This window comes from Chelmon rostratus, chromosome 10 (genome assembly GCF_017976325.1).
Source record: "Chelmon rostratus isolate fCheRos1 chromosome 10, fCheRos1.pri, whole genome shotgun sequence".
Taxonomy (NCBI): Eukaryota; Metazoa; Chordata; class Actinopteri; order Chaetodontiformes; family Chaetodontidae; genus Chelmon; species Chelmon rostratus.
Window position 1 is genome coordinate 20480743 of NC_055667.1, and position 288358 is coordinate 20769100.

At 41.2% G+C, this 288358-nt stretch overlaps 14 protein-coding genes across 23 annotated transcripts; 7 read left to right on the forward strand and 7 right to left on the reverse strand.

Moving 5' to 3' along the window:
- The first annotated feature begins 414 nt into the window (after positions 1-414).
- On the forward strand, positions 415-9672 carry LOC121612904 (rho-related GTP-binding protein Rho6-like). The gene is made up of 5 exons (XM_041946080.1): positions 415-534; positions 1178-1265; positions 7080-7189; positions 7327-7461; positions 8056-9672. The coding sequence occupies exons 1-5, from the start codon at positions 415-417 to the stop codon at positions 8299-8301; spliced, it is 699 nt and encodes a 232-aa protein (XP_041802014.1). The 3' UTR covers positions 8302-9672.
- Positions 9673-21794: 12122 nt separating this feature from the next.
- Positions 21795-30153, forward strand: ddx23 (DEAD (Asp-Glu-Ala-Asp) box polypeptide 23). The gene is made up of 17 exons (XM_041945007.1): positions 21795-21876; positions 22733-22887; positions 23079-23198; positions 24200-24293; positions 24387-24452; positions 24544-24682; positions 24773-24906; positions 25297-25409; positions 25513-25656; positions 25816-26041; positions 26331-26476; positions 26589-26766; positions 27823-28065; positions 28193-28344; positions 28436-28544; positions 28717-28891; positions 29062-30153. The coding sequence occupies exons 2-17, from the start codon at positions 22733-22735 to the stop codon at positions 29283-29285; spliced, it is 2418 nt and encodes an 805-aa protein (XP_041800941.1). The 5' UTR covers positions 21795-21876; the 3' UTR covers positions 29286-30153.
- Positions 30154-31271: 1118 nt separating this feature from the next.
- LOC121612254 (voltage-dependent L-type calcium channel subunit beta-3-like) lies at positions 31272-43534 on the reverse strand. Of its 3 annotated transcripts, XM_041945009.1 has the most exons (14): positions 43493-43534; positions 41250-41369; positions 40351-40473; positions 40135-40250; positions 39983-40056; positions 39844-39863; positions 39588-39590; positions 38978-39055; positions 38037-38095; positions 37832-37932; positions 37590-37741; positions 37407-37502; positions 36627-36797; positions 31272-33941 (listed from the first exon to the last, which is right to left on the reverse strand). In XM_041945009.1, the coding sequence occupies exons 1-14, from the start codon at positions 43532-43534 to the stop codon at positions 33573-33575; spliced, it is 1524 nt and encodes a 507-aa protein (XP_041800943.1). In that variant the 3' UTR covers positions 31272-33572. The 3 variants fall into 3 exon arrangements, with proteins under 3 accessions (XP_041800943.1, XP_041800942.1, XP_041800944.1); XM_041945008.1 differs by lacking the exon at positions 43493-43534 and having other exon boundaries at positions 41250-41452; XM_041945010.1 differs by lacking the exons at positions 40351-40473; positions 43493-43534 and having other exon boundaries at positions 41250-41452.
- A 14233-nt stretch (positions 43535-57767) lies between these two features.
- Positions 57768-91702, forward strand: LOC121612578 (adenylate cyclase type 6-like). 2 transcript variants are annotated; one of them, XM_041945559.1, is made up of 25 exons: positions 57768-57957; positions 58068-58182; positions 61183-61436; positions 61562-62501; positions 78698-78847; positions 80608-80729; positions 81466-81577; positions 81880-82007; positions 82117-82275; positions 82464-82605; positions 83169-83297; positions 83388-83416; positions 83502-83649; positions 83777-83874; positions 85008-85095; positions 85177-85293; positions 85409-85567; positions 85722-85897; positions 86363-86389; positions 86510-86539; positions 86650-86782; positions 87006-87269; positions 87377-87581; positions 87735-87859; positions 88872-91702. In XM_041945559.1, the coding sequence occupies exons 3-25, from the start codon at positions 61417-61419 to the stop codon at positions 88998-89000; spliced, it is 3630 nt and encodes a 1209-aa protein (XP_041801493.1). In that variant the 5' UTR covers positions 57768-57957; positions 58068-58182; positions 61183-61416; the 3' UTR covers positions 89001-91702. The 2 variants fall into 2 exon arrangements, with proteins under 2 accessions (XP_041801493.1, XP_041801494.1); XM_041945560.1 differs by lacking the exon at positions 58068-58182.
- Positions 91703-92818: 1116 nt separating this feature from the next.
- Positions 92819-94772, reverse strand: LOC121613349 (testis-expressed protein 49-like). The gene is made up of 4 exons (XM_041946702.1): positions 94651-94772; positions 93247-93414; positions 92972-93095; positions 92819-92883 (listed from the first exon to the last, which is right to left on the reverse strand). Exons 1-4 carry the CDS (start codon positions 94739-94741, stop codon positions 92835-92837), a joined length of 432 nt encoding a protein of 143 aa, XP_041802636.1. The 5' UTR covers positions 94742-94772; the 3' UTR covers positions 92819-92834.
- Positions 94773-99136: 4364 nt separating this feature from the next.
- Positions 99137-108861, forward strand: LOC121612298 (glucose-6-phosphate 1-dehydrogenase). Of its 2 annotated transcripts, none has more exons than XM_041945091.1 (13): positions 99137-99288; positions 100624-100745; positions 103086-103123; positions 103253-103361; positions 103703-103920; positions 104149-104307; positions 105407-105532; positions 106255-106348; positions 106483-106669; positions 106765-107000; positions 107220-107296; positions 107531-107623; positions 107711-108861. In XM_041945091.1, the coding sequence occupies exons 2-13, from the start codon at positions 100629-100631 to the stop codon at positions 107799-107801; spliced, it is 1545 nt and encodes a 514-aa protein (XP_041801025.1). In that variant the 5' UTR covers positions 99137-99288; positions 100624-100628; the 3' UTR covers positions 107802-108861. The 2 variants fall into 2 exon arrangements, with proteins under 2 accessions (XP_041801025.1, XP_041801026.1); XM_041945092.1 differs by having other exon boundaries at positions 99150-99298.
- A 1021-nt stretch (positions 108862-109882) lies between these two features.
- Positions 109883-116414, reverse strand: LOC121612612 (glycerol-3-phosphate dehydrogenase [NAD(+)], cytoplasmic). The gene is made up of 8 exons (XM_041945623.1): positions 116294-116414; positions 114748-114925; positions 114325-114465; positions 114062-114200; positions 113448-113560; positions 112167-112403; positions 111050-111156; positions 109883-110941 (listed from the first exon to the last, which is right to left on the reverse strand). Exons 1-8 carry the CDS (start codon positions 116335-116337, stop codon positions 110845-110847), a joined length of 1056 nt encoding a protein of 351 aa, XP_041801557.1. The 5' UTR covers positions 116338-116414; the 3' UTR covers positions 109883-110844.
- Positions 116415-124081: 7667 nt separating this feature from the next.
- Positions 124082-172396, reverse strand: LOC121612844 (acid-sensing ion channel 1-like). Its single transcript, XM_041945991.1, has 10 exons — positions 172035-172396; positions 166631-166826; positions 129775-129925; positions 129460-129587; positions 127447-127597; positions 127269-127325; positions 126644-126797; positions 125149-125240; positions 124976-125055; positions 124082-124483 (listed from the first exon to the last, which is right to left on the reverse strand). The coding sequence occupies exons 1-10, from the start codon at positions 172394-172396 to the stop codon at positions 124364-124366; spliced, it is 1491 nt and encodes a 496-aa protein (XP_041801925.1). The 3' UTR covers positions 124082-124363.
- A 4974-nt stretch (positions 172397-177370) lies between these two features.
- On the forward strand, positions 177371-179614 carry spryd4 (SPRY domain containing 4). The gene is made up of 2 exons (XM_041946520.1): positions 177371-177512; positions 178637-179614. Exons 1-2 carry the CDS (start codon positions 177380-177382, stop codon positions 179176-179178), a joined length of 675 nt encoding a protein of 224 aa, XP_041802454.1. The 5' UTR covers positions 177371-177379; the 3' UTR covers positions 179179-179614.
- A 139-nt stretch (positions 179615-179753) lies between these two features.
- On the reverse strand, positions 179754-191904 carry gls2a (glutaminase 2a (liver, mitochondrial)). The gene is made up of 18 exons (XM_041945388.1): positions 191674-191904; positions 190656-190743; positions 188240-188361; positions 186335-186464; positions 186169-186248; positions 185856-186019; positions 185412-185470; positions 183483-183515; positions 183327-183385; positions 183175-183241; positions 183020-183070; positions 182344-182520; positions 182110-182241; positions 181928-182020; positions 181721-181782; positions 181171-181247; positions 181001-181064; positions 179754-180876 (listed from the first exon to the last, which is right to left on the reverse strand). The coding sequence occupies exons 1-18, from the start codon at positions 191883-191885 to the stop codon at positions 180720-180722; spliced, it is 1827 nt and encodes a 608-aa protein (XP_041801322.1). The 5' UTR covers positions 191886-191904; the 3' UTR covers positions 179754-180719.
- Positions 191905-199632: 7728 nt separating this feature from the next.
- Positions 199633-223426, forward strand: col2a1a (collagen, type II, alpha 1a). Its single transcript, XM_041946458.1, has 54 exons — positions 199633-199893; positions 201804-202010; positions 203221-203237; positions 203373-203405; positions 204143-204175; positions 204371-204424; positions 204899-204991; positions 205578-205655; positions 206109-206153; positions 206294-206347; positions 206574-206627; positions 207028-207081; positions 207224-207277; positions 207403-207456; positions 207547-207591; positions 207733-207786; positions 207929-207973; positions 208073-208126; positions 208622-208720; positions 208856-208900; positions 209022-209120; positions 209219-209272; positions 209374-209481; positions 209577-209630; positions 209813-209911; positions 210085-210138; positions 210648-210746; positions 210959-211012; positions 211117-211170; positions 211291-211344; positions 211572-211625; positions 212611-212655; positions 212800-212898; positions 213786-213893; positions 214057-214110; positions 214267-214320; positions 214497-214550; positions 215158-215211; positions 215326-215433; positions 215576-215629; positions 216619-216672; positions 216793-216954; positions 217177-217284; positions 217518-217625; positions 217827-217880; positions 218013-218120; positions 218240-218293; positions 218410-218517; positions 218626-218679; positions 219262-219369; positions 219479-219767; positions 221225-221412; positions 221525-221767; positions 221892-223426. The coding sequence occupies exons 1-54, from the start codon at positions 199800-199802 to the stop codon at positions 222036-222038; spliced, it is 4464 nt and encodes a 1487-aa protein (XP_041802392.1). The 5' UTR covers positions 199633-199799; the 3' UTR covers positions 222039-223426.
- Positions 223427-224526: 1100 nt separating this feature from the next.
- On the reverse strand, positions 224527-231887 carry aaas (achalasia, adrenocortical insufficiency, alacrimia). 5 transcript variants are annotated; one of them, XM_041946216.1, is made up of 17 exons: positions 231866-231887; positions 231381-231522; positions 230991-231118; positions 230194-230249; positions 230000-230091; positions 229845-229891; positions 229305-229403; positions 228746-228889; positions 227601-227721; positions 227355-227479; positions 226967-227027; positions 226778-226868; positions 226266-226362; positions 225955-226022; positions 225763-225844; positions 225542-225626; positions 224527-224747 (listed from the first exon to the last, which is right to left on the reverse strand). In XM_041946216.1, the coding sequence occupies exons 2-17, from the start codon at positions 231489-231491 to the stop codon at positions 224592-224594; spliced, it is 1563 nt and encodes a 520-aa protein (XP_041802150.1). In that variant the 5' UTR covers positions 231492-231522; positions 231866-231887; the 3' UTR covers positions 224527-224591. The 5 variants fall into 5 exon arrangements, with proteins under 5 accessions (XP_041802150.1, XP_041802149.1, XP_041802151.1 ...); XM_041946215.1 differs by having other exon boundaries at positions 231838-231876; XM_041946217.1 differs by lacking the exon at positions 231866-231887 and adding an exon at positions 231843-231861.
- A 2197-nt stretch (positions 231888-234084) lies between these two features.
- On the forward strand, positions 234085-241065 carry map3k12 (mitogen-activated protein kinase kinase kinase 12). The gene is made up of 13 exons (XM_041946483.1): positions 234085-234546; positions 236211-236407; positions 236529-236720; positions 236844-237002; positions 237257-237415; positions 237584-237692; positions 237892-238001; positions 238232-238348; positions 238467-238601; positions 238716-239439; positions 239534-239601; positions 239732-240029; positions 240910-241065. Exons 1-13 carry the CDS (start codon positions 234085-234087, stop codon positions 241063-241065), a joined length of 2886 nt encoding a protein of 961 aa, XP_041802417.1.
- Positions 241066-243076: 2011 nt separating this feature from the next.
- On the reverse strand, positions 243077-248967 carry LOC121612317 (poly(rC)-binding protein 2-like). Of its 2 annotated transcripts, none has more exons than XM_041945127.1 (13): positions 248834-248967; positions 247876-248005; positions 247677-247700; positions 247550-247582; positions 247287-247403; positions 247051-247182; positions 246832-246960; positions 246613-246687; positions 246315-246356; positions 245885-245957; positions 245733-245788; positions 245444-245613; positions 243077-244302 (listed from the first exon to the last, which is right to left on the reverse strand). In XM_041945127.1, exons 2-13 carry the CDS (start codon positions 247942-247944, stop codon positions 244266-244268), a joined length of 957 nt encoding a protein of 318 aa, XP_041801061.1. In that variant the 5' UTR covers positions 247945-248005; positions 248834-248967; the 3' UTR covers positions 243077-244265. The 2 variants fall into 2 exon arrangements, with proteins under 2 accessions (XP_041801061.1, XP_041801060.1); XM_041945126.1 differs by having other exon boundaries at positions 246297-246356.
- Positions 248968-288358: the final 39391 nt, after the last annotated feature.

The window sequence follows — 288358 nt, forward strand, 5'->3', positions numbered from 1 at the left end:
GGCAAATAGAGCTGTCAAATAATTATAGTGAAGTAAGCTGAAGTGGCATGACATTTGTATTGAAGTAAACCCACAGTCCTTGAGTAAATGTACTTAGTTACAACCCACCACTGGACATACCCCGGGTATGTCCCTGCGGTTCATCATCCACCATTACCAACAGCACGAGACCTCGTGCACTGCCCTCGCCCTCCGGCTCGCGCACTGCGCAGCGCTCATTGGTTGGCGCGACAATATAAAGTTCCGCAGTGTTCTCTCATTGACTGCCGCTCTGCCTCATTCACTCACTCACTGACCGAGGAAGAGGAGCAACGCCGCCGGATACCAAGAGGATTTACAAAAACTTTATCGTTATCATTTCCACTTGTGTTTCTTTTTTTTTTTAAGTCTCGTGCCGTTTTATTCACCTCCAGCATGAAGGAAAGAAGACTCACGCAGCCGTTTGTAGCGAGGTGTAAACTAGTGCTGGTCGGGGACGTCCAATGCGGTAAAACAGCGATGTTACAGGTCTTGGCAAAGGACTGCTATCCAGAGGTATGAGGCATCTCTGCAACATCATAATGTCTGCAGTTTCTTTTAAAATGTACTCACATTGGAACAAATTGTCATTATGTTAATTAGTTTATTACAGCTCATGTTTGTGCATTAATTCCCCCCTCGTGGCAGTGTATAAATATTATTTTAATACTATCTCAAGGATTACTTTTTCTGTTTGTAGCTGTGCTAGAGACGTACAGTCAACCAGTGGTAATTTAAATATACTGTTATATTATTTATTCTTAAGGGGGTTTAACATTTCCCATGGCGCCACATAGCTTATAGTATTATTGGTTTGGCATACATGTGTAGTAAAGGATATTTTGTATTATAGGCCATACATTTTGATAGATTTATAGTAGTAATTTAGACATGGCTGCACTGAATCCTTTCAGATTGGGAATAATAGGAGTGTAAGATTATTGATCATGCTGCATGTTTATATGTTTGAGCAAAGCTGAACCTATTGATTTTAAAGAAAAGTTAATCATTGCTGACTTGACTGTTTTAAACATCTAAAAATAACAATGCCTCACAAATATGTTAAAATGTGATTATCTATCAGTTTATATAATCATATATTTAATATGTGTGATGGACGCCTTATAAATGCTCCCTTTCCTTTGTGGTGCATTTGTAGACTTACGTCCCCACTGTGTTTGAGAACTACACAGCCTGTCTGGAGCTTGAAGACCAGCGTGTTGAGCTCAGCCTTTGGGACACATCAGGTGAGGATTATACTCAGATTTTTGTTTTTACTTGCCCAGAGTTTAATAAAACTGACTCTTTTGCATTCTCCCCATGTGGTCAATGTTTGTGCTTCAGCAATGAGTGAAGTACTGTATTCATGGGTTGATTTGTGGAACTTGTTTACCCTCCCAACAGCGCAGTCAGCCTGGAGACGGGTAACAACTGTAAACGAAGCTCTCTCTCATTCATTGTTTTACAAGCAGTGTTGTTGCTGTTTACCCAGACTTTACTATCTGCCAATCCTGTTTTGATGCAGTTAAGCTGCTTTTCACTGGTGTGAAATCTGCTGAGAGATCTTTGGTGGTGGATTGGTGCACGAATCACAGGCTTGAGCAACAAGCCACAGGCCAACCTGGGGCCCTAGATCCACAGTTTTGCATGGAAAATCGTGCAAAATAAATGGAAAATCATACATACAAACAATTAAAACAAAAAAGATCCCACGATTAAAGACGAACAGGGGCCCAGTTTGAGAAATACAACTGAGCTGAATAGCAAAACTACTAGTAACTATACAGGATATTCAATGAGAAGTCCTGATTTAATGCTAAGTTTCTAATGCCCCAATATTAGACTAGGGCCCTGATATATACATACATATTTACACATGCACTACATGACAAAAATCTTTTGGTTAGGTTTGATCCTCAACTTGTGCAGTTTGATCTGCAAGATTTAGAAAATGAAACCTTTATTACAGTATTATTGGAGCTTTGAGCAGTTTATATATATTATATAGAACCAATGTTATTGTTAATTGAACTAGAGCTGTGACTCACAATTATTTTCATTATATATTATCTGCCAATTATTTTGTTGATTCATCGCTCAATCATTTTGTCTATAAAATGTCAGAAAATTGTGAAAAATACATTTGATCATTTCCTAAAGCCTGAGGTGATGTCTTCAAATTCCTTGTTCCAAATTGACCAACAGCCCAAAATTCAAAGATGTTTACAGAAAAGCAGAAAATCCTCACATTTGAGAAGATGATGTTTGGCATTTTTGCTTGAAAAATGACTTAAAAGATTGTTACTGTTTAATGTTGTTGGGCTAATGATTTAATCAACTTATGGTTTCGGTTAATGTAAGGGGTGGGGCATGTGTGGACTGAGCTTTATAGCGGTTTGATGTTATATTTCAGAGTTCAGGTAAATGGTTGTTTCTTTGTCTTGTATGCTTGTATCCCTGACAGATCTTGGAACCTTGGAACAGTTTGTTTTAATCAGCCTGGCTTCAGTCCACCAGATGCAGAGTTAATGTTCATATCATGGCTCTAACCTTTGACCTCTATGTGGAAGAAGTCAAGTTATCCAAGATCAGAAAAGAGAGTCATCTATTATTTACAAGAACTTTGCTTTCAGAGCTTTACACGCTTGTTGCTGATTAATGTGGGTCACCATCATCGTAAGACCATATGAGGTTCAATTAATCAATTGGTTGATTTGCAGAAAATTAATTGTCAGCTATTTTTATTTTAATTTAACTGAATAATCGTTTGATTTCCAAGACGAAAAGCCAACAATTTGCTGGTTCCAGCTCCTTCAGTGTGAGGATTTGCTGCTGTTTTAGTATATCATTGTAAACTGAATATCTTTGGATATTAAATTTTATAGTCAAAACAATTAATAATCTGACGATCAAACAATAATGAAATGAATCGTTAGTTGCAGCCCTAATACATATACAGGACATACATTTCATGGTGGCACCTCTTGTTGTTGGCTTGTTTGAGACCATTTTAAGTCCCTGTTATGAAAATGTTTTGTTGGCTGTGCTAATAGGTTAATTGCTGCGGCCTATTGACATAATGACCTTAAATTTATAGGAGAATTATGTAAAAAGGATCAATAAGAGAAGCCATCCGCTCTGTATAGATTGATTTCATAACAGCATTGGCTCAGGCATTGTGCTGAGAGGAAGTTAAGCAGTGCCAGTTGGCCTGCAGAGGGGTTGTTTCACAGGGGAGAGGGGGATGCCTCGTCCATGCAGGGGGTGGAAGTCTCTGAGAGTGTGTGTGTGTGTGTGTGTGTGCGTGCGTGTGTCCTGTCTTACTATGTGTGCAACTGTGCGTGTGTGTATGGCGGACAGTCACTGTGAACAGAAGGCACAAGTGAGGGATACTGAGCGCAAAGATATGCATGACCTCCTCACCGCCTTATGGTGTGTGCCGCCTAAAAAAAGGTCTTATGTAACTGAAACCAGCACTGAACTAATGTAGGTTTGTGTGTTTGTCTCCCACGGAGTAAAAACTTTCTGGACAGTCACCCTTTCCAGAGGAAACATTGCATAAGACCTATTTACATTTGCAGTGCACACAAACAGGCAGTTCCTGTCACTCTTTATGTCTCTCTGTCTTTATTGTCTTTATTTTGGGCTGCAACTAAAGATTATTTTTTATTACCTCCGCCAAGGAGGTTATGTTTTTGGTTTGGTTTGTTTGTTTGTCTGTCTGTCAGCAGGATATGGGAAAACTACTGGCTTGGTGGTAGGGTGTAGCATGGGCCATGGAAGAACATATTTGGTTTTGGAGCAGATCTGAATCATTCGGCGGATACGTGAAATGTGTTCCACTTTTGTTAATGTTGCGAGAAAAGGCATTTGGTCCTGGCGGAATAAATGCATTACATCTTAAAATCCAGTGGGTGGTAGTAAAGTGACAAAACATAGCCTAAAATATGATGACTCCATATGACAATCCACATTCACGGGTACCAGTAATCCTCGGAGGTAGCCGACACATGCAGTTGCTCAGACTCGGCAGCAGTCGCCATGATTGTACTAACGCTTTTTTCTCATATTGAGGTGTGGCTATGGAGACAGAATTTCTGGTTTTAACAAATGTATGTTAAGTACGTGAAATACTTCCAATTTAAAAGTGCATAATAAATGCACAGGGGAGATGATGAGGCTTTAGCTATTTTGAGATAATTCTACTAGTTTTTGAAGTATATCCAGACACATATGCAGTGGTTGTACTTCAGATTTTCGTATCATTGCAGAGTGGTTTCTTGCCCTTGGTGGTGGTCCACCTCTAGTTATGAGTTAATTTGCTAATCTTATTAATTAACTGACTAATTGCTTGTAAGAATAATGTGAAAGCATTTTTCCAATCACGGTTTCCCAAAGCCAATCCACCTTCATCTTCAAGTCATCTTCAAATGTCTCCTTTTTTCCAACCAACAGTACAAAACCCAAAGACTTTCACTTTAAAATCACACAAGATAAAGACAAACAACAAATCCTTACAACTTAGAAGCTGAAACTAGAACATGTTTGCCATTTTTGCTTGAAAAATGAATTAAAACAATCATGAAAATCCTGGCAGTTGTTAATTGAATGACTGGCTAGTCGTATGAGCTCTAATAACATTGCTCCAGGCGTCTTACTCTGATATAATACGATCTTTTGCATCTGAAACAGATGTGAGAAGATTTATGGTTTAATGTTTCATGTGAACTACAAGCTTTTTGCAATAACAAAGGGCTCAGAATCATAATTTTTCCGATTTATGTGGCATCTTTTATCAGGATATACCAGGAGTCTTATCTCGTGTTCTCGAGAAGAGTCCAGCTCCTTCCCTTCGCTTTCTCTCTGTGAGAGTAGAATTAGAAGGCAGTCTCGATGCCTCAGCTAATGTTTGCTCAACTGAAAGAGTTGTGTTTATGTGCACGAGGATGTGTCTGTTTGTGTGTCCAGGCAGGGGGCTGCTAATGTGTGGGAGGCGGTGGGTGCTAGAAGTTGTGTCCTCTTTAGATCTCTCTGCCTCCTCTTTCTCAAGCCTTACATCACCCTGGATGGTTATGTGACGGATGCATTGATTCCCACAAAAAAAAAAAAAGATATTGATATACGGTCGTTGTATAAGTTGTCCTACTTTGCAGATTTAAGTCAAAGATTTGGACAGGAGCAGAGGGGCCTTGAATGGCAGCACTTCTTGGTGGTAATAAAATCTTTTCATTAATGTCTGAAGAGACTGCCAAATCATCAGGACAGCATGATTGTTAGTTAGTTCCAGTGGAAGCTTATTAGAGGTATCTATTCCTGATATAATTATACCCTCATATATTTGCGAGGAAATCTTCTGGTGTGCATTTGGCCCCTGAGGACAGGAGAAGGAAATTAAATCTTAGTGTTGCTGTGTGGGGAGTGATTAGGTGGCAGAGGGAAGACAATAGAGAGCGGACATCCTGTCAGTCTGTTTTTAGCACAGGAGCCTTCCTGTGAGTTAAAAAAAACATATAGCTGTGCTGTTTATGGAAGTGTGAGGAAAATATGTTTCCCTCACACCGTAATTCCCATTCTCATACCTGAGGTGTTGTATTTATGAGACAACACTCGGGGTCTGAGCGAGCTGATGAATAGTGTATGTTATGTTATGTTATGCTGCTGGAACTGCAAATTTCTCCTTGGAGATGAATAAAGTATCTATCTATCTATCTATCTATCTATCTATCTATCTATCTATCTATCTATCTATCTATCTATCTATCTATCTATCTATCTGTCTATCTGTCTGTCTGTCTGTCTGTCTGTTATCATTTAGAGGATTGGTGGTTGAAAATGTTGGAAAATAAAATGACTGCTGGTTAATGAAGGGACTGGCTGTATTGTTATAAATGTGCAGAAATCATGTCAGTGCATTGCTGATATCTGAAAAGTGAGAAGGTGTACCTTCAACAAAACAACATCAATGTCTTTATGTTTAAACCGCTGCATGCAACATGCAATTGCAACCAAACAGTTCTATAACATTTGAAGCATTAGGTGCCACAACAGTAAAGAATTAGTAGAATTCCATGGTCATTGCACTGCTTAAAAAATTGCACAATTCATCCATGTAAACTTCTGTAATTTTCTCCAACATCATTTGCATATTGATCAGAAATCATGAGTGAAATCACGACTCATGATCTCAGCTTCAGATATGTCAGTATAAGGCTACAGCAAGCAACAGGTTAGCTTGACAAAAAGAACAAACTGACTGCTGGCTGTACCTTCATACAGTATGTAACAGACAGACAGGAGAGTGGTATCAATCCTCTCATTTAATCTCCACTAGAAGGCAAGTAAGTGTGATTCCAAACATGTCAAACTTTTCTCCTTTTCAATGACTTAGCTGTCTTTTTATTTTTTCATACAGACAGAGGGTTATTTAACAGACAGATTCAAAGCGCCTAATTTGGTTCAGACATCGTGTTTGTATTTTGGCACTTTATCTCATACTGAACTTGCAAGCCAAACAAAAACTCATGGAAAGAGTGTCCTGTGATGCTATGATGATAATTTAGCTTCACAGGACATCTGGTAGTTTTATATTTTTTACTCAAACAAAACTTTGGTAAATAAAGTTTGCGACTGACTAATAATGGAAAGACATGATTGGTGGCGAGTTGCGCTGCCTGTGATTCAGTGAGTTAGTTTACTTTACTGGAAGAATTCCTCTCAGTGGGAGGGCGTCAAGCTCAGTGAAATGATTTGCTCTCTTGTCAGTTTGGCAGGGGTGTATGCGACTGTTTGTGTTTGCACTGTGTGAAAGTGAGGAGGATGATTGTGATAGAACATTATAATGGTGTCAGCTGGATTCAGACCATAGAAAGAGATCATTACTTTTTCTGCTTGCTGACACAGGAAAAACTAGGCTAAAAGTTTTTTTGTCAAAGATGTCATTATAAACAAAGTGCCCACCTTCCTATTCATTACGCTACTGTGATAACACTGTATGCTCTTGTCCCTTGGATACAGGAGACATTCGTAAGTGTGTGTCCTGACTGTTCTCTCTCTCCCTGTAGGTTCTCCATACTACGACAACGTCAGACCCCTCTGCTACAGCGACTCAGATGCAGTGCTCTTGTGCTTTGACATCAGCCGACCAGACATAGTAGACAGTGCACTGAAGAAGGTATTAATTTTATTAACTGCTGCAATGTTAACATGACAGGCTGACAACACTACAGTCCTACATCTTCATTTTACTTGGTTGCAGGTGATCGGTCGCCTGTTCACCCCACTTCACACCTGTTTCTGTTCTCCTTGCAGTGGAAAGCAGAGATCCAGGACTTCTGTCCCAGCACACGGATCCTGCTAATAGGCTGCAAGACAGACCTGCGCACAGACGTGTGCACGCGCATGGAGCTGTCCAATCAGAAACAGACTCCCATCTCCCATGAGCAGGTGTGTTTCATGGCCACTCTTTCTGCCCCTGTGTGTCTGTAGGCGTGTTTCCGCCAGCATATTTTTATATTTTGAAGGACCGCATTAGAAAGGCTTGATGGAAATTTGGAAAAAAAAACATGCTTAATGGGAAACAAACTCCTTTTTTGAATAAGCTCTGACGTAGGGAACATTCAACTCATTTAAACATGTCCTCATCATTCCACACAGATCCGATGTAACAGAAATGTCATATTTCTGTTGTGTTTTTCTGCAATTACTTTCACCGTTAGAGGTTTGACTGCTGCTCTTATAATTACGCCATCTTGTTGCGCCCTCTTCTTCTGGAATGGTATAATGGTTTTCCCACTGGGGGAATTGGCGCCACCTACTGCTTGTCTCGATGAACCAACTCCGAATCGCGTAACAGTAGAGGAAGGAAAAAAGCATTCATTCGCTTTCTTGAAATTTGGTTTAAGTTTGTGATACATTTGGATGGAAACGCAGCTTATTTAGGTGTCTGTCTCCTGTCTAGACAGGGATATTCATAGAAATTGCCCTGTTTTAATCTGCTCTAGCTCATACTGACTCACATATTTTTCCTTCACATCGTAGGGTTCGTCCATGGCCAAGCAGCTTGGAGCAGAGGCTTACCTGGAGTGCTCAGCCTTCACATCAGAGAAGAGCATCCACAGTGTCTTTCGTACTGCGGCTCTGGCCTGCATGAACAAACTCCAGCCTGCCAATAAACCCAGCCCCGTCCGCCGCCTCTCCAAGAGACTCCTACACCTGCCCAGCAAGACAGAGCTCCTCTCCTCCACCTTCAGCAAGGACAAGTCCAAGAGCTGCTCCATCATGTGAATACTGCTGAGATCATGCTGGAAGAAAAAAAAAAAAAGAAAGCAAGGACAAACAGACTGCAGATGCTTTAGCGGGGGTCCAGGGTGTGCAAGGGAAAGAGAGCGATGATGTGGATTTCTGCAAAGCCTCTCTCTCCTTTGCAGCATCCTCCCCAAAACTCCCCGTCAACCACTTCAACTGCAAACGCTCTCTATATTCAACTCTGACACTGAACTTTTGATCATGACTTGTCACCAGCACACAGTGCAGAGAGGGAGTGAAAAAAATGATGTTGAAAATATTTCTGATCAATTAAATACACCTGTACAAAGAGAGTGAAACAGGCACTTTGAGGTGTAGATTCCTGACATGAAGGTTGCTGTGAGAGCTTCATCTTAAATAAGGTCCTATTTTCTACAGGGGAAGTGGCTGTAAACACTGCATTTGACTGCATTACCCTGATGAGATCCATTTGATATTCTGATAGCGTCGCCCTCTCCCATCCATCTCTGTATCTGAATGTCTCTTTAAGGTCACGATATGGGCTGAGTGACGAGATGAAATGTAAAATCTGACAGTGACAGGAAGTGGTATCTACAGAAATGCGGCTCCGGGAATTTAAAACAGCGGCCCTCGAAGAAATTATCCCACCGCCGACCCCTCACAGTATTTCATTTGGAAATTAAAGCTGACAGTGGAGAAAAAGGGGAGAGAAGGGAGGGATTTGGCAAGCAAGAGTGTTCATTTGCAAAGGCAGTGGGAGGACAAACCGAGAGCACATCTGAAGGAGCGCAATGTGACTCAGCACTCACATGAGCCACGGAACAGTCTAGGGTGGACGTGTTGTGACAAAAACAAACACAAAAGCCCGGGCCATGCAAAGACTGTCTGAACATGATTTTGTCAGATCCCCTTTCATCACCCATCACCACGGCAGTCTTAATTGTTCAATGTTATCAACCATTAGGCTTGATTTTAGTCGTGTTGCATTAATGATGCATCATCTCACTGTTCTCTGCTACTTTTAAGAGCTGCTTAATGGATCCCAGTTTTTGATATATGTTCCATCTTTAAAAGATAGAACAAAGATTTCTTTTCACACAAGCCAAACTGGCTGGATTTATTTTAATGAAACAAAAAGAAGTCTTAGAAATCTTTGTTTTTGAATCCTCTGCGTCAAAGAGAAATAGTCCTCAACTTTGACCTGCGAGCGTGTAATGTGGGCCAGCTCACCGTGCTTCAACGAGCTCCAGGTGCTGGGTCAAAGCTGAGTTTTTCATTGTTAACAGTTATTTAAGATGCCCCTGCTGACATTTGCAGTCTGGATAGCTGCATTAACACTGAACGCCCCTCAGATGATGGGAAGGTTGAGTTGAATCACACACAAAAACAGGCTGGTCCTGTCTGGACAAAGAGTTTTTTTTTTCCTTTCCTTTTATGCTTTAAAAATATTTCGATTTTATTTTTGCAACTTCCCTGAAAACTATTCTTGACATTTTCCACTTATTAAATAGCTTCCATTTCCTGGATGTTTCTACTTGCTTGTGGCCGTCTTTTGGTGTTTTTGTAGTTGTCGATGTTGTTCTTGTATTCCCTCGGGTCTTCTGGCATTAGCGGCTGTTGACAGCTCGTCTAATGGAGGACTTGATGATTAGTAGGTCTGCACCGAGAAGCCCGGAGATCTCTGGATGTACGGAACACTGGAATTTTACGTGTTGCCTAGCAACAGTGTGAGCAGGGGCAGGCCTGAGCGGGGTTCCTGCCTCACGGAGAGAGGGAGGGATGGTTCTCCGAGAGGGCGCCTCACCTTTTATTTGTAGCATTAGACAGAAGCCACCGCAAAGGTGACGGCTGGACATTTCAGAGAGCAGCGGACTGCTCATGATCTCTACGTGGTTTTAAAGACCCCATGCTGGTAGCAGCCACGAGTGGGTTGTCGGAAACAGCACGCCATTTAAAACATGTCTTCTGCAGCTCTGCTCCACTCATTATTTTTTCACTTCTCATTCCTGTCTGGTGCATCGTGCATTCCTAAACAAGCTCCATTTGGTTCAATACACAGCCGTCATTTCTAAGTTCCTCTCTTGCTCGTTTCTGACAGACAGACTTGTTTTGTTGTACATATCCTTCCTCATAAAACTGTTTATTAGAAATCAACCACAAAAAGAATGTTACTGAAGCAAAACAAAATGTTTGTGTCAAGTTGCCTGTTATGGCTTAAATTATTGACTGAATTCTGTATTTGTTACTGTCATACGCTACTTTCTTTAAATCTTTATTTAAATAAATATGTCTGAAGTTCATTTACAAGTTGGTGTTTATTCCTGTGTTAATCAAATCAAAATCAATCAAAATTAGGCCTTAGACCTTCAATGGATGTATTGATCACTTTTATGAAGAAATACATATTATCTGGCAAACTAAAATTTAAAAAAAAGTATAAGAAAATATATGTATCACCACTAAATATTGCACACTTTCACACAAGGTATCACAAGTTTTGGGGGACATCTTAATTCATGTCTAACAAACAGCATTTTGCAGCTGTATCAAATTAGAGCAAAAGACTATTTGGGTAAGTTAATCAAATTCAAGGCTCCTCGAGAAAAAAAAAGGCTGATAGCTTGGCAGCACATAGTCTATTTTGTCTCCAGAAAGAATGAGAATGTATGCTTATTTTTCAGGTCAAAGGCGCAGTAGTTCACGTCACAATCTTATTAATGAATCCATGATACAGATAACACATTATTCTCCTGTACGCCTCAATGACAGGCCAACTGAGCTCAGCTCTAATATTAAATGCTGTCAGGTTTCTATTCAAACAGATTTCAGGACATCAAACTGAACTTTTTTGTTCGGTCCCTGAGGACTGTGTGGCCTACAATTAGATGATGACGGCAGCGACACAGTATGGTTTCAAAACAAGCCTGTGGATGTTATACCACTGAAGCTTGAACATAGCCCTAAAGGAAAAACCCTCCCCCCCAACATACATACACACACACACACACACGTCCAACGCCACATGCATACATCATGCTACATAGATGATTAGTTTTGAAAACTTGCCACTTTCTATTGTCTTGTTTGAAAGAAGAGGATTTGTTGCTGGATACCATGTTGTCATATTTGAGCAGCCCAGGATTGCATTGGACCAGCTTTTAATAAATCCCTCATGGAGTTTGAGAGTAAAGTCGGTCTTAAGGTCTTCTTGAGATTTACTAACTTGTGTGTAAGACATAATTGTGAAGTAATTGTGTGAGGAATGTCTTAGCTAAAGACATTAGTAAAGTGTGTTAACTTTGTTAACAAAAAGTCACTGTAGCATTACAAATTACAACCTCCAAAAATAACATTTTAAGGAGGGTCAATTACACATAAAAACATATTCATAAATCACATAAATTTACTGCCAGTCTGTAGGTATGACTTTGCTTTACTTGGAAAAAAACATGGATGTGTGCATCTGAGTTAGCATCATTCACAGTAACTAAGTACTGCAATTTGACATGAGTCTTCTGTCTTTCTGCTTCTACACAGGGAAAATAAATTTACAATTACATTTACTGTGATTTTTTGACAATTCTTGCCACTAATTACTTTACACATTCAGATTTTTGCACACAAAACACATGGAGAGCCTGTAAAATATGATGTTTTGTTGTAAATTAAACTTTCTAACAGCATATACATGTCCAGTTGAAACGATTAGTCAATGACTTGATTGATAGAATATTAATTGACAACTGTTTGTCATTTTTAATACATTCGATAGTTCCAGCTTCTCTAAAGTGATGATTTACTGCTTTTACTCTTACTTATTTAAATTACTTCAATATATTTTATGGTATTTTTGGACAGTTTGTTGGACAAAACAGTCACTGCGGTGTCACTTTGGGCGTTGGATGTTTGTAACCACATTTCTCACTGTTTTCAGAGTTTTTACAAACCAGACAGTTAATGAGTTTGGTATTAGCACTGGTATTAGCATCTAAATAGCTCCTTCACCACTGATTTTTCAAGTGGTTTGCAGTGAGAGGGAAATCCGATTAAGCGAAGCATATTGTGTTTATGGTGAAATGTAATTTAAAGTCTACCCAGTTTATATCATTATTAAATATTTTGATCAAGCATCAGTAAATGTTGACCATGTTTTATTTGTCAGTCTGAACAGGAAATGTAACATTAGCCTAGCAGCGAGCTAATGTTAGTTTGGCCAGTCAGCTAGTTTGGTTAGCTAACAATACGCAACAGTTTGAATATTTACCTTATAATTGATCTTGACGTTAATATCCACTTATGCTATGACTAGGCTAGTTTGAACTTGGTACAATGCTTATCACTTCATGGACTTCCTGTTGTGCTAAACATTGAGGCCATAACAGATTCAGTTAGGTATTTTTGGGAGTCTGAACAAAGTAAACCTCAAGCATTTCCCTTTAACTTGTGTCTTGCTTTTTCTTATGTAACCAACCATCCTCCCTGACCTCCATTTCTATATTTGCTTTGTCTTTCACTTGACTGATACGGGCTATTATCAGGATCTCCCCAGCTACGTCCTGCTGTCACACTCTGCCCACTGACGATACGACACAGATGAAGTGGCTGCATGTTTGCCATTCCTGTACTATCACACACGGGATACAGCAGTGACTCATGACCTCCTTATTACCTTTGTACAGTAGGAAATGGTGAGAAAATATTCTGCATCCCCAGTCTCAGATAAATGTAATCTCTTTTCTGCTCCGACACTGATTTTCTACCGCTGGAAATGGAATAGCGGTTTGATGTTCTCCTGGATAAACGGGGCAGCCCGGCGGTCTGTCTGCAGCGCTCCTCTCTCTTATCTTTTTCTGCAGTTTCTCTGTCTCCCTGTCTCTCTCACACAGATACATGCATACACACACACACACACGTATCAGAAATTGGCCCATGTACATTACATGTCTGTGTAAATCAGATAAACCTCTGACGAAGGCGTATTGAACCTGTCATCCATGGCAGGTTGCTCCAAGGCATGATTTCACTGCATGACCGGATGTGGAACTCAAGCACAGCCACGGTTCTTTGACAAAGACTGCACCTTTTTGGATGAAGGTACTAATTATTTGTGCTGATTCTGCTGCAGACTGTGTTTAAACGGATAGCTCTGTGTTTTCAAAATACACTTCTCGCTTTTTAAAAGAGAGTAAGAAGAGAAGATTGATACCATGTTTTATGTCTGTACAGTAAATATGAAGCTAGCTAGCTTAGCTAAGTAAAAAGTAATATATCTTGGCTGGGAGTAGAGCTAAGCTAGCTAATGTTTCCAGTCTTTGTGCTAATCTTACAAGCTACTGGCTGTAGCTGTATAGTTATTTATTTGCATTGATCTTGTTATCTAACTCTCCTCAAGTAAACAAATACATTTCCCAAAAATGTTGAATAATTCTCTTAAAGTTGCTCTTTGACATATGACCCCCACTGCCATATACCAGTTGAAGGAATACTTTCGGAAATACACCTATTCGCTTTCTTGTGGTGAGATTAGAAGACTGATACCATTAGCTGAACTGTAAGGTATGAAGCTACAGCCACTGAAAATACACCTGTGGTTTGACAGGGAGCTTATTTTTTCAGACTAATTATTGGCACAAGCTTACTGTGGTATCAGTTTTCTCATTTTCATTTTCCAAAATATTGAACTATTCCTTTGAATGAAGTTCACTGTACAGCCCTCTTTACATTACATCATCCCAGAGTTAGAAATTGGAGGTTGATTGCCCACTTTCCAGGGATGAGATCTATTATTTTTATTTTGCTTTAATTTCTAAAATTTGATGTTATAAGGCTGTTATAGTTTTTGAATGTACTGTATATGTATGTATATATTTTTTCTATTCTTTTCACTTTAGTAAGAAAAGAAAAAACACAAAAAAGAAGCTGCACTGTTGATTTATTGATAAAATTACCTTCCAGGACGATTTCTGGGAATCAGTCCATCCTTGAAAACAGATTTGTACAAACTGGCAATGACACATGTATGTCGCTGACATATTTGATGTAAGCTAATGAACAGGTCAGCAGCATGTGATCTGTACAGTCCAGACATTTGTCCCTTCCTCCCTGGATGGATAGCTGCCTGCAGCGGAGACGGTTAGACTGCTCAGGATCAGGACGCAGAGGGAGGATGATTTAGGGAGGAGTGCTGCCGTCTGAAACCCTCTCTGGGAGTCAGAGAAAATGGTTGCAGTGCAGCATGGCTCATTACCACATAAGCACATCATCTATCAGGCATGGCAGCGCAGACACATATAAAAACAGATACACACGATGCAGTCTCACACACATTCGCACAATCCACCTTTCAGACCTCTCCAGCACAGCGGCAGCAGGGAAGGAAGCAAAAGGGGGCTGATGAGAGAATGGGTGCTTGCAAAGCTATCCTGCCTGGTTACTGATGAGCTATCTGCAGACTGACATATAGGTTACATTCCCTTATATGCCTGCGCACGCCTAACACACACACACGCACACACACGCACACACACACACACACACACACACACTTTGCCACAGCTGCCCTGACAGAGCCATAACTCCTGTCTCTGGACTGAAAATGGGGTTGTATGTCAAAGGCTCAGCTGGCTGAGGAGTGACATCCTCCAGTGTCCCAGCTGGGCATCTGCCTCACTGTGGTTCAGTCCAGCAGACATGGACACTATGATGTCTTTCAATTTGTTGCTTTGTGTAATTTTCAAAGCCATTGTGTGCCTGTGTAATAGAAGTACTTTAAAGCAATTCTTTGACATTTTGGGAAATATGTATATTTGCTTTCTTGCTGAGAGTTAAATGAGAGGCTCAACACCTCTCTCATGTTTGTATGAGTACATACCTAGCAGTTCAAGTTCAGAAAATTAACCCATTATCTTTTGTTTGTTTTATTATTGTAAATAATAAAGCGTAAAAAAGACATCTTTTGGTTTTTCAGGGGATTATGTGCTGGACTATTTGTCTGTCTCGAGCATAATGTGTTAATTAGTGAACTCTAGAGGTGCAAGTAGGCTTTTTTTTTAATTTTTTTTTTTTTTACCGTCAGACAGAGCCAGGTTAGCTGTTTCCCTCCTGATGCCAGTGTTAAGGCTAAGATAGAAACCTGGAACTCGCTTCAGGGACTACATTTCTCATCTGGCTTTGGAACGCCTCGAGATCCCCCAGGAGGAGCAGGAAAACGTTGCTGGGAAGAGGGATGTCTGGAAAAACCCTGCTTAGCCTGCTGCCACCACGACTCAACCCTGGATAAGCTAAGGAAAATTGATGGATGGGTGCTAAGCTAAGCTAAGCCAACCAGCTGCAGCCATATGTTTACCGTACAGATCCAAGAGTAGTATTGATCATCTAACTCTAGGCAAGAAAACATAGTATTTTGTATAATGTTGAATCATTCTTTTAAATGGCCTGTCTAGCTTTTCAAACACAAGTTGTAATTGCATATTCAAAGTGCAACCATGCTTATTTCTCTAATTTTTTTTTTTGCATGTGTCTGAATCGCTCCGACATGTCACCTCTAGTCTGGTCTCACAGCAGCCAGAACCGGCACAAAAATAACAAAAATCAAAACTGAATTTCTGTGATTGTGCTGGACTTATTGAAGTGAAGTTTCTTTCAATCAGTTTGCCTCTCTCTGTCTGATTGCTCAGTCCAAAGCTGTTCTGATGTGACAGGTTCAGGCAGCAGGGCAGCTCTCAGCCTGTGCATGTCTGTGTGCTTTGGGCGAGTCAGTGAGGCACACAGACATCACCAGACAGCACACACCACAGCCTTTCTATAGCCCTGAACCCTGAGGACCGACTCACATTAATATTAACCATATTAAGCTGTGTTAACATTTGCATACAGGGCATAATATCCAGAAAATCAAATGACATATTCAAAAAATATACCGTCAAGGCTTCGTCTTTAATCTTTTTTAATTAAATCTATTTATTACTGCAGTAAATTCTGCCATTCAAACAAGTTCCTTTGTCTTATTTGTGTTCATTCACTCTGTGAATCGTGCCGCGGCAGTCCCATTATCGGTGCATGTATGTGTCTGTGAGTACTGTATCTGCAGCTAAGGGCATCCATGCGTGACGATGTACATGTGAATTGGTGTATGAATGTGTGTCAGTGTGTGCTGTGTATACTAAGCAGTTTATCTCGTCTGTTCTGCATATTCTCTCCTTCCCCAGTGCAGCGAGGTGAGCCAGGTTCACACACACACTCATGCAGACACACACACACACACACAGAGTACACCGGGGCTCAAGCTCAGGTCTGCCGCAATGATAAGACCCCTTGTGTCCCTGCAAGAGGTAAATAGACTCCCCTGGTACAACTATCCTGCCCCCTCCCCTTATCTGCCTTATTATGATACCCCCCCATTTACACACACTGTTCACCTTCAACAGATCTACCCCCACCCCCCCACCCCACCCCTTCATGCCCACGTGCCCTGTTTGGCACACCCTGAGGGCATGTCAAGAGTCACTGCTCTTCCAGCGCTTTAATTAGACAACGATGCCTGGCATTGGGGAATATGGGGGGGAAGGGAGCCAAGTCTGTGGCACACGAGGTGTTTGGGATGGGGGGTCGACCGTAGTTAGGAGTTGGGGGATCGGGTTGCTGTTGGAGATGTGATGTGCACATCTGGATAACAGCTAACCACAGTCGTATCTGTGCCATCCAATCATGAGACGCCGGCAGAAGTATGTTTCTAGGGCTTCTAGCTGGTAAATATTTGCTGATCAGTCATTTATATTTTCAAACTGAAATAATTTTTAGCACAAGAACTGACCATGAACAACATTCATCAGCGGTTACTTTATGGGAAAATAACATATATTTACCTAGAGATGTTCATGTCAATTGTCAATCATACTGTTATTTAAATAGTGATGCTTAATCATTCAGCTTTCCTTGAAAAAGAGCAAAATCTTGTGTTTCACCCAAAATATTTAAAGACCATAATTCACATAAAAAGACATATATAATAAATCCACAGATTAAAGGAACCTGCCAGCATGGTGTATTTTCAAACACAGTGAACAGGAAGCAGTGTGAGAACAGATGGGACTGTGCTAACATCACATAACAGTGTCTGCTCCATTAGCTATCATTATTATTATTAATAATATTAGTCATTATCCGCTCACTGCCATAACATTCACACAGCTCTTCTTTGTTAAATCATATATTATTATACTATATCTCCAATATTAAATCGGATGCTATGCTATCACAAGTCCCAACTAGCTAGTGAGCCAGAAGCCTAATGGCCAGATTGAGGGCTGGCGAATAGCTTTAGCTGGTACAGGCCAACCATCCTGCAAAACAAACTATGCCTTTATTTCACAAATTCAGTTACATATGTATAACTGATTGCATTTCACTCTCACACATTTGAAAAAGGGATTGATGCTCTACTCTTCAGGAGTACAAAAACAATAATAATAAAGTAATATATAAATATAAAAAATGTAGATAGCAAAATTCTGGTGATGTGACATGACGCTTGTGTTTGTCTAACATTGATCTCTTTGCTTGCTTGCTGCAACTTTAACTGCTATCAATAGTTAGTGGTTAGTGATCAGAATTAGGTAATCATCATCATTACACAATGCTGGTTGAAAGCAGGTCAGCTTCCTGACCCGAGGAATCATTAACTGGCTGTGACAAAAACAAAATGTAGACCCTTAGATATTTTGATGGGAAAAAGCATTAAACTGCTGCATGAGGGTAAGATTTGAGTTTTTTTGTTTTGCCTGTTTACAGAAATAATCTTTGATTTCAGTCCTTATAACACATTTCCCCCAGCTTTTACCTAAATGTTCTTCTCGAGCACATTAATCACTCCCGATTCATTAAAAGCTGAGTGGACTTCTGTGCTGAAAAAATCCTTAAATAATTGTACCTGTTTATCTCATGTTACGCCATGTGTCTCTTCATCATCTTCCCTCTTGTTGGGGAAATACAAAATAAGGCAGTAGTATGGACAGAAAATGATGACAGAGTCATGATAATAAGCATGTTTTGAGATTCAACTGGTGTACTAAATCCTCTCTCCATACATAACTTGCAAGGGGCAACTGCAGACGTATTGTATGAGACCAGCTCCTAATTGGAAATTTAGGGTAGTCATGGCAACGGTGAAGCACAAACATATCAAGACAGTGTGCTTGAGTGTGAGTGAAGTATGTCAGCACTTGGCAGGGACACAAAATGTCACAAGCACTGATATGAAATAACACCACCTTGATATTTCCAGTGAGTGAAGTGCAATTTTAACTAAAACTGCTGGCAAAATTACAGAAACCGTCGGCTTTCGCCACTCATTCTTTAGTTGTGGTGAGGCATAATACATATTTATGATAATAAATCTGTGAGAATATGGTAAAAGTGTAATTCATTGTCGACAGAGGGTGCTGTATGCTGTACAGATTGTAAAGCCCCTTGAGGCAATTTCTGATTTGTGATACTGCGATATACAAATAAAACTAACTCGAGTGCACAATATTAATGAAAAATTATGTTTGTGCATTTTGTTTACACTATTACTGCAATGTATGTACAAATGCTATACATTACATGCTCTGTATGAGACAGTTAGCACCTTATGACATACATGCATACAGAAATGAGTTTAATGTTGCAGGAAACTTGTTCCCATGAATAACACAAACAGCATAAAAAGTAAATTTAATGATATGTTTCATGGAGAGTTTTTAAATAAAGGGACCACATACACATAACTCACTTCCACCAGTTAAATGAAACTATATTCACATTATTTGATCGACAAAAGTATATTGTTTTTGTCCATGTTATTGTTCTCATTCAAATAAAGAAGAGTACTTGAAACACCAATATGATATGCAGTTTAGCAACTTAAAGGTCCCTCACACTCACACAGGAGTTTTACTCTGGCTCATTAGACCTCTACTCAGGTTACAGATGGGCAGGAAATCAACAATATGGAAGGTCACCAAAGTCGATGCACTAAAAGGAATGAAAGTGCAAGTTGTCCCACCCCCAACAGGTTCGACAAAACTGGAGGGTGAAGGAGATGTCAGTCAAAAACTGTACAACCCACAGTCTTTAAAATAGGTCTAATGAGGCAAAAAACAAACAAACAAACAAACAAACAAAAAAACTGTGGGACCAGTGGGTGTGAGGGGCCCTTTGGTCAAACCAAAGAGTTCATGCACTATGAAAAAACTAAATCCAAGCATGATTAGTGTCATGGCTGGTTCATCCTCTCATTTACATCACTAATCTGCTGATCACTTCATATTTTAATGTTTAGTGACTTATCCAGCTATTCCAGACCCGCCCTTTCTGCACCTGCCCACCAGTATGCCCATCTTCTCATCAATTCACTAATTACCTGTTTGCACTCCTGCCCCTCATTACAAAAATTAGTGCTATCATATGCACAAATTTTGTGAGCCACTACCTCTTGCAGTCTGTAATGCCTTAGTGGTCCAGTCCTACTTCTGTTTTTTCTTCCCTTGCTCATAGGATAGTTTCATCGCTGACTCTTGACTCAGTAGGAAAATCATGGGTGTAAATAGTAAAATCAATAATGGCTGAATTCCATTTAATTGCTTCAGTTTTGGAGTCATGGTATTGTGCATGCTGGCTCACAGCCAGTGTCCTGGTTTACTGGGGCTCTTGAATAAAGCAGAGCCATCATTAATATTATTGGTAACACCTGTGTTTTTCCTGCAACGATGAGTCAAAATGTCTGCTGTGAAAAAGACCAGTCAGATTTGTTTTCCCAACCTTTCTGCCTTTACATTGACTACTGTTAGCCTGCTTATTGAACGAGTCAAGGCCGTCTCATCCCAGTTGATTAAATCCTGCGTGAGACTGCAGCAAAATGGGCACAGTCCATCAGATTAGGGTGACTAGTTAGTCCAGTTCAGTGTTGCCCACAGCCTGGCAGGAGACAGCAACACATTTCTATCAGCCAAGTGCTCAGAGGCCCTGAAAGATAATTAAATACACCAGAAAAAGCACAGTTTGCCCAATGAAATGAAGAAAAATATTAATATTAACAAAGGACAGAATAGACCCTTTTCATGGTAGATATTTTGACATGTCCCAGCAAGAAAAGCACAGGTGTAATTAATAACATTAATCATGGCTGCATGAAAGTAACAGATTCCCTTCATTTGGGACGTAAAAGCTCTTTGCATATAAGTAGTGAGTGTGTGAGACGGAGGGAATTCATAATTAATTTCATGTGCAGTCTTATTCAAACTTGTTTAGAATTTAATAAAAGCTAATCGGGGAAACAAAGAATTGCGAATGAGCACAGTTCAGAATACAAAATACAGATCTGACTTTTACTGTCTGTTGTTTTCTTCCCCTGTATCTTTCCCCTTTGTGTGTGTGTGTGTGTTTTCCTTTATACCATCAACTTTGATCTGTTCTTACTGAAACTGTTTCACCTTCAGAAGGGCTCCATAAATCTCTCTTGATCTCCCTGTGGATGAAAAGGCAGGTCCAGAATATGAATCAGCATTGAGCCAATCCGGACTGTAGTCAAGCATAGCAGCATCTAAAATGTCTTTTATCTGTCTGCAGGAGCATGTACACACACACACACACACACACTAGAGGATGGTTTAGATTACAGGCAAAACATAGTCTGGTCTCTGCACTAACAGCACTTCTTGAATGTTAATCTGCTGCAGGGGGTAGTTTTTTTAAAGTGGTACTGAGCAGAAAGACCTATTGCATCATGGCTGTCTATGGTCAACAACAGACAATAGATATCTGGCTCCTGATGTAGACCGTCTCTTAAAAGTTTTCAAGTTTTCTTCTCTCTGTAAAGCTTCCAGATATGTGCTGTTAATTCTTAATCATATTACTGTTGCTGTATGACAGCGATAGCTGGACAGATAGACATAGCCTACCTTAAAATTGGCAACTGGAGGAAGTGAGAGCTTTAAATTACTGGCCTCAACAAAAGCAGTTGAAGACGCCCATTATTTCAGACTGAAAACATAGTCAAAAGTTTAAAAAAAAGATACAAAAACAATTAGAATAAAGCCTAAAGTTGATTAATCCATATTTTAAACATCCTGAATTGTCAACTGCAAAATGCACCAATGCACTGATTTAAGTATGGCCAAAAACCTTTAGAAGTTAGCTACCTGCCTGAAATGCCCAGAATAAATGATGTGGCCCTTAATTGTGAATTAATGGTTATTTTGTAAAAATCTACACCTACAGTATAGTATCAATTTCTGCTAGAATTCACATAAAAATCAGTGTCGTCGTAGCTTGTGACACGGTTGCCACCTTGTGCCTAAAATGGCAAACATACAGACTGACAAAGTCATTTTTGGTCAGGCACATAGGTGTTCATATGCCAAACAATCGGGGACCTGAGAGAATTTTTCCACTTTGCTGGGAAATGTAGTGCAAATAGCCGTGGTCTCCATTCAGTATGGAATGATCAGTACTACAACTCCCACAAACCCTTGCTGGCAAGAGCTCGTGTAGTGCGACATGGCGTCTTCTTGAAGCGTAGCTAAATCGTAAATATTTTGTTGACAAATAGTTAAGGTAAGCTTCAAATATTGTACACCACACTTCTACTTGATGTGTTTTATAAATTGCAAACGTTTGACTTGAATAGGCTCTCTTGGTTGCATCTTTGGGCACTTTCCTGAAGATAGTTAGCCTTTTTGCTAAGTTCTTAGCTAATGTAAGTAGCTAGCTTGTTCACACAATCCGCTGCATTCATTCTGCAGAGGCTGAATTACTTAATGTGGTCTCGTTCTTTTAAAATCATAAGACAAGTTACCTTTTCTTGCAATTGATTGTGAACTTTGATATGGATCTAAAGCGAGCCTGAAACTTTATCAAAAGACTTATACTATGTGTTATCCTCAGGTGCTCGCAAGAGAAAAATGTTTCTCTTTGGCCAAAATTAATAAATTAATTGTACATCCACTGTGCTACACTTTGTTTAGTTTATTTATGTTTTGTGTTCTGTTGAAAATTGTATTCTTAATCTGTTTTCTTTATCTTTTTTAACCACTGCTTGGATTATGTTTTTTAGCTATGACTTCTGTACTGTCGTTATTGATGTATAAACTGGCGAAATAATTTAAAGTTTAACTAGAAAGATTTTCACAAACCAGCCACAAGATACCATCATGAATTAAGTATGACCTGAATTGTGTCTTGTGTTTTTCATTAAACTAAGGTTTATTCATGAGGAAAAAGTGCTCAAAGAAAATTTAATCGTAATGTCCCGCTTACAGTGCTGCGTGCTGTTCATTACTTAATGTCCTCTCAAAAGTATGCTGCAGTACATTGCCTTATCAAAAACCTGCCGAAGTCAATGTCAAATAATCAATTTAAAAATGTAATAAAATCATTACGTTCATCGCAAACATGCTCGTTGTGTTTGCAGATGGCAGCAGACTCCTCTGACAAGAAGGATGCTGAATCCTCAGGGACCAAAGACAGAGATAGGAAGCGCAGCCGGTCACGAGAGCGGGAACGTAAAGCCTCACCACGCAAACGCCATCGTTCTCGTGACCGAAATCGCTCTAAATCTGCAGAAAGGTAACAGAACACTAGATTAAAGTTGTACTTGTTAAAATTTCTTTACACTTTCTCACACTCACCCACACACACAGCATTTGTCCTACTTTTCTTTCTCTTTTTGTTTAATTGATTTTCTGTGTGGCTAACTTTGAATGATGTTGACAAAGAAAACAAAAAAACATTGCATCTGATTTCTATTTTATTGACAGGGACCGACGCATGAAAGACAAGGACAGAGACAAGGAACGTGACAGAGATAAGGACCGAGATAGGAGCCGTAAGGACAGAGACAGCCATCGACGTGATAAAGATCGCAACAAGAGGTCCAGGTATGTGAATGCAAATACTCGGCTTTGTGAGATGGAGAGGGATTACATAACATGTAAGCGCTGATTCACTTTCTTTTGGCAAAACAAAAAAGAAAAATTGATTTTAATTTATTTCACTTTTTAAATTGAATTTATTTAACTTTTAAGTTTTGATGTTTTTTCCTAACAGAACCTTGAAGACTCTCAAACAATTGTTTATGCTGTGCTCATGTTATGTCGAAGTTATTGTAATTACTAATTACTCTAATTAATTAGTTTGTTGTAAACATCAGTCATGCCATGGCTTGGTGATATCGCCCTAAAAAAATGCCATCTTTGTTGTTGCCGTGTATTACTGTGTAACATCATTACATCATAATGTCAAAATCTTGCCATTAAAAATGATAAAAAATGATAAATTTTTTTTATCACATCAAATATTATCCAGAAACAATGTGATATTGTCTACACCTAATTCACGTCAATGTCCAAGTGGTAATTATAACTTGGCAACTGACTTAGCAGAAGTGCATCACTTCACAGAATAACAAGACCAGTTGCCATGCACTGAGTTTTTGAAAGCACTTTGAGACTTTATGCTAAAAGAAATAAAATCTTGTAAAATAGCCATGGTCAAGTTTCATAACATTCTCGACAGAAGTGAATAATTACAGCCCAGAAAAGTACTCAGAGAAAATAGATGCTGTGCTTTCTTGATATGTTGCTCTGCTCTTTAAATAATACGAAATATTTTGAAAAAAACAGGAAAACTACCTCTATCTATGTGATTTAGTTGTATTTGTGACAGTAACAGTTAGTGTGAGATGTTTCTTTTTCTGGACATTTTGGTTCATTGGACATGTATAAGTAGGTAAGTTTACAATGAACAGCTTGTTTAAATTTCTGTTTTTGGAATAATACACTGAGTAGTAGTAGTTGAATAAACAACGAACGAATGATTGGTATTTTGGAAAAAGGCTAATTACACCTGTTTAAATTTGGTCTGTCACTTGTCTTTACAGAAGTCTTTCGCCCAAGTCAAAGGATGCTAAATTAAAGAAAGAGAAGGATATAAAAACAGAAGAGGATGAAGATGAAAAGAAGAAGAAAGAGAAGGTAAAAATCTGGTTCAGCTGAAACTTTCATAGTGTGACATTGTTGCTCAGGGTTTGCTATTTTGGGTGTTTGAGCTGTGTTGCTTCCTTTCAGGTCCAGCCTTTGTCTTTGGAAGAGCTTCTCACCAAGAAGAAGGCAGAAGAGGAAGCAGAGGCAAAGGTGAGAACTTTCCTGAGGTTCACACTTTCTTTCCCTTCTTAAAACCACGGCTGTTTTTTACTCACTTTTTTATTTATTTTGTCCTTTTCAGCCCAAGTTCCTCTCCAAGGCTGAACGAGAAGCCGAGGCTCTGAAACGGAGGGAGCAACAGACGGAGGAAAGGAGGAGGTTGATGGAAGAAGAGAGGAAGAAGAGAAGGATGTTCCAGGACATGGGCAGAAAAATGCTGGGTGTGCATCAGCCTCTGATTCATTCAGCTTGAAACAATCTGCATGCTGTTGGAGAAGCATAATGATCCTAACTGAGAATGATTGTTACAGAGGACCCCCAGGAAAGGGAGAGACGGGAACGAAGAGAGAGAATGGAGCGAGAGAACAACGGGAATGAAGACGATGACGGACGACAAAAGCTGAGAGAGGAGAAAGATAAAAGCAAAGAACTCCACGCCATCAAGGTTAGTCTCAAGAAAGGCTTCGCTGTTCTTTTTAATGTAGTTTAGATTTACATTAAACTGAGTGTTAAGCCCCGCTGGGACTTTTCTTTACACCAAACTACATCCGGCAACTGTATCACTGTTTTTCAAATTGTCTCTCAAACACCAGATATCAAAATATTGAGTGAGCACTGTGGCTCTTTATGTCCTGTCATGTCTGAACCAGACTAAGATTTACGTAACAGCCACATATCCCTGAATGACAAAAATTTCAAACAGATGAAAGCAACAATGCAAATTATTGTCCTAATAGCAAAGCTGTTTGCAGCTGTTAGCTGAAATGTGATCAAACTATGCTTTTAAGTTCAACGTTTAACCAATATAATATACTAAAACGTCTGATCTTTACAGGAGCGTTACCTTGGTGGGCTCAAGAAACGCCGGAGAACTCGTCACCTGAACGACAGGAAGTTTGTGTTTGAATGGGATGCTTCTGAAGACACTTCAGTCGACTACAACCCAATGTGAGTCAGCTCTAACACTTTGTATCTCCGAAACCAAAGCAGGTCTTTGTTGTGTTAGAATGTGCACCAGTAAACAGTATGATGTTCCCAATCTGTCTCTCAGTTACAAAGAAAAGCATCAGGTCCAGCTGTACGGCCGAGGCTTCATCGCTGGCATTGACTTGAAGCAGCAGAAAAGAGAGCAGTCACGTTTCTATGGTGACCTGATGGAGAAGAGACGAACGCTGGAGGAAAAGGAGCAGGAAGAGTGAGTAAAACAGAGGCATTGTCAGCTCCTTTTTGGCTTTAGGCAGTAAATGTAATCTTAAACATAAAGCTGAGTGTATATTAAATAAAACTGAATCAAGTTACCTCACCCCCTGCTTCACCTCTAACTCACACTATCCAATATCTATTCTCATGTCAGAACGAGACTGAAGAAGATGCGTAAGAAGGAAGCCAAGCAGCGCTGGGACGACAGGCATTGGTCTCAGAAGAAGCTGGACGAGATGACGGACAGAGACTGGCGTATCTTCAGAGAGGACTACAGCATCACCACCAAGGGAGGAAAGATCCCGAACCCAATCAGAAACTGGAAGGAGTATTCACTGCCCGCACACATCCTGGAGGTCATCGACAAATGTGGCTACAAGGTCAGCTCACTATGTCTCCATGTGCAAGTTTTCATAAGAGGAATGCAGAGTGATGGAGAATTAGATTTTTGTAACTTTGACAAGCAAATACATTTAAATCTTTCTGTGATGATGTGCTAGTTTCAGTTGTGCACACTTAAAGGACCAGCATGTAGATTTTAGTGGCATCTAGTGATGAGGTCACAGATTGCAACCACCTGTATGATTTTTGACCCACGCACTGATATGTTTCTCACTGTCTTTGAGATATTAAATCACCAATAATGACTTTTTTTCTCTCACAATCCAGGATCCGACACCTATTCAGAGGCAGGCCATTCCTATTGGTTTACAGAACCGTGACATCATTGGTGTGGCCGAGACCGGTAGCGGTAAAACAGCTGCTTTCCTGATTCCACTGCTGGTCTGGATAACCACCCTGCCAAAAATTGACAGGTAGCGCAGCTCAGGCTCAAATAATATCAAGAAAAATGTCCCACTCCATTTTTATTCCATCGGCCTGTACTACATTCTTACTCAGATAGCCATCTACCGTATGTTTGTGCAGGATTGAAGACTCAGACCAGGGTCCTTATGCTGTGATCCTGGCCCCGACTCGTGAGTTGGCGCAGCAGATTGAAGAGGAGACCATAAAGTTCGGTAAACCGCTCGGCATCCGCACAGTGGCTGTGATTGGAGGAATCTCCAGAGAGGACCAGGGCTTCCGTCTCAGGATGGGCTGTGAGGTGAAACATTCAGCATTTACTCTTGTCTTTCCTGGAAGAGTAGAAAAGCCACTGAAACAGAAGCTAGATCATCTGGCCAAGAGTCTAAAATTAGCGTCCAGCAAGCACCAAATACCACTAGAATCAGCTTTCAGTGCGTAAATCAGCAACAGTCTTATTTTGACAGAGTAACTTTCAAACAAATCCTTTAAATTAGGTTTGAATAATCACAGTCAGTTTGTAACAAAATGTGAATAACAGCCATTCTTCATTGTATTCTCTAACACTGAACCTAAATACACTGACACGAGACATATACAGTTGGTTTCAGATTGACTTATGTTCTTTATTGATATAAATATCTCTCCCATAAATCTGCCTGGAAATCATTGGAGAAAAACACTCCTCGTAACTTGAGGATGATGCCTGTTTTTACACTCACGGTTACATTGCAAACAAGAACTGCTGATGACGAATTCTGCATATTTTTAATGGTGCAGTTTGCCAAATTGTGAACAAACATTGAAAATGGGGATTAAGTTGTAGCCAACAGCTACTTAGTCACTCCACGGCAATATTATACCACAGTATTATGGGAATTGTAGTTCAAAACATCGAACATGATTATAGGATGTAGTTGATCACAGTGTGGCAGAAAGGAGATACTGAGAATGTTTATTAAGATCAAATGCAAGTGTAAACGGCCTTGGATCAGATGCCATTATTCAGGTACGATCACATGTTAATACCAGGTGTAAATAAAGCCTGAGTCTGCAAAAGCCTGCAAATAGAGGAAGTGAAAACAGGGCAAAAAAAAGACAGTCTCCAAAGGGTTAAACAGTTGTAAAAAATTCAACTGAAAAGGTTAAAAGGATTTTTGGTAAAAGCAGCTGTTTCTTAAAATTACCAAACCTCAGCAGTTGAAACAAAAATGTAATTTCAGACACTCCACACACACACAAATGCACTCTAATGCAGCATCTCTTGGCAGGAAGCCCACTCTGCCAGTACCTACATATGGTAACGATAAATGTTAATACACATATTCACCAGCTGTGTGTTTTCCCTGTCTAACAGATTGTGATCGCCACCCCCGGGCGTCTGATCGACGTGCTGGAGAACCGCTACCTGGTCCTGGGCCGCTGCACATACGTGGTCCTCGACGAGGCTGATCGTATGATTGACATGGGTTTCGAGCCCGACGTCCAAAAGATTCTGGAGTACATCCCAGTGACCAATCAGAAACCAGACACGGAGGAGGCGGAGGACCCTGAGAAGATGATGATGAACTTTGAATCTGGAAAACATAAATACAGACAAGTATGTTTATCTGTCAGATGTTTGCAAACATTTTATAAACAGGACTGTTGTGTAGGTGCCAGGTGCTCGCTGTTAATTTGTGTTTACAGTCTCTGTATTTGTTTATTTATTTGTTTGCACCTTTCAGACGGTCATGTTCACAGCTACTATGCCTCCAGCTGTGGAGAGACTGGCCAGGAGCTACTTGAGACGTCCTGCCGTGGTGTACATCGGGTCTGCTGGCAAACCTCACGAGAGAGTCGAACAGAAGGTCTTGCTTATGTCAGAGGGAGAGAAGAGGTGAGCAGACGTTTGAACTGTAAACATCAAACATCCTGTTTATTTCTGTCAGAGTGTGAGACTGACTGGTTTTGGATTCCGTGTGGTGCAGGAAGAAGCTGCTGGAGGTGTTGTCGCACGGCTTCGAGCCTCCCATCATCATCTTTGTCAACCAGAAGAAGGGTTGTGACGTGCTGGCCAAATCTCTGGAGAAGATGGGGGTGAGTCGCTGCAGACCAGACCAGCGGTCCCAACACTTTTTTAAAGCTCCTGAAAACTTAGTGCCAAACATTCCACATCTGGGCACCACGTCATGCCTGTCAGTGAACTAGATGTCCTAAAATACTGTGAATATGAACACATTTTAATTTTAGTTGTTTCTTCTTCACACAGTACAATGCTTGCACGCTGCACGGTGGCAAAGGCCAGGAGCAGAGAGAGTTCGCTCTCTCCAATCTCAAGGCAGGAGCCAAAGATATCTTGGTGGCCACAGACGTTGCTGGTCGAGGTATCGACATCCAGGACGTCTCCATGGTCATTAACTACGACATGGCTAAAAACATCGAAGGTAAGAAGCCTCGTTCTGGCTGCGGTGGTTTTGTCTGTTTTTTCTTCTCTGTCAGTGTATTTGTTTTGTGAAAACATCTTCTTGTTAAGAATTCATAAAACACATATAAATAAAGCCGTTCTCTGGTAACAAAGCGCTCTTCCTGTTTTCTCCTCTTCCTCCTCCTGCAGACTACATCCATCGTATCGGTCGTACGGGTCGTGCTGGTAAGAGTGGTGTGGCCATGACTTTCCTCACTAAAGAGGACTCTGCGGTGTTCTACGACCTGAAGCAGGCTATCCTCGAGAGCCCGGTCTCCACCTGCCCTCCAGAGCTGACCAACCACCCGGACGCTCAGCACAAACCTGGAACCATTCTGACCAAGAAGAGACGCGAGGAGACCATCTTTGCCTGATTTACCCTGGCTCTCTCAATACAAGTTGGACTTCCACTGAACACACACTTTGGTTTCAGACTGTTTTATCATGTTGTAGTTGTACACAATGTGCATTTCTCAGTTTTACGTTCAGGATTTGGTCTCCAGGTCATTCACATCCATTTCTATTGTTCTTTGTCCACCATGCCTCCCATTCCGTCTGTCTGTTTTTGTCTTTTCAACCAGTGTGAGGTTAGAAAAAATAGATTCGCTAACTGGTGCAGAAATCATCACCACGCTGGTTTTGGGATTAAAAGGCTCAGCTCAGTGTGTAAATGTGGACTCTGCTAGATGCTTGTTTTGCTTCTATAAACAAGATCAGTAAGCAGGAGCCTGATGATGTAACTGATCTGCACTGTGTAAATGTTACTCTTTAATTATCAAATGTGATAAATACCAGCCAGGATGTGAGTGTAGATGAGCAGTAAGTGCTAAGTTGTGCATTTTTATTAATTTTCTGTCAGCATAATCTGAATTTCCTGACTGTTAAAGAGACCAATGCCAGAAGTGACAACTTTTGCTTCAGATTCATCCTCTGACTAAATTCATCGTTTAAAATATAAACATTTGTATGACGTGAATACAGCAAATTTGAGTAACATCTGTGTCATCTGACTACTGTGCGTGGGTTAATCTATGGATGCAGAGCAGGGGTTGAAACCTTTCAAAGATGTACAAAAGAGCAAAATTCAGGCACTCACACAGGAGGAAGGGGATTCATGTGGAGTTTTGATTTAAAAGTCTGTTATTAGTTTCATGGCTTGTTCATGAGACAATAAAAAAGGATTGCGATAGAACAGAAAGCCCCAAAAAGCAACAAGTGAAACACAAGGTCAAGTCATAAAATTAAGAGGTTACAAACTCAAATGAAAAACACCTGTTATTAATTTACAGTATGTTTTTAATTTGAGTTACCTGCCAAAGATGATTAATGATAATTAATTATGAACAGGCTTTGTAACAATAAAGGCTTTTAATCAAAACTTTTTCTTACCTCTGTGGTACCACATGTATGAATAACCAGTCAGGTAATCTTGTTAATCATAGTCACCTCCAACAACGGGGCTCCACTTGAACGCCATGCGTTCTGTTGTCATTTTAAATGAGACATTTTTGTATTTGTCAGTTTTTTTTTCTTCTTTCTCATAGATTTTTAGAGGGTGGAGCTCTAGAAAAATGTGATATCATGTACCAATCCAAGAGTTTAGAGTTCATCAGTTGTGTGGTTATGTGCTTGTCTCTCCAGCACTGTCAATCATATCTGATCAAAGAACACCCAGTAGATTAGAGGAGTTTTTGAGTGGAAAACACCTAAGAAATAATGCCTAAAATTTTTTTTTTCTAAACTTTGATTTTTACTTATTTTGCCATGAATATATAGAAATATTTAAGAAATATTCCCAGAAACCCCTGTGTGTGGCCCATGTTTTTGCCAAAATATTAACACTGTGCTTTCACACAAGGAAAAGGTGATAATGATGAAACCAAGAGTACAGTTTTTAAAAGGTAATATTAAGTATTGCAAGAGTAACACCAAGCTTGCAGCTGTGTGAGGCTAACATGCTCACACAGACAAGCAGGTATAATGTTTATCATGTTTGCCATGGTGCTGAAGATCTGAAGATAAAAACTTAGAAGTCACAAATGTTATTACAGTTCATCCTAAAGGGGAATATGAATGCTGTGCTATTGAAACATTTCACTTAAAACCACAGAAGGGAACCACATGGTGGAAAACTAGAGGTAAAGTCAGGGAAACACCAAAGTAATTAGGTTTTATCCACTTGGGGACTACGAATCTGTACGAAAGCTCATGTCAAGTTTACGATTGTGCATTAAAGTGAAACACAAAAAGGACTCCAAACAATTAAAAGTACATAAAATGTCATGTTTATTTTGTTGAAGTCATATTTTACTTAGCATTGTAAATCTATTTTCAAATAGAAAGCATTCTATACAGCATCAGGCAGGAAATGTCTCACTTTTTACACATTTGCTGTCTCTTTTGATAAATAGAGGGAAGAGGCGTGTTGGGTCACGCTAGCACGCTGTGGTAGTCTGGTGGATACACGGTTATATTTAGTGCAGTTATTGCATTACAAAGCAACCATCCCAAAAAAAAGTAGTGCAATTTTTTTTTTCTACTCACACAAAAGAGGAAGTCCAGATGGTCTAAGGCGTTTAAAGTTTTTCAATGTTAGGCTTAGTATTGCATACAGAATAAGACAGAGGAAACTAAATTATAACCCTTGTAAAAATTGTGCTTCATAAATTGAAAAACCTCAACTGCTTTATCAGTTGCTAAATTGGTCCGCTTTGAAAAACATACTCTGCCAAAATATAATGAAAATAGCTAATTGGTGAACCAAGACATGCAGGGCTTTAATAATTCACTCATTCCTTTTCATCACAGATTAAAAAAAATCGTAGGCCTGATCTGGGACTGGGACAATTTTTAGTGAGTGACTCGTAAAAGTGCGTCAACCAGTGTCCAGCCAATACTGTGGAAAAAAATGTCCCCAATAATAAGATTTGTGTATAAATAAAGTGATGCATTCTGATTTTTAGTAATCGTGTTGTTAGTGGTGTGAGGAGTGAGTAGCCCCAAAGACAAGACTATCACTACAAGACGACGAGGAGAATCAGAATCAATGCATTACTAAAATACTTAACTGTAAAAAGAAACAATCAGATTTTCATGCAACACTTGCATAGATTTTTTTTCTTTTCTTTTTTTTCAATCATGCTGATTTTTTTTCTCTTCAAAATATACAGAACACTAGATAGAGAGAGATACCTGTGAGACATGGAAGCAGTAAACCAGTAACTCCTAAAGCCAGCTGTTAACAGTATCGACACTGTGTGTGAACAGAAGCAGGTCGCTGCTCGTCAGCATCACGTCCGAACTCTTCATCGGCTCATGGACTAGTAATGGCGCAGGAACAGAATGGCATCGTGTCACGGGTGCTACGAGTCTTTCAGGAGCACGACACATTCGTTACATGGAGTGGAGCGCGATGAGTGTGTAGGACTTTACACCTGAGGATCTGCCTTGGTTAAAAACCTAATCAACTGTAAAACTGCAGCACACAAACAATGTCTGCCAAAGACGTACAAGGGGTGAGATAAGTGTAGAAACTGTGGATGCTACAATCAATAACGTGCTACAATCGAATTACAGGGCGATCGGTTGGGTCGGAGACACCGGGTGGTGCTTGGAGGTGCAAAAGGCATGCAAGCTTACATTCTCTGAAGCCTGGATTTGAAGAGGAGCTGCAGCTGTGCAGCATGTGCTTGATATATGTGAATGAGTCGATGTAAACAAGCAGTTTGGCAAATAATTCACCCTTTAAAAGATAACATTCCCTTTCTCAGTTGTGTCTACATTCTCTGTGCCCGTTTTTAGATTTTTAGAGGTGTTAAGAGAGTGATTGTGCAACAGCAAAGACAAGCGATGCCCAGAACGTACTGTACTGTACTGTAGGTGACACTGGCGCTGTACTGCAGCTTTGTACTGCTAACTCTCATCGTGACCGTTCAGAGACTCAGTCTGATTAACTGAGCGTGTGTCTCCCTCTCGCCATTCACCGTCTTCAGAGTACAAACTGACTGAACACATGGATGGCAACATTTCTCTGAAACAACAAACAAGTCCATATAAACGAAATCAAACAAATATAGTAGCAATGAAACAAAACCAGGTGCCCATTCAGTATATACATTGTAATCAAATGCATTACTATTTCCCATAAATGGATTCAACAGTAGACATTCCTACATTAGTTTATCCGTAAAGATCATTCAGTTCCTGTTCTGACGTTAATGTGCAAATAGTCTTAAAATAATTATACTCATACATGCAATAGTAAAGATAGTTTAAAAGTCTTAGGAATTTTAAGGCCAGTATATGAGACATCCTACAATAGAGAAACCTTAGGCAAAGCAGCTAAAGTTTGAGTTTGCGTACAGCTGGTAGCCTGAAACCTTTCCATTGCAGAGGTGAGTAGCCCTGTTGACTTTTATCTGAATCTGGAGGTCATTAAATCCCCTCGGCTTAGATAAACTGGGAGTCTGGAAGAGTGCGACTGGAAATATTTTAAAAATAGACCTACGGTTGACCGCTTCATAAACTGGGCATCTGTTTCTGTTTGTTTCTGATTGAGCCGATTTTGGGGCAACTTTTTTTCATCTCTGATGGTTTGTGTGGGAACGTACGGCGGTCGGAGGGCTCGGGGTGATCTGATCCGGAGGCCGGGGGGAACCTCCTCAGTAGGTGTCTCGGGGCCAGGGGCGGCTGCGCTGGCGGTTGTTCCTCTGGTTGTGACCCTGCTGAGCTTCGCGTTGGAGCAGCCTGTCCTGTGACTCGTGCCCGTTGGCACTGTGGGCACTGCCTGTGTGCCCACGGTGAGGGGGGTACATGTCCCTGTATGTGCGAGCATGGCAGGGGGAGGCATACTCATCCTCCTCCTCTTCCTCCTCCTCCTCCTCTTCCTCCTCCTCTTCGTCCTCCTCACCCCCCCTGTGGCACGGGCTCCCCCTCCGGCCGCGGGACAGGGAGTCGCTGGCCTCGTCAGACGGCATGAGACTGTCCTGCTCCAAGGGGGAGTGCGCCTCCTCTCCTGCCTCCTCCTCCTCCTCGCCCCCCAAGCCCACCGCCTCACGAGGCTGCGGCTGGTTCTTGTTCTGGTTCTGGAGGATTGGAGCAAAGAGTCAAAGAAAGCTCTGGAAGCAGGACGACATCTCAAAGTATCTTCAGCAAACACAGAGCGTAGACAAAATAATGCAAACGCTAAATTAAGAAGGACTTTGAAGCGTTGAAAATGTTATTGGTTGATGTTCCTCCTATCCACACTGGCCGCAATAAGATCCCTTCTAAAAGGGTTTGAAATGTAAGAAACAGGGATTCAAGGGTCACCTGAAGCTTATGAGACTTCAGCAGTTAACTGATTACCATCTCTTACTGTGGGATCGCTTTAGGAAGGGATACTGCAAGAAAATAGCACTTAAGATGCCAATTAGCAGCATTTGTCAGCTGTGACACAGCAACAGAGCTTCCTTTAACTTTACTAACCATGTTTTGAAACATGGCTAATAAAATTCAAGTGTGCAGGTACTCCTATTATTACAATTTCATTGATTTTTTTTTATAATACAACATCTATCCCACGAGTCCAATGCAAATGAAGAATGGATTAGATACATGTTGTAGTTAATGATGGGCTATTCTGATACACAGTATGTATTTTTGGCATTTCAGACTGTGAAGATTGGGGGGCGAGAGGGAGGGAATGACATGCAGCAGGGGGCCGGACTGGAGTCGAGCCCGGGCCACTACAGTAAGGACTCCGCCTTGATACACAGTACAGCCTCCACCAGGTGAGCTACCAGAGCAGCTTGACATTCTAATATTTGACCCATTTAAAATACATTGATCCAAATGAGCTAAATGCTAACATGCAGGTGTTAGCTAAACGACTCACTTCAAAGCAATCTAACTCAGTTGCTGAGACATTTCACTAAAGAATAAAAATGTGAACATCCTGGTGGCACTAGAGTAAAAGACAGAGTCAATCTGTTGACTGGTGACATATTTCATCCTGGACCAAAGCAGTGGACAGCTTGACAATGCCTCACTTTAACGGTTAATCAATTAACAAAATTATTTTTCTGGGAATCAGTCAGCTGATCATTTAAGCCATAAATGACGTATAGCTGGAAGGCATTTGGTTCATATCAGCAGAAGTAGTTCATATTAAAATATTTGTGAGTTGTCTGGTCTCTATTTGTAACATTTACAGCCACAAGAGACGACGAACAGAGCAACAAAGAGGCCAAATCACCTGAGTCCAGACAGCAGGTGCACTGCTCAAAGAAATGTGCTTTTAAAATGTTATTTCAGAAAGTTTCTGAAATTGTTAGCAAATCTTGACTGTTTTTTTCAAACACAACCTGCAGTCAGAATAAGGAGCAACGGTCAAAACCTGCAAGCAGGCAACAGAAATAAGGCAGAACTGCACAATGTTGACAGTGTAAATGGGTTTGAGGATGGTAATAATTGGCATGCAGCAGTGTTTGCAGTGTTAGTGAAGTCTCTTCAAAGTCCTTTTTCATGAAGTGTTTACAGTGTTTTGTTTGTGTGTGTATACAGATTAATACTACAGACACTGAACAATATAAAATGCCAGAGAAACAGCTGAGTGGATGGTCAGGAGGTTTCTCTCGGACATAAAATGTTAATGTACTGATGTTACGGCCTCCGCTTATTGTTGTGTAAATTATGCATTTATATCAGGTGGATACATTATGTAAGCATTGATCATGTGCCTTCAATTAGCATTGTCATTCAAGACAGCATTGTGTGCCACTATGAGCGGGGGCGCCATTCACAAAGCATGCTTGGACAAGGATCAACACCGATTGAAAACAGAGAACAATGATCAGATTTTGACAAACATTTCATGATTTTCAAACATGTCGTTCTCAACTATGACGTTACACTGCAGCTGCTTTGTGAATCTTCTCCCAGAAAGCTTGTGGAGCAGCGATTCACCTGAGACCATCAACTAAAGGGGAGGAGGCAGGATGCAATGGAGAAACACACGTCGTCTTTTCTGTGGTGAGATCTGAATGAATAAAATGCTGTTCATTCACTGTCTCAGCCGTTGTGCTGCGTTCAGGTGTCGGGATGTGTGTAAGAGGGGATTGTTGGGGTTGAGAGTGCAAATAAGTATATGTATACATATAAACCCTACTACTCACCCCATTTTGTAAGCGATCATTCAATTAATTCCTGTGTTTCAGAAAACTGCAAAAATGTTAAGCATGGATGAGTGAGAGGACAGACAACTGGAGACAAAAACAAAGGCGTGAGAATCTGAGATGAAGAGCTGGTAAAGACAGTGACAACGTACAACATGTTCAAAACAGGATTCCTACTTAAAGCTGCAGTGCAGGACTTTTACATGTAAATGAACCTCTGTTACATTCAAGCCCTTGCCAAAAGAGTTCACACAATGCTGATTAAGCCTGTCACCACCAGGTAAATCTCTCTGTTAAATCTGGTGTCTGTGTGACATTCCCACGCCGGTGCACCAGCCGTGATGTGTTTTACAACCAGCAATGATTGGTTTGCCAGAACTGAAGCGGGGAGCAACCGTAACGACAGAGTTGAATTCAGCAACGAGGAGCTCTGGCATCATTAGCACATCCCCGAGACGGGGGAGACAAATGTTCTGCACCACAGATTTAAGAGTCTTAAAAGAGCAATAAAACAGTATTTTCATGCTCTCCTGCTTTTTAAACAGATGAAGACAAACTCACCTGTAGGCTAGAGATGGCAGAAGGCGGGGTCATCAGACTCTGCTCCAATAAGGGGTTAAGAGGGGTGTTGCCTGGGAGGTGAGTGGCACGCCAGTAGACCTCCAGGTATTCAGCCAAATGCTCACAAGCATCTTCGAGCTGGTTCTCATCCAAAATGACATCAAACATATCCTGCATGTGCACAAAAAGAAAAGAAAATGTCATGACTTACATATTTTTAGGATAAACTGTAAATACAAATGGGACAAAGTTGAATTTCCAGTACCATGCTAACATGCTCATGTTTAGGAAGTTCCATTTTTACCATCTTAGTTTAGTGTGTTGGCATGTTAACATTTGCTAACCAGCACTGAAGGCTGATGGGAATGCTGTTAGTTTTACATGTATTTGGTCATAAACTGTATTAGTATCGAACAAATTAAAATCTTGACCTGATGATGGCGCTGGATGAAAAGTTCAGCTGGGGTTATTACAATTCGTTCTAAAGTTACCATAAATGTGTGCGCCAAATTTCATGGCAATCCATCCAATAGCTGTCGAGTTATTTCAGTAACAACTAAAAACATCAACGCACGGTTGCGACTGACAGTGCGTCCCAAGAGCCATGTTGCTAGCATAGCTTTTATCCATGCTAAAAGTGTTAGCCACACTTTGCTTTCTTTTTCTTCTTCACATTGTAAATATGACGTGTTTATATAAGGTATTCAAATCATACAGGTTGACTGGGAACAACCAAACATTATAGCAGCAGAAAGAAGTCGACCCGCTTCCTCCACTCACAGGGGGGCACTGAGAGAGTTTGTCTGCAGCCATCATCTGCACATTCAGGTGCTTGCTCTGAGACTTCCCCCTGGATTTGACCAGCCTCTGGAGCACCTGACAGAAAGGCGAAGACAAAGTTAAAGGTCAAGGAAGATGAGGCAGCCAGAATCCGACATTCGTGACTGAGGTAACCTACTGTACCTTTGGTGAGGAAACTTTAACATAGACAATGATGGGTGCGAGGGAGGTTTTGGCTAGCTGTGCGGGATGGTTGATGGTATCCGCATCCAGAATCACCAGCTGCAGGGTTTTGGCGAGCTCAAATATCCTCTCGATCTCACTCTGGACCTCCGCTGCACAGGCGAGACACAGTAGATTTTGTAAGTTTAAACTCATCGCTTTGTACCAAAAGATTCCTCTCATGCTGACATTAGCGCGGTCACCTAGACTGGAGCGAGTGTTGGATCTCTCCATTATGGGTCTTTTGTTGAGGACAGATCTCTTGGCTAAAGACAGGTCGGCAGTTACACGGGTGATTGAGATTCTGCCGACAGTCACAAATGTAGAGAGGGAGAAATATGCAGTGAAACCGTTAGATCAGATTAATGCACTGCAGAGATTATTCTCTAATCTCTCCATTTTACTGACCTTCCCTCGAATCTGTGTTTCAGGAAGTCAAAAAGAGCTTTCTGCATCATATCCGTCACCTAGGAGACAAAAGAAACAGACTTGTTAAGAGCAGCTTCTTTGCGCACATCATCGCACTCAGGAACCATGAAATGTACGTGATATCATTTAGTGTCAAAGGTCAATCTGAACAGGCTCTGTACATGTACACAGAGGGGGGTGGACGAATTACTTTATAAAAACGAGAACAAGAGAGAGTCACGAAAGCAATTACTTAAGTAAGAGGACTTAAAAAACATGAGCAATGAGTAAATTCAGTGAGTGAAATAAAGATTAAATAAACATTTCTAGTCTTAATCTCTGAAGTGTGATCATAAAATTTCCATTTTAGGCTGCATCAGTATAATGAATAAATAAACGTAGTGTGATAAATGTATACAAGAGAGAAAAGAGTAAACAGTATGTTCAGACTGCTGCTCTGTTTGCGTTTCCTCCAGGGCTCGACGCTCTCAGAAGTTACATTTAGAGATTAATGGACAAAGTGTTCAACAGGCTTCATATGAAAAGTATCTGTCTTATCTTAGATTAGCGCCCATAATTTGAGAAATGTTAAATGGCGAGCACTGCTGCAAACTTGTATACATTAGACTAACGATGTTTCATGCTGCAAATAGTTTTATGCATTCCATGAAGTTATTGTGTAAAAGCATCTACAACAATCAAGCCTCTTATAATAATAAATAATTGTGCGATCAAAATTTTGGACAGGAAGCTGATGAAATCACACGGCTGTCATATTCGTAAGAAATTAACTGTTCACAACAACTCGAAACCTTGTATGTTTAAACGTAATTATAAAGCTGATTCAGATTGAAACAAAAGCAGCAGCGCAGGGACAGTTTGGACTAAGAAAAGAGTACAGAGTGAGGTAGTCTCTGGAGGAGAAATGGGGAGAGTCTGACCTCATAGCCCTTCAGCGATGGTCCCACGAGGACCACCGGCCTCATAGAGGGCACCACGTCGTAGGGAGGGACGTGTTCCTGCCAGAAACAAGGGACGACGAGGGGAGAGGGACAAAGAACAGCGAGAGAGAGCGGGGGTAAGAAATGATGGTGGTTTGTTTGCTATAAAAAACTAAAAAACATAATCAGGTGCCTGCAGAGTTCACTGAGGACGTTTTAATAGCGCACATAATGAAATGTAATACCTTTAAATATCTTTATCACAGTCATAAAAGTCAAAGAATGATGGAAAACCAGTAGGGACAATTGCACAACAGTTATTTCTGAAGTACATGAATTGAATTACAATTACAATGTTTTTAGCCATGCATTTAGTTAATGAACTTGACCTGGACACAGATTGTGGAAGAAAACAGACGAGTGGGTCGACCAATTTGACAACAATTAAATATTTTAATTTAATTAAACTTTTACTCAAGCTGTTACTTGCCCATTATGAGACAATGAGCTTCCTTGCTACGGTGGCAAGCAGTAATAGTAATAAATAATAGTAATACATAATAACACTACTACTTACAACACTAACACTACTAACAAACTACTACTAAACAGCCTCCTGCATAAACATGCACAATCCACTGTCACACCTGTTTCACTTGCAGTTTATGGATAAAGTAATAAAGGCATGTCCCACAAGCTTGTTTATACATTATATCACTCATATTACCGTCTACGGCAGGCAAAACAACATATTTAAGCATCTAAGAACTGAAGCTTTTTAAGACTTTTTAGGACCTACAGATCCACAAGTCCAAATATATATATTATGAGCACAAGCTGTGTCATCACAAAGTGCCAAAACCTACCTGTTTTTGCTTCTGTTTGGCTTGTAAAAGCAAGAAAATAACAATCAATGAAAGAAAAATACAACAGAAGACAACGGAGGGCAAAGTTGGTTCCTGTTCCAGCACGAATGAGAAAAGGATTTGTCGTACTTACATTCACCTGCAGATGGCGGTGTGGTCCTCCAACTCCCAGTCACCATGTCGCCTAAACTAGAGGAGTTACCCCCTGTTTTCCTGTAACAACAACAACACAATTACCAAACTTACGTTGTGGAAATGAGTCCTCAGAGAAGCTTGATACTGTTAACTGACCTTTGTTTTTGCTCCTGTTTGAGTCTCATTGCCTCCAGTCGTAGAGGGCTGGGGATGAAGGTGATGTCTGCTCCTTCTTTTACTAGCCGCCCGATCCACCAGTCATTGTTATACTTCTGTTAAGTTCAGAACGACAGCAGAAGTGTGTCCCATATATCTGCTTTGTTTAAATGTCAATGAGGGGTTCGTCATCATTAACAAAAGATTACCACTCACTTCTTTGATGTGCAGGAAGTCTTTGGCATCGAAATTGACTGCAGCTCCTTGGACGGGACAGTCCTCATCCAGAGCTCCACAGTAACTCACATTTGTCTTTACTGCAAACGCTACAGGTTTGGACTGTTGTAACAATAAATGAAAACAGGAAAAACACCTGTCATTGATGGAAACTGTAATGAAAAAGCGTAAGACTATGTGCACCAGAGGGTTACCCTTCTTGTTACATCTAAATCACAGATTGCACCTTTTTGAAGTAAGGGGTTGAAGACTACCTCTTAACATCTCTTAACCATCCATATCTAACACTGATTGTTTTTGACTGTCATTTTCAACGTTTTTACCACCCCAGTTCTAAAAAGAGTTGGGGCGCTGTGGAAAACGTAATTAAAAATAGAATGCAGTCATTTGTAAATGAAGTGTGTTTACGATGGTTTTACAAAGTGTTCCTGAGTCCATGTAGTAACTTCCTTTAAACATCATGTGTTCACAAAGTGGTGAACCTCGCTCCATCCTCGCTTGTGAATGACTGAGCCTTTCCAGGATGCTCCTTTCATACCCAATCATGATACTATCACCTGTTACCATCACATCAACCTGTTTGCCTGTGGGATGTTCCATTCAATAACTTCCCAGTGTTTAGTTGCTCCTGTCCCAACTCATTTGAAACATGATGCTGCATCAAATTCAGAATGAGAAGATATTTACAAATGCCATTAAAGTAAAAATGAAAAATGAAATGAAAAATTTGTTGTTGTATATAGCGTGCATCAGTGATGCTGTGACTTAAACAGAGAAGACAAGTTTTCTTTCAGCTTTTGAAGGAACTGATGACTTCACCTATACATGTTTTAACTTACAAAACTGTAAGTAGTCGTTTAAATCACTGCATGAGGTACCTTAGCTCTGTCGAGCTGCAGTTGTGCCTGGCGCTCGGCTTCACGCCGATACGCCTCGCGGTCCTCCTCTGCTGACAGGTCTGAATCCGACGGTCTACTGGTGTACGAATCAGCCGACCCCTGTCGAGAGAGAGTCAGAGGTGGACATGGCAGAGATATTAGTTGTGCCATTGGAATGAATCATTTCATAACTTACATTCCGATCGTCCAGTCATGCTACAATTAGCGAGGCATATTACTACGAGGTTCGATAGGTAGATCTACTGTTTCTGTTTATACTTCTGCTTTCATCTGCTTTTCTGTTCCGCAGTCTTTGTGTGCAGGTGTGCATGCAAATATGTGTCTGTATTCATGAGCACATTCATGTGTGAGCCTGTGTGTATCCACAACACAATGCTTTGCTCTCCCACACCAGCCATCTTCTGGTAGACCAAATATAGCACAAAGGAGGCAACTGCTTCCTCTTCTCTCCAGCTTGGCCCCAATCCATTCCAGCATCCCCCACAGTGCAGCACATATACATCCTTTATTCCCCTGTTTATTCTCCAAGGACATCTCCTCATTAGCAAAATATATGCTGGCTATCATTTTTCATTGTAAGCGGTTTAAGGACATATCCCAGGGATGGCTGGCACATTATGCTGAAAGCAACAGATAAGCAAACAAAGAGACATTTGACACAAAGTAAAATGGTGAAAATCGCCTCGTAGGTGCTGCTGGATTTTATTCAAAACCTGTGATTATTTTCCTTAATGTCTTAAATGTGCATATGCTGTGGAGCTGAAACGATGTTTGTTCAATTGATCAGTCGATCGACAGAAAATTAATCAGCAACTATATTGATTTTAAATCTTTTCTGAAGCAAAAATGGCAAAATTTAACTGGTTCCAGCTTCTGAAATTTGAAGTTTTTCTGCTTGTCTTATATAATGGTAACCTGAATATCTTTGGGTTTTGGACAATTGAAGGGAAAAAATAAGACATTTGAAAAATTTGGAAAATTATTATTTGTATTTTTCACTATTTTCTGGCATTTCAATGAACAATCAATTAATCAAGAAAATAATCAATAGGTTGATTGATAATGAAAATAATAACAGCCAAAGAGATTTCCAAAGAGAAAAACACGAAAAGGAGAAATATGAGGTGGTGCTCTAGATGCAGTTTGGGTACTGTGTGTGAGCTCTCCTATATTTGGTATCTATTTGGCTCCTCTGAAGGAACTCAGTCCTGGATCTGTCAGTAAAGAAAACCGCTGCAGCAAAACAAATCCAAGTCAGGCAAGAGAGAGAGGTGAGACAGGAGACAAACAACAAACAACAAGAATAAAAGAAGTGGTGAATGAGACAGATGAGAAAACGCTCAGATACAACCTCTCTCAGAATACTCCAGTATTCATATTTACATTCATATATACTCAGACGATCAAGCATGTTCTTGCAAATAAAGCAAGATGTAAAGAAACTAAAAAAACAGCACATAATACAGTTTTCATTTTGGTTTTCCTCTCCTCCAGAGTGCCGTGACTTAGTCCTGGTCATCCATCTTGCCAACATATACAAACGAATCCTCTGGAGGACCAATTAGCAACAGCACAACGAAAGGAAATTCAGGCTCAAAATACAAAAAAAGTGCCCAGACATGAAAAATAACCACCACCTTTGCTTTCTCTGCACTTCAGAATGCATACATATAATCCAAAATAAATCTGTATCTACAATACCACTTCAAGTCCCAGAGAAACGGCGAGCGAACACCTCTCCTCCTTTATTTTTTTGTGTATGTGTCTATGTTAGATAACTAGATCTGATTTCTAGCACTCACAAGCTCTGCAAGGCAACACTGCACCAGCGCCAGAGCAGCACCGAGAGAGAGGAAAGGAGGGTGAGGAAGAACGGGATAGATAGAAAGAGAGACAGAAGGGGGGGGGTGAATATCTTTGACAAGATATGCTGAAAAGAGAAGGATGTTTACGAGGACGGAGAGTGACTGAAGGATGGCTGGAGAGACGAGAGAGGTATAAACGATTTATACGACAAGATAAAGCGAGGCTATCTCAAGGGGAAGATGAGATTAGAACATAATAAAATGCCATGAAGGAGTGGAGTGAGACCTAGATATCTATCCTCATCACAGATAGAAGAAAAGACGGGAAGCACAGCAGGAGGGGGAGGAAGGAAAACGACCATGACCACGAGAGACAGAGACACAGAGACATAGAGACGGTCAGAGAGAGTTGCATACCTGGCTGATTAGGAGAACGGCGCTAGAGCCTGATAAAGACATGAATCTGAATTTTCTCACTGTAACGGCTTCCCTGTCTTCACTAGGAACGCACTCAAACACACACAGACATAAAAGTGGAATAAATATGGTTGTGGGCGCAGGGGAAAGGCGTTATGTCAGAGAGCTGTTTAATGATGTTAGAACACAGAGCGCTGCCTGGGCTGTGATTGCTATTCATTATTAATGTTTGGACATAGGGCTGTGCACCTCTGTTGCACGCTCTCAGTCCTGGCTACCTGTCAAATCATCCAAAAAAAAAAAGGAAAAAAAAAGTGTGTAACTGAACAGAAAATCATTGTGCAGGTGAAGCTAAGCTGCAATGCAGAGTGTAACGATGTGAGCACATCTTTATCTTTCTGGTCTGAGGATGTCTTGTTTTTTTATTGCTAATGTCCTCCTCTGTGGGCTAAATTTAACTCCGTTCCTTCCTATTCTGCTTCTGTGATTATTCTTCACACACTGCAACACTGATGGCCTCAACTCCACAGGGAGGGGCCAACGAGGAAGTGTGTCAGCCAGATAGTCGAGTCCTCAAGAGGGCCAAGTCATCCTACAGTCTAGGGACAGGACAGCAGGGAATTTCTGCATTAATTCTTAGAATGATTTTACTTACAAATGTGTCGCATTCTCTTTTGGCAAGACACGTACACATGCCTTCACCACACGCTCTATTATTCAAGATTTAATATGTAACATGCCTGCGTTAAAATGTCTAAAAGAATGCATGAAAACAACTATACCTACAGGCAACATATTGTTGAAATGTGTACTTACATTGTGCCATTTGTATTCAACAATGTTCAAACCCAGAGAAACCTGTAATTTTATTCGAGGTAAGGGAGCATTTCATTTGCTCGCCTGTCAGTGGCGTCATATCCCCTTTACCTCCTCTAGTCGCTATAACTTCCAGAGAAACACAGGAAACATCAGATGATTCGTCAGAGAGTGAGGAAGGAAGTCGGCGAGCTAGGTAGCTAGCCACTTTATTGTTTACTGTTCTTTGTGTTGCTCACTCATGATGGAGCATTATTATTAATTTTTACTGGCAATGGCGATTATTTAACAATGAAGTCAACAACTCCCATGATTCCACGCTACATCATGACATCCTCAAACCACGACTGTTGTTATTGTTTTGATTGACAGACGCCGAGCAGCAGAAATGACATGCTTTGCATTTACATTATAGACTAACTATAACTAGCCATGACAGAGTAAGTAAAAGAGCAACTTTTAAGCAAAAGTCATTGATCAAAATGTAAACAATGCCCCACCAATGAAACTCTAAATCCAAGACTGGAATGTACCATTCTCAAATAATTAATCTTTTAATTGTTATTTTTTTTCTGATGTTGTTAAACCTACATTCATTGTTCATTGATTGGAAAACCAAAATTATAGGCTAAAAGAGGCTGACAGACTCCATAATAGCTGCAGAGTTGGGTAATAACTCTCTTTGAGTTCATCACATCAGTATGAGTGACTCCTTTCTCATTACACATAGTAATGTCATCCATTGTTAATATAACTATATTGATTAGCCGCTTAAAGTTACATCAGTTTTGTAAACCCTGTACCTCCAAAAGAGCCAAAAAAAAATTACTTACTGCTTATTCAAAGAAAGCATTAGACCTGCTTAACCAAAAGGGGCTGATGTTGACTGTTTTTCCTTTTTCTTCCATACACAGATCTAGGTTGACATGTTGTCATTCACTTAGTTTGATCTCACTGTGAAACCTCTGACAGCCATGCAGCAATACAAGGAGATTCATGTTTTTAAATCCTCTACTTTGTCGTGCCAGCAGCAGTTAGATCATTCGAAAGAAGGGAAAAACTTGAGTTTGTTTTTGATCTAAGAACAAAACTCTCACCATGCACATATGATACATCTGTTCAATGTTAGTATGAGCTGCTAACCCAGCCACCCTCCCTGCAGCACAGATACTATATAAATACCCACATACCAACACGCCAATAAGCATCAACATGGAGAAAGACATTTTTTGCTGCATGGTTAAGAAAAATTTGAAATGTCAAGAATCACTGGTATGTACTTTTCAGTTTGAACATCAAATAGAAATAGGTATAAAAATGGTGCATGTTGATGATTGAATAAAGGAGAGAGATGTTTATCATCTATAGTGGAACTGGGTTAATAAATGATATTCAGGTAATCTTTAAGACTACAATAAGCAAACTGAGCGTGGTACAGCTGAAAAACAGAAGTAAAATGAAAATAAAAACAGAGCTAGGGAAAGAAGATTATACCCTGCTTCTGTCACCTCTGCACAGCTGGCCAATCGCTGCGTGAAGTGGGCCTGAATTTTGAAAATTTACAAATAGTTCTGTTGAAGCTTACAGTGATGACCTTAGGCTCACTGGTGCTTTGAGCTAAATGCATACATGCTATGGATGCTAAATTGCTCACAATGACAGTGATGCTTTTCATGTATAATGTTGATCATGTTCTTGATCTTAGTTTAGCTTGTTGTGGTGAAAGACACAAAGCACAGCTGAGGCTGAAGGGAACATCATTAGTTTTTGCAGGTATTTGGTCATAAACCAGAATAAAGGACAAATTGAAAGTCTGACCTGATGATAGAACTGAATGAAAAATCGCAGAATCACCAAAGTTATTATAATTCATCCTCTAGGGATTGTCTGCTCAAAAATTTCATGGCAATCCATCAAATATTTGGTGAGATATTTCAGTCTAGACCAAAGTGGCGGACCAGCAGACCTCCATCCCTAGAGCCATGACACCAGGCCACTGACACTGCTATCTGGATAGCAGAAAAAAAAAAACCTACTACACACCTTAAAAACGGTTGGTTGTAATGCTGAGTATACATGATTTGTAATAAATGGAAAACACATCATGCTCCTTTAAAATAATGTGAACTTAAATGCAAGGGGTGCAAGGCTTAAATCAAATTTCTCCGGCTTTATTTGCAGAAAGAAGAATCTGCACAACGGCAGAATATATTATTCAGGAGGCTAAAACACCTTCCCTTCATACAAAAAGCAAAACAAAACAAAAAACTGCAAGCTCCAGCGATTTGGAAATCCAGCAGCCAAATATCCAATTTCAAAAAGTGTTTGATTAACTGTGCAGTCGTAATTCAATGTCAGCAAGTTACACATGCACAGAGCACAAAGCAATAAATCACTCCGTGGTTACATCAATATCAAAGTCAAGATCGGGCACACTGTATGGTAAATTGATCAGTCACAAGACTCGGCGAGGAACTGTGAAGAGTGCACATGGGACGACGGTCATCTGAAAGTGAAGCAGGTGAAGGAACGAGAGAAACAAAAGCGCTGAAGAAAAGGGGAGGTGAAGATGGAAGACAAAGGAAAACGAAGGAAGAAGCGGCGACAACGCGATGGACAGAGATATGTGGGGAAGACAGGAGGAGTTTCACACAGGGAGAGGAAGAAGCTGTCTGTGTCGGAAGTCATTTGTACTTACTCAGTTAACGTGATGATGCTGCTGCTGCTGCTGCCCGTCCCTCCCTCTCTATACACTACATCCTGTAAAATGCAGACAGGCTGTACTGTGTCCCATCCCTTAACCAGGGACGACCTGCACCGGAGCAGACACTGGCAACACCTTCTTTTCTATTCTTACCCCACCTCATCCCATGCCACACACACATACACACACACACACACACACACACACACACACACAACAACAACAACAACAACCAGCACAGCTTTTGCGCCACTTGATGAAACCACCTCTCTAAATTTACATCGCATTCTCAGTTATTTAAGCCCAGTTCAACATGCACAGGTGGCGAGGAAACAGAGGAGACACTGCAGTTATAGCCACACAAACGTAGCTCCAGATTCCTGTCTCAAAGCCTCATGTCCTACATACAACACATATAACCACACTTATGGCAGCATACTGCTTATTGTATCCTGCTGCAGAAATGAGTCATACTCCACTGCTCCTCCATAGACACCCCACCCCTATCACAGACAAGAAACTATCTGCTCTGTTTGTGGAATTTACTCCTTCTGCATTAAACACTTTGTCATATCACTGATGGGGTGATGCCTGTTGTGCGTGCAGAGAGAAGGTAATGACTGACAAGAAGCTGAAGGTGCTCGTGTGAACAATGAACCCACACATCACATCGCCTGAGGCCGTCAAAATGAGCATCATGAATATTTTAAGCCGTGCAATATTCTCAGGGAATCTGGAGATTGTCATTAAGCCCCGCGACCAGGATAACTAATGTCCCCCTCCTGAAGAAGATGTCTGCTCAGCCCTTTTTTCCCTTCTCACTAACGTCTCTCAGTTACACTGCTCCACATTCCCCCACACCAGTGGTGCTATGCAGGAAGTAGAGGTATTTTTCATAATGTCTGAATCTCATGTTTGCAGGTGTCCAACAAATGACTCATCCTGTTAAGAAAGGAATATCATGCCTCCAGTCCATATAATCCTATGAGTGGATTTTAATGTGGAGCTTTATTTTAATCAAGCGTTTCAGTGTTTTTCCTTTTAGCTACGTTTTGATCAGAGCTGCAACGATTAGCTGATCAAAAGGAAATGAATTAACTGTAAGCTATCTGAGTCATTTTTCAAGCTAGAATGCAAAATATTGCTGGTTCCTGCGGCTCGAAAATGAGGGTTCGGTGTTGTTATCATATATGATCTCTTTTTTGGTTTTGGACTGCTGGTGGGATGAAAAAAAGCAATTCAAGAAGAAGTTGTGATAGGCATTTTAATCAGGAAAATAATCATCAGAGTAATCAATGATAATAATAATGATGGAAATAATCGTTAGTTGCAGTGGCGAGTGGAGTGGAGTGGTTTCTGCAATGTTTCAAAGTTATTTCACTAAATTTTTAACATTTCTATACTTTATTTAATATGCATCAGTTCTGAATGTTGAATATAGCAGACTTGGTTGCCAGTTGTCTTTTATTTACTATTTAAAAAACATATTTGGAATATAAATCGAACTGAATGTTGAGCATATCAACACTTGATATATGGCTGCAGCAACTGATTATTTTCTTATAGATTGATCAGCCGATAATCATTTGGTTGATGAAATTGTGAAAAATGTCTATCACAAGCACCCAGAGCCCATGATGACTCCTTCATATTGATTAAAACCAAGAAATATTCCATTTACTATCATATGATACATAAAATAAGCAAATCATCGCAACTAGAAAGCTGTAATATGGAAATATTTGGCATTTTTTCTTTAAAAATGACTTGAACCAGTGATCCAAATGGATCATAATATTTGCAAAGTATTTTTCTGTTTTTCAAATACTTCTCATACAACATATCTAGTTTAACAACTTCAAAAGGAGTAAAATGCATATTACCACTCACAGGTTGGCTTTCCAAGGTTGGGAATAATTGAATATTTTGTATAAACACATGAATTTAGAGCTGCAACTATTAGTGGAGTAATCAGTTAGTTGATTGAAAGAAAATTAATCTGAGACCATTTTAGGAACTTAAAACAGGCCATGATAAGATAGTGGTCATACCAGACCAAGTAAGGCTGAAGCAGCAAAAGATGCATTACTGTATTATTTCTTCTTTAAACCGTTACACAGTCTCACTTTAAATGATGAATCTATTATCCATAAATCCATTGAATTTCTGACAATGAATCAAGTGAGACCTAGCCAAGACAGAGTAAAATAGCAGCATCAAGATCAACATCAAATCACAATGACATCAAGTGTAATAAAGATGCATTGCATGATACAACGCAATAAACAAGGCAGCATTGAACTACATACATTTGTTAGTTAATTCAAACAACTGCAGATAGCAGTGACCACTTGAAGAGACAAGACTCACAAGTTTTAGTTTGGCCTGCAGATTATTCCAGGAGCTAGAACCATAATGGAAAAGACTTGCTTTGGCAATGCTTTTTGAATGCTTTACAAAAATAAAAACTTTTGGCTTAAGTAGGAAATATATTGCACCTTTATCATATAGATTAAGATATATCGGTGGTACAGCCTGTGGAATGTAAGGTAGGTCCATCCCACCATGCTGTATGCTGTACAGAATTTGAATTTATCACAAATGTTAATATAAACTATAAAAAACAGAGGTCCCAAAACTGATCCTTGTGGAACACATTTTGTAGCAGGCAGGGTCCGACATGACATTACCATGTTCAACTATCAGTGAATGATTCGTGAGATCGCTATGGAACCAATGGGAGTTTGTTGTCGATAGCCTCCTTGATATCATCCACGACTTTCACAGTGGTGGTTACAGAGCTATTCCTTGATCGGAAACCAGACTGCATGTCAATTAGAGATTAGCAATTGGCCTAAAATTACTAATATCAGATCGGCTTTAAATAGATGTGTAACGTAAACTTGCTTTCAAACATCTGGAACCTGATTAAGACCAAGTGGCATGTTACAATTGTGGGTGATGGGCTTCACTATGACCAATGCTGCAGCTTTTAACATGTAGGGGCCCAGGCCATCAGGTCCAGGTGCCTGTTTGGGGTCAACAGTATTTAATACATGAAGAACATAAGGGATTTGAAATGGTTTGAAATCAGATCTATTGAAGAAGCATTTCAACTTCTTTCCCATCAACTACATTTAGTTTAGATTTTCAGTTCAGGATTTAGTTGACTGATGTTAGTTGAAGCCCTCAAGTCTTTAAACCAGCCTTTAATCTGCTTTTTACTTTCTCAATTAATCGAACAATCATTTGGTCTACAAAAAGTCATGAAATATCATTTGCTTTTTCTTTAAGTCCAAGTTGACATAGTAGTTAAATTGCTTCTTTTGTACAACAGTCCAAAACATATATGTCAAAAGACTTTTTGGTATTTGGATTTGAATAATTACTTAAAATTATTAAGTAATTATCAAAACAGCTGCAGATTAATTTTCTGTCTGTCAACTAATCGATTACTCAACTTTTTCATGCTGTTAAGTGTTATTATATAATGTGTGCGTATGTTTAAATGTTAGATGAATTCATCAGGACTAAATGGATACTTGAGACATATTCTCCAGACAGTGTAAAAGCCTGCAGGAATATAGAGAGAGCCTTGTAGTTTCTGTCATTAGAACATCAGACTCTTTGAGAAGGGATATTTGATTCCCTCCTAACTTCTGCCTTCCCCCTTTGATGTATCGAGGCTCATGAACCTCGGGGATTGAGCGTTTTGGGATGAGCTCTGCATGCACAGTCTGTCTGCAGCCCCGTGAAACCTCTTGACTCCTCACGCCCTGACTGAACAGGAATCAAGTTCTCCCCTCTGCTGGACTCCCTGTGAAACTACAACGAGCTCCGCTTTACACCCAAATCAAATCAAACACATCTTAAGAAACAGTACATGGAGGTAAACCAAAACTGTTTTGATTATACACCATCAAATCAGCAAATCTAGTTGAGAGGGTATGATTCACACACAGCCTGACAGTAACAGCACAAGGGGAATCTGAAGCTCAGAAATCTCAGTTAGTCAGTTAGAGATTGTCTTAAGTAACACCAAAGCTCCATCTGAGTCTTCAGCACGTGTTTGACCTGAAAACATTAATTAAAAAAAAAAACTGGGCTGTGCAGGGATTTTGATGTAACACAGTACCACTTTCAAGCATTTTGCTGCTCTCTACTGGGCAAAGCAACAACTGAAACTGAGGAGGCAGCCCTGAGGATGAAGATGCAGAGCGTGTCTGTGCATGTCCTGGATACAAGGATAATAAATAAAGACCAAAAAATGTCTTTTTGTAACTATTGTGAGTCTAAAAGAGGACCCTTGCAACCAACAGTTTATACCTGAACAATTACATAACTGCTGGACCAATGCCAGCAAAACAATGCAGAGACACCTGTTCTGTCGTAAAAGAAACTTTAAACCCTTCCAGCTTTATTAAGACCTAAGGGCACAACAGGGCCTGCATTTTCTTCAGAAGTTACAGTTGTTCCCTCCGTGTGATCATCAGCCTATGACTGGGATACAGCAGGGCATGATGTCGCCTACAATGCATGCATAAATAAGGAACGGCTCCGGGGGCTTTTACCTGCCGTTTGATGAAGCTGGATGTTGTGTCAGAAGACGTGCTGCCATCTGAGCGTTTGAAGCGGCTCTTGCGTTTAGGCAACTTCCTGGGCAGCTGTGATGAAAGAGACACACACAGGTGAAGGAAAAAAGAGAGACAGCGTGAAACCAGCTTACGCTTCTACTGATTTTTTTATGCTTTTCTTTTCAATTTTGGCAAAATAGACGCCTGCATTGGGGAAAGCTGGTGTGAAAGAGCTGCTGTGCATCGGAGCAAGACTGTAACCAGCTGTAGCTTTGCCAAGTATGAAAAAGAAATCAGGATTGAATGAATCTATCTGCACATGCTGATCTGTGTGATGCAGAAGACAGATTTCCTCAGGCTCCTTGCAACACAGTCCATTAATAAGAAAGCGTGGATGTTGCAGTGCCTGCTGACAGGCCCTGTAGATTCAGGCTACAGGTGAGTCAGAGTCATGGTCGGTACCTTTACGCCAATGATAGATAAAGCAGGAAATGCGACTGAAATAATAAAACATCAATACACAATCCATAAAAGGCCGGATCTCAAATGTATGAACATCTGAGGAGATGTTATCCTGCTTGCGTGTTTGAGAGACATATTCTGCATATGTGAGCCTACTTTATGATCGCACCCACTGGCTTTTCATCGATCAAGCATCAATCTGCAGTTTCAGTGAAGGCGGAGGTGAAAAAAAGGAAAAAAAGAAGAAGTATCTCGCTGCCAAAACGCGACGCCTCAATTTTTCAACAACAAGTAGCAAGACATTAAGCTAACCGTTCCTCCTCCCCGGCACTTTACTCAGAGATGCTAACAGTTATGTGTGTAAATAAAGGAGCAGAGCGTGTGAATTTACCTGAAAATAATGCGATTGGGAGCCTGTTTCCACAGCAGACAGTGGGTCTACGGGCGATTTGGACATTTTGACTTGCACCATCTATTGAGAGCGCAGGGAGGCGGGATGCACACAGACATGGGTTACTGGAGGAAACAAGGCACACCAAACACATCTATATGCAGTAAAGACAGCGGGGAAGCGGCATGCGGGAGCCAAAATATGGGGTGAAAAAGCGAGTAAAAATCCAAGCTCAGGTGACAGGGATGGCTAGCTTACACTCCCGGGTAAAAACAAAATATGTGTTACATCGGGGGGAGAATGTGGCTAAAGCGAGCAGGAAAAATACCGGAGCTAAAATAAACCGTTAGGACTGAAGCGTCATCGCTCGAGCAGCCGCTCAGGTCCGTACTATGTGTGCGGCTTTTCCGGGGGTGTCAAGGTTGGCACACGAATCAATTCTAACCAGGATAGAAGAATAGGCTTTGAATCTTCACTTTTTTATAGGTGTGTTGAGTTATATAAACACCGCTCCTTCTCGTCCGTGTGTAATATTTGTTTGTCAAACGAGGATTCAGACCGAAAAGCGCAGTAAAATATATGCGGAACCTTCAAGGAGTGGATCTTTAAATTCATGCTACAGGGGAGACCGGGTGAAACATTTTGTCTGCATGTTTCAGGAGAAAGCACAGATTTTCTTCAGATACACACATATAAGCCTCAGACATACAAAATAATGTAAAAGGGAATATAAAAAAGCGTTTCTTTAAACACGTAATAACTGATTTGTAACACAAAATAATTAAACCATAGGCAGGTGTAAGTGCCATGTGGTGAGATGTACCATTTATTCATGCACTCATGCAGTTAAATACAATTTTAGGTACTTTTACTGAAGTGAAAGTATCAATACTTCTCTGTGAAAATACTCCACTACAAGTAAAAGTCCTGCTTTCAAAACATTGCCTTTTGAGATGTAGTGGAGTAGAAGTATAAAGTTTTATAAAATGGAAAAGCTTGTGTAAAGAACAAGGACTGGGAACTTGCATCTAAGTACACTACTTTTTTTTAATTTTAATTTTATTCACTTTACTGATCCCAAACTGGGAAATTATTCTCTGCATTTCACACATGCACATGCAACATGCAGTGAACACACAGGAGCAGTGGGCTGCCGCATCAGGCGCCCGGGGAGCATATGGGGGGTTGAGTGCCTTGCTCAAGGGCACATCAGCCGGCTAATGGAGGGGGGAGGAGATTCTCCACCACACCCAAGTTTCTCTGCCAGTCCGGTGGGGGACTGGCAGAGAACTGGCGACCCTCCGGTCACAAGCCGCTTCTCCAACCTCTAGGCCAGGCTGCCCCAAACCTGAGTAAATGTAGTTATATTCCACAATTGCTTGTACTTTAAAAGAATGTTCCCATTGTGTTTGTTTCATGTGTGAAGAAGAAGGCTACTCAGATATAAAAGCAGCAACAACACAATATAAAATTACAAGTACAAGTGATGTATTTCAATTGTATTTCTTAAGTAAAAGTAGAGAACAGCTCCTTTTGATGTGCTTTTAACTACATTATATAGTATTTATTAGTAGTATCTGTTGCAATGGATCATAACTTTATAGGCTAATTATTTGCTTTGTATGTAAAATCCTTATCTGCTAAGTAGTTTTCAGATAAATGTGCAGGAGTACTAAAGTAAAACATTTCTCTCTGAAATGTAGTGGAGTAGAGTAAGTACAAGTAAAGTACACGCACTTTGTTATTTGCACTTAAATAAATGTACTGAGTTACTTTCTACCACTGATGGTGGCTTGTCTTTGTCAGACTCTGTAAAATGCAGCTAATGAGTGTTTGTTCAACTGACTTAACGTAGATGTAATTCCCTAACAAGTTTAATGTAACAACTGGGAATGTATCAGTTGCGTATGTCCATAATTAAGACTAAAATATTGAGGGGAAAAAAGTGCACATATTTTTATTAATCACTTGTTCTTGTTAAAAGTTTAACCTAACAGGAGTTTTGTGTGGGAATACTGTGCATGTGTATGGGCTTTAAAGAAGCTTTTTTATTCTGCAGTAATCAACTCCAGCATCCAATAATCACATACATAGTGTATATATTATGTTGGCAGGCATATCATATCAAGGATCTTACCCACAATTAAAATTAAAAAATAAAATTCAAAATTAAAAGACAAAATGGCAGATATACTACGCAGGCCGTGATTAAATGTTAAAAAGAAAAAGACAATAGAAAATGAAATTGGAAACTGAAATATTATTGTAATATAGAGGTTTGTCATTTCAATATTTGAGTATCCTAACTACATTTTCCATTTACCCTTACGTTTTTAAAAATAATCATCCTCCAGATATGCCAGCTACAAAGTAAAAAGAAACTGATGCAGAGAAGTACCAAAAATGTGTTTTACGTAGTTTAGAAATCAGTTTATTTTTCAACTCTAAAATATTCCACTCAGTGTCATTGATTCAAATTCTAGTTTTGATTTTACAGGCCATAATTGCTGTATGGTTTGGTCTAACTCTTATCAGCCTTATTTTCAGCAGCAACAGGCAGCTGTTTTCAGCAAGCTACTCTATAGCTACCTGGCCACCACCAAACTGCTAACAGGAAGTTAGCAACTAAGTTAGCGAGCAGGTGAAGAAAATCAAATATGTAGCTATAGACCTGGATATTTTCTGAGGATTTTCTTTGTGAAGAGAGATTTAATAGGGGAATGAATATTATTAGTAGTAAATAATAAATTGGACTTCACCACTAACACCAGCTGACCAATAGATGGCAATGTTGCTCTGTGTGTGTTGGATGTAAGCAATATTAGCCAAATGCACTTACACATTAGCATACCAACTTTTAAGACTACAGTAGGAGCACGCTTTTTTGTTCTGCTGCCCCTTGTGGACAAGAATTTATTTGTTTATTTAACTTGAGCTCATTTTATCAGTAAGACTGTAAGCAGTCATTGGTATGTCATGGTACATAATTTACGTTCACCTTTGTTATTTGACAGTGTTAACGCTGATTTAACAACTTTTAGGCGTGTTGCTTGTAGCTATTACTGGGTGGAAGGGGATTCAGAGGTCTGGAACCAGGCTACCTTCGTGCCATCCCACCTGTTGCTCCAGTGTCTGTGCAGACCCCTGAATGGTCCAGCCTCCACTGCCACACACACAGAGTACAGTAAACACACAGTCAGCTTCATACCCAGAGACCCAGAAACCAACCTCCTCTCGTAAGTTGGAACAATACCTGTGTGTCAGGTTGTGCAAATATGCAAAACTTGCCTGGTGGTTCAGTTCCAAGAATTCAGTGTGAATAAATGGTTTGTCAGTATTGATGGATTTGTAGCTGCATTTGAGACTTGTATAATTCAGATTTTAAACTAACATTCAAAATTTTTGAGCCGGTCCCTCAGATTGTTTCAGCATATTAATCAGTGATCTAGTTGAGGGTGGCCCAAACTTTTTCCTTGGGAGCGCCAAAACTGAAACTTAATGGTGGACCAGGACCAAAAGCAAAACACCCCTTCTAATGCACTATTAAGATGCAAGTGAAGATGCAAACTGGTACTATGATCCTTATAATTCATGTAATTTTTTTAACTGCTTTTTTTTCTCCTTTTCTTTTACCAGAACAATGTGGTGGGCCAAATCAAATATTATGGCAGGGCAGCTTTAATTAAATGTCTCACAGACATTTGAAAGTTGTCAGATGCCCCCAGCTACACACAGATTTCTTGATTCATACAAATAAAATTGGGCAAAGAGTTCTATGTTTCTCTCTGAAATGTAATGAAGTAGAAGTATTAAGTAGCAGAAAACAGAACTGCTCAAGTATAGTGGAAGTATCACAAAATTATACTTGAGTAAATGTACTTAGTTACTTTTCATCAATGCAAATTCACTGCCCACCAGCTGGTTACATTCATTGTGGTCAGCCCACAGGATTTATAAACTGTATTCAGTAAATTAAGGTGTAAACGAACTTCACCTTCCCCTGCATCATTGTTTTTTGTCTTTCTGGGACTCGTGCTGGAGCTCACAGCTGGTGGCGTTTGACCAGCCGGGCTCACCGCAGACACGGCTTCACCTCTAGAGGGAGTGCCGAGTTACTAAAAGAGAGTGGTGTGAGCAGCGGCGCGCCTGGGCTGAGGAGAGCTGCGTCAAACCACCCAAAGTTAGACAGTATAACGCCGGAACTAAGTGGAAATTGTTTTCAAAATAAGAGCATTTATATGGCTGCGTGGAGGGGGCGTATACCTGCACATTTAGTTTAAACTTTGTTTCACTTATATCTGTGGATTAGTGACAGACAGTAAATTTTATCATATTAACCAGTCTTATGTTCATAAATAATTAATACGTTTATATGTATAAATGAATGTAAAGAAATGCCAGACTGGCATATGGATGACTAATTCTATTCTATAACCATGGAAATAAAACTCATATAGAGAAAAAATATAATAGAGCCATGAAATTGTGGAATAATTCAATTTAAAAAAGTGATTTCATAGTAACAGAGTTTATTGCAAGTCATTTATGTTTTTTATTCCAGCATTATTTATTCCAAAATGTCCTTGTTCCAAAGTGTGTTTTTTTGATCTCTACAAATACTGAAGTGTGAAAACTACAATTTGCTGTTTTGTAGGGGGTCCTGTGCCGGACTATTTCTTGGGCAGTTGCCAGGCAACCAATAGTCCAATAAACCTCCCGTACACCAGCAAATTGTAGTTTTTACTCTTTGGTTTTTGGCTAGCTGTTTCCCCCTGTTTCCAGTGTAAGCTAAGCTAACTGTAGCTACTGACTGTATGTAAAAATGGACAATATGACAGATCCCCAAAAGTGTAGCCAAAATTCTTTATTGCTCCCCTGGTGGCTGGCTGCAGTATAAATCAAAAGTCCCAGCCACTCCATGCTAGCAGATGGGATACGACCAAACGAAAAAAACAGTACACGTCAGATAGATTTTTCCCAAAGATGACTTTTGTTGTTGTTGGTAGTTCTATGATGATGTATGTTCAAGTGCTGACTGATCTGTTCTGACAAGTTTGGTTTTAATTTGTTATTCAATGCTATAAACATGGGGTGCTAGGTCACAGCAATTACAAATTCACAATTCCGCTATAGATAAAATGTCTTTTTCCATGCTTAACTTTTGATGGATTATTGTTATGTTGCACCATACCTAGTTTAGTGAACACTTCCTCCACTACTGCTAGTTGCAAGAGGTTTTTTTTTAATTTGAAAGCAATAACCGGAAGTGTGTTGCTTGTATGTCTCTGGTCTTGACAGTGGTGCTTGGAGCCGAGAGGGTCAGGGGGAGGAGAGGAAAGGGAGTGGAGCGAGAAGACGACAGGAGGAGATCCACCACAGGGTGACCAATTTAACCGGACCATCCTTGGACAGCTTGGCTACAAATGGTCCTCCACCCTGGCCGCTCCGACCCACAGCCACGCCGAGTCGGATTGTCTGCGGCGGTCCTGTCGGGGAGCAGAAACAGAAGATGATCACGGTGAGTCCGTCTTTCTGACTGTAGCTGCTGCTGCACACTGCAGGCCGACATATATAATATATGTTCCCCTGTCACATAAACGTCTCAAACGCTGTTGCATTGAACCGTAGACGCCTCTGCCACATCTCTGTCAATACACCGTTTCTGCCGGAGTGAATGACATAGCTGGCGACAGTTGCTGTAAGGCCTCCGCTTCACACTGGTGGTGGTGGCAAAGGATACACGGTCAGTACATGTTTTCCACTGTCGGCCAATAACAACATTTCTGTGTGGGGGGGAAAAATGGAATGAGCTGCATCACAGTGCAGTTTATGTGTCTCATTACAGCTGACAGTCCTGAGGGGTGTTTATAGGCTACATTCAGAGGCTGCATCTGATGCTCATAATGATCCACATAAGCCGCAGATAATTTCCGACAACATAACTTTAAACTTAAACACCTCCATCTAAAGCCCGCTTATCTCTGCACGCACACATGGTTTTGTAAATGATGCAGTATTATCCAGTGCTGGTCCTCCATCCACTGACTGATGCTGAGGAATGTGCGGCAGCAGTAACATGTTTATATCTGTTTATTTACCCAAGACTCATGCGTGTCAATATACCAATACTGCGAGCTGTTGCTTTGCTGCAGGCTGCAGGACATTTGCGTTAAAGTAAATTGATCACAGAGGCGTGTTTGTGTCTTAACTTGGACTACCGGACGCAACGGAATGGCTTTATGGTCCCCGCTATGGTTGTCACATAGGCCATGGTGTTATGTAACAAGAAGCCTACGCTGTTTGAATGCGGGCCCTCACACACGGCCTGCCTGTGCATGGCATTTAGACACCGGATCGCAAACATATCCGCACATGATCCAAATAAGAGCGCAGAAAATGCACAAATGCCCGTTCAGCGCGTTGCACACCTTTGATTCCCCTAATTGCTTGATCGATTTTCGCATCTGTATCATCTGGATGACAACTGAGCCGCGCAGAGCGAGAGATGCGTGCACAGCTTCGGACTTGTCTAACTGGGACAAGCCCACAATGAATGACTTTATGCTCGCAGTCCGTGGCTGTAACGCCAGTGTAGCGGCTGTCCGGTTGAAAATGTCCCCTAGGAATAGTCAGTCACCCCCCGCCTTCCCTTCTCCGCTTCCCCGCGTCCCCTCCCCTCTCCTGACGCTAGTGGGGGAAACCGGAGAGTACAGCCAAGCACCGTGCAAACACACACCAACCGACTGGCAACACCGCGACGCTTGCAAATGGGCACAAGCTGGTCGACCTTGTGCAGGGGAGTGAGGGACGCAGCCGGGGAGGTGGAGGGGTGGGGGGAGGTGGGAGGAGAGGAGAAGGGAGGTGTGTGTTAAGGGGGGGGCTGGTTCTCCTTGAATCTTGTCGATCCGCTGGCGGGGGGGCGGGGGGTATGGCTTGGCCGGATACGTGCCAGAGAAGGCGCATGCAGGCAAGATATAGCGAGGAAATGCTATTTTTGCTTCAACAACACAGCGTGCCTCTCCGGTGAAAATGCCGGTCGAGGAGGCGGCGGCGGCGGCAGAAGCGGCTGCAGCGGCGGCGGCGGCCGCGGCTGCGTTGCGTTTGCGCGTCTCTCCGCACTGTGTGGAGCTCAGGGCGTCTGGAGGCCTGGTAAGATCAGCTGGTGGCAGTTGCTGAGGCATATGTGGAGGTTTTATAATTCAATTAGGACGAATGAATGCACTACTATACTATTATTATTATATGAACTTGAAATGCTGAAGGGTTGTTATAGTAATATTGGAGATTTAAATACTGTACAATGTGACCAGGTCAGCATAAACCCATAAGTGAATATCAAAGAAATGCCTTTCAGCCCCTAGAGAGCGTAAGGGGAATATTTTCGATATTTTCTATCAGGATTATAACCACAATAGCCTTATACAGAAAATGAGATGCACTGATACAATATACCTCAACTCAGGTTATCTGCTGATACCAATTCTCAATCCGATACCAGCGCTGTCTTTTTCCCACATGTAAAATCTTTGTTCTTCCCTACAAGACAGTGTCGCTCGCTGGGATCATTCTCTTATAGGGAAACATGAAGGCAGACAATAAAGGCAACTTTATTTAAAGGTGATCGGTTGGTCCCACTCCTCTTAATAAGGGAAGTATCGGCTTGTAGGTGAATGAATGAATGAAGGTCCTGCAAATGTGTCCAGCCCACATGGGCTTATAAGACACTGCATACATTGCACGTATGTCAGATAGTATATCAGATATAAACTTAAATAAAACATACAATACTTTCATACATTGATGGTGAACTACTCCTTGTATTTAACCCATCTTCATTATCTGTCATGTCAAGTGGACAGAGATGTTAAAGATTAAGATAAAGTGCTCACGGCGCATCTTTACATATCCTCCGGCAACAGCAGACTGATATAATTACATGTATGTCTGTGATATATATATATATTATATAATGCTAAAGGGGAAGTATTGTTAGCTTGATTTTTAGTAATTTCTGAACAACTTCTGGTTCAGTGCTGCAGGGCCCACAGATCCTGTCATGCTGTGTCTCCCGTTACTGTCCAGATATTTGTCTTGACAGTGTCCTGTTGTCTAGTGGCATTTATCTGTATTTATTACTCATTTTTTAATCATTGATTGTGATAATAAACAGAGCTTGAAAGAGTCGTCCTTTATCTTCAGCCCAGCTGGCTCCCAAATGCTGTTGTGTGTTTATACCAGAGGGTGTGCTTTTGCACGGGGGTCAAATTGAGCCAGTTCTGGTTCACCTTAAAAAACCGAGCCATCAAGCTATTTTGGGTCCTATCCTCCCCCACTCCCCCCTCCTCCCCCATGTTGTAGGAAGTAGCTTGTTCTTCTCCTGTGAATCTGTCTCAATTTTCAGATGTGAGACGAAATCTCTCGATGTGTCCGGTTATCCAGGAAATCAGATTCATGAGCATTAGCCAACAATGATGCGTTTTATTTCCTGTCAGATTTGGGATGGAGGAGATCTTTGCTAACAAGTTATAAAAGAGGCAAATATGAGTCAGGCCTATTCATTAATATGAGTCGTAGCATCTATGACAGACTGGACAAGACATCCATGTTGCTGTTATGATCATGATCTCACCTGATACCCCACTGCTTACACTTCAGCCATGACACCATCACAGATCTATTTGTGCTCTGGCTTTTCTTGCTTGTCACCGTACAGTCTCTATGTGTTTGTGCATTTTTCCTGTAGACGCAGCAGAAGCCGTGGAGATAGACCTGGCAGGAGAGACTGGTCCTCTCATTAACGTTGGTCTCGAATCACTGGCACAAACATCTGGAGCTTTGCGAAGCAACTGGTGCGCCTTTTGACCCCATCCAGTCCCGCGGCCCTGCAGCGTGGCCTCTACAAACCCCTCCTCGCTTCTTCAAAATTTTGTCCACGGGGATAAATGAGTGAACCGGCTGCAAGGGAAAGGGCTGGGACATGTACCAGAACCCCAACAGGTAAATGAATAACTCCTACAGGTGGATAGAGGAGGAAATGGTCCTCCCACATGGTATCAGAGCTGTAGCTGTTATCTGTCTTTCATCTGTTCCCGTACTGTACATTCCTCCCTCTGCTCACACAGAATGTCCTGGTTCAGTGGTTTCCTAGTCGCCAGAGTGGACGACCGCAAGACTGCGTGGGGGGAGCGCAATGGCAAGAAGTCCAAACGGAAGGGAGGCTCATCTCTCTGCAACCCGCGTTACATGAGCTGTCTGCGGGATCCAGATGCTATGGAGCCCCCGTCTGGAGCCCCCCTCCATCAGCACCACCGCGGAGGGGTGGCGGGGGCCGTGGGTGGCGGGGGAAACTTCGGCGTCCGTTGTGGATGGCAGGAGGACCACTACGGCAAAAGGGGAGGGGCTCCCGGGGAAGGGGTGGGGCTGAAATCCGTCGACTTGGGCTTTGAGGATGGGGAGTTGAAAGGGAGGAAAGGGGGGTGTAATGGAGGAAGTGGGGACATGGGCGATGACGGTCCCAACGGCGCAGCAGGGGTGGTGACGGCTGCAGACTGCTGGCTCAGGGTGGTGCGGGTGTTCCAGTCGAAAAAATTCCAGTCCCGCAAACTGGAGCGCCTGTACCAGCGTTACTTCTTTAGGCTGAACCAGAGCTCCTTGACCATGCTCATGGGGGTACTTGTGATCGTGTGCGGCATCATGCTGACCTTCCACTGTGTCCACGCCGCCCCTCACGTGGCCTATTCGTCAGCCCTTTCGGTGGCGATGGCGCTCTTCATGGCTCTCATGGTGGTGTGCAACCGCAACGGCTTCCACCAGGACTACATGTGGATGGTCAGTTACCTGGTGATCGGAGTCTTGGTGTCGGTACAGGTGTTCGGGGTGCTCATGGTGGCACCCAGAAGCGCTTCAGAGGGCATCTGGTGGTCCGTGTTCTTCATCTACATCATCTACACTCTGCTGCCTGTGAGGATGAGAGCGGCGGTGCTGAGTGGAGCAGTGCTGTCCATCATACACGTGGTCACCACCTGGCAGATTAACCAGGAAGACAAGTTCCTCTGGAAACAGGTAGGAGAGGCTCGACCTCTTACTGTTTCACTCTTGACGTCACATGGTTGACCTAAACTGACACTGCTGGTTTTGATAGTTCTACATTCATTTTCCCTTTCTCCTATGTTACTTCTCAGACAGCTTACGGTCATGTTAGCCTGCATCCTCATAGAACGAACTGGTTCTGGGTGTTGTATATCTGGCTGAATCCATATCGCAAATATACACGATAGAAAACAAAATAGGTTCATCTCTCCGTCCCATCCACCAGGTTCAGCTGTTACATAGCAGGCACAGAGCAACATTAGCATTATTATTATTATCATTATTATCACCGATGCTCAGAGAGAAACCTGTGGCTCTTTAGCTGAAAAAGGCTTTACTGTGTTCTCCAGCTAGGTGTTAGCTTTGTCTGTCTGCACTCTCAGTGCTGGGCAGTACAGTTCAGCGTCCGGTGGGTTTGCCACAGCTTTTTCACTGAAACCAGCTGCCTGCTGTGACTGGAAATGGGGTTGATGAGAGCCGTGTCACAGAACCAAAACAGTCCAGTTGCAGGCAGCAAAATCAAAACAATGAGCTGAAAAACTTAACGCTGAGCTGAGAAGAACGGTGCCATGAGCGACCCCTTTCACATACATGCAGTCATTGTTTTTCCATTGTTGATTTACTAATATCTAGTGTGTGGCTTTATATTCCTGCCAGCTCAGAACATCTTCAAGTTTTCTAAGATACAAAATATGTTCAGTCAATATTAGTTGAAGCTTCTCAGTTGTGAGGATTTGCTTACATTCGAAGAATTTGTATTGGCCTTAAGTTAATTGCAACAGGCATTTTTCACTGTGTCTGACAATCTCTAGACCAAACGATTAAATGATTAATTGTTAGAATAATTGACAGATGGGTTGAATCATAATAATAATTGTAAGTTGCAGGCTTAAAGCAATTGTTTAGCTATTTAAAGCGACTTTAAGTGGAAAATTTCAAACACATAGTTGATAATTTAATACAGAAAACTGAGAGTCGAGATAAACATTTTTTGTGGTCAAAATCTTTTTATTTGTATTCGAGGATATAAGCACAGACAATACTGTATACAGCCATTGAAATTATATATTTTGATAAGCTATCACTGTAATTTGACTGAAGTCGACACATCACGACATGTTTGTGAACATATAAAATGTCTCCTCTGTCACGATGTTTATGATGGGTGGTATTACACGGTGAACCCGCAACAAAGCTGACGCCGCTTATATTTCTCCACAGTGTTTTGTCACCGTGTCGTCTCTGCGTATTCACATGTACTTTGGGGCTTATGGGTCTTGCTGTACAGTGTGTTGTTTGTGCGTCATGCCAAGGACCAAGGGGCTCGCTGAAGGTCAGTGGGCTGAATGAACGGCCCCGGCTGGACGGCTCTGTGTGTGAGTGCGTGCTGTTGTGTGACAGTGGGAGAATACCATGATATAAAGCAGTATCACTCAGGTCTCTGTGCTCTCACACAAGGGACGCTTTGTACTTTTCTCCAAGGGTGGGGTGACGGGGGTGAGGCTGAGGGGTGGGAGGGGTGCACAGCATGGTGGATGCTTGCTTTCTTTTCTGCCATAGCTGTTTTCCAACTGTTGTGTCCTTGGGGAAAAGTTATGGAAAACATAATGGGAAGACCATTTCAGGAAAACAATAGGGGGATATAAGACTTGATTATAAACCACTGATTGTTACAGTAATGTCTCTGCCATTACTATAAGCTATGCAAAGAATCTATGAAGAAATTGCAGTTTATGACCGAATCTGTTCTCAGAAAACAACCAAAAAAGTCACATTCACGCAGCTCAATTTGTCACAATATTGTGATTTTTTATCACAAAAAATTGCTGGAGTACAGGACTAGATTTGGGATTCGTGGGAACTCAGTAACCGCTGTATGCTCTCTAGCATCATGCATGATATACCATAGTGCAATCCATCACGGGCTCCAACATTGTTTGCCATCGTTAAGTGAATGAATGTCATGAGATAGCTGCAGCCCGGCAATGCTGTTTATTCCTAAGGTCATCCGTGTACTATGTGACACAGTAAAACATTGTCATCAATCACTGCTTCACGCTTGTGTGCAAGTATTTCCTCTTTTTCCAATAACTCATTAACCTCACCGGGTTTCTGTTGGTGTTCATGGGCACAGATAATGATCAAGTTGTGTATGAGGAATGATGTAAATGCACATCACCTTTGCGTTGCCGTCTTCTGTTTGCTGGCACTGCGGATTCATCATCGGTGAATTGAGAAGGAATCTGCGCAGTTGAGTTGGACAGGAACTATAATTATATGTGTGTTATTTGTATATCAGACTGTAGATTCTGTATTGGTTTGCTCAGTTAAATTGGCTTAGACCAGCTGTGGATGGTTTTTAAATGCCCTGTCCCCAAAATCTTGTATTTTCATATTTATTTATTGATGTGAAGCACTTGGTGCATGTAAATCCTTTGTTATAAAGCACTTTGAGCTGCATTTCTTGTATGAAGGGTGCTACACAAATACAGTTTAACTTAGTTTATTATTATTTCAAACTCATAGCTACACACAGTGAGAATAAAAACACCTGGGATATGAGAATCACACACTAAGCACTCACAAATTCAGCAAATTTGTGGACATCTTGTTGACAGAGTATGAACAGTGCCTGGGTCTCGGTCAGCAGCTCTGTGAAAACCTCAAAACCTGCAAGAGCTGCATTACAGATTTGTTAAAGGCCCTAAAAACCAATCTTACCCCGAGTCATGTCCTATATCTCAATAACAGCAATTTCTTTCTGTTTTTACAGTGTGAAGCTAGTTTCTAATAAAATCTATGCATTTCTATTCAAAATATGCTTGAAGAGCGAGGCCACACACACTCATTACTATAGGAGGATTACCATGCTGTATCTATGTGAAGTGACATTTTGTTGAAGGTTAAACACTAAATTGCATTGTCAATTATAGTCCAAAACAAAAACAAGTGTTCCAATTCAGAGACATGAATGACCAGAATAAAACTTTGACAGAATGGCTTGACTGGACATTTATTTCTTTCTTACCATGAACTCTTATTTGAATCACAAAGGAAATCCACAGTAAAAAAAAAACAAAACAAAAATAGGTTGTTTAATTAAGCACTTTTAAAAATACCATTATTGCACATTTCTTAGCCAAAATATGCCACAATGTAATAACAAAAATCTCACTTCAACATTTTGAATGCAATTACTGAATGTTTGTGCATAAAAATGAACATGAGTATGAGTAATAGAATTATTTTAAGGGTTTTTTATTCTGTTTCTTTGTTGTTGCTAACAGAATCTGTCACGTAAGTCTGAAGGAAACTGAGGCTCTTACAGCCATCTTGATGGTGTCTGTTTGCTCTATGAGAAGCATTTCATGATAGCCTCTTGAAATTTATGGCCCTTAATCCCTTCAAACCTTTCAAAACACATGCAGTCCATCTGGTTGTTTCCAAAGCTGTATTGCTCTTGGCGTTGGTCGGTATGTGTGTTTTTACAGCTGCGTACAGTAGAATCTAGTGTCCGTTCTCAGCTTCACTTTGAGGGCCTTATTGTACACACTCACTCCATAAACTGTATATATTGGAGTTTGAGCCGCCTTGTTATACGCGGGACCGCTCTCAAAACAAACAGCAATCTAACAGAGCTTTAACGTGTGAAAGTGATTTGTAGCCGAGACGTCCTGCTACATGTGAGCTCCGCTTCGCTGTTATTGCTCATGTTTTTTGTGGCGCCATGTCTGTGATCCTCAGACTCCTCAGCTGAAATCAATTAGCCATAGCGGTACAGTACTTACACATGTGCACGTCCCACCCATCAATACACACACACACACGCACCATCCCATGCTTTGTTATGGTTGTCACCTTCCCTTTTAGTCTCTAATGAATGTTTGTCACAACTGCTGTTTGTTTTTCTTTGGGAAGTAACACCCCAAAGCTATTGTCCTGCCCTTATGTGTGGGTGTTTGAGTGTGAACACTGACATGTACAGTACACGCACATGCAAAAAAAAAAAAAATGCGCCAGGAAAGCCCAAGCACGTTTTCTGCACATCGCTCTGCTGGGCCGTGCCGTCGATGTGTTTGTCAAAGACATTCCTGGATTTTGTCACTGAAACTTCTCATTATTGTACATTCTTCACCCCAGCATTATTTGCTTTGTGGTCCCCTGACAATGGCTAGCATTGTTGTGTGGATGTTGTTGACACAAGTGCTGTGAGAGGTCAAAGACTGGTTCCTAAAAATACCCGGCCCTCGGCGTTTCTGCTAACTGTTGCGTCACATGGAACAGTCTTATCAGAGCCTGCGTCAGAGCAACAGGCAGGTCACTCTAACCCCCTTTTCTCTGCATACACATGGGGCTGCGTTTTCACATACCCTGAAACACTACACTGTGTAAAGGCTGATGCTGTGTATTCACAGATACTACAATGGTTTATTTATCTTTTTCTGTAGTACGTTGATGAAGCGTGGCGTAATGCATCTTTGAGCACAGCAGAGATGGTGGGTTAAGCCCCTAAAAGCCCATTAAACAGCACAGAGGGCAAATCAGGCATTTACGTGGACTCTGGGTCAGGGGACAGTCAATATGTTTCGCTGGTCTCCTTGTCAAGCTCCCACTAAGTGTTTAAAGCGCGTTTTTATTCAGTAGATAAGATAAGGGAATAGAGTTGAAACAACACTGTCGTGCTCATGTCATAAAGCTCTTAGTTTATACGCAAGTCCACTCACGTCGAACTTTCCAAATGGCTGTTTACTCAATTTTCAAAAATTTCTAGAATGTTAGACCGAGAATAAATGAATTTTAATCAGAGCAAATCTCACACCGCATCAACTGTATCAGCTGTTCACAGTTTCACAGCAGCTCCCGGTGCTGCAATAACCTTGTGTGCATCATGCATCGAGATAGAAAGACTTGTATCCCGGTGGAGGAAGTGTCAGCTGGCGATGATCACCTGTGCAGAGCTGCAGCTATAGAATAAGACACCCTGTATAAGGGAAGGAGGAGGCAGCGAGGCGGTGTGATCGGAGGAGAATCCGATATTCTCCCCACGCAGTCCTTCCACAGCCTCCTTGATAAATAATTTGTGTGTTTAACGCGGCGGCAGCATTTTAACGAGGATACCTGTCACACGTACACTTTGCTCACGACCAGGATTGGGTGCTGACTGATGGGATCCCACACACACCCCCATACACACACACACACACACACCATAGCTTTACTCAAAGGAGCCACATACTGTCGGTTGCAGTGTGTTAAAATTGAAGCATTGATGTGATATGATCCCTCATTGCGTAATTGTTTTTCTGTGTAAATCCATTTCACTCGTTTGTAACTGCCTGTGTGGATTACATGGATACAGACGCGCATGATACACACACGCACGCACACACACACACACTCACCCACTCAGACACACATACCACCACCGCCAATCAGCCAATCTGTGGACCAATAAGAGCGCTGGAAAATCAGTTTAGCATCACTTCTGAGAATGATGGGGAATAAACAGCATTGCTAAGTGTCTCCCTCAGTGCTTGTGTTCAGTTGGTCCAGCGGTTGCCATGGAAACAACTACGACTCAAGCTGCCGAGACCCAGTTCAGCTTGCTTGTGTACAGTTTGGTAACCATTGCTTCAAGTGAAGACAAAAAAAAAAAAAAAAATCAGGTCAAAATTGATTTCTGCTGTTCACTTCTCCTTCTGAGAATCTGAAAGCTCGAGGGGTGGGTGTTGGTGGAGGGGTCCAGGCTTTCTAGACACGCTGCTGTTTGGCTGCTCGGATAGATTCGTGCTTTGTTTTCCTCCCCCCTGCCGTCGCAATGAGACAGTCCATAATTAAACATGGCGATGACAGAGAAGAGGTCATATGAGTGGAGGTGGTGGGGAGTCGAGAGGCAGGGATGCACAGGATGTTGTTTGCCAGTTGTCTGGTTCGAGGAAGCTTATCTCTGGTCAGCTTGCTATGACTGTGCATGTTTGTAGTCCCAGTAATGTAGAGACAGTGCAGGATGTGTTTCTGGGCCTCAAAGATGCACACTTTTAAAAGAAAGCTTGCCGGCTTGAATAATTGATGTTGTATGGTTCTGTTATTTCGACGAGTTTCCTTTCTGGACTGATAATTGGTTTTATTGTTAATTACAGCTCCTTCACATTCCTCTAATGTTGACATAACTCCTCAAAGAGGGTTTTAGTTTAATCACAGCAGTTGTACTTGAACCTGTTGTCTGTCCACAGCATGTGGAGCCGAGCATCCTCGCAGGGGTCCCATGCGTTCCAGAAAAACTTGGAAATATTGCAAAAAAGGTTTTGATTCTCTCAAGCTCCCTTCTTTTTTTTTTTTTTTTTTTTTTTGCAGATTTTGTTGTTCTTTAAATAAAAACACTTTTGCAACTTCAGTGCCAGAATACTTTAATAGTCACACTCTCTCCACAGTAGTCACACCCGCCTGGTTGCCAGCAGAAATGTGTGCGGTGTGCAGTTTTTCAGTGTCAGGACCCCCAGCATTTCTCTGTCCATGTTTACAGAAGCATGACTGAGGAAAAAGGAGTTTGAACATGGTCAGTATGATCTGGAGGACTGGCCTTACATGACAAGTAACTGTTCACAACCCGGCTGTACATGGTGTATTTAATGTGTATGGTCTTGTGTTTCAGTGCACAGCCTCAAAGATGTTTAAAACCAAAAAAGCTAACAAATATGATTATTAATAGAAATCTGTGTGTCATCAGTCATACTTTTATGTTGATAGATAAGAAAAATTGTTCCTTCACTTAATCCCAAAACAAATACCAGTGGTCACAGGGGAAAAGAGTTTTTTAGCTTTAAAAAAACATGTTTGTTGTAATAAAATATATTGTGATCTGGCCTTTTGAATAAATTACACTTTGCGGAGCGGAAACAGTTGCCACGCATTTGCACCATTTCCTGCCGAAAACAGATGTGATTTATCTTATGCATCACACGTTTGTTTAGACTCATATTTTTTACTTAAATACACAAAAAATATCCTACATGTACACGACTTCCTCCACAGATTGCAAGATTATAGCTGCTAAGGTATTCTACAGTAAACAATGTCTGTTATAGGACTGAATTAGTTGACTACAAAACAAAATCTGGATGTTTTATTGTCTTGCTGTTGAAACAAATCTCTGTGTAAATTATTTTTGGATCCGCTGCAAGTGAAATGTCAGACTAAGGCTGTGTCCAAATTCACTCTGTGTTTACTGAAAAAGGTTTAAACACTGCCGAGTGTTTATTAGAGGACTTTGTCACAATCTTTCCATGTGAAAGAGTGTATTTTTCTGGTCCGTATATCCGTGATATTTACAACATTTCCTGCAACGTTTTTCTTCCCTTGGCATATGTGCATGTGAAGATCTATGATGGGAATCCACAGCCTGTTTGCATTCACATTTCAGTGGTAAATACTGCTATTCACTGAAATGGAAACAACTTTAAAAATGAGAAAAATTGAAATTAAGATTAATAAATTAAGCAAAAAGAGAACAAGTAATATGTTAGAGAAAAATTATTGCATTTTGTGCCCCCACAATGGTGCAGTTTTGTTTAAATGACACTGCTTAGCATCAGTCACAATGATGACAGATCCTCGAAACTAAGAATACCTTTAAACAATTTGATTGATGCAGTCCTGGAAATATCCTGGAAAATGATTTCCTGAGAAAGGACAAAACTCTGTTCTGCTGTTCATCACAAATTACAGAAATGACAAGACAGGACAGTTGATTGTGCTTCAGAATTTTTGTCTCTGGAGCTAAAAAGATTGATTTTTATGTGAAGTTTATTTCCACTGTAAGACACATATGTGTGATTGTAGTGTGTGTCAGACAGTGTATAGACCACCCGGCCGAGTGAGGGAGCAGAGTGTGCAGGCGGGGCTTGACTCTTTATCAGTTGATGTGGTTCTGGTCATTTCAGATAAGGGCAGTGCGAGCTGTGTGTAGACATGAGGCTCAGGCTGAGTACACAAACCCAGCAGCTGCCTGGCACCGCACACATACACACACTCTTTCACAAAGGCTCAAAGTGACAGTGAGCGCGAGTCAGAGCGGGGGGAAGGCAGGAAAAAATAAATGAAATGAAAGAATATGGAAATAAATAACCGACACTCTCAAGGAAAGATAAGGGGCAAAACCTACGGGAGAGACTCTTCTGGTGTGTCACGAGTAAAGCACTGTCATTGCGTTCGGGGTGCTAGCGTGTGTTTTACAGAGCCTGATCTAACACAGATGCTCTAAGGAGTTCCAGATGCTCCTCAAAGGCCGATGAGCTCTGACTTCCACTCTCGCTGGCCCAGGTTCAACAACAATATCCCATCAGTCAATGCTCCCTCTGGGAAAAGGTCTTAAATTTATAAATTTAGCGTCTTGTTCTCCACAGAGTTTTTCCATGTTTCCATGAAATATCGTTCACAGTGTATGTAAGTGACTTCAGTAATTAGAGATAGCTCCAAACCATTTGAAGTTAAGCAGTGCTGACAGGATTAGTCGAATAATTGACAGTTTGCTTAACCCCTCCCTGAAATGGAGATTGCCCAATCATAGCTTAGCAACTGTAACCAGGCACTGTAGGTCTGTCAAGTTTGTTTTCCACTTGTTGAAGTGGTGCACATGCAGCTTCAGTATGAGTGATATTTGCCATTTAAAGTTTGAGGGGTTTTATTTGAACTTTTCCAAGAACAAACACACAAGAGCAAAGGTGTGACAAATCCATTACAGCATGTGTTTGTCATCTTAAATGTCTGCAGTCATTAGCATGTCTGACTAACTGGAGACTACCTATGGTAGGGATTGAACACTTCTTCCAAGGGCAAGAGTAGCATATCATTAACTCAGTACATTAGTTTATGACATCCCTGTTTATGACTAGCACATCCACTGTGTGGAAACTGATCCTGGATGCTATCAGAGTTTTGACCTAAGTTTTGACCTCTGTCCCTCGGGAAGTTTAGACCCCTGCAACCCCAGTCAGCATGAGCTGAGATAGTGCTATGTTTGCCAAACACATTGGATAGTTCTCACCCTCAGAGGCTTTTTCGACTGGTGAGGATCCTGACCTTTAGCCAGAGACAGATCAGGGCTCAAAAATTAATCTGAAGTTTATGGAAATCGCAATACGGCCAAGCCATCCTCCACATTTCAGGAGCTGTACTTTCTTGATAAAGGTAAAATTTGTCACAAAATAACATTATAAATGGAATATTGTGGTGCACATGACATGAGGGAAATGCTTATTTGGCACAGACCCCAGCAAAAATCACATCATCATGACAGTTGACATTTCAGCCAACCAAAAAATCTGGTGAACAACTAGAAATGAGAAGCCTGCTTTTACCTACCTCTGAAATGAAAAGGCCATTGTTTACAAAATTACTATTTCATAGGTAAATCTGCTGCCGTTATCATTGTACTCTGCAGTATTCTACCAGCTTATAGCAAAGCAACAGTAACTAAGAGAGGCTGGGTTTAGCGAACAGTAAATTGATCGGTCGGTATTTGGACTCCTGTGTGTGTGATTTTTAACATTTTATAGATCTAATAATTAATATAATATAATAAGAAAAACAGGTTTATTGACAGTGATAACAATTTGTTGGTAAGGGGCAAGCCAGAGTCAGAACATACAGGGAATACAGTAAGTTCTGACAGTGGTGTGTCGGTGTAATGAGCCTGTAACTCATCTACCCACCCCTACACTACCCCCCGCCGCCCTGAGCCGGTCCCCACGCTGCACCTTCCCTGAACCTGGGTGGGGGACTGCAGGTCTTTGGAGGGAGGCTGTGGAATGTGGGTGATAGTTGCTAAGTGAAAGCTGTGCTGCCATCTCTGATAATTCACAGTCTCCGTGGGTGTGAGTCTCGGGCCAACACTAAGCAGAACCTTTCACAAGACTGAGAAAGAAGCACACGCAGAGACAGAGAGAGAGACAGAGAGAGGGGGAGAGAGACACTTCAACAACATTGAGTTATATATAAAATCACCACCATCATCACATCTCCATCTTCCACGCATAAGAGGTGTATAATGACTGCTGGCTTCAAAATGAGCTCTCCAACGGCAATATTAAGTCAGGAAAGTGAACATAATACCTGCACACTCACATTATAACAAAGCTAGTTTCTTGCTTATCAACAACATCTAATCTGCCTTTCTCACTGATTGGCCATAAGAAACAAACCACGTGTCTGGGGAAGATGTATCTGGTTGCTTACAGCTGATCTAAAGGGATTTAAATTGTCCTGAAAGAGCTTTTGGTCTGCAGAATCAGTGTTCATTTCAGACATTTTCATTCTGTCAACTGACTTGCAAGGGCTTGGAGTAAAGGAAGTGGTATAGTAGTAATACCAGGTGTCTGGGGACAATGTGAAGATCTTAAGATCCTCTCTGACCTGATAATGTTGTGCATTTGCATGTATGCACACACTCTCACACCGTTGTTGGCTGAGTATTGTTAAGTGGGATGGAGAGCAGGATGGGGGGGATTAAAGGAGGGGGCAGGTCACCGACTGCTCTGGTGTGTTGAGACATGATGAGACAAAAAGAAAAGAGATACTGGGCTGACATTCTGCAAGATGGACCATGCACTATACAGAAACCTCAGACAGTTTGATTGTTTGGTTTTAAATGGCATCGGCTTGTGCGTGCTGACTGTTTCACATCCTACTGTCTGTTTTGGATTGTTTAGTTACTTCATTGCACACACAGACAGACAGACTAAATTAGTATTTCTGTTGATAAGTTTTCCTTTATGATGTCCCTTAAGCATGCAATAGCAGATTTGTTTGGCCGCTGACATATTACCACCTTTTCTGCTGATACGCTTTTAGCAAACAGTTGTTTATTTACATATCAGTCATGGAGCAACATCATCATTCATTTGAAGTCATGTTTCTGGCCTTTCGGTGAATTAAAGTCCAATTCTGCCTGTCTTTAAGCTCTATGCTCCACTATCACCAGCTAACTGTTTCTGTCTGCCGCTTGGTGCTGGACAGGTAACGTACAGTTTTCAGAGGTTCTTACCTGAAAGCAGCTTCCTGCTTCCTCGAACAAAAGTGATGTGAACCAAAACATAAATTTGTGGACCAGAAAAAACCAAAAGATTAGCTGACAGATGCTATGAAGCGGTGTAGTGGTGAGGGGAGAGTACAGAGTCGGGTGATTATTCTCTGTGGGTTCATCATGACTCCTTTTGACCCCGACTAGCCATTAATCTATCTATTAATATGAAAATATTGATTATAGCTGCTGTAAGTAATCTTACCCTGGTACATACATTTGGATCTGTCTTGTAGAATGCTATTAAACGCCCCATTTGTCTATATTCTCCCACATTGCTCTCTCTGCCGCAACACTCTTTCCCAGTCTGAAACAGGGCCTGATGGCCTTAAAAGTCAATGTTTATAGACTCACTGTCAAGACCACAGACTTCCTGCTAAAGTAAATGGCTGCTGCGCTGAATCCATCATAAAGGAGCAGAAAAATTATAAATAAAGTTTCTGAATGTTCCATTAGCCCCCCTCATCCTCGCCTGCTCATCCAAGTGGGAGACTGTAGCTTCAGAGGGGTTTCATTAGGTGCAGAGCGTTGATGGGTGGATGTGGAGGGGAGGTGCGGTGTCGCTGCTGAGGCATCACCAGTGATGGGCAGGTGGATGTCATTGTTGTGTTTGCCACAAGTTTAAAGCCACTGTGACGTCACCCACTGGTTTGCGGACTGCTGTTTTGCAGCCTTGACTTTGGCATTATGGCTGCCGTCACGGTTTTGGAGCCAGGAGTGACCATATTTGGATGGAAAGGTGGCGAAGGGGAGGATACACATCTGATCTGACTGACAACCCGAGGACACGCCATGGTAGCGACTTGGCAATCACAAGTTAGCCAAGCCCTTAAGCACACCCTGCTTTATCAGCTATTTTTCTCTAAATGGGACCATAAATTACAAAATGAACATCACGCTGTATTGAAGAAGGCTTGACACCAGCGGTTGAGACCATAAACTCATTAACAATATGTCTAGTACAGCAATAAATGAAGTAAGAAGTAGTGTCTTTGTCTCATAAGCTTACATACAGTCAGTCTCCCTGAATGATATAATCAATGTATAACATATAAAAAAGCATCTCATGATTATGAGGAAGTAAAAGTTAGATAATGGGATGGATGTTGTTTTTTTTTAACAAATGGCAGAATTCAGCTTGAATAGAGGGAAATAAAGAGCTCAGCAGGTATTAGGACAGATTCTAGACTCAGTAAAATGTACATCGTTAGAGGAGGTTTCCCTTCGTTGTGGGGGTTTTCCAGGTATGCAACAGACTTACTTGTTAAGCAGAGAGGTGGTCATTTATTCAGCAATGCATCCATAGAGCCATGCCGATCATTTATTGATTAAGCCTGAATATCCTCACTAAGCTGGTGGGGGGATTTTTGTGGCAAAATACATTTTAATCTATGTTGTGCTGAATAGCCAGTGTGCTGTTTTGCCTGTCCTGTCCAGATCAGAGCAGCTCTTACATAATGCCATTTTGATATCCAGGGATTAGGCTGAGGTCCTCTCCACAGACTGACTGGCTGCTTCCATCATGCCCCCCCCCCCACCCCTGGGGAAAATGACGACCGCTTGTATTGCAAAACACACACACAAAATAAAAAACATGTGATTTTCGAGACATGATGTTCAATTCATGCTTTATTTTAGTCTTCACAAACCGAACATAAACCTTTTAGTTGGTTGTAATCTATTGGTAACTCAGTCATGAACCCTACCTGGCAGGGAGCAAGCAATGACGATTATAATGCGTAGTGGTATGATTATAATGGTGCTGGACCAAACCAGCACAGGAAAGGCCGGCAGGATAAGGTAATGAGTAATGAGTTTGGATAAATGAGTGTGTTGTTGAGCAGGTGCAGTGGCCTCGCACTGGGAGCGTGGTAGTGTGCACAGGTAGCAGGTAAACGGTGCCAAGCAGAGCTCCTAAAGAGGTGGAGTGCTGTTGCGTAAACACAGGACCTTACTGTGTACTCTGTAAACCCACTAGCCCTTGCCCTCTTGAGAAAAGCAAGCAATTAGTTCGAGCCCGTGAGCTGAGACATATGAAGTGTGATGCGCACGTTGAGTGAATCTCAGCAGATAAATAGTTGGAGTAGCTCATTGCATGTGGAGAGAGAACATGTATTCACAGACTGCGCACTTATAGACTGACAGGAAGTGTTCACCTGCAAATGCACATCGTGCTGCAGGCTTCACTTTTGTCTCGTGGCTGTTTTTGCTTGATCAGTGAGAGTAATGTAAACAGAGCTGAGCGCTCTGAGCCATCTGCCTAATGTCACTGTGGCCCATATGTGTCCTGCTCTCTCTCCCTCTCTGCAGGCCCCACTCACTGGTACTCTTCTTACTCTTGTCATCCTCACATTGTCTTCTTCCTCCCTCGTCCTGCTCCTTGCCACTCATTTCCTTCCTGCCCTCCACATCTGTCAGTCATCCATTTTATCAGCGTTGTCCATTATGCCGCTGTTCTATTTTTTAGGCCACCCCTTGTTTGCTTTCTTCCTAAACTCATGCCCATTACCCATCTGTTTCTTATTATTGTGCAAACTATGTCACCTTGGGGAACCTTTACCCTCGAAAGCTATTCTCATTATTCTTTTATAGCCACCTTCTATATCTTCATTCACGCTCTTCTGTTTACATGCAGGCTTCCACTAAATGTCTTTCTTTTGATTAATATGAAGACAGTAGGAAATATTTTAAGATTGCCCAATGTTTTTTTTTTATTTTATTTACCAAGTATTCCATATTTATCAGGTCTGCTCACGTTTGTTCAACCATGTGCACTTCATTAACAATGGAGCAGATACACACTTTTCTCTTGGTCACATGATTTCAAAACTAAAGACCCGACATTCTGAAATATAAATCACCTTTATGATGAAGATACAATGTATTTGACAGAGCCCCTGAAGTAATAATTAAGATAGAAAGATATCATTAATATCATGCAAAATGTAAGTATTAGGAAGGCCCTAACATTTGAAGTGTTTCACATGGATCAAGATCTTAATTACAATGTCTGGATCACAAATTGCATGTGAGAGAATATTGATCATTACATTTATTTGAGAAGCTTCCAAAGGCACTTTAAAGACAAATAATAAAAAACATATGATATATAATCTAGGAACCTGTAAAAGAGATTCAAAGCACACAGTAACCACAGGGAACAAATAGAAAGCTTTGACATTTCACATGTACATAAAAATATATCCTATAAGTATCCTGACTTTCTGTCAGTCAACAAAGGACGTCAAGCTCAAAGACGCCTCTCTGGATGATGTTAACTTTTGCATCAAAAAGGGAGCCAGTATGTGAATTCTGCACATGCCATGATACAAAGATCCTTTGAAATCTGGTCATGATTAATTATGATGACTTCTGTTCACATCGATCCTGATGCACAAAAAAAACTGAACTTTCTCTTTGATGTTTTGTATGACTGTAATTTAGACTACAGCTGGATCAAAACAATTCAGCAGAGCATCTGTTGGATGTAAGATATCAAGTGGAGTAAGGTCGGATTTCTTCAGGCTGAGACATTCGATAAGGAGGCCTCTTGTCACCATTTGCTTTTGCAATGTAATTGAAGCCTTAGTTTCATGTGTAAGACACAATGGCAATAAAACAGAATTACATGAAGCATGTAAGGAGAACTGTCCTTTCAGTTCATGTGTTTATGTGTTTTTTTTTTGTTTGTGCTGCTGTTCACTGCATATTTAAAGTGTGAAGTGAAGGTACGGTGTTGCAGTATCATGAACAGAACCCTTTGGCCTTTGTGTATTTCCATTTTTACCCAGGAGATGTCAGTGTGTAAAAGATTGTGGCTCCATAGTATCCACATACTGTTGAAGTATTGATCACAAATACTGGAGGAAGTAGAAACATTCAAAGGCTTCACATTAGATGTGAAACCCTTGTCTTTGCGTTGGTGTTTGATACAGGATGTAACACCTTCTGATGCACACTCAGCTCAGTGTAATCACTGAGCATCACTGAGTATTGTGAGTTGATGCAGCCATTAGTGCATGATGAAGCTGCTGTATTTAAAAGACATTTATAAAAAGCCTTGACGCAAATATTTAGTTTTCATTTCATTAACTGATATACAACTGAGAACATCTGAATACACTTTCTGCTATTCCCATTGATGCAGTTTAAAGACCTTTAGAGTATGCAACAACAACAACAACCATTATTGCATGTCACACTGTGCAAGATGGGTCTAATAAAATCTTGGTAGCAGTCTGTGTTGGACTGTACAATGTGAGTTATGTCATATTGCCATGCCATGCAAAAAGTATATTGAGAGCAGAGTCATCAGCTCATGTCATCTATCTGAAAATGCAGCAGAACAATAAACCACGTTTGGCCGAAGCACCACAAAACGTATCTTCTTACATTGCCTCCATCATTTTAGTAACTGTGTGGGTGTGTGTGTGTCCGATATTTCTTTGGCTTTTGGTGGACGTGTCTCACAGTTTGATCTAGAACCAGACAACCAAAGATTTTATCACGTTTCTCTCACAATTGTCAACTTTCATCTCAGACAGCCAAAAATCACATGCTGTAACGGGAAAGTAATGCACTTAAGGTATGCCTTGAGTCTTTTGAGAGAGATGGGGAATAGAAATGTTTGAGAAAAGAAGTTCATGCCACTAGTGTCATAATTTAACCTTCAGTAAGAGTGCAATAAAGGCTTGTCAACATTTGTTTTTATGTAAGGATTTTCCGGTAAAGTCAAGCAGTTGAGATGTACTGTCTCCATCTCCATCTCTGTCAGCGTCACTTTTACTCTCACCGTCAATAAAACCAGTCAACCAGACGATTTTAGCATGATTTAAGGTTGAACACATCTCATCCTCTGTACTTTTCTCTCACAACAAAGACTCGGGTTTTGATTTATGAAACCATTTTGTCCCGGAAGCAACAACAACAACATTGGTACACGAGAAACGAATCCTTTGTCTAGTTTGATGAGAAAACACAATCTCCGCTTAAATCATTCAGAGTTTCTCCCTCTGTCCTCTCACAGGATTAGCAGAATCCTCCTTCCTTCGTCGTATCTTACCTCTCTCTCTCTCCTCTCTCCTCTCTCCAGGTGAGTGCTAATGTCCTGATCTTCCTGTGCACTAACATCATTGGAATCTGTACCCACTACCCTGCAGAGGTTTCCCAGAGACAAGCCTTCCAGGAGACCAGAGGATACATCCAGGCCAGACTACATCTGCAGAGGGAGAATCAACAACAGGTGACCCTGCACACAGAGTCCTTAACTTGCAAGCCTCTTCTTTTGTAAAAATGAAGCCTAACCAGAATTTTACGTTTTGTGCAGCTAGTTCTTTGTATCAGCATCCTACTCTCCTGTCAGACTCTTGGAAGCAGGCACAGTGATTGTCAGGCCCATTTGTTCCTACTGAAGGGGTAAATCTTTGAAATTGGGTCACTTATATATACTTAAATAAAAAAAAGGCTCAGTAGTTTTCTGAAACAGCTGCCCACTGTAGCAAACAAAACTCAAACAGAAGGAGACTGTACATTTGATGGACAGAATTTCCCCCAATAATTGAATACACACTAGTTGTACTGGTGAGTATTAAAGTTATACACTCTCAATCATCACTCCTGACCCACTAGAAGTGTGCAGCGGTGTATGTGTCTGCAGAGATGCTGCCCTTTACCTGTTTTTTCTGATTTTCCTCATATTTTGTTGTCTTTGAGAAGTTTCTGTGCTGCAGCCTTTGGGCGGTGCTTGTGTAGCTCCCAGCCAATAGCAGCACACGGGTGAGGTCGGGACTTTGTAAAAAGGTAGCGCCCAGGCTGACGCTGTAATTCTCCTGTATATACAAAAACTATTAGCTGATGTTGCTGTTGGTCTGTTGTCTGTAATCCGACAGATTGCTGGGCATTGTAAATACGTTATGACCATGACACGTTGTCATTGTCTACTACTATGCCTATTAGCAAGCTTGACTGAAGATGGCTAAAATCGCTGGCTAATTAGAGCCAGTAATCCAACCATTAGTGTAGCTCTTCCTTCATATACACAAACAATGAGATTCACACACGATAAACACATTATTTGATGAAATACTAGCAAGATAACTCATTTTTCCACATGTAGTCAGGTGCAATGCTCTTGAATCGCTGCCCATTGGCGGGGCCAATGCTGTGTTTACAAACAGTAACCGACAATTCCTTCGTAGTGGCGGCACAGGACGGCGTATATTGGATCAACTAAAAATAAACTCATGTTCATGATGTGACAGTGTGGCTCATTGATGTGTGTTTAATAGTTTTTGGACAACAATGGAGCTCTGTGGTGCAGAGGAATAAGATATGTAAGGCTTTGGATCTAGAGACAATACCTGTAAGAGGATCAGTTCATGGTCTTTTCATGGGATTTGTTAACAGTGAATAAAATAAAGAATATCACTGGACATGTCCTCTAACTTTTGCCTAAAACTAAACCTAGTCCTAACTCTAACCTTAGGCCGAACCTTAATCTCTTGTCCCCTGATTAAATAAGAACTGGTGGGACAAAACGAGCCATGGTGGCACATGGGGAGACGAGAAGAGCAGATGTTTTTTATAGCGCCAGTTGGAAAAAAAAAAACCACAAAATCCGACACCTTTCAATTACTTTCCAAGACAATGAGACAGAGAGTCAAGCTGAATCGACACGCCCGTCGACAAACCAATCGTTTGGGAGTATGAGGAGACGCTGCTCATGTAGGTGACAACGACAGGACGTGGGTATGTCATGTATAGCTCTTTGGTGCGCTCACATATTTGCAATGTAACAGCAGAACTAGCCGGATCAAATGTATGTAACAAAAACGCAAACCTTGATTCAGACTTTCAGGTGTGAAAAAGTCCCTAAAACTCACGATTAACTCAACAAACACACGTACGCAAACATGTGGGTGCACACTTGACACACTGCACATACAGACAGCAACATTGTGAATGACACAATCTGCATTTTGTTTCTTTTTTTGTGTTTTCCAGGAGCGTCTGTTGCTTTCAGTGCTGCCAAGGCACGTTGCCATGGAGATGAAGGCTGACATCAATGCCAAGAAGGAAGACATGATGTTCCATAAGATCTATATCCAGAAACATGACAATGTCAGGTCAGCCTTAGTGCTTTAGTCCATGAATTCATGAATTTATACACATCAATTAAAAATTCTCGTACTCGATCAGCCTCGCTTTCAGCATGGTTGTCAGTTTTTGTGTAAGACGCCTCTAGAGAACATAGAGTACATGTTATGATCTACTGTGATGTATCATCTCATGTCATTCTCAAAACATGAAAATACATGTTAAGATGTTTTGCATAATCCCATAAAATTCACCACAAAACATTCTGCCCTAATTCTTCCTGAGAGTGATTCACACAGATTCATGCACACACACACACACACACACACACACACACGCACACACACACACACACACACAGTCAGAAGAGGGTAGAGTGGTTTGGCAGAGTGGAGGCTAATTAACACTAGTGAGGGAATACTTAATCACCAGCAGCCAAGATAAGATAATCCCCAAAGATGGAGAGCTTCAGCACACATTCAATTACAGCACTGAGCAAACACAGTGCTACACAGTTCCTCTCTCCCACCTCACACACACACACACACACACACTACACGCTGGCACAGATCTCCTTCAGAAGACTTTAAGGTCAAACTTCCTGCCTCTCTCAAGGTCAGCAGCCCTCATAGTAGTGTGATAGTCGTGATCATAGAGTTGCACAGTTGCTAATCCATGCTCGATCGTAGTCATGGGTTAATGCCATTTTTCTTTCTGTTTCTCCCCGTCTCACGCTGTCTTTCCATCTCTTGATCTCGTCCTCAGTATTCTGTTTGCAGACATCGAGGGTTTCACCAGCCTGGCCTCTCAGTGCACGGCTCAGGAGCTGGTCATGACACTCAATGAACTCTTTGCCCGTTTCGACAAGCTGGCATCGGTAAGGGTCACACACAGTGTCCTTCCTTTGTATCATCACATGTTGTGTTTTTCTATAGGAATAGTTTGATATTTTGGGAAATAGGTGTTGATAGTCAGATTTTATTACCAGATAATGATAAGATAATGTGTCTCCTGGCTGTAGTGTCATTCTAACGGACAGATATGACAGTGGTATCAATCTGACTCTCTGCAGGAAATGATTTAGCATATTTCACAAAATGACAAAACACTTTTGTTCTTTTTTGTTTTTTCATCTCTTGTCATCCCTTTTCTCCCTCTTGTTCTGCATCTCTTTCTCAGGAGAACCACTGTCTACGTATTAAAATTTTGGGTGATTGTTATTATTGCGTGTCCGGGCTGCCTGAACCCCGTGCTGACCACGCCCACTGCTGTGTGGAGATGGGCGTTGACATGATAGAGGCCATCTCGTGAGTAGAAGCCGTGTTTGCACATGTGCGGCGTTTGTTTCGGAGTTCGTTAAAGTTTTGTCCTCGTGCTGCACAGAAGACGCTGACCTCCTCGAGTGTGTGTCTGCAGGTTGGTGCGGGAGGTGACGGGGGTCAACGTTAACATGCGCGTTGGCATTCACAGTGGCCGCGTGCACTGCGGCGTGCTGGGACTTAGGAAGTGGCAGTTTGACGTGTGGTCAAACGATGTCACACTGGCCAATCACATGGAGGCCGGAGGCAAAGCAGGGTGAGGGAAATAAGCACAGGTTCACACACACATTTACACTTTGCATACAGCTATGAAGCCAAGGCCGTTTACTGGTGGTCAACAGAATCTCCATGTTTACAAAGACCCCATTTGCACACCCAAACACACACACACACACACACACACAGGTTTTATGTGAAATTCTTTGTCTTTTTGTCTCATTGAAGCCGGATCCACATCACTAAGGCCACCTTGCAGTATCTTAACGGAGACTATGAGGTGGAACCAGGTTTTGGAGGAGAGAGGAATGCGTATCTGAAGGAGAACAGCATCGAGACCTTCCTGGTCCTCGGCTGCAGCCAGAAACGGGTCAGTGCACAAAAACACAGACAGCTTAATAAGAATATAATAGGTCTGGTCTGGCATGCTGTTCAGGAGGAATTCAAATATTTTTGTCCTTTGCTGAAAATATGCACTTAAGCATTTTAGTACTTATATGAAATTATTATTGCACATTAGCCTTTTAGCACATGCTTTACACCCACATTTCACTGCACATGTTGAAAAAATTAGTATGTGACAAATAAATCTGACCTGACTTGAGCAAAGTTTTCCAATGGAGGCTTAAAGAACCTCACCTTAGCCAGAGCTAATTGAGAGATAACTAAGTAACCAATTAGAACCTAGAAGCTTTAAGCTGGTGGCGGTGAGGTGCAGGAAGCAGAGCTGCGGAGGCATTATCTTAACAGATGAGAGTGGACAGATTTGTGAATGATTAGATCCTGAACTGACTGTAAGCCTCCCTCGTGGGCGTGATAAAAGCCGAATGAAAAAGACCTCTTCCAGTGTGTTTAGTCATTTGTATTGTCATTCACTGCGTTGTGTTGCATGAGAACAGTTGGTCAAGCGTTCATCTTCTTCCCTCTGAGCAGAAGGAAGAGAAGGCGATGATGGCTAAGATGCAGCGGACGAGAGCCAACTCTAATGAAGGGCTGATGCCACGCTGGGTCCCCGACAGAACCTTCTCCAGGACCAAAGACTCCAAAGTCTTCAGACAAATGGTGAGACTCGACATCAACACACTCCTTCATGGTGACAAAGGCAGGCTGCAGCTTTTCTGTGACAGTCATACTTTTTTCTTTCTTATTCAGGGGATCGACGAGACCTCCAGTAAAGACAAGTGAGTGCTGCATGGTGACGCTTATACGTGTGACAGCTGCTGCACTGCTTTGCCGGATTTCATTAACCCCTTAATGTTTTTGCAGCCGTGGCGTTCAGGAGGCCATGAACCCGGAGGATGAGGTGGACGAATTTCTGGGGCGGGCCATTGACGCTCGCAGCATTGACCAGCTAAGAAAAGACCACGTCAAGAAGTTCCTGCTCACCTTCCAGACCTCTAGCCTGGAGAAAAAGGTTCCAACTAAGAGCCCTGATTATCATCTGTGCTTCTTCATCTTAAATAGAATTCATGTGTATGGAATAAGGTGTATGAATCTGCTGCTCATATCTGACTCTCTTCTTCTGCTCTTTCCCGTTGCAGTATTCCAAGAAAGTGGACGATCGTTTTGGAGGCTATGTTGCCTGTACTCTACTAGTATTCTGCTTCATATCATTCATACAGATTGTTATCTTTCCACAGTGAGTACTTCACACATACATAAGATCCTCCAATATGTACTGTCTAATGTTGCTTTCACACCTGTAGTTTGGTTAATTTGGTCTGGATCGAGTGAAAACAATTACGCATCGATGCCTTTTAACTCTGGTCAGGTTCGTGCTTAAGTCTTTCGGACATTGCACAGTTTTAGTGCTTGTTATCCAAACCGTGCAGCATTTTGTACACCTTGTGTGCTTATGTAAGAGCTGTCCAAAATAAGTACGAGAACTATTAGTCCAGACTGCAACAGGACCTCGTATATCTGTATATCCTCGTAGAAACAGGACCAAAAAGGCGCCCTGTTCTGTAATATTAAAAGTGGACAGTTAGCGTGTGATTGTGTATCACTTTTTAATTGATAAACTGAGTAGGACACAAGCTTGACACACCTCTGTTTTACATCCTGTTGCCCTATATCTATGATGGTCCAAAGTGCATGGCGCAATTCCATTTATACACTGCACTTTTGCTTGTTGAACGGCACACAATCCGGGCGATGGTCTCAAGTAGACCATTTAGAGGAGCAGCAAGAATCCTTCAGAGCTCCCTGAGGTGAAGCGTGACCAGGTTTTTGTTGGTCAATGGCGCAATCGGTTTCTGCTGTCTCAAGATGGCAGTGCACCAACAATGTGGCCAACATGTGACCAACATGCCCATGGGCGCACAGATGGCTGCAAGTACATTAATTACTTACGCAGTGTGGGCGCTGGGTGTAAAAATGATTACTGCGTCGGTCAGAAACTAGCAAAGACTCTTGCGCTGCGCTGTGAGCTGCTTTGGCATAAGATAGGGCCGTTTATCACTTTTTGATCAATAAGGGTAAATTCCTGCACATACTGTACATGTTAACATGCTTACCAGATGATCTTGCATAAATATATGCGGCTCATCAAGTTCATGCTTTCAAGACTGTTTTCTTAGCAATCAGCGGATGGATTAATAGTAGTTTAGCTTTTGAATTCATGCTGGAACAGATATGTTTTGGTTGGTCTGCTTTGCTTTCAAGTTTGATTGGAAGCTTTCACGCCAGACCAAATGAACCAAACCAACATGTTAGTTGTGGATAAACCCTAAATGTCTCTCTATAATTGTGTTTCTGTATTCCTCTTTGCAGCACCCCGGTCATGCTGGGAATTTACATCAGTATCTTCATCATACTCGCCAACATCCTTTTTATCTGTGCTATATATTCGTGCATCAAGGTAGTACACAAGCAGATATGTAATGTGTCTGTGCATTCACCGTCTGTCTTATGTGTAAATTATATATTTTTCCTCTTGTAGCTCTTTCCAGCTGCAATGCAGACTGTTTCAAAGAAGATTGTCCAGTCTCGCACTAACAGCACCCTGGTTGGAGTATTTACCATCATCCTTGTCTTCATCTCTGCCTTTGTTAATATGGTGAGTGATATCTAAACCAAATAAAGAGACAGCATATCCATGCAGTATACCAGCCATACATGCTGAAAATCCTGCTGAATACGTGATCATGTGTGCGTGTTTGGCTTCACCCCAGTTTGCCTGTGACACCACGAGCTTGGCGCAATGCGTTGCCGAGAAGCTGAACACCTCTGCAGCGCTGGTGACGCCCTGTCTGATCCACAGCTTGAATGTGTCCGTTGAAGGGGGTCTAGAGATCTGTCCTAGCCAAGGCCCCTCCTGCCCCTTTCCTGAGGTGAGTTCATTGCATGTTGCCACTTCACTGTTTGTGTTCCCTGTGCAACTGGTCGAGCCATTTCAAAAAGAAAATGTCACATTTGCATTTGTGTTTCTCTGCGATCTGTTGTTGATAATACCTCTTTGTGATGCCGCTCTCCTGTTTGTGCCAGTATTTCAGCTACAGTGTGCTGCTGACGCTGCTGGCCTGCTCAGTGTTCCTGCAGATCAGCAGCATAGGAAAGCTGGCCCTCATGCTGCTCATCCAGCTCACCTTCCTGCTGCTGGTGGAGTGGCCACAAGTAGCACTATTTGACAACGCAGACCTCTTTGTCACCTCCAATGCCATGTAAGTGCCACAGGATGGATGCTAATGTGGAGAGGGGCTCGGGATAATGTTGTATGTATAAAACTGGGCATCTTTTTTCATGTGTTGAGTGTATGGCTGGTTAGTGAATGTCAATACTTTTTAATACTAAACAAAATATTTATCTTATCTTATCTTATCTTAAATATTTTCATATCAGAGGTATTGAAAGTTGGCAGCTTAGTATTATTCTTTTATCAGCACTTTCCTGATCCAATGAACTTTAGACTGTATTTTGTTAAGGCAAAGCCATTATATAACCCCCATGCAATGAACAGTATGGCATATTTTATTAAATGTAAAGAGGTCTTGTAACATGCTTATATTTCGGTATCATATATATACATTGAATATTTCGACACAATACTCAATACTACTTTAATTTAGTTATATGTCAGAGTTTTGTATATTTCACTAATTATTAATTACTTTTTTTTTGCTTTTTAGTGATTTAAATGAAACTAGTGCTCAATGGTAAGAATCTATATTTGTATTTTGATTCAAAAGAATAACTTTTAATACATTAATATAATAATGATTTGCCTTACTTGTATTAACCAGACTGCTTTATTTGCTTTATGTTTGTACTTTTAGGTCCAGTTTCAATGAAACTACAAACCAGTGGTAAGATTGCATTCAGTATAACTTTTTATGTCCTATTGTATTATTTCAAATCTGTTATCCCCAGTTCATCTGCCGTCCATTAATCTGACCGTGTGTCCATCACTTTGCAGCCCATTTATTGTGACCAAAGTGTCCCTGAGGGTCATGACTCCAGTGATCCTCACTGTCTTTGTCCTGGCACTGTACCTGCACGCCCAGCAGGTTGAATCTACTGCACGCCTCGACTTCCTGTGGAAATTACAGGTTTGTACAGCGTCCACAAGAGGGCGCCATCTGACCACGTTGACAACAAACAGAATCCCTTCAGTTTCTGCAAAAGTTGTCCATCAATAAACAAGATGATAGAGCTGTCTCAGGGTGTTGTCACAGATTATCTGCAGTCTTGTCTGCACCGTGACCCTGCTAGACATTATATTACAGTTTTCATAAGAGCTGAACATATCTAATAAAGAGCCTTCACTCCCAGGCCACAGAGGAGAAGGAGGAGATGGAGGAGCTGCAAGCCTACAATCGACGCCTCCTCCATAATATTCTGCCTAAGGACGTGGCTGCTCACTTCTTGGCGCGTGAGCGGCGTAACGACGAGCTCTACTACCAGTCCTGCGAGTGTGTGGCTGTCATGTTCGCCTCCATCAGCAATTTCTCTGAATTCTACGTGGAGCTGGAGGCCAACAACGAGGGAGTGGAGTGTCTCCGGCTGCTCAACGAGATCATTGCTGACTTTGATGAGGTAAAGTTTGTTGAGGCGTGTTTGTGAAGCTCAGTATGCAGTCTTGACCTTTGCTCGCAGCTAATTTTGAAAATAAAATTGCATTAATGTAATCACTATGTTCTCAGATCATCAGTGAAGAGAAGTACAGGCAGCTAGAGAAGATCAAGACCATTGGCTCCACCTACATGGCGGCCTCCGGCCTCAATGACTCCACCTATGACAAGGAAGGCCGTTCCCATATTATTGCACTGGCTGACTACGCCATGAGACTGAGGGAGCAGATGAAATACATCAACGAGCATTCCTTCAACAACTTCCAGATGAAGATAGGTAAGCTCAGCACGCTGAATCAAAACAAGACGATGCCATTTTTTCCAGCTCAAGGTTAAAATGTTTGGAAATCACAGAATTTTCAAGTTGTTTATTACGTTTGATAGTAGCAGCTTTGTTGATGCAGTGCAATGTTTTGCCTTTCATTCCCAGGTCTGAACATTGGTCCAGTGGTAGCTGGGGTTATTGGTGCACGGAAGCCTCAGTATGATATCTGGGGAAACACGGTCAATGTGGCCAGTCGTATGGACAGCACAGGTGTACCTGACCGCATACAGGTAGGTTTCTGTGACTACTTTTAAAATCCATCCCAAACACATTTTTGACCTACGCTTTTGAAGTCAAGCCGTCATAGAATGGGTTTTGTGTCATTTCAGAATTAAAATAAAATGAAATATTGTTTAAATAATATTATATTCTGTGGCCACTTTATTCAGTACGCTTGTCAACTGCTTTGTCATAAGTTTTATGATTTGTATGACGTTTATAATGTTGAGTTTTTGTTGATTGTCAACATCAGTAAATTTAATTCTATGTTTATTACAGAGATTATAGTTAAAGGTTTTGTATTGAGAGGGAACAATATTACAAACACTTCTGTTCAGTATAACACCACCACTAACTGTGACCTCATTGCTAAAACATGATATGTAATTAACCCCTCTATGGCATCAGACTCTACAGGTGTACCTAATAAAGTAGCGGCAAGTGTATGGTGAACACCTCAATAAGTCAATATGCATGTAAAGGCTAATACATGATGATGCAAATATAAATATTGCTCATATATTCTAAAGCAGCTCACTCCTTAAAAATGCAATAACTGATTTGTTGGCCACTTGAGGGCAGTGTAACGCGCCGTAAACTCAACATATGATCACCTCATTAAGTTGATATGACGAACGTGTTAGCAAGCAGTTGTCTGTTTACACAGCCAGCAGATATGGAGCCAGATTACCATTGATTTAGAGTCATGTTTGTCGCCACCGGGCAATTGTAAGTCCAATACGAGAGAGATTCTCTAAGTCCGGAGGGAAATATCTGGCTCTTTTAGCTGCTAAATGCTCCACTATGCTCGAAAGCTAATCGCTAACTTTGTCCATCTGCTGTTCAGTACCGAGCAGGTAGATAATAGTTCCAATTGATCCCAGTGACTATGTATAAACATTGATTAGAGTAGCTTTAAATGGAGCTTTTTATTATCATTATTTTGCATTGTGTTTTTCCAATTTATCAGCTAAATATTTACAAAGCTTCATATAAATCTGCCTTTTTCTGTTCTGCTCACAGGTGACTACAGACCTCTACCAGGTGCTTGCAAGCAAAGGGTACGTGCTGGAGTGTCGTGGGGTGGTAAAGGTCAAAGGTAAAGGGGAAATGACAACCTACTTCCTGAATGATGGACCGCCCAACAGTTAGCAGCCATGGCAGCAGCAGATGCCGGGATGATCCCCACTGCAAGGACACAGCAGCACTGAGCGAGGACTCACAGTGCGAGCGAATGGCTAAAAACTAGAGACGCCATCACTTGAATCCCAAGCAAAGAGGAAAAAACTTTAAAGACTTCAAAAGGAAAGTGTTCTTGATGAGAGGAAAATGTTCTCGTTTGACAGCCATTTTGGCCCACGTACATGTTGAAGGACAAGTGTTTTTCTCATGTCTAGCCTCTCTCTCAGGCTTCTTGAAAGATGCAAAGTCTGTTTATTTAAAACAAAGCCTTTTAGCCTGTGTCAAAAGAAGATTAACGCTGTACATAAGGCTACTTTTTATTTTACTTTGTGTTTTTTTTCGGTAATTTTTATTTCACATGAATTATGAACAGGTACTCATATTTTGTTTCTGGATTAATTATTTATTTTGATCTCAATGTTTTGTGCAAAAGGTCCTTTATGAAAAAGTGTGAATACATACGTGCACAAATATCCAGTTTATTACACGTTTATCAGTGTGTATGTACATGCATATTTGTGTGTGTATGAATATATGTATAAACTGAGGAGGAATATATTGACCAAAGACTAAAGTATTTACTAAAAGCAAGGCAAGACATGTTTGATATGTTCTCGCTAAAGTCAGCAATGATCACCGCCTCTGTTTTTTAGGCAGGAGGCCTGAACCCTCTGTCGTTATGCCCAACTGCTGGCAGCAATGACTGCTTCATTGTTTTCATAAAATATGTAAAATTTATTTATTTTGTCATTCAGGCAGCAAAGAGCTGATCACTTTAACTCTAAATTATGATATTGCCCTCAACCTCGAAAACGAAATGACTAAAGACGACTAAGGATGTTATTAGAAGGGGATATCTGAAATCTATATTTTTTATCTCCGCTCTCTGAGGAGTAGAAGTAGCTCCAGCTGGGATCATCCTCATTTCATGTCAGATTGGTTCCTCAGAGCTTGAGCAGCCAGCGCGCAGCTGGTTTCAGCCGTAACAGTATGTTGCCATCGACTGCTCCTTCCCTTTCAGAGATGTATTTTTTTGGTGCAAATGGAAATGAAGGAACTTAAATCAGCTAGTTGTCCCAGAGCCATCAGGGGGGAAACCTCGGATTTCAACGCAGTGGTACCACACAGCCTGATTCTTCTATGAAGAAGAAATAGATGAAGGAAAGAAATATATATTGATTTTGACTGAATACTGTGCTTTGTAATCCTGAAGGGGCATAACTATTTTCACTGTGAGGTTTTTATGATACAACGAAACTGCTTTCTTGCCAAACATAACCGCTTTGAAGCATGTCTGATTGTGGTATCTTGTTTTCATTTTTGTTTGTTTTAATGTAGGGTATTTTGTATCACTTCTGTATCCATCATTTGTATATTCTTAATGTTGTTATTATTATTATGATGATTCTGATTAATTATTATGCTTATTATGATGATTCCATTCCAATGAAAAGGATCAAAGACCAGCACGCTTTCTTGTAAAATGCCAGTTGTAAAGCTCAAGCTCACTGGTACCAACTGATCAACTGCAGCCAACAAATTCTGCTGTTCAGTCCTTATGTACAATACAGTATTTCAACTGGCGATAGGTGTGATCATGTATAGTAAGTAATAACCATTAGCTGCCTTTGCAGCAGAACCCGAGTGGTGTATGCTCACATAAGCATAGCAGTAAACACACACATTTACAGATGATTCACTGTGCTTTTTTTTTTTATGCCACTACTGCAGTATTGTAAATCTCAGTCAGGCTTTACGGTGACCTCTCCCTTCCACACATTAACTTCTTAGTACTAACAAATGACATCCCTGGTATTTACACTATGCGAGAAGGACAAGGCAGAATTAGCAGACCTACACATATATTCATTGTATTATTTCCCCCGTCTCAGTCTTTCAGCAAAAACAGGAAGTACTAACAGCTGAGTTTGATTGCCTTAAGTTAATACGAAACAGATCATAGAATAACTCTGAACAGGAACTGTGCCTGCTTGCCCTGTCTGGACTGCTGATGTTTGGACGGAGAGGGAGATGGATGAGGGCTTGTCGAGAATAATTTTTCGGTAAACGTTCTCATCGTTGCAATGATCTCGATCTCTCCAGCTTCAACTTTTGTTACTGGGAGGATCGGCCCTGATTTAGCTCTTCCGCCACACTCAACAATGGCAACCAACAGTTGATCATGTTTGTACCAAAGCCAGCTCACGCAGCCTTGTGCTATTGGTCCCTCCTGTGCAATGATATTTGGCCTCGGGCGTGGTCGGTGGTGGGAGCACCAGAGGACAGTAATGTAACGGAGATCACCAACTATCAAGTGAACTGTGACCAATGAAGAGTGATTCATATAAGCAAAGAGTTTATAGAATGGACAGGAGTTTATAAAAGTGTGCATTGTATGTATTCTATTTCTACTGGCTGTCCATAGACTTGTGTTGATTGTTAACTCTTGGGATGTTTTGGGGGGAACAGGAGAGGGGAGGAAGGTTGTCCCCCATACTACTGAAACAGTGTTTTGCTCAGGCCTGATGAATCCTTCCGTATTTGTTTTTGTTTTATTTGTATTTTCCCTGAGTTGGAGGAGTTGAAAGGGGAGTGTTTTGCAAAGTTGAAGGACAAGGAGAGTTGAGGACTATGACAAAGAGAAAAATAACATTTCCCCTTGAAGAAAAAAATAAAAAAAAATCAATGGCTGTTTTGTGTGTTCATATATTTCTGAATGTTAAATGTACTGCAACCTGTGATTTATAGAACAGAAGCCCATCATACATTATTTCATATTCAATATTCACATACTTTATACACAACCACCTCAAGAACATTCTACATTTTAAAAGTTGAAACTATGTGTGCTGCCTGTAATATAATACTGACTGTACCCAACGACGCTCTGACTGAAAACAACAGCCCTGCTTTCGATGTGTTTGGAGTTTCCCACACAGGCAATTACATGTACAGAAAAATTATATTCTCAAAAGTATGTGACAGGAATTGCAAGAAACATAAAAAAGTAGATGCATTGCAGTTCACCAGTCACAATTTTTACTGTGAAATGAACAAACTGGCTGAGTATGTGTCAGACTTTTTGCAGAGTCATCTCCTTGTTTGGACTCATCAACAAACAAGGACACTGTCACCGATTGAAAGCACCTGAGACCAAGCCAAGCCAGTATCATCCAGCTGCAGAGCTGCAGGACCAGCAGGCTCTGTCCAGCCAGTATCACTGATGTACATGCGCCTCTTTGCACCATCTACAGGCAGCTTGTGGTAAGTAACAGCCATTGTGAAAGGAATTTTGACACATATGCCTCCTGCAGGTAATTATTGCACATTTGGTTCCGAGTTGCGTTTGGTACTTGGACTCTACCTGCTTGCAGGTCTAGTTAAGAGTTCTGACTGCAGTTTTTATTTTTCTATAACTGAACCACAAAAGCTTTCAGGATATATCAGTTGCTGGTACTGCAGCACTTTGTGTGACCAGATGGTCCTGAACTCTTTATGTGCTGGTGATAGTAAACATGAACACATTCATGGTCATCCTGCAACACTCATTACAGAACTGACCATGGACTTCAGTATGATGAGTCCCTTTTTAAACTGATGCTGAATTTTCTCCTAATAAGCAGCCGCAATGTTCTTTTTATTTCTTAGTATTTTTCTAGAGGCATCTAACCATTGTTTGACTTACAAGAAAAAAATAATTAGGGAAAGAATCAACATGAGGGATGACAATGTGACAGTGAAAACAATTCTGTTTCTGATGTGTAGTAAGTGAAGAAGAAAAAAACATGGAAATAGAGAGGGCTGTCAGAACAGGCTGAAGTCCCGGTCGGTCACTGACATTTCTTTAACAAACCTGTGAAAGCAACAAGTGGATTACACTCTCAGAGATCTATATTATATGCTCTTTTAAATCCAATATTAGATTAGGAAATGTTACCTACTTTGTCATCTCACTGTCCTTTCGGGGAAACCGTTTGACTTGGGTCCATGATTCAGGGCTCTTGGCCAGCATCCATCCATACTGCTGGTTGTCCGTCAGGGGCATTTTGTACAGCTGGTTAGGGGCTGGAGAAGAGAGGACACAGAGACTTTCAAACTTTCACCAAACTCACTTTGGGTCCTTGTCACAGCTCAGTTGAATACACTTGTCTTGTCAGCAGGAACGCAGGTATGATTTGGATCCAACATAGCCCATCCATTTTTTCAGTCTACTCACATCTAGGTGTTTGAACCCGTTTGACCATCTCTTTGTATTGCTCATGGCTCCCATGGTGTACGTCAGTGCCGTAGGGAAGAGGCTGGCGGTAAACATTGCATAAATCTGTGCATCCCTGTTGTTCTTGAAGAGCTGGAGGCAGCCCAGCTCGGACGTTAATCCTGTCATCTGTAAAGAGACATGTTACTATAATATAGACTGGTCATTATTTTTATCATATTAAAAAGCCTGTGACTATTACACAAGACTGACTGAATATTTTTATCTTTCCATGAGTGTTTTGCTTGAGATGTTACAAAAATGCCAAAATATGGAATGTTTTCTAAAGTATCAAAAGCTTTTTTTATGCACAACAACACCAAACTCTGGACTAGTTGCAGAAATGCATTAATTACATGCATTACATGCATTGCACCAGGATGATAAATTCTTTGTCATATTAATTCAGCTAAATGCTTTCATGTATGCTGGTTGTGGGATTGTCTATGAATGGTTCATGTCTGTCTTGCAAAGGAGATCTTAATCTCAACTAATTAAATAACATTACATATTACAATGGCATTTTGGTGGGATTAAAGTCTTCCACAATTTATAAAGGCACTCTAGTGCAACAACATCCCAGTGGTGGGATGTAACTAAGTACATTCACCCAAGCACTACAGTCTGTTTCAAGGTATTGGTTCTTTACTTAAGTATTTCCATTTCATGCAGCATCATACTCCACTTTATCTCTGAGTCAAATAATGTACTATTTCCTTTATGTTTCCCATTAACATGTAAGGATCTTTTAGAATATGATGCATTTCTGATGATTAAACTACTCAACAGTATATAAAGTAGTTAAAATGAGCACAAACCTTGAACATGTACAGCAGTAAAACTGTACATACACATTAATGCATCAGTAATATTAATACAAGAAGATCACATGTAGGTAGTAAAGTTAGTAAAGCACTGACAGGGAGCGTTTTTTCTGCACAGTGAGTATTTTTACTTTTCATACTTTAAGTACATTTTATTGATAACACTCAATATACTTACTTTTACCTGGGTACGTTTTTGAATGCAGGAATTTTACTTGTAGTGGAGTATTTTCACAGTAATAGTACTTTGCATACGTTGCAGTATCTGAAAACCTCTTCCAGCAATGCACTGTCCTGAACTGTCCTATTTAATCATTGACGTTAGCGCTACATATAGTTTTCTATTTCTTAAAGCCTGAAGACTTTCGAAGAATTAAAAAAAGTATTCTTCTTAGCTATTAGCAAGCTAAAGGCTCTGTTTTCTCTGTGGCTGTAGCTACACAGAAACTTAAGGGAAAAATACCCTCGAGACGCCATCAGACCCTCAGTGACCAACGTTAGCTAACCAGCTAACGTTAAACCAGAGAGCAGCCCCCCTTACCTTCAGGACGAGACGCTCCTCTGGGATTCACCATCATTTTATCGCCTATTGGGTTTTGATAACCGAGGTGTGTTAAACCGAAGAAGGCCATAGAGTTTGCCTCGACCCGACAAAGAAGCTCGCAACCGGGACACAGAAAGACAGACAACCTGTAAATACAACACAACTTTAAGTTTGGCGTAACCATGGCAACAAGCCCCGCCTAGCCGCGGCGGCAACTAATATTTATATTGGATAAAAATGTAAAGAAGCGCATAAAAGGTAAAGAAATACACATTTACTGACACATTTAACTAATCTTTATAAGAGAGAGCAAATGTTATTGTCATGTTAGGGTGTTTTACAGTTTATCCCACCATAACCCAATAACGGTCTGAGAGTTCACTTTTAAACATAATTTGTGAAATAGGTTCTTTAATAAGCTTAAAATGTGATGGAGCAAACATGAGCAGTAACAATGCACTTTTAAATTAAACAGGTTTGATTTCTAAAAAAAAAAATCAGCGTTATCACTAAAGTTTCACCTTTGATTTGACAATTTTAGATTGTGCTGTTTCACTGATGCTGATATTGATAGATAGATAGATAGATAGATAGATACTTTATTTATCTCCAAGGAGAAATTTGCAGTTCCAGCAGCTCAAAAAGGTGGACACACAAGGGCATGCAAAATAAGAACAGGAACTACTTTCAAGTAATGTGCAACTTACAAGTGATGAACAACTTTCAAATACAGATCAATCTTCAAGTAAGGCACAACTTTCAAGTAAGAGGCAAAATCAAATACAAAATACAAGATACCAAGATAAGAAAAAATAGTGAAGTAAGTAGGTTATTAAGAAGGTTACAATGTTATCGCTGTTTTTTTTTTAGCTTCCACTTGAAAATCTGACCATTAACTCCTGTTGATTACACTCATTGTAACTCTATTTACCTACGAGAACAATGAAAGCTGAATGCGTGTCTGATACTAATCTGTCATGGCTGTAGCACTCGTTATCTAACATGTTGGCACAGTATCAGTCTAAAAAATAGATTACGTGCTTTATAAAGACTTTTTAAAAAATTCTTTCTATAATGATCAATGCTTAAAAAAGTCTACTTTGTGTCACATCGAATGTCTCCTGAAGAAAGTAAAGAGAACTTGCACAGTTTTGATGAAAACCAGTTCAACCAGTTTGCCAGTGATCATATCTCCTTGCACCATGATCTGAGGGAAGACACATGTGGAAGTCACAGTGTGTATACCGATTATTCATGATCTCAGTGTGGATTGGTCATCACTGACACTGACATGTGATTCTGGAGGAAAAATACATCTTGTTAAAACACATATTAACTTTAGTCCTGACAGCTGCTTGGAGCAGAAGTTTCAGTGTTATCCTGGCCTCTCACCAGTGTGATCATAGTGTTTCATAATGAGGCCTGGTCCACTCTGCTGAGGACGGTCTGACACACAGCTCCTGCAGGCCTGCTCGCTGAGATCTTACTGGTGCATGGTGCCAGCACAGATGGCGAGTATCTTCAGTGCTGCATGTCAAGATGGATCCAAATGAACTGACGGATATATTTCTGGTCATACTGATTCCTAAAGCATTCTTAAAATCTGAAACACTTTTCCATTCACGGACATAGTGTTTATCAGTGGCGGAGCAAGTGTTCACATCCTTTACTAAAGCAAAAGCAGCAAGTAAAAGTTTGCTGCTTAGAAAATAGAAAAGTATTATTCTTAGCTAAATGCATTTAACATATTAAAAGTAAAAGTACTCAAAGCAGAAAAATGCCTATTATACTGCATGTAAGATTATTAGATCATTAACACTGATGCGTTAATGTTAAATCATATTTATTGTTGTTGTTGTTGTTTGAGATGGAGCTAATTATAACTATTTTAAAGAATGTTAGACTGTTGAATGTATAACTTTGCATCATATTTTATAAGCTTATCACATGTTTTGTGGGTAAAATTCTAATTCACTACATCTGTGAGTGAAGTAAAGAAACTAATGGAGTAAAAAGTAATTTATTTCCCTCTGAAATGTGGAGTAGATGTATAAAGTGGCATAAAAAGGCCCTACTCAAGTGAAGCACAGGTAGCTCAAATTTGTATATTGCCAGTATTCTTATATTACCAATTATATTTCCAATCTCACCCAGCACATACAGCAGAGTTAGCAACTAGCTGTCCACAGACATAGAATCATTAAAATAACTTATCACAGACTGAATTTCTCCCCCTTACATCACCTTAAGACTCGCCTGGGTAACTACGTGCGGCAGCTGAATATGCTGAATATGGTGCATGTTACAAGAGAGGGCGAGGAAAGGCGTGATCACAGACTTTTGGGAGCGCAGGTCACACAAGGAGAGGTCCTCAACTTCCTGCATTCCCACTGTATGCATCCCATAATGCAGTGCTTGCCGCCGTTTTCATGCAGGATTCAGTTGGTTGTTTTGAACAGGTATCTGTTTGTCAAAACAATGAAGGTAAGGTGAAGGTGTTTCTGGAGGTTAGGCATACGGTAGAAGTACATGGTGGAAAGGCAACTAAAATCACTGTTATTGACCAATGTACCCTAAAGTCCAGTCCCTGAACTGCATTATTATTATTGGGTGAATTTTGACCAGAAGGAGTTCTGGGCAGGTCTTTCAGGACATATGTGCTTTACAAGGTGTTAACAGTTAGACAGCTGGAGATTGTTCCTTGTTCTGGTGTAGGGTGTAGTTTCTGTATAAAAAAAAAAAAAAAAAAAGACGCCACACCTTCCGCAAAGGCGGCTCTGCCTAATAACAGCAACACGTTTCAAACAAGTCGGGACAGGAGCAACAAAAGACTAGGAAAACTCCAAAAACATCTGTTTGGAACATTTCACAGGTAAACAGGTTCATTGGTAACAGGTGATGGCATCATCCTTGAGAGCCTCAACTGCTTACAGGCAAGGACGGAGCGAGGTTCCCCACTTTGTGAAACACAGTCTGGATATTCACACAGGTGCATGATGTATTCAAATTCTGCAGCAACTGATGTTACAACGCTGCGAGCCTCACAGGGAAATACTAAGATATTCATTTCCTCATTCTTGTCACTTGTCACAAACCTTCGTGTTTGTTTTACAATGTCTTTATCTAAACGTAGTCCTCTGAAACACAACAGAGGACATTAACAGTTTACTAGCTTTCAGACAAACCTGAGGAACTACTGATCAAGCAAATGTTTGACAGAATCAGGAGGAAATGTGACCACCTGCAAATCCAGAGCTGTCTCCCTGCGTTGCTATATGTCCTGAGGTTTTTTAAGTGGTGGTCAAGTTAGCAACTTTCTCTAATATTCTCACAAATTCAACTGTTCTTACCACAGAGACGAACAACGTCTCTGAGAGGAACCATTGTTCTAGTTCATTGTTCTGTTCATTGTGTTCTAGCATTCCTACAATGACTTTTTTGAAATGCACACTAATATTCCACTATTATTCCAAATATGACAATATGCCACATTTTATAAGGGTTTAAATGTTAGTAGAAATACTGTCTTTTTTGGAATAAGGGCAAAAACTGGACTATTTTGTGCATGTCAATGTTGTCACTGTAGAACTCTAAACAGACTTTCTATTGTTGTGCATATCTCAACTGGCATGCTGGAACGCAGCTAAATTAACTCAAGTAGAATACAAGATTAAGAATAATCAAACTCAATACGAAATAGCAGTGGTGGAAGAAGTGCTCTGATCTTTCACTTGTGTAAAACTAGAAATACCACAGTGAAGTCATACTGTTACAAGTAAAAGTCACGGATTCGTTCAGACTTATCATACCTTACCTATAATAATACATCGGATTTTATTTGTTGACTTGATTTTATGTTATTAATCTCAATCTGCAAAGTAACGAGTAAATTAAAATATGAAAAAATGTAGTTGAAAGTATAGAGGTAAAAGTATAGTATTTGCCTCTGAATTGTGGTGGAGTGGAAGAATAAAGGAATAGAAAATGAAAATACTCAAGAAAAGTAGCCTATTAGCAGACGAGCTCAGAATTGTAACTAAGCAGGCTTAAAGTACTTGAGTAAATGCACTTCCACTGCAAACATATAGATTTATTTAACACAGATTCCCAAAAAATGTGAACTTATCCTTCAAAAGTATTTTTAAAAGGTTTCTCATAGAAGGAAACAAAGTCAGTAACTGAGTTGCTGTGTTTAAAAAAAATAAAGATAAACAATAGTTTCTTTGTTTCACTTTTTTTTTTTAACTTTCTTTCCTCATACTTATCCACGTTGTAAAGTAACTGCATTCCACCTGTCTAGTTTGAGAATGGCAGTGTGTGTGTGTGAGTGTGTGTGGGGGACAGAGGCAAGGCGGGGGGTTGAGGGGTGGGGTGTACAGTTAAACCACGCCCACCTGCAGAGGCGGTGACATCACAGGGTTCGACGGTGATGGGAACTCGAGCGAGCGCTGGTGAGTTTCTCTCAAACCAATAAAATCTCGCAAATTCTCTGTGTCACTTCAACAGGGAAGTAGGCAGGACCGACAAATGCGCTGCCCCAGGCTCGGCTGTGGTCTCCGTGTATACAGAGTCTGTGTCCTGTCGTCAGCTTTAGTCAGGGTTTGACTGCCGGGTTATCATCTCGTTAACCGACTTGTGAGTAGAGGTAGTTTTCGCTTTACTTCTGTTACTTAACTGTTAACCGTTTTTCTTTGCATGTGGCTAGTTGTACGCTAGGTGTTGCGTGCTAGCCGTAAGCGGCAGTTTTGGAGTTGTTGCTTGTCAAGTCATGTTGTCATAACAGCATGTCAAGCTAAGGGCTAATGACAGGGCGGTTTTAGTATTAGTCTTGCATACAGTCAACGAGAAAAAGCTTTGTAGCTCAAAATAATAGCAGTATATTCTGAGCTCTTTCAACCCGGATGTAAGTAACAGTTAGCGAATAAATGTGCCTCAACGAGCATCAAAATGTCAGCTCGTGTTCTCTTGATATGTTAGCCGAACGTATCCAGCTTTATCGCGGTGTTCTGCGATAAGGTTTAGCCCTCTTTATACGGGATTTGGTGGAGGATTTGACTAATATCATTATAGTTTGTTGTGTGTGTGCGTCAGGCTATATTTAGGAGCTAATGACCATCTCACAGAAATCCACGTGCGAGTGTCTTTTGAGTGTTGTTGTATGTCGAGGATGGTTTGCGTTACATTTTATGACTCTTGTCTTTACAGACCTGCGTTGCAGATTTTTCATGGTCAGTGCAGCCTGCAGGCTTAGTCGAGTGAAAATAAAGAAGTCAGTGGTGAAATCACTGAAAACAGAAGTACTTCCTGTTTGCCTCATAGAAATAGAAGTTTAGCTCATTTCTTAAATATACAACTCCTTATCTTTTTATTTTGGTTAATGGAGAAAGTAAAGGACTAAGTGCCATTGGTTTTGCTTGTCTTAGCTCATTTAGTAGAATCACATGTACTTTACTTTCAAGCAATAATGCTGTGTAATCAATGCAAATTGTTGATCAAATCTCTGTCTGATTAATCAGCTGATCATTTTCAGCACTATTCATTTATTTTAATGTCAGTACAGACTATATCACACAGAAATAAGTGCAAATCAAATGCTGTCTGGAATAGTGGGAAAAATGCACTCAAAACACTAAAACTGTGCAGCATTCAACAAATGTCAACAGAAATGTTAAGTTAAACAGGATTTGTAGTTGAGGAACGAAAACCTTCCGGCAAATTGTTGTCCTTTGTTCTTGTTGTTCATCGTCTGTTGAGTTTTTGCATACAGGGCATCATTGCCCTGTATGTAAAAACTTCCTCTCAATGGCCGTACCTGTTTAAATAAAGGTAACCTATGTATAAATGTATGCCATCTTGTGCACCGGTAAATTCCTGTCTGGTAGGGGACAGTCAGTATTTGTCTTCTTGGTAGTTGGTTGATTGTGTACAAGAACAATTTTTAAATAGATTTTCTTTTCTTCTGTTTTTTAGAGAAAATGGCCAACATCCCCCTCTCTCGCTCTGAGGTGTTTGGGGAGCTGAGGAAGGAGCTGCATGAAGATGAAGAGTTCCATCAGTCCGACGCTCACATCTTCATCATCATGGGAGCATCGGTGAGAGCAGGGGAGGGGAGACAGACTGTAGTCACTGATAATATAAATAAGGTGTAAAACTGCGGAACTAATAATGGGATGTACACTTGGTAATGGGCTAATGATCTGGAGCAAGTCTGATCACAGAAAAAAAACATGTAACTTTTCTTTGTGGCACATTCACAGTTTATGGCGCTTAGGCAAGGATTGTTGGCCATAATTTCAAAGAAAGTGTGTTGTAATCTTTACAAATACTGCAATGATAGCACATGATGTGATTAAGGAAATGTTGAAAGTCATTTCACTAAGCTTCTGCAAACAAACTCCAATCAGTCGTCTGAGCTTTCAAAATCCTAAAATTGAGACAGTGAAAATCTCAAGGTTCCTCTTTCCTTATCATTTAGATAGTGTTTGGTCATTTTGACTGGGTAAAGTACTGAAACTTGCATAAGCATTTTTGTGTTCATCTAATGAATTAAAACACACCCCTCAAATGTGTGAGTTTGTTTTTGTATGAACACAAACAGTTGTATGACAGCTTTGCTCAAATGAAATACAGTGGTAAGTTCAACAATATCTTTCTTTAACTTGTGCAGTTCTGAAAAGAATAAGGAAAATAAACCAAGCTAAGAATCTGACCAAGCATCAAACAGCACAGTGCAGTTTTCAATAGTACGTAATCATAATCAAAGATATTTTATTACACTGCGACAATAAATGTTAAGTTGACCTTAATAATGTAATAAGAGACGTCCTGTTATCACCGTTTACGCTTTCCTCATACTGTTCAGGTGTCAAGGTCAGGAACTAAAACCATTTCAAAATTTTTAGACCTGTTTCCTCATTTCTTTGTTACGTAAATTATTTTCTCTTCTTCTCCTTCTCCAACGGGGTTTCAGTCTACCCGTCCTTCCTTTTCAAGTGTTTTTATAATATAGATAAGATGTGGCAAACACTATTTTAAATGAAAGCATAATTTTACAGAAACATGGTTGTCCTGTAAGAAACTATTTCAGTATGTGTTGCCATCACTTGTGAAGAAAGATGGTATTGGTTTAGTTTTTTAAACATGTAGGGAGGCCACAGTACAGCACAGTTCATTGACTGTGTCCTTTCTCTTGCACTGTTTGCTTGAAGGAGAGGAGTGTCGCTGTTTTTTGCAGTGTCACTGACTGTCAGCATTTTTCTTTCAATGTGAGACACAGGCAGGTCAGGGGTTTGGCTCGGCTGTGTGCACTCTCACTCTGATTGTTGCTGCAGCTGGTTTAAATGGGTCTATTACTCTTTAGAAGTGGTCTTTTTATGTTAATCACCAACTGAATATGCATAGTCACCACCATTTGTAAACATTTACTTATGCTACTAATTCAATAGTCATTGCTGTTCAGCTTAATGCCGATATGAAAAGTTCAACTGAGTTCAACAAGTTTGTCCCATGCTAATGTTGTAGGACATTGTGCATACCAGATCAGCTCAAATTAATGACCAACTTCTTAACCAAACCGTGACATTAAATATTTACACATTTGCAAATGGCGAATTACATATTCATGTTCAGTTCCTCTCGTCTACAGTTATTGTTTTAAACATGCAATCTTAACCAAAGCAGCAGGGTTACAAGTTGATGAATTCCCAGCTGAGGAGCAGAGTGTCAGATTGTGATGTAGGCCAACAGCATGCTGTTGCGGGAATTCATTTTAGTTAAGTAGGCTACTAACGTTCTGTTCTGTGGTTGTATTGACGTTCGCCTCGGGTCGTCCCTGATCTCTTCGTGCCTCATGTCAGTATCTGACACTGGCATACCAGGCCCGGTGGAGTCTTGTGAAAAGTATGATAGAAACATAACGCACACATGGGGTTGTAGTGAAGTGTTAATCACTGGAAGCAGACTTGAGAGTAGAAAAAAAAACAGTGTCACACACTTTTGAGCCATGTGCATTTCTCTTTGACATTTTGACCCTCAGGCCTTCTTCAGGATCAACAATCTTGTGAAACGTGAAATGCGACTAAAAGTTGATCATATTACGTTAGCTCGTAGAGTTAAGCCACTAAGTAACAGGTTCTTAAGCATGACTTCACTAAGCGCCAGGACAGTCTTGTCTCCAGACTGTCTGTTGGTAGTTGGCACTTGCTTTCAGTGGATTACTAAAGTTGTGCAATTCTTATAAGCTAAAGCAGCCTTGCTTACTTGCTCACTTGTTGTCAGACGGTGTGACCTTTATTGCTGCAGCATCTTGCGACTTTTTTGTCATGGAAAATAACAGTAACTCCAAAACACAGCTTCAACAATTAATGATGGTGTACGAAACCTTTCATTTTTAAAGTGAAATCATATTCCTGATTGTGTGTTTGCACCTGTAGGGCGATCTGGCCAAGAAGAAAATCTACCCAACTCTATGGTGAGTGAACTTCTGACCCCAGTGAAAGTCAGCAGCCAGCAGAGTGTGAGGAAAGATACTCTCCTAATCTGGATCTGGAGCTTCTGCAGCTTGGTGTAATGAACCATATGTTTCTGTGCTCTCCTCCAGGTGGTTGTTCAGAGACGGCCTCCTCCCTGAACAGACATATTTTGTGGGCTTTGCACGCTCTGACTTGACAGTTGATGCTATTCGGACTTCTTGCCTGCCGTACCTGAAGGTAAAATAGGACTTTTTGAGATCCAACGTTTAAGAATTTAGCAGAATTTGTTTTATTTGAAGGAGATACAGGGATTTACAGTAGATAGGTACAGGAATGCATGGACCAAGGTGTCTTCCCCCTTTGCATTTTCCATGTGTCTTATCACTTATTCTATCAATTTACAATTAGAAGAGTGGATCTGCAGTGCCACGGTATAATCTTCTTGCCCCCATCCTCACCCTTTTTCCTCCTCTCATAACTGTTTTCATCCCTTTTCATTTCATCTGCTTGTATGTCTACACTTTTAAAATCCTTACTAAAACCCATGCATGCATAAATGCTCCCATCCTCTGACTCAGGTGATGGATACAGAAACAGAGCGGCTGTCAGCCTTCTTCAGCAGGAACACGTACATCAGTGGGAAATATGCAGATGAGAGCTCCTTCTCAAAACTCCACACACACATCCTGTCTCTGCCTGGTGGACCTGAGGCAAACCGTCTCTTCTACCTGGCGCTGCCACCCACTGTCTACCACGATGTCACCAAGAACATCAAGCACAGCTGTATGAGCACAAAGTCAGTACACACACTTACTAACTGTTGTTCCTGTCTCACAATGTTTACTTGTGTTGCGTCTGCTGTTCTGCTGTCTGACTGTCCGTAAGCAACAGAAAGTGAAGTCAATCCCAAGGAGTGTAAAAAGGCCTGACCCAATATCACAATTTAAATAGAAGCCCTTTTAAACCCAATTGTGTCCCACAAATAACGAATATATTCATTTTCTTCTGTGTCTATGTTGAGTAGAGGCTGGAACAGAGTGATTGTAGAGAAGCCGTTTGGACATGACCTTCAGAGCTCTGAAGAGCTGTCCACTCACCTTTCGTCCCTCTTCACTGAAGAACAGATCTATCGCATAGATCACTATCTGGGCAAGGAAATGGTGCAGAACCTCATGGTGCTCAGGTGAGCAAATCATCTGTATATGAGATACTGCTGCTTTTTTTTTTTAACTTATATGATGACTTGTATAGATAATGATTGTCAAATAGGATATTATCAAATGCTGTAAACTGGGATAAAGTTTGCTGGAGAACACCTGTAGAGGAACAAAGTCTCAGAGGGCCTGACTGACAATAACCATTAGTAGTAAATGAGATACACCTGCTTATAGCTTATATAATAAGAACATCCTATATAGTGAATTAAAAAACACACTGCATCAGATATGTCGGCTTGTGGAAGAGGAATTTAGTAGTTAGGAAATCAAAGATGACCAGTAGGGAGAACATCCTCTGAAATATGGAAGAATGTATGTAAGCTGTAATACGTGGAAAATAACAAATTAATTCTTTGGAGAGAGTCGTCTTGGAAATTCGCTTTCTCAGTAATTTTGGACCCAAATAAGTCATGGATACCATATTTCAGTGCATCAAAGCAATTACTTTTGGGTGTAATTGGGTATCAGCTGCTCTCTCAGCAAGCTGATTTGAAGTATGAGAAGTAGAGGTACTTAAACAGATAAGAAAAAAATGGTTGAATCCAACTGTACCACAAATAACAGGCAAATGGAGATGATAAATCAATTTAGGCAGCTTGCTTGAAATACGATGGAAGGAGATAAACAAACAAGTAAACAATACACTTTTATAGATTTCTTTTCCTTTTTTGCAGTGATGGGGACAGATGTAGTTATTGTGATTTTGTTTGATTCCTTGTGAAGTAATTATTATAATGGGTTACAACAATCAAATAAAGACTATAGAAAAAGTATAGGTTACTCTGTTACTGAGTAAAACCTAAAACACACACTACTACCAGCACATGTTTCTCCCTGTGATTTGTAATTCTTTGTTTGAACAAAGTCTTTTAAAGTTTCACCCCTCAGAAAAATATCTGCTGTTGATTTAATTTGAATTATGCAACAGTTCAGTTTCAGCTGGTTTGTGGTTTAGAAAAAGCCTCCAACCAAGAAGAAAATGTTTATGCATGTTGTCATGAACGGCTGTCTGTTTGTGCTGCGCGTACTGCTGAGCAGAGAATAATTACCTGATGTTCATCGCAGGTTCGGGAACCGTATCTTCGGGCCGATCTGGAACAGGGACAGTGTGGCCTGTGTTGTTCTCACCTTTAAAGAACCGTTTGGCACTCAGGGACGAGGAGGCTACTTTGATGATTTTGGCATCATCCGGTGAGGGGAAAACAAATAAATTGCTAAAGTTTGTCTCAGCACTGTAATATTAAAGTCGAATGCATTTGTACCCAGGTTTAAAATAAAGTTCTATAAAAATGAGCAGCAGCTTATACACATAAACACTGCTTTTGCAATTACTGTATCCTGTAATCAGTACTTTCATTGGTAGCACTTAACTTTAAACCCCTCCTATTCCTCCTCCTGTCCACCACTTCTAAGAACTGTATATGTTATGTTGTTGTAAGTCAATACAAGAGTTTATTAATGTATTTGTCAAAAACTACGACTCCTCCTGTGGCCACACAGGAATGAAAGCCGGTATATAAACAGATGATGAATGATAAAGTAAAACACAGCTGCAATAACGTAAAATGTCATCATGTAAGTTATAATTGTTGATAAATACTATACATTAAGAAAAATGTCCTTGTATCTGTGTCAGACTACATTATAATGAGTTATGAACCATTTATTAGTATTTATTTACTGTTTATAAATGATAAATTGGGAGCTTAAAGCAAAGAATTACCTTTTTAAATCTGTAAATAATCATTAGTAGCTCACTGCAAGTTATTATCTAAAAGTGGGTAGATTTAACAAGTTTTAGCAGAACATCAGCACCAACGAATGATCAGCTATAATGTCAATGATTATGCTCACTGCTCTCACATTCTGTCTCTGTCTTTTGTGTGACCACCTGTTCCCTTTGTCATGATCAGCGATGTCATGCAGAACCACTTGCTCCAGATGCTCTGCCTGGTTGCCATGGAGAAACCAGCATCCACCAGCTCTGATGATGTGAGGGATGAAAAGGTACGAAATCGTCCCCCAGAGACCCGCCACCCTCCTTACCTCTCCAACGCTACAAATATGGAGTAATCTGCTATGGTTTATGTTCCTGAGTGAGGAAATGGAGAATATCTGTTCTCTTGTGCTCCCTCTTACAGGTGAAGGTGCTGAAGTGCATCGCTCCAGCGTCCATGTCAGATGTGGTGCTGGGTCAGTATGTGGGGGACCCAGAGGGTGAGGGAGACGCCAAACTGGGTTACCTTGATGATCCCACAGTTCCTAAAGGATCAACTCAGGCCACCTTCACCACCGCTGTACTCTATGTGCACAACGAACGCTGGGATGGTAACACATCGTGCCCTTTACAAAACAAGTCCGACTGATCTCACGTTTCCCATGCTCTTTCATAATGCATTGGCATTCAAATTCTTGCTCCTCAGGTGTTCCTTTCATCCTCCGCTGTGGAAAAGCTCTGAATGAGAGGAAAGCTGAGGTGCGGCTGCAGTTCACAGATGTCCCAGGGGACATTTTTGGAAATCAGTGTCGCAGGAACGAGCTAGTGGTGCGTGTGCAGCCCAACGAGGCCGTCTACGCCAAGATGATGAGCAAGAAACCCGGCGTATACTTCAGCCCTGAGGAAACTGAGCTGGACCTCACCTACAAGAGCCGATACAAGGCAGGTTCAAGTTGATTTATGTATGCACGTATTTCATCGCTATCAGGTCACAAACTGCTTTGCAGAAAAAAAAAAGGACAGAACAGAAAACCCTAAATACTTTTTTCAAACACCAGGGCAGAGAAAGACGACAAAGCTATCTATATCATATCTTCAATTTCTTAGCTATATTTTTCAAATTAATAAGGTAACAATGTAAAATTTGTGTCTTGTTTTCAGGATGTGAAGCTTCCAGACGCCTATGAACGTCTCATCCTGGATGTCTTTTGTGGGAGTCAGATGCACTTTGTACGCAGGTCTGTCTTTGTTCTCTACTGCTGTTGTCTCATGTTACTACCTGTAAACTAAACCCGTGTTTTGTAATGTCATGTTGCAGGCGCTTTACGTGAGCTAACAGTTCTTAACACTAGATGGCGACATTGTGCGTCTTTACTCTGCCTAAGCATGAGGGGAATCAAAACGTTGCACATTGAAAATTGTGTATTTGTTTTGTCCTCCACCATATGTTGATTTTTTTTTTGTCCCTGCAGTGATGAACTAAGGGAAGCATGGAGGATCTTCACACCTCTTCTTCATCAGATAGACAGAGAGAAGCCCAAACCCATTCCTTACAAATATGGAAGGTAGGAAATGTTGTTCACTATGCCCTTAGTTGGAAGAGTAATTTAATCCAGAGTGCTGATTTGTGATTGTGTCTCTTTTCTCCACAGCCGTGGCCCAACAGAAGCAGACGACCTCGCAAAGAGAGTTGGATTTCGCTACGAAGGCACTTACAAATGGGTCAACCCACACAGACTGTGATTTGTGATGATATGAGGGAGGAGTAGAGGTAGGATAGTAGAAGGGGTGCAGCAGGGTAAGTGAGCCGTATTATGTTCCATCACAGGAGTGTCTTTAAGGAAGGTGTTTCCACTATGTGGATCCATTGCAGTAGCAGCAAAGAGGAAAGAAGATATTTGAAAAAATAGAGTATTTCTCAGGTATAGCTGAATTATTCGTTGGAGCTAGTTCATCAGATGTTGAAAAGAGAATTATGAATTCCTGCTGTCATCATGGGCTTTATACCAGTTTTTTTTTAAATCAATACACTCACAGCAACTTTCTGTTTTGATAAGTGGGACCAGGTCAGTTGGAGAGGGAACAAAAAATCTGTACCATGAAATTTTTGTGAACAAAATAACGGTCTGTTGAACTAGCTCCACGTGCCCGTCTTCATTAATTAGGTCTTAATTTGTCCGGATGGTAAATGGAATAACTGAGGAACATGAACAGAGCAGAGCAATAACAAAACACAGCTGAGTCATGCTCACCCAGTGTTAAGTACTGTACCAAAGATGGTAACTGAACACAGCAGAGATGAGGAGCAACAGGAATGATTGTTCACCATCTGTCACTCTTATAATCATTGTGATTGTAAAACTGTTGTGCTTCAACTGCACTTGTTAATCGCATGTAGTGAAATGTGTTTTTACAACTTGCATACTCTCTTTTTGCCTCCTCTGCCTGGGACCAAGGATGTCTTGGCATTTTAAGATAAATAGACTGTTACTGCAGTTTCTCTTCAGAGCATTCATACTGGAATAGTCTTAAGTGTCCTTACGGACCAGCAAAACGAGCTCTCCTCATTCGCTTCATTCCCTTTTGTTTACATTTTCTTTACATTCTTCTTTCAAGTTTATTTAACTTACTGATTTTCATTCCATATTTCAAAATATCCAGACAGCAGTGGCGTCTACTACAAGTCAACAGTGAATGTCTTAGTCATGGCGTACTGTATACTACTGTTAACTGCACTCTCACATGTAACGCTAGCCATGTTTCCACTACATGTAATAAACTAGTTTTGCTTCTGTTAAATTTGTTTCATGTGTTGTAGCACTGTTGGTTTTTATTGCTTCAAGCACTGAAGTCACTAAATTATGTTTATTATAGGTGATCTTGATGACACTATTGGTATCTTTTGAACGACAGCTTTTTTAAAAAATATATTAAAAGGAATGGTTTGATAATTTGGGAAATATGCTTAGTTGCTGTCTCATCAAGAGTTAGGTGGTAAGATCAATACTGCTCATGCATTTACGCAAAATATGGAAATAGAGCCAGCAGGAAGTTAGCTTAGCATAAAGACCTGCAGCAGGGGGAAACAACTAGCTTTGCTTTGTACAGCGTAATCAAGCCCACCAATTAACATATTTATTCCAAAAATAAATGTGAAAGTAAAATAGCAATTTGTGGTTTTGCAGGGAGTTACGTGCTTGAGGTATTTCTTGACAAGGGACTTACGTAGTTCTGTTGTCCCGTAAAAAAACACTTTAACAAAGGAGTTATGAGTGCTGGTAGGGGGATCTTTTTAACTGGACAGACCTAGGCCAGGCGTTCCCTGTTTCCAGTCTTTATGCTAAGCTAATTGCCTGCTGGCTATAGCTTCATATTTAGCGTGCAGACAGGAGTGCTAAGAATATTCTCATCAAACTCTCAGCAAGAAAGTGAACAAGTGCAGTTCCCAGAATGTCAAACTCGTCCGTCAAATTGAATATTTGGGGATTTGGTTGACTCTTACTTGAACAAAGCAAAGTAATTCACTAGCTACAAGGCCACAGAGGTGGCTGTTGTGTGCAGCATGAACACCCACAGAGAGGGAGGAGGACTAATTTAAGATAATTTAGATAATTAAGATAATGTGATTATCTATAAATACAGACATATAGATACGATAAATGTACAAACATCACTTTGTAGAAAGTATGATTGTTGCCTTACCCTTTAAAACAGAATATTCTGGCAGTATTTTTTCGTACCTCTGTGGTTCTGGGAAGTTAATATAATAGACATGATTGCTTTTCTAATGCAAGAGTGAAAAATGATTCCAGCAGTGATTTGATGACTGAATTAATTTATTCACAGACAAATGATGACATAATTTCCAACACACATTAGCCGTAACTGAGTGAAAACGGGGTCAGGCAGGGTCACAATAACAAATGGCATTAGTGGACGGACGATAAGTCTTTGGTTTGACCAAAAAAACAACAACAATTGTCAAGACCTAGCAACTGGGCTTTCTAAGGCACTTGCATTTTAACGTTAAAAACAGTTGCTGTGCATTTGACAGTGTCATACAGTACAAGACAGGAAATAGTGAATTATGTAAGACACTTTAGAGCATACAAAGACATAACGAAGTGAGGTATAACATCTACTGTATAATTAAACAACGTGTGGTGATGGACAGGCATTCACTGGACGGCAACATAAATGTTAGATAACGAGAATTTCCTCTACGGAAGGCTGTCAATAGGTCTTTGCCCTGAGTGGTTGGCCCTGCCAAAATCTGAATGCATGATCTAGTGCCACATAAACATCGTACAAATATGTTAGAAACTGAATGGCAGTCAAGGGTTGACTAAAACTCAGTGTCATCAACAAATGTTTTCTAAAATCTATATCGAATCATGATCATTCTGATATCCAGTAAAGTCCGGATATCTGTATCAGTGTTTTTAAGTGTTGCTGTCTAGAAAGTGACACCATGCATTCTGATTCCATCCGGCTCGGAAAAAAACTAAAATCTCAGGAAGAAAGAGCTATGTGACACATTGGGAAAGAAAACCCTCAACAGTTAGCACTTAAATTATGTCAGATAACTGAATGTTAAAGACAAAGTGGTCGAACGAGAGATGAACACACAAATGTTATGCAGCCTCTCTACTCGCCGCCTGGAACGACTGAGTTGCATGACAGCTGTGGAGTCAGCGACTGGTCATCCCAAATCCATTTCTGACAGGTAACAGGTGAAAAATGATAATGTTCTTCATTTAGAAGGCACTTGGTCAGTTTCCTGTGTTTACATGTGCTCTGGGTGGTTCTGCAAACAGCTTATGAACTCAGAGACAGGATGGTCCTGATAGCAGATCTGATACACTGCATTGAACAGAGGGAACCTGGGGGAAGGAGGACGTACTGTTGAGTGCAACAATAATGCTTGATGACTCATGACTTTTCTGACCAGCGCTGCGATTCTGTGTGTGTTGTGTTGCTGCTTAACTTACTTGTCAATTAGGTTTTTGTGCTTGAGGATGAGATAGACCTCGGCTGCTGTTGCGGGTCCCTGCAGCTTCTGACCATTCAGCATCTCTTTCTCCAGCTCCTCAATGGACTGAGCAGGAGAGCAAACATGACATGCAGAGGTGTGAACTCTTGTCAAACTGAACTAGATTGCTACCTCATGGTTCCTCCGTTAAACAGTCAAGTTGCAGCTTACATCCATCTCTAGCTAGACTCCTATAATACACAGTGTAGTGAATTAATTCAATAAAAAGTAGTTATTGGCAAAATTAAAGTTATCACTGCATTTATGCATGATTCCAGTAAATAACTCCCAGTGACAAACATGCTGTCTTCACTTAGAGACTATTTTTAAAGAGGAGTAAGAGAGCTTCATCACATATAGGGATTTCATCAGGATGGGGGACAATTATTTTTGCGCTTGGCACACCTATCAAACGCTCTTTTCAACATTATGGACTCCGTGAACGCAGCATTTTCGCTGCTGGTGTAGGTATGGGGTACTATACGTTGGAAGGCGTAAGCCTACTGGAGCTCGACTTAGTTTCGGCATGACAGCTAACCGTTAGCATGCTGACAGGTTCTGTCAGAAAGCCTGAAGCCTCACAGCCTCTGATGCCTGTGACTCATCGGCTGGCAACGGCACACTGATTGACTGACAAACAGACAAATCAGTGTTGAATTCAGATGTGTGGTGAATTGTTTACATTTTTATATTGGGTTAGGTAATAATGAGTGGGACAAAACATGATAAATGCTTATGTAACTGCTCCAAACAAGCATACCATTATAATTATTATTTTAATTGTAGTGTGTAGCACCCTATCAGAGATTGTCACTAAGCTGAAATAGTTCAAAGGTAATTGGAGTTGAAATAGTATTTGAAGTTATTATCTTTTTTTCTTGAAATTTGTTTGTGAACCATCACTATCTTACCTTATTCTACCATATATGACCAGTTTTGTCTTGTATCTCCATGCTCTGTTTTTAGCAGACAAACACACAATCATCAGCTTTGTCTGCTAAATCTGACTTGTTCCGAATGTCCTGGACATGTTTCCTTCTCCCAGAAAAAAAGTATTTGAAAATCTAAGCTCTCACCTTCCTTGTCTTCACGAAAGCTTCAGCTACTTTGCGGTTGCGGCCCCCGTAGCAGGTCGTGATGAGGTCGGCCACGCCGCAGCTCTCCAGGAAGGTTGCCGAGGACACGGGCCCAGCAGTGCAGAAAATGCGAGCGAAGGCAATCATCTCCATCAGGCCCAACCTGATCACTGCTGCCTTCGTGTTGTCCCCGAAGCCCAGACCGTCACAGAAACCTGCCCCAACCGCAACGATGTTCTGAAGGACGGACGAGGAGAAGCGTAAGTAGACGCATTAAGGATGCAAACTACCCGGGGGATAGAACGCCATTCAAATACTAATGAATTAATTAATAATTTCCAATTAAATTTGGAGAATTAGCAATAGTACATCTCTCTAAGCGTTTAGAGTTTGACTAAGGTGAAACTTAGTAAACCCCACCCACATTTTTTACCCTCCCACACCCAAATCTCTGAAGACGTAATTGTATAGATTAGTAAACTGGACGAACTTCACTGAATCACATGGACACGTAGCCTCAAACAACACTGTCTCTTCACCAGGTGATTGCGAACATTAAACCAGGTTCATGAAGCATCTGCATCTAATTAATTAAAATTTTCATTTCTAATTTGTTACACAGAATTTAGGGTCTTACATCTATTAAAATATCATTATATTTCATTTAAAGTATATGAAGACTTTGAGATGATAAACATAAAATGGCTTTTAACTCACAAATGACACAACCTGAAAAATATTCCATCCTCCATATGCATGCCAAATTAAACATAAATCTGGAAATACTGTGCTAAATGGCAGCACTTTGTCTACTGAGGCAGACTTGACACTTTTCACAGCAGTGAATAAAATAAACATTGTGCCTTTAAATATTGTAAGTACACTGCTTTATATTTTATTCAACATTTGGACTTGGCCATGCATCCCAGAGACAGATTTCTTCAATCAGTGCTGCTGCTTAGAGACCAAACTACATGTCACTCTCTGTGATTTGTCCGCATTCTTTTACTGGCAGTATAATCTTGTGTTTATAACCAGGTAGTTTAACTTTTACAAAGACAGATCTGTCAGGACTGGAGTGGAGGAATGTAACTAAGTGCATTAGTATTTTGTCTGACTTTTTGCCCAGTGTACAAAGACGATTGCTGAATTGACACTTGTTGAAAGTGGCTAAGCTAATTTTCATTTTGCACAATAGTAATCTTAGCAAACTGCTATTAAAGTTCAAATGTAAGAACTCCCCATTCCTGCGTGCAGCCATGTCTTATAATAAAAACTCACCTTCAGGGCTCCACAGATTTCCACCACATCGTATTCTTCTACTACAGTAACTCGGAAGTTATTAGTCTGCATGAGCTCCTTCAGCAGAGCCCCGTGGGCTTTATTCTTACATCCTGGAAGCGGAAGAAACAACCTGGTTTAATTTTTGACTTGTTGTGGCAGTCACCGCCATTTAAAACTAGAAGAATTTTAATCAAGAGTCGTGATTAAAACGCTGGCTTTGCATCTTTGAGAGTACAGCTGTAATTCCTCAAGGCTTCAAACAAGTTACCTTTGCCTGCTCTGATCCAACAAATACTAATCCTGTCAGAGCAGGCTGGTGTTCCAACACACTAATAGTAAATCTCACGAAGCATGCTGTGCACATCAAGGAAATGCCAAACTGAACCAGCCCACTCTGTCATTTACACAGCAACTGCGAAGCAGATTGAACTTTCACCTCCATGCTGACGATGCAGAAAGCTTGAGAACACGAACTGCAACAAACAGACTTGCAGCTTCAAGGTTTAAACCTACTTATCACAACTTTAACTCTTGATCAAAGTGCAACTATGTCCAAATTATGCAAATCACAATAAAACAATCCTATTCCAAGCAACACTGATTAGACTAACCAATGGTGGTCTCACAAAACTTCTCATCAGCAACCTCATTGGCAATGTTAGCCCCCATCAGCACGCTCATGGTGATACCGAGCTTCTCCTGGATCACATCAGAGATGAGTTTAAGTCCATTGGGCCCTTCGTCAACACCCTGGAGGAACAAAAACACACACACGAGTAGTGTATTTCCATTAGACCATACCATACCAGGCTTACGGCTGCTTTACCCGGCCATAGACGATTATAATAATGCGGCACAAGCAGCAAAGTCGAACCTTGATGAGCGATATCCCCACGGCATCATTCTTTATCTTGCCCTTAATGGTGTCACACACTTTCCCAACAAACTGGTGCGGGATCACAAACACCAAAATGTCAGCATCACTGGACGCCTCCACCAGGTCTGGAACGGCCAGCTGAGGAGGGAAGGATGATGTAAAACAACCATTAAAGTGATGATACAACAGTGGTCATAATAAAAAAAAAAAACAACCCAATAATCTATTATGGAGACTGTGATGGCGGAAGCTCTTTAAGGCAACGGGAACAAATGCAGATACAAAGCGTAATGTGTCTGTACAGAACACATTATGCAAAAAATACCACAAAATACTCAACATTTTGGGACTATATTACGTCCATGCACAGGCAGAAGCATTTCGTTACAGTAAAATGGTGAGAAACCAACAGTTTCTTACCACATTTGCTGGTAGTTTGTGCCCAGGGAGGTACTTCACATTTTCATGGTCAGTGTTGATTATTTCAGTCAGCTTGCGCCCGTTCACCATCTCCTCAAACACCCACATTTTAACGGTGCTGTCAAATTTTGAATTGTGAGCAGCATTGAAGCCCACTATCTTGGCGATGGCAGAACCCCTGTCGTGTTAATAGTTACAGGTTAGTATTCAAGTTACATAAGAAATCGTGTTACAATTCACACTGCATTTAAAATGAGTGCAAACTCAAAGTAACATGGGGCCAAGACACAGTCAGAGGGGCCAAGACACAGTCAGAGGGCCCAGAAGAGATCTGCTTTAGCTGAGGTGCTTGAAATGATGCAACATCCAGCGACTTTGCCTTTTAAGTGTTGATGTTGAACATTTCAGAGTTATAACCATTGCATGACTGCTGGTGTGATGACCTTGTCATTACTTATCATGACTCCCCACCTGTTTTCTACTGGCTCACTTTGAAGTTGCTGTACTTTGATTATCAACTGCTGTTGAACAGGATGACCTGGCAAGCTACACTCAAGATAAGCTGAAATATGCGGCTATCTACCCTGAATACTTTGCGATGAATCTAGTATGGAGACGACACTGCGCCAAACTCCATTGACAAAAAGAAAGATTTTATTTGCTTTTATCAGCAACGTTACGTAAGGTTTAAAGTGATGTTGAGGCATTCTTTTACTACACCATCAATCAGACATCAATTCCGTATTAAAAGAATGCATACAGTAAAAAATGCGTTTATTAATCTTCGAATTGGATTTCTCTCCAACTACAGCTACCATGCTACAATCCTACAGTGTATAATGAGGTTTTAATAAATAAAAGGAATCCGTGTCGTCGATAAACCAAAGCCACATACCGAATTTACAAGAAGACTCTAAAGATTCATTCATGCCCTGAAATTACTTTTTACTACCGTGAGATTTTGAAGTTAACGAGGTCACTTTAAACTACCCGACTGCTGAATGGAGTTTGGCGTTTGGTTTCACCCAGAGAGAAGCTGAGGGCTTCTGTTGACAAGAAAGCGAAGTAATGCCCAGTGTAGATTGGTGATTTAGATGATGGCTGCAAAATAACATTAATATATAATATTTCTGCTCTACAGAGGCTAAGAAGAGTGAGCTAAGCTAACATGCTGCTGACACAGTGTGGCTGCCTGACCATAAAATCCCATTAATCGTGACTGACATGTGGCCAGCTTTCAGTGCACTCAGCCAGATTCATGTGTGTGACTCTAATCAAGATTAAGAGAGACTCGTGTTCCAGCTAACGCAGCGTTGTATGTTAGCAGTTAATGGTATAAAGCCTGTAAATCAAACTTAACGTTACCAAGAAAAATGCAGCTAGTTAACGTTAGCTGGCTGTTTGCACAGTGATGCTAAGTTGGCTAGCAACGGTGCACCGGCTTGACAAGCAATAGGCAACACACAAAGATGGCAGCGCACTCCAAAGTTATCCACGATTAACACCCGGTCAGTTCACACTTCAATGTATAAACATGTCAACTTGCCAATTTCCAGAGCCGATGATGCAGACTTTCTTCGGAGCTGCCATTGTGAGGAGGTAAAGCGATGAGAGGAGGTGAGTCCGCACTGTGGACCTGCAGGATGGTTATGTAACGGAAACGCACAAACCGAGCTGCCAGCACCGCTCCGGCTTTATTGGCTCGTCCGAGGGCAGACACCGGCCCGCCCATCACAGCAGGGCCGAGCCCAGTCAGCCATTCCTCGACTGGAGGTCAGTAGGCTCAAAGTAAATCGGACAAAAGTCTCCGTGTGAACTCCGTGTTTATTTTGCTTTAGTGGAATAAACCTCTTGATCGTGTGATGGCAGTGTGGCCGAATACAGCACAGCACAGCCTGGCAAGTTACTCAGGCTGCCACTGATGCAAAGTATTGTTCAATGTTCAGGTACTTGTAGCCTAGTATTTACATTCACTCAAGTCCTGTACTGCAGTAATATTTTGAGGTGCTTTACTTGAGTGTTTCAATTTTATGCTACTTTATGCTTCTACTCTACTACATTTGACCAGGAAAAAATACATTTACTTGACAGCTGCAGTTACTAGTTACTTTACAGATTAAGATTTTACAAACATAACATTAGATCAGTGTTTAAAATATGGCTCTGTGCCACAGATTAAACTACGCAGCAGTCTATAAAAATTAAGTTAAAATGTGGCTTACATGTTGCAGCACATTTTGCTTAAAATACTTCACTACTTTGAATGCTGGACTTTTACTTGTGATGGAGTATTTTTGTTGTAAGGTATTGCTACTTTAATTTTAATACTGCTCTCACTGTAATCAAATATAATTTGTATGATCATATGAATTTATGAGAGGGACCATTCCGTTTTATGAATACTTTTACTTTTAATACTTTTGATACTAGAATACTACTTAAATACACTTTTGTGTGCAGGACTTATACTTATATTTGAGTATTTTTACATTGTGATATTACTACTTTACTTAAGTAAATGATCTGAATACTTCTTCCACCAATGGTTACTCTACACTCAGAGACAGTTTGTAAACTCACCATTCAGTCCTTGAACTTGTTCTGCACTGCTTTCCCTTTGTGTGTCTGATGCTGCTGGAGAAGGTTATTGCAACAAGGTTCCCACAGTACAGTCAGATTTGTCATTTCAGAAAACATCTTGGCAAAGCTAGATCCTGGGGCCTCTGAAAGAATAAAACAACCCTAGGTAAAGTTTACTTTACTTGAATATTTAATAGTGATGCTCCATAATACTTGTAAATTTCCCCTACATTTCAGATGGAAAATTTTTCTCCACCAAATTTCTTTTTCTAGTCATAGTTAGCAGTTACACCGCAGATTCAGAGTTTATACACAAAACATGTTATCGGCATCAACACTCAGTTGCCAGTTTATATTGTAAAGACTTTTTCAGTAGCCTGGTAAAGTAACTTTGGCAATGTTTCTTTGATAAAAAAGGCGGTTTGTGACCTTGTTAAAATGACAAATAGAATTTAGGCCTGAGTCTAAAATCCCTCTGAGCTCTGTAACAACTGAACAGTTGTGTATCATCTGCCTAACCGTGATATCTGACATCATGAGGTTGCTCAGAGTGAGTATGTACAGTATTAAAAAAAGAGAAAGAAAATAAAAAAGGACCCTGAGTACATCCTTGAGGAACACCTAATTGGACTGAAAAAAAATAAAATCCCTCCAAACAAGCATAAAAACCAGTCAAGCACATCACTGGAGGGAGCCTGACATTTCTCAAGTCTGTAGACTAAAACGCCATGATCAGTTGTATCAGATGGAACACTCATCTAACAGAGTGAAGACAGACACATTATCAAGATTCAAGGTTCAAGGTTGAGCTGTATGTCATTATACAACACAGGATTGCACAATGGAATACAGTTGTAGCACTTTCCATGCTACATGCACAAAACACGTATCAACAAATTTTTACATTTTTTGGAATATTTATTCACAAATATTTCAAATTAGAATAAAATTAAACAACAAAATAGACAATAAAATATAACAAAGTATAGAAATAAAAGTAGCACAAAAAGAAGTCATAAAAAAGAAAAAACTAAATTATATTTGCAAGGAAGGTATACAGCTACATATATATATGTATGTATGTATGTATGTGTATATATATATATATATATATATATATATATATATATATATATATATATATATATATATATATATATATATATATATACAGACACTATTCCACACACAAAAAATATGGAAGTTATGGTGAAAAAAAACTTACGGAATATGCATAAGTAGACCACAATAACAGAGCAGTTCAATGTAAATTCCCAGGTGCAGTGTAATGTATAGAGCAGTGTGCAATCTAAACATGAATGTAGATCTGAGTAATTTATTTACTGTGTAGAGTGCAGAGGATGTTGTGGAGTGGAGGAGTCTCAGCCTGAGGGAAGGAGCTGCTCAGTGGTCTGGTGGTGCAGCAGTTGATGCTTCAGTATTTTGCCAGACAGCAGCAGTCATCACTGATGATTGGCTGTGATGTTCTGGGCTGTTGTAATCACCCACAGAGCTCTCCTGGCCTGGGCCAGTCTGTGATGTTTTCAGTCAGGATAGTTTCCACCACTCCTCTGTAGAAGTTAAAAAGTAACTTCTTTACCAGGGTGGATATGTGTGAAGTTTTCTGTGATACTGATTGCCAGGACAACAATTAACAATTTACTTGCTCCACCTTTGCTCCACTGATGTAGACTGTGGATTTTTTGCCTCCTTTTTCCTAAAAACAACAATCAGCTCCTTAGTGTTGTTGACTCCGAGCAGTGGGTCTCTCTGTTGTTTGAAATCTGGCCGATGATGGTGGTGTTGTCTGAAAACTTTGCAACAGAGTTCTCTCCATGTCAGGTGTTGCAGTTGTGGGTGTACAGAATGAACAAGTGGGGGCCAAACACACAGCCCTGAGGGGCTCCAGCAGCAGAGTGGAGGTGGTGTGACCGCCAGTCCGAACTGTCTGTAGTCTCTTTGAGATGAAGTCCAATATCCAGTTGGAGATCGTAATGCTCAAGCCCAGAGTGCTGAAAGCTGTTTCACTATTATGATTGGTCCAGTGACCAGACTACAAATTTCCTTATAAATCATTGGTTTTCAGATGAATTGCAGTTTAATACAGCAGCCCTGTGATCAATGAAACTGTTTTAGATCAACTTTGTTATCATTCTGGGGGATGTAGTTTGTTGTGCTGTTGATTGCATTGTGTTGTATTATGGGTTGTCCAACCCAATTATATCAATAGGAGCAGACTAAATACTGGAAACACCTCTCATGTTGACATGCTAAAACTCAACTGGCAACTAAACTACCTAATAGTATAAAAACGCCACCTCCACCACCTACAACATTAAAATGCTGCTGACATGTTACAGCACATTTTTATTTTTGATCGTATGGTATTGCTATCTTAACTCACTGTACTGTAGCACTGTGGATTTGCCTGATTAGTGGCCCACAAACCTTTCTATTTAATGTCTCCTCCTTGTTTCCTCCACAGCACACTCTCACACTCACTCTGCAAAATATAGCCAGCACATTAAAAGTGAAAAGAGCAACCACAGAAAGATTACTGTGGGGGAAATTATTTGGTCTGGAGGGCTCAAACAAAAGAGGACCTTGTTGCGTAAGAGTTGGAACAACTAAGAGAAGAGGGGATGTAGGAAGGAACAAAACTTCACATTCAGCAGTCTGGTTTCTATGAGCAAGCACAAACGGAGAAAATACAGCTTACTTTTGTGAAAAGGGGGTTTGCAGCCAGAGTTTTTTTTTTTGTTTTTTTTTTATATCTCTAATACAAACATTAGTATCACAAAGTCACAAGGGTTTCCTCATGTGATTACATTTGAGTCACTGAGCCAAGCTACAAGCTCTGTGAGGCTGTACTCTACTCAGGCACAGGGGCACTTTAAGCTACATGCTAATGTTAGCTTTTAGCACTTAGCACAAAGTGCAGCCGAGGCTGATCGGAATGTTTTGCAGGTGTTTGGTCATATTTTACCTGATGATAGTGCTAAACAAAAAGTAAGGGAATCTAACAGCCCTCTGGCCTGCATGGTCATGTCTAGTTTGTTCTTCTCTTGCAGGCTCATGTAATTGGTAGGCAGGGCTGTAGACTTAGGCTGACTGGGAGCACCAGTTCTCCCAGTTGAAAAACTGGCACTTTAGCATTCTCAGGGAGACTTTCTCCATTCGTTTTGCTGATTCACACCAACAGTCTTGTACCACATTTTCCACATATCCAATCACTTACACCACTGACTTTACTGCCATCCACATCTCTTTTGCATTTTTTTTTTGCAAATAAACTCACTTCATTTAAATGTCTCTGTTTGGTGTCTCTACCTTTTTTTTTTTTTTTTTTTTGCATGGCCCGTTGAGCTGATCCTGATGACAAATTGGGGGCTCATCCTAAGTGGACAGGCCTGCCTACCAATTACAAGAACCTCCAAGAGAAGAGCAAATGAGGCACAAGCAGAAAGGCCAGAGGGCTGTCACACCAACATCACTACAATTCATCCTGAGGGGGGACACAAATTTTTGTGGCAAACCACATTTTACTCAAATCCACAAATGTGAACCTCATGGTGGCACTAAAGGAAAAGTCAAGGGATCCCCAAAGTACTTACAATACATCATCTGGGAACCATGGGTACCTGTAAGAAAAAATTAATGGAGACAGATCAATAAGTTCTGATATTTCATGTAGGACCAAAGCAGTGGGCCGGCTGATATTGCCATCTGGGGAGCCACACCGCTAGCATGGCTGAAAATGCACTGCACAGATTGACACACAGTGAAAGGAAAGCCTCATTGGTTCAGAGCCCAAACAGAAGTGCAGACTGTCCTACAAAACCGTGGCTACTGCTTGTGTGTTCCCCCTCTAACCCACAACATGACCTCAAATGATGACACAGAAGACCTCGATGTGAATAAAAGTTACATAAAGTTAGCATTTAATCTTTAATATAACAACTGCTTCAAGTCCATTATTTATGTATACATCACCAGACTAAAGTAATCATCCTTTCATTTCTAAAATGAAAATGGAAAGTCAAAAATGAGGGCAAAAGTAGAACAAAACCTGAAAGCATGGCGGCAGGAGGGCAGAGATGCATGACCTCATGCAGTGGATGCTTAAAAACAACAATCCAGCTGTTAATTTTTGTTTACTGATGAATACAGTATAAGCAGCTGTCACTGCAGCAATACAAAAGAAAGAGGAAACAGCCTCATACTAATACTCTTTGATAAATATACTTTTCATATGTACAGAAAAACTGAGACACGCAGCTAGTCTATAGAAAATAAATACGACAAATACAACATTAGACAGGTCAAACTACTCTAATACAATGAGATTATCATCAATAGTCGTTGCAATATTTACACTACATTACAGTTGATGGTATGATTGTGCTTGACTATAACACTACACAGCTACACGCTATACAATTCCCATCTCCCATAATACAGAGCTCAATGGGAATGAGTGCAAGTAGATGAACTCCAACAGAATATTGTAAAATGGTTTGATTTTTGTAAATGGTCAGAATAGAGACAGCGTATGAGACAAACCGTGAAACATGCACATGACATGTTTATAGCCTAAGCGATAACAGATACAGTGTTTTGGATACGAGGGCAGCATTTCCAGTTTTCCTTTATCAGCTTCTGAATGAACACACGTGGCTGAATACATGCTCACAATGCACAGCCAGACACTCAGACAGACGATGACACGAACTGCAGTCGGACGTGCGGGTTAACTGTTCATCGATGGACCACATTTAAGACACCTACTGTATAGTGGCACATGCAACGTAGAGCCCTAGAAGATGGCAAAACACATTCAACAGTTAGTTAGTTATACCCATTGATTTAAGCTTGCCATGTTAACACACCAGAAGGTAAAGTCCCTTAAATGTGATGAAAGCATCTGTATGTTTCCTACATGTAAAAATGTATGACATTCCCTCATATCAGCGTATTGAAGTCTGTTTTGTACTCCTTCTATATCGAATCTCTTCTGACATCTACAGTATGCAGTGATTGTCACTGAAAGGAAACCATACAGTATGTAGCACCTGGTTGACACGGAAAAGAGCTTTGTAAATATTTGTTCATAATGTGTACATTAAATGCTGTTTCTGTGTATCCATACATGCCTTTTTCATGGTAACATACTTCTTTTAGCTCCTTTACTGTATATTCTTAAAATACTGTTTGCGTTACAAGGCAGAAGTTCAACACTTCGCTCCGTCTAGCGGAGAGTTACATGAGAAGACAGATACCACTCTCATATATGTTAAATATGTGGATACTGCCATCAGCCAGTTAGGTTAGCTTAGCATAAAAACTAGGAGAAGCAGAGAGAAACAGCTAGCCTGGCTCTGTCCGAAGGTAAGAATCCCGATTAATAACGACTCCTCGTGCTTTTACAGAGGAATTATGTGGTGGACTATCGCTGGGCACGGTGACTTCCTGGAGCTTGTTGACACTGTTGGGTTATACCAGGAAGTCATTTGTAAAACACTTTACACTTAAGTTTGCATACAGATGAAACAAATGAGATATAATGTGTTTATTCGTGAGTTTTAAAGATGCTATAGGCAGATTTTGTTATCATTTGACATAGCCACGCTAGCTTATGACGTAGGCAGTTACCTTAAACTAAGCTAAATAAGCTGTAGCTTAAACTAAGCTAACTGGCTACGGGTTATAGCTTCATATTTGACAAAGACCTATGAGAGTGGTATAACTTTTCTCTGAGTTTCTGCCGTAAAGTTTAGATCACAAAAGTTGAACTATTCTGAATTCAGTTCAATACATTGAGGGGTTTCACTGCTACAGCCTTTCTTGTACTCGTATAACCAGTAGCTTATGGTGGCTAATGTTAACAATTGTTAGCAAACTTTAGTTAGATATTGCTGTATATTGGATGTTACTGAGTCAATTTTCTGACTTTATGACTCTCCTACTTGTGGTTCTTTCACACTATGTAGTAGCACTTACCATCCTGGAATGCTCCCACAGGCCTAATTGTGGCCTTTTTCACAGCAGACATGTTGACTTTTCATAGCAGGAAAAAAACACAGCTGAGACTAATAACATCAACAATGGCCCCGTTATATTCCAGTCCAGTGAGCCATGAGAGTGTGACAGTGAGACGGCACAACACCAGGAGCCTGAATCTGAAGCCTCTAAATGGACTTCAGCCATCATTGTTCTTATTATTTACACCTGTGCTTTTCCTGCTGTGCAAGTCAAAATGTCTTCTGTTAAAAAGACCTGCATCTGCTGTTCAGCGAATGTTACTGGGGCTCGCTTTATTGCCAGCTTTTCTGCTCATTTTCATACAAGAAAATGACCTTTTTGTTTTTAATTTGCTTGGCTTGTAAATTCTTCAGGGTGCTGCCACCCTTGCAAGATGAGGTAGTACAGTATATTAGCAAAATGCTCAGGTTTTTACCAAGGGAAGACTGTCATGAGATGAGGTTGGAATGACATGAATATAAAAAGGGAAAGCAAAACAGTCCAGAGCAAAAGAGTGATAAAAAGCAGACCCCAATAAAACTGAAAAGAATGTGTAGTGCTGACATGCAGATTCCTAAAAGACAATTAACTAAAATAATAAAAACACTTGTGAAAATGAACTTGTCACATCTATTATTTTACAAAAAACTCAAATGACAAACACCACCACACAGCTGGGATTCCTAATGCTGATGTACTGAAGAACCGTAGCTTAGTTCATGCCCCCATTTACTGTATCTGTTATTATGTCTTTAAAAGCTGTTTTACGGATGACCATGCAGTTATTCTGACATTTTTGAATTCATCACATGTTGATCACTGGTTTCTGCTGCCCTGTCGTCTGTGTGGCTTCTTCTGACGTCAGCCACATGCTGAGTTCACCTCGTTGCTCACAAACCAGTTCAGACACTTCCTCTGTTGCTCCTGCAGTCTGACAAACTGCAATGAGCAAAGTCCACATATACCGTCCAGGGATAAGAGGGTGCAGCGACTCCGTCCTCACGGCTGCAGAAGCCTAGTGAAAGTTACTGACGTGACACTTGACATCATCTAAGCTCAGCACTGTTCCCTGGTCGTTGTTGTTGTTGTGCTTGTGCTTCTTATCAGAGCAGCGGCACAGCTTGTACTTTATCACCTGAATCAAACAGAGAAGGTCACTGCGATCAACAGCCGTTTCTGGCTCGACAAGGATTGTAGGAAAAGAGAGACAGCATGTATCTGATCAAGGATTGTAGAAATGAGGTCAAGTCTCCACAATGCAGTTTGAAATGTGTCTCATTATTTTTGGATCCGTTTGATGTGAAAGTTTTATTTCCCAAACATGAAGGTCTCAATAGTGTTTCGAAGCCTTTTTCACTGCCAGGAATAAGGGGACAACACTGTCTCTTTTTTGTTGGCCTACATTTAGTTGAATTTAAACGCATTCAGTCTAAAATGAGTAGAATCTGCATATAAAAATACACCATGTGTCCATTTTGTAGCTCTCCTATGGTTGCTAAAACACGCATTCCCACAAAAACAGAGGACATGACTACACAGTCCTTGATGGTAGCTACATCTCTGTATCAAGTACTTACATGCAGCAGGATTATTCTTGTATTTAATCACTTTCCTGAGGAAGTCTCACCTCATAAAGGTAGTCAAAGAGCTCCAGAATGGTGAGTATGCTTGCCCCAATAAAAAGTCCCATCTGACCACCGATATCACCTGGAATTAAAAAATGGAAGCACATGAGAAACATGATCTAATATAGAGACAGACAGTTAGCTCAATATATAATGGAACTCCATAAAGCTGTACCTAAAAGTCCAGCTACTTCATAAGCTTTCTTCTGTTCAATAGTTTCATAATTGAGAGCCTCAAAAAAGATGTCCAAAACCAGGATATTCTCTCTGTGGAGAAAAGACAACTCATTAATATTCCATTTTGGGCTTTAAGTCACCTTATTCAGCATTAATAAGCAGCATAGAAACATTTAATACAAGGTTTACAGAACACTATAATGTGGTTTTAAGCAAATATAGGTGTTAATAAATGTATTTATCAACAACTATAACTCCTCCTGTGAGCAACCATAAGTGTAGGCTGGTGTATAAGCAGATAATGAATGATGATGCAGTTGAAAACAGTTGTCTCATTCATCCAGGTCATGGTACTTGTAAGGTTTTTCCCAAAGGCAACTGGACTTGTTTGAGGTTCTAGAAGTTTTGCCTCTCATCCGAAGGGCTTCTTCAGTTTTAACTGACTGGTGGGAAGTCTCAGGTATTTATCCTCTTGCAGGGTCATGGCCCCGTCTGGCTATCATATGAGTCATTAGGTCACATGGGCCAGGGTGTTAATGGGTCAATAGACTCATAATGGGTGAGTCCTAGTGTGAAGGGATGGGGGTTTTTCTGCCCGACCATCATGCGAGTCATCAGGGTCACCTGACCCTCTTAGTGTGAATGGCTGTTGAGCTGCCTGGGGAGGGGTCTGAGAACAGCATTTTAGGTGGCTGATAAGTGGTGTCCTAGGCCACCCCCTCGGTTCAAAGATGGTCTTTCCAGTTTGACATGGATGGCTTCTTTCACACCTGTTTCAAACCATCTGTCTTCCCTGGCCAGAATACGCACATTACAGGGAACACAAAGGGACAGGGAAGGGACAGGGAAAACAAAAGAGTGAGGACACTCTTTCTCTCACACTCTCTCACTCAGGGGCCATGACCCTGCAAGAGGATAAATACCTGAGACTTCCCATCAGTCCGTTAGAACTGAAGAAGCCTTTTGGATGAGAGGCGAAACGTCTTCTAGAACCTCAAACAAGTCCAACTGCCTTTTAGAACACAGTTGTAATAAAATATGTGTTCATGTGAGAGGTTCTAACTGTTCCTTTTATCTGTTTATAGCTACATTATAGTGACTTAGAAATCACTTATTAAATATTTCTATACTGCTTATAGATGCTAAACAGGGGAACTTAAAGTGAAGTGTTACCCCATTTTAATTTGCTTTGATGAATGAATGCATCGTTATCATCATTATTATTATTATTGTTATGATCATCTTATTGGTAATAGCTTTTCAATATTAGTATATCCCTTTTTTGATTAGTTTTCCCTTTAAATATCTTTATTAATCAAACAATCATGTATGTGACATTTTTTCTTTTTCTTCTTCTTTGAATATGCTTTGCTTTTTCTTCTTCAATTTAAAGCAAAAAATCTATAAACATTTTTAAATTGCAGAAATATGTTTACATGTGCATGTATATAAAAAATAAATAATTACAGGAATTAAAAATGGTTGATCCTTACTTAATATACTGCTCGGATTTGTTGTATTTCTTCGCAAGATATTTCGCAGAGGCCTTGCTGGGGATCTTGACGAAGGACAGCTCTTTGCTGTATCTCGTCATGTTGCACGGCGTCTCGCACACACAGAAATCATTGTCTCTCTCCACCAGGAAATCTGAAGAGAAGAAAACCAGAGCTGAGCTTGACCTTTTGAACAGATCCGTGTGGCTGAGACTTGAAGCTGTCATGAGATGACGTGTGTGTTTGTGCGCTCTTGTTTTTCTATATTTGTGGGGTCCCAACTCTGGAAGCATCATGGGGACTATAAGACTTGGGTTAAGGTAAGGGTAAGGGCTGTTCAAGTGCTGGTTATGATTAGGGTTGGGGTAAGTCTCCAGGAAATTAATGTAAATCTATATAATGTCTTCGCAGTGATAGAAATAAATGTCTGTGTGTGTGTGTCCATGTATTACTCATGTTGTGGGGACATAAATCTGTTCGCACGTTGACATTGTGGGGACTCGCCTTCCTTATGGGGACAAAATGCAAGTCCCCATAAAAAACGATGGAAACACTGTGTGTGTGTGTTTCTGTATCAGTTCCTTAAAGAGTCAGACAAGACGTGGACAAAGGCTTTTTTTCTTACCAAGCGCTGGGTCAGCACATTCTTTGTACAGCTCGGGGGTGCAGTAGGGTGCGTCACCTGGAGCCAAAGCAACACACACTCACATCTATTAACTGTCTTTGAAGTGCCTGCAGTCATTTTTCACTGCAGCATCACTGATGTGACTCTGACACAACATACACAGAGAGCTGTTTCCTACCAGGCATGTGCACCATGCGACAGTTGCAGTTGTCCACCAGGTAGCGTGTTTCGCAGTCGATGCGACAGGCCGTGATGCTGTAACTATCAAAGAAGTCCGAATCCATGGCCGTCACCTTACAGTCTCCCCAGGGCGGAGGAAGATATATCAGCTGCAACAACCACATGTCACACATCAACTCATTAATTATACACAAGCAGTTTCCACACTTATAAATAGTATATGTAGAAAAAATGCATAAGAATTGAAAGTTTTACAAACCATATTATGAAACAACAGCAAATTAAAGCAAATAAACAACAAACATTACATTTCATATGATCAGGATGCTGCCAACTATAGAATAAATCAAGTGTAAAATAGCAAAATCAAATTAAGTTTTATTCTATATCTGTGTAAATACACAAGAGATTGAAAAGACTTCATATGACAATTGTGGATTATTTCACCTTAGATGTTATTTTCATAGTTTTGGCTATCACCCCTTTCAGTAATAACAGCATTGTATTCACCAAGTTAATTGCTGAGATTTAGAAGTAAAGTAATATTGCTAAAACAAGAAGCCCAACAGGTAATGGTAAAACAGATAATACAGGTTTTAGACAAACCTCAAACTGATTTGGAAGAGAAAATGAGGGTGAGCATGTAGTAGATAATGAGTTACTAGAGAACAAACTTGGAGATAATATATCAGTGAATCATTAGGTAATGATTAGTTCATAGATATTTGATTGTCTGACCTCTCATAATTCTTGCCCTGTCAGACTTTGTTGTGGCAATGGTGCCACATTCCCGTACCTCAGCAATTACATTAATGAGTACAATGTTCACATAACCAATATAAATGAAGGCTGTACCGTTGTAATTAACCAATAAACGATACTTTAAACATCCAGAAATCTTTTTTCTCAATCTGACCATGAGAGATGTGATCCTACAAGAGCAGAATATTAGAACAGTTGTGATTATTTCCTGGATCTCCCTCCTTCTGGATTATAAGCCGTTGACTACGATCTACAAATAAACAATGATTAAAATCTCAATCCAAGCTCTTCTCCTGTGTGGCCCTTTGAGGTGGAACGAGCTACCAAACTCGATTCAGCAGAATCTCTTCCTGTCTTCAAAAATCTTCTGAGAGTACTTACTCACCTAATATGCTCTTTCTCCATCTGCCGGTCCTCATCTTTCTCGCTCACTCAAAGGAGAATTTAACAATATTACACTTGTATGTTACTTGATGCACCTGCAGCCTTTGAATGTAGAACTGAGTGCTGAGACACTTCTTCTCAAAGGCGTCCTCTTGATCTACTGTGGCTTGGATTGTTTTTCATTTTTGTGCATCACTTTGGACAAAAGCGTCTGCCAGATGATTGAATGTAAGTGGTTTGAAGTTGCCAGGGCTCAGCTAGAAAAAGCTGATGTCATGTACGTCCTTGCACCAATCAGAATTTAGCATTTGAATCAATACAGGGAGACAGTTGTGAGGTTGTTGCTCGTGTTGCCAGGCCACTGTCAATCAAATCTGATCAACCCACGGCCACACAGTCCTGATGAAGCAGATTAGTTGACTTTTTGAGTCTTAAACTCTTGAAGGACCAGTGTGTAAGATTTAGTGACATCTAGTGGCGAGGTTGCAGATTGCAACCAGCTGAATACCCCTCGCCTCATCCCTACCTTTCCAAGAGTGGTGGAGAACCTATGGTGACTACAAAACTCACGAAAATTGTGAAAATCTCTCTCTAGAGCCAGCGTCTGGTTTGTCTGTTCTTGGCTACTGTAGAAACATGGCCGACAGCATGGATATAAAGAGCTCGGTCTGAGGTAATGAACTGCCAATAGATTCCCATAAATCCTACACACTGGATATTTACTGAATAATAACCAAGGGTGCTTTTTTACAAACTAACTTATGTAGTCATAAGCATTTAAAGAGAATTTATAATCTGAAACTAAGATTTCAGGGGCTTTAACAAATGCCATGTATGACGATGATCAGAGTGCTGCAGTTTGTACCCTCTGTTCCTGGCAGGAAACAAACGTCTGAAACCCGGGTGCCACTCCGAACCCGAGCTGGTCAATGAAGGACGGCTCGTCCTGACTGTGGATTTGAACTTTGACCCCGGCTTCGAATGACGTCTCATCTGCAAGATGTCAAAGTATGTGGCATCAGAGCAACACACTGTGAAAATGAGTGAGACACTTAGAATTGGTTTTGTCTTTGAGTTTCACACTCTGCAGTATTACTCCCCCAACACACACACACTATAAGAAAGTGACAGATAACCACATCTGCCAGACACTGATTGAAGTGAATAATGTCCCTCTCACCTGTTTCTCCCCAGACAGGCAGGTATTCATCCTGCTGAATGTCCAGCATGAGCTCCAGTCCATTACCCATACCTCCCTTGGTGGTGATCAGGGGAGGGCGTCCATCATCGCCGGCATTAAAGGTGTAACACTTCCCGTAGCGCGTGAACACCTGAGAGACACATAAGAGAGGTTTTTTTTTAAATCACATAGCTGCATAGCTGCTAAAGGTTTCTTAACAGTGCTTTTCCACTGGGGGTCAGTGTTTGACTCAGTTTCTGATGTGTGTGTGTGTGTGTGTGTGTGTGTGTGTGTGTGTACGGCAGAGATTGTGCGAGAGAAAATGTGTGACAGAAAGAAAAAGAGGTGAGACAAGGAGAGTGGAAGAGAAAGAGGGAGAAGAGGAAAAAGAGGCCCTCCCGTGGGCTCACAATCAACCCAGGGAGGAGATGGAGACTGGCAGACTGGTGATTTAACATTCCCTCACATGCTCTTTATGGTACTTATAATGGACCTGATGTAACCATGGAGACCAAGCATCCCAGCCAGGAAGACTGTAGCCTTAATTTTTAAGGAAAGCCAAGACACAGATGTTCGACTGAAGCTGTGCGACATCAGCAGACGCACACATGACATGTTTAAAGAGCCATGAGAGCACAATAGACGGGAACATATCAATATGGAGCCGTCTTTGGAGAAGAGTTAATCTTGCATTAAAGCGTTTAGTGTTGTATGAGTCACATAACCGGTGTAGGGAGAGTGAGTGAGAGAGTGGGAGAGCAGGGAGCAACGAAGAGCAAGGATGCAAAGTGGAAGAGACAGAGGGCGAAAGAGAGAGAGAGAGAGGGAGAGGGAGTTTAGCTGCTAACGCTTGGAGCAGGCTATTGTTCAGCGTTATGGCACAGAATGACATATCTATGATTAGAAAGAACAAACCAACCAAGTAATTGTTGAGAAAGAGTTTGGGTCCTGCCAAGGGCAGTTTAAACATTTTGGCCATCTATCAAGTCAGCGAGAGACTGCTGGTTGCAGAGGCAGACATCAATCTGAGTGGGAAAACAAAATCCAGTGCTATCAAGAAAGGCAAATGAAAGGCACGGCAAGCCACAAACAATGTGTGTGCACTCATTTAGACTCATACTGACAAACCTGAAGGCAATGTTTCTTTGAGAGGAAATGTTTGCTTCACGTGAACAAGACTTAACAGTCCACGGCAGCAGATCTGTGAGGCTATACCTAAGGCACCAGTGTACTTTATCAGAACTGCTTGTCATATAGCCCCCCCGTACCACCATTTCTTTAACTTTCCAAAGCCAAACAATCCAAAATTACTTCAAGGTGACAAAGGAGTCAGGGTTTGAACTTCACTCTCAGGCTCTCTTTTTAGTTGGACTGCAGCAGAGCAGCCCAATAAATGCAAAAGTCTGTCCCTGAGTAATGAAGTTTGACCACTTTCCTCATTGGCTGTTGCTCTTCAGTTCTCAGTTAAATCTTCAGGAGGTCTTTGGAGTCAGGCGAGGACAGTCCTCAATTGCGTCCTCAGGAGCATACTGACCACACACGGTCCAGCCTTGTATGTCTCCTAATGCTATTATCAGCGAGCTAACATCCTCACAGTGCTAACATGCTGACGTTTACATGTTTAATATGTTCAACAACTCAAACCTCAAATGTGAGCTTCATGGCGGCGCTACAGGAAAAGTCAGAGGATCACCAAAGTCATTAGGATACATCCCACCTTTAGGTGGCACTAGATGAAAAATCAGGGGATCTCAAAATTTTCCTGGAACCATGAAATTTCATGGCAATCCATTTTATAGTTGTTTGGATGTTTCAGTCTGGGTTGATGTGGTGGTCGGACTGACCAACAGACCTACAACGCCATCCCTAGAGCTAACAGCTAGCATGGCTAACAAACATCCAGCAAACACAGCCTTGGTTTAACCACCCAGTCTTTCTTTTCCTTTCTACGCTCATCAACCTGCTGCAGGTGGCCTTTACTGAACATTCATTCACACTTATTGATCGTTTAACATCTGTAAGAACTGACCAAGCTGTCAGAAAGGCGCTGTCCTGTCTTCACAAATGAAAGCATAAATGTGTCAGATCATACAGTGGCTGCACTTACTGTACCTCATAAATAAATCAGAGATTACATAAACGTTGAATCCATGTGAATGACGGGCGCATGGCGTTCACCAGCATCTTGATTGATACACAGAAGTGAGGAGATGTCAGGTTAGATTTGTTATCTGCCTCTTGTTGAATGCTTGATATTTTGACAGAGGTGGTAGGGCTAAAAACATCAAACATGTATAATGCACAAAGTCCGCACAGCCTGCATACTGTGGCTGCGCGTTCTGCTTGTTATAAAGAATGAATAAATTATTGGTGCACATATGAAAAATGTTCTGTGCAGCGGGAATCATATGGAACATGAGGGAAGTGTTACGACCAGGAGAAATTCTGACTGCTGAGAGTGAAAGTTCAGTTCACTGGTTAAGTGTGACATGTATACACTTTCGACACTCTTTTGCTGTTATTAAGGTTCTCCAAAAACCCTTTTTTCCCCACAAAATTCAATACATTACTTACTGACTGCAGCTCACACTGGCTATAAGCTTCAGAGCTCTGTGATCAATAAAGCTGTCACTCACACATAATTTCCCATGTATTGAAAAGCACTCAGCAGAGCTCTACTGTAATTAATCATTATGCACATAATTATGCATATCTGTTTTTAGAGCTGCATCAGATTTTCAAAGAATCTCTAAATCAAACCCGTGCACTTTCCCATCCATTTAGCGAGGTCTTCAGTCTCGCAATCTGCCCGCCGCTAAAAGACGTCTCAGCAGGATAAGTTCAATCCATTAGTGCTCTGTTGTTTTATGGCAATGTTTTCAAAGACTTTAAAGCCGTCTTGGCTAAGTGCAAACACTTTCACTGTTTTTATAGTGTACACTTAAACAGCTATCACAGGGAAAATGCTATTTAAATGCAACAGCGAGCAGACAGCAGCCCACGGTGACCAGCACTAAAATATATAGGCTACACATGTGATGCGTCCTATTGCGCAGCCTGTGTAATTTAGGACTGTAATCCGATTTCAGTTGACCTGGAAAAACTATACTGAGTACCTTCATACATGAATAAACTTCATGAAAATAAATAAGGGATTAATATTAATAAGACTAAGAGTCTACAGCCATGCTAGGAGCTCTGTGAGGCTGTACTTAGATGCAGTGAGGCTGAAACAAAATATGAACATCAGCATGCTGACACACTCGCAATGGCAGATGTTTAACAGGTTTACCATGCTGACAATTGCAGCTTAGCATGCTAGCTTTCCAAGTTCTCATGATGATCACTAAACACAAAGCAAGCATTCTGTCATAAAATTGGAAGTAAAATTTGGACCTGATGACGGTGTTGGAACGTTTAAGGCACAAAGTGAATTTGTGAATCATGTGTCCTTGAGTTAATTGTTCGTTTATCTCCTGTTACATAAATTTGTCAAAAAATAATTTGTAAGAATTTTAATATTAAAATCGCTTTTTTCTTTTAAAACTTGTAAATTCTGACAATAAATTATAAGCTCAAATGTGATTTGGGGTGACGAGCTAACCCCATCTATTATATAAACCTTACTTGACCATTAGCTAGTTGGTAGCTAGCAGAGCAGTACCCTAGCTGGAGGTTTGTGTTGGATTCTGCTAACAAAAAAAATGCTTACATTTCCAAAGAATGTGGTTTATTCACTTAACCCTTAGCCAATTATCATGGGTGAGGGTGGCGTGGGTGGAGGTGAACCATCCTCTACAGCTCTGTATCGCTCTGTTTTCCTATTTTTGAATGAAAACGAATGAAGCTGGATCACCAAGGTCATCAGGATATATCATCTGTTAACCATGATTGTCTCTACAGAATATATCATGTCATAGCAATCCACAAGTTGTTGAGATGTTTCCTGTCTAGACCAAAGTGGTGGACTGACCAACAAGCAGGTGCCGTTTCTTGAGCCACGCTGCTAGCATGGCCAAAAGCCAGACCCTCCCCCCCCAGCGTGATTATTCAGACAGCCTACAGTGTGTACTAAAACCAAAGAAAAAGATCAGCAAAGCTATAAGCCAACAAAGCCAGTGTAGTGCGCTCTGTGAAGGTGACTGATTACATGTTTACATTGTGATGGGTGATCTTGCCTGATCCCAAATGTTTGTTTGCAGCATAAAATGTAAAAATAATTAGGAAATAAAAGCATCAAAGCCAAGCCATCCCCCTCCTCTGTTTGGTCAAGTATGAACAGCTGACTCACCACGCTAATAACCAGTCTTGGGTGGAACAGGGAGCCAAGCTTAAGAGAAAATAAACTATAAGAAGGGGATTGAAAGCCAGAGGCACAGTTGACTTTGCGAGTGTGTGTAATAATGATGTCCTGCACATGGACTCAAACCCTGAGTCACTGGTTGTCAAAATAAAGAAGTCAAGATGAGAGGCAAACAAGAATAGGTAGAGGCAAACTGCAGGGATCCTCGGGGGGTATAGATAAAAAAAGGCTTCATAAAGAAACGTTTTCCGTAATTAAAGAGATAAGACCAAAGCATTGCCCTGTCAAAACACTACTGAGATACTGTCTGCACAGGTATCGGCCATCTTTGTGCCTGCAGTTGTAAAATACTCAGAAAAGTAAAAACCTACTGCTTTACATTTATATTTATATTTATATTTGATTTGCATTTTCAGCCAGTGTAGCTCTAGGGAGAACAGTCGGTCTGTTGGACCACACTGAAATATTTTACAACTACTGGAAAAACTCTCTACTTGCACAGTATATTTTACAAGTATAGTTTACTCTACAGTAACTTTACCTTCACCTTACGTTACTTCACTTTTCACTGTTAGCTTTGTGCGGATTGTTAACAGTATTAGTAGTTAGTAGTAGTAGTAGTTTATAGCATTGGCCTTATCTGTACCTGCCTGCCCAAGTTGTTTGAAAGAACATTGTACAACAACACAAGGAATGAGTATTTGAAATGCTGCAAACAATAAAATTAAGTTTGCATCTTTTTATCTGAGTAATTAAAAATGGACTAATCAAAGCAATAATGAACAGATTAATTGATGATCAAAATAGCTGTTAGTTGCAGCTCTAGTCAGTATCACACAGCTCACAGTGACACTGCTAACATGTTAATGTTTAGTTATGGCTATTACATTTACAATCTTAGTTTAGTGCATTAGCATGGCAAGGAGCCTACTTAGTCATAAACCAAATTAAAATTTTGACCTGATGGCATAGATGACTTGGCTTTTTTTATGGCAATCTGTCCAATATTTGTTGAGACTTTTAACTCTCAACCTAACTGTGGTTCCAGGGGACCAGTCAAGGGAAAATAATTAGGTATCAAGCATTGTCTCCACAGGCAATGCTTAAATTCTGGTCTTTTCATGGGATCTGGTGACAATAAGAAAAATACAGAATATGACACAATCTGTCCTTTGGATATTTGACCAGTATTCTGCAGAACTGTAAAGAGGCTGAACCACTGTATTTCTCCTGAAGGTCAAAGTCAGAATGATGAGTCGGAATTGATCATGCAAATCAAGACCATCATGTCCATTGCATTGACTGCCGGATGACACCTTGGGGGCGGTGCAGGCTGCAGGGCAGGGCCGCGTAACGATGACCTAATCGGTTCAGACGGCCGGCCCTCCTGACGTTATTGGCAATAGAGGAGAAAACGAGGAAGAAGCTGTTAGGAAAAGCTTTCCAGTGCTTGAGGGAAGAGGGTGTATATCTGAAATCACTTTAAATGTCATAATTCAATATTTCTAGGAAACTATCATCAGTTTCCATCGCACCATACCTGCTGCTTCCTAGATGATATAACATAAAACCTCCTCCACTGTTTTTGGGGGAACTGCCATCTATCCTGTGTGGGATTTTAACAATCAGCTCCCACACAATGAAATGATTTCTTGCCTTCCAATGCTTCCTTCCTCCCTGGTCTACATCGCTCTTCCCTTGTGTCTCCTGAACTATGATGTTCACTCCCCTGTGAACTCCTCTCCATCTCCTGCCGCACTTCCCCACCCGCCCCTGCTTCATTTGATGAATATTTCACAGGCCAGTAGAGACAGTCCTCCTCCTCTCTCATCCTATTCCCAGACACCGTCCGTGCTCTCAGTACCTATCACCTTCAGAGACGATAGCATCATAGTGCTGGGTAAGGTGCACCTCAGGAGACCGGAGGAGAGCGGGGAGCATATCATATGAAGAAAAAAGGAAGTGTGTATTCACTGAAGTTATACATATAAGCCTCAGGGTGCTGCCTCTATCTAAAAACCAGGACTGTGGCGACCTTAGCACTATCACAGCATGACAGAATGAATGTGAGATACTGGTTAAATTAGGCAGTCGTTATTATACAAGGCCGCAGGTGAGAAGAGGTAAAGATGTTGTCTTTAGCCTGCATGGATACACTATAATACTGTCTCGTGGTAAAAGAAGTATTTGCATCTGCTAACTAAGCAAAACTACCTGTACAACAATTTCAAAATACTCCATTACAAGTAAGTATAGTATAAAATCACACAATGGTAACACACCAAAGTTTGTAATACACATGGCAACACACAAAAATTTTAAAATTTAAGTATCAAAAGGAAAAGTACTCATTTTGCAGAAAAATGGACCCTTTGACTGAAGTATATACAGGTATATATGACATTATTAGATTGTTAATAGGCATGCATCAATATGTAAGCAGCCTTTTACTGTTGAGATGGAGCTAGATTTCAATGCTTTATATACTGTTGGCCTCCAAAGGGTCATAAAATAAATTTGAGGGCTTGTGAGATGATTATGCATAATGATGATATTATAGGAAAGAAGACAAAACAAACTTCTGTTTGTACAAATGTTCCTTTAGATATTAAATAATTTAACCTGTTTGGGCCTCAAGTTTAGAGGAGAAATGTGTCTGTGGTGGAACTGCTATCAACTCATCTTTGAATCTGAAACATGACGAACTGAGTCAACAAAAAAGGTTTTGATGTTTGTTTTGTAGCGTTAGAAGAAACTGTTACGGATGTTTTTCACTATTTTTGGAATGTTGTCGACAAAATGATGAATCAGCGAATTGAGAAAATAACAGCCTGATTAATCAACAATGTAAATAATCTAATAATACTAGAAAGTGGCACCAAATTTTCATATCACTTAGATGGATGTGGCATACTGGAATCCAAATCAGCAGAGGATTAAAGAGAGGCCCTTCCTGAGGAAAACAGAAGAGATTCACAACAAAACAACATAAATGATCGAGCGCAGGCAGCAGAGCCTGAGAGCCACTATCTGTCTCTGAGGACAATTAATTGTTGGTTTAATGCAATCTCTGGTCTCTATGGTGGACGGACTTGCAATGATACCTCACACTGAGAGGAAATTACACCCTGAGGGAAGGTTGCCTGAAATTCCTCCCACCAATGTCTGCTACCCACCAAAATGAAGCGAGGGACATTTCTGTTGAAAAGCTACGTTAAATAACTACTGAAAAATGATGCTTTCGGATTCCTCCTGTGCAGACTCTTCTTGGTGAATGATGGAAATGGTCTTGTGAATTTGGATGGGACACATAAATGTCTTAGAATTGTCAGTTCACATTCATTCAGCGCTGTTCAATTTTCTGTGGAGGCTCTAGCAGTTAGCAGCCCCCCTCCCATTCGCCACAAGAGAGCAAACGTTGAGTAGAGTGAGATGGCAAATGGCTACTTGGAGGAATAAGACCTTCACTATCAGCTGGTGATATACAGTAGAACTGTGTGACTGTAATTGTATAACTGGGATGCAGTTACACAGTACATTTTTATGATATAATTAGATTAGATTTAATAGTTATATGGCAGCTTAAAAGTACTTGCACTGCTTGCAAATTGTGACATGTAACATTAATCTCAGCATTGTCACCCCCTCCCTTTCTTCTCTCTCCATGCCCTGTGCCAAACCTTGATATGCAGTGGATCCATATGGGATGTTAAAACCTCCTCTTCCTGCCTTTTCCCTGCATGTCGCAGCCATCACTGTCGCCTACAAATCTCCTGCCTGCCCGTTTGTGCCAGCCATGTGTGGAGCCCACGCTCGCTCTCTGCTGTGAGAGAAATGGCAGGCAGTCAGAGGCCATCACAGCAGCAGCTAGCTGCGCTATCTCTCCAGCGTGCGCCGCCCTCTTGTCACGCACAGCTGAGTAAACATTGAGGGACAAACAGCCCCGGGCCCAGTCAGAGGGGCAGGGGCCTTACTACAGCTGATAGCACTGTAAGTGGCAGACAGCAGGGTTAACTAGGATTAAATGCTCATGTGTCAAGTACGAAGGAAATCTATCTATCTATCTATCTATCTATCTATCTATCTATCTATCTATCTATCTATCTATCTATCTATCTATCTATCTATCTATCTATCTATCTATCTATCCGTCTGTCGGTCTGTCTGTCTGTCAACACGGTTCAGCCACAACATTAAAAGCACTGACAGCTGAAGTGAATAATCATCACGTTACAATGCAGCGTTCTGCTGGCATTCACGTCAATGTTACTTGTGACACATACCACCCAGACCAAGTACACCCACCGACCGAGCATCTGCTGGATGATCAATGGAGGTCCCAACTCGCAACCCATGGGATCCAAAGGATCCGCCACCAACGTTCAGGCACCAGACACGACAGGACACCCCCAGAGGCCCTGTGTCCATTCCTCGATGGGTCAGAGCTGCCTTGGCGACACGAGGGGAAATCACACAACATTAGGAGGCGGTTTTAACGTTGTGGCTGATCTATCTATCTATCTATCTATCTATCTATCTATCTATCTATCTATCTATCTATCTATCTATCTATCTATCTATCTATCTATCTATCTATCTATCTATCTATCTATCTATCTGTTGCTATATTGCAGCACATAGTCTAACTAACTGTACACCACAGCCCAGGCGGGTCTCTATGAATTGCTCCTGAGTGGAGCCTAATAATGACGGGTCATTTAGGGTGAGTTTAAATTAGTCTCCAGAAAACAGATGATTGCATGTCTGTCTGGCTGCAGAGACCCACGCGAAAGGTTGGCTGTGAATTACACCTGATTAGCTGTAACAGGTGGTGATGATATACTTATGGCTTGAAATGGGTAGATGTTTATTGGTAAGAACAGTGTGTGCATGTGTGTGTGTGTGTACCTGGCAGTCAGTCTGTCTGTCTGTATGTGTGTGATGATGAATATTAACATTCGTATGGATGTCTCCTCCGTGCATGTCTAATAATATGCAGTGTATAACAATGAGTTGTAATCACCCTCCAGCAGGATGGAGGAAAATTCATTTGGGAAAGCCAAAAGGCTGTCAGCGAGCATTTCACTTGACACCTGACGAACTCACTAATAGCCTCAGAAGGCTCTCGAAATTGCATGTTTCACTTTGCAAGGTTCATTCTGGCTTCTCTCATAATTTACACTGACTTAAATCAATACCGTCTTCGCTCACTGAAAGTAGTTGTGTATCATGCTAAAGTTAGTTTTAATGACTTTTTCTGTGTCATCTGAATTGGACAAAACAAATGACATCAAATCCAATTTAGAGGAGTGCACAACCACTTTCCTCACAGTGTTGCAGGAGGTGCAGCGTTGTGCTTTGAAAGCTTGACAAAATGGACACCTCACTTTAAGAAATACCGTGGATGCTGTGCAACAGTCAGACAGCTTCCTCGGAAAAGGCCACATAAATAAATAAAACACAGTATGTTCTGTAGTGAGATGAAGGCTGTGAGTAAATATGGACATATGGTAATATGTCAGAGGATAACCGTTCTCATACATGCAGAGATGCACAATGGAAAGTATGCTGATGGATGATGCATGACATACATGCATGTCCGTTCCCTGTGGACACCCCTCATAATACACACACACACACACACACACACTGTAGTCCAGTTGCACAATAGAGTACACGTAGATTTATTTTAGGAAAAGCTCCATGATTCAACATCTGAGTGGCTGTAATAAAGCAGTTGAGCTCCTCGGGGGGGATGAGTTGGGACCAGCTCATACACTAGATCTGCCAGGGGATGGAAACTGGACAGCAGGAAGAGTCATTGCAGCCAACCCCTGTGCTTTTGTTTACTGACCAATTTGATCACCGGAGACTGCGTCCCAGCAGAGGAGAAGGAGGAAACCATCACCCTCATTAGTAAGAAAACATCAAAAGACAGATAAAGGCGCTGCAGTCCTTCTGGAGAAGAGCACCTTTCTGCTTCTGTGCAGCAACAAACCCCTCTTTCATCAACTGTCTTTCATTTTGCTACTCCCAGAATACCACCCAGCAAAGGTGGGACAAACCTCAATTAATGAAAGTATTCATAAAGAAGACTCCTGTCACTTTTTGGTGCAGTTTAGAGGGCGGAAAAACTGTCAGGAGGGAAAAAAGGGCCTGCAGCTCTTCCCCTGGAGTGAACCTCCTCCGTGTGACAAATTTCACACTCTGCTGAGAGAAATCCGCTGAGGCTTTAGATTTCCCAGCCTGTCACATGCTGTTGCTGAATACCAAGAGATTAATTCATTTCACAGATGGTGCATGTAAGCAACTCCGACTCCCAAACATGCAGCGTTCACGCCATCACTACCTGTCCAATCTTAAAGCAACAACGAGGGAAAATTCAAGGTGGCAGGAAAGATAACAGGCAGCACACACACACACACACACACACACACAAAGGTCAAGACGTTGAACAAAATAGCCTGCTTGTTAAATGAATCCTGTATAATATTCAGTAGATTGCATAGCCTCAACATGTTGGTCAAACTAATATAATAACCTCAAAGTATAATTAAATTAATAAAAAATGCTTTAAAGTGGTTATAATGACTTTTTTTATATAATAATAATGTATCTCATGACACTGTGAAATCAATGCGACAGAGTGAAAGAGGTTCTTACAGAGATAACCCTACAGAGACTTATCACCCGGCTCTGCAGCTCCCCACAGTTTTACAGAGATTTATAGCGAGTTTCAGCTCATTGTTTAGCTATCCGGGCCCAGCCCTGTTCAGGACTGTCCCATCCGCTGCGAGGGAGACAGTATTGGATGGTTGAATTGAACAGAGAGGCTCAGGGAAGCAGTTGTGTTGCTCTTTCATTTCTGATAAAGGATACATCTCACCTTTGTGTCACTTAGTGACACAAAGGAATGTGGTACGGGCTCATTGTTGCCACTAGTGGCTGTTGGTTTGAAGAACAACCAACTACAACTGTTATTTTCAATAACCGTCTTTCCATCTAATCAAATTTGAAGCATAAAAGGACATGCAAAGCATAGTTTCATCAGAATTTGGCAGCATAGGCTACATTAGGCGTGGCTGTGATAAACAGAGTAGAAGAAGTCAAGGTTGTGAACCAGAAACAAAACCAGTTGATTGCAACCAGCCAATAAACCTCAGCAAAGAAGAAGAAACAGAACCAGTCACCTCACGTACAAAAGACATATGGAGAGAAGACCTCAGGGACTTTTCAACAGCTTCCTCTTCTTCTTCTTCTCTCAGAGCAGAAACAGCTGATCAGTCATGTGATGTAAAACCACTACGAGAGAACGTATTCGGAAAAGGTATTTCCATCTCTCATTAAGCACATTAACTCTCAATAAAGGCAAAAAACAAAACCAAACAAAACACATAAAGCGAGTGTATAGACTTTTTGTGAAACTTAACAAAATCTGCATAAAAATGTGTTGAAGATAAAACTGATAACACTGATAACGAGTACCAGTGGGTGTTTCTGCCCTCTGGCCTCAGGGGGAAGTAATGAACCCATTATGGCCATTATCAGGAAGATGCCGTATGAGAAAACCAAACCGCAACCTTTGGGCCAGAAAAATGAAGCCAATAATATAGTGGCAAAAACTGCAGTTCCTCAAATGGCCACTTGAGGCTGGTTCCTGATATGAACAAATCCCAATAGACCCCCATATTAAAATGTCCAACTTTACAGCAGAAATAAACATGTTTACAGCCAGTACAAAAATGGTTTTGTCTCTATAGCTAATTTCCCCTTTCATTACAACTGTATGGTGGGTGAACGTTAATATAACTCACTTCTTTAAACTGTATTAAGGCTCAAAGTTATGCAAAATTATGGGCATAGCCACTTTGAGTGACAGCTAGCCGCTAAGTTTTAGCAACCAGGAGTCAAACACTGCTGAGATGGCGGCAGCCAGAGCCATAGTCAGTGAGCCTCACACTGACTCTTCAGAAACCTGTGGGTGACGACATGGAGACTACGTCCAAGTTTTATACAGTCTATGTAGAAAACTTACTGTGTTCCATCAACAGGTGAGACAGTCCTGAATGGGGCTAGTCCAGCCCGCAACATGGTTCGCTGTCTTAATGTCATTTTCAGGTGCAGCAGGTGCCTGTTTATAGTGAAAAAGCTCTACAACCCCGCTGTACACGACATGCACTCAGTGGAGCATTTATCAGCTGAAGAGTAGATATTTCCTTCAGGAGCTGGTGGAGACCAAAAACAGAGCTAATAGAGAGTGAATATTAAATAAACTCAGTGACCAGAAAAAGAAGGATGATGTCGCTCTGTGACCGCTGCACGTGTATCGCAGGTAACAGTTTGCTATTTCAACTTAAAAGTGATAACGTAATGTTTTGTTCACAACTTGTTTCTGCTGCCTCTGGGTGGCCAAAAAATCAGTTCCTGCAAGTTTAAATGTACTATTTTTAATACTTTACTGCAGCATTAATGAAACAGCATATAATTATATTCGCTGTCTCTGATGAGTCCTCCATACGGTAGCAGAACCATGGGGAGTTTTATTAAAGACATCATCATGCTTTTCACAGCTCATGCAGCGGTCAAACTATATTAGGAGATAAGTTTTAAAAGTCTTTGGATGAATATTTCTTCTTTTTAAAGATACATCAGTAGCTACATGTCTACACTCTCTGGCCAGCTCTGATTTTTTTGCTAATTCTCGTTTGGAAAAACTGAAAGAAAATATGTTTTACTCCAGTACTTTCAAAGGGAATGAGCCAACATTCAGTCACTCATTTTGTGTTGTGCACAGTGTTTCAAAGAATCAATCCTTTTTTATTTGCCTCACGCTGTGTGTGTTTCTTTGGTGGGTTTGATGAATGTGAGTCTGTGTACGTCAGGAGGCCAGGAGTGTTGGTGTGTTTACTGTGAGGACTCTGAACACGCTCAGAGAAATAAACACTCAGCTCGGTGGAATCAGCCACCCTGCTGAGTCCCGTGAGAGGGAAAAGGACAGCAGGCAACGGCACAAGCACCACAGCAAACATATACTTATACATGCACATGCAGGCAGGCAGGCACTTTTACAGTTCTTTTAACATTTGCATGTGAGTTTATTGACTGTATGCATTTCAAAGTAAGTGTGTGTGTGTGTGTGTGTGTGCGTGCAGTATGTTTGTTGTGGTGCTTGTGTCATTGCCTGCTGTCCTTTTCTGCGTGTCGGGACACAGCAGGGTGGCAGAGTCCACCGTTTCAGCGACAAGGAAGTGCCATGACTCTTATTATTTTGTCTTTTAAATTCCCGTCTACACTAGACGTGCCATTGTGTTGCTTTGTGTACGATGACATCTGCTGCTTGTGATCACCTCACGCCTACATTTTAGCAAATATCTGACCCGTTTTACCCACAGCTTGAAGAACTGCCAGAGCTGAGAGAAAATTTAGCGACTTTCTTCTACAACAGTCTGAAAAACATCGACCACTATTTACATGGTGGTGCTAATTAGATCAGTTCTCTCCCACATACTGTACATATGCATTATATATAACACAGCTGGGTGAAAAGATGCGTTTTAATTCATGCTGACAGATGAGATTCCAGAGCAAGAAAAGAAAAATAATCTGGTTCAGGGACATAATGTTAATAATTTAATAATCTGCATCACTGTACCTATAAGTTAGCACTTGAAATTTTTCACTATAGAAACAGCTGCTGCAGCACAATGTGAGCTAGTTTTAAGACAGTTAATGCTGCAGCTCTGCACCATATATTGTCTTCTTAATCTTTTTAAGTATCTTTGACAGATGTGGTGTTGTTAGGCTTTGACCTCCTCAAACATTTGGACATGTCTTCCTGACAATGAGTAGCAGGCTGTTTACTTGTATTAACTAAATCTATCAACAGCAACCAGAGGTTAAGAAAAAAAAAGCAAAAAAGAAATAAAGAAAAAAATGCTCGGGTTGTGTATGGTTAATACGCTATTTCATGTGCTGCAGCTGAGCAGCTAATTAGCTAACTAGTCTGAAAACTGACCTTAGTAGTGCACTTGTGTTCTGGCGAATGTTTGTTTGCTCGCTTGCTTGACAAGCTAGGGTGCAGGACAAGATGTGTTCATGGTTCTAAGTTGGTTAAGCAGGACTTTAGCAGGAAGCTATTGTGGATCAAAGTATGTGAGTCTTGTGTATAACACATGTACATTAGTGCTTTATGCAAAGTTTTGATTGGCTGCATCAAAATAAAGGCTGCATCGACTGCACATAGACGGAGAGCTAATGGTTTTCCATCTAATTAATGCAAAAACAGGGGGAGCCATCATGAAGCAGAAAAACAAACCCCCTTTGGGTATTGCAGGATTTGTCTGAAAGGAGAACACAGGGCATGTAATTTACAGAGCATATATGCAAGCTGTAGCAGACAAAAAACATGCAATTTAATTTGGGTTGGACTTTTCAGAAGCACAACCCTTTAGTCAAGACTAACAATCACATCGCAGCTGTCAAATCATTCACAAAGTCAAAATAGCTGCGACGGCTGGTGGCTGAAAGCTGGAAACAGCCCTGATGTAAAAGTCACACTAACAAGGCAGGGAGTAAAAAAAAAAGAAAAACACACACAAAACACTGCGGATATGAATGTGGGTGTGAAAGACTGAGTGCAAAATGAAATGGCAGAACTATCTGGGCCCATTTGCAAAACATTCAAAAATAATTGGAGGCTGTTGAAAATAAGCAAAAGCATTTCAAACAACATTTCACACTACCAGTAAATGATAGAGGGGAGCAATTATAAACAGAGGCATACCAATCTGTGACAAATGAGTATGAAATAGATTTGAATCTGTAAACGATTGGTTCTTATAAATTATTTCTCCAGATTTCTCTCTCTCGAATGGCTATTATGGATTTCAGTTCTTTTTTTATCAGTTAGAAATGGTGGATAACAAAACGCTTTCAGCTGTGGAGATTTTCTTTTTTTCATTTTCACTGGGAACTGGTTCATTTTAGAAATCCCACTGAGCTTACAGCAAGTGAGTAGTGTCGGTGAAAGTTGAGGGTCAGGTCTGTGCAGCCTCTTAACAGGCTGAGGTTGCCATGGTGACCTAAAAAATGGGATAGCGGGAGGCTAACAGCTCGTTTAGACAGTGATTCACAGTAATCCTACACACCAATCCTATTACAGGTGTCTTCTTCTACAGAGCAACACAAGGTTTCGTCTGTGTGCTTATTTGTTCATTTTCTGTGACTAAAAATGCTTTCAAGGAATCCTACAAGGGCAGAAAAGAAAAGGAAAACAAATACTGCAGTCATCTTCCTTGTCTGAGGGAACAGCCCAGGTCTGAGGCGCAGCTAATGAGAGGCATCATTCAAGGCGATGGCATCTTTTTATCGAAAATACACGACGCAATCAAATGATGACTTGATGAGCGCCTCGCGGCTGCACAAATCAGTGACAAAGCCAACGACAGACTCTATCCGAAGCGGCATCTGCATATTGACATTTTACATGTGAGACACCAGCTAAACTGAGGCACGAAGTTTGAATACTGCTTTAACTGAAAACGCCAGGATCCAACAGTGAGACTGTTAATGCCAGCAGCGTGATAAAAAGTTCAGTGCTGCTGAGGTTTGGATGAGTTCTCATGAGGGTACAGACGAACGAAAGCAGAGAGATTTTGGAAACACATTAGTTGTTGTCAGTGATTTTATAGGCCTGGTTGCATAGAAACTACTTGTCTTTGCACAGCTGTCTCCTTCAGTCATACATATATCACTGACTGCTATTCACTTATGGTGAAGTGTGGTTATGGTGCACAGAGGTGAACCATAACCTTGTTTTGTGGACACCTTGTGAGCTGGTCTGACTGGTTGTTTATAGAACTGAAACGAACTCAGAAACTTTTCTGAAAAAAAGATTAAAAGTCCAGCTCCAGCTTTATCTTTTTTTGGACTACTGCAAGGTGTTTCTTTGAAGCGATATGTTTCTGTACTACATTCATGTTCTGTGCAATATGGCAGCTCAGTGGTGCCTCAAAGCATGAGGGTCCTGAGGGTATTCCAGTGCATCCTGGGATGGAGGTCCTGTCCCTTCTGTGACTCTAATTTAGTTTAATGTAACTGAAAAGACACCTACATGTGTTTTCTGGTTGGTCACAACTCCTCTCTGGTTGAAGATGGGTGCAGTTATGTAGAGAATGACATAAGGACAACAGACTCCATGTACTAATGGAGTTGCAAAGTGGGAGAAGCTATTTTGGGCACCTCTGGATCTGGAAGTAAAAGTACCATTAATTTTCTCCATAGAGAATGAAAGGTAACGGCATCAGAAAATATCCAGTTCTGTGTGCCTAAAAACAAAAGTTAAAGGGTGTTTTGTTAAGAAATATGCCATTATTGAGCTTAAAGGTGTGTTCAGGGCACCCCTCGGTGCCCCTGGGTGGAAGCTCATGATTTTTTTTTTTTTTTGAGAAAACGAAAAGTACAGTCTGCAGCTTAAGTAAAATTCACTTTCAGATTGTGGGTCAACTTTGGATGGATTCAGCAACTATGCCAGAGTGTGCAACATTGAAGATATCATGAAAAGTTTGAAATGGGAACACAGAATGAAGAAAAACACTTCCACCATCCACTTAGCAGCTCCATAATGGTGCAGCCCAAAAATCACTTCTGAATCTTTTCTATGAGGAACTGCTTGCCTGCTGCATATGGCAAAAAAGTTTTTAGCTTCCGGTTACTGCTGAGGGTGTGCAGCCCACTGACAGTAGTTATAATCCCATGATAACTTGCTCTGACTCAGCTACGCTACGTGAACCAATCTGATTCAAAACTAACCAACAAAGTCACACTTATTCAAGAAGCGTTGTTTATAACTACAAGGAAAGGATGCAAAGACAGTGACAGAGATGAACGCCTAAAGTGTTTGTTAAGAAGCTGTCAAATTTACAACTTGGTGGACAGCTCTTGCTAGCCTGCCAGCCATGTTAGCTCCTGCAGTCCTGATACAAAGGTCAGAAGGTGCAGGCAGACCTGATCGTGCCAGGCAGAATTTACAGTTGTGATATGTCAAAAATAGGTCTACTAAGATGAAAATTCAACACTGTGTTGCTGCTGGGCCCTCTTGTGTTTTCCAGTGTTATTATTATTTTTTCTTCTTCGTTCGTCTATCAGGAAATCTGCCTTCCTATGCAGAAAAAATAAACAAAACTTTGCACATAGGTGCAGTCCTATCCCAAACTTCCTAAACTGGCATTGTGGGCTGATGGTGGCGCTACACCAATCGGTGCTACCACTGTGCAGCTATCACCAAAATGCAAGCCCAGTGTGCAGAAATGTGCAGATGCTTCGGAGGGAATTGTGAAGTCCATCAAACTTGATTAAACCTGTCTCCTCCCACCATTTTTGCCCAACTGACACCAAACTCACATCACAACATCCACAAATGATCCAGACAGATTTTTAAAATAATCAAAAACCAAAAAAGCCCACAGTGCATCAAAATATTTTCCTGTAAACAGCTACTGCAAATCCTCTCTAAATAAGTCTACAATATTCATGAAAAAATGAAGATGTTGTGGTAATGTGGTCAAATTCAAAACAGAATGACAGCATTTTGAATTCTATCCTCATATAAACTATTGCAGTCAATGGGCCAAAGAGCATCTTTAAACATCAGTTTGTCAAAACCCCATGTAAAATATAAATTACAGACATCTTCGTGTTGTCCACAAATCCTCAAAATTTTGTCCTGATAAGTGAATTTTTGACACTAGTTTCAAACTGCCACTACATGCAACCCTGATGTGAAGCCATCTATGGTTTTACACTCAGCAGGAAGCTTAACACGATCATGATTTGCTCTCGGTGTGTGAGGCTGTGAGTTTAGAGCTCTGGGTGATGCAGAATAAACGTGCTAATAACTACTCGGGCATTGTGCTATAATTGGAGATGATTTTAACAATATTTTTAATTTAAGAAGTTTTAAATAATTATAGTCCAGGCAGTTCTGCTGTAGGACCCTCATGTATTTGTCATTTGTCTCCTCCTCCTCTTCCTTTTCCTCACCCTCTCTTCTTCTATGCTGCTCAAAATGCTCTCCATAGGTTCATTTATCTTGGCTATTAGACTTTATGCACAGTTTAACCTAGCTTTAAGATCGATCAGGCCAGCCTGTTCATATTTGCTAACAGTTATTATGCTACTCTTTCTTCATCTTGTTCTTTGTTTTATTTAATTGTGTCTGATGCAACTCTTATGTTCTCTCATCCTTTGTTTTAGGGAGCGTGTTCTTTTACCAACATAAATCTTCTCACACGGGCATCTTACATTTTTGTCCGGGTAGCTCAACGTGATCACAGCAGGCCAAAGGTTGTGAGTTCAAGACCCAGGTGATGCAGACCGACTCTGGCATTGTGCCACGTGAATTAGAGACACACAACTTCAAGATTTAATGATAATTTTGGTCCGGACAGTTCTGCTGATGGACCCTCGTGTATTTCTCATTTGTCTGCCTCCACTTCCTTTTTTCCATCTCCCTCGTCTTCCTCCTTCTTCCTCAAAATTCTCAACCCTGACTCACTGCAATGATTTAAAATTACTAATCAGGGAGTAAAGTTTTTATTAATATATAGATGTTATCTCAAACTGGATTTTACAGCAGAACCATCTGACTTTTTGTCTCCTGTCACCTCTCTCTCCCAGTGTCTCTCAGCCATCCTCTGCTGTTCATTATGCATCCTTTCTCTCCTTTTTCTCTCTGAACCTGTGCAGCACATTTTCACAAAGTGGAACTCATTTGTCTGACTTCAAATGCTAATAGAACACATAATGAATGCCACTCAAAATTATCTCCACTCACTGATATCAGTGTATAATTAAAACAACACTGTCCTTAATAAGGTGTCAGAGGTGATAACACAGAGCGCCGATAACTCTTTAAAGACGCACACATACACATGCATGCACCCAATCACTCCCTCGTTACCAAGCAACAATAGAGTTATAATGAGTGGGACCATCAGGCCAAAACTAATTTCCAAGTATAAGGACTAATGCTGTGATTGCCCAGTGACCTTCTATAAGTAGGTTATTGTCTTTAGTTATTTACTATTTTAATTAACTTTTTTTGCTGCACACATAATTCCTCTCAAGCATCTTTACATTATATTACTGCCAATTGATGATCATTTTTGGCTCAACTGTTATATTTTTAAGATACTTCTCATGCTTTAAACAAAGCGCTATGATCAATATTTTTATGTTAACAGAGCATCACGTGTGTGATCAGGGTCGCTCATGATGACAAACCCACAGAGAATTATCAACCGACTCTGCAATATTTCGTTCAGGTGTTTGTGGGACGCAAAAGAAAAGTTAATAGAGGAGTGAATATTGGACTTTTACTTGCCAGATGGCCAGAAACACGATTCCAAATGAATGATAAAGTTGCTCCGTTGCTGTTGGATATTTAACGACGCAACTATAGGCTAAAAAGTTGACCAGTATGTCAGTGTGTTCATGGACTGTCGCCTCAAAAAAGGCCAAAAAAATCTGATAATGCAGGCTGCAGTCAAAATGAAACCAGACTTTACAAGTTCTGCTCCAGAAGAAAGAAATCTTCAGTCAAAATCCCACTGACTTTTGGAACAGCATCCTCATAACATCTTTATTTATTCAGTATTTTTGTCTTTTGGAGGCCTTTAATGAACAGCATTTCCCATAAGCCCTAGACCATCGCAGGCTAAATGTCACAGCTCCATGAAGGAGTCGGGGGTCGTGGGTAGTTTTCAAATAGAAATTTCAAAAAGATTTTGGGTGAATAAACAAAACCATAGTAAGTACCCATGCAGCACTCTGTTTAACGTTTGCTTGAGCGGATATCGATTTGTCTTAGAATATGTAACGTAAACTCCAAGAACACGCTTCATCTTTTCAGGAAGACTGATAAAAGAAATGCAGATTGAGAGATTGCACTGAGTTACATAGCCCGCATGTGACGTCATGAATTCAGCTCTCTGTATCCAACTCATATCAGGTCATCTTGGAGAGTGTATGCTTTCTTGCATCACTTTGATTTCAAACTCTTCCTGGGCTTTAAAAGCAGAAGCTCTGGGTCATGCCATGGGTTAGAGCCAAAATTACACCCTGAGGCTGCCTAAGAAGTGTGACGCATGATTTCCTCAACCTTGTTTTCTGCTTTTCTGACCGAAAACATATTCCCTTAATTGAGCACTGAAGTGTCATTGAGGTGAAGAGGTGGGAGAGGTTCTGGACCAGCGGGGTCCGGCGGGGCAGACAGCAGCATCTGCACACAGCGGAGACAGACGACTGGAGGAGCATAATAAGTTTCTGGAGCTACTTTAAACAGGTGTGTCCCTGTCAACCGAAGGACGCAGAGAGAGAGAGTGGGACCAGACAGCTCGCCTGCCAAGTCAGCCACAGCTTCAAGTTCAGCTGCGCTCCGCTTATCAGAGGAGTAGAGAAACAATGACCAGCAGAGAGTAAACAAGGGATGCAAAGCCAATTTACTTTGTCAGATATAACTGTCATTCTCCACCGTGGCCACGCTGCAGTGACTGATGTCCTCTATTCTGGGTGGTGGTCGGAACATCACTCACTAAGTGGTAGTGCCTGGTTTAGCTAATGTCGATGCATAGCGGCATGAGGGATGGGATTCATTTCATTAAATCAAGAGAACAGTTGCATCATATTTACTGTGAGTGTGTGGGAGGTATAGTGAGAAAAATGTTCATTCATCCTATGATGTGTTTGATACTCAGAGAAAGAAGGACAAAGGATTCCTCCACTCTCTCTGTTTGTATCTCGCCTTGATAATAGAAGTGATCGTTTTATCTCTCTGATGGGCCCACTCGTCAGGTCTGAATCAGACGGCAATTAACACGCATCTGACACTAGCAGTGTGTGAAGTGTAAAGGGGTGAAGTGGACCACACTGTAGTGTAAACTTTCTCACACATGGCACATGATTTGATGATCAGACACACAAACAGGTACATGCAGTGATCAGTAATCAATCGATGAGCAAAGGAGAGCCAGGTAGAATTACAAACCACACAGTCACAAGTTTCTATCAATATGATCTTTTTAAAGACCTTTCCAGCTGTCCAATCACCATATTACTCCTCATATTCCTTATGTAAACCTGATTTAGAAGCTGTAACCATGACAGTGACATATTATCACCTGAAAAAAGTTCATTTGGCGAACTTGTTGGCTGCAGTATTTACAGAGCAGAAAGGCAACATTGTCATACATTTGCTGTCTTATTTGTGTCAACCTGACAAATGCAAGTCCGACATCCACTCTCCTTTTAGCTCTGTTTTGGTCTCCAGCAAATCCTGAGGGAAATATCTGCCTCTTTAGCAGATAAATACTCCGCTGTGCTCACCAGCTAGTTGCTACCTGTTTGGCGCTGAGCAGGTAGCGTGCAGTCAATGTAAGAGCTTTCTTTTGTGCTGAAAAAAGCTGCAGCAGAAAACGACACCAAGAACAAAACAATGAGCGGAAAGATGCTTAAACGTTTTGTAGAACTGGGGGGGAAATGGAGAGCTGAATGGTAGTAATTCCCTGTGGGTTTGTCACTACAAGCAGCCCCCTCTACATTACAAAGTCATTTGATCCAATGCTAATGTAGATAAGAGCAGCTATAAGCAAAATAAAGTCTCATTAAGATTAAAATCTCTTTTTCCCATGAGAGACCTGGCTGAAAAGGCATCATAAGAACATTGTTACAACAATAAAAACAATATACACCATAACTAGGCATGCACACTTAAAGTGTCATAAATGATATATGATTTTCAGCAGAGGGTTCACAGGCAGGAGCAGTTAACATCTGCCAAGTGCCTAAAGTCAGTGCAATTTGTCAGGTAAAGCTCAGTAGATTGAATTCTGCTGCTCTAAATAAATAAAAAGAACATTTCTTTTCTTGGAAGATAATTTTCAATCGAGCCAATGAGTGAATTTCAGACGTTATTTATAGTGATTGAAGAGTCTCGTCCTTTCCCTTCTCCCTCTCCTCCTCCCTGTCAGCCTGTAAATGCCTTTCTATCCGTCTCCCAGCTCTCCTGTCAGTCTGCGTTGTACTCTGTGCTGTAACCACAAAATGTCATAATGATAATCTTTCAAGAAGGTGCGGCATCCACAGCAGCCAAGGTCTCAGCAAATCAACAATACACACCCATAAGCCCACACACCACACATCAGCCAGTGAACTTTTATTTCTGCAGATGTGCCATTATTTCCCACAGATACATTTAAAAAAGAAAAGAAATGTTGCCTAAACTCAGGCTGGAGGCCAAGCCACAGCCATTGCTGGTTAACTGATTAGCTCAGTAATTGCGATGGAAATGCCAGTCTGAGGTTGATATAAAAGTGCAAAGGCACATCCGGGAAATACTAATCAGTCTCCCGGCTGTTCTCCCAGGAGGCTGCTGTTGTTGTTGTGAATGCCACTGCCTCCTGCAACAGCACTTTATCTGTGTGTAGGTCTGTGTTTCTGGATGTGTGTGTGCTGCATGTGAGCGACTAAATGGTGTCTAATCTTACCAGCTAGAAATTAATATCTCCGACTTTCCCAATAGTTTTCCCTCAGACAATAATAAAAACCTTTAATATGAGCAGAGTAAATTTGGGCAGGATGTTCCAGCATATTAAAATAAATGACTCATTATAGCGGTGTCAGAGTAAGACATGTAGAAAGAGCCTTCCCTGCTCTTTACTTTACTATCTCTCGCCGCTTTTTCCTTCAACTCAAAACCTCCTCATTATAACCCTCATTTTTGTTCTAAATAACATGCCTCCAGCTCATTTTCTTGTCGTCTCTCCCCTTCCTTTCTTCCATTTGTCCTTGTCTCGTTCACAGCGAGTTCGGCTCTGCACCGTGTTTCACACCTCCAGTGACTACAGTCTGCATCCTCACCTGTCACTACAACTGCTCCCATCTGTCTCTTCTCACATCGCCCTGCCCTGCATCCATTTCTTCGACCTCGTCACATGCTGAGGCCCCCTCTGTCTGCAAACCATTTTTGTGCCGTTTACACAAGAAGAAGAAAAACAGACATAAAAGCAGGTTCTTCTGAAAGACAGTTAGAGCTGGGTGAAAACACAGCAGCGGCATCGCTTTCCCTCTCTTTGTGTTTGTCTCTGTCAGCGCTCTTTGTACTGTGGCAGGATTATTTGATTGTTTACAGGTTTTAGTGCTTGTCTGCTATCATTCAGCTGTGTTTACAGTGCATGTTCCCTGACAATGCTGGATTATTACGGGGTGCTGCTTGCGTGTGTGTGTGTGTGTCCGTGCGTGCATTCCTGTGCATCTGACTGGATAACCTATTTCAACCACAAAAATGCTCCTAATGTTCCTCCAAAATTCCTGTTACGTCGCCTCATTTTTTCCACTCTGTTACACAATAGCTCATATATTGTGTATCTGCGTGCTACTGCGCTTCATTAAAGCAATATCACATTCTCGCTGAGAGAAATATTAAAATCCAGTGTGTCATGTTTTCATGGCTGCATCGTTAGATCAAATGAAAACGCCTTGCGATTGTGATTCGGTCTGACATGGCAACCGGGGAAACATTCAATCCTGATGTCAATTTAACATAAACTCAAGTGGGTTTAAATTACAGGTGCCTGCATACCATGACAACCCTGTCAAAGATTTTAACCATCCTGATCCATCTTATAAAAACACACTGCATGACCCACAGAGTTGGAAAGAGTACACAGATCCTTTACTGAAGTAAAAGTGCCAATCCAACAATACACAAACACTCCAATACAAGTAAAAGCCCTGCACCCAAAGTCCTGCTTAAGTGCAGAATTATGCTCACCAAATGTACTTAGAAAATCAAACCTAAAAGTGCTGATTAAGCAGAAAAATGGCCCCCGTGACTGATATATCGGGATATGTATCAGGGTGGCACTGCCCCCCTGCCCGCTCTCCCCTAAGCAGCACCCACGGCCATATTAAATTATTGAGCACATATATCACACTAACCTCTGCGACGGCTGCACTGCTTCCCTCTGGCGAGGTGTCAGACTGTGGTGATGATGACGCTTTTGTTTACTTTTCATGTCCTGAAACCTCTCCCCAAACGCCTGAAGGAGTTTTTAGCATATTCAGATGTCATAGCATTGCATAGTAGGAAAATTCAGTGTTTCCTCTTTCCAGTTGCACTTGCCACAGATTTAATTTCACTTTACATGATTTCACATTTGAAAGCAGAGAGCTGAGAAGCTGCTGGAGGCTCCAGGTTAGCTCTGAGAGGTAAGTAACATCCACCATGAAGGCCAAATCACACACTTGCTACCACGGAGTTTCCCTGTCAGGTTTTCCTCCATCTCCATGAATTATTCCAGACAAACCGACACTCTGGAACAATTTTACTTTGTCTGGTGCTAGCAGCTCCACAGCAGCAACAAGGCTTCACAAATTCCCCTTCTGACACAAAACTAGCCAGCCCGACACAGTCTCTGTCAGAATGTGGTCCTGTGAAAGCTGCTTGTTGGGCATCCAAACTGTGCCAAAGAGAGTTAAGGTAGCACATTTGTCAGTGTAACGTTAGCTCATCCAGTTTAGCATGCTTTGAGGCTTGACATTAGCCACTAGCCTGCGAGCTCGTCCTTGCAAACTTACTGAGACACGCAGTTTTGCCTTTAACTTCAACAGAGAAAAAAATAACTGTTCGTCCATTTCTCTTGGAAAGTGCGACTCTACGCAACTACTTCCGCGTTGTTGACAGGCGCCATGATGTGTTCAGTGATATCAGCATCTGCACATGTGATGCATTCAGGGACCACTCGGAAAAATGTGCTATTGACTAATTCATGTTATTTTCCTTACTGATGAAAAAAGTAATTGCTTCTTTTTGTATTTACTAATTGCCTATTTATTTTATACTTTTATCATCTGTTTTTTTATGTGAAATCTTAATCTGAAATCGTAACTATAGCTGTCAGATAAATGTAGTGGATTAAAAAGTTCAACAATATTCCCCTCTGAAATGTAGTAGAATAGAAGTATTAAGTAGCATAAAAGGGAAATACTCAAAGTTGTCCTCAAGTACAGTACAGTGAGTAAACGTAGTTTGTGGCCTTTGTGCCTCCCAGCCAACCTCTGGAAACCCACAGTTAGCCAGATTTGGGGTCAGGCCAGTGCAGAGCATCATTCCTCCTCACTCTCCTCCTCCTAAACTCCATCCAGCAGTCTGAGTCACAGTTAGCTGTTTGCCAGCCTGCCTCCAGCCCACACAGAGCCCGGCCCTCAAGTCACCTGCACTAATCCTCAGGATAAATAAACCATGTGCAGAGCAGTGCAGCCAACCCGGGCTATTTTCAGCCCCGCTGTGGTTCTTTTTTCCCTCCTTCTTCCCCAGTCCGAAATGTCTTCATAAAAAGCGCTTCCCCTCTCAGGCCCGGGCAAATAGAGCGTGCTTGAGCAGCATTACTGATCCGTCTAGAAACCAGCTGGAGTCATGGAGCCGCTGTGTGGCTGTCCGCCCTTTAACAACATGGGATAAGATATCTCAGGGCTTTAAGATGAGCAGATTTGTGTGGGGTTATTAAAATTGGCATTCCAGTTAGAGCTTTGAAAAGAATTATTAGGCCATTAGTATGCTAAATCAACTGGTGATGTTTTAAAGCTCAGTGATCACACAATCAATCTTCCAGTGAAAGCTGATTTTTGTCTCTGGCTCCCTTGTGGCCAAACTGCCCCCCTTCTTTGTTGCATCCTTCTTTCTCTTCCCTGCACTTAATGAAGCTCTAAAATTTCCCCTCTCTCGTCCTAAAAACCCCTCTGTGGGTCAGTTTCTCTGATCTCTGTGGGTTGGATTCCCTAATAGCATGAAAGAAAAGAGTTTTTCTGCAATGAGGAAACAATGTAAGTGATTAAAAAGAGAGAAAAAAATGTATTTCCATCTATATTTTTGCACATTTTCAATTTGCAAATAAAATAGTGAATAGAAATGTACTGTTTCTTATGCTTGGCTGAGGTGGAAAAGTTTGTTTATCACAAAAAAATTCAACTAAGCAAATGGAAACACGATTAGCCAATAAATCTGGACGTACATGAAGCATGTGACTTGAACTTCATCCATCAGCGAAGAGATGAAAAATAGCTGCAGATGAAAATATCAGATCTGTGCGGAGCGATGAGGAGACTGTAACCCTCCTCAGATTATTACATTAGCTCCATCATTTTTTCTACATTTGTTTCCATTGCTCGTTTTAAAGGCGCCTGACTGCAGAACAACTGTTTAACTCGATGCATAACAGTAGTAGGTGGAAACGTGCATTGATTTGAATTTCCTTTGCTGAATTTCTGGGAATTCGGGTTAAGATTTGAATGGAAACTTGGCTGCTGAAGTGTTCTCTGAGTTTGGGTTTTCACAAAAAGTGACATGAGTGAGACTGGAACACTTGTGATGTAACATGGCTTTAAAGTTGTAGGGGTGTTAATATACAAGGGCGTAATCTGCAGGGATGTAAAGGAGGTTAATGTTTATTAAAGTTCCTGCTTTAAAATACGCTCGATAGAGTTTCACTTGAGCTCCCCTGCTGTGTTTGGCAGTTCCACTGCTGACCGAGACTCCCCATTATGAGCCCTGAGTATTCACCTGCTGATCTAGGTAATGTGGTTACTCTGCCCCTAAATCAGGCTTTGGATCGGTCAGCACTAAATACCCCTCGTTCAGCACTGTGGTGTGAATATTAATCTAATCCTCTAAGTGTGTTCATATGTTCAGTGCTGTTGTGGGATGTGGGAATACATTTAAGTGGCTGTTTAAGTGAATTATTGAGTTCTTAATAACTTAAAGTCTGGATTTTTTTCCTTGTTTTTTTGTTTTTTAAAAACCCAGGGCTCCTAAATCTGATGGGAGCAAAGAGAACAAAGGAAAGGGCATAAGAGTGAGGGAGGGAAAGGGAGATAGAGAGAGAGAGGGAGAGAGCACGACATGAAAACATAATGAGGATTGTCATGCCCATGGGGGTTGATGTGAGGAATGCGCTGCGCAGGGGTTGAGACGAAGGAGGAATGCAGAAAATTGTTTAAGAAAGGCGGGAGAGGGGGGAAAGATGAGGATAAACACTGTGACTGAGAGGTGACATAACTTTGCTAGCTCAGCACAGGAGGACGTGACAGGTTCAGGAGCCAGGATGTGTCGAGCAGCTGTGCTGACCCAACAGCCGCTGGGCGGTGTGGGGGGTGGCTGTGCCTCATCTCTGTCGCTTCAGGCCACAAAACCCAGAGGAAATGCAAGCCTAAGTATATTCTTGCCAAGGGAAAGATGGGCAGCCCCCCCGCAGCCTCCTCAGAGCCTGGTTCTTTTCCAGCTCCCAGCATGGCCAGAGTTGTCAAAGGAGTCTGAGCTCATTGTCACCCTCTGGGTTGCTTTTAGAGAGTTCAGGTTGGGCCTGAAGAAAACCACTACTTCAGCTCTACAGCAGTCAAACTTGAAATCAGACAGGAAAGTAGACTGGTTTGCATTTGCAACTGCAATGAAAACATCACAGAGCAGAAATGAAACTGTGTTTGGGATTTCAAGGGAGCACATCGGTGGTTTTGTATGCTTATCCCTAGAGAGTATATTTTACATTACATTTTCTGAAGCATGCCATACACTTCGGATTCCCTACCTCCCAGACAGCCATTGGATTCAGTTCATGCTTACACAGTTTGAAAATCTACTTACTGAAACTTGAAACCTGCTTGAGAAAAGTATTCCATCCCTGCAAATGTTTGGTAACCTTTTTGTATTTATCTATTGTGGTTTTCTTCGGGGAATGTTCATTAGTATGTAATTAAGACAGAGGATTTTATAGCAAACAGGGTCAAACATGCAGAAATGGTCCTTTAAGGGTTGTATAACTGTATTTTTTTTATAAACAGGCTTTCTTAACACATGTACAGCTGCAGAGCTCGCAGATGATAGAAGTGATATAAAATGCAGTGATTCTCATTCTGCCAAGCTGTCTCTTTTCCGAGGCGCAGCATGTTTTAACATTTTGTATACAAAATCTACAAATGCATGTTGCCTTCGTGAGACATGACAGCAGCGATCAGAGTACAGAAATTATGGCACAACTGTCACGACAGCAGTGTGCTGGGGGCTCGCAAACGCACATCTATTCCCCGGGTGGAGCTGTCAAAGCCTGACTTTGACAAACAAAAAAAGAGCCAAGCATCAGACCAAGGGAAGCGCTCGTCAGAGTGGGACTCTCGCTCTGTTCTCCTTTACTGGAGTTCACTGGTGAGTGGGTTTTTAAGTAAGCACAGTGTGCTGTCTACTTCAGAAATACCTCAGAGTCCAATTAGCAGAGATGATTCTCTTCCACTGTTGAGGAGCAGAAGGGGAGCGCTGGGCGCCTTCGATAACTCCGTAATAACTGCCGGAGCCGTTTATCCGTTTCTCATAGTGCTTCCCTGTGTGAAGGAACGCAATAACTTCTCACAGGAGTCTGACTGGCCTTCCTTTTCACTATCTTACAAAATTAAATCAATTGACCAAAGAATATCATGTGAAACGATGAAAAAAACAGCAGCAAAGAGAAAAATGATTCTGCCTCTCTTCCTTTGAAGCTGTAACGAGGTGCGTTAAAACACAAGTTTGACATTTTGGGGATTTGGCTTCCTGGTGGAGAGTTACACGAGAGGATTAATACCACTCGTGTCTGAACAGGAAACATAGAATGAAGCTTCAGCCAAGAGCCAGTTAGCTTAGCTAAATGCTGAATTCGTTTGTACTTTGGTTTTTGTGCAGAATAAACAAACAAGACACTACAACAGTTAATTAGTGAGCTTTAGAGGTGCTAGTAGGCTGAGTTTGTTCTCTTTTTACAGAGCCGGGCGAGCTATTTCCCCCTGTTTTCAGTCTATGTGTGAAGCTTATTTACCGTACAGCGAGTGAGTGATCTAACTCTGTCAGAAAGTGAATAAATGTATTTTCCAAAATGTCGACCTTAGAGCAGCTACAATTCCAACTCTGGATATGTCAAAAACGGGTTTGGGCTGGCAGTCTGAACGAGGCCATTCACATGTGATCCTAAATCAGATACAGATCAGATTTTTTTGCAATACGACCTCGACCTGAACAGTCATGTCTGAAGTCGTGCGAGTTCATGTCACCCACTCGCCTGAACTGCATGTTTTGCCAACAGATGTAGTTAAAAGCAGCCCTTAAATTTGGATGAAAACTGTTTCCGTGAAGCCACATCACGTTCCCACGCTTCTGGCTCCAGCTCCGCATCCATGCACACCTCTGTGCAGAAGTCGCAGCCATTGCTCCACAAAGCGCCATAATTAAAAATTTGGCTCTCTTTCTCCTCGTCCTCGCTAGCATCTGCTCATGAATTTGCTGGCTTCCGCTGCAGGTCCGCTCATAAAACCGTAAACGCTGACTCCCATGTTTGCATCCGTACAGCAGCCTTCTGTGTGTGAAACTTAAAAAATAATGTCAACAGCCAAACAAAATAATCACATCTGAGCAATAAATCAGTGTTGCAGTGTGGATGTAGTTTTATGTTGTTTTTCAGGTGCAGCAGGATAACAACTTAAAAGGTGATGATATGTAAGTTTGTTGTTTTCCGCTGGTCAAAAAAGATTGCAGCTTTGAACATTTAGGAAGAATAGTAGGAAGATGAATAACAGAATGATGACTAACAACTGAGGAGAAATGGCTCAGTTTTTAGTTAACTCAAATTTAAAATCTCTTCTGTGACTAAAAATTCTCTCTGTGGGGCCACTGTTCATCACGCTGGCTTATTATTGAACACTGCCTGAGCAGAGGAGGAGATATTAGCTGCGAAGAAAAATGAGGTGGTACATCTAGAATTCTGTACAGAAGATGACAAGAGCCAGTTAGCTTAGCTAAATGCTGAATTCGTTTGTACTTTGGTTTTTGTGCAGAATAAACAAACAAGACACTACAACAGTTAATTAGTGAGCTTTAGAGGTGCTAGTAGGCTGAGTTTGTTCTCTTTTTACAGAGCCGGGCGAGCTATTTCCCCCTGTTTTCAGTCTATGTGTGAAGCTTATTTACCGTACAGCGAGTGAGTGATCTAACTCTGTCAGAAAGTGAATAAATGTATTTTCCAAAATGTCGACCTTAGAGCAGCTACAATTCCAACTCTGGATATGTCAAAAACGGGTTTGGGCTGGCAGTCTGAACGAGGCCATTCACATGTGATCCTAAATCAGATACAGATCAGATTTTTTTGCAATACGACCTCGACCTGAACAGTCATGTCTGAAGTCGTGCGAGTTCATGTCACCCACTCGCCTGAACTGCATGTTTTGCCAACAGATGTAGTTAAAAGCAGCCCTTAAATTTGGATGAAAACTGTTTCCGTGAAGCCACATCACGTTCCCACGCTTCTGGCTCCAGCTCCGCATCCATGCACACCTCTGTGCAGAAGTCGCAGCCATTGCTCCACAAAGCGCCATAATTAAAAATTTGGCTCTCTTTCTCCTCGTCCTCGCTAGCATCTGCTCATGAATTTGCTGGCTTCCGCTGCTGGTCCGCTCATAAAACCGTAAACGCTGACTCCCATGTTTGCATCCGTACAGCAGCCTTCTGTGTGTGAAACTTAAAAAATAATGTCAACAGCCAAACAAAATAATCACATCTGAGCAATAAATCAGTGTTGCAGTGTGGATGTAGTTTTATGTTGTTTTTCAGGTGCAGCAGGATAACAACTTAAAAGGTGATGATATGTAAGTTTGTTGTTTTCCGCTGGTCAAAAAAGATTGCAGCTTTGAACATTTAGGAAGAATAGTAGGAAGATGAATAACAGAATGATGACTAACAACTGAGGAGAAATGGCTCAGTTTTTAGTTAACTCAAATTTAAAATCTCTTCTGTGACTAAAAATTCTCTCTGTGGGGCCACTGTTCATCACGCTGGCTTATTATTGAACACTGCCTGAGCAGAGGAGGAGATATTAGCTGCGAAGAAAAATGAGGTGGTACATCTAGAATTCTGTACAGAAGATGACAAGGTATTGTCAACTTTCTGTGTGCCATCATTGTAAAAGTCCACCCTCGAGGCATCCTCCAGTTGCTGAATCACTCTTTTGTTTTCCACATAATATGGTTTGAAATGATTTTTTCAAAAGAAGTGATCCTGTCAGTTCAGTTGAGTACTGAATCTGCATTCTTATCACAAACGACCTGAAATAGTTTCTTATCGGCCCCCCTTTTTTTTTCTTTTGATCTTTTCACAAAGAGCAGTCAGTTGGGATATACCTCGTTCCTTATTCATCAAGCACTTTGCAATGAAACAATGAAAAGATTAACAATGCAATGCATCAAAGAGGGTCTTCAAAGGAAGTGCATTTTCCAGTTTTCTGGAGCTGTGCGGTGATGTAGATAACAAAGGGAAGTTGAGAGGAGAGAAATAAAGGCCTTAAACCTCTCCAGGGGAAACACCTCGCTGCTGCCACTATGTTCTGGCCATATGCAATTTCCTGAGCACCGCACAGCTCTTCAAAGAGAAGAGAATTGCTCCATCACAGCAGACGCAGCAGAGGGCTGAGAGGAGGTGGAGGTGGAGGGGCAGTTTAAGAAACAGTCTTGGACTTGTGAGCTACATAAATTATCCATCCCCCTCAAATTAGACAAAAACATGGAAAGGTCAATAAGATGCTTGAGTGGGTGTTAGGAATAAACGCACACAAACCCACACACACCTACTCACGCCCGCACGCACAAAGACACACTCACATGCATACACAAACAAATGCACACACACACACACACACACACACACACACACACTAAACAACTATTTACATGCTTAATATGTGTGCATTTCGTATTCGAGAGCTGAAATGAATTATTGAGGCAGCACTAACTAAAATGTTTGGAAGCTTGTGCTCACAACCAGAAGGCTGTCTCGAATCAAACAGGGAAAAGTCATGATGCAATGTTTGGGTTTGGAAGAAGGGCACTCTGCTCAGCCAACAACTACTGCATCATTAAAGTGCCACAGAGCAGCAATCTTCACCTCTCAGTTCAAGGGACCGTTGGGCTGGGGAATTTAATATTTTCTCCTCTCCTTCTGAGGACAACAAACTCATTAAGGGTCTTGCTGTGTGGTGCAGTTTGACAGCGGGTTGAAAGGTGATCTTGGCTCCCGTAATCTTAATAAACCTTTCTCAGGGCAGACATTTTGACTTGTCATTGTGGGAACAACTCATTAACGATGGCTCCGCTCTATTCAAGTGTCCCATTCAGTTGCCCTGAAACTGGATCGGCTAAATGGAATTCAGCCATCATTAAAACTTTTATTTATTTACATTTCTATGTGTTCAAAGGCACCAAAAAACACATTTAAATTCTCTGTAGACGGATGACTGCTAATCTACAGGTTGCAATGTATGTATTTATAAAGGTCCTAATTAATAAATATTTGTTATCTGATAAGAAATAATAAGAAATGGCACAATACTAAATATGTGCACTGAGCTGACTTCTTCTCTCCTGATTCTGATAACATAAAATCTGTGTAATGCTGCTTCGCTGTTATGCGTGGAGCTCATTGGGAGGAAATAAGATATAAAATACAGACAAAATATGACTTTGCTGATCTCTAAAGGGAAATTACCATTTTACAGCAGTACAAGAAACAGAAGAAGAAGATAAAGCCCTATGTAAAACAATTAATGCAACGCAATAAGAAATGAAATGACATTCAAAAGATAAATGTACTGTATACATCACAACACACATGCATGTACATGATTCGTGCCAGTGTATTAGCTACACCCTGAAGCAGTCAAATACACACAGTCCTACAATAAGGCATGAAGGTTATAATATGTAGTTTCAATAAATAATGCACTGAAACTGTTTTGGAAAGGTGCTGATTCAACTTTATGATCATTTCGGAGGATGCTGTTTGTGGTGCTGTTGAACAGTACTGGATTATACTGACAGGTGTGTGTATTATTTAGGCAACCCTAACTGATAGAAATGGAGGTGGACAAAATAATAGGCACCTGAGTATATATGTGCAGAAGTAACGTGTGTACTCGGCGTAGAGGTGTAAATTATGAATCACTTGCTGACTCAAACTGTTTCATTTAGTTCAGTCCAAAGGTTCAAAGTCAGTGGTTGTGCAGGTCACTTGCTTGCCTCCCCCTTAGCATCAAAGAAAGGACAAAAAGCTCTAAAAAAAAAAAAAGTGAATCCGCTACGTACTGCAGTAAGTGAACGCACCACCGCCATGATGCTGAGTGCTGATCCTGGTGGTCTTCAGTTCAGTTCAATACCAAACCAGGCCTTTACAGGCCCTGTCTACGAGTTTGAGCTATCAAACTTGATAGCTCGGCAGCCAGATACAGTATATGTGACAATTATTACTTTCGATTGTTTCTGTGGTTCTTAGTCTTTTAATGAGGAAGTAATAATGAACCTCAGCTGTACTGACAGCGGCGCTCTCACCTGCCGGCGCTCCACTGCTTAAAGCTGCTGATTCTCTCGGTGACAACAGTGACTCAGTATAATAAGCTCACTTTGAAGATTTGACGTTAAAGATTCATTCGCATATACAGTACATGTACTGAGCACCTCCACTCCACAGGGCTCATTAAGATGAGTTGGAATTATTCTTGCATGCAGTAAGTTAACATGACGCTGCACCGCACCACACATAACTACAAGAAGCACCGTAGAAGGAGGACATCAGAGACTAAAGGTGACACAGTACTGTGGTGGCTCTGTAGTATAGACAGGTGTCTGACCATGCATAGCTCCAAAAATTACCCTTAATTTAATTCTAAATTTAAAGAGCAGCCATTGCAAATAAATCAGAGTTGCAATTTGTTAGTGGAGACATCTAGTAATTGTGGTAATCTAGTCTAATATCACTACGTCAAACTGCATGCAGAAACATAAAAAAGGAGTCCAGTAGTATTCCCTTCACAGGGAGAAGAGTTGGAAAAATAGTAAAATTGCCACTCACTATCACTTCAAAGCTACTTCAGAGCAGCTGCTGCATTAAGTGGCAGCATGTAGAGCTCCTCTTTGGTGTCATTGCGTATGAATGCGTGTATTAATGTTCCCCCGCCAAAAATAAATCTCTTAGGCCACCACATATGAGCTTGAGCCAAATCTCCTGGTTCTAATCAAGTTGGTGCAGCAAAGTTCGCACACATGTTGAAATGTTACCGATCACTTAATGGACAAAATGTACAAGAGGATGTACAACTTCTTCCTCAGATGTCCACTGAAGATAAACTGCATTCCTCTTGAGGGGGCGAAAAAAAACCTACCATTAAACTTGATCTAATCTGTTTAGTGAGCCCGCTGTGAGGAATGATCAATGCTCAGCTCCAAATTAAAATTGTTGCCAGTGACCATTGGCAACAGCGTCTGGGTGCACCAGCAGCAACAGCAGGGTTTTATGGCAGAGACATTATAGCAGGGGAGCCCTGCTTTTTGCTGCAGGGGAAACTCACTTGAGCCTCAGACACACAAATATAATGTCAGTGAACTGTTTAAACACATTTCCTTGACCAGCTCCACTGTGTTAAACCACACCTCTTCTACATAAGGGTTTCATTTGAGAGGATGCTGCCTCTTCCTTGTTTTTTAAAGTAGAAAATGATCACAATACAAAGATGAGAAGGTAGATGTAAACATTTACACAGAGCTGCGGGGATTCAGCTAAATAAATAAAAAGCTCAAAACTGTGTTTGATCATAAATTTTAAGAAGGGCTTCTCGGCACAGATTCGAGGCATATTTTACACACAGACTGATCTCTACGCACCCCAACCTTATCGTCACAAAACAAGAAAACGGAAAATCAGTAGAAGCGGAAGTCTGAGTTTGCATTATAAATGCTTGCCTGTGCTTCTGGGAATAAAAGTCAGACACATTCACACAACAACTGTGTACTGTGACAAATGTTCACCAGGGAAGGCTTCAGTTCAAACCAGCAGCAGAAAAAAGAAACACAACAGACATCCGGAGGTCAGAAACCGACGTCTTCAGTTCACTCAGAGGTTCAGTCTGTCTTGGCTGTGGGGGGTTTATCATTCTTTAACTCTCTATAAATAGATAATCCTATGATTTATTTTACAGTGTGTGTTGACTGCACTCTGCTATGCATACACCAAATAAAATGCACTGCATGCTTTAAAAAGTACATTCATTTTAAAGGATGAGGCTGGTGATATCCTGTATTTTTCTTATTGTAAAAAACGAACAATACTTCCCCAACTACCCAAAGTAATTTGTTCATGCTGATGATGTAAACAGGTCACAAAACTATATATATATATTTTTAAAGGCATAGATTTCCTAAAACATCCGAGCACTTTAAGTTTTTGCAAACGTTAATCAAATAGCATTAGGTAGTGCATTTGTTGGGGATTATTTACAGCGTTGGATTTGCTGCCTCAGTGAGTATTTATGGTGGCAGTGTACGCGGGATTGACTCTGGGGTTCATTGATGTGTTTTTAAAATCAATCTACAGTTAAAATTAAGGTTTGCTAATAAATTAGCACATAGCCTACATTATATGCATGTTGTGTGCTTATGTGGTCAAAATTGCAAATTACTGCAAAGAAAAATAGGTTTTATTAATTCTTCTGCAGTGATAAAAATACTTTAATGTTCTCCAGGGGGCACAAATTTGTTTATTTCAATGTGTGCACACCTGATATAGCTTGTCATATCACCTCAATTCCAATGGTCACGCAGGCATTCAACCAGCTGGTGGTCCCAGAGGTACGCAATGATTACTTCCTGTTTTGATTCTGGTCATTTGCATCACAACTAATGAAATGTATGAAAGAGACACAGCTAATGCAAGCTAGTCCCTGTCTTTACTGTAATGTGGGATGAACGCAACAAAGCTGTTGATGGCCAACATACAAAAGGTACAGTTTAGTGGGAATCAGCTAACATGAGCAAGACAGCTCGGGCATATATTTCTCATGAACTGGCAACACACACAGCCAGCAGCGTATTTACCTACTGACCCAGTAAACCCAAACGACTGGATTTATAGCAAACGGAGTCACAACACCCCCTGAAGAAAATTTTGATTTGTGATTTTGGGCTACATAAAATATATAATTTAATGTGACAAACAGATTATTACCTGGACTTGTTGAGAACGGGGAGGATGTCTTGCATTAGCGTTCGTAAGCTTTGCAGGGCTATTTACACAGCAGTTGACAATGCGTCTCCTAGCAACCCCAGTTCACAAATGTCACGTGTTGCTATGGGACTTAACACCTTGAATGCTGCTTGAATGCAAAAAAAAAGGTTTTGTTTTCATTTGAAAATTAAGCAATGTGCACAGCACATGATAGTTTTTTCCTCACGTTAGAAATAATAGTTCAATTTTAGTTTGACTTAAATCGTTTGCGGACAAGTAATAAGAGGAATGAGCTATTGAGTTATTCACACATAATACTTGTTAGCAGGATCAATTCATTGTTGGTTTGGGTCCCAACAGGATTTCTTGACAAGAACAAAGAATAACACCAGGCTTATCTTTTAATTATGATTAGGACCAAATCTTCCTGGGAGAGAACTTACCACTTTGAAGTCCTCCGCTCTGCACTCAGTGCCGTGAAAGTGGCAGGAGAGCAGCATGTCGTTGATGTCGTGGCCGGTGCGGTCGTAGAATTCCCGCATGTTGAAGGGTCGCGGCTTGAAATTATGGAAATCGGCTTTCACCTTTAGGCTCTCCAGAACACTCTCCTCCACAAGATGTATGTCCCTGATCTCATACCTGGGAAAACAGAGAGAAAGACAGGTAACAGGAATATTTAATACTTTTAAAATGCAACTTTATGGTGTGGATTGATGAATTTCCTCGAATGTCTTCAGAGTGAATAATCACCACCTGATAATAAAGTAGACTTCATAAACTGTGAATTTCAGCCTTGAAACATTTTCTGCACACTTCAGGAAGGTTTATGAGCCTTTATCTGTGAACTTTTGCTCCATTCAACCCAAGCTAAAAATAATACGGTCCAGAATGAATCACAAGAGACAGAAAACAGACAGTAAAAATGTACAAGATGGTTTTTTGTGGCATCTTCTGGCCCTGGACAGATAGCACGATCAGAGTGTAGCAGTTTATTGTACAGTACATAATAAAGTTCAGACAAGAGCTGTACGGGCCCATAAAGCCAGTCGTCCATTCGCTGTCGGTGCAGTAGCTTCGGGCTACACAGTAATTCAACTCAAGTTTTGAGTTATCTGACTAAAATATTAAAGGTGTGGCTGACTTTGAGTAAATTCACTCATTATGAGAATCTCTGGCTATTATTTTGTCAGTCAGTGAACTCTTTCTACCACAAGAAAGATACATTTCCATGAACTGTGGCATGCTTTGCTTTGATTACAAACAGACATAAACAGAGTAAATAAGAACTTGCAGCATTAGACATCATTTTTCATGTTCTTTGTTTTGTTTTGTTTTGTTTTGTTTTGTTTTTTATCATTTTTAGCGTGGGCCCAAAGATGGTAATGCAGTCAGTCAGTCCACCACTTTCAGCCACTACCTGATAGATTGTCATTCTTGGTCCCCAGAGGATGAATCCGAGAGACTGGTGATCTCCTGGTTTTTCATGTAGTGCCACCAGCAGGTTAAAGTTTTCACACATCCTGTGAAATATCTCAGCACGGATTAGCACAAAATCTGCACAGACGTTGACGTTTCCACTGTTTTCTAATGACTTTCATGATGCGTTGACTTTTCCTTTGTGGTCTTAATTTTCTCTACAATCATCAGATGGTTTCTCTTGAAATTTGGTGCCGATACTTAGGATGAGCTGTGATCACTTTGGTGCCTCCCAGATTTTTTTCCTCCAGCATCATCATCAGGTCAAGATACTGTCTGATACTTTTATTTATGACCAAATTCCTGCAAAACTAATGACATTCTCATCAGCTCCTGCTGTACTTTGCCTGCAATTTTTTTGGCCACTTGGGGGCAGAAGAAACAAGCAGTGAACACAACACCGACATACAGGATCATCACCTTTTAAGTTGATATTAAAACTTGTTAGCAAGCAGTTGCTCATTTACACATCCAGCAGTTATGGAACAACATTATCATTCATTTGGACTCATGTTTCTGGCCATCTGTTGAAATGAATGATTGTAAGTCCAATATGGTCTCTACCAACTCCTGAGGGAAATATCTGGCTCTTTAGCTGCTAAATTCTCCACTATTTTCACCAGCTAGTTGCTAACTTTGTCTGCTGTTCAGTATTTGGAGGGTTTCTAGAGCTCTTTTACTGAAAACTGCGACAGCTGTCGCAGTCCAAAACGATGCTGTGAGAGTGAACCGAAGCCGTACAAACAAAAACAATGAGCTGTTAGCCATGTTAGCAGAGCTAGCATGGCTTGGAGTCTTCATCATGTAGATTTTTTTAAGAGAAAGTGTATGGTTCATTTTTTATATTTGGCATCCGTATTTAACATACATACAGTATGCATGCATGTGCGCTAATATATCAGCTGGAAGTCCACATTTCTGTTTCACATGGTCTCTTCTTGGTCCTGTAAAGTGTTCAATGTTCTAAATTTACTACATGAACAATGAATGTCTGCTCATTTTTCATCAAATACTTAATACTAATAATAAGGTCTCAACGATTTTCTTGCATGGCAATATCTTGTGAAAGCCCCAGATATATCACCACATTACTGATAGCTTGGTGTTCAGTTACATTTCTGTGATATTTCATTTTATCTGTATCAGCAGCCATAGTCTTTTTTTTTTTTGGACTACATTAAGAATAAAGGCCTGCGAGTAGCTGAGTGGGGAGCCAGACAACCCACATCACACCCAGCCTTATCGGGGGCACCGAGAAATTTCCTTTCATTTAATGGAGCTCACAAAAATCTGACTTGTATTAAAAGAGAGCAGAATAGCTGTAAATGCACCCACTCTCCACCCTCACTGTGATCTCCCACTGTGCTATTATTAAAAATGTCACCATTTTAATGGACTCACGAAAGAGCGGATTGCTTGGAGTTTTTTTTTTTTCAGAGAACACTGCCTCCAATGAAATGCCTTTTAGAAATTTCTCACATGAATGTAGCCACTCTTATGTGAATATGGTCTTTTATCGATCTTTTATATGCATTACATGAACAAGACTGACATTCAGTGGCATAAAGCTTGGAAGTAGGTGCAGTAATCCTTTTGTTTTTCTTTTTTTAATGAGGGCAAAGAGACATTTAACACTCTAACTGAAATCTTCCAAACATTAAATCAATAATAACTTGCCTCATTCAGGATTAAAAATTAGATCATACATTTTTTTTGTGACATTAAGTTGAGGCTGAGCCCCGTAACGGACGGGGAGTGTTTTTGTTTGATTGAAGGAGAAGTTAATTGAGGAGAGGCACTCGCTCCCCACTGTTTGTGTAGTGGACAAACCTGCCAAGAAGGCACTTACGAGATAAAATCCCATAAGGACGAGCCGATGGGATCAGTGAAGGCTGACACTTCAGCATGTGTGCAGCTTAAATATCATGCCACAAGACATTTCCCAGACCAGTGACTCCAAACATGGGAAGTGGGCGGAGAACAGCCTTAAATGGATTTCATGCCCTGAGCACTTTCATTTCTGGCCAGGAGTATAACAGCTAAGTGTACTGTCACATCGCCTCGCTACCTTGCCAAGGGAGGCAGGATAATGAGCACTAAACCTACTTGAGAGTAAAAAGAGTTGAGATGAGAAGGAAACTTAGTGGGAAAATCTCCGTTTATGCTTTGGTCTCCAACTTTGAAAAGTCTTCCTCATGAACTGCTGCCTTGAAATGTGAGATTAGGAGATGTGTTCATGCAAAAATGTCCAGATGGCGAGTGTTGATTAACAGTCACATCAGCGCCACAGAAACAAATGCTAATTTTAGTGTTCAGTCAGGGATCTTCATTAAAGATTTAGGGTAGAAGTTGGCTGTATGCTCTCATGAAACTAAAGCCACCAGAGGCCCTTACCACTGTATGCTGAGCCCCGTCCTTGATCTCTTCAGCTGACAGCCTGTCAGAGGTCCCCATCACTTCAGATCTAAGTTTTTAAACTATTTCAGTCTGTCTGATCACCCACATCCCTCTCCTCTCCTGGAATACTGTCTGCCGCTAAATGTGGCGAATGACACCGTCTTGCTGATTTGTTTCATTATTGCCGTCTCTGTTGACATTTGGAACAATATTACAACACCACAGGGAAAGCAACATGTTTATCAAACAGCTTTCAAAGCCAGGATTAGTCACAGTCTCACTGTGAGATATGTCGTCACTCTCCTGTGGTCCTCGGGCAGCCGAGTGCATGATCTTAATCACTGAAAATGTGCTATTCATTCAAACCGGTCTTTAAAAAAAAAACAATTCAGAGGAGCAAAATCTCTGACAGCTCAGAAACAAAGTGGATGTAATGTGCAGGAAAGGAGTTTTGTGTTGTTTTGTTCTTCGCAGCGCTGTTGAAGTTTCACAGACACGAGGATTTAAATGTATAAATAACAAAAATACCCAGAGCATCTGCCATTTCACTTGTAATCAAGGGAAGCAGACTATCCACATCTTTTCCTCCCGTGCACACACTACATGCTGTTGCCAGCTCCAGTATCCTGAGCCCTCAGCTGCACCGACAAGACGGCTGGCGTTCTCTGATTATATTGCCTCATTTAATTCAAGCCAGACGAGCCTGCTCTCCAAGCACTGAATGACTCAACAAGGTAGAAACTATTAGAGCTTGTTGGATGAGTGAGACACAATTGCCAGTGGTGAATGAAGCACTCAGATCATTTACTGTTAAAGTTAAAGTAGAATTCCTGCACTGCATACATACATACATACTCAATTACAAATATATTAATTAAAAGTATGTAAATTTTATTAGCAGGATGCACTTACAGTATGAAAATGCAGACAACTGTCCCCTGTGAGTGTTCTAGTATTATTATTACTTATGTATTAGTGTGTGTAAGCAGCGCTTTACTATTGTAGCTGGTCGTAGTGAAGCTAATTTTAACAATTTTACATTTTAGATAAATCTGTGTAAATCAGTATTAGTAATAACACTGCTTTTGTATATAAATTTCTAAAGTTAACATCTGAAGTATCTAAATACAGCTTTCAAATAAATTTGATAGTGGAGTCCAAAGTTCCCTCTAAACTGCAGTGGGGTCCAAGTATAAAGTGGCATGAAGTGGAAATACTCAAGTATAGTACTTGTACCTGAAGTTTGTACTTTACTTTACTTGGATAAATGTCATTAGTTACACTCCAAAATATCTGAAATATCAAATAATTCTATATACATTGCTATTTACAACTCTGTGTGAAACATAAATAAAACAGAATGAGATTATTTGCTAATCATTTTTGATACGAAGTCAATTGAAATCAGTACAAAGACAATATATATATAATGTTTCACCTCATCAACTTCATTGATCTTTGTAAATATCTGCTGATGCAACACGTTTCAAACAAGTTGGGACAGGAGGAACTAAAGACTGGGAAAGTTGTGGAACGCTTCAAAAACACCTGTTTGGATCGTTCCACAGGTGAACAGGTTGATTGGTAACAGGTGATAGTATCATGATTGGGTATGAAAGGAGCATCCAAGGCTCAGTGGTTCAAGTGAGGATGGAGCGAGGTTCACCACTTTGTGAATACATGACTGGATAAAGGATGTTAATACATGGGCTCAGGAACACTTTCACAGTTCACTGACAAATGATTTCATTCTGTTATTATTTATGTTTTACACAGCGTTCCAACTTTTGTGGAGTGTAATGTATAATGACAGGTTGAAAAGAGTTTCTACAAACAAATGCATTTGATATTAAAGGAGAATATAAAATATGGATGATAAAGAATAAATGAAAGTCACGTGGAGTAGAAACAGCTTTAAGCATTAAATTATGGGCTTCATTCTGCACTTTTTGAAAATCAGATTATACTGGTTACCTCTGGTTGAGCAGGGCCAGCAGCTCCCCAGCGTGGTACAGGTCATTGCGCGTCACCCGGCTGAAGCGGAACGCGTTCAGATTGCAAAAGGTGACCGCGGGGAACGTCATGATCGGGGTCGTGACCTCATCCAGTTTGGTGACGTGCGGGTACTCGAGGTAGAAGTGGATCCGGTCCACGCACACGTAAAGCAAGAAGGTCAGGGAGCCCAAGAAAAACATGACCCACAGGCAGCGTTTGATGCAGAACCGCTCGTACGTGAAAATGTGAGAGATTCCGTGCAGGGTCGAGCTGTGCGCAAAAACTTCTATGGGCGGAGGTTGGTTTGTGTCCATGTCTTCGGTTTCCACTTTGAGATCCATTGTGACTGTGCAACAAGCTCGATCTGAGCGCCAGAGTCAGAAAACAGCTTTAAAACACTCGCTGCAAAGAGAAACTGAGCCGCTATTCATTCACCTGTGGCACGGGCTGTCATTATCCATCCAAACAGGTGCAAGCGTGTAGATAACCACTCTTGGACTTGGCGCGGTTTGGTCGCCATCCCTCATGCAGACTGACGGAAAAGCATTCTGAGCATCCGCCGCTCTTTAAAAAAGTCAGACGAGCAGGAATTGTGAGCAGAAGTGATGCATTTCACATAAGCAGGCGTGCAAAAGCAGGGTGACTCAAAAGCGTGCATAACCAAGATGTCAAAACCAGGGTCCATCACCACTGCGCCGCACTGATGGTTTGCAGGTTTCTCACCGGGGTGCAGCAAAGAAAAGAAAAGGGGTTGACAAAGTGTTTCATCAGCCTGCGAAGTCGCCGGTCGATTATAAGTCCAGTGAAGCACGCATCATTCCTGCACGCCAGCAAGAGGAAAACCCGGAGACCGAGAGGAGAGAGAAATCCTTCTGACACTTCAGCTCATTTATTAAGAGTTCCTCTGGAGCTCGGCTTCACGCATGTCCTTTTCAATCCGCAGATTTTCAGGTCAAGTCTGGAGATTTTTTTTCTTCTTCTTCTTCTCTCTGCCCGGCAATCTGAAGATGTGTTTGGGAGTCAGACGGTTGGTTGTTCCTGTGAGTCGTGAGCTTTACGCCGCTCTCGCCTGTGTCTGCCTGGCAGCAGCGGCGGCAGCGGTGTGGAGAGGAGGAGAGAGGAGAGCGGACTGACGCTCTGCTGCTCACCTGTGAGTTAGTGTAGTTTCACATCTTCACTACACAAGACCGCAGAGAGAGAAAGAGAGAGGGGGGGGGGGGAGGGAGACAGGGAGAGAGAGAGAGGGGGAGAGAGAGGGAGAGGGTGCGAGAGAAGGAGAGAGAGAGAGAGAGAGAGAGAGAGAGAGAGAGAGAGAGAGAGAGAGAGAGAGAGAGAGTCCTTTAGGGACTTGTAGTGTAGCCTGAAATGTCCTGCTTTTATCATGAAAGGCAGGAAGATGGATCTAGGCTAAACAATCCAAATTATAGCCATGGAAATGGAAAAAACTTGTGCAACAGTGCAATATTTGGATCCAGACAGACACAATTAAGAGCCAGAAAACTGAGCAAGACATTAAAAGGGTACAGCAGAAATTTAGTATTATATTTCAGACGAATTGGGGATCTCACAAAGGACAGATTAGAAAAAAGAAAAGGTCAAAATCGAAGGAGCAGAGGCTGAGATATCCTCACTTTTATTCCTCCGAATATGAGTCAAGCTCCAAAAAACACATTTCCCATAATGCAACTTGAACTGAAGTCTTGATGTCATGTCTGAGCTAGTCTCTTCTCCACTAGTTTCTGTAGCTCAGTGCAATCTCTGGTTCAGCATTTCTTTCATCTGTCTGTCTAAAAATAAAATGAGGCCTGTTCCCGAGTTTGTCGGCATCCACTAGATAGACTAGATTTCCACTGGAAATGAAAACTTTCAGGTTTTTAACAAAGTTAAACACACAGTGTGTAATTTCTCCCACTCAACAAAATAAAGAGTTTGATGATGTCATCATGAAGCGTGGGATCATGGGACTTGTTGTCTTTTATGTTAAACAAGTTCCATTGCTGATGAAAATGAATAATCATGCTGCATCACGACTGACCAATACAAACAAACAACAGTAAATGATAGTAGCTAGCTAGTTCACAGACTTCCTTCCTGTTTCCTGTTTTCCAGGAAGTTATGACAACTAGAGGAGATAAAGGGGATATGACCTCATTGGACCAAATGAAACATAGCGCTACTTTGAATAAAATTACAGGTTTTTATGGGTTTGAACATTGTTGGACACATTTGGGATAATGTTAGTACACAACTAAACAAAATATACAACATCGGTTTGGCAGTTTTTGAGACATTTTAATGTGGGACTGTTATGTGTTATGCCTTTGATCACTCAATGAACATAAAAATCTAAAGTACGCGACATACTGTTAATTAAGATGTTATAACAAGTAAAGTGAACGCCATGCGTAAAATTTGTGGAATACCCCTTTAAGCTAATACACAGCGAGTGATCACTGCCACTACTGTGACTGGTGGACCCAGACAAACCTGGCAACCCAGAGGGAACAGACTGTGTCATCTCAGCCAACAATAAGGAGGCAGAGATGGAGCAACACTTCCTGCAGACTGTGTACTATAAAGACACAAAATAAAACTGAAATACCAAGATTTCAAAACAGTGAGGGACCAAAACGGAATTCAGTATTTATTGGGGGTAAAAGATTCATGATATTGCCATAGAATGGAGTATTTCAGGGCATGTCACAGCCTGAGTGAAAAATAATTCACTGTGCTGGGCTCCTTCAAAGTCCTCCTTCCTCATTGCGATTGCATTATTAAACTGTGTGTCTCATCCTAAGTAATATATATATATATTGTTTTATAGGGCTGCTAAAATTTGGTCCATGAAATGTCTCTAAAATCCAAACAGTGAAAAATGTCACATCGCAGTTTCCCAGAGTCTAAATCAATATATTTAAACAGAATGATTTGTCATACCGGAAGTCCAGAACTCAGAGATAATCCATTTACTGTTACAGAAGACTAAAAGAATAAGAAAATACAATATTCACATTTAGGAAGCTGAGAGTTTTTGGCAAGAGTGTGGTAATGTACAAACTGTTTTTGTCTGTTTTCCTTCCTCCTTTGAATTAATTAAATTCAGACTTAAATTAGAGAAGCAGAGAAAGAGATTAGACAGGGAAAAGTCTTACTTCACCACACAAATTTTGATTATGAATCCTACATCTCCCTCAGAGGTGGGAAGGGGTGAAGGTGTCTGACAGCTACTCTCCAAAAACAAAATCATTATCAGGCACCACAAAGGAAAATACTGATATGCACCATGTTTAGATTGGACCATGAATAAACAATGACATTTAGTCCCCAGCTGGATGCCGGAGTGAAAAATGGCTCCAGCTGTGCAATGAAGCTGAATCAAGCTTTGTTAATATGGCAAAATATTTATTATATCTCATGAAAGATGCATTACTCTTACATGCATAAGCACGAAACACAGTTCTTATCTGTGACATAAAAAGATATACTACATTCGCCACTGTGCCCGGGGGCACTACTCAAAATCCAGCATAAAGAGCTATAAATATAATGTGTGTGACATTTTATATCTCAAGCTTAAACAAACCTTTCCCTGTAGTGTATGGTTCTCGACATGTGACTCTGTGATATTATGTTATGTTTTTCTTGCCTATAGTGGAGGAATGCAACCAAGTCATATCTCAAGCAGTGTATTTTCACTTAAGTATATGATCTGAATACATCCTCCACCACAGCTGTAGAGTAACAAACAGATGTAATGATGAGTGCAGAGACCAAAACCTACTTTTTGTTATCAAATCCAAAAATTTTGAGTTTGTAGTTTAAATATTCAACAACTGTCCTTACCCACAATCCCCTCATTTAAAGATGGCACTTAGTATGGGTCCCCATTGCTTTCTGTTTGGAGCCAACTTTACAGCTGTATGTGATTTTTACTTATTTAAATTAAGCAACCTGGATGAAGTTTATATCCTACAGTTAAAAACTTATACATGGTTGAGTATTCTTCCAGTATTTGTAGACCCACTATGTTTAAATTTCACTACTTTTAGCCCAGTTAAATAGGTACGTGCTTGGATTCAGCATTTCTTCACTAAAATGTAATTTCTGGCAGTGTGCAGAGAGCTTTGAAACAGCATCTAGACCCGTAAAAGCTTAATTTTATAGGTCAGTGTAATTTATTAATAATATCCAATAAGGTTTCCTGGAAAGAATGATGTAATCTGGTTACTCTGCCACCAGCAGTTGGCTTTACTTTACTCACAGAGCTTTATAGTGGTTTAGCCGTCATTTTGTCAAATTTGTCTGAACAAATATATATTTATCTACTCCTCAAATGAAGTATTATCTGCATACACATTTTTATTGCAGCTGTTTTGTGATTATTGATTTGTGATTTAGTAGATTTTTTTTTTTAATTCAGCAGCTCACTACTAACCAAGATAGCAACTATGCTAGCTGTCTGGAGATGATGCTAATGCAACATTCTAAGCTAACTGTTGAATGAATTTTGGGATAACTGTTTTGTATTTTACTCTACGCTTACTCCTGTGGACTAGATTAATTACTTCCTATGTTGAGATAACAAGATTCAACAAGATGACCATAACAACATTTAGCAAAATTTTAACAAAAACTGCCCATCAGATGACAGCTGGTCTATGCTTTTTTGTGAATCCAGTTTCCTTGTTAATGTACTAACTCACTTTTAAATGAGTTGGTTGAATCTGACTGAAACTCAGCATTTTCTGATTAGTTGTCACTGTCATTACATTTGTCTCCTGTGATCATGAAGTAAATATTTCTGGGTTTTGGACTATTGGTTGGACAAAAATAGGCAATTCATGACATCACCTTGGGCTTTAAGAAATTGTGATCTGCATTTATTGCTATTTTCTGATGTTTGATAGACCAAAAGATTAATTGAGACAATAGGTGTAAGATTATTAAATAATAAAAATAACTGTTAGGTGTAGCTTTTACATTTACACTGTATGAAATATTCCCTCCTTCTGTTTAAGGCTGCACCATTCCATCAAATGGTAATAATCTGGATGACTTTTAAATAAAGTTGTGTGGGTTTTAGCCAATGTTTGGCTGTGGGTCAGTTGGGGGCATTCTTACTGAGATGAGACAGTTTGACACATTTCAAGACCTCACAGTTTTGACAGGCTGGCTGCTGTCCGTGGTGCTGATGTGTGCCATTGGCCTAAGGGGTCTTTGTGTTCCTCTCCAGGCCTGCTGGGGGCAGCAGAGCGCGCTGCTGCTACTACATTTTGGTAAGAAGAAGGAAGTCAAACATGTGAGCAGCAGCAGTGGTGAAAAACATGGCGATACCCGTTACTGCAGCTCGTCTCTGTTGCCTGGCAGGACGGACTGTTACCTCCCTGTCAGTCAGACACTGGCGGGCTGTCAGCTTGCCCACGAGAAGATGCTACATATCCACCTCGACGGCGAGCAGTGAGTGAATGTCTTTGTAAAAGTTAATAAAACAGATGCTTCCGAGTCGTAGCTGCAGCTCAGAGGTCAGTGTCCCACCAGGCACAGCCGAGTCTGACAGCTAATGACTAATGGCTATTGTTCTGGACTTTTCTCGTCCGGGCCTTTGCCACAACAACTTAGTAACCGTTCACACGTCTTCACAGTAAAACACGTAAATAGGCGATATATATAGATATGTCGAATCTAGGTACATTTACTCAGGAACTGTACTTAAATACAAATTTGAGGTACTGAGGTACTATTTGAGTTACTGCATTTCTTTAACAACTTAAGTTACTGGTTACTTTTCAAATAACTATTTTCGCATACTATATTAAAAGTATAAGTCCTGCATTGAAAATGTTATTGAATTAAAGTATGGAAGTATACACAGGAGCTGTAGCCTACCTACAGAGTATTAAAAGTAAAAGTACACGACTCTGTGCAGGCTTAAAATGGAGTTTATGAATATCTTCATCTTGCAAGGATTTTTCCAAGGTGAAGGCCTAACACGTGCTATGCTGGTGACCTAAAACCACGTTTTTCTGTGGATGAAATGCTTAATGCATGGAAAAAGCTGTGCTCTGACAAATACCCAGGCATGTGTGGACTAGGCATCAGTTAGAAATGATATAGAACAAAAGCAGAAAACAGTCATGACTCACAAGTTGGAGAGAATGAAGATTCTGCATTTTTCCCAGAAAATTACTTAAAAGATTAATCAATTGTTAAATAGATGCAGATTAATTTTCTATTGATGGACAAATTGTTTCAGTGCCAAGCTTTGTTAGCATCAGAGCACTCTGGTTTCCTCATTGTTCCCAAATGAATCAGATTCAGGCCTTTTTACAGCAGACTTTTTGTCAGACATATGTAGCAGGAAAAGCAAAGTTAAAACAGCAATTGAAATTATTTCCCAGCAATCCAAATCAGCAATAAGTGTTATTAGTCACACATATGTTTAAGAAAACAAAATATGTGTTGTGAAAAGGTTATATATATTATATATAATCTTTCTTTAACCAGTTTGGGAACCATTGATTTAGATGATGGTATGAGAGACTTGATCTGCTTTAAGAACAGCTCCTCCTTATTCTCTGTAGATCTTCAGTTCAGGCTTGATGAGCGAACAGCTCACAGCAGTCTGGACCTCTTCAAGAAAGACACTGGCGTCATCTACCGCATGCTGGGTCTGGACCCCAGCCACGTGCAAGACAACCCGGAGCGCTTCCGAGAATGGGCCGTCGTGTTTGGCGATGAGAAGATCAGCGGTGGACGACACTACTGGGAGGTGACGGTCAAAAAGTCACAAGAGTTTCGTCTGGGTGTGGCCGAGGCGCTGATGTCCCGAGAGGACTGCGTGGGCACCAACAGCTCTTCCTGGGTGTTCGGCTACGCTCAGCGCAAGTGGTTTACCATGACCAACAATAAGATAGTGCCTGTGACACTGGTGGGCAAGCCGGACCGCGTAGGCATCCTACTCGACTATGAAGCGGGCCTCCTGGCCCTGGTGGACACAGAAAACCCCAATATCATTCACACCATCAGGGTTCAGTTCAAGGCTCCCCTCTGCCCCGCGTTTGGACTTTGGGACGGGGAGCTGCTCACACATTCTGGTCTGGAGGAGCCTGAAGGCCTGAAGTGAAGCAGGATGAACTGTGATGGTGATGATTGTGATGGCCATGAAAAGCTGTGGGGTTGCATTTGCAACATTTACCACAAGGAAAAAAAGCAATATCTATGTAAGAGTCACTTACAGCTCAATTGCAGGTGATGGTTAATTTTCTGTGGTCCAGCAGGTTCATAATCACGACTCTTAACAATGCAAGTTAATACTTTGTGTATGTCATTCAGCCTCAGGCAATCACATCGCTGGAGCTGTCTTATGTTTACCTCATGTATCACCTCTCAGACTAACTGATGTAAAAATTATGTGTGGTTGTTTTAGAGAGGAACATAAACTGCCATGTTGTTGGTTTACTCTGTGTTCTGGTGTCACACACAGTTACAAAGCTGAAATCAACACAAAACCTTTTTCAGTCTCATGTTCATACTGTATATCATTTAATAAAATAACTTCACTTAAACTGCTTTAACATTTCTTTTATTTACAGCAGGATGATACATATTTACAGTGACAGTCTAAAACTTAAGTTATGCTGAGGAATTGTTTCACTGCCAGAATTAAATGAAATACACTATAAATGAAATTCATTAATTTGAGACGATTAAAGTGTATAATATCACATGATGTATTTAGAACAGTTAAACCATTTTAAAATGGTTGACTTTCTCAGTACACTGCATACTAACAATCAAAAGTTTTAATTTTCCTTTTGTCAAAAAGTATCAGTTCAAACAAGTGTCTATCTAGTTTGACTGTCTAACAGTCATTTGCAGAATTTTAATGATATATTTTGTGTTAGAGTAACCCAGATGTGCACTTCCCAGCGTCTCAGACATGCAGATGTGTCTCTGATAGACAAGTAGCCAAAAAAACAAGCTCACTTGAATGAAACCAGGATTAATTCCAGAAATAACCCACATAAGCACGAGGTAGAAGCAGAATATAAACTAGCCTGAGTCTCAGTGAACTGGCATAAACTACAAATCCTTCCAGTGTTGCAGGCACAAATGCGACTGAATCACCTCCTGCTGAGGGAGAATAATTAATGAAGCAGCTTTGAGAATATTTATTCAGCTATTAAAACAGGGGGCATAAAATCCTCTGATTAAATGATGCACCGATGAAGCAAAATATATTTCAGTGTTTTAAAAATAAATAAGCACAACATTTTAGATATTTACATCTCTGACGTTTTCTATCAGAAGCCAAGTTCATTAATATTGCAACACAAGCCGAATCATGGCTTAAATTAACGTAATTTTTCTCCACACAAGCAACACATAGCCTGTTTACATAGTGCTTTGTTGATAATTTACATTATTGAACAATTCCTGCAGTCTGCAGAAATGCATTAAAAAGGGATTTAATACTGCACAGTAGTATTGCTTTTCAGCAGCCTAAAGGATGAGCCCCACATTATTATTACACAACATCTGTTACCATATTTAAGACAAACTCATTCATTCATGTCTCTCAGTCATCCTGTGTCCTTTCAGTCCTCTCAGGTGTGTAGTAAAACAGACTCATTTCCATTACAAACCCTTATGATCCCTTGTGGTTTAAACGATACTCTTCACCGTATCCAGTGTGGTCTTCTGCTCCTCAGTGTCGCATGGTGAATCACTGTCAGTGTACGCTGTTTGGTACTCTTGCAGGACTGAAACAGTAACATCATGGCCGAACTGCATGGCATCATCTAGAGCTGTGTTCCCCCATCTGATAGATAGCACAATGCAATATGGAGATGGACAGTTATGGTTAGTAATTTGGCGATGGACATGTATTTTTTGTCATTTTTAAACTAATATCCGATGAATACATTTACATTTAAAATCCCTACCTGTCTTTCATGTGGGGATTCACTTTACATATTTCAGTTAGGAAGATAACAGCTTCCACGTGACCTGGAAGACAGAAGTGGGCAACCCCAATGCCATATTTAATTTGCTCTAGTTTGAACATAAAAGCAGGGAATATTTAAGAATGAATGGACTAATAATGAAATGTCACCTTCTGCAGCAGCAATGTGGAGCGCTGTGCGAGAATCGTAGTCTGTCTGCTCCATGTTCACAGCTGAAAGGGCAAACCTGGAGAGGCAACAAAGGAGGAGGGAACACACAAGGAAGATTAACTCCAGTGAAGGTCAGAAACTGTGCTGCGCAGCCCTACAATTACATGGGTAAAGAACTTGTTACTATAAAAGCAGAGATGTTCTGAAAAGCAGTGAATTAAAAAGTCCAACATTTTGGGGACGACGCTTATTCACTGTCTTGCTGAGATTTAGATGAAAAGATCAATACCACTCGGGTGTCCGTATGGTAAATGTGAAGCTACAGCCAGGAGACTTAGCTTAGCTTATCTTAGCACAAAGCATAGAGGCAGAAGGAAACAGCCTGGTTCTGTCGAAGCTAACAAAATCTGTCTGCCAACAGCTCTAAAGCTCAGTAATTAACATGTTTGTGTGTAAAGTGTAAAACTGACGGATTGTCCATTCCAACTACTGTGAACTCATCTGGTGCTGGAGCTTTGTGATTAAAAATAAAAGGTTTCTGTTACTTACCTCCTCAGAGCAGTGACGTCACCACTGTAGGCTGCAAACATCAGGTTTACCACTAACTTGTTCTAATGGATCAAAGGTTAAACATTACTATATGATGGTGGACCTTAAAAATGTTTCTGCACTATTTTTTTAAACCCAAGATCCGTCAATGCTTCTTATTAGTCTGAATGAGAATTGCAGCCTCTACACTTGCTGCACTGAACTTACTTGATCATCATCTGATCTTCTTCTGGGGTCGTGTTTCTTGGTGAAGTGTCTCAGGTTGTCGTAATTGTGGAAGTTGAAGTGAGACACCAGCTCCTAGTAAATCAAAAGGTGATTAAGATGAAGCATGCAGGGACAGAGAAATTAGATGAAGACAAATCAATAAAACCATGGCGACTGATTACCTGACAGAAGTGAATGCCACGAACACTGTTTCCAAGCCGATCTAAAGGCGGGGACCAACACATCATACCCATGACGTTGGGGACCACCAGCAGAACAGCACCTGAAACGCCAGACTTAGCAGGCAAGCCCACCTGTGTAAGAAGAGCAAATAAAATGTCTTGTTTAAAAATGTACAGCCACTAGGAAGCTTGTTTCAGCATTTCAAACAGATTCCTGAACTCCCAGTGACTCACGTGGAAGGCAAACTGTCCGGAGAAGTCGTACATGCCACAGGAGTGCATGAGACTGAGGGTGTTGCGAACGGCTTCAGCGCTCAGCACACGCTCGCCTGTGATTGGACAAATACCCCCGTTGGCCAGTGTGGCAGCCATGACACTTCCTGACTCACAGGTCACCTCAATGGAGCACAACTGGAACAGAAAAATCCAAAAATCTAAACTTTTTGAACTGGAGAGGCATAAAGAAGAGTTTTAAAGAAATAATTTCACATTTTGGGACAGAAACTTGTTTGCTTTGTTGTTGAGAGGTAGATGTGAAGACTGACACCAAACATCACACCACAGCCAGCAGCTGGTTAGCCTAACTTAGCATAAAGACTGAAAACAGGGCAAAACAGCTCGCTTGAATGGGAACAAAATCTGCCTGCCAGCACCTCTAAAGCTCATGAGCAAACATGTTATATCTCGCTTGTTGTGAAGCAGTTGTGGTTTCATGGTTTTGTGCCAGACTATTTCTTGGCTGGGTGCGGTGACTTCCTGGAGTCGTGTCGTCACTGTGAGGTTGCCAGACAAGCAGCGGACGCTTTATGTTACACGGCTCTGGCTGTAGCTTCATCAGACAGACATGACAAACTTTTCGTTGAACATTTGATCCACATAATGCCACAACGTTAAAGACAAAGAGTCCTACCTGAAAGTAGAAGTCAAGTGCTGCTGTCATATCTGCGTTGTCAGGAAAGCACTGCCAAGATTAAGCTCAGAGTCAGCACATACTGAGGATACTACATTTTTCTGAACAAGCACTTGAGTTGATTGTAATTAAGCATAAAAGGCCAAAAAACTCACTTTTTTCTCTTTGAGGTAATAACCAATTGCATAATTCCTATCACCAGTTTCTCTCTCTGACTGGAAACTGCAAGAACATAACAGGGATTAGAAAGTTGTATTTGACGTGATGCAGAACAATCAGGTTGTATTTGCTGAGACACGGTACTCACGTTGCATTGCTAAAGCTCACATACTCTGCACCAGACATGCTTTTCAAGAACTCCATCACCTGCAATAAGATGATATTTACACATGGTTCAGTCAGGAGACCACACAAATAAAGGGAAATCATAAAAAAAGTTTGAAAATGAAAAGCATTTACTTACATAGTCGAATCTCTCTGCCTTATTTGAATGAGGCTGTAAACAGGGAGGGGGAAAAAAAATCACTTTCTGATGCCAGCTTTAAGAACACCAACCGTCAGCCAGTCCCTATAGATGGCAGTGTTTCAGTACTTTGATACCAGCGCATAGTTTTGTGTCCAGCCTTGGATGGCCGTCGAGTTATGACATGTACACGATGTCTTTGTGCATGTCAGGCCACGTGGCAATGTGCATACTGTGACCTGGGGGGCGTTTATGGCTGTGCTTGAATTTCACACACCAGCAAGGGATTATTGCCAAGCTGTAAAGTTGCCCGATAGCTGCATTTATATTTAAGGATTCTACCTATAAAGGTTCAAGATGATATCACACGTTACTGTGGGATGAAGGGATGAGCTGAGGCTAAACCTCATGGCCAATAAAGAGTGGATTTTATGTCTTTCCAGGTGGTTGCTCTGCCAGCTAGTTTTTGAACAAAACATATAAATTAGTGACATTTAAACGTTTGCAGGTGCAGCTGTTCCCACTGGGGTGTGAATATTGCAGAAAGTCAAAAACAACTTTTATCAACTTTGTACTCTCCCTGTCCTGTGCGTAAAATATCAGACTTTCAAGCGTATAACCTCCTTCGTATGTACATAAATTATAAGCAAATACATGAACGAACAGTGTTCAAACAACATTGCCCCCCCTACACACACAAGTGTGGGTAACACACCTTCTGTTCTGGGAGCTGTAATTGGCCAAAAGCACACACACGCCCCTGCAGTGAGGCCCACACACAGGGTCCATCCCTCACTGCTGAACCTGACCCACATACGATAACAGATCTTCAGTCAGCTGAGAAACTTCAGGAAAACTCCACAGAGGAAACATACACAACCGTATATGGCCTAACTCCACCCCCACACATCTTACACTGAAGCCAAAGTTCACAGATAAGTTAAGCTGCCGGTCAGTTAGATGATGCTGACCATAGTCCAACCACGACAACAAGTGACCAGCCAATAAAAAAGATTAGATATGTGATGGCTGACGTCATGCTTCAGGAATGAGTTTGTTCACCGATTTTCAACCCGAATTGTAGTAAAATGCTGTTTCCTATCAGTTTTTGTGAGTAGTACAACATCACCAGTAATTTCAGTTTTACAATAAATAAACATAGAAATCTGTGGTTTCTCACAGGGCTTGAACTCAGTCCAATGGTGTAATTGATTAGGGTGTCAAACCACAATAAATAAAATTTTGAGAACCAGAAATGTTATGTAGTCGGACTGATGTGTTTGTAAGTGCTGCTGTCATACGGATTCCAAATAGTGGCAGTGTCACGTTTTGCAATGAGTTTCATATACATTTGTAAGGCCTACAGGGCACTTACATGCCCATATTTGTTTTGATAAATGAAATGCGTCAATATTAGCATGATAGGAAGTCTTCTCATGTTGCACATTGCAGCTTTCATTCTGCAAGTTTGGTGAAACAGCCCCTTGTACTTTTCTTGCACAACTTCCTGCTTCGTCTGAGGATGTAACTAAGAACAACTGGCTTAATTTGTGATGTCTTTTATGACACAATGCAGTGTAGAGACATGTCTGACTATCCTGTTTCTTGTTTTACCATCATTATTTTTGAAGGCATACATGATGGCCTCTTTGAACTGTGCTTAAGCCCAGTGAGAGGCTGCAGCAGAACGCTATGCTGCACAGTAATAATTGAAGGGGGAAATCATTAAATAAGGTCTGGGTTTAAAAATAGAGAGCCTATTTTGGGGCATGAATGGATACTTTCGTAGATTAAACTTTTTGTTTTGCCCTGACATCCTCATTAATGACAGCCAACTGTGTAGTGTGTTCTAAAATGAAAACCTCTGCAATCAGTGAGTATCTGATGTTACATCAGTGTATTCATTGTTGACAAGCCTTTACATTTTACCTTAATTAAAGAACTGATGACAATGGCTCCAGCATTTACCATCGGGTTGTGTGGTTTATCTGCATGAGAAACAAGACAGCATGTTGTCATGCATTTGCCTCAAACCACAAGAGCAATACACTGAGTTTAGAGGGGATTTTTCATCAGGGGAACTTAAACTAAACACACACACACACTATGATCCCATTTGCTTCAGAAGGGAGTATGTAACAGCAAATGGCAATGAAGGTGAGGTGATATAATGTCACCCGATTTGGCAGAATTTGCAGACACCCAGAATCTGTTGAAATGACTGATCAAGGACCAGAGTTGCCAAAATTTCTCAGTTATATGCTTGTTTTTTAACATTAACTAGGATTAATCATATGTACATTCAATGTTATTGTTACTGCTTGACCTTGCGTAGATGATAACTGGAGTGAAAGTACCGATTACACTGCTTACCTTCCTCGTTTAGTGACAGTTTGTTGAACTTGAATCCACTGGGCTCTTTGCCCACAAAGTGGTGAGTGTGCTCACTGCCGAGGTCGTGCACAGCGATGGCGTACTCCAGAGGCTTCACACACGACTGCAGACAGAAGGGAACTTTTGTGTCACCCACAGAGTGTCTGCATGACATGAGGATGAAATGGAAACGCGTGGAAACAAAACAGAAAACAAAAAAACAAAAACAAAAATGGAGGAATGTTAGTGGGGCAGTATGCATGGTGGAGGTTTTCAGAATGGAAACAAACATGAAGTAAAGATGCTATTGTACCTCTGCCCGTCGATTGTGCACAGAGATACACCCCAGAGATCAGGGCTGAACTTAGCCAGCTGGGGAATGTAATCAGCTACCTGCATGAAGGCATGAATTATGTGTGAGTGTAACTGTAATGAATGGGCACACATTGAATTAGGATGTGTGTTAGTATGTTACTCACTTGTCCTGCCTCCTGTTGTTGTGCATTGTCATACATCTTATCGATCTGCTGGGTAAACTCAGCAAAGTTCGGGATGATGAACTTCTTTTTAAAAGCCTTAGTCAACAGCATGATGTTGTTGCCCACACACCTACAAGGGGGCAAATGATTGAACTGACGTCATGAGGAGAATGCAAAGAACTTTAAATACAGATGGAGCAATCAGTATTAACGTTAGACTTGTGGTTTAGGATTTGCATACAATGTTACTAATAACATATCACTCACACATCATACGGCACATTAAGATTCCTCTGAGGCAAACCTGCTCTGGAGGAACTTATAAGTACATTTCTTAAATGGTTGGTTTTGTACAAAATGCAAAAAGAAACCCACCAAAACAAAACAAACAACAAAAAAAAACATCCAGTGGTATATAGCCAAACAGATAATTTATGTTTAATTTGCCCATGTTTTAAGATATCTGCTTCTAAGAGTTCTACTGCAACTTGAATACAGTAGAAGTGAATTTTTAAATGCAGTTTCATGAGAATCACAAATTAAATTTCATTCACCTCAAATGTATGTAGAGGCAGAAATCTCTAAGACAAATATTTCAAACCTCTGTAGGTAAAAACAAAACTTATCTAAATAGATATATAAATACCACTTGAGGTAAGTGAGAAAACATCTTTGTTTTTTTTGTTTGGGTGAACTAGCCCTTTAACGGGAGGAGCCAAACAGCCACACTTCACATTCAAACAAAAGGTCAAAGGGAAACTGGAATGGCAAATAGGTTATTTTACTACAGTAACAGGCCACCTGTTTCTGTACATGAAATAAAATTCCATTCACCTCAATTGTATGAGGTTAAAGGCAGAAATCTTTGTAAATAAAAGCAAAACTATATCACATGGCTTTAATACTGATCGTTCTTATAGGCTTCCATTGCTATAATTGGTCAGCGATGCTGTTCGTGCTCAAGAAGAGGTATGCACTGTAAATTCTGTCACAGCTGGTCTGAACTAAAATATCTGGCCTGCAGCCCTCTCTAATCCAAGGCGGTGCTAGCGTGAGGTTTTGGGACACCAGGAGAAGAGAGTGGAGAGAGCTTGCATTATTCATATGGGTCATTTCCCTAAAAAAAAAAAAATAGAAGATAGCTCTCTCTGTTTCTCGTAGCATATTTATAGTGGGCTCTTGAGTGTTCTCCAGGAAAGGATAACCTCAATGTAAGAAAACAAGCGAAGAAAGCCGGACACGGCCAATTAAGTTTGATGAAGACAACCAGACTGTGTAACTCTCTGCTGTTTCAGGCCAAAGATTGAGCGAATTGCGCTTACAAATGATCCTGTTTGTACAACGGTCTTCATGGAGCTTACAGATCTGTTGAGTCTACTGATGTCATTGCCACAGTCTGGAGCTAAACCAGAATGATGCCCTTTCATTAACAGCCCTCGAGACCCTCTGTCATTCTGCACTCTCTACTGCATTGGCTGGCATGTGTGCACGTGAATTTGGTTAGAAGCAGCTGTCAGCCATAAAACGCCTGTCTCTGTCAATCTCTTGGACTCAAATAGCACTGACAACAGATTACTTCTCCTATTACTCCTTTACTTAACCACAAAACACCTTTAACCTTACCTAACCTTGCACACTTTCATCCTTTATCTAAAGCTTTTTTGGGAAGATCGCAGATTCATTTGCATTTTTCACTAATTGAATATGCAAATTGTAAGTAGGAGGGAATCTATTTGAAAAATCTGAATTAACACCAGGTGAAACTGGTTATGCACGAGTGATAGAAACAGAGCACAGAGGGCGTTCTGCCTACTTTCACATGCAGGTAAAAGTTGAATACTCCTATCTGAGGAACGGTGTTGTGTGCATAACTGTGCCTCCATAAATAAACAAAGCTTTTCTCACTTTCTGAATAGAGTCTTGTCCATCATGACTGGCCCGACAGAGTCACGTGTGGATTGTCGCATCTGACGGACACAGTCACGAAGCCGAGGGTCAGACGTCAACAAGCCTGTTTTTCTCAAAGCCTGGAGAGGAGGGAGATGAGATGGGTTTGAGCAAATTAATACACGAGGGAGGAACAGAGGGAGTCATAGATGACAGACTTTATCAAACACTTGGGTCACGCATAGCAGTGTTTATGTTATGTCAGTCAGAAAGAAAATCAAACGTGTTGATGGAATATGTAGTTAGGGGACTTCACAGGCTCATGAGTGCCCACATGGAACTGAGGAGGAAACGCAGGCGTAGTCCAGATCACTGGAATCCCTCTCATAAGTCAGCCATCAGGCTGTCAGCCACTGTATGAACCATACGCGTCTATTTTGGGGACACCATGTGCACGACCCTCCTGATCAGAGAGGCTCCAGTGTTTTTTGGAGTCATCTCATCTGAAAACTGATTCAGTGAGCAAACAGACCAACAAGCACATGGCTGCGAGCTCGCAGTTGCTGTTATTGAATGTCTGTGAGTTATTCTCAGCTTCAGGGCAGAAAATGCCCTGAAGCTGGGGCTGTTGGGGCTGCGGTCATAGTTTGTTTGTGCTGATTTTATTCTTCAACTGACTGTGTGGGAAGGTATTCTGTTTAGGTTTGTGAGCAGATTTGCCTCCACAAATTGAATTCGAACACAAAACCTACAATGTTAGACCCTGTGAATGAGAGCCTGGCAAGCGAAACAGAGTTTATTACCTAATACCTTACCTGATGAAATAATTTAGCATTGCAAGTTAATGAATCAAATGAATAATGTATATAAGCAATATAAACTGTTCTATTACTACTAAATACACAGCGCCATGTAGAGCTTAAATGATTAGTTGTTGATTGATTAGTCAGTTAACAGAAAGTAATTAACAACAACACTGATAATTTATTAACTATCAAAACAAACATGATACAAATTCACTCTTTGCTATTATCTGATGTTTTACACACCAAACAATCAATCCATGAAGAAAATAATCAATCATAAATTGTTTCAATCATATCATGCCAGGGTGTTATATAGTATATTAACATAATAAAAAAATCTACCATTTAAATGTTTTTGGTGGGTATCTAAAATTTCTTTGTCTGTTGGATTAAAATTATTGTCTAAGCTTACCTGTAGAATTTGCCATACAATTCACTACCAGGTATTTCATCTTAACCAGGCACTAGTTTATGACTGGAAAAAATACTAGACTTTTTTAAAAGCAACAAAATGTGTTAATGGAATAAACTGTTCCGATATTTCCAATGCAAATCAGCTTGTCTCCACAGCTTTCTGAAATTATAGTGATTACAGTGATTTTCCATCCTATTTTGCCATTTCTACATCAAGGATAACTAGAATGAGCTAAACCTAACTCTGGCTTTTAGAACAGTTATTTAGAAATATTCCTGTAGGATGACAATGAATCTCAGTGACTTGTTCGGATGAATGTTTTCCAGTTATCTACATGCAAGAACAATGACTAACACTGTCACCATCCATGTCCTAACCCAGTCACCTCTACAAACACATCCAGTCATCCGTGGTATGACAACAAGCCACCTTTGTTGACACATGTCTCTTCTCCGAAATGCATGCTCCTTTTTAAAATCACTGAGTTGCCATAGACACCTAGGTCACCAGATGTCCACGTCTGTCTTTTTTTATGTGACTGTTGCACCACATGAGGCTAAATGAGGGTGTGATAGTTTGTGACAGTTGTAAAGTTATCACAGCACCAAACAGTCTATGTCCCGTTCATCTCCTGAGATATGTACAGCATAGGACTGGTCCCATGCAAGACTTTAAAAATATGACTTGTGTTATAGGTTTGCAGAAGCTTGATCTCTCATTAGTAATGTGTGTGTGTGTTTAGGGAGATCTGTGCCTTAGAATCTGCCTTAGTCACTAAGTAAGCCCATAGGTTCTGTTGTTTCCCTTTAATGCCTTTAATGTAATGATGTCGTCATACATCTACTGGTACAACCTCAAAATTGTAACATATTATTATAATTAAAGACCAAAAATAATTAAACTTCAATGTGAATGTCATGTTGTTTTCTGATGATTACTTCAGTGTCACACCTACTATGTTTAGTCCTCTTATATAAGAAAGTCCCTAAACACCATTTAAACTTGACCCTACACTCAGCCAGAGATGCTCTGGATTCCTCTTGTGAGCTCTTATGTCACTCCACAAGCTTGATTTAACTACAGTAATATGTGTTTTTTAGAAATACAATACTCCATAGAGCCGTGTCTGTTTGTGTGTTTGTCCACATACGGCATGGAAAGTCCAAACAGTGCATAGCGTGACAGAGGAAGTGTGAATGTGATGTTGACTCACAGAGATGAACTGGGAGAGGGGAATCATCTCTTTGCCTTCAGTGATGGTGTAGAAAAGTAGGTCCTCCATACTGGACATCAGCCTACTTCTGCAAAAACAAACACACGCACAATATGCTGCAATCTTTAAACTTGGACTGGCTCCAATGTATGAACTCTAAACCATGAGCAGTGCGTCAACATTTACGTCAACAACAAGGCCAGTAGTGAAAATACTGGCAAACATCCAGCTATTGAGAGGTTTTGCCTATGCCGTGACTGAACTGTATGTACATAAAATACAAGCATACAAATAAAGGATCTCTATATAATGTTACAGTATACAGTGTGTTTTCTTAGGCTCCTTACTGTTTGGGTCCTGCATACCTTACCTGCGTATGTACACACATATATTATACATTATTCACCATGTTCATTTTTTGTCAATAAAACACATTTCTTTTGCTTTTTAATGACAGCTAAAAAAAATGTAAAATTTACAACTGTAACTAGTACAATGAAACATCCAAATGCAAACTGCAAGCTTTTTTTTTCTTCAATTCTTTTTGTGTACTTGTAAATGCACTCAAACACTCCATACTAGTTAATCATAAAATCTGTAAATAGTTTAATTTTTTAAAAAAGGTCTTTTTGCTGAAAAAGGTTTGATGGCTTCTTGCCAAGACTAAATGGCTAATGGCTATTACTGTCTAATCTGTGTTATGTAAAGATAGCTAGAGCCAAAATACAGTTATCTTAGTACAAAGACTGGAAACTGAGCAATAGTTAGCCTTCCTCTGCCTAAAGGTTCAAGAGGTTTAGTTTGTTTACCCTTTCGAAAACATTTAGGGTAAACGAGAAGTTTATTTCTTGCATGCGTTATAAGATGACCACAAAACAGACAACAGAAGTAACACCAGACCCCCTCAGGAATATAATGTGGAAATATTATGGTCAAATTATGAAGAATAATAGTGAAATTTGTATGTTGACTAATTAATGGCGAGTTATTAGTTCAGAAACAGTCTACTATGACCTACTTTGAGTGTCCTTGGTCCACATCAGGGCCCTTCTGGTGATGAAAAGCTCTGTGGGTGTGGGGTGATGCTGCGGCCCAGCAGGGGAGAGGAACAGGTTGCTGTGTCCTGGACAAAACAGTGTTGTCAGCTCCAACTCTGGCGGAGATCCCTGCATTTTTAAATAGCTGCAAGATTCCAGGGTTAGCTGTCCTCAGACTTTTCAGGCAATGCATTGTGATAAGTAGGGCTCAATCTTTAATAATTCAAAGGAGTTTATTTTTTCCCCCAGCAGCTGATCTAGAGAGATACTTCTGACCAGCACCCCTTGGCCCTCAGAGCTTTAATAGCAGCTGCTGTCCATGCTGTCTTGCAGACTGGATCGAGCACACGCTGTGACTCGGGGGCGGGGCTGAGACACTGACAGCACGTTGGTTCAGACGGTGGGGTCAATAACCAGAAGCTACTGGCACCAAACCGGTAGCTGTGACTTTCTACTGTAGCTGCTTACTATGAAGGGGGACACCACTTTCACACTGGAGTTATATTCTTACTTGGACTTAGTCTCTGATTATAGGCTACTCAGGGTACTTTTCACTGAATGATTCTTCCAATATATATTTTTATATGGATGTAAACTTGTATTATGTTACTAATTCAAAGAAAAATGGACAGATGAAAAGTGTCACTCCAGACAGTAGGGGCAAACTGTAAATTGCTTCAGTGATAATTGTGCTCCAAATTTCAATATAGACAGAGTTTAAATTGAGTTGGACAAAAACAAGCTTTACGTAAACGTAAACTGGCCTTTGACAAGTGGACGTATGGCAGAAAAGGAGCTTTACTGTTGTTATTGTTGACAGTTTTTGTAACATTGTTGTCATTTTTTGTTTTCTTTATATTTCATTAAAGTATTGTTCTGTTTTCGGCAATATTTGTGCAGTTAATTATGTATATTACTTTACAAAGCTTTTTATTATGTTGTTTCTATTGTTACTCTTAAGACTGATGATAGATGATGGTGGTAATTATGAAAACGTGACATTCACTTGGTGACTCAGTAGTTGGCATCACAACAGGATCACAAGACAATCCCCTCTAATAAATTGTCAACTTTATTTGGCATTACTTTGTTTTAATATGCTATTAGTTGTTTAATCTAACCATTTACTGGTGTAAAGGATCAAATGTGTGATGTTGTCCAGTGTGTTAAATAGTGTAGATAGGTAATGAATCAGGTTGTCCCTAGAGAATCCTTTCTAGTGCTGTTAGATGGCGACACCCCATGGTGACTTTCCAAAACTGACGCACTGAAATCTTACTATCTTGTCCTCTAGGTGGCGTACTCACTCCAAGACCCTATATTCAGGTCAGTCTCTGTTCTCTGACTCTGTTGTTTTGTGGAGAGGACACATCACAGTCATGAGTCTGAGATCCTTCCTCTCCATAGGTTTTTTTTGGCAGATTTCCCAGAACTTCAAACACAAGTTATTGAATAATTTGTGATTTCTTGAGTTTGAGGCCTGTCTTCCTGTCTTTGATATCAGCTGCTGTGTGAAATGCTCCCCAGTAAGACAATGGATGACTGTGATGGAGCGTTTTACAATGTACTATGAAATAATTTGGAAATTTGACTCTTTTTCTATTTATCTTTTTATTTATACTTTTTAAAACTGGTTTTCATTTTCCTCCTGCTCTTCTTAAGAAGGCAATTCAAATCATTCAGAAGATGGTCAAGAATCCTGGTGAAAATCCACCACACCCATGTTCAGTTTCACAGCACATATGCTAACACATTCTACCTTTTTCATGCTTGCACATTGCGTAGTATTAATTTGCAAGCAGACTCTATAGGGTGACTTGATATTATCTCCATTACCAAATAAACGAGGCCTCATAGGTTCTGGTGGTCTCCTCTGCATTTCTAGGTGTGTGACTTCTCCAAAGGGGTGCATGGTAACCCATGGCCTCTCTCCACTACCTCTGCCGGTTGTAGCTTCTCTGTTTTCAGGCAAAAATGTTTTCCATTCCTGGGCCAATGAATGCCACCTTTGTCCCTTCATCCTCCATCTTGTGTGAGAAAGCCCCCCTCACTGCACACACCAAGCCTGCACAAACTTAACCTCTTCCCCCCTCCACCTCACACAGGAAAAGAAACATACCGGGTCTAGTGCTTTGATTCAGGCTCAGTAATCTGGAGGTCTGGATAAAGCCCTGGCTTAGAGACCCCTTTGGACAGCCAGTTTTGGGGACTTTAGGAGGGAAAAGGTGTAGTAGCTGCTGAAATTTGATTGGAACTATGTTTGGATTCATCAGATAACAATTCTACATTGGGATCACAAAGCAAATATGAGATACAGACTGGTAACTGCACATACGAGCTTAAAAAGAGATGCCCAAAGGTGTGTGCCATCACTCTTTATTCAAATTCAATTTAGTACAGCTAGTTTATGCCAGAAAATGTGTGGTTATGCACATGGTGAGAGATATGTATTAATTCTAAAGCAGTTTAAAGCAATGGAACCCATTACTTATCCTAATTATCAGCTGTGTTCTGGCTGCATTAAACCAATTACACTGCCATTTTCATAGGACTGATGCATGCTTATTTTTCCAAATCACGCAAATCCCCTCTGGACCTTGAAACATATTCTACTCAGGCTAGCACACACCACTCATGACTGAATGTTTTATTACCACAGAGACAAAGTGCTTAAAACACCTTAATTTAACCCATTTCCAGTTTCAGTTAAGCCTAAAATCTGCTCCATTGTTAAAGGTAAGACTGCCTGCATAGTAATAATTTGATATCAAGCAGAGGAATGAAATAAGCCCATGGTGAAACGAAGCTCCTTATTAGAAACTGTTAAATGCTTGTAGAGATTTAATGCATCGTTTAATGCATCGCTCAAATTAAAGATTAAGGGTCATTATCCCTGTGCCACCCAGGGTGAAAGGAATTCCATCTCTTAAATTGACCCTCACCCACATAGTGGCACACCCACACACGCAGAGAAAGAGAGAGCGAGAGAAGTTATAGAATCTATTTACAACCCTGATTCCAAAAAAATGGGATGTGTTTTCACCTCATCAACTTCACTGATTTTTGTTTATAACTGCTTATTCTGACTTTTATGCCAACACATTTCAAACAAGTTGGGACAAGAGCAACTGAAGACAGAAAGTTGTGAAATGCTCCCAAAACTCCTGTTTGGAACATTCCACAGGTAAACAGGTCGATTGGTAACAGGTGATAGTATCATGATTGGGTATAAAAGGGGCATCTTGGAAAGGCTCAGTCGTTCACAAGCAAAGATGGAGCGAGGTTCACCTCACATGACTGCATAAGGAATATTACTACATTTTGGAATTTGGGTTGTATCATCCATCCAGCCTTAAGGCCAGGCCAAGGGTGCCGCAAAATTTGTTCATTTCTATTTGTAAGTTGTACATTTTTAATAAAGAGGCAACATTTACAATAACTCCATGTTTACAAACATCAAAATATAAGAAACTGACAGTGAACATCAAAATCAAGGTATTAAAAATCCTGTAAAATATACAACTATGACAGAACTGAGATGGACTATGACTTAACAGCTCTACCTTGGAATAAAACAAAACATGTACAGTCAATCAATTAGTATGCTTAAAGTTTCATCTTTTTTTTTTTTTAATTTATCTGCAGTCCACATGGCAACATAGTCTGACACAAGGGTGGGAAATTAGTTTTTAAAACTAATCTACCAGTCACAGACAGATAAATGATCATAAATCAGTCACTCGGTAGTAAATCTTTTGTGTGTGAAATCTACCAACCACTTTCATATTTATCAGGCTGGTGGCTAGTGCTAATTTCACATCCTCACCTTAACTGCCAACCTCTTTTTTTGAGAAACAGCCTGCATTTGTCATTGATGCAAGTTCATGCATGTGACATATTTTGCATTTATGTTTTTTTGTTTTGATAGTTTCTTATAATAAGTTCTTATAATAGATATTCACATTGTCAATTTGTAGGTGAAAAGGCTGCATGTGCATGCAACAATTTACTGTTTTGGTTCACTCTCACAGCATTATTTTCAGGCAGGCAGCATTTTTCAGCAAATAATGCTCTAAAAACCCACTGTACACGTCTTGCCCAGCGAATGTCTGAGCTGGTCAATATAGTGGAGCATTTACAAGCTAAGGAGCCAGATATTTCCTTCAGGAGTTGGTAGAGACCAAACACAGAGCTACTGTAAAAGAGAGTGAATATTGGACTTGTATTCACCAGGTGGCCAACAAAACGACTAAAAATGAATTACTGTCTTCTAACATGTTTGACATATCAACTTAAAAAGCGATGACATGGTGTTGCGTTAGCAACTTCTTACCGCTGCCTCCAAGTGGCCAAAAACATATTTACATTTAATAGTAGCATAGCATGATAGCATGCTAAATGTGTGTTAAGAGTGAGCCATATGGTTGCATGACATAGGTTTGCTACACATCTACATATAAACATCCAATAGTTAGCACCGGAGTATGCTAATGATACGATAAAAGCTCAGCTGAGCCAAAGTACAGTTAAGGCTGATGTCGTCCACTGGAGGCTATCTGAGAACAGCTTGAACTGCTGAAAGTTGAGTCAGATCTGACAAGGTAAAGCTGAGGCTGACAAGTTTGAAATGTCCTAAACTGGCCATTGTCCAAAGGATAAACCCTTTCATTTAGGGAATGATGTGGCCATTCCTCTGGCACTGCCCACAGTCCAAACTTAACATTTTCTGCCCCAGCAGTAAGACAAGACTAGCAAAGTTGTTTCTGCATTTTTTCATCCATCATTCCACCATTTTTCATTTTTCATTTTCAGGTGTGTAATGAGCCGTACAACCTCATGGGGCCGCTAGTGTGGCTATTTAGTCTTATTGCATTGGTAATTAAATCACAGTTTTTAAATTTGTTTTTTTTTTTTTTCAAAAAAATCTAAATTAGCTTCTTTTGCTTAAAGGTAGCTCTTTTCCTTTTGTTACAAGTTTGATTTTATCGCTCTAACACTCATCTCATCTGTCCTCCGATGATTTCCCTTTAGTTAATTAAACCTGAACATCTAGACCCAGTCAGTATTTCATGAAGGACAGGATACATTGTGAGGCACTGTCAGCCCTCAGGGCCAGTCTGTCCTCTCCTCTCAACCAGGTGGGTGCTGACTACCCTCCCGTCACCAGTTTGTGTGTACACAGAGGACCACAGCCACCCCTCTGCTGCGGTCACTGTGCCGAAACCTAGACACCCTCTAGACCCCTGGAGCCTCTGTGTACCCGTACAGTTGTGAGAGGTCAGCCCCCCCATCACCACCCTCCGTCCGTCACTGCCATCTCTTCCCCTTCCCCTTCCCCTACCCTCAAACCAACCCCCCCTCCTCCTTCATCCTCCCAGCTTCCACACCCTTCCTCACCCACCAACCCCCATCCTCACCATGCAGCTATCCCACTGCCCTGCCATCTCGCAGCATTCCGCGGGCCGTGCACACAGAGGCCTATTGTGTGTGCTGGGAGACGGCAGAAGGCAGTATACAGTCAGAGCACCAGAGGAAAAAGATGTGTAGAGCTGAAATGAACTCAGTATTCCTGCTGTACATTGAAACAGATCTGTAGCTGAAGTAGCTTAAAGAGAGCAGTGGCAGATAAATGCTGAATGATCGCTCCAGTGCTCTCGGTTTTGTTCTTGTTTTGAGATTATACGTCCTCAGCACTTGGAGGATGCTATAAATGGCGACAGTAATTTATTTAGCATCTGTAGATTTATCTTGATTTCTGCTTCTTCAGACGAGGCGTAATCAACTGATCTTTGTAGTCTCTTTTTTCTGTCTTGCATAGACCTATATATGATTTCAGGGTGGTTTGGTTTCTCTAGCTATTTTTACTATTTTTCTGCACTCAAGTCTTGCCTTTTTTCCAAGGGGAACTATTATAGCACACCCATTTTAGCATCTCTAATAAAACAGGCTCTCAGTCATTCCCCCAAGTTAAAATCCCTTCCAACAGCACTGCAACAGCGACTTTTCCCTCTTGTGACACAGCAACAATGACTTGAGCTGACTCAGCAAACTAGACGCTGTCAGAGCAGAATGGCACTGTATACTCCCTCTATTGTTTAAGGGACACATATTATTGATTCAGCTGGGCAACTGGTTGTTTAAATTCCTGAAATGTTTTTGTTGCTGGACTCATCAGCATTGGTTGTGGTGCCTCGTTAAACTTGAAATGACTAAAACCAGAAGGTCCCAATGAGCTGTGACGATCACTCTTTATATTCACAGAGGGTGAAGATAGCAAGAAAGTGGGGGAAAAAATGCTGATGATGGCTGTCTGATTTGAGCTGATGTTGGTCTTCTACCAACCTCACAGTTCATAGACATGGTAGACAAGAGCTAAGATGGTGGGTTCATATCTTTCTTTCCTGTATGTGGAATGAGGGGGGCTCTCTAGAAGGTCATAACCCTGGAATTACTGTGCGTCTCCTCATGACAAAGACCCCTTTTCAAGCTCACTCACCTGGGTCTATCTAAGGAGAGATGCATTATAAAGATCACACAGGCGTTTCATCACCCTTCTGGCTCAGCTTCACAATAGATAATTCTGGCATATATGTGTTATTTCGTCAGGAATGTTGCTATGAAGGTGACTAAATCCTGTTAAAGGCTGAGTGGACAATTAAACTGCATATGAGCAAATGATGTACCGACATGAACATAATGAAACTCACAACCTCTTGTTAATGCTCTTTGTCCAAACAGACAAGGCTCTTAGAAAAAACTGCAATGTGAACATGACATAATTGCACTGTTGACTGGTCAGCTCAACACTTTAAGGTTGTCCAAGGTCTGCAGATAAATCCATAATCCAAGAGACTAGACCGAAACAAACAACCCCGCTGACCCATTGTTGAGTTCCCATAAGTTTAACTGCATGTGGCACTTCATTATTATATGCATTTATTTTCTTGTCTTCACCTTGAGAACTTTGAGACCTCTAATATGAGAAGATGAAATTTCTAGCTGTAACTAGATGTTGGGTACAATTTATTGGCCACAGTGTTAGTTATCAGGTCCGGGAGAGGAGTTGCAACTTCGTTAGATAGCAATTAGAGGAAAGCTGTGTTTAAACACACACTGATTTTGTGTCCAGATGAAGTATTGGTCCATATCAATGTTTTTATTAGTAGACATTACAAGTCATTTTTTGATTTTAGATTGGTGATCTAAGTTTTTCCTTCTACTTTTTCTGAAGTTTTTTAGAGTTCCGGGTCTGTTTTTTGGAAACGTCTGACCTAGAACTGGAAAGACAAGGTATATCCCAGGTCTGGAAAACATCTTTGCAATTCAAGAAGCTGATTTTTAAGCATTGTGACAGACAACATTTAGCTCATTTGATCGTCTGTAATCACTTTCCAGAGGGTCAAGCAGTAGAACAGAATTTCCTTTAAAAATCATAATAATTCATATATGTGCACTCCATAACATATTTGACTTTCAGGATGTACCCCAATGCTGGCGTGTGCTTTAGTTTTTTAGGCTGGCCCACAGGAGAACTATTACTTTTATTAAATCACATACTGACCAGTGTAACAGATTGAATGTCCCTGTAGTTCATTTGAAAGTTGTACCAGTTTTAATTCCTGACACAGTGGCATGTGGTCGAGTCAGAGCTTGACCCGTGCTCAGCTGCTTGTAGCTCCTTTTTAATGTGAAAGTGAAGGTGCATCTCTTGACCAGGCCAGGCCAAGCAGGTCAAGGGAGGAAGGAGGGCTCGGGTTAAAAAAAAAAAAAAAAAACCCTGGGAGAGTAGATGCTGCTGGATTGAGGGGAGGGAGATGAGGTTCGGGTTTCAGCTTGACAGGGGGTCAGGGGGAAGGACTGGTATTTTGGAATATACGAAGATCCATACAAGGCACAGTGGACATAAAACCGCGGTGCTTGCCCTGACGCGGTGGGTGCAGAGTGCCAGCTGGGGCCCCGCGTTGGATTCCACTTAGATTTTGAAGGGTTTGACTGCATGGTGCCATAAGTCTCTGGGAACACAAACTTAACACACCACTCACTGAAAGCCTGGTCTCGTCCATCCCTTCACTTCTCACCCAAGCTCCTGCATGTCTAATATTTAGACATGTTCAGCTTTGTGGACTCAAGGACTGTTCTGCTACTTGTAGCATCCCAAGTTGTTTTACTATCCGTGGTCAGATGTCAGGAAGAGGATGACCGTAAGTTGCACAGTTTCTTGACTTTTTGCTTCTTACTTTTTACATGAAATTTGGATTGTTTCTCTGATGACGTGACCAACTTTTTGTTGCATGCTCAATCTTCTCTACCTGCTGTTTCAGAAGAATAGAGGAAAACAAATCAAATGCCATCATGATGGTGACTGATCAATGATGTCAAATTGTCAACAGCATGAAGAACTTATTTTTGCTAGGGCCTGTTACATTACATGCAAGTTACAATGATGTTGTTGTCATTTCTTCTGATGATTTGAGTGCATAATGTTCAGCAGGCTATCAATAGTCTTTCCAAGTAAGCCAGTCCATTTCTGTCTATAGGATAGGTGAGGCTGTCAAGGCACATCTGTGTGGAATGGAGGACCAGGTGAACAAGTGTCTGTTTGTCCTCACCTGGATCCTGCTGCTCAGCCTCACCTGCTGTATTTGCTCACACTGTAATGCTACTTTTCAGCAGAAAATCGGAAATCTGCTTAATGAAGCCTATTGATGCCTCAAATGCCTTTGGATTAACTTTTTTTCCCCAGCAGAAACATTTCTCTGTTGATTGTCAGACGAATCTACTCGAAAATTAGCCTCCAGCAAACTGAACAAAGTTTAACTGTTTTTGAGGACATAAAAAATATGTAAACCTCGCCCACAGGATTAGGCTGGAGCACATTCAGGGTTTTCATGATGTGAAGTGACAGGGTCAGACAGTGCCTGACCTCAGACTAGCAGGCTCAAAGGGTAGCAGGAAGGGAGCAGGAGAGAGGACAGGGTGCACAGCAGGGAGTCAACAGATGATGGACATATAGCTGTATTTATAGCAAAATGGACTTTACTGCTCCACATCTCCTGCTTCCAAATCCCTCTCTCTTATAGCATTAATGAACTTTAGGAAATAAACCCATGAATTGTAATTCAAAGAAATGGTGAAAAGATTTCAGTTGCTGGTAGCCAAACTCAGCCTTGTGGCATGTACGTGCTAAGTATCACTTTGGCAAATATGCTTAAAAAACAAATAACAGCAGTCAGTGGGCCCAACCCGAAGCTGTGTACATTAAACAAATCACCCATTCTTAATTCCCCAATGTGTTTGCACTGGAGCTTGACACAGCTATGGGATCCAGATGGAGAAATTTAGAAGGACCCCGTGTTTACTTAAGGCAGCAGCTTGTCAATTGGGCACAGTATCCCTGTAAGAGAGGTTCATTCATACGAGCAGGGGAGCAGGCCTGCAGGTTAAATACACTCAGCCAACGACGTGAAATATCTCAACTAGGGCTTCAGACACAACTGTTAACTGTGGCTCGTGTTGACATTGCGTTTTATGCTGCCACGAAATTCTCCATATGACAACTTGGAGCATTTTCTTGCCTGCTTCGTGTTATTTTTAAAACTTGTTCATTGTAGTTGCACTCCACACCTACTGATTTGTTCCAGTGTATTTTTGGGTCAGACCAGCACCTGTTCATCAGCGTCAAAGGAACAAGGCCACTTACTCCTTATTCATTAACGTCATGCAGTCACACTCATGTTTAAATGAATGTGAATTTCACTTTTTGTATACTTTGCACTACTTTCTAAAGTGTTTATAGCTTTTGTTTAATAAAGGATTATCTTTCTCCTTCTTCCATCTACATCCCTCCTCTTCATTCACTACTCCTCCTCCATCTTACCCCATACTGCCATTACTCCTCCTACTTCCTTGCTGTGCCCCTTGACCCCCTTTCATCCCCTTATTCCCACTTCTCTCCCTTAAACCAACTTTTTTAACAACATCTGCTATACCAACCTACAACACTGTATGAACTGCAATACCTTTCCCTATCTAATTCTGTCTCATACAAACCTTTCTGTCCTCTCATTCCTCCTCTGTCCACCTGACACACGCCCCCTGCTGGCCACCACAGAGGAGGCAGGTGGCTGCATCCAGGACGGCCAGCAGTATAATGATAAGGATGTGTGGAAGCCCGAGCCGTGTCGCATCTGTGTGTGCGACAGCGGATCGGTTCTGTGTGATGAGATAATCTGCGAGGAGATCAAAGAGTGTGCCAACCCTATCATCCCATCTGGAGAGTGCTGTCCCATCTGCCCTGCTGATGCCAGTGCCCCCATTGGTTGTAATTTATTTATTCACATACCCATAAATAAATTACTCTTCTAGCTTGCATTTATCTCAGCCTGCCTAACACTTTTGAATGGGGAACTGCCTCAGGATCCAAATAAGATGCCTGATCAGGGCTGCAGAAGTCACTGATTATAGTCTCTAGATGTAATTTTAAATGTTTTGGCTGCTCTAAAACATGATTCGTGATTTGGTTTTAGTCAGTAACATTATTTTACTCAACCAGCTCCTGATGTTCCCAATTCCAAAGTGGCCCTCTACATGCTTGGTTTGGATGGAGACCAGATGAGCAACATTATCAGGATGATCTCATTCCCAGTGAAAGTCTGTTCCATGTGGAATTAGATGGATCCTGAGATGTGTTGTCTGGCTCTCACTGAAACCAGTAGAGACGCTTCTGCTCATTTTAACTCATGACTAAGATCCACATTGAGCCTTACCTAAGTGATTAATTTGACCCATTTAGAGGTCTTCTACAAAATTAAGCTGTCTTCATAGAGGGACCAAAGTTTACCTAACATCTTATGTATGGCCTTAAGCCAAGACCGTACAGATGAGCCTGTCAAAGCCTGAAGGCCCAGTAAAGAGCCACTGTATTCCTGTGGTGTCTTCAGAGACCTTCTTGGTAAATGACAATTACAACAATTTGACTAAGTTGTCTAATCAAATAGATACTAAGCTGTTAAAGACAGAATATGTACAAGCGTGTTTTTATATGTAAAAAAGTACTTTCATCAGAATCACAGTTCCTGCGCAGCAGATTGACCAGGCCATCAGAAGTAGAATAAGACGAATCATTCTGTTTAAGATTAACAACTTTGAAAAGAAAAAGCTTAAACCCAGTTTTGGGATGTTGATTGGAGATCAGCCATTACAGTGGCTGTTACAGCTTGCTTACCTTTTACATACTTTCACATTGTGCTTTACGATCGGGTCTTCATTCTCATCTCCTGGTCCATGCTTGTTTCTGCTTCATCCCTCTTGGAATCTCACCATTAATATAATCTGGATGGGTTCTCTGCCTTTTGGTTTGGTGAATGGTATTTGATCACGTTAGCATCGTTAGATTTCCTTGCAGGTCTGCTTTCCTAAGAATCACAAAGCAGAATTAAAATCAGTGAAGTGTCTGAAATGTTTACCACTTTTAATGTTTTGTTCTGTCTCCGCCCCACCCCCCCCCATACATCCATCTGCAACATCAGAGACGATTGGCGCTAAGGTGAGTCATTCACTCAACAACAGTATGAAACCATTAAAATAATAACTTGTCTTATAAAATCTGTAACATTAAGTAGTTTGTTTCTCAGTAAAGCGTTTCAGTCCACTGATCTCACTTCTTTCTTTTCTGGATCAGGGCCAGAAAGGTGAACCAGGAGAGATCGCAGATGTAAGTATGAATCGTCATAATGAAGTGATGCCTGCTCAGAGAGCTAAGGATTGATCAGAAAAATGGTTTTGCCACCTTTTTCTTTTATTTGGATTAATTACAGATTTTTGTTTTTCTCTTTTTGGACTTTTAGATCTTTAACGCAGTGACAATTCATGGCCATAATAATCACAAAGATCTTGATTGTTGAATTTGACACTTCTGTCTTGATTAGAGTTATCCTCATCCCCCTAAAAAGTACCCGTTATTTGGTTCATTTTTACCTCTTTTTGGGTACCCCAATTTTTCTTGAGTTTTAAACAATTCTGGTCATTAGAAGGGAAATAAGTCCCTGATAAGACGCTAACTACAATGTCCAAAAATCCCTCATTGAACTTTCTATTACATGAGGAAAAACCCTGCATTCCTAAGACATAATGAACCCAATCAAATCCTCTTAGCTCCTCTCAGCAACTTTGCTGCAAGTGCACATGTCAGGTGAACAAAGTCAGCCAAATCAGAGGTTAAAGGGAGGTGATGTTTTTAGCAAAACTTGCCCTGTCAAATGAAATCCACATCACATTGTTTTTTTAGCTTAATGTCCACCTCCTACAAAGTTGGAATGTTCTTCTCTAATTTTCGCTGTTCAGAAACTGGTACGACCGGACACAACATGAAAGATTGCTCTTGTAATGAAGAGTCATTTATGACGACAGCCACAGAGACCTGACAAAAGCTTTCTTTTCACCTTTGTGCAGGTCGTAGGACCAAAAGGACCACCAGGGCCTATGGTAAATATTATTCATTTGTAACAATTTTATTGAGATTTTTTAAAATAATTTTAAAATCTAAAAGATAATTTGAAAATGATTCAAAGTGTTGTTTGATGAGGCTGTTATTGGCGCACAATAATATGATTCTTGATGCAAATAGGAATTTTAGCCATCCTGGGAATCATACTGAGACAAATATCTTTGTTTTTGCAGGGCCCCCCAGGTGAGCAGGGAGCACGTGGAGAGGCTGGTGCTAAGGGCGATAAGGTAAGAGCCAACACACTGGGTCCAAAAAACACTCCCGCAGTCTCCAAACTCCAATCTACCCAGTATATTATTCAGAAGAAATTGTCTCATAATAATGTCATAATGTGATTTCAGCCTTTGCCACCAAATATTGGGTCAAGCAACAGCAGCTCTGATCATTATTATGAGTGAACTGGCAGCATTCTGTATACTTTGAGATTACAGTGTCATCACTACTGAAGTGTAGAAACATCCAAACCTAATCATCATACAACAGAAATGAGACTTGTTCTGCAAATGTTTTGCTGTAAAAGGCAAAAACAACAAAACAACGCAACTTATTTTAGCTTTGTGCACCAGCGCAGTTATCAGCACAATCAAATGATGGGGAAAGAGCTGTTCTGCTTCTCTGTGTGACACTATTATCACCTGTCTTTGAATCTTCTTCAGACTTAGACTGATTTAGAGAAAATAACCCCCTCTCTTTTTCCCTAGGGAAATCCTGGACCTCGAGGAAGAGATGGTGAGCCTGGCACCCCTGGAAACCCCGGACCCCCCGGCCCACCTGGACCACCAGGGCTTGGAGGAGTGAGTCTAAGGGCACTTTTGTAACATGTGGCATAAACAACTCAGATTTAAGTCCCGACACCAGAGTTTTACTGTCACGTCACACTAAACACAGTGAAAGTTTGGTTAGACAAGACTCCAGAGGTATAAATACATGGAGGTCATTTAATGGTAAACTGTTGATATAAATCAAAAGTATTAGTGTCTTTACCTTTACTGTTTGAAGTCATTGAATGAACATTGGCTACGTTTAACTTGATCCACACACGGAAGCAGCTCAAAATGAGTCCATAAAATGATTCATTTTTTATTCAAATGTAGAATGAATGTGAAGACACCCTGCGGACCCACTGTCCCAAACGCACTGCAGTATTCTTGCACCGTTTGCTATGAAGGATGAAAATGGGGCTTTACTTTGGCAGGGAGCAGGTGCAGGGAATTTTTTCCCTCTTTTTATTAGATGGTGACTAAGCTACTGTTTAAATCAGTAATTCGGTTAATGTTGTTTACTTGCTGCTGTGTGTAATGGCCACTGAGCTCAGGCAGCTCAGACGGGATAAACTACATGAACTGACTCTCAGTCTCTGTCTGCTTTGTGTTTTTACAGAACTTTGCTGCTCAGATGGCTGGAGGCTTCGATGAGAAGGCCGGAGGTGCTCAGATGGGTGTGATGCAAGGACCAATGGTAAGTAGCACCGTGTACACTGGTTATATCTGACACGAAGAGTATGTGTGTATGGTTTTGATATGTAAACAGTTAATATCATACAATGACCTCATTACTGACATTTAGCTTGTCTGAGGGTTGCTGCTAAAGATAAGTAGTAAAAGATAAATAGATGAGAAATAGAAGAAATAAATGTTCTCAGAGATGATTACAATGCTGCCACCTTGTGGCTTAGTGTTTTCACTCCGACACAGATGACGGCTGACTTTTTGAATTCAGGCTTGCTGTTGAGACTGAATTAGAGCAGAACTTTACAGTTCTTTAAAAAGAGTATGTTGGAGTATGAACCACATCAAAATATGCCTTAAGAATCAAATATTAAAAATGTGTTTTAATTTAGAAATACTTAAGGGGATATAAGGGGATAGCAACTTTAAACCCTGGAAATGTGCTTTTGTAAATCTCTTGCAGGGTCCTATGGGTCCTCGCGGTCCCCCTGGACCTTCTGGAGCTCCTGTAAGTACATTCATGAGAGCATTACATCATAACGTGATCGATCATTATAACCAAACAACTAATATGGAAATATATAGAGAACAACTATTGGCTTAAGTGAATGAATCCCTAATACTTTGCTTTGTCATTTATGCCTATAGGGGCCACAGGGTTTCCAAGGTGGCCCTGGAGAGGCTGGAGAGCCTGGTCCAGCTGTAAGTATTACTACCTATCCAAGAATGCATCTGTGTACCTGACAGACTAACTTTAGACTGTACTGGTAACATGGTACAATCACCAAACTTTGCATCTACAAATTTAGTTCAGCTGATGGACAGTATGAAGACAATGCTTGAAATGAGCACAAAAGTGTTTCTAATTGTCTTTTGAGCAATTCAATAACTGTCACTAATAATTTCTCTGTCTTTGTTTTCATACCAGGGATCAATGGGACCTCGTGGACCACCTGGACCATCTGGAAAACCTGGAAGCGATGTAAGTGTCGAGGCTTCATTTTCATATGAAACTCACAACACATTAAAAAATAAACCTACAAAAACCTCCACCAAGCTAAGGTCAAAGGTCATATGAAAGCTCAAGTTTGAGTGAAGCATTTTATGATTGTAAGTTTTTCTCTTATGGTCCAAATGACAATACGAATGTTTCACTTTATATCATTACTATAATTTCCCAATGATGTCGGGGTGAGACTATCAAGCTCTCTACGCTCTAAATCATTTGTACCACCAGGGGGCACTGCCTCTCTCTGAACAATGCTGGTGAAAATGATGACTGCACAAAACTCAGGCTGCATATCTTCCACCACACTGAAGTGCAGTGCAGCTACTGTGCACTGCTTCAGAAAATACTCATTCCACTTCCTGTTTGTTTCTAGGGGGAGGCTGGCAAGCCTGGAAAGGCTGGTGAGCGTGGACCTGCAGGGCCTCAGGTGAGCAGCCAGTGAATATTTCATACTTAAATGCAAAATCATTTCATCTCTTGATGAGTCCGGGGTTTCTCCACATGTCAGAATGGAAGAAAACAGTTGAGTTAAGCATTCCTTGTGTGAATGTTTTGTGTTTGTGTTTCAGGGAGCTCGTGGATTCCCTGGAACTCCTGGACTTCCTGGAATCAAAGGACACAGAGTGAGTGTTTCAACCTTCACTGCCTAACAGAAGAAGCAGGACGGGTTTTCTTTAATGATCATTAATTTCACCTGAGAACTGACTGGTGTGTGAGTCCTGATGAGTCCTGTCTTGTTTCTCTGCAGGGTCACCCTGGTCTGGATGGGGCTAAGGGAGAAACTGGTGCTGCAGGAGCCAAGGTAAGAGAAAAAGTCTAGATTTTCATTGTTTAGCAGTTTTGTTTTCTGCTTACATCTTATAACTTTTCTGATCTCTGGTTCTCCTGTCAGGGCGAGTCTGGTGCTGCCGGAGAGAACGGTGCTCCTGGACCAATGGTGAGTAATATCATATCAATCCTACAAAATAGAATGGTAACAGAATGGGATGCTATGAAAGATAATTAATAGACATAGAAATCAAAGCTCTGTGTTTCATAATAATCAAGAGAAACTGACCAATTGTATCTTCTGTCACAGGGCCCACGTGGTCTGCCTGGTGAGAGGGGACGTCCCGGAGCTGCTGGAGCTGCAGTGAGTAACCAATTCATATCAATCCACTAAGCATCAATATGTTTTTAGTTTGCTGCACTTTGTTTGTGACAACTTTGTATCTGTTAAAATGTTGCTTTGTTATGGGATGCACAGCTGACCACCCTGTCATTTTCCTCTCCAGGGTGCCCGTGGAAATGATGGCTTGCCAGGTCCTGCTGGTCCACCTGTATGTATCATAGTTGCCACTTTGCATCCAATTAATCCAACACAGCAACAAAGTGATGAGACATGAACCCTAACCTGCTGATTTTTGTTCTGTCTACAGGGGCCTGTTGGTCCCGCTGGAGCTCCCGGTTTCCCAGGATCTCCAGGAGCCAAGGTTTGTAAAGATCACATTATCATAAACCAATATTTTTCTGTGGCAGACTTTATTTGGTAAAATAAAGCAATTAAAGGCTAGTGAGGGTCACTTGACCGATTTATGGTTATCTTCGGTTTCACACTTTGTTATTCATTAAATTCTTCCTAAAGTACTTTCAGACAGTTGATCTCTCAGTCTGCTTGGATGGAATAAAAACCTGTAAACTCCTACATGCCTGTGTTGTTACTGTATTTCATACACAAACGGTCATCTTAATTAGTGTTAGAATTCCACAAACTACTCTATAATCTTGACACAAAAGAAAAGATGCATTGACAGTCATGTCATATTCAGCTGGCTTAGAATAAAGATGAAATTATATGGGAACATGTAAGAACAGACAAGTGCAAAACACCATCATCTTCAGATGTGCTACATGGAGATACAAACGCTGGATTCAAGAAGAAATGGCTTTTTTTCTACTTGTTAATGAGATTTATTGTGTCCTGTCAGGGAGAAGCTGGTCCTACTGGATCCCGTGGAGCTGAAGGAGCACAGGGACCCCGTGGAGAGGCTGGCACTCCAGGATCTCCTGGACCCGCTGGAGCATCGGTTCGTTTGTCGTCTTTCATTCTGAGTTATTTTGATTTATTCATAAAACAGTACCGTTCTTACACTGTGTTTGTTATTCATTAACTCCTCATCTACACAGTGTGATGCATTGCTTCTTCCTCTCTGTCTGTACAGGGTAACCCTGGTACTGATGGTATTCCTGGAGCTAAAGGATCTGCTGTAAGTCCACTCTCTGTATTCATGGTTTTAGAGTCCTCCATTACTTTGTGCTTCTTTATAATTCATAAAATTACTGTTTTACTCTATTCTGATATTTTGTTGTTTCCTTTTTTCCTTGAAGGGTGCTTCTGGTATTGCTGGAGCTCCTGGATTCCCCGGCCCTCGTGGCCCACCCGGACCACAGGGAGCGACAGGACCTCTGGGGCCAAAGGGACAGTCCGTAAGTCATTTAGCAATCATCTAAAACTCTGTGAAACTTTAATACTTGCTCATGTAATAATTACGTATTTTTGTGGTGGTCTTTCTTGCCATGTTTAGGGAGACCCTGGTCTTCCTGGATTCAAAGGTGAAGCTGGACCCAAGGGAGAGCTTGTGAGTTACTCAGTTTTGACTTGATCATATATATTACAACCACTGTCAAACATCTTTTAGAATTAGACTACAGAGAAGATTAACTTCCATATCTTTTTCAGGGCCCTGCTGGTCCTCAAGGTGCCCCTGGCCCTGCTGGTGAAGAAGGAAAGAGAGGTGCCAGAGGAGAGCCTGGAGCTGCTGGACCTAACGGACCTCCAGGAGAGAGAGTGAGTAATCTGGATGTACAATAACATTGGCAAAAAGTGTCATTATGAAATACTTGTTCTAATCTAATGTAATTTATCTCTGCGGTTCTTTCCAGGGAGCTCCTGGTAACCGTGGTTTCCCAGGTCAGGATGGTCTTGCTGGTGCTAAGGTGGGTTCTGTGTAAAATGCCACGTCTTTAACAGTCAGAACTGATTACAGCTCACTGACACCATGAGCACTTTGACTTAATCTTAGTCCTGCAGCACAAGAAAGATGCCGTTATGGTCATAAAACTAGCTGCCATATTTCAATTGATAATTTGATGGCCCCCTTTTGTCTTATCTTCTTCAGGGTGTCCCTGGTGACCGTGGTGTTCCTGGTGCTCCTGGGGCTAAAGGTGCTTCTGGAGACCCTGGACGGACAGGAGAGTCTGGCCTCCCTGGAGCCAGAGTGAGTGTTGCACATTCACTCATTACCAGCCCAGAAACAGTCAGACAGTGTTGCTTACATGAAACCTTCCAAACCAAAGTGTGGTTGGTTTGACCTTATTCAGAACATTGTAGAGATCTGTCCCATTTGTTGAATGATGCTGACAGTCTGAAAAATTTGTGTGCCTTTTATAGGGTCTCACTGGTCGTCCCGGAGATGCTGGTCCTCAAGGCAAAGTTGGACCCTCTGTGAGTACAACATTAATACAGATTTTGTTTCCTGTCTTGCTTATGAAAGGTTTCAGTGTTTCGGTTCTGAAATAATAGATGGCATTTTTAAAGATCCCAAACAAAAATAAAAGGAAAACAAAAATTCACTGTTTGATTTGTTGTGATATGCTGGTGTCGCAGTTTATATGATTTGATATACAGTTTAGTTGTTAGTAGTTGACCCATTCAAAGTGGCTTCTCATTGCAGCATTTTCACATAAAATGACAAAAATGACAAATATGACAAAACTGCTGCACATGCACTAAGAAACATGGGAAATATCATCCACAACGCTTAATTTACCACATTTGTATTGAACAAGACTATACATTATAGTGTTACTCGCAACTAACAGCTAACATGAGAAGCCCTTTTTTTTTGCAAATGCTAGTCTAATAATATTAATATTAATGTTTTGACTCCCAGGTCTGTTATCTCTGGTTTTCTGTGCTGTTTGTGATTTATTTTTACCTTGTGCCTTTGACAGGGTGCTGCTGGTGAGGACGGTCGCCCCGGCCCACCTGGCCCTCAGGGAGCCCGTGGACAGCCAGGAGTGATGGGATTCCCCGGACCTAAAGGAGCCAATGTGAGTTGTTAGAGTAAAGTAGGAGCACGAGGGGTGTTTTCACTATTACACACATGTTCAGATAGCATGAAGTCTAAATACATCCATGTCTACATAGGACAAATCAGTGATACAGTGTTTCAGTAGCCAAATATCACTAATAGCACTACTAGCCTCACTTACCTTGTAGCAGTCCAAGCTAAAGAGACTTTACTGTGATTTCTCCTCAACAGGGCGAACCTGGAAAGCCAGGAGAGAAGGGTCTTGTGGGTCGTACTGGTCTGAGAGTGAGTACTTTTTCTCAATAAACACTTTCTAACCTCACAAATGGATGCATAATTTTCTGTCCCCAGATCACTTTTTAATCACTTAAATCCTCCTCTTTGAACAGGGTCTGCCTGGAAAAGATGGTGAGACTGGTGCTTCTGGACCTCCTGGGCCTTCTGTGAGTATTTCAGTGTATTTATATGTTGGGATATATGTATTACACTCAGCTGATACAGTGTTTTACTGAGTTTTCACCTGCTCTTTGTCCTTGACTAATCACCTGGTGGATCTATCATAGGGACCTGCTGGAGAGAGAGGAGAGCAAGGACTGCCTGGACCTTCTGGCTTCCAGGTGAGTTTATTTTCTCATCAAACCCCAGTCTGGAAAACAAAACATTTAATATGATTTCTATCCCCCAAAGCTTGAATAGCAGTGCAATTAAGTTCAAACTTTGAACATTTGTTGGATAGACAATCACCCCAGAGTAATTTATTCAGGAAAACAGTAGACCTCTAGGAAATGACATAGTCTATATGTACAGAGATCATATTGTTAATCTTTTTGCTGTTGTTGGACAGGGTCTGCCTGGACCATCTGGTTCCCCAGGAGAGCCTGGAAAATCTGGAGACCAGGTGAGTGTTAGTTGCATCTGTAGGTCTATCATTGTTGGCAAACTCCTTCAACCCTCTGTGCACAAACCACAAGTATCATAGAGCTTGCATATTATCACCTACATGCCAGACGGCGGCATTTCTGAGCATCCTAATTGTTCTTGAAAATAACAGCATATGCAGAAATAGAAAGACAAGCCGAAACAATTTTGGATTAGATTGGATTGTCTGTATTGTCCTCGAAGAGGCATTTGGTTTGCAAACAGAAGTCTACAAAAGCACTACACAACCAAGACATCACACATCATAAGAATTTAAAAAAATAAATAAATGCATATAATGAATATACAGCAGATGACATCATAATAAAGTCTCTGCTTCAAGACAATATTTCATTTCCATTTAAAAGTAACTGCAGCTTCAGTGAAGCAGCAGTCTGGTATAACTATCATGCTTTACATGACAGTAATACTCACTGCTGTTCTCTGTAACAACAAGAAGACTACTAAGACTACTTTTTTCTTTAATGCTCACTCTGCTGGTTAAATATGCCAGAGCTAATGCTAAATGTCAAATAAATTTGACGTTAAAATGACTTAGAAACCCTGCAACCACTGGGAATCAAATCTTCAAGGTTCAAGGTTAGTTCAAGGTTACATCTTAGTTAATGCTATGGTCCTATGTTTAGTTTCTGTTCTCAATTTGTTTTATAGTACTCTATTTAATTTTTGTTGTTGTATTTAATTTGGCCTCTTGATTGCATTTTTCTCATCTGCCTCCTTTGTTTTTGTGATTTATGTAAAGTGACTGCTGTAACAATGCATTTTTCCTTTGGGATTAATAAAGAAAACTTTTATTGCATCGCAACATACTGGTCTGAAGTTGTACTTGTAAGATTATTGGTTTTGGCTATTTATACTAGGACTAACAATGGAAGTGATACAGAAGTTTACATGTGCGTAATTATTCCAATAACAGGAATAAAACTGTGCTTTCTCCTGTGCAGGGTCTTTCTGGAGAGGCTGGAGCTCCTGGTGCTGTTGGACCTAGAGTGAGTCTCCATGTTAAAGCCTCATTCCAATCATTTCAAGACTAATATACACATAGCCTGTCACATACGATTCATACATGAATAGCACGTTACCATTTCTTCCATTTCCTCCTGTTGATCCAGTGTCTTTTTGTCTCCTGACAGGGTGAACGTGGTTTCCCTGGTGAGAGGGGTGGTGCCGGAGCTCAGGGTCTTCAGGGACCTCGTGGACTTCCTGGAACACCTGGATCTGACGGACCCAAGGTCAGTGGATGACTTTGAGACAGAATTTGTGTTTAGATTCACATTGTTGCTTAAATGCCTGTCTTACTGTTCAGTGAGTATCATCTCGACCAGGCTATGCAACAGCTACCCCACACACGTTTTAACCATTCACCTTCGCCAACGTGCAGCTTGAAAGAACTTGCGCATAAATTTGAGTTGACAAGATTTATGTTTGTGATTCCAGAAGAACAAAAGATACCAGTTCTCTTGTTTTGACATTTAAATTACGCCTTATAGCTGTTTCAGAATAATTAATTTAGTGATGAAAACAATTAACATGATGATTATTAACATTTTCTCAGCCACATAGCATTTTCTAGATAGAAATCCTTGGCAGTCTGACTTCCTGGAGTCTCTGCTGGTTGCCTGGCAACCTCACAGCAACAACAAGACTCCAGGAAGTTACTGTGCCTGACCAAGAGATTGTCTGGCACATAACCCTCTGTAAAATACATTGTGTTGTTCTAACACTTAGGATTGTATGTATTCGTGTACATATGTATTAAACAAACAAGATATCATATAACATGTTAATTAGTGAGCTTTAGATTTGCTGGTAGGCAGATTTTGTTGCCTTTCGACAGAGCAAGGCTAGCTGTCTCCCTGTTTACAGTCTTTGTGCAAAGCTAAGCTAACCGGCTGCAGGCTGTACCTTCATACTAACCGTACAAACATAAGGGTGGTGAAACTTTATTCGGATGCATTTTAGGATTCTCACAGTATTTATAGAACAATGTCTGGATAATAAGACAGCTTCTGCATTGCCACCAGGACCAGCATGTCCACACTCAGGCTCAATTAGTTCATGGGAAACTACTAGACATGATAGAATTACACTGACGAGTTATTTTCTAATTCTAATTTAGGGAGCCATTGGACCAGCTGGTGCTGCTGGACCTCAGGGACCCCCCGGCCTGCAGGGTATGCCTGGAGAGAGAGGAGCTGGTGGCATCCCAGGACCCAAGGGAGACAGAGTGAGTAACAGGTTATTTTAGAAGTTGTCTGAATTGACTTTTATTTTAATACTTTGGATTTGGATTATTTCATGAGAAAAACCTTTAATGGAGCAAATGTCATGACCAGAGGGCTTGTAGTTTAATGTATGATTAACATGCAGCTGTCCTCTTTGTCCAACAGGGCGACCATGGAGAGAAAGGACCTGAGGGAGCTCCTGGAAAGGACGGTTCTAGAGTGAGTTCAAAATAAACCCTCCATCTCATATTCATTTTAGTCTGCCATTACAGAGTGAAGCTTTTTTGACAGTCATCAAGCACAAAAACATCCAAACTCTATTCTCTATCACTCATTTTGTCCTCTTATCTCTCCGTCCATCTTTTCTTCTCTCAGGGTTTGACTGGTCCCATTGGTCCTCCTGGCCCATCTGGACCCAACGGTGCCAAGGTGAGAATAACAGTATTACCCTCTGGACTGTTGAAGGGTAAAACTGTTAAAATGAGTCTGAATGAACAGAGGCCCAGTTCACTTACAATAAAGCAACGTGTGTCTGTGTGCATTAACATTCATACAGTGTGTTTCTTATTTTGGTTGGTTTGACTGACTGTTTCTCTCCTATCCAGGGTGAGACTGGACCCACTGGCCCTATTGGTGCTGCTGGTGCTCGTGGTGCTCCTGTAAGTACCTCTCTTTGTCTTATCTAGCAGCTTACACCAGAGCTGATCAGCTGGTGTGTGTCTGGGGCTGAAATAATGAAGCCTCTTCTAAATGAAACATCTTGCCAGCAGACGGAGCTCAAGGAGGTCTCAAATTGAATAGCACCCTTTCCCCGAACAGAGTATGATGCTGTTCCTCACAAATTAATAGCATTACAATAAAGATGAATTTGGAGAGTGTAGAGACATCGTTAAAAAGAGATGTCTTGCTGTTTGGCCTTTAAAAACTGACTTATTTACTAAGAGGTAAAATTGAGGATTTTTATATGGCATAGCTGTGTTGATGCATATGATCAGACTAGGACTGGTGCAGCGCTGGTCACTTCAAAGTTGTCTGCCACTTGTATTATATTACACTTGTATATTATTATATTGCAACAAGAGGGAGTATGTAGTAGGATTTCATAATACTCACTTACATACTTAATCTTATTTAATATTAGTGGTGATTTTTATTTCCAAAAATGTAGTGTCAAAGAATAACCTTTAAAATGAACTGATAATAAAAACAGGATGAACATCTCATCTCAGCTTGCCTGGACCAACAGTCTGTTCTGTCCTCTTGCAGGGCGATCGTGGTGAGGGCGGTCCTCCTGGTCCTGCTGGCTTCGCCGGACCTCCTGTAAGTGAAGTCACCACAATACATTTGTTCAAATGAAATAACTGAAATTCAGATTTTTTTTATTTCCATTCGTCAACATTCTGCCAATATTCATGTTCTGTTTGAAATATCCAGGGTGCTGATGGTCAGCCTGGTGCCAAGGGAGAAGTTGGTGAGAGTGGACAGAAGGGAGAAAGTGGTGCTCCTGGACCTCAAGGACCATCTGGGGCTCCTGGACCTGTGGTGGGTATTTGACTTGAATTTGAATTAGAAGAAATTCCTGGAACCACATCTTTTATCTTTCTGGGTCTTTCCATTGCTTTACAGTCACTCACTCTTCTCTGTAATAGCAACATGACTAATTTATGTTCCTCTTTTTTTTCAGGGACCTACTGGTGTATCTGGACCTAAAGGAGCACGTGGTGCTCAGGGAGCTCCTGTAAGCATCTTCTATTTTCACTACAATCCATCACACAGTATTTCAGCTGAATGTAGATACAGCCATAAAAATATGACTCAGAATAAATAATCAGCATATTAATTGATGATGGAAGTAAACATCAGCTGCAGCTCTGAAGGAATGTATAAACATATACAGACATGTTGGCTACATGCATGTTTTTACACACATCATACACAACACCAAGGGTATCTCATTTGGATATAATACAAACAGTTAATCAAATTGTTGTTCCATTTGCATTACAAAAAGACTCTATTTTGACCTACTTAAACATAATGATAGAGCTAGTCTACCTAACTTATAGTGAAGTGAGTTTCAGCTGTAAGGATCATAACAGGGATGCCTCTGATAAACAGATAGCTGATATCAAGCACCATTATAGTGTGGCTCAATGTGTATGAGCCCATTCAAGTCTGATGATATTTGTATGACCCAGTATCACATACATATATACACACATATATACAATGTGCCATTGGGCTTTACAGGCTCACTGCAGCACCAATTTCTGACTCATCCTGAGCTCTCAAATAAGATAAGACATAAAAGAGAAAGCACCTGAAGGGAAAAATGATGATCTCAGATGAATATAATGGAGAACTGTACAGTCAGCTTCAGCCTCTTTTGGCAGCATAACATGTCTTTTTCACTGCAGACATTTAGACTTGTCGTAGTTGAAAAGTTCAGGAGTTCTGAATAAGACCACATTCAGGAGTCACAGGAAGCCATGATAGTCTGACAGTGAGCCAGCAGGCACAACACCAGGAGCCTGAAACCAAAGCACCTAAATGGAATTCAGCCATCTTTTATTTTTATTCTTTGTATCTGTGCTTCTTCTTCTGTGACATGTCAACATGTCTTCTATTTAAAATGCATGTAGTTTTCAGAGCTATCCTTTAAAATTGTTCAGTTGGTCAACAGGTTTGCTACGTTTATGTTTACTGGACTCTTTTTCTCTCTGACAGGGTGCTACTGGTTTCCCTGGTGCTGCTGGCAGAGTTGGACCCCCTGGCCCTAATGTGAGTGTTTCATCAATAACAAATCCCAAGAAGCGAAAGCAATTGACTGAGTCAGTCTAAAATGATTTGTGATGGTGTTTCTGTTCTTACCCACTGAAATTGTCTCCCTTTCTATCACAGGGTAACCCTGGTGCTGCTGGTCCTGCTGGCTCTGCTGGTAAAGATGGACCAAAGGGTGCTCGTGGTGATGCTGGCCCCCCAGGAAGACAGGGAGATGCTGGGCTTCGTGGACCTGCTGGTGCACAAGGAGAAAAGGGAGAGCCTGGAGAGGATGGACCACCTGTGAGTATGATTTTGCACCTCACAAGAACCCATAAGTACCTGTCTCTGGAGTCCTGCTCTGAGACAACATCCAGCCTCATTCACCTGCTGTTTCAGCCAGATATTCACAAAAAAGCTGCAGCTTACTGACATGAGATGGTCTGTACTCTTTGTATTCAGCCTGGTACAGCTAAATATGAACATTCTCTCATTTTCTCTGTCCTCTCTTTCCTGACTGTGTAGGGTGCTGATGGACCTTCAGGTCCCCAGGGTCTGGCTGGATCTCGTGGTATTGTTGGTTTGCCTGGCCAGCGTGGAGAAAGAGGCTTCCCTGGTCTGCCTGGACCTTCTGTAAGTGCTCTCATCAATATTTGCAAATAAATGTACTTTTATAGCTTCCATAAGCTGTTTGAGGCTGGTTATGTGAAAGAGTTATGTCAGACAGACCTGTAGGTGTGTGTTAAGACTGACTCTTGTTAGTTACTGTAACCTTGAGCAGAGCAGGATTTTGAACAGTGATTCTTTTGCTTAACTGAAAATCAGGAGCTACTGAAATGTATGAATAATATTTTCTTTCTTTTTAGGGAGAACCTGGTAAACAAGGAGCTTCTGGTTCCTCTGGCGACCGCGGACCTCCTGGACCTGTGGGACCCCCTGGACTCACTGGACCTGCTGGAGAAACTGGAAGAGAGGTCAGAACTACACCATGATGACAACAACAAAGTGTTACAAATCACAACACCAGGACATGAGTAATGGATCATTTTCATGGATGTAGAAACAGGGATTGCATTTACAATTGCAAAAATTACACACTGGTCACGTTTACAATATACTCAGGAAATAATACTGTCATCTTGATAAAATATTAAAAATATTTTTCTGTCTCTCAGGGCACCCCTGGATCAGATGGACCTCCTGGTAGAGATGGAGCTGTTGGAGTCAAGGTGGGAGACTTCAGCCTCACATACAAATCTGAAGCTAGTCCAGAGAATCACACAGTTTGACAACAATCTATTAGACGTGCAGTTTGCAGAAAATGTCCTTATCCTGATTCATTGCCTTGTGTCCTCCTGTAGGGAGAGCGAGGTAACACCGGTCCTGCTGGCGCTCCTGGAGCTCCCGGTGCCCCCGGTGCCCCTGGACCTGTCGGACCCCTCGGCAAGCAGGGAGACAGAGGAGAGAGTGTAAGTAAAACAACACACTGCACTTTAGGGGCCACAGGCAAAGGCACAGTGTTCAGGCAGTGTTTGATAGTTGCGATGTTAACACGAGGAAACACCCACACTATTGTTTCTTTCATCAGGGTGCTCAAGGACCTGCAGGACCCTCTGGACCCGCTGGAGCGAGAGGAATGGCTGTGAGTGTCATCACCTCTAACTGCAATAATATCAAGCTTTTTTAGATTTTGATTTTGGTGCAAGTGCTACACATTTGCAGCCGTGCATTTTAATATATGTTAAACCTTTACTCCAGGGACCCCAAGGACCACGTGGCGACAAGGGAGAGGCTGGTGAGACTGGAGAGAGGGGACAGAAGGGTCACCGTGGATTCACTGGTCTGCAGGGTCTTCCTGGACCTCCTGTGAGTGATGCAAATCGAACAGTTCATCCCTGCAGTCCCATTTTTCATTTTACTTTCCTTCATCTGTCTGTTCTACCATCTGATCTGTTACTGTCCTCGTCCTGACAGGGCCCCGCTGGAGATTCTGGAGCTTCCGGACCTGCAGGACCAAGTGGACCGAAGGTGAGAAAACTGAGCAAAAGCAAAGAGGGAAAGAGAAGAAAAACTCTTATTACATTTCCATCCTGAGGCTTTAACACCCAAGATATGTGATGGTAATGAAGGGCACAGGTTAGTCTTTTTGTAATTCTCCAATCACCTGACGTAGACGGGGACAGGAAAGGCCACGTTCTTTAATTACCCACTGCTGTGATAAGATGGGCAGCTGAGGCATTTTGTAATTACTCTCTGCAAGGAAAAAGAGGCAGACAGACAGGGGGGACCGTGATTTGTGAAACCACTCCTGCTGAGATCGGAAATGGACTTCAATATCTATTCGAGATTAGCTAAGCACTGTGCATGATAAGAAAAATGAAGGGAAATGTCACCATACAAAAAATCTTCATGCATAATAAAGCAAAGGGTCTGAAGGTGATTGAGGTGATGGAAAGAAACTGCCGGCACGTTTGAATTGCTTTTTCAGATTTTTCATTTCTTATCCAGACTGCATGATGGATCTAAAAAAATAACCATTTTAACTTCAGTAGACAAAGTAATGTTTCAGATTTACTCAGGCTTTTACTTTAACACTCACTGTCTCTGTAGGGACCACCTGGACCAGCTGGACCTGCTGGCAAAGATGGAGCAAATGGACAGTCTGGCCCCATTGGACCCCCTGGACCTCGTGGACGTTCTGGAGAAGCTGGTCCTGCTGTATGTAACGTGTCCTCAAAGTGTACCTTAGTGTACCTTTTCACTGCTGTTTTGCTACACCTGACTCCACCTGCCCCCCGATCCAATTCCTGCTTTCATCCTCTGTCAGGGTCCTCCTGGTAACGCCGGACCCCCTGGCCCTCCTGGTCCTCCCGGCCCTGGCATTGACATGTCTGCCTTTGCTGGTCTGGGCCAGACTGAAAAGTCCCCTGATCCTCTCAGGTACATGAGGGCTGATGAGGCCTCCAGCTCCCTGAGGCAGCACGACGTGGAGGTTGATTCCACACTCAAGACCCTCAACAACCAGATTGAGAACCTGCGCAGCCCTGACGGCTCCCAGAAGAATCCTGCTCGCACCTGCAGAGACCTGAAACTGTGCCACCCTGAGTGGAAGAGCGGTTAGTAGGGAGACATGAAAATGATAAAGAAAGTCTGCTGATGTGTTGACTAAAATGCTCTGAACTGGTTGTTGCAAAATATGAACAGTTTTCTTTTAGATATTTCTTTTAGAAATACCTAAAAAAAATGATTTTATTAAGTTCTGGGCTGAAAAGTAAAACATGTTACGCAGCAGTCAGCAAACTGCTCACAGAAAATTTTACTATTCTTAGTCCAGATTTAGCCCCCATCATAGCACTGAGAGTCTTTGGGCTTGAACAGACTGTACTTAATTGACATAGCCTTTAGTGACTTCGGCAGACTTCAGCAAACTCCCAACATCCCTCCACCCGACTCCAAGGTCTAATCAGCCGCCGCAAACTTATCTGAATAATAGACCTGTCAGGGTGGTTAAGTGTCATTCATATAAGCTCTGAATAAGAATCTTTCAGTCCTTGTACTTTTGGATCCTACTGTTGCATTTCAATGAGTTTGAGAATAATTCAAGACCTGTAGTTGAAAACCAGGGTCTGTCTCCGTTGGTAACGGTCTCTGAAAACATGGACTCATTTAGATCAGGCTGATGATGCTCTGCTCTACACATATCTTCCAGATTTTATCACATCTTCCGATTATCATGATGCTCTGAATTTGCTAGTATAGCGTATTGAACAGTTGTGATTATAGAAATGTGGAAAAGGGGTAGACAGGGGGGTCCAGGCATCAGGAAGAGCAAAATGTGGACAGTAAAAATGACGAAAAGAATCTCACTTTTAACTCACTAATGATTTGAATATAAATGAAAGGAGGGAAAATCTATATTATATGCTCAGATAAATCATACTGGATAAATAATCACAATATATCTTAATCAAAAGAACTGAAGGGGGGAAAGGACTGAAGGAGACTAAAATCATACGAAAACTATGTTAGGCTCTGTAAATCCTATGTTTTACATGGCAGCAGACATGACAGTGGTAGCTGCAGCTTTACAAATGTTGACCTTAATATTCTGATATATTTTGTTCACTGGTGGTGGAATAATGTTGGCTGCATCACCTGCAGCAACACTCTGTGTGTGAGGGAGAATCAGACAGCCAGTCTGCTTTAATGTGCTGTCTTTCTACCTTTTCCTCTCCATTTAATGATTGAGTGCATAAAAGTTTCCCTGCATGAATAAAAAGCATACCAGAGGTAGTTTTTCTTGGTACCAAGGACAGGAGGCAGAAAACCTTCATAAAGTCTCTGGACCACGACAGGAATGTCATTACCGCTGTGAACAAGACCAGCTTTTCCTTATCTTTAAAAAATAGAGCAAAAGTCAGACGACTTGACATCTATACATACTGGCTGCCTTTGACTTTGGGTGTGATCCATTCAACAGGCTTATCATCTATTCCTAGAAGAAGAGTCTGCCAAAGCTGCGTTTAGTTTTTAGTCAGAAATCACTCATTACCCACTTTTCTCATCTCGCCAGGTAACTACTGGGTTGATCCCAACATTGGCAGCACAGCCGATGCCATCAAGGCCTTCTGTAACATGGAGACCGGAGAGACCTGCGTCTACCCAAGCATCGCCAAGGTGCCACAGAAGAACTGGTGGACCAGCAAGAGCAAGGACCGCAAACACGTCTGGTTCGGAGAGACCATGAATGGAGGATTCCACGTGAGTGCACTTTTTCAATACAACGCTTCAGATAATCTGAAAAACTCACCTTGAAAGACTCACGACACTTATCACGAAAGCTGCTAACGAATCCTCTCTTCTCATCGTACAGTTCAGCTACGATCAGGACGGCCCTGCTGCCAGCGCTACCAATGTCCAGCTGACCTTCTTGAGGCTTCTGTCCACTGAAGCATCCCAGAACCTCACTTACCACTGCAAGAACAGCGTTGCCTACATGGACCAGGCCACAGGCAACCTGAAGAAGGCTTTGCTGCTGCAGGGCTCCAACGATGTGGAGATCCGTGCAGAGGGCAACAGTCGCTTCACATACAGCGTGTTGGAGGATGGCTGCAAGGTGAGGGCACACAGCTGCAAAACAGAGCCACAAACAATCATCTCGATTACGTTTTATATGTATGCATAGTTGTCATTGTATCATAAGACTGCAGTTAACACATTACTTCACTCTCAACCAACAGAAACATACAGGCCGGTGGGGCAAGACTGTCTTTGAGTACAAAACACAGAAGACCTCCCGTCTGCCAATCGTGGACATTGCCCCTATGGACATCGGAGGTGCGGATCAGGAGTTTGGAGTGGATGTAGGCGCAGTCTGCTTCTTGTAAAGTGGAATATCACAATGGCCCCCCAAGAACACAGGAAATAAATAAACTCAACCATGAAACATTACACACACACTTCCACAATAAAGAAGACTGGAAATTATAAAAGAAAATTGATACTTTTTCTGTCACAACGAAGTGCTCTCCAAGTTGTACTCCCTGGATGTTAGCACTGAAGGGCACCGGCAATATCTGTACATCACACCAGCATTCTCTGTCAACCCGCTTCCTGAGATCCAGTCATGTTTCCCATGGCCCACTGTTGACGGGAATGAGTCAGAACCAGGAGGAAGAGGGACCAAGCGAACAAGTTACGGAGAACAGAAACATGACTTGATGTCACTTATTTATTGTCTAACCTGAATGGGCAGAGTTGAGGTAGGACTGGACGGGTTCACTTTGTAAGTAAGACGAGCCCCCTTTCCACTACAGAACAGCCGCACAACCTCTGTCCCAGTCCTACTCCACCTCCCTCCCTGTTTCCCTCCTGACACACAAATACGGCATTTTGAATCAGCGTAGACAAAAATAAATATTCTCAGTAAGTAAAATCAAATCCAGGTGCTCCAGGCCAGTCCATCACGAGCAGGAGCAAAACCTTTACTGTGTATTATAAATCCTTGGTTCTATTGTTGTAAAAGTCTGTGTTTATAAACAACCAGATGGTTTTATATATATTTCCACATTATGTGTGTACATGTGTCTATATGCACACCAACACTTTTTGGAAAGTGAGGTTACATTTGGGATGTATGTTTCAATGTCCTGTACCCCTTGACTGCCCATCAGAAGAAGGCCCAGTTCTCATCCAAAAAATTTGTTTAGAAGAATTTGGTGGAAATTTGTTTTGCTTTTTTATTATAGTCATCCAGATTGTTTAAAGCTACCTCACGCTTAAAAACAAAGTGAACATGTTGAGTTTAAATCTGAGCTGACCAAAAACGAGCTTTCAGGTGGATCTGGGGCTGAATGGCCATCTTTGCCTTGGGTTGCTCTCTCTTCAGAAGGTGCTATGAGTTCTGTAATTCAGTTTCCAACAAACACCGCCAACCCCAATTCCCACTAGCCTCACACAACACACTCACACTCCACCCTGCAGGAGGGGTGCAGTCGGGTTAAGACAGGGGAGACAGGGGCTACTAGGAGGCCTCCTCTGGAGTTCAGACCCCCAAAGCTGAACGCAGGACTCTGAGGACGGTCGCTCAAAAACAGCCAGGGTGGGTTGTCTCTGTGTGTGTGAGGGCGTGTACATTTTTTGAATTAATTTTATTATGATCTTTTTGTTTTTATTTTGTTACACTTCTAATTGATGTACATTGGAAAATAAAAGGAAAACCGAATTAAGAATGAAGTTGATTTTTAATTGAGCTTTGAATAAAAACAGAAATGGCGTGGGGACGTATTTCTTCTTTCAACAGAACCATTCATGTGTGCTTAAATGTTTTTTTTTTTTTTGTCGTACTTGTATTTCATGAGGTCAGTTACTCTTGACTGTGAGTGCATAGTCTGTGTGTATGTGTGTGTGTGTGAAAGCTTAAGACTGTGATGCGAGTGTGTATTTTGATATGAGAAACTCTCATAACAAAAGAACAAAAGTACTGTATTAGTTCTGCGGTTTCAGGGTGGGGCTGGGCGTAGTTGGCTCCTGTTTGTCTGAACTAAAAGGCATAAATAAAGAACATTTTGTTGACTGGAATCAAGTATTTTGTAGAGTAATGATGCATTTGAGCAGCTGCATCACTATTTGTGTGTACTGTGGCCAGCTTCCTCTCCGGTCTGTCCTGAGCAATAAAAGCTTGACTTAAGCCCTCACAGTGAAATACTCTTATTTAAAATCAAGTGTGCAATTAGTGATCCAAACCAACTAAAAATAAGATATTCTTTATGCAGCAGCACAAAATCGTATTATTCGGTAGGGCCAGAAATAATTTAATTAGACCATATTTGAAGGGGAAATCTGCAGATTTTGCAAGAAATCTGATAAATTGCCTCAAGTGATGTCACATGAGTCAGCATCCGTTGGAGCAGAGGACTGTAAGTTTGAAAATGATATGAACACACGTGCGGAGATAGGAAGAAGTGAATATACCGTACCTCCTTGTTTCACCGTGAGGCTACATTAGCCACTGCTAGCATAAGACACCTGAATCTCCTGCCGAACTGCACTGTGGGTAACGTATGCGCCAGCTTTTCTCAAAGAAGAATGCATGGGGGGGAAGGCATTAACTGAACATACTAAAACTATACAGTATATAGTAATGCTAAAACATCATAGTATACTGTTTTACCAATGTACAAAAATGAGCATACTTTACCATTGGTTGATGCCACACTACGAGGTTATAGAAGGGCAATGCTTCACTATTCTTTTAACTTAAAGGGGACATGTTTCAGCTGATATTTCATCATGACTTCAGAATAAAGTCTATTCACTTCAAATGTTTTGACAAATCAGAGAACAGTGTGTTAGAATATCATTTTTTTTTCTTACATATTTATTGACAATCCATGATGATAACAATGACTTGTGAGTGTGTGATGGTGGCTGAGGGTCGGTCAAGAGATGAGCTCTGTGAAGAGCGACTGATTGGCAAAGTCTGTGGGCTTCGCTTGAGGCCGCGGCTGTAACGGACTGCCACTGAGGCCAAAATGGGGAACGCCGGCGCTCAGGAAGTAGAAAGGTACATGGGTAATTCTTCCACTGGACCAACACTGGGAACAGAGAGAGAAATGTTACTGTGGAGGTGGTAGAGGGCAGAGGGAGCAGCCAGTGTGGTTATTCATTTATCAGGGTTTCTGCTGCGTTCAACAAGATAAATCTGACACCACACAGAATACAAGTTATACCCGATTTACATATTGTTCCAGCGAAAGCATGAAAGTATGACGGAAAACCAGAAGGGACGATATGGCTCAGAATGATTTATCATTGTTTCACATTTATTTTAGTACTTCTAAGCAGTTGATGATATATAATTGCTAATTATATATTAATGTAATCCGGACCTGGATATGTGGTGGAAAATGGATGGATGGATTAACCAGTTGAAAATGATTAATTCACCGAAGTTAATTTAAGCAAAAATCAACACTTCTCCATTATGAGATGACGAGCTTCCTAGCTCCTGTTGTTAGCTACCGTTTGCAACAGGTCTGATGGCTGACTGAAACGCCATAATAAGGAATAAACAGCCTCTCATGCACTTAATAAAATGTCAAAACAATCTCACTTTTAGTTTATTAATGTATAACATTATCCACCAGCCCGCAATGGAATACAAAAACATTTTAGAACTAACATTATTGTCTACGACAGGCAAGAGAAAATATTACGAAAGAAATTTAAGTCTTTTTAATTCCCTCTAAGGCATTGTTGTGGAAAATTAATTCAATATGTTTTGAGACCTTTCAAGACCCACAGATCCTGTTTATGCCTAAAACCACCACATTATTTCCTAAAACACAATATGAGAGAAAAGAGGAGACATTTGTAGGGTAAGACTGACCACAGTCAGCAGAGCCCCGTGTTGGAAATTTGGGTGGAACTGCATCAGTCTTGGCTCTGCGTCAGGCTCCCCTTGGACAAAACCACTAAACAGAGAAACACAGGAAATATTCAGCACATGCAGATGACATATGCAGTAGTACTACAGTGGGAAAGGAAATACTTTTGACCTCGACTAAAGCTACAGAAACATGAAATGTAACCACACATGAAAGTACAAACCATGGCAGAAGCTCAAAAATGGGGTTGGTTCTCGTCTTAAACACGGCTATGATTGCAGGCCTGTCGGCTGCCTGCGGATCTCCTGAGAGAACAGATAAGACGGAGATGAGTTATTAAAACTTACACTAAAAATAACACCAATTTAATACTGACTGAGTTCATCGGGGTGAATAGAAGAAAAGTGAGAAAGACCTTTGAGAAGCACTGCAAGCCTCTCTCCTGTTGGGTCCCAGGCTAAAGACTGGATCTCTCCACCAACACTGGCAGATAAATGAGACAGTGGTGAGTGACACTGAGTGGCTGTAGATGCAGATAGGAAGTCAAGCAGCACTGAATACTGCCTGCCTGCTGATTTCTGCTCATCAAATGCTCTTTTATATTTTTTTCATTTTTTTACTTACAAACGGTCTTGCTGTTTTTCTCTGGGTTTTTTTTAGAAGCCCTGCCTATCGCCGGCTTTTGCTGTAGTTAAGTTAATTAGTGATTTCATTTAAAGCTCTTACATGATGTCTCCATCTGGTGTGTTAAAGGTTGTCTCTGATAGGTCGGCCACCACTGCTGCTGCCTGTGGCCCCTTTGATGTGATTGTAGGTACGCCTGCTGAATGACGACACCATACAAGACAACTTCGTTTACAAAATGCTGCTTAACTCTTTAATGCATCAAGTTACAACCCAATTCCCAAAAAGCTTGGACGACGTGTAAAATTAAAATACAAACAGAATGCGTTCATTTACGAACGAATGGTGTTTACCGACAACAGTTTAACAAAGTGTTCCTGAGTCCATGTAGTAACATCCTAGTTGAACGTTAAATATATTGTCTTTGTACTATTTCCAATTGAGTACATGCCAAAAAGGACTAGCAAGCTCTCACATTCTATTTCATTCATGTTGTCCCAACTTCTTTGCAATCAGGGTTGTTTCTGCTTACGTTTACACAAGTTATTATGAACAAGGCTGAATATTATGTAGATAAAAACTGCTTATTCTGTATAAAGACTGAGACAGATAACCTGGTGCATCAGTGAAGGTCAGAGCGTAGATGACCATTTCTCCCTGTACGGTGAAGAGAAGTCGACTCCCATCTGGACTCCAACTGCCAGACTAACCAAAACAAACAAATTCATGATAATTTAAGAAAAACATAATGTTGAAAATGTTTTGTTACCTAATTGCACAATAAGTTTGAAACTTGGTTTCACCTGGCAGCGTCCTTTCACGCATGGCCAACGCTCACAGGTCCACATCCTGGTCTCCCAAACCCTGAAGACAGAAGCTTAACTTATCCATGTGTGAAAACGCCACATCCTGTCCACTTATTATCTCTTAACACCTGCTAAACTCCAGACTATGCCACTAATCCCTTACATGTTCATAAATATTCATGAAAGGTGAGCGGGCCTCGATTATTAACACAGCAAGTGGCCACTGACTCGGCTCCACACACACTAATCATGAAAGAGAAAATTTCACACACATTCACTGGCAGCTTTACATATCTTTCACTTGAAATGTGCTACTGCAGCTCGAAAAGGACGGCAGATTAGAAAATTTAGCAAAACTTTCCATCTCTGAAGGAGTTTGTCTAACCTGAAAAGAGCAGATGGTGTGGAAGCCAGGACATGGCTGCCATCAGGGGACCAGGACAGGAAGCTGACCCCACCTCCTCCAACACGCTGAAGTGGCACACAGCTTTCTGAAGCTACGTCCCAAACCTGAAAGATACATTGATGCCAAAGGTACAGCAGCCCACAGAAGCTCAGTAAATAAATTCTCTTTGGTAAATTTCCTTTCACAAGATGCACTGGACTTAACGATGAAGCGGCTGCCTTGTACCATCATTGCAGTGTCCATAGGTGAGGCCGACACGAGGAGAGATCCACTTGGGGACCAGGCGATGGAAGTGACGGGGGAGTGACCGGGATGAGACAAAACTTGAGCACAGCCAGATGAAGGCCTGGATGGGTGTAGAGGAAGAAGAGCAGAGCACAAGAAGAGTTTCAGGATTTCTGCTGTATTCACAAAGTTCAATTTAAGACCTTTTTACTGCATAAAATCTAACAACTTCACAGAAAAGCAGCAGAGACAATAAGGCCAATTACTTATCAAGTACATAAATTTACTGGAATTCAAATCAGACCAGCCTTCTGTTACTGATGTCATTTGTTGTGCCACCTTCTTCCGCTCTGGTTTAATGGCACCTGAGTGGAGAATAAGGTCCACCAACTGTTTATCTTAAGGCGCTTAACTGTGAATATTCACATAACAGTAGTGGATCGAAATGCACATAACTTCACATTGCCTTTTGCTGATTTTCTGTAAATCTGGTTAAAATTTGTGCTACAAGTGGATGGAAACCTGGCTGATGTTGGGAATATAGCAACAAATAGAGAATGAGGTGTGTTTCCATCAGCTAGTTGAGGCAAATAAACTACTAACTAACTGTCAGAAAAAAAAAACAAGGGAAAAAAGAGCTCAGCTGTCTATACCTTACTGCTGGTGGACAGGTTCTTTTGTTACAGCTCATATGAGACCATATTTAGCTTGAATGTGTATTAAACTATTAGATATATGCTATAATAGTGCCATACAATGAACAGAAAAAGACAAATCATTAATCGCAGTCATCAAGTAAAATTTCACAATGGTGACAGCCCTACCAGTCACACACTTAATGAGTTAACTTGCTCTGGACCCAGATGTAGTGTAGAAATAGTGAGTGTTTGCTACAGGTCTGATGGGGCTGACTACAACTGCAAAAAAAAAAAAAAAAAAAAAAAAAAAAATCCACTGTCGCACCAGCCTTATTTGTAGTTTACAGAAGTATGACGTCTCAACACAGCCAGAAAATAAGAAGAAATATGGGAGACCTTTGTAAATTAAGATTAAGATACAGTATAATACAGTACAACTTTTTTAGGGGACTGAATTTAATGATTTAAGACTTTTCAAGACCTGCACATACACTTGAGTTTCTGTACCTGGTTGACAGCGAGCAGGGGTCCACATGCCAGACCAGTAAACAGTTTTGACATGCAACAGCGAGGGCTGACGCACACAGCGGCTTCCACTGCACAGCTGCAACACTCCTCTGCAGACGGTGCTTCAGTGTGGGGGTTGTGGCGCTGAGATACAGAGAACAAGGCGAGACTGAACAGTGACAACAATGCAACAGAATGACTGAGGGGTCAGAGAACAAGGCTGCTCTGACATGTAGGCGAGTTTGCAACCCGTCCTGGAGACAAACAGCTTTGTGTGACTGAGCTCAGAGGTTCACTGTTGCATCAAAGTATGTCTACAGACAAAACAATGACATGTTAGCATGAGAAGTGAACAGATGAATAAACGTTTATATACAGTGTACTACAAGTCTGCTGTTCTGGACTCTTTCTGCAGTGTTGGTGTGTCATGTTGCTGTTGCTATAGTACACTGTGAAGCTTTGATCAGCGATCGTCTTTTTAATGATGGATATGCAGAGTGACTTCTGTGAGCTGTCCTACTGGCAGCCGTGCACCCTCTTCAGAGCTTCGTTACGGTACCTTTTGGGGTTGTAGATCTTAATGGAGTCGTCCAGTAGGGCTACAGCAAATTTATCTGTATGAGGATGCCAGGCAAAGGCTCGCACCACACAGTCAGACCTGGATAAGCAAGAGGGATTAGAGCAGAGAAAGGTCCCTGATTATTTAAAGTGAGCAATTTTAAGACAAAAACAATAATTGTAATTTTTTCACTTCATTTTTGTTTAAAATACAGTTTCCAGGCATTGTTTAAAATAAAGTAATCAAAGATTTAGTCTATAAAACACCAGAAAACAGTGAAAATGTCCATCACAAAGTCATTAAATGTCTTGTTTTATCCAACCAACAGTTCAAAACCTAAAGATACTCATTTTACTTTAATGTAGGACAATAAAGAACAAAAGATACATTTCTGTTGATTGACAAAGGTTAATCAACTAACTGTTGTTCTACAATTACATTACAATTAAAAGCCCTTCATCAATATGTCAGCTCAGTTTTTTCATGATAAATAATATCTTCATTCACTTGAGAGCAAAAATAAACAAAGTTGGCACCTACCAGTTCAGCACCTGTGAAAACTCAGCAATCATGTCCTCGCTGCTCAACTACAGAACAAATGACAAACAGGTAATCCACATTGTAATGCATCACAACAAACATCTGGTAATTAAGTGTATTGTTCTCAACATATTTAAGCACCAAGTACAACTTACAGTGAGATGAGGAAACAGGGAGCTGTGAAAGGAAGAGATCTTTCGAAGCAACGCCAGCGTACAACCAGAACTCACTGACAGCCATTTAGGCACTACAAGAGCACAAGACTTTAATGTACACACACATCAGTGGATATATAGGATCAGGTCATTTTGTGGTAAAGCCAAATGGAAGATTTTGGTGGTTCACGTACCCTCTGTGTGTGACTTGGTAATTTCATTGAGTAGCCCTGTGAAACCACCATCCCGCCTGAAATGGACAGAGGTAGTTTCAAAGTATTGTTTGTTCACCAGAAAGGACAGACTAATTTAGTCTTCAACTGGAAAATGTCAAACATAGTAGATTTCTTGGTCACAATTCTTAAAAGTTTAAGGAATCCTTATCGAAACTATTGATTTCAGCCTCAAAAAAATCTGTGTTGGTCAGGCTATAATAACATGATGACATTGTTATCATAGACAATATGTCCAAATGGTATCATAGCCAGTTTATACAACTAGCTAAAACTAATTTAACACAAGAGTGCTGTAATAAATCCTCCCTTCACAAAGGTTACAATGATCACATTTTGTTGAAACAGTTTTAAAGAGGCACTGATTCAACTTTATGATCATTTTGGAGGCTGCAGTTTGTGGTACTCTTGAGCTGCACTGCATTATACAGACAGGTGTTTCTAGTATAACACCCAACTCATTTATATCACTAAGGGTAGACTAAATAATAGAAAAATCTCTCTGCCTCTATCACACTGCTGTATAACGCCATACAACACACTACACCTTTCAAAATGATCAGTGAGTTGCATGAACACGTCTATAAAGCACTTTCAGGAAAAACTGAACATTGTAACCTTCATGAAGGTTGGATTTATTTCATGACCCTTGCATTAGTTAGTTGGGTGTACTTAATAAACTGACAAGAAAATGTATATCATGTGTCATTGTATGATGTAATTCCCAGACCTAGTCTGCGTGTGTGTGTGTTACCTACCATGCTGCTGCACTCCTCATCCACAGTGTTTCAGAGTGGTCCAGGAAGGCTGCCTTGCTGCTGCTCTCTGTGCGACTGTGGAGCTTCAGAGACTCTCTGGGGAAATACAAACTCAGAGGACTGGACTCCTGTGGAAAACACGACCATATAATTAACCTTTACCAGGTACCGCATAGACACATAAACAGTTATATTTAACTACAATATACCACATGATTGTCTTCTGGTTCACGGTCATGCTGTGATTTTGGACCCCCGTCCGGATCAAAAAAACGTGTAATTCACAACTGAACCCACTGGGCCGATGATCATTACTATGTCGTTTAGTCAGACATTATTGTTGATTTCATAATCGGCTTCTATAGTAACCACAGCAGCTTTGAATCAGACCTGTTTCAGTTGGTCTTCGGTGGTGGTTCCAGACAGCAGCTCGTTGTTGGCCTCGCACAGAGTGGTCTGTCCGGAGGGCAGCGGAGGAGGAAACAACGCCAGAGAGCACATCTTCAAAACAGTGAAAGCCCGAAACTGGACCCTGAAAACACACCATGGGTCAGTCAGGTAAGTTAAACACAGCAGTAGTGGACGTTATGTTTACACCTCAACAGCTGACTGTAATGTTACTCACGAAAACAGCGGACAACCAGCTGGCTAGCTAACAAACACAGTTAAACTTAGCTAGCTGGCTCTAGCTAACCAACTGTTACTTTGACGTCGGCCTGGTTTTGGCAACAGCAACAGTTGCTCTTCGTTTCATTGAAAATGGAAATGGCCTTATAATGTGTCCTGTGCAGTGTAGCCAGTTATCGCTCAATGTATTTCAAAACAACAATATAAAACTGGACGTTACTTTACTGTCGGCACTGTCGGTTCCTTACTTTGAGCCAATCCCGCCGTGTGCGCTACGGCAAGCCAGAGGGACAAACAAGACGGAATTCAGTTTTGAGAATAAAGCGGACAGAGCCGAGGTGCTGCCCTCTTCAGGACGCAGCGCGACATTGCATCCACACTGAGCTAAATAAGTACCAACTGTTTGTTGTTAGTGTTCAATGCATGAATCATTTTATTCAACTTCTACAAATCGAGTAATTTTCACATGGATTTGCAATGCAGTGTACTTCTCCAAATATATGCCGTTTGTTATAATGTGTTATCACGTGACACATAAGATGCTGCCTTTCCCTCCTCACCAAGGAGAGCAAAGCGCATGGTCAGTTGCACACCAGCATCCTTGAAGCCGGCGGGGATCAGTGTGTCTTGCTCAAGGACACATCAGCACCAGCAGATGCGGATGCTGGGTGACACAGGGTCCAGGACTGGCCTAGTTGAAGCCCGGCTCAAACATAGAAATCAGTGAATGAAATACGCCCGTAACGACTCATTTTTGGGAATGGAGACGATGGATGTGACGATGGAAAACTGATAGCAAATTCCGTGTGCTTGCAGAGGGTGGCGGTAGCGCCCCCTTGCGGCGCAACTCGCATTTCCGTGACGTCAATTCAGCACTGGGAAGGAGACAGCTCCCTCCCCCAAAAAACCCAGCGCGCCTCACGTTGCATGGGTCCCCGGTTATTGATAACACAATTTGCCCGCTGGGATCCATCCCAGTAACGTGAAACTCGTGGATATAAGGACTGGAAATACAACAGGCAGCCCGGGCCGGAGAAAAACAACGATTTGCTCGTTATCACCGAGAAAATAGAAAGCCGAGCCCACCCCTTCACTTGACAACGCGACATCAACCAGGCAGAAAGGTATGGGAATGTCACACTATCCTGTTAAATGCTGATTGAATAAGAAATCAGGTATCACAGGACGGTTAGGCATGATGCCGTTGCTTGGTGCGGTAGCGTTCATGCCGCTCACACTGCACCAATGAACTGATGCTGCCAAGAAACGAATCATCGTCGATGAATGCTGGAAAAATCATATGTGTGCAGCCAGAAAGCCTACAGTATGAAATATTTGTGTTGATGCCAACGTTGAGTAAATGTACAGACGCTGCGGCAGTTTCACTTGGCATGGACCATAGTAGGCATCGGGCTTGCAATTCATGCACGTCGGCTGTGATGCTGCTGAGTGTCATCATCACATCCTCGGTTATTTAAAGATTGATCTTCCTGCGTTTGTGTGCGTGTGCGCGCTGCTCCTTCGCACAGGCCCGCTGCTTGTTTATTGCCCGTTTTTTCACGCTCTCGTTTCGCTCGGTCGCCGTGGCTCTTGTCATGCAGTGGTGCAGTACAAGAAATGGAGCTGGAGTAGGATATGTGAATTGGATACATGTGCTCCCTCTCTCTCACTATCCCCCTCTCTCTCCCCTCGTCGCTCTCTCACACACACATGCAGGCACGCACGCACGCACGGGCGTACGTTCACATCCACATTGAGGTGATTATGCAATTCGTCATATTCTTCAGATTCATGCAATGCTCTTTCCTTGATGCATGACGGACGACGTATGGGAGCTGCTGAGTGGCTTCGGTCTGATCTTGTCAGACACTGATGCGCCTCAGAGGGACAGTTAAAGAACAGGTGACAACTAAGGATGTGGACTGTACAACCTCTCCTGGTCGATTCATTCATAAAGCCCATCTCCACTCTGGGTGATGGCTCCACTGGGCAGGCTGGCTCTCCCATTCACAGACACACAGATGAGGCTTTGCTGCATGATTCAGACAGAATTCGGTAGTGGAAATGGACTGACTGAGTGGTTAAATTGGGGGACTGGCTGGATGCCCAACTCACAGCACGACTCCACTGTTTTGGTGTTTTGCATCGCATGAGTAAAAGAAAAGTTAGTGAAAACTCGAGGATCAAACAGTGGAGGTGAAGGCAGCAGTCGTTTCAGCACTGGACAGCTCCTCACTGCAGATGGAGCTGTCCATGTCACCCATGCAGCTGTCCAGTGCTGAAATTAAACCACACTTGTTATCTTGAAAAGCAGCAAGCATACTGTTTGCCTGTTAACACGAGGATGAAATATGGCTACACTAACAAACATCAATCATTCTTGTTATCATAAATCTTCTTCTTCAGGCTTACTCCTCATCTTTCCATCCTCCATCCACCCTAACCTGCTGTGTTGGGGAAACCCCTGATGAGTGGGACCTGTATCCATGAGCCCCGCGCCCCTTCCCCCTCCCTATCAGGCTTCAGCACCCCCATCTCAGAGCCCCCCTATCGAAGACTCGATGGAGACACCCCTGCCTGCACCCCCGAAACGGACCTGACCCCCACACAGTGTGTCCTCCGTAACGTGCTGTCCATCGACACGGGCGGGCAGGTGGCGCCGGGCGGCAGCAGCCCCACTCCCAGTGATGGACCCTCAGCCCACTTTGACAACAGCGTGCTAAAACTACATGAACATGAGGCCTGCCAGTGTGGCGGCGGGGCCGAGGCCGGCCACAGTCCAGAGGCTGGCGCTGTTCGGAGCCAGTCGGACAACATTCGGCTACAATCAGGAAGTGGAGGTTTTTTGGAGGGACTGTTTGGCTGCCTAAAACCAGTCTGGACCATGATTGGAAAGGCCTACTCCACTGAACACAAACACAGCCATGAAGGTATGTGAAGAAACAGTAAAGGCTCCACTTCAACATGCCATTCATTCAGTACATGAAACTAATGTGGTGCCTTCGTAACCATGGAGATGCACCATAGAAAATGAATATCTCAGCCCCTGGATGAAGTTTGAACTCTACAGTAGTGGATTAACTATTCAGATCCTTTATTAAAGTATGAAAACAATCGAAAATTACTATATTACAAGTAAATGTCCTGCATTTAAAGTCTGACCTCGGTCAATGTACATTAGAAAAGTAACATCAGTATTATTAGCAAAATCAAAAGTAAAAGTACTCGTTCTGTGGAGAAACTGCACCTGTGACAGACATATCATTTGTTATTGTATATTATGAGATTGTTAGTAATGCATCAATGCATAAGTAGCTAGTAGTTCATCTACTTCAGATACTTAAGATACTATTTAAAGTACTTAATCTACTTCAGGTAGTTTAGTGTTTCCAAACTGAAGGGTCCAAAGGGCCACAAGATAAATCTGAGGGGTTGTGAGATGATTACTGGGGTGAAAATAATCTGCTGTACACATTTTCATTTTTTGGACTTTTCTCAGATCATTTCATGTTTGTTTTGTTAAATATTGGATAATTTGCCGTCCTTAAAAAGTAAAGTTATTTGAATTAAACCATCTGAGAAGTTTAGAGGGGAAATAAATGGTGGAGCTGCTAAAAACATCTGCAGCATGACAAGGGGCCACAACCACACACTGCCTGTCTGTCAGGGATCACAAGGCAAAAGTTTGGGGACCACCAGTTTAATCTTTAACAAAAACACTGTATTTTATAAGATTATCATGTTTTTTATGTAAAATCTTAATCTGAAAACTAACCAGTATCTACAGCTGTCAGCTGTCAGTGGAGTAAAAGCTACAATATTTCCCACTGAAATGGAGTAGAAGTGTAAAATAGCATAAAACTACAAGTACTGCGTATATTACTTAAGTACATGACTTAAGTACACTGACTTTGTTGTTTTCCAGCATTAGAACCCGATCATTTTCATTGCTCTGTGTCTGCCACCATGTCCTGCTGGCAGCATGACTGTGTTTAGGGGTCCGTCAGTGAGGTTTCACAGCTGGCCAGTGGCAGCATCATGTGCATCAGCCTGTGCTGCAGCAGCACCCCAGAGATCTCGACACTTCAGTGGACCTCATGAAGAATTGATCTGCCTGTCTCCTTTATTCTGCCCAGCTCGTCTCTCTTTAGTGACCATGCTCTCACAGTCGTTTAAGTAGAGTCAGTGTGACAGATGACAGACAGATTAGACTTTGAGTGGATTGTTGTTTTTCCCTCGATTTCTCCCTTATCTCTGGATAGAACTGTAGTGGTCTGCTGGATAAGTTGTCAATATGCCGTTTGTTTGAACATGACCAGCGCTTTGTATGATGTAATTGTGTCCTGTCGGCCCATTCTAAAGTGTAGCATTGAGCTAGCATTTGCTCAGTGATCCCCCTGACTCCTCCCTGCCTAAACTGGCAAGAGCACATATTGACATTTGGAGGCCTTGCAATGTGTGATGGACATAATAACTTAAGTATTTGCTCAAAGGGTGCTATCGAAAAGTCCTGTTGCAATGCATGTGTTAATTCTGTGGAAAAACTTCATGATTTCACATTTACACATTTACGTTTGTTTTTGTCGAATTGTTGGTCTGCATTTAGAGTCCTGGGAGGTTCCTTTTGAGGAAATCTCTGACCTGCAGTGGGTGGGCAGCGGGGCACAGGGGGCCGTCTTCCTGGGCAAGTTCCACGGAGAAGACGTGGCTGTAAAGAAAGTGCGGGACATCAAAGAGACTGAGATCAAACACCTCCGCAAACTCAAGCACCCCAACATCATCACTTTCAAGTGAGGGAACTCCTGATATCCTACAGGGTCGCGTTTCATTTAATTGCATAAATCACACTTTGATATCTTTCCCTTTTTGTTCACCTGTGCTGTTTTCTCTGCCTGCTGTGCTCCCATCCAGGGGCGTGTGCACCCAGGCTCCTTGTTACTGTATCTTGATGGAATACTGTGCTCAAGGCCAACTGTACGAGGTGCTGAGGGCGGGCCGTAAAATCACCCCGTCCCTCCTGGTTGACTGGTCCATGGGCATTGCAGGTGGCATGAACTACCTCCACCTCCACAAAATCATCCATCGAGACCTCAAATCCCCCAAGTGAGTCGACACACTCAACACAGCTAGCTTGATGAGAAATTCAGCCAATACAAGACCTGAAATGTTGTGACTGAAATAAAATATTGCTTCCACGTAAAATTGTGTGGAATCTCCCCTTTGCAGCATGCTGATTACACATGATGATCTGGTAAAGATCTCGGACTTTGGCACCTCAAAGGAGCTCAGTGACAAGAGCACCAAGATGTCGTTTGCTGGCACGGTAGCTTGGATGGCTCCTGAAGTAATTCGCAATGAGCCAGTGTCAGAAAAGGTGGACATCTGGTAAGTCTGACAAACATCCACATACGTTATAAATGCATCAGCACATGTTCTTTTCTGTAGCATAAGAGCAGATATTGTATCAACATTCATTCCTCTGAGGGATTTAAAAGTCGACTTCCTGATATTTTGTGTGTGCGCTAACTGCTCTGACTGAACTCTTGTTGCTATGTAATTTTTTCTCTGGTCTCGTTGTTTAAAGAGATTTTGACCTCGGTGAGACTTCTTGAATAAATCAGGCTTGGCTTAATTTTAAGGTCTTTTGGAGTGGTGCTGTGGGAGATGCTGACCGGAGAGATTCCTTATAAAGACGTGGACTCGTCTGCCATCATCTGGGGTGTGGGTAACAACAGCCTTCAGCTGCCCGTACCCGAGAGCTGTCCTGATGGCTTCAAGATCCTCCTCAGACAGTGCTGGTGAGTAATGCCTGGAAATGGACAGTTAGAGTGAGGACGGAGAGGCAGAGCAGTAGACGGGTTGAGGGTAGATGCACGGGGAGGCGTTAGTCTGTGGTTTAAGGACTTTATTGATTTTACGGTGAATTGTAAATGTACACAGCTGTCTTTCCCATCTTGGATGTGCAGGAACTGTAAGCCCAGGAATAGGCCCTCTTTCCGTCAGATCCTTCTTCATCTGGATATAGCATCAGCTGATGTACTGTCCACTCCACAAGAGACGTACTTCAAGTCTCAGGTACGGTTGCTTCTCCGAGTCTGCATGTGGAAGATCTGTAGCTGCACCCAAAGACATAAATCATACATTTAAATGTACACAAACAGACACAGAGATTCGTGCTTGTGCGGTAATCAGTTAACTGCCATACAAACAAGAACTGGGGTTAAGGTCAGCTCTGGCTGAACAGAGCTGGCTAACAGAAATGTGCTCTCATCAGGCTGAATGGCGAGAAGAGGTGAAACAGCACTTTGAGAAGATTAAATCTGAGGGTACTTGTCTCCACCGGCTCGATGAGGAGCTGATCAACAGACGCAGAGAGGAGCTCAGGTCTGTTTTTTTTTTTACTTTCACACAATACCAGATTAATGCAACGAGTAGACGATGGTACTTTAGCTATGTTAGCTTACATATAAGAGGCCACTCTGTCCCATTTCTCGATGTCATTCCTTTGTCCGCCCCGTGGATGAAATAAGTGCCTCCAGTGCATGTCTATTGTGGAGGATTTGGACTCTCTCATGCGGATGCACAATGACATCAGCAGCCTCTTTTCTTCTCAGGCATGCTTTGGACATTCGCGAGCACTATGAGAGGAAACTGGAGAGGGCTAACAACCTTTATATGGAGCTCAGCGCTGTCATGCTGCAGCTGGAGCTCAAAGAGAAAGAGTTGCAGAGGTACAAATAAATCCATGAGCACGGGATATATGTTTGTTAAAGCCTAATGTTCTTTATGAATTAAAAAGGCACATACAGTCGCTTTTACACTTTGGTGTCATTTGGTACTTTTTCCCAGGAGAGAGCAGTCTCTGGATAAGAAGTATCCAGGTTTGTTTAAGCACCACAGCTCCAGACAGAGCAGCTCCTCCAACTCCATGGACAAACTCATCAAGAAGAGAAATGTCCCACAGAAACTGCCCTCAGGAAAGAGGTATGAGATCTCATTTCAGTCGTCATTTCATAAAAGATTGATACTGAAGTGGATAAATGAATATTCATTAGGCTTGTGGATTGTAGTTGTTGACTAATCCTCCTACTCCTTCAGGCCAGACATCCTCAAGTCTGAGGTAATCATTCCCAAAATGGATTCCTCTGTGATGCAAGTCACTATCCCAGCCTGCCCCAACAGAAGCTCCACTTCTCCCAACCGGTCTCGGAGGGTAAAGACCCGCCATCGCAAGCCCGGTAAGGGCAGCAGTGGCGACCTGGCTGGACTCAAGGCGAATCAGTCGTCCCCTAATAGGGACACAACTGCCCAGGCTAACAGTTCCACCACTAACACCTCCAAGCAGCTCCTGGAGCCGTCGGCAGCCCTGCGGGGCCTCAGCCACGAGCAGCAGCAGAGGCAGCTATCCTCCTCCAGCCCTGACCTTATCTGCACCACGCTCGAGGCAGAGGGCCAGGGAAAAGGGGAGCCCTCTGTAAGCGGGCTGGAGAGAGGGGGCAGCCTCAGTGCCTCTGCGGGGTTAGGGGGATCGGAGGTGGGGGCAGCTGGTCTAGATGATCTCACAGAAACTCCCCCGCGCAGCGACACGCCGAGCGAGGATGCTGCATCGTTCCCGTTCTCAAGCAGTCCAGATTCACCATGTGGAAGGGGGGCAGCAGCAGGGCGGGGGTCTCTGGGATCTCCACGTCTGCCTCTCGACGGAGAGGATAAAGAGGATGGAGCTGGTGCTGTCAGGTTGCCTCGGGGGGCATCAGGGGGAATTGGGAGTCAGCACCTCACTCCTTCAGCCATTCTGTACAGGGCAGCTATCACACGCAAACAGGTACAGTGTCAGACATCTGACCACACTCCTCAGCACTCCTCTGCTAATACTTTGAACATTTTCACTGGTGCAGTTTTCCTGTTTCTGACTACAGAGGCGTGGAGTGTCATCAGAAGAGGAGGAGGGTGAAGTTGACAGTGAGGTTGAGTTACCACGGAGACGGTGAGTAACTTGCTGTCCTTCGTCACTGGAAAATTCCCTCAAGCCATCTTCCCTCTGTGACAGGTTGCTGATTTATTTAGAGAGCATAAAATGACTTTTAATTTGAACATCTTCTTTTTAACCTCCCCAGGCGTCCGACGAGCATCACCAAGTGCCAGTCGGTGTCCACCTTCAGCTCAGAGAACCTGTCGGTGTCGGACGGCGAGGAGGGCCACACCACCGACCACTCTCACAGCGGCACCCCCGACGTGGTCAGCACTAACACTGACGACAGGCTGGACGACCGCAGCGACGACCTCCTCTCTCAGGGGTCGGAGATCCCAGCGGACAACACTGATCCCGCGCAGGCTTCTGATGGCCTGTCGGAGAGAGACGGAGCTCTGGGCCAGACCAAAGCCCAGCTGGACGCCGGGCAGAATCCAAATGAGGTAAAGCAGCTCCACAGAGAGCCGCATGTGTCAGTTTGTTTGTGTCATCTTCTTAGACTGATGTAAAAGTACTTACTCCAAAAAACAGAGATAGAAAATAAAAAATAATATATATAAATAAATAACTACATTTACTCAAAAGCTGTACATTTTACAGTACTCAATATATCCATTTTATGTTACTTTATCCACTACATTTCAGAGAAAAATACTTTACTTTTTCCTCCATCACATTGATCTGACAAATATTGTTAGTTCAGATTAAGAGAGGCCTTTGACCCCTTACAAAAACAGTGTTTGGTTGGGACTGCATTTTAAATGTCTATGAGTTCTCAGATGGTTTCATTTAAATAACAGAGCACCAAATTTAAAAAAAATTGTTAAAAAACACATTTGTGTAGCAGAACTTTGTCTTTCTCAAAACACTAATTATCACACGACCCCCCACATTTATCTTGTGACCTTTATGAGGGGCTTGACCCCTCAGTTGAAAACCAGTGGACAAAACAACACGACTGTATCTAAAGTACATGAACTAGTTACACCTCCACCAGCTACAACATTAAAATGCTGCTTACACATTGTTACATCAGTATAAAAAATCATTATGTCATATATACACAAATAAAATATCAGTCCCAAGAAGCTTTTTTACTGCAGAACAAGTACTTCTACTTTTGATACAAGTACATTTTGCTAATAATACTGAGTGGGACTTTAAATAAATGAAATTCACTTGTAATAGAATGTTTTGATATTACTGTATTGGTACCTTTACTTAATTAAAGTGCCTGATTACTTGTTCTACCACTGCAGAGAAACACTTCACATGTACTCTGTTGTAGGTCACGTATGACGTTGTTTTCCTCTGTCTCTATAGAGTCGGGCCCTGTGTGATGACTCTGACTGCGACAGCGCTGAGCTGGATCAGTCAGGTAGTGGAGAACCCAGCCGTCCTCCCAGTGCTGGAGCATGGGTGTCGCCGTCTCAGCCCTATCAGGGGTCTCCCCAGGCGCCCCATACGGGACCTCCATAGGTCACTGGACACTAGCAAAGACCTCCAGCTACCCTACAGTGAACAACCATCACAGGCGTACACCAATCTGTCAGCGCAGTACATTACTGTTGTCATGAGGGATCACACCTACTTCACCACTCAGACTATGACAAGTTGACTTATGGTGTCTTTTAAGTTTGTTGGCTGGCAAACCGACATCAGATGACATAGGACATTTGTCATAACCTGACATCAGATATTTTGGCAGCTTGTGACATCAGATATATGTCATTTAAGTTCAGTAGAGGGTTTTTTAGGCAAAATAGTTACCAAGGTAACCTTAGCCATTGCTCCAGTTCAGCAAAAACCCTCCCACAGACGCACACGCACGCACAAGATACCACACTTGTTGTCCTTTAAACACTCTAATCCTCACTCTGGGAGCATCCTCCATGATACTCCACACACTAATGCATCAAATACTAATGAATAATAATGTAAATATCCATTACATACCACATGAGAAATATCTAACTTTATTTTATTTGTAAGATAAAAATGTAAGACTAAACGGTATGCAGCCCTGTGAACAAATGCATGACTACATGTTTATAATTTATGGTTTGAATGTGTCAGTTTTATATTTTGTGAAAGTTTACACTTTTTTAATCCTGAAAGTATTACTTTAGTTATTTTGTTTTTTGTTACTAAATGTAAGCACTCAAGAAAAAAAAAAAGTCTAAATGGAATGAAAATCTCACCAAGACGTCGATCATGATGCATAATTAGGATTCTCAGTAGGTAATATATTATTTTTTTAACCCTACTACTACTGAGTTTCAAATACACACGTTTGAGGTTTTTTATTAAGCTTATCAAATATGTGATAGGATTGGAGACCTTTGGGTTCACCCAAAATGCCCTCCTGCTCTGCCAGTATCTGAGACTGATTGTCTTTTATTTGTAGGACGTGGGTTTGAAAGGTGTGCATGTGTTCATAGAAATTACCTCTGGCATGCACTAGCAATGTTAACCAAGGTAATATCTCAGCAGCAAACACTGACTGGTGCGGGGCTTTCATGAAATATTTAGCATTGCACTCCTATAACATTGTCAGACTCACGATAGGAATAATTAAAAATGTCAATGCATCAGAACCTGAGATACCATCTTTCTTCAACTTGCTCCTCCTACTCATCAAATCCTGCCACCTACATTACCCAGAATGCAACTGAACTGACAACCGTTGTGTTGTGCTTCCTCGATTGATCGACTGCTTGTTAGCAAATGGTGAAAATCTTTGACGTTTCCAAAAGCCCATGACGTCCAAAAATGTCCTGTTTTGTCCACAACTCAGAGATATTCGGTTTACTGTCATAGAGGAGTGAAGATACCAGAAAATATTCACTTAAAAAGCTGGAATCTTGAGAATTTTTACTTTTTTTCCTTAAAAAATTTACCTGCGAGACTCAAATTACGTCACTTGAGGCAGTTTAATCGTTTAAAACTGCGAGACTTAATAAAACTTTTTCCACGTATGAAGTAGTGACCTATAAAATCGATGTTAATGTTTAAACTCAGTAGCATACCCCTCAAAGTGTTGAACCAAATGGACTCGTGTAGTTCACAATGTTGATAGGCTTCATTAAAAACCTCAACTGTTCCTTTCACCCTTTAAGATAACTGCAGGAGTAGCCCGATAAGGATTAGAGCACTTCTCTGTGGTGGTTACTAGTAGAACAGTAAGTATCCTTTGGGTTTGAATAGAAATGTTTTGTTTTTATACAGCATTGCACATTGTACCTGTAACATAGGAATTATATCGAAAGCAAAATATTATGAGCAACAATAAATAATGTATTGGTTAAAGAAAAGTGTGATGGTTGTTTAAAAAGACGGAATATTTCACAACTAGTTTTCTGCGTCCCCCCCACACACAGACAGGACCATGGTTAATAAATTTGAGCTTGATAACAGGCTAATCAAGTTGTCTTGTCAGCTGACTTAGTGAAAAAACATTCAAAAAAAAAAATGACAAGTGACAGTTGAAGCATTTCACATCTTTTTTTTTATTTCTGCATTTCATTTCTTCAACAATTTAATTGCACCCAGATCTACAATAGTTTGAAAACGTGCACAAAAACGTGAGTTTCTTCATCCTGCAAAGAATAATAAAAAATAAAATCTGACCCAGGCAAAAAAAGATAGCAGGAAACTAGTGTTAATTCTATAATTCTCCTTCTAGTTAATCATAATTTAATACCTCAGCATAATATACTTATAAAGACCAATATGTCTTGTAGTTTTGCCCCTTGCAGCATTCCCCAGCCCTGCAGTTAAAAAAAATATTTTCTCTATGTAAAACAAACATTTCAATGTTATTATCATCATCATCGTCATTACTATGGTCTTAGTAATTTCAGAGAAAAGAAAATATTTTCCTCTCATTCAGGCCCATTCCTGGTGACCAAGGCCCACCCACCCTTATCAGAATCCAATACACAACAATGCTCAAAAGTCCTGATCGAGAAATAAAACGGATGGAAACACAGGAATGACACAAAACAATTACTCAGCAAATTAGAGGTGAGACATAATGTAGCTTAAAATTCTCCTTATGAACCCGCACTCAACAAGGGATAAATTACCTTCTGACTAAAAGGTTATTCCTGCATACATCTTCAACTTGAGATCATTTACACCCACTAAAACCCGTTAAACCCACAATGCCTCATTCAGGAAGTACAGCTTCAAAAAGATGGCAAATATCAATGAATTCTACTCTTACAAGGAGCTGTGTATTAAATAAAAATAAATAGATATTTAAAAAGGAAGGGAAAGAACAGTCCATCTATAATGTTATTGTGTGCCTTTTTTTCTTCATTTTTACATTTTCTAAGAAAAATCTGACATAAGAAAAACATTTATGCCTTTTCAGATTTTTCTAAAACTTTTTACCTATATCAAGATCATACAGATATACAGTAAAATAAGAGGAAAAAATACAACAGAACGAAGTCTTGAAAAACTATATGCAAAGGGAATTTAAAAACATAATAAATAAATAAAATACCAATATCATGATGATGGTGTAATTACAACTGAGTAGGTTCATAACCAAAGCAGAGGAGAAAACAGTGAGTCTATAGTACTTGGTTTTTGCATTAAGTTCAATAAGGGACCTCTTGGTAAAAAGTCGGGGGAGGGGTTACATTAGGTGCTGATGAAGATCCTCCATGTCAGTTGGCTGCGAGTCCAGTAGCTTCAGAAGACAGCCTGAGGAGCACGACAAAAAACAGGAAAACTTCAACATTAATATTAGGGCTGCAAAGTATATTCACAACTAATCCTTTCAATGTTCAGATCGCTTCTTCCATCCAATCGACAGTCCAAAACCCAAAGACTCTTAATTTAATATCATAAATGACCAAGAATTTCTTGTAACTAAGTTTCATTAGCTCAGTGACTTGATGTCTGCAGCACATGATTTTCCTGCAGAATATCCTGGACTATTACGAACTACCTTCTGCAATTTGGCAATAACAAAAGATGGTTGCCAAAAGATTGAAGTACGAGAAGTGAGGAGCATGGCAAACATTATATTCATCCTTAAATTTTCTGTAAAAACTGACCTGGCCAATATTGATAATAACAAATACATTTGTTGCACTTTAATCAGTTGGTCAATTGCACTTTTTTTTGTGTAGCACCTATCATGCAGGTTAGTGCCATTCACAAGCTGAGAAGGCTGCACAAATGCAAACAGCAAAACATTCTGAGACTAATGCACATGAGAAATAAAAAAATGGAACAGATCCAAGACAGCAAAAAAGGAGTAAACACATTTTGAAATTTCTACAATACAGTCAAATAAATTACTAAATAAACAACTAATGGACATAAAACATTCTAATCAAAAGCCAGGCACAAGATGACGGTTTTAAGTTTACTTAAACGTTACCTGCTTATCCAAATTAGGACTTTACATTGGTGCATGATTTGCACCACCAGTAAAGATTCTTCTGTCTTTAACCCCCCAGTAAGTGACCAGTAGAAACTGCCCTGAGTAGCTGTAGTCCAATGCTTTGGTAAATATTGACCAATTTCATTTCCCAGTCTTTAGTCTAACTATTAAGCATGAGGCACATGACAAACTCTTGCTTTCAAGTCTCTGACATGACTACTTTCTGCCAAAATTGATACATAACAAACTCCAGAATATCAGTTGAAAGCAGCTCATTATCCTGTTATTGACATGTGAATGTTGAACACTTCCAAATGCTTTCTAACATTGGCAAACTACTCACCAGTGAATTTTACTGTTTCGGATGTAAACAGTCAGACATAAAACACTGCTGTCTTCCTGTTAACTAGCTTCTCTGTGATGGATGTGTTGCATTAACGTAAGGCCACTTACCGGGCATTGATCAGGTACTCAGCCAGGCTGATACTGGCATGGGAGCCAGTGATGGTGACCTGTCTGTCAGTTGAGCCCTCCACAGGATTGGCAATCTTGATCTGAGCCCCTGACATCTGACGAATCTCATTGATCTTTGCGCCCTGACGGCCAATAATGCAGCCAATGAGCTGAGGAAGAAGAGGGACATGACAACACATCAACACCCGGAAAGATACAAATGGTTTCTCAATTTACTGTGTTTATCACAATCATGGTAATAAGCAAAAATGAGATAAATGTGACTTACATCATTTGGAATGGTCAGCTCATGAGAGCCAGTTTGTGCGGAGGCATCCATCCCAGCTGAAGAAATGAAAAGAAACCCAATGAATGTGTTGTCTAGATGGATTATTACAAATCTACGACAATCGCATCCCCTCTTTCAATCCATCCACCTACCCTGGAAGCCCTGGTTGCTATGTGCAATGGGGAAGGGGCTCTGCTGCATGGCCAGCTGGTGAAGTTTGGTGAGCTGTTGAAACATTGGAGGAACGGACGTGGAAAGCAAACGAATTATGAGTGAGAAAAAATCTTGCATACATTTTAAAGCTGAAATTTTGTTTATTATTTTCCTTTTGTAAGTGGTTTTTGTGAGAATGAGAGGAAATTATGAAATGGAAATGGAACTTGTGGCTTATTTAAAAGGGTAAAAAAATACATAATTGGTAACTCTAAATAAACAGAATCACTAAAATTATTAAATGGATGTGTATCAGGCAGTGGTGGTTGGAAAAATAAGAGTCAGAGGGATGAAATAAGGAGGTGGCATGGCTTCCCAGGACCGAAGTTGCAAATATATTGGATCACTTACAGAGGGCCCTTCACTTACATCAGGCTGTGGAATGGCGTGCTGCCCTTGGACAGCGTATGCCTGCAAGGAGAGAACAGCACTTAGGAGGGTGTGGTAGTGTCACACACAGTGTACTCCAATATCCATCAGTCCTCTATCCTTGGTTCCACAACAACAAAGCCAGGCATTCTACAGACAGCCTCTGTATAATTAAAATGATTTCAACTGGAATTGTTTAAGTACAGAGTGGGAGTATTTTCCCCCAAAACTGGACACTGTCAGGCCAAATAGTAGCAGTGACAAATCTAGAAAAACAAACAAATGTTTTGGTGTTTACCTGACCACCTGCAAAGATGACAGGAGAGCCTGAGGGTTTGGGTCTGTATGGGATGGTCACTCCCTTTGGTGGAGACTACGAAAACAGAAATACCCACTGTTGACTACTGATGTAACATAAACAGTAACACAGAAAATAATAAAACATCAAGAGCATCAGTAGCAGCCATCACAAATTCCCAAAATAGTAAATCAGCATTACAATAAACAGAACATGTACCTCAAGCATGACGACACAGATCTGCTTGACACACTCAATAATGGACTGCGGGGTCCCTGCAACGGTGATGGCACGCTCTGTTGAGTTGGGCAACATGTCCCCTGCTACTTGTACCTGAGCTCCTGCTGACTGCAAAAACACACCCACAATCAAAAAGAGTTAGAGCACATAAATAAGACACAGGTTTAAGCTTTACAAAAAGAAAGAAACATGACAAACCTCTCTGATCTCCTTGATCTTGCAGCCACCTTTGCCAATGAGCGAGCCACACTGGCTGGCAGGCACAACAAGGCGCATGGTGACCGGTGGTTTGCTGGTGGCTGTACTGTTAGTCATTGAGGTGCTAATGTCCTGAAGGAAAGACGACACAAGAGGAACATTTGTGTCACAAAAAATGTCAATATTATCACTACAATATGTCTAGTTTCAGATGTATTGTAGTAAGCAAATCTAACCTCCTCCAGTTTCTCAATGATCATGGAGAAGGCTTTAAAAATGGAGGTGGTGGGCCCTGCGAGGGTTATGATCCTCTCCGGACAGTTCCCCTCTGAGATGTTGATGCGAGCGCCACTCTGCACACAGAGGAACAAAACAGGAAGTACCAAATAAGTTGCAGCGTTATCATGTGATGCATGAGTCAAAGTCACTGAAATTATGAACGTGTCTTCTTGTGTCCTCACATATTCAAAACAAACAAACAAACAAACAAACATCTTACCTCCTCTCTCATCTTCTTAACTGACTCTCCTTTCTGTAAGGAAAGCACAAATACACATTTAACACACCATAACACACCACGGGGGCCAGATGTAGAAGGCATCATTCTAGCAGTATAAACAACTCACCTTGCCAATGATACTTCCAACCTCCTACAGAAGAGAGCAAAACTACATGTTAAAGCAATAAATGCATCATTGATGGCAGAGGAAACGCAGTTGTTTTCATTTTACTCTGACAACAGCAGAGATTCAAATGAGGAGAGACCTTTAGAGTGGGTCTCACATTTTAAACTTGTGACCAAACATTTCATGCAGCCAAGCTCACCTTCCCATGCATGAGTAGCCTGATGGTTAAGGTGACATTAAGTCCTCCTTCGACCAGACTTGAGTCCATTGCTGCAGCTGAATCCACTAAACTGGCCAACAAAGTAGGTCTTTGGTCACTGGCTGAATGTCTGCAATAGAATAGAGAATGCGACCATCAGGGACAAATGTAGTTACTGGAAACTATGAGGACATCTCAGTAAAACGCCTTGTTTACTATAAAGCTGCTGCAAAGTGCAGCTCAATGAAGTGATGCAGGCAGTTAACATCTTGTAGACTTGAGCTTCTACTGTACTTTAATAGCGCTAGCTTGCTACGCCGAAACAATGAGACGTTTCAGTCCAGTAATTCACGTTAGACTGGCCTTGAGTCCACTCATTCACGTTAGCACAATGACCCACTGTCTTCCTGTGGCAATGACTATTTTCTGGCATTCAACAGCTGTGGCGTGATAGCTTGTCGCTATTTCTAAACGGCCTAAATGCAACCGGCCAAAATGCCCCCTTCACATTATAGCAACTTTACATCAAGTGCGCATCGCCAGTAACAACAAGAAGCTCACAGGATAACGTTACCATCGCAAATCCAATTTTGGAGACAGCATCACAGCTTCTCACGCGAGCAAGATTTGAAGGCTAAATTAGCATGGTAACACTGGTACCGTCACGTTAACTTCCTTCATTCATACATACATGAATAACTTGCCGGATAGGATATTATCCCACCCAGTCTGTTAAATACACTTTAAAACAACTGGCTAGTTACTAACGCGGCCACTAAGTTAAATACAGTTCGGTAATTTTCCGTCCAGGTCGCTAGCGTTAGCATCGTCTAATCCGGGAAATAGTCTGATCCCGCGGCCTACGGAGCGCACTGAGGCACGCACAGTTATCCCCGTCCTTCACTCTGAAAGCAAAGCAAAGAGGAAAGAAACATAGCCATATTTCTGGAAGTCTTACCCGAACCGTCCCTTGAAGTGTATCCAGGGGGTGGGTAGGGTGGCAAGGGTAGAAGGGGAGAGGTTCGGGAGGGAGTTTTAAAAGGATCCGGGGAAGAGGGAAGAGACACCGTTATTCGATCGGACTCCACTCTTCTGCTTGGCACAAAAGACAAAATGAATTCAACTTTGACCTCTCAGCCGCCCCGCCCCTCCAACCGGGTCAACCCCGCCCACCCGGAGCCCCGCCGGCCGATGACGAAACGTCAGACATTTGGGCCATTCAGGCTCACTGTGTTTACATTCATTTAATTTACACAGACACCAGATCGATGTGCTTTATGGGCTGTTAGTGTTGGGTGGAAGTGAATATTTCCTACAAACTAAACAAAATCTAAATGTAACCCTGCTGTTATCGTTTTATTGCTGAGCATAAACAGTATGGCATCTAAATTAATGATGTAAACAACTAGCTAAGCTACAAAGACTCAATATTTTATTTCATTATTTCATTGTTACTTTTACTATTTTCAATATTTTTCTTGGCCCAGCAGAGGAATGTAAGTACATTTACTTAAGAACTGTACTTCACTTAAGTACTTTCATTGTACGCTGAGATGTATACTTCTACTCCATCTCAGTGGGAAATATTGTACTTTTTAGTTCACTGCGATTGTCAGTGTTGGTTATTAATTACAAATTAAATTCTCGTTTGTCATACCCATTCTGTCCAATGAAAACTATGTATCTCCAAAATTTGGTGATTTTTAATTTTAGAGTGACTCATGATCTTAGAGAATATTATGCACTACAAACTACCCAAAAGTAGCATAAAAATAGTTAAAATTAGCTCAACAACTAACCAACATCTACAGCAGTATAATGTAACCAACACACATGAATGCAGCAGTATATTAATCCTAAAACACCATAAATAATATTAAAACACTGACAGGGACCCCAAAGAGTACTTTTAGTTTTGATACTTGAAGTAGATTTTGCAGATAATACTTGCATACTTTTACATACGTGAGGTTTTATAGGTTTTGAAAAGCTCAAATCTCATGTTTAAACCTGCCAAAACTATTTAAGATCTTTTATGAATAACAAAACTAACAATAACAGTCTAATGAAGAGTTTTAGCATCACTATATTCACAGCGGTTTTGCTATCATCAGTAGCTGCAGCTATGCTATGCTTGAATTGCACCCTGAGAGCAACAAAGTCTGAAACAGCAATAAAGGAAGGAAACAAAAACAAGAATATAATTCTTATAGATGTGATTTGATGCAGGTGCCCGTGATTGTGTTACAGGTTAAGATTTTACTTGAGCTGAATAGTTCAGCTGTAGCCTCCATAATTCAGTTGCCAGTTAAATAATATCATTTTTCCAAAAGAATTTGTGGTTCGTATGTATGAAAATGGCTATCGATGAAATTATGGCATTTTCAATATGGATTGAATGAACCGTAAAGGCAGAGAAATATAAATATAGCCACGCAATGCCATGATAGCTAAATAGTTAGATAGTTAGATTCATTAAAATACTGCAGTAGTTATAGTTTCCATTAATCTGTGGGCCTCATAATCAAAAATAGAGTGTTAAACAATAGAACGGTGGGAAAACACTCTTTTCTAATTATTGATAGTAGCATTAAGCATTTACTGGCTCTGTGGTAGCAGTTAGTGTCCTTATTTTAGGTTTTGATTGAGGGCAATGAGAAATTAATAAAAAAGACAGTTTGTGTCCTATGAAGCTCTGTCCTGTCCCTAATAACACGCTGCTGCAGTTATCTGTAAGTCCAACAGATGGCACAATAACTCTGTGAGTCTGTGTCAGGAGTCTGAAATGCTGGTTGCAATCCTCTTTTAACTCCTACATCCTCTCTAGCGTTGCTGAAATAAAAATTATTCAGAGTCGGACGTTGACTGAGGTGTCCTGACCTTAATGATTAGAAAATGAAACGTATTGAACAAGAAGCACTAACCACAGCCCTGTCAAAAAGGCATCTGACCCTGTTAAAGATATTAAATTAAATGTTATAGTGCCGGTGAAAAGTCATCAATATTTTATTGAATGAGTCAGAATGTCTAAATATACATTTTCAGTCCTATTAATTATCTGTTCTGTACAATTGGTCAGTAATTGGATTTAGCTGCTCGACATGGCTGTAAAATTGGCATTTGCTGTAAATGGTAAATTGATTTTACTAGAAATACAGGAACATATCCACCAGAGTATTTTAGATATAAACTAAATATCAGTCTAATTCTTGCACCTCCAGGCTTTTACCCCTGATGATATTTGAAAACTGCTGACAGTATCAACAAGCCCAAAAGGTACACTTCAGGAATTCACCTCTTGCCCTGAAAATAATGAACTTCAGCATTATTATTTGTTTTTTATATATATATCTTTACACAAAGAATATGATTGATGACTTTCCTCTTCATGATGGATTGCCTTATATTCTGCGACGCTGTTGTTTTGTTGCTTTGCCACATGATTGATGGGATAAATGAGGATCTTAATTGTCTGCTAGTGTTTATTTTGAATTAGAATAGTCGAATCAGTACAGCTAAAACCCTCAGAAATAGGGTGTTATTATATCAGAGTACCATATATGCCAGGAGAGCAGAAGAGATAGATAAAATGGAGCAGTATAGCCCTATAACCATGTGTTCATGGTCTGGTTGACACAGTATTCTGCCTGAACTCACCCAGCACATGTTCATTAATCTGGTGCACATCAGAGCACCCACAATACAATTAGTCAATGGTCAGAGAGACTTGCTATTGTCTGTAACCAATCTTCTATTCCCCTGAATGGTTAATCCTTTATAAATCCAATTCTCTATCAGAACTGATGTCCTACACAGCGTCGTTTACACACTGTTGTTTACATGCATGACTCATAAATCATGTCTGGCTCGGTTTCGCGGATTCAAAATCACCGTGCGTTCGATAGATTGCCTCCACACTGGAAGAAATTGAGCTCAGCTATTCTGAAAGCAGTTTGTCTCAGCACTTCCTGTTTATTTTTTTTCCCCCTCGCCAAACATGAATCCAGGCAGTAGATGTTGGAGCTGGTTTTACAAAGCCATCTGCACTGCTGCCTGAATGGTGCCAGGCTTACAAGGCTGGTGGTGTTTTTTAAAATAGAAGCATAGCTGACCAGATTTGCCCCAAACAGAGACCGTCACGCTCTAGTAACAGGTAAAAACATTTACTGTAAGCACACTCCCTGCATATTGCATGAGCAGTGTTGGTTTTAGTTCTTCCTGAAGGAACACTAAAGGGTAAATAAATGAAAAACGCATGAAAAAGACAAAGAACAAGTGTGTGTGTGCGTGTGTGTGTGTGTGTGTGTGGGGGGGGGGTTGTCAAAACAAAAGATGTTTAATTAGGGTAATAAAGCTTGTTTCTTTGATCTGAAGAGCGATCGTTGAGAGATGGATTATACAGGAGAGAGGAGGTGCACGCTCTTCAGCGTTTCCAATCAGCATAGTCTCCCTGGCCTTTTATGTGTGTCTCCCCTCCCGTCAAGCAATTGCTTACATAATCATCTGCTTACTTTAATCTCCACATCTTTTCCACAGTTTGTGCTCTTTTACACGTCCCCACTTTTCACCGTCGCACCCCCCGCCAAATTCAATGCAACCTCCCTCTGTTCCCTGTTTTTCTCCTCCAGTGCTTTTATCTGACATGCCCACTGGCACTCTCTCTCTCTCCTGTCCCTCTTCCCTCCGCCGGTGAGTGGTCATTGATTACTGTACACGGATTGTATGATGAAATGCCACTCGCCCACCTAACATCCTCTTGTCAGCTGCCCCTGACATCCCACTGCCTCCGTGCATTGTAGACTGTCGTTGCCAGCCTGTTTTAATGCTCTCAGTGTTACATTAGCTTGCTGTGATGCGTGGATTCACATCTGGAATCGCTTTTCTGCGTGGAGTGTTTCGATGGCGAGCCTTTAACTACTCTAAAAGGACATATTTGCGGCACATGTGATGACAGGGTAATTTTATGTGGTGGAAAACCCTATTTTTTACAGTAATAAAAAGGGAGACGAAATCCAATTTATTCTCTTCAGCTGTAAATTGTCTGCGCATATTAAAGTAAATGATCTGGATTACAGTGTGTAACCTGATGACACACTCAAAGCCAGAGAGAAGGGTATCCAATTAGTCACCTAATTAGCAAGTGAATGTTGTTTTAAAAATCAAAGGTCTTGAAAAGACATGGAAAACAAAAGCACTGAGGATAAACCACAGCAGACACCTCGAATGTAGCGTCTGTTCGTATCATGATTTGACTGATACAGCAGTTGTCTTCCCATGTGTGATTTGTGGCATCCAAACCAGAAAAACTGAGTGCGTGTGTTCGTGGCAGAAGAAAGGTTGGGATTCATGTTTGACAGAGCTGTGGGCAAGTTGTACAGATCTGTTAACTCACTAAAATGGAGATGCAGAGATGCACAGTGGGACTGAATTCTCTCTGCAGGGGTGTGAACAGAACCGAAAGCCTGCGCTTGTATGGTGACTGCAACGTCACTACCTTTCCACAGCCATAGTTAGATGGCCCTGCAGGGTCACAGCGAGAGGGGACACGTGCCCGCCTAAACCGTCCAGTCAGGAACCAGAAAGGATGTAGAGCGGCTGTGACTCCCTACTCTTATTTTAGGAAGATCTTCCCCAAATAGGTTGCTCCCACAGAGACAAATAATTGGCGTGATATCTTGGGGGCACGAGCAGGAGGAGCAGTCTGCATTTTAATGCCAGTCCTCCACAGGAAGAACCCAGTTATGCATGCCAGTGGGCACGCTTTCTGGACACTGTGTTTAGGGAAACACATGCCATTGGAGCAGAGCTTAAGACAGGGTATGGAGTTTGATGATACGAAGCAATGATAGATAGGGACATGCTTGTGCTACTGCTTTAAAAATGGAGGTGTGAGTTTTACATAAAACAGTAAAAATATGCGCTGTTACAGATTTAATCAGTTGTATTTAATTTATTTATGATATCACTTCTTCATTGTTCTTTTTATGCATGAAACAGGCTGATTGACCAGTTAAATAACAGACTCTGATGGTGGCTGAAACAGAGATCTTACATCATTCATCTCCACCTTACATTAGTTTTATTAATCACTTGGCATGACTGGATGGATGCCTGCTGGTCAGGTGGTTCATCACTTTGGTCCAGACTAAAATATCTCAAAAACCACTGGAAGGATTGCCATAAAACTTTGTGCAGACAGTCTCAGTCCCCAGAAGATGACTTTGGTGATTGCCGAACTTTTCATCTCCATCATTAAGTTGACATTTTTGCTTTTCAGTGAAATGTCTCGACAACAATTGGATGATAGATAGATAGATAGATAGATAGATAGATAGATAGATAGATAGATAGATAGATTTGTGAAAATTTGTGAAATAGGACTATAAAGAACAAACTATGTATAATAAAATATCAAAATAGTAAGCAGTAAAAAATTCTATACATAATAATAAAAGATCAAAAGTAGTAAACAACCTAAAATGTGGTACAGACATTCGTGTTCTCACTAAACCCTTAATCTAGCGCCATCATCAAGCAATATGCGCTGGTTTTTGACCAAATATCTGCAAAAATAGCGACATTCCTATCAGCTTCACCTGTATCTGGTATTTAGCTAAATGTTTGCAATAAATGTTAGCATGCTAACACGCAAAAACGGGGATGGTGAACATGGTAAACATTATACCTGCTAAAAATCAGCATGCTAGCGATGTCACTGTGAGGATGTTAGCATGCTGACATTAGCATTTAGCTCAAAGCACAGCACTGTGCCCAAGTACAGCCTCACAGCGCTGCTAACATGGCTGCAGACTCGTTGTCTTGCTTTGATGCCTTGCCTTCTGTTTCCACCTTTATTCTTAATACAGCAAAATATGTACAATCAATTTAATCTGAAAATAATTGCAAATCCAAAATGGCTGTCTTAAGCAGCTGCAAGCATCAGAAATATGGAGAATGAGGCACATACACCTGGCAGTAACAGTTTGTTAGTCCTAGAACGAGGACTGAATATGGGAATTGTTGCATAAAACAGATTGTCAATGGCAGAACGGACTGATCTGATCAAGCTTACAACAGAGCTTGGCAGTTGATGGTGGAACAGCTTTCTCCCTCCTCCAAAACACTCACTATATATCATAGACTACTCACTGGCCTGAGTACACACAGCGACGCCAGAGACAAAGCAAAGACTGTTTTCTCTCCCTCTGCCAACAATGTGTCACGATTTCGTATGGGTTACAAGGCTGAAAACAACCAGCTACAAACTTCATTTTGTTAAATGTTTAATTTCAAAGGAGAATGAAACAGCACAATTTGCTCTCATTTGAAATGTCAGCATTTGGACTGAATGAACAGCACAAAGTAAAGCGCACAAACAATGATGAATGGATCGTGAAAGCAACTCATTTTTTTTCCACATCAAACACAGAAAAAGACATTTAATGGGAGTAGTTGACCAAACAGCTTTATCTTAAGAAATTAGGAAAGTGTTGTATTGAGACAGACTATGAAAATCACAGCAACTAAAGTCTGTACTGCATGAAATACATTGGAAAGGACAGAACAACAGAACAAAGCTTTGAACTTCTGTTAAAAGCTTTATTAGTTTTCACCATGAGCTATTTTTGCTCTCTATAACAAAAACACAACATATTTGAGCTCCTGCATCTTATGATATCTGTTACCTCTGTATTGCTACGTTATCGATTACTCGCTCTCAAGCTGAGTAGGGTGAGGTAAAATGAAATAAGATCAGACTTTATTGATCCCCAAGGTAAAATTCACATGTTGGGGCAGCACAGAGGCAGCCTGAAAACACAGATATGGAATTCTTTCACTGAAATAAATAGAAAATAAGATAAAGACTTCAAAACTGCTACTATAGAAGAGAATTGCAAGTATTTGTGAAAAAGAAATCTAATTGTGCAACTCCAGCATTTGTGATGTGGAAACTATATAGATATAGGTATGAATAAGTACACACAATGATATAATAAATAATGCTATACATATGTTCAGTATGTGTAATAAACACACACTATACAGTTATAAGTAGAGAATGCTATGATATAGCGTATATAATAAATAGCAATATTGTATTATAATAAGCAATATAATGCAATATCTTGTTAGATATGTCACTATACTACTACATCATTTCTTGATGCTATAAAGTAGTTATCACAATGTGCATCATTCAGTTAAACACTGGTCTGCAGGTGGTGTTGTTCATACACAATTGTCATGTAGAGTCCAGAGTTTTGGAGGTTGGAGGGGAGAGGCAACAAAACAAACAAAAGCTACATCCCAACTACCTGTTACTTCACCAGTGCTGCCTGGGAGGTGCAGTCCAGAGTGCTCCTGGTGTTAAAAATGTGTTAGTTACCAGTTAATGGGTGTCAGAAATGAACCAAAACTGATGTATCTCTGATGAAGTGTCCTTACATGGGAGAAAACATAATGAAGTGCCCTCTAGCAGTTTGAATCATATAGTAAAACAATTTTAATCTTAACTAGGGTTTGCAACTGTTTCACCATAAATGCATCATGGATTTTGCTGGTGCATGCAGCTGGTGCCCTTTTTGTTTTTTCCGCCCCTGCCCCTTTAGGCAGCCTGAGTGCACCACTGCATGGTCGCATGTCGCTGGCCACACATCCAGTCAGGCTTTGCAGGGTGTTAAAAGACTCAATCACCTGGACCAAAAAGGCTGCTAATACAGCCGCCAGCCAAATGAAGCCGAGTGGAATTTCACTGTTCAGGTAGAGTTACAGGACACCACAGAAGAACTGGGAAGCTGAACTAATTGTCTGTCGTGTCGAGAGACAATATGTGAGGAGATTACTGTTAGATAATTTAGCTCAGCCCTATGGAAAAGTACAATCTGAACAAAAAAGTATTCATCTTACAACACAACCACTGGCTGCCTCGGTGCCCCCTTTGGATATCCACCCTTGGATCAGATGCAGAGTTATTAGTCATGGTCTTATCCAATCAGCCATCCTTAATGCTTGTGCTACTGGGCATTACTCTGGAGAGGACAGATTGTCTTTTATTGTCAGTTTGATTTCAAACTGGAGATTAGTCATATCCATGCAGTTGCTGGTGGCACAGACCTCTCTTTGTGTGTGTGTGTGTGTGTGTGTGTGTGTGTGTGTGTGTGTGTGTGTGTGTGTGTGTGTGTGTGTCTGCCTATAATGTTTGCATATGTGCCTCCAAACATCTGTGTGGCCATTATTCACTTCGACAAACCTTCATGTGCGGCCACAGCTTCATAGGTTAAATGGAGAATCCACCCTACAATAGCCCCGTCACATGTTGTATGGGATGTTTTTAAGACGAACAGCACACAGACAGACTGTAGCGATGATGTCATCCATATACTAAAATCCTGTAGCTGCTCCAGCGACAGTAAATAATGGAGCCACTGCGAGCACCAGAACAGCTTTGTGGTGACTTTGTCTGGAACAATAGGAGAACATAGAACGACATTCATTTCTTTTCAGGGAATTTTGTGTGTTAACAATTAAAAACATGACACATTTTCAAATTTAATAGATTTACACTGACTAGTTTTAGTTTAAATATGTAAAGGTGTATTCAGCTTTTACCCAGATTTTGCAAAGAGAGGTCTTGGATACAGGCAGATAATGTTCACTGAATGAAATAAATATGACTAGCAAATAATCTGCTTACAAGTACATTACAATGCGCTGTGAATAATTTATTTCACGCTTCTATAGATTTATAGATGCTTATAAATGCTAATGTAAAGTGTGCCACTGAAACATTTCAGAGATTTGGGAACCAGAACTAAATTTTCTGAGTGTTTGACTCATGACGTCAGTACTTCTGAAATCCTGGCTGCAGTCCTGTGGGGATTTTCTCTGATTCACATTCACAAAACTCATCTCAATTCAACATCTCGCACAAAAACTGCTCCAAACCACACAGTCAGTCCCTCGCAGAGGCTTGACCCGAAACTACCAGTCGATCAATTGATGAGCTGATGGACAGACAGTCGATCGACAACTATTCAGACAATCATTTAGTCAAATGAGTCATTTTTCAAGTATAAAATATGGCTCCAGCTTCTCTGATGACAGGATCTGATGCTTGTTTTTAGTCTTATATAATAGTAAACTGAATATTTTAGTGTATTTCAGAAGTGATTCGACAAAACAAGCAATTTGAGTATGACACTTTGGATTCTGAGAAATTGTGAAGGACATTTTTGCCTATTTTATAAACATTATAGGCTATTAACAAAATAACCAGCAGATTAATCCACAAGATACAAATAACTGTTAGTTGCAGCCCTAATACAGCGCGTCAACAGATCAACTTTAAAAAGTGTCATCGCATGACATCATCAATTATTAGATCACTTGATTACAATCTCATTGTTGGCGCTGTTATCTGACTTTATCGTCCAAAATAGCAACGCAAAAACGCATTTTTTGAATGAATTTCCCCTTTAAAGTCTCTCTTCTCTCCGCTTGACTCATCAAAGAGCATCACTCTGAAGACTGAAAAACACGCACGCATGTTGCCTCTCAGTGCGCATCATGATTCATCAACCACCGTTTGCTCATGAGACCGTGATTTCGGGTCTGATGAGTTCATATTCGGAGCTGAGTGTTTTGTCGTGGGCCCTCAGATGCCCCCACCCCCACCTCTCTCATCCCGCGTCTCGACGGACCAAACGCTGCCGCAGCAGCAGCATCACCGGCAGCCTCCAAACTGCGTTTTCCCTGCCGTGATGGATCCCTCTGTAAACCGGTGAGCCGCCGCCAGAAGACCGCTCAGCTGTGGGGAGGAACGAGAAGCGAGATTCGGCCATACATCCAAGGGATAAAAAAAAAGAAAGAAATATATTTGTGTCAGTGTTATAGGACCGTCTTGTTTACCATCCCGACAGATAAACAGCCGGGTGACAGCGATATTACAGCCGACATGTAAGAGCTGGATAACTATCCCCGTGTGACCGACACCCATCCGCAGCTGATCGCAGTAAAATGAGGAAGGTAAGCTTGTTGACACGTTCAGGCGTCTCCGTCGGGCGTTGCGGGTTTCAGTCAAAAAGCTGACGGCTCGACTGGAGCCCATCAGGCTGCATTGTTGCATCGTCAGCCCCCGTCTTGAGTTGAAATTGACGATTTGCTTGTTTAAAATAGGTCGCTCCTCACCTGTCGGCTCTGGAGCTGCAAGATGCCGATACAGTATGTGACTTGTACAGTAAATGTCACGTCCACAGCCTGCTTTTTATTAGGATTTTTTTTTTTTTACTGGATGGAGCTGGCTGGAGCCAAAGTCAGTTTACAAAGGCAGTGGCAAGTAGAATATGTTTAAATGTGAGACATTTATATATTTATTATACATTTGTCCCCCCAGCTTTTTAAGTGATAATATCTATGTTTATAATCTGTATTTGATAAAGTGATCAAAGCCTTGCTCTCATGATTTCTGTGGGGAAAAACAGCCAGCGAATGTAGAGTTTTGAAAGGGAAAAGCATATCTTTTAAGGACAATTAGGCCGATCTCTGTTAGCTTTAAACTGGGTGCAGATTTTGAATTAATCAGCACTACATTACCATTTACTCGTGCCCGGTTGCATTGCTTTTCTCTGGCTTTTGATGAGTGTAAAATCTCAGACTACAGCAAAACCACAGCACCATACTGCCTCCGTCGTCCGTTTGAAGTTTCATCACTCTCACTGCTGGAATAATTAGGAAATATTCCACTTTTTTGGTATCTGAAATGTTGTGAGGCTGAATGTGAGAAACATATTCCTGGGGGCGCCTGTCCTCTGGACGGAGCGGGAGCTGCCTGCCGGGTCCCTGTGTGGATGTAAACCAGCACTCTGCTCCTCTGACGCCGAGGATGAGGCTGCATCCGGGAGGGGGGGGGGGTGTTGATCGATTTCCATCGAGGCCTGTGTTTCAGCTGTTGTTGTCGAACAGGAGTCCCTACAATTAAAAGCCCATTTTGTTAGTTGAAGGCTGGTTAATAATTCATCCGCAGCTCAATGGGACCACAAATCTGTGGATGGCACACTGAAGGATGTCAGTGTAGCAGTGTAAGAGCCTGTGGTGCCGGCAGAGGCTGGGGCAGCCTGAAAGGTTTACATATCACAATATAGGCTGAATGGTAAATACCCTTTTTTTGTTTTCTGGACCTGTACAGGCGTTTAAATGTGTACAGGAATTGTTTAAACAGCGGGAGAATGAAAGCACACACAGTCAGGAGTGAGCAGTGCAAACAGAGTGCTGGAAAAGCTCTGGGTATCCTGTATGAACCAGCTCTGTTGGTGGTGGACTGTAGGCTTGCGCTAAGGTGTCAATGTCATATCTGCTGCCAGGGAGCCAACAGCCACGATGATACTGTACCAGAGAGTTTACAGAAAACCCAGCTGGCTCTGATCCAGGATGGTGGGTGTTTTAAAAACGGCTTAGTCAGGGCTACTGCAGGGAGTGATTAGACAAGATGCTGTACAGTATCACACACATCAGTGTGACGTCAAAGGACGCTGAGCTTTAAAAGTCTTTTCACACCAAGACCCTGTGGAGTCTTGCGAAGGCTGAACCGGTGCAGCGCAAACGGTGATACTGAGTACATGAAGCTGACATTTAGATCACTGTCATGCAAATTATCTGCGCGAACGTTTGTCCTTGTCTGAAAAAGGTTGCAGTTGGTGAGTTGTGTTTTCTGAAAGCTCTTTCCAGTAGTAACCAGTGGAGGAATATGCAGAAACTAAGTACAATTTTGAGGCACTTTACTTGAGTGCTTGTTTTTATTGCTAATTTTATGCTACTTTATACTTCTGCTCCACCAGGCTATATTTCACAGTGAAATATTGCGCTTGTTACTGAACTACATTGATTCAGTGGTGGAAGAAGTACTTATATCATATACTTAAGTAAAAGTTGCAATGTCATAATTTAGAAATAGTCTATTACAATCAAAGTACTTAAACTAAGAAAAGTAAAAGTACTCATTGTGCAGAATAGCCCATTTCAGAGTAACTTATGTTATATTATTTGATTATTGATGCATTAATGTGTAGGTATCACTAATGTTGCAGCTGGTAAAGGTGGAGCTACTTTTAACTACTTTATATACTGCAGAGCAGCTTAATCTATAATGATGAATGATCATAATTTATGAGCGGACTATGTTTTATATTAGTAAACTGAATCCAGCCGCTAAAGTGGCAAATAACTAAATATGCAAAATAAATGTAGTGGAGTAAAGAATGCTGCAGGAGTATAAAGAAGCATAAAATGGAGACACTCAAGTAAAGCAAAAGTACAGTGTGAGTAAATGCACTTTCCACCACAGCGCTAATTTGACAGCTGTAATTACAGATTACTTCCTGATTTTATGGAAAAAATACGCAATCAACTTCCAAACATGACACATTGCCAGAGATGAAACTATTCAGCAGCAATTTTAATGATTACAATGTTAAAATGATCTCCAGCTCGATCTCCAACAGTAAAACACATTCCCACAGTAATAACAATTATCCAGTATAATGAACAACAATATAACCGTCACAGGGGTAGTTTGTCTGCATAAGAAATACTATCACTTTAAAATATATGAACATAAATATAGATTTATTTAGGTTCATAACAATGTATTGATACATTTGAACTACTGTAAGTAAAACACACACACACATATGTATTTAAATCAATACATATTAAAATAAGAAAAACATTATTACAAGTATAGAATAATTTTGAAATAAAGAAAGACTGTGTATGTGCATATGTACATCAATACTCACTATATATTGTGTAGTTGACTGTTGAATTTTCCTTCAAAAAGTTTTACTCTTCATACTTCAGGTACATTACACTCATAAAACTTATGTACTTTTGCTTAAGTAAGATTTTCGTTGCAGGACGTTACATGTAATTGAGTTTTCCTCTGTTGTAGAAGTGGCAGCAGAGAGAGTGTTAAAGTCTTGTGTGTCTGACCCAGTGTGTTAGAGCCTCTGCGTTATAAGGCTTTCTGAAGCACGACTGCCCATGCTGGGGCACATTAGCTGTATCATGAGAAGAGAAAGAGCAGAAATGTCACAAGGTATTGGCCTAATTGGTATTTCAATGAACATGGACAACAATCTCTAAAGCCCAGCGTCTTCTTCTCTTCTTCTTCTCTCAGTCTCCTTTTCCCTCTCTGTTTTATTAACTCGCTGGCTTTCCTCTGCCAATCTCACTACTACACCAGCCATATGTGGTGGGTGTAAGGTCAGTTGACAAACACAACAAGGTAATTGCAATATAGCAGATCAGCAGCCTGTCATGCCACTCGTCATGCCGTGTTTGCTGAATGATGTAGAGCTATAAATGAGTCAGGATGGATTATTAAGTTGCTGTCATGTTTGCTGCAGTATAAAACTCATGTTAGTGTGCATTTGCAGGTTTGAAAGGAAATAGGCAGTAGTAATGTGTTAAGTGCCTGTTTGTTTTGGATGGAATAGTTGATTTACAGTAGATAATTCCAAGCTGTTGTTGCTCTGTATTTACCATAGCAACAAGGCATCAGTGCAGCTACAGTTCAGGCAGAAGAACGGCACCCTGAACTCAGCTGTGTGTACACTTCCTCCTTACATCAAGTGTCTTTGTGCTCTGTCTGATCAGCTGTTGTCTCATCGTCGCCCTCTCAAATTTGTGGACAAAGAGGACTCAGATGGGGGGGCGAAACGATGCGGTTTCATGTCCAAGGAGAGCGGCTCATCTCGCTCTGCATTACTTCAACACACAGAGGGTTCGTGACCTTGGTAACGCTTCTCTCGGTCCACCTCATGCAGGAGCTGATGAAGTGTTTGGAGGTGATTAAAGTGCGCCTCCTCTGATGCTGTTCTGTACTGCTGAGTCAGTGACCTTTCCTGCCATCAGGTTCTCCTCTCCTCTTCTCCTTTCATTACCTCACTTCTACTTTTCCTACTGTCCTTTCTTCTCATTTCCTCTCCTTTTTCTCCCCCTCTCTATTAGCTTCTTCTGTCCTTTCCTCACCTCTTCTCTCCTTTCAGCTCCTCTCCTCACTTCTCTCCTCTCCTCACTTCCTCACTCCTCTTCCTCCTCCTCTCATCTCCCTTCGTTTTTTGCTTTGCTTTTGTTTTTTTTCCTCTCTTTTGTCCTTTTGTCTTCTCTCCTCTCTTCACCTCTCCTCTCCTTTCATCCTTGTGACTGCTCTCCTCTCTTTCTTCTCCTCCTCTCATTTTCATCCTTTCAACTGTTGTCGTCTCTTCTTTTACACTAGTCTCCTCTTTTCTTCCCTCCTCTTCTCTCCTCTCCTTTTCTTCCTTTAGTTTCCTCTCTTCTGTTCTCCATTCCTCTCCTCTCCTCTCTCCAACCTCCTCCCCTCCTCTTCTTTCGGCTACTGTCTCCCCTCCTTTTGTCCTACTCTCTTCTCCTTTAGTCTTAGCTTTTCGTCTCTTGGTGTCTTCTCTCCTTTTCCTCCTTTAGTCGCTTTGCTCCTCTCCTCCTCTCTTCTCCTTGTGTCTTGTCTCATCTTGTCTATACTATTATCTACAGTTCTCCCCTCCTCTCCTTTTCCTCCTCTCCTCTCCTCTTCTCCTCTCTCTTCTCCTCTCCTTTAGTCCTTTAGTCTCCTTGCTTTTGTCCTTCTTTCCACTCCTCTCCTCTCTTCCTCCTCCTTTTCTGTCTTCCTCCTACATTCCTCTCTTCCTCCTCCTTTCCTTTCTTCTTCCTCCTCTTCCCTCCTGTCCTGTCCTCTCTTCCTCCTCCTCTCCTCTGTTAAGCAGATTGTTTAATGCAGCAAAACAGAAAAAAAACAAGGACAAAGCAAATTAAACAGCGAAGTCTTCTACGTCACACCAAAGACTCTGTTTCCTCCTTGTATCTCAGCCTCTCTCTCTCAGTATTCGTCAAAGTTGTAACATCTCACATTTTCCACTTCTTGTGTAAGAGCTCAAAATAGAAACAACTGCTTTACAGTAGGCCCCTGACAAGCGTCTTGTTATCTGCCTGCATGTGTCATTTTACAATAAGTCCCTGCCTGGGCTGCATCGCTGAATGGATCCTCTGACACAAATTTGCATGTTAAGCTGAACGTTCCTCACCAGGGACAATTAATCAGCACGCAGCAATTAATGAGTCTGTGTCCCCTGGTGATTAATCATGTCCCATGTGTCCAGCGTTGGGAAGATCGCAGCAACAGCTGTTTGTTCATGTCAGTGTTTTTATGGCAGTCCACCGAAGAATAATAGTTTAAATGAAATTAGAATAAACAGTTGATTAAGATTTGGTTTATTTGTTCTGCTTGTAGTTGACAATCAAACACAACTAAAAACTAATCGTTGTGGACATGAAATAAAACCTTGCATTGATGGAGAAGCTGCCTAACATCACTCCGAGGCATTTGTTGTGTGAAAGGAGAAGCAATAGAGAACAGCGCCGAGGATGCTGCGGAAATAATGCGGGGTGATATTCAAAGCTCTGGGATATTTTGTTTTGCGACTACAAAGAGAATTTCTATAACCTTCGCTCGAATTTCTGGGGCAGTTCTTGGTGATTGTGTCTGTGGGTGGTTGTGTGTATATAAAAATACATTTCTGGACAGGGACAGAGCTCACAGGGTTTCATTGTAATATCCGCTGCCCTTGAATCACAAGTTGGCTTTAATTACTTCCGTGTAAATATAAGAAAACTGGTGTTCAAAACAGATTTTGCCTTTTGGAAAGCTGCTTCCCTCCGGCAGGGAAATCAAATGCATAAATTCACACGCATATTCCAGAGAGCTGCAGGATGACAGAGGAGCGTTCTCGTATTGACTTTAATGTGTTGATGGCCAAGCATGTGGGAACATTGTGGTAAACAAACACAAGCGTGCAGTCAAGATAGAAGGAAAAATGGTAATTTGTGCACGGAAACAGATCAATTCCTGCCTCAAACTGCCTGCAGCAAGATTCCCTTTAATTAACGGCAAGTTAAATAGATTGTGTCATTATTAATTTCATATATTATATATATATATTTTATATTAGTTATTCATATTGGTTGTCTGATTGGTTCAAAGGCGTCAGCATGCACAGACAGTGGGCTTCAGAGGTAGTCAGAGAGCAGATCTGAGCCCTCTGAAGATTAACACCATGGGATGTCTGCCGTCTGGCTTCTGCCACCGATTACACTAACTCAAACCGAGACCCGACCCCAGGTGCGCCTGTGTCACCACCCCGGCCCCCGAGCGCCATATGGACAGGGTATCTCGTGTTATCGCGCCTGTTGCCGTCTCCACTTCCCACTCGCCAAACCAGATGATTGTTTTCACCTTTTGACATACATGGATCCACATTTCATGCACAGATACCAGGATCAGGGTCCCACGTGTCAACAGAGATAATTAACACATCTGCCTGAGACCGATGGCGATATTTGCCCGTGGCTGCATTGTGATAAAACCAGTGTGCTAGAATAGATTCTTCACTGAATTCATATGCATTCCAACAGATGCTGGATCTGAAAGGTACAAACGCATCACCAAAGTCACTTTTTTAATTGGTTTCTTTCAGCTTTTAAGTGCCAGACAAGCAAATCAACACTTGACTATTCTGTGTCAACATTGTTCTTTTTTAACTTCCGATGGCAGTATTTTAAGTCATCATCTAACATTTAAAGCCTAGTTGATTTGGCAAAACCTGTGGTTACCGTGGTTACAGCTAGTGTGCTTTAGTGGTACAACAAACGTTTCTCGAGCAGCTACTAAAAATTCAACATTGGAGCAGCTTATATATCTGTTTACATGGCAACCAAACAAACCTTTATTGTTTTGATAACGAACTCAGTCAAATATAATTGCAGTCATGCTACACACAGCGTGTGTGTCCACACGACAGCAGCACAAAGTAAAGTTGGTTACCTTGCTGAGGTGTTGTTGCCTGTTGCCTGCAGCTGTTTATGTAACAGCTCACTGTGGCTGCCCCTTTCTGATCTATTACTCTTCTCCAAAAAGTTTTAATTATCTGCTTCCAAAAAATGCAGAAAATGACCATATTTATCTTCCAATGACAAAAAACGTTCTCAGCATTTTCTGTGGCTGCTTCACAATAAAAGCCCCCCAGTGTCTCACCAGTTAAAGGCCTTTACTGTGAAGCAGGAAGCAGTGTTCGGACCACTGTTCGATGCACAACCGAGAGAAAACAGTAAACAGCGAGGCTATCAGTGAGATAAATTACACATGATCACATGATAATTTTCCTGTGCTTCACTTGTGCTTGGGTAGGCGGTTTGATACCAGTGCAGAAATTTACTTTACCAATGTAGACTACAATATAGAGAGATTAATGCATGTAAACACAATGAATTGCTATTAATCATAAATGATGTCAAAAATTGGGTTTTGTGTCATGCAAAGCTCAAAGATGATAACTTTACAATTCTCTCTAGCAATATCTTGGCTTTACAATGTGGTTAAGGTCAAATACAGACTGTGGTTATATAGCAAACACATCTGGCTAAGGAATGGATGGGGTTAGGTAATCAAAACACTTGGTTAAGGTTAGGAAAAGACCATGGTCACAGTTAATAAAAAAACAAAGGTTAATTCCAGCTCAGCGATGAGATTCAAACTTTAGCCTGCTGCATGAAGGTCAGATGTGCTACAGCCACTGCACCACCCCAGCCTCCACACTGACACGGCTGGCGTCCCTACAGAAAAGACAGACTAAATCCTGCATTGGTACTGAACATAGTCACTGGATGTAAGTTGTGGGCTGTAGAATTATCTAATGTTGACATAATTCCTAGGGGCTGTTCAAAATACTTATCCTTATGGAAAAAAACTACTCTTATAATTATAGCCCTAATTTGAATTTTTAAAGTAAAGAGACCAGAGTCTCTAAATCTTAGAGATGGTGAATGTTATACTTGAGGTGAACAGTTTTCCCCAGAACTGGACATACGGCATCCAAAACAAGTTCCTCACGCCTTCGTGATTAACCATTTCAGCCAGGAGAGATGCTCATAGTGTACAAAATATCCAGGTCTTCATGTGCTAAAAAATGCCCCCCTCTCATTATTAGGCCTTTAATTTTAAAGAACCTACTATTTCTCAAGGAGGACACCGACCTTTAATATGTTAATGTGTCTCTACAGCAACAGCAGCAACCTGGCAGTCAGTGTCCTACTCCCGTTAATTATTATTAACACACACACACACATGAAAGTGCTGTATGCATACTCATGTGTGCCACACGAGTGTGCAGGCAAGAGAAAAGAGAGGCAACCTTACGTCACTACAACAAGCATTTACTGTCTGCATTAACTGGCGAAGTAATGATTCAACTGGCAGCAGGTTGACGTGCACTGTCAGTGACACATGCACACACACATACGTACACACACGTACTCATTTGAGCGGAGGATTTCTGGAAGGAATACCGTAGCCTTTTGTGAACTGCAGATTAAACTAAGCTTGAGTCGGAGACTGAGAAATCACACCACGGCTTTGCTTTGACTTAATCCTGCCTGTGCACAGTGTTAAGATCTTGCATAATAACGTAATGTCACTGCCGTATCTTGAGGTAACAGAAAAGTCAGAAAACTGCAGGGGTATCATAACTGTCAATTATAGTGTGCACTAAGAGGAAAACCATCAACAATTTATGTAACTTGTGACAACCCCGTCTCCAAGAGTCTACTAATAATTTGTTATGCCAAAAAACGCTGTCAGTGTTATTTTACTGCCGCCTGGATTATGTTCAGATGTTTCTTTAATGAAGGAATTTATGTTTTTGCACCACACACAAGTCATAGTTGGATGGTGAGGGTACAACATACAGGACGATCAGATATTAAGAAAATAAACAGACTGTATCTTATAATAATTTATGTCACCAGCACAATTTTCTTTGCCTAAATATAACCATAAAAACATTAATCATGTTTTTTTTTATACTGTAGGGAAAGTAAAAGAAATATGTTGTCAGTCGATGTGTTGCTAGGATGTTCATGAATGTTATGCGACTTGGCATTTACTATATATTGATTAAACCTGCAGTGAGAGATTCAGGAACATCTTATTTATAATTAGTTATTCAACAATTTCCACATTCTTCCTGATTTGTTCCTAACTTATGTATTGTAAAGTGTTTCAAACCTAATTTTCGGGAACCTGTATTTTTTTTTTTTACCATATGGCAAGATGTGACTCCCTAAACTTTGGGGCAGCGGGCGAATTTACTCTCCTTTTAGCTTCGTTTTGGTCTCCACCACCTCCTTAGAGAAATATCTGGCTCTGCCGCCGCTAAATGCTCCCCTGCATTCACCAGCTAGTTGCTAACTGAAAACCTGCCTTGTGAGAGTGAACCAAAACAGTAAATTTGTGGGTCGGAAAGCCAAAACAATGAGCTAAACGGTGCTTAAGAGCTGAGGGGAACTGCAGCGTTAGGCGGTAATTCAACGGTTGGTTTGTCTCTTCAAGTGTCCCCTTTCACATCCACTTAGTCATTTCATCCACTGTTATTTTAAAATATTGATTATAGCCACTTTAATCACCATCAACTTAATGAGAAACTTATGTTGATAAATTGTGTAATTCAGGTGGCTTTCAAACATGTTTTATATTTCACATTAGTTGTCTAGGAGACAGGGTGGCTTGTGAACACTTAATCAAACTTGTGTGTGTGTGAGCTCTGTAGGGCTGTTAATCCATGTTTCAGGTTTAATGATATGATGCTATCTGGTTTGAATGTGTTTTCATAGCTGGTTCCTACATATTTTGCTGCCCCCATGTCTTGTTTACTACTTTAGTAACGCGCAACCATGTTCGGTCAGGAGAGACTCTCAGGCGCACCCACACAGCCCCTTCACAGTCAGGGCCATGAAGAGTCAAGAACAACATTCAACCTTGTGACATTACACACCCGCATGCCTTCTTCCCACACACATGCACACACAAACTTTGACTGTAGCTGGAAGGAGTGATAGTGCACTGTGTCATCCTCAGCGGTGAGGCAATTTGAAGCCTGTCTCCCTTTTCACAGATAGATGCAACACGTCCCCCAGGACTGCTAAACACAAACACTCTCATGATCACTCACCCTCACTATAACCTTGAAGCTAAACAGAACAGTTTACCACATGACACAAGGTGTGCTACTATGTTTGTTCCGTATTAGAGTTTTGGTCCTCAGCGCACCCAGCCGGGATGCTGTCAGTGCATTGACTTAAACACTTACCTTTGCCAATACCATACAAATATATCCACCATACATAAAGACAACTGCATCCTCTCTAATGTGCAGTCTGTTGGCCGAAGGGTGTTTCAATTCGCTAAACATTGTGTTTTATTCTTTGTTAATCCCTGGGGTGTAAATCCTCCCAGACTAACTTGATACACTATCTGGCGTTCTCTGTTTTATCTTAGCGATTAGCATTGCAAGAGATTTGCATGATAATGTGGTCACATCTTCACACTCTTAAACTTAACAACAGCCTTAGCACATATGACAGCTGCCTCTGTTTCTGTGCTTCAGCGTGCTATTTATATTTTATTAATGGTGCATTCATGTACATTCACACTCGTTGCGCGGAGTCGGGCTTGTTGTGTTTAAGTAGCACTCAAAGTTGCATGAATAAACGTGACAGTTATGTGAGATCTTTTCATGTTAGTGCTATTCATTCATTAAGTCATGACCGTTGCGTCACATCCTGCACAGACAAGATAAAACCAGGGGCAAACACAATATTAGTACTTAATTGACTGGTTTTCTCCCAGTTCATTAATGTGGGCTAATGGCTAATGGACACCAGTGCTGTGTGTTTTCACCGGATTTCGAGAGGAGATGTAATAGAGAAACTGTCACTGCGGCAGGATTAGCAGCATGGGGAGAGAACTGACTCCTGCATTTCCTCTGCTGTCTTGTGTTTGTGTGTACCTAAACCTCACAGTCACCACGGCAGGCTGTCTGCATTGCTTGGATTTTTTCAGCACGAATTGACCTCTGGTCTCATTGTCATCCCTCTGCGTGGAGCGTCAGTCGATTGAGCAGGTCACCCTGAGCTGTCGGTTGTGAATTCCTATCGTGCAAACTGTAAGACAGCAGGAGCAGACTCTCGTCCAGCCTCCATCCTCACCCCACTGAGGTTATACGTCCTTGTTTGTGTTTCTACAGGCAGTGCGCCTTCATTGTAAACACCACTGTTGCATAATTCACAGCAGGAGGGAGGCAGCTGTTCCTGAGGACTGGCAGGTAATGGGGCAGCAAGATGCTCCTGAGCCTCACAGGAGGCTGGAGGGTAAATCCAGGATGACTCGGAACGTTCCAGCCGTTCCCAGAGGAATCCTGTCTGGAAGCATGAGTGTAGGGCTTTGATAAAGGAGCTGTCTTGCTCTTGAATTCTACACATTTCAGTAGGTATTGTCAGAGGAATATGCACAGTCGAGCATTAGGAGCTGACTAATGACAGAACTAATGTTATTCTCAGATTAGACACCTGCACAGAGAGCATCTGTGCAAGGCAATCTCACAAGGCAATCTCACTCATTATTAATCTGTTGGGGGCTGTAATGAATTTCATCTGGAGAATTGCAAGGGCTCCCAAAGGTCACTGTTTGCACTTTTGCGTCCTCTATCCTCTTTATCTCTCCACCTAATCCTCCTCTCTACTATTTTAATTTGTTTATCACGCAGAAGGTTATATGTACAGTAAATACCATCATGTTCTCTTGCCGTTACATTGATTCTTTGTCGTGCAAGCTGAGAAATCCTTGAGGTTCAGCCCTGTTTTGATGGGTTGTGTTTGACAACCAGGAGAATCAGGAGAAAAATGCACATAAAAGATTACCCAAATATAACTTCAAATCACTGTATTTGTATAGATAAACACTCCAAACTTCTTGATCAGTTACTACAACATGCACACATTATTCATCCAAAATATTCAATTACAGCAGTTTGTTGAAACACCTGGCACATAGGTCAGTAGTATATAAGGTAAGGTATAAGATAGGATAAGACTTTATTGATCCCGTGCTGGGGAAATTTACATGTTACAATAGCAAGATTAAAAAGGAGAGGTCGAGAAAAGAACAAATACACCATAAAAAAGATATATATACACAAAAGTATGAGAAATATTGCCTTGGGGAGAGTGGCTCATTTTCATGCAAGTGAAAAATCTAATAAAAGAAATTACAGAAATGTAAGAATGATTAAGCAGGCTGACAGAAAAAGAAGGAATCTTTGTGTTGACACTCTTGCATCACACCAGATAAATTTGTGTACATTGTACCAGCTGTGACAAACCATTGCATTCGACATATTGTAGACTTGTACCTGAATGAAAGGTGGTGTTTATACCTTCCTGTGTTGCTGCTGGAGATTCTCTAGTGCCTCTACAGTCTAATTTCATGAAATAAAAATCTCTTTGTCTCTATCAAAGGCCGTTTGTAAGCCGTCAAGGAGAAAGAGATAGCAGTGGATTAATTACATTTAATTTCAATTATTTGTAATCGAATACTTCAGCAGACAGTCAGCGCTCGGCCGGCAGGATATTCTTGAACTAAATGACCAACAGTGGGTGTTGCTCCTGTGGTAACAAGATTGATGTGTGGTTGTTGTTGGGGCTGTGTTGTTGGGAATGCGTAGTGTATTGCAGATTGGTCAAAATGTTGTAAAAGTTGAGAGGACTGAGATGGAAAGAGGAGACAGCGAATAACTTTTTTTTTTTTTTGAATGGTGGAGAGAGGAGGGCTTCCACGAGGCAGTGTGCTCTCTGATAGCTGTGCAATTGTTTCTGCCTGATCCTCCTGCATACGCTTGGTCACTGCGCTGCGTAGAGTCTCATTAGTATGGGTGTCAGTGCCTCTCCTTCAGCTGAACCTGCCATGCCACTACTGTAGTAGAGCTGCTCGCCTGCCTGCCGCATTGTCCCTGGATGGCTGATGTGAGGCTGCCAGCTCTTGTCTCCTCGCAAGGATGACTGTGGGCAAGCATCAGAAGCTGAATGACATGATTCAAGCAAAGGAGAAGTGTGTGTTGTGCAGCACAGCAAAGCATGTTTTATGTGGATGTAAGGAACAGGAAACGTAAAGGACGGCATCATCATTATCACCGCTAACACATAGAAACATGAAGCCTGCGTTTGAATGAATGGTGGCGACTGAGGGCTGTTAAAAACAATTTAAATCTATGTGACGGGGAGAAGACCGTTCAGAGTCGAAAATATACTGTATATTATAAATATGCTGTATAGGATGACTGTAAGCTGCAGTTTGATTCATGGCCTTTCCTGCATGTCATACTCATCTCTCTCTGCCCACGTTTCCTGTCTTTCTCTGCACAGTCAAATAACAGCACCATGCTAAAAATGTCATCTTTAAAATAAACCGAACCGCTGACCTGTGATTTTGAAGTATGGCTGATATTGTAGGTGTTAGTCCAGTGTGTATTTTTCCTGTTTTTTGTAGCAATTTTTGATATCCTCTTCGTTGGAAAATGTTCAGCCACTCTCAGATGCACGAAACTGACAGCCTAGCATATTTGTTTGTTTACTCTGACAGTTTTGGCTGTAGCTGTACTGCCTTTCATAGAGGCATCACAGGTGGTGAAGTTCAGTACAATCCAAGGACAAAACTGACAGTGAGAAGCAAAGTGACATCACTGATAAGACCCAGTACCTCTCTTGGAACAAAACACATGTTTGTGAGGCAGGCTAAGCTTTTGGAACCGGGAAAAGACAACATAAAAAGAGTGTGAAAAGGAGAGCACACACACAAACACACACAAAACAGCCAAGAAAACCTGAAGTCAGCAATCTTAGATCATTGCAAGGGAGCAAACCACATCACGGGTTGAGAGGGGACCAGAAATGTCTTGTCATAAAGTAACAAGTAGCTCTGGTAGATGATGGAAGTCATAGAAATCTGCAAACTGGCCCACAGGACATTAAACCAGGATGAAGGGGACATCCATCCACCTAATCCTTTGGATGCTGAAAACTGTGCCCTGCAGCACCGGAAGTCACTGTCTTGCCACCATGAAGACACCAGGTGGCTCCTGTGTGATGCTTCTGATGAAGTGGTGAAGAGCTGTGAGCCTGTGGCTAAATCACAGAAATGAGAAATGAGGACTTGAGACCTGACTTGGACCTAATTTATTTCGTTTAATCATTTATTCTTTGCTGAGCGTTACATGACAAGATTGATACCACTCTCATGTCTGTGCGGTAAATGTGAGGCTACGATCAGCAGCTGATTAGCTTAGCTTAGCATAAAGACTGGAAACAGAGGGAAAAGCTAGCCTGACTCTGTTCCAAGATGAAATCTGCTTACGATCACCTCTAAAGCTCACTTATTAAAATGTTATATATAAACTACATGTGTTTTATGGGGGTGTTGGAGTGTGAGATTGTCTAGTGTGAGGTGGTCTAGGTGCAGGTCACTGTACCTGGCCACTCTGTCTGCTGTACCAATTAAACAAACAAGATATAATGTGTTAATTACTGAGCTTAAGAGGCGCTGGTAGGTGGATTTTTTTAAAACTTCGGCTAAAGCCAGGATCGCTGTTCCCATTATTTATGCCTGGCTAATTCAATTGGCTGTTGGCTTTTATTTATTATACAGACATGGTATCAATCTTCTCGTCTAACTTTCAGTGAGAAGGCATATTTTCCAATACGTGAAACTGCTCCTTTATAAGCCAAAAAATGGAAGTGTCAGGTTTTGACTGAATAAAATCTAATAACACAACTTTCAAAAGGCCTTTGTTTAAATTCAGTGTCATTTAATTCAGAGACTTAAAAAATCTATAGTGGTTTGACTTCTGAGCTAACTACAGCTAACCATTAATAAAGCAAAAACGGCTCAAAAGTACACGATCTTTGTCTCATTGTAGCAAACTATTTGCTGAGCAGCTCTGTCGTGATTTACTGTCAAACAGATGGAAACTCATGCTGCTGGGCTTTCATCAAGAACCTTCTTGAGAAAGCTTTAAAGTAAAGCGAATTCTGTACTGGTAAAGAATGGACAAATGACCGTATAAGCATGAAAAAGAGCTGAGCAGAGAGATGTTTATATATTCTTTCACTGTGCACTCAGAGCCATTGTCCTTTGTCCCTCCTCGAGGCCAGAGGATAAACTCTCCTCTCACTCACCGCTGCTATGTCATCACTCCTGGCCTTCATTCAATCAGTACGACAAGAAGATGAAACCGCACTGCCTTTGCAAAGTCACCTGATAATGCAATATTCTGTTTTTGGCCTTCACAGCATCAGCTCATCTATTCACGTATCGCTGTGCTTCAAAACCCCCACACAACACAAGGAATCACGGATAAAACCTGTTATTATTAGTTTTACTTTGAGGTTCATTGATGCAATATTACATAAACTGGTAGACAATGCTTGGCTTTGTTGTGCTTTGATTGCACCAGGGCCCTGCTGCGTGGTTCGCTATTTCCCACCAAATCTAACTTTAAGACATCACATTTCAGTCGTCATGGTTTCGTAGACCTCCCCTCCCACCTGCTCCATGTAACGCACGCCGCGGGAGTGAGAGTTTTTCCAGGCATGACTCGGAGACACTGACACCCACCAGTTTTGTTCCTCGCGTGCTCACAGTGAGACATATTGACATGTTGTCTCAGTGTTTTTGATAATGCGTTTGGTCCTGGTAGATAAGAGGCCCATGCATCAAGCTTGACAGGTCTGTCGAGCAGCAGCCTCACCTCATCGCTTACGTTCTCTCATTCATCCTGCACAATCGTTTTTGTCTGTGGTACTCCCACGCATTTCTGTTTACCTGCTTTTATTCTTCACTCTCTGCTGGCAGTTCCATCCTAAATGCTCCTTCTTCATTTATTTCCTCCCTTTTTCTCTCCAGTGTATCTCCTTGTCTCTTGCCCTTGTTACTGCACCGAGTCTGTCGCACTTAGATGCTGCCTCATCTCAGTCTTCACTTTGACTCAGACTCTCTCCTCTTCTTTTTCATTCGATCGAGGCATTAATTAATATACTTTTAGCTAAACAATACAGTGCAACGCTCCCATGATTCTCGTCTCGCTGGTGGCAGCAGCCTGGAAGAAATGGGAAAAGTAAACACCTGGCTGAAAATGTGTTTAAAGTTTAGGGAGGCCTGGGTTTGAAATTAGCAGTGTTAGCTGCTCCTGAGGGTAAACAGGGCGGGACAGGCTCATTTGTCACGAGCTGAAGCCTTAAAGCGGACTCGGCCAAACAGGTGTAGACCACAGAGGAAATGTCAGCTGAAGTAATGGCGGTCGCGTGTTAGTGATTCATGTCCGCTGGTATTTTTCATCATCACATGTTGCATGATGCTGCCATTCCTGGCGCCGTCTCCCGAGCAGCAATCATAGCTTAGCGGCCTGTCAAGCTTTGCTTTTCTCCACATGTTGAAGTGTCGCACATGAGGCTTTAGCCTTTCCAAAACCATGAAACACAGTAATAATAATGCGAGGAACGATTTGAATAGTGTGTTTGTCTGCTCTTAAGTGGGCTGCAATTGCTAGCATGTTGCTAGCTTACTATCTACAGTAATAGCCTAGCATCATTTACAGCACCAATAGTTAGCACATCGTTAACAACATTAGCTTGCGGGGTTTACGTCAAAAAAGGCCTATTCACAACTAGCACATCCAGCGTGTATTCCCCTAATGTGTGGAAGCCACTTCTGGGTGTCAGAGTACAGGCTAATGTTAGCTAATGTTAGCTAACTCTGTTTCTCTTTTGGATTTGGGGAAAGTTATGTTTTCCAAAGACACTTTATCCTACAGTGAATGGCTGTTTTTGACTTGTTAAGTGAAAACATAGGTCTATTCTTTAAAAAAACAAAGGCTAAGCAGCTAAACAGGGTAACATTAAAACAAAATGGATTGTACATACATCGATCATGTAGCTTTGGCCTCTTTTAGCATAATATCATAAATGCGGCCAGTGCAAATTCAAGACTACTTTCCCAGGGTTCTGGGTGTATGAGTCAGCTGAAAACATTAAGAAGTCTGCCAGAGATGGTGTTTTTAACCAACTCATAGAGTTTAGTGAGCTTGGTGGCTATAGCTAATAAAACCTGGTAGCAGCAGTTGCCATTCCAGCTGGCAAAACCAGTGGATGCTGGCCAGAAATGAGATACCCTTTGTTTCAAAAATTAAGAATATTGAGTGGTAGCCTACATTTACAATCATTATCTCTGTAATCTGCATATGTGCATATGTACTTAAAAAAAAAAAAAAAAAATCATACTTCAGGGTGTAGAGGCCTCACCTCAGAAAGAAAAAATGCAGAAGGAAATCAATTCTCCAAAACTCCTTGCCATCGGGCCTGGCCGGGTTTGATTCATGGGACACCTCCTCTATTGATTGAGCCTGCTTTGTTCTGAGATCAAGGCCTCCCCCCTGGCTCAACATGTGGTCAGGATTTGCATTCAGCATTTCGTTATCAAAGACTTTTCAGCACGCCGGCACCCAAAATGCTGATCCCCGGTTCTGAGCGATGTATCCTTGAATGGGGAAACTGTAACTTTTGCATTATTTATGTGCTTGGTGTTTGGTATGCTAATAGTGAACATTATTTTTTTTTCCCCCCATGACATATGGCTTCTCTCATCCCAGTGGTACACGATCCCAGCTGACCGAGACCATCACGGACACGGTCAATGGAAAAAGGACAACTTTTATTTTGGTCCCTTTCAGTAAATCCTTTGATGAGTGCTTTTTAAATAAAGTATCTAGAAGTCACCTTGTAAAAATAATACTCTCAAAAGTCTGTTATAGTTCTGTTTGATTAAATTTGACAGTCTAGAATATTTTTTATGTTGCGTCTTCCCCCTTCATTAATTTTTCTGTCGAAACAGCTTGACTAAGTTCCCCTTTATCTTATCAGCACCCACTAACAGATTACAGATAACACATAAATCCCTCTTATTTTTCTACCACCTTATCACTTAATGTATCATCCTCTGGTTCCAGCGAATCCGCTCATCAGCAGAAACCACTGCAGGATGTACATGAATTTTAAGTTTGCCTCAGAAGTAAATCTGAGTCATTACCCTCTAACTAACTAGCCGGCCAACTAGCTGACTCACGGTGTGTTATTTGATGTGATCAACCAGTAGCCAAGTGCTGATGTCAGGCTTTATTCCTTGCAGCCAGACTGAATCTGACAGTTACTGAATCACAAAACACTTTTTCGTCCTATCTAAAGCTTAAAGGTTTATGTGTTTCTTAAATACACACAATTTAAACCCAGAAACATATTATAAATACTGTATGTACATAGATATTATGACAATTATGGCAATATGAGTACAATGGACAAAAACGTACACTGTTACTGCTGTGAGGGGTTAACTCATGTAAGATTTTATGCAGCTTTTATACTGCTATGTTTTTATCATACAGCTTGATAACAAAATGCATCTGAATACATCCAGTCCCATTTATATTTCATTTTGTTTCTGTGTTTGCAAATGCATGCTTCCAGATTTGATTCTCCCATATAACAGAAGACATGCAGTAAAAGACATTAATTAATAAACAAACAGAGGCACATTCAGCTGCTGGAAGCAAAAATTGGCCTGTTCTCTATATTCTGTACAAGGGGGCTGTAAACATGGCCGAAGCCCAAGTGTGGAATAACTGCAGTAACAATGGCTGTCAGATTATTAGTTTAAGCCAATGCCACTTTGAGATTTCAGCACACAGCTATTTCCTTTCCTTTGATTATTGGTATTAGAGCAATAAAAATGGTTTCTCACCATTCTTCAGTTTGTAATCCGCTCAATATCAAATCTCACTTTAAGCTCATGAAAGGCCAAGGGTGGCGCTGTGTGGTCTTAGTGTCAGATGACAATGGCAAATCCTCCAAAAAGGGCTAAACTAATTGATTTCCTTTGGTATAGATCTGCTTTAGGCCTGTCCTTAAGAATAAGGGACCTTTTCAGTCACCTAATCAAATCACTTTTGAGTCGACTGAAAAATCGTATGTTTAACACAAAACATCTTTCATCAGTTGTCAACTTTAATTTCCTGTTATGTAGACAATATACCATGACATTAATATACTTGTTTCTTGCTTACTGTGTGTTACAAATACATGCTCTCTCTCAATACATGCTTTGAAAACAAGTGACATGATTTCACAGCAATGTGAGATTTTCTTTTGACTTTTTTTTTAAAGAACACAATATTTAATGAATCAGTAAATCACACTCAATTGATCATTTGACCAGGGGATACCAATTATAAACCCTGTGATGAGTACTTCCCTACAATAATTACAATGCTGGCCATAATGTACAGATGATTTGTATTGATTATGACATCGGTCTCTGTCCAGTCAGTGTTTACTATTCCTTCTTAAAGCTATAACTCAGCAGTGCAGACAGCAATCCAGTGAGCGAAATGAGAGGAAGTGCAGCAACTATGCATCAATTTAACGATTAAGATTTCTCTCATGACGTATGTGGGCGCCGCTGATGCAGTTGATCTTAGTCCTGACAGTAGCTCTCAGCGTGAGAGGCACGGTGATAAGCTGTGTTACCGAATGTGTGTGTGTGTGTGTTTTGGTGCAGCTGGCCTGACAGCGGTATGATGGCTGTGTGTGATGAAGTGCTCACAGAAGGCTGACCAGAGTAATGAGAATTGCATGGCTGCAGCTGATACTCCAGGGCCTGGCTCACCTGAAATGGATACCCACTCGCGCACCCACATAGCCACAACCTCGCCCTAATACAATAAACTTAAAGCATTTTAGAGGACGCTCATAACACTTCATTTATCAAGCTTTTTTGGACCACCTTGCCACTGTGAGTAAGATTTATGTGTGATTCTATTCAGGCTTTAACGGCATAAGCTCTTCTTCACTTTGTCAGTGATATTGACCGAGGTTTTTAAATGTTGCGCTGGAAAATTGACCAGTTTAAGAGGACTGCACCCCAAGGAGATGAATTCTCTGCTATTTATCACGCGTCTTGCTGTGTCGAAGCTGGCATGTAGTTCCTGTGGTCATGGACGCGGCGGTTCAGACTTCAGGCTTTCCGTTCAAGCTTGATCTCACTGTCAGATCGATAAGCTGTTTCGGAGCGGTCTCCTGCGTGTTGTCCTCTAGAAGCCCCTTGGCAGACATTTGATCAGAGGGGGTTTGTCTACAGTACAAAGACAGAGTGAGAGTGGTTAGTGGCAGAGAGACCAAGTGGTGGCACAGTCCATCCAGTAAGTGGGGTCTCTTTGAAGCCTGATGGAGCCAGAATATGCCCATCAACATCCATCTGTCCTGTTGACACTGCTGAAAAACTTATCTTGCATAAAACAAAATGCAATGTGCTGCGTTAGTGGGAGCATACCAGTGAAAAATATTGTAGATTTAAGGGTTTCTCAAACACTAAATCACTGCTGTCAAGGCATGGACACAAGACCTCTGAGGGTGTCCCGTGGTGTCTGGGACCAGGATCTTGGTGGCAGAACCTTTGGGTCATGTGGGTTGCATGGTGAGGCCTCCATGGATCGGACTTGTTTCAGCATATCCCACAGATGCTAGCTCATTTTGAGATCTAGTGAATTTGGGCGCCTTTGTCATGCTCCTCAGGCTATCCCTGAATTGTTTTTGCAGTGCTGGGGATGTGGGGGTGCAGGATACAAGGTTTCCCAGCAGATCAATGCATTGTAAAGAGTTGCTCCAATGCTATATATTACAAATGCTAGCATGCTAACACATGCTAACTAGCACTAAATACAAAGTGCAGCTGAGGCTGATAAGAATGCTGTTAATGTACCCAATTGGACAAAGTCAAATTTTGACTTTTGACAATTAATGGTGCAAGATGAAAAGTTAAGGATGCTTAAAGTCAATGGGTTTCACTTCTCCCAACCAAGAATGTCCACAAATTTCTCCTGTCTGGACCAAAGTGATGGACAGACAGACTGACATTGCCACATCTAGAGCCACGCTGCTAGTGTGGCTCTAAAAACCATTTACATTCTCACATTGCATTTTGTTGTTATATACAGTAAAGGTCCAGTGAACATTTAAATGTCAAAATATAAATAATAATAAAAAATACAATTATAGTAATTCCCACTGCGAAGACCAAAACTACCAATTACTTTATCCTGGTTCCAAGTGTTGTCCGTATCAACAGCCTGTTGTCACTTATATCTACATGCCATTGTCATCCAACACATGAAAGAGCTGTACAACCGCACTGGGTGACATATTCCTTCTTTGTGATAACAATAAATTCAGGGTAGGCTTTTAGTCTCTTCAGTACAGTAAAAAGATAAAATAGTGCCAGCCTTATCTTTAAATGCAGGGATAGACTGGTGGCCCAGCTGATAGATGGTTTAAAGAATGAATGGATGGATGGATGGATGGACGACAGAGAAATTACATTTGTTTTAATTTGATCGTGTTGGATATCTCTGCCAAATGGGCATTTTACCAAGAAGATGGTCTTGTTCCATTAATAGGTTGTTCACTACATGCAACAGCACAGCCAACATTAACAAATAGCCATTTTCAGGCCAAAAAAAAAGGCTGAGAGACAGCTTGATTAATATAGAGGCAACTTGGCAGAGTAGTAAGGCCCATCCATATGATTTCCTCATCCAAGTGAATGAGATGCAGCTTAACTTGCACAGCTGTGCTTTGTAGCACAGTCAACCTGTCAGCATTTGTGTTTTCTGTCTCACCTGCAGACGACAGGACGACAGAACGACCCTCTTTCTGTCTGTCTTGATTGATAGTCCGTGTACTGATGCATGACATAATGTGACACATCCAACCAATGATGTTATTCAACTTGAATGGGCAAAGAAGATGGCTTTCATATCAGGTGCAGACCCCAAGGGGCTCGTGCCGGAGTTTACTTGAAGTGAATGCCGCTTCCTTCTCGCAGTGCTTTAGAGACCACAGATCTCACAACACCTGTCACACCTCGACAGACCTACTGAATACTTGTTTCTGATTGGCCCAAGTGTGAAAACACCCAAACCATACTTTGAAACACGACAAGCACCTGGAAGTGCTTGACTGTCGGTTGAAAAAGAAAACAAACAGTGATCTCCGATGTTAAAGTCAGATGTTTTGTTCCATCCATCCACACCGACCTGCTCCCTCTGCTCCTCCAAGTGTGAGGATCATGCTCGGCTCAATCACCAACACACCTGCCACACAGCGTTTACTAGTGATTTCACAGACTTCTCACTGCATGTGGAAGTTCCTCCCAAGCCAAGCACAAGCAGCATGCCTGCAGGAAATCATTAAGGCTTGTTCTGCGGGCCGTAAATGTCCTCCAGCATCACACACTGTAGGTGAGACGAGGATTGCTGCATTGTTTGAGAGCGCTGCCATTTCGCCACCGCGTCCTCTTCTTCTCTGACTGATCTATGAGTGGCTCATGCTGTTACACTTGAGGCAATTGTTAGAGCAATTTCTGTTGTATTCCTTTGTATTTTTTTACAAACCCAGACAAAATCCATGCGCTGAAACCTGCTTTGTTAAAAGAATCAACCGTGCTCTTCCGTTTGTGCCCGTGACCACCCGCTGTGCCTGGCTCGTTGTGGCTGCTTCCTGCTTTCTTGTCCTCCTTGAACCACAGAAGTTGGTGCCACATATTTCTGCTCATGATGTAACTGATCAGCATGACGCCTGTGCAGCGCCTTGATGCTGCTAAGCTGTTAGCAGTTTGCTGTCATGTCCTCTGGTGTCATTTGCCTTGTCATTCCAGTCTCTCTCTCTCAGATTTTGAGTCTCATTGAGTCTGCTGTCTCTGACATCATCCAGTCCTGCTTATAGATAGCTGAGATAGTGGAGGACACACAGACAAGATGTTTAAAGAATTGCTTTATGTTCATATGATTTCATTGCTTCTTTATGATGCTTGGAATTTATTGATATTGAAAAAGGAAAAGTGAACCCTTACAGTAATATACATCCTACTGATGATCACTACAATCCAGAAGATGTGTTTTGGAGTGAAATGTATGTCACTTTCTTTTGGTCTATCCACTTCCATCTTATTTACATTTACTAAAATTACTTACGTTATTTACCAGAGTGCCTCTTCACAGTCCCATGAGAAGGATATTCTATTTTGTTGTGTTCAATAGAACAGAGAAAATAGCCATTTTACGTTACAATGAGGATTTTTGTACCGCAGCGTGTTGAATCATGATCTGATTCAAACACAGGCTTCTGTCGATGCAGAAATTACATGTTGTGTCTTTACTTATTCTACAAAGTATTCCTGCCTGCCTATATGATTTTGAAAACTTGTGTAGATTTTTTGCTTAATGTCTATAACTGTCCAATGTTTAATGGTTTACAGTATCAAGAAACAACACCTGCAAATCCAAAATGCATTGGTTTAACACTCTTAAAGCTGAATTCAATTTCAAATGCATATATTTCATCATTAATTTGTGTACTTAATTTCAATGGTTAGGCACCTAACCAGTTAGCTAATGCTTAGTCCCATCTGTAATTTAAGCACTCCCTGCGTTACAGTGTGATTCCATGTGATTCCATGAATCACAGGGTAATGTAAGCGCTGAGGTTGCACGACGACCACTTGCAATGAGTTTTCACAGTCAGGCCATCACAACTGAACCTACTGGTGGACTCGGGGGAAGTCAACATGGTGCCTCCATGTTTGGAAAAAATGCAGCAAAATTGTCCTCTAGGATTCCCCGATTAAACATGATAGTGCCATCTATAGTGGTCCAATGCACAAGAGAGCATGATAAATTGTCCTGCAGTGTGCCTTCCCAGTGGAGAACATGCAATGCAGTGCCATAAAAGGTCCCCCACATGCTAGAAAAGAGTTTAGAACTATTTCCCCATACATAAATGCATCATGACTTTCTGCACACTGGAGCCCCACCACATGCTGCTGGTGCCCTTTTTATTTTCCACCAACTGGACCCATGAAAGAGAAACAGCCGATGTTCGTTAGACTCCCTCCTCACTGTAATGTGAGACGGACACAACAGTAAGTGTGCAAAAACTGCAGATGACCCAGCAGGTGTTGAGATAACATGAATGAAAAGTAACGTGTAGTAGGAACCAGTGCAAATATTAGCATGCGAAGCTAACTAGCTTCAAATTTCCAAGCGGAATACAGACTTAACAGCAGGACGGTTTCTCCCGAATGCTTAATGCTGTGAAGGCACAGATGTCTTAAATCATTCACAGCTGATAGCAAACTCAATGTGGACCTGGTTGATAAAGGGGGGCAGAAAAGTCTTGTATCAACATTTGCAGGCAATGCAGGGCTGAGATGTGCTGCAGTCAGTAGTACATCACAGAAGGTGACAGCATGCGTCCTTGCAAAGCTGCCTCTCATATGTCTGTCACATTATAGTTTATATTTTCCAACACAAAACATGCGTAGAATTCAAATTTCTGTTTGACTTTTCGGTAAAAATCATCAATGTGGAAAGTTAGAAACTCTCTACGCCAGGCTTCCCCGTCATCGTGTTCGTGTCCTATCATATAGAAAAACTGGGAATTAGAAGAAGCATTTTTTTTCTAAATGTAGATTCTTAAGTCTCGCCTGCTTTCCTGAGTGTTTTTATGTGCTATCCTTGAAGCACCTCTTTACTCCAGGTCTATTTTCTCTCTTTAACCCTTGACAAACAACATCAAATCCGCGACAAGAGAAAGGTGCTGAAATTTATCCTGGGCTTATTGTGGCACATCAGACTTTTCAGCTCAGGATTTGAGAGTCTGTTTAAAGGATCTGCCGCGCACAGAGGAGATAAGAGTAGACTTTATTGTGCTGACGGGGTTAACGTATCTAAATGGAGAGGCTCCAGATTGAATTATTTCATAAGCATACACACACATGCACGCTTGCATCTGCCAAACAAAATCAGTGTGCTGCTTTACACGCTGTACCTATTTTTCTACAGAGGAGTCTCTGGAGGACAGCGCCTATTAGTGCATGATTGACACCGGTGGAATTTCTTATGTAATCCGTGGAGGGACAAGGACATTGTTTTTGCTCGCTTTCTCTGTCATTTGAGTTTAGCGGCGGCTGTGAGTTTTTTCCCCTTTCGGTTCAGCTCCCAGGGCCAAATGATTCAGAGATGCTGTCACATGACACAAGATAATGAGTAGACCGCACTACTGCAGCATGACAGCATGGAGGTCTGCTCAAATACATTGCGGCAAAGCGCGCCTGAGCATCCAAGGACAATGCTTTGTCACTTAAAACGTCTGTATGCATTTGGCTTCATTGTGTGTGTGTGTATATTTGGCCTGACATATACCGTCTATATGAGCACCTGAATGTACATGTATGTGTTTAAGTGTGAGCGTGTGTATATGTGTCCTAAGGAAGTACACCCTGGCCTTCATACATAATGCACTTTAATACGCTGCCAAGAAGACCTGTCACTACAGCTTCAACTTGAGAGTCAGCGTCCCACATCCATACGAAATCCAAGTTGGATGCAATTTTTGGTTTGTTTGATCCACACACCCTAGACATTGTTAGGACCGGGAGAGAATGCAATTGCACGCTAGGATAATTATCTCCCTAACTGAATCCAAAATGAGGACCAGAGCTGCCAGATGAACACCACGTCCTCTTTTAAAACGTCTCATTTTGTCTTAAGCAGGGTGCACTGTGTGATGTGTTGTTTGGAGTTCTTCTCTGACAGAAGATTGTGGCATCAAAGTTCCTCTCCTGTGAATCATCATCTTGCTTTTGTGGCCCGTTTATCCGAGATTGTAGTAAGTAGTTCTCTAAAATGTTGTGTAAAATTGGCGTCGCCATTCTAGGATATGCATTGTATGACTTCTCTCTCAGGCCAGCACCAAATGGCACATTCAATCCCTGCCCTTTATTGACATTTCCTAGTTTGTTTGTTTTTTAAAAAGCATAAAAAACTTGTTGTTGTTTGGTAAAACAGACAACAGAAGGCAGCTGATCCTTAAAATCAGTGACTCCCAAGCGACAATATGAAAAAAATGCTAAAAATACTGTTGCTGCAGCTCATGTTGAGATATCCTCACTTTTAGTCTGTAATATGGGTCAAGCTCCAAACCCTCTGGATCCTACGTTGCCCATAATGGAACTCAGTAGCATCTTCTGGTAGGCACTCCTTGCCTGTTAAACCCCCATGCCTTTCAAACCCCACGCTCCCAGTTTGTAACACAGTCTTTCTTTTATAGAGAGCCAACGAGAAACTGGGTTCTGTCCCAGAAGTAAGGAAACTTCATTCAAAATCGCATTGACATTGACATACATTTGTAACAACGCTCTTGACTAAAAATCCAGAGCCTTTCTCAACAGTATGCCATGTGGCATGCTTCATGTGTTTTGTAGACAAACACCATTTCCCATGACCTCTAGACCTTGGTGGACTGAGCGTCTCGGCTGGACAGGAGAGACGAGTCCATGAAGGAGTCAGGTGATAAGGTTAGCTCAGACATGTCTGTAAGACTTTGAATGAATCAATTTGATGGATATAGGTGTGCTGCCGTGCTTGTAAATTTAAAGTGAGCTGTAAGTTTTTTTTGTCTCATAAAGTAATAGTTTTTTTTTTACTCTGTTGAAATCATGAAGGATTCAGTTTCTAATAGTAACTGGTATTAACTGCTAATTTGTCTTATGCAAAGTAAATTCCAGGAACATGTTTAATTTTTCAGGAAGACTGATTTAAAAATGAGATACAGAAGCTAAAGAAACAGAGGCTTCATCCTAAATTACTATAACCCTGATGACATCACTATGACATCATCGTGGGGTTATTTTGTGTGATATGACAAAACTCCAGCATCATGTTGACATATAAACATAAATGACTTTTTTTTTTGGATATCGCTTTTTCCAGTTTGTGTGTGTTTGTTAGCGACACTGTAATAAGGCAAGATTTGCTGATGGCCACAATAAATGTACATTTAGTTGCAATTAGAATCAGTTATGTATGTATTATAGCTTTGGTCAGATATATAGGAATGTACTTTGAGTAAAACCGGATATTCTGTGGCAACTGTGTGGAAAGACATTTGAATGTAGCACTAACACTTTGTGTTTTATTATAAAGCTCAGTGGGTCTCAATGGGCAAGTTTCACATACACAAAGCAAAATTTTTCTTAAGCTTAAACACAAACAAGTATTATTATAAAGAACTGTTTGAAAGAGTTGAACAATTATGGCTTTTATTTATTTTTGTTAGTTTATTTTTGTTGTTCTTATATTATTACTAATAAAGTGCCCCTTCCTTTTTTTTCTTTGTGACATGGGCTCTTCTATTTACAATGATTTTTAAGATTGGTGACCTTGTTGCCATCTAATTTCATGGAGCTTGAGTTAAATAGTATTATGCAATATCCTTTTAATCTTTAAAATACCAGCCTATTTTTAGTCCATCACTTTGTCGAAATAATGGCCTGAATGTAGCAACAAGCACCATTACAATAGGTGTAATTCTGTGACCTGAGACTAACATCTCCAGTAGAGTATAGCACAGCCTCGGCGGTTGAAGTCCACTCGTCACTGTTTTTTCTGTATTCGCTAACGCTCCACTGAACCTTCAGACAGACTATTGGCCCATGTTCTCATAAATGTACTATACATGTCTGTGTTCAGCATCTTAGCCTTTTTCCGCGCAGAAAGAGCAGGGGAAAGAACAGTCTGGCTACTCATGTGTATTCAGGCAGAAGGAACAACAGCCGGGTGCATTCTGTAGCGACTGTAGTGACTTCTATCTTCCTCTCTCCATTTAGAAAGACGATGCAGAATTAACCTGCCTGCTCCAGAGTCGAGCAGATCTCCAGTTCTCACATTCCCGTGCAAAGCACCAGCGCTCACATATATAAACAGTACACACACACACGTTTATGGCACTTACACAGCATGAGTACAACACAAGGACGCATGCACACAGCACGCGCACTCTGCATAAGTCCCCATCATGAATATAGATAGTAATGAGCTTTTCCTCTGTATCTGGGTTCATGCTGCTGAGAAGGGATTGTCCCTTATGGCAGCGATGGCACTGTCACCAAATGAAGATATGCAGTTCATCTAAAATTGAATATCACCCTGGCTGGGATCCATAATTCATTATCTAAGTGAAGACGTGACTCTCATGAAGTGGATGAGATTTAAAGGCTCAGTGGGAGGGGTTGATAGAACAACGGCCCACACCAGGTGCCCTCATTCAAACAGCAGCTGAGATCTCTCCCTCTGTCTCTCCCGTATCCCTTCGCGAGGTGAAGTTCAAGGCTTGTCATTCCAGGAGGTTATCTCTGTCTTCTAAAGAGCCGCCACAGTCCCTGCCATTCAGTGCTTATGCTAATGAGCACGAGGAAGCACTTAAAAGCCTTTAATTTGCGCTGCGTGACACCGTGCCATAGGTGATATGTCTAATATGTAAGCATTGCGGTCGTAAGCAAAAGAAACATGCACCGTGTCATAGTTTGATTTTATTTGCATTTATCAAAGGAATTAATGAGATGAATGTGGCTCTTCATGCTTTTCAGTACTGTAATACTAGAATGTATCCCAAATACAAGACAATGCAGATGTATTCTGCCACATTATGTAACGAGTCTACAGCCACAGTTCTGTGGCCTGTCCTGTACTCAGGCACAGTGATGCTTTGAGCTAAATACTAATACATATGACAATATATATGACCTGATGGTGGCGCTAGAGGAAAAGTTAGTGGATTACCAAAATTCTTACGGTTCATCCTGAGGGTGACATGAATGTCTGTACCAAATTACCGAACAATCCATTTTAAACTACAAATGTAAACTCCCTGGCAACAAGAAAGATTTGCTGGTGTACATTTCCATTTAAACCAGAACAGCAGGCCGCAGGATGTCGACGCACACTAATATCCAGCATTTGAATTTCTGGTGCATCAAGCAATTTCACCCGTACATCACCATATGTACGATCGTTGACTCAGACATTAATGGCCTGATTTTCAATGAGGTGATGGCCTGCACGATGTTATTAATTAAAACAATGATCAATATAACAAGCAATTATCATTTATTGTGCACACACATTACTCTTTGTGTATATTTATCAGTACATATCGCATATGCTGTATATATAGTGTGTGTGTTGCTGTATCTGACTGTGCTGGTTTGATCTGGAGTTATTATGTTGTGTTTAAAGCCATTTGCGTTCATGGTTAATGATTATTGAGTCTGCTATGATCTGTTAATGCACTGTGGTAGCTTGCTGCTTGTTTGCACATTTACTGCTGCTGCTGTTGAAGTATCTTATTAATCTTGGAGTGGTGACAAGATGGCACTTGCAAAACTGATTTAATCCATGTCTCCAAATACTTTTACAAGACTGTAGTTCATTAACTATAATTTGACGCTTTAGCAAGTTAAATGGAGTAATCTACCCGACTGTAACTGTAACTCAGAGATTTTCTCTTGCCCTGTAGTAGCAGCTTCATCCAGTTTACCATTATGAATAATTCAAACGATACACAAGGCCACTTTTAATTTAGATATTCA

Coding starts and splice junctions, on each gene's coding strand:
- LOC121612904 (XM_041946080.1), top strand. CDS start 415: ATGAAGGAAAGAAGACTCACGCAGCCGTTTGTAGCGAGGTGTAAACTA. Junction 535..1,177: donor CAAAGGACTGCTATCCAGAG/GTATGAGGCATC, acceptor GTGCATTTGTAG/ACTTACGTCCCCACTGTGTT. Junction 7,462..8,055: donor CTCCCATCTCCCATGAGCAG/GTGTGTTTCATG, acceptor TTCACATCGTAG/GGTTCGTCCATGGCCAAGCA.
- ddx23 (XM_041945007.1), top strand. CDS start 22,733: ATGGCAGCAGACTCCTCTGACAAGAAGGATGCTGAATCCTCAGGGACC. Junction 25,657..25,815: donor GAGGAAAAGGAGCAGGAAGA/GTGAGTAAAACA, acceptor TTCTCATGTCAG/AACGAGACTGAAGAAGATGC. Junction 26,042..26,330: donor TCGACAAATGTGGCTACAAG/GTCAGCTCACTA, acceptor CTCACAATCCAG/GATCCGACACCTATTCAGAG.
- LOC121612254 (XM_041945008.1), bottom strand. CDS start 41,420: ATGGCACAACTAATATCTCTGCCATGTCCACCTCTGACTCTCTCTCGA. Junction 40,057..40,134: donor AAACAGGAGCAAAAACAAAG/GTCAGTTAACAG, acceptor TTGTTGTTACAG/GAAAACAGGGGGTAACTCCT. Junction 38,096..38,977: donor CATCGCTGAAGGGCTATGAG/GTCAGACTCTCC, acceptor TTTGTCTCCTAG/GTGACGGATATGATGCAGAA.
- LOC121612578 (XM_041945559.1), top strand. CDS start 61,417: ATGTACCAGAACCCCAACAG. Junction 80,730..81,465: donor CAGAAACATGACAATGTCAG/GTCAGCCTTAGT, acceptor TCTCGTCCTCAG/TATTCTGTTTGCAGACATCG. Junction 85,294..85,408: donor TCTCTGCCTTTGTTAATATG/GTGAGTGATATC, acceptor GCTTCACCCCAG/TTTGCCTGTGACACCACGAG.
- LOC121613349 (XM_041946702.1), bottom strand. CDS start 94,741: ATGGCCTTCTTCGGTTTAACACACCTCGGTTATCAAAACCCAATAGGC. Junction 93,096..93,246: donor ACGGGTTCAAACACCTAGAT/GTGAGTAGACTG, acceptor TCTCTTCTCCAG/CCCCTAACCAGCTGTACAAA. Junction 92,884..92,971: donor AAGGACAGTGAGATGACAAA/GTAGGTAACATT, acceptor TTGCTTTCACAG/GTTTGTTAAAGAAATGTCAG.
- LOC121612298 (XM_041945091.1), top strand. CDS start 100,629: ATGGCCAACATCCCCCTCTCTCGCTCTGAGGTGTTTGGGGAGCTGAGG. Junction 103,124..103,252: donor AAAATCTACCCAACTCTATG/GTGAGTGAACTT, acceptor GCTCTCCTCCAG/GTGGTTGTTCAGAGACGGCC. Junction 107,624..107,710: donor ATTCCTTACAAATATGGAAG/GTAGGAAATGTT, acceptor TTTTCTCCACAG/CCGTGGCCCAACAGAAGCAG.
- LOC121612612 (XM_041945623.1), bottom strand. CDS start 116,337: ATGGCAGCTCCGAAGAAAGTCTGCATCATCGGCTCTGGAAATTG. Junction 114,201..114,324: donor TGGGGATATCGCTCATCAAG/GTTCGACTTTGC, acceptor TTGTTCCTCCAG/GGTGTTGACGAAGGGCCCAA. Junction 112,404..113,447: donor AAATCTGTGGAGCCCTGAAG/GTGAGTTTTTAT, acceptor TCCGTCCTTCAG/AACATCGTTGCGGTTGGGGC.
- LOC121612844 (XM_041945991.1), bottom strand. CDS start 172,396: ATGGATCTCAAAGTGGAAACCGAAGACATGGACACAAACCAACCTCCG. Junction 129,926..166,630: donor GAGCGGAGGACTTCAAAGTG/GTAAGTTCTCTC, acceptor TGTGTCTCTCAG/GTGTTCACGCGCTACGGGAA. Junction 127,598..129,459: donor TTTCCTGCCAGGAACAGAGG/GTACAAACTGCA, acceptor TGGTTGTTGCAG/CTGATATATCTTCCTCCGCC.
- spryd4 (XM_041946520.1), top strand. CDS start 177,380: ATGGCGATACCCGTTACTGCAGCTCGTCTCTGTTGCCTGGCAGGACGG. Junction 177,513..178,636: donor ATCCACCTCGACGGCGAGCA/GTGAGTGAATGT, acceptor TATTCTCTGTAG/ATCTTCAGTTCAGGCTTGAT.
- gls2a (XM_041945388.1), bottom strand. CDS start 191,885: ATGCATTGCCTGAAAAGTCTGAGGACAGCTAACCCTGGAATCTTGCAG. Junction 186,465..188,239: donor GACAAGACTCTATTCAGAAA/GTGAGAAAAGCT, acceptor GCCCCCTTGTAG/GTGTGTGGGCAACAACATCA. Junction 185,471..185,855: donor ACTGTCACTAAACGAGGAAG/GTAAGCAGTGTA, acceptor TTTCTCATGCAG/ATAAACCACACAACCCGATG.
- col2a1a (XM_041946458.1), top strand. CDS start 199,800: ATGTTCAGCTTTGTGGACTCAAGGACTGTTCTGCTACTTGTAGCATCC. Junction 207,457..207,546: donor CTGGTGCTGCAGGAGCCAAG/GTAAGAGAAAAA, acceptor TTCTCCTGTCAG/GGCGAGTCTGGTGCTGCCGG. Junction 211,013..211,116: donor TGGGTCGTACTGGTCTGAGA/GTGAGTACTTTT, acceptor CTCTTTGAACAG/GGTCTGCCTGGAAAAGATGG.
- aaas (XM_041946216.1), bottom strand. CDS start 231,491: ATGTGCTCTCTGGCGTTGTTTCCTCCTCCGCTGCCCTCCGGACAGACC. Junction 230,250..230,990: donor ATGAGGAGTGCAGCAGCATG/GTAGGTAACACA, acceptor TGTCCATTTCAG/GCGGGATGGTGGTTTCACAG. Junction 227,480..227,600: donor CTATGGACACTGCAATGATG/GTACAAGGCAGC, acceptor TGTATCTTTCAG/GTTTGGGACGTAGCTTCAGA.
- map3k12 (XM_041946483.1), top strand. CDS start 234,085: ATGAGTGGGACCTGTATCCATGAGCCCCGCGCCCCTTCCCCCTCCCTA. Junction 238,602..238,715: donor AAACTGCCCTCAGGAAAGAG/GTATGAGATCTC, acceptor CTACTCCTTCAG/GCCAGACATCCTCAAGTCTG. Junction 239,602..239,731: donor GTTGAGTTACCACGGAGACG/GTGAGTAACTTG, acceptor TAACCTCCCCAG/GCGTCCGACGAGCATCACCA.
- LOC121612317 (XM_041945126.1), bottom strand. CDS start 247,944: ATGGACTCAAGTCTGGTCGAAGGAGGACTTAATGTCACCTTAACCATC. Junction 247,404..247,549: donor TTAAGAAGATGAGAGAGGAG/GTAAGATGTTTG, acceptor CTCTGTGTGCAG/AGTGGCGCTCGCATCAACAT. Junction 245,614..245,732: donor AGCTGACCATTCCAAATGAT/GTAAGTCACATT, acceptor CTTCTTCCTCAG/CTCATTGGCTGCATTATTGG.